Source organism: Mobula hypostoma, chromosome 13 (genome assembly GCF_963921235.1).
Source record: "Mobula hypostoma chromosome 13, sMobHyp1.1, whole genome shotgun sequence".
Lineage (NCBI taxonomy): Eukaryota > Metazoa > Chordata > Chondrichthyes > Myliobatiformes > Myliobatidae > Mobula > Mobula hypostoma.
Window position 1 is genome coordinate 54,799,158 of NC_086109.1, and position 237,899 is coordinate 55,037,056.

General features: G+C 43.2%; 1 protein-coding gene and 1 pseudogene across 1 annotated transcript; both read right to left on the reverse strand.

Annotated features, from left to right (window-relative positions):
• Positions 1-68,290: 68,290 nt before the first annotated feature.
• Positions 68,291-233,763, reverse strand: LOC134355328 (protogenin-like). The gene is made up of 19 exons (XM_063065091.1): positions 233,424-233,763; positions 166,562-166,706; positions 164,304-164,437; positions 154,323-154,460; positions 153,864-154,022; positions 152,271-152,433; positions 150,283-150,530; positions 149,023-149,187; positions 147,711-148,016; positions 139,956-140,144; positions 86,183-86,278; positions 83,402-83,588; positions 81,773-81,900; positions 79,991-80,161; positions 72,808-72,999; positions 71,777-71,900; positions 71,269-71,434; positions 69,510-69,620; positions 68,291-68,879 (listed from the first exon to the last, which is right to left on the reverse strand). Exons 1-19 carry the CDS (start codon positions 233,761-233,763, stop codon positions 68,475-68,477), a joined length of 3,567 nt encoding a protein of 1,188 aa, XP_062921161.1. The 3' UTR covers positions 68,291-68,474.
• LOC134355844 (basic proline-rich protein-like) lies at positions 130,114-132,484 on the reverse strand (annotated as a pseudogene).
• Positions 233,764-237,899: the final 4,136 nt, after the last annotated feature.

Genomic DNA, 237,899 nt, shown 5'->3' on the forward strand with positions numbered 1-237,899 from the left:
TCACAATACTCCAAAGTGAGGCCTCACCGGTGCTTTATAAAGTCTCAACATTACATCCTTGTTTTTATATTCCACTCCTCTTGAAAAGAATGCTAACATTGTATTTGCCTTCCTCACCACAGACTCAACTTCATGACCCCTGACAGGTGGAACTTTCTCCATTCTGCTAGTGTCTTCCACAGTGAAGGCCGATGCAAAGTAGTTATTCAGTTCATCTGCCATGTCCTTGTTCTCCTTTCCTTCCTCTCCAGCAGTGCATTATTCACTCTCGCCTCTCTATACACTTTATGTATCTGAAGAAACATTTGGTATCTTCTTTAATATTATTGGCTAGCTTACTTTTACCTTATTAATTACTTTTTCAGTTGACTTCTGTTGGTATTTAAAAGTCAACCAATTGTCTAACTTCCCACAAATTTTTGCTCTATTTAATGCCCTCTCTCTCTGGCTTTTATTTTGGCTTTGACTTCCCTTGTTAGCCACAGTTGTGTCATCTTGCCTTTAGATTACTTCTTCCTCTTTTGGATGTATACATCGCATGCCTACCGACTTGCTTCCAGAAATTCCAGTGATTGCTGCTTTACCGTCATCCCTGCCAGTGTTCTTTTCCAAACAATTATGCCCAACTCATTTCTCATGACTCTGTAATTCCCTTTTCTCCACCATACTACTGATACAACTGACTTTAGCTTCTCCTTCACAAATTTCAGGGTGAATTCAATCATATTATGATCACTTTACCCCAAGGGTTCTTTTACCTTAATCTCATTAATCAATTCTGGTTAATTGTGCAACACACAATCCTGAACATCTGATCCCCTAGTGGGTTCAACCACGAGTTTCTCTAAAAAGTCATTTTGTAGGCATTCTAGAAATTCCCCTCTTGGAGTTCTGCACCAACCTGATTTTCCAATTTACCTGCATACTGAAGTCACCCATAACATTGCCCTTTTGGCATGTATTTTTTATCTTCCCTTGTCATTTGTAGACGACATCCTTACTACTGTTTGGGGGTCTGTATACATCTCCAACCAGGGCTCTTTTACACTTGCAGGTGACCAAACATTTTGAAAAGCTCAAACAGGACTGATATTGGGGGGACTTCCTGGTCATCAAGGGAATGGCGGCGTAAGGAAAAGGTCTCTCGACAAAAAAGAAGGTAAACTGCCCCAAAATCAAATTTAGACAAATACTTAATATTGCATAACTATATTAATAAAAGGGGCAAGGATGATGTCTAAGAACAAGAATAAAAAGTCCGCTTTGAAGGCTGATAAACATAAAGAGATGCAGCAAGGCGACGGGCCTAGCTCCCCCACGGCAAGCCAGGACGGAGAGAATGAGGGGGAATCGGTGACTCTGTCTTTGATTCTCGGAGAGATTCGCGAGTTCCGACAAGATAACAGCAAACAGCTGGAAGATATTAAAGGAGAAATAGTAAAAACTAACTCGCGGATAGATGAAGCCGAAGCGAGGATTGTTGGAATTGAAGAGAAGCTACAAAACGCCGAGGAAGTGATAGCAGAAATGCTGAAGCTGCAAGACTAGCTCCAGTGGAAACTAATAGATCAAGAAGGCCGCTCAAGAAGGGAAAATGTGAGGATCTACGGAGTTCCCGAAGGAACAGAAGGTAAACCCGGATTGATGATTCCCTTCGTGGAGAAGCTGCTTAGAGAGAACCTTGATATACCGGCCGCAAAAGACCTACAGATAGAAAGGGCTCACCGCGCGTTGGCACCACAGCCCCCGGCAGGCGCCCAGCCCAGATCGATTCTGATCAGATTTCTCAGTTACAGAACGAAGGAAGAGGTGCTTAAAAGAGCATGGCAAAAGAAAGGTTTCATGTGGAACAACTGCAAAATCAGTTTAGACCACGACTACGCACCGGGGATTCTTGCCAGATGGAAGGAATATACGGAAACACGGAGAGTCCTGAAGGAAAACAACATCAGATTCCAGACCCTGTATCCAGCTCGGCTGAGAGTCTTTTACGACAAAGGGACAAAAATTTACGCTACGGTGGAGGAGGCAACGTTGGACCTGGCGGACCAGGGACTACCTATTAAAGTTATCACCCAACCGGAGTCTATTCGGCAGAAGTCGTGGCAGTTAGTGGGGCGAGGACGCTCCACTCGAACCAGAGTGTCAAACTACAAGGAAAAGCTGCAAATATTCAGATGCGAATGTACAGAGAATACAGATTAATTAAGAGAAATGACTGAAAAGAGTAAATCGGACTTAAAAGTAAAATGAAAACTGGTAACTGAAAATAAACTAGGCAGAATAACTTGAATGATAGCAATATGGTCGAGACATAAATAGGAGAAAATTCTCTATGATTATTCAAACTGCTGAGGGCCCTCTAACACAGGGTGAAGATAGAGGTTATCCCTCTGAACTGAGGCGGGTCGGTGCTCAGGCCTCACTGTGGGAAGTCGGGAAAAATTTTCAAATGTTATACGTTCAGAAATGTCTAGGGTGTGGTTATATGTCTTGGTTTACTGTTGAGAAGGGATTGCTTACTGTTTGGTTAGAAAAGGAGAGTGCTTTTTTTCTACTAGAGAAAAATGCAAACTGAATTGGTAAAAATAATTTCCTATAATGTTAATGGGGTTTTGAATCCAATTAAAAGAAATAAGATTATGTCTAAATTGAAAGAAGAGAGGGCACAAATAGCTTTCCTCCAGGAAACACATATGAGCCAATCTGAACATGGAAAATTAAAAAGAATGGGCTTTAAGCATATATTTTATTCATCATATAAATTGAGTCACAAAAGAGGGGTAGCTACTTTAATATCAAGTACTCTTAATTATGAACATATTTCAGAGACTAGAGACAAAGAAGGACGGTTTGTAAAAATCACAGGAAGAATAGAAAGTACAGAAATAACATTGCTGAATGTTTATGCTCCTCCAGGTAGTGAATGGTCATTTTATAGACACATTTTTGACCTAATGGTCAGTTCTCAACGGGTAGTAATTTGTGGAGGGGATTTTAATATTAGATTAAATCCTATATTAGATTCTTCAAGAATAGTTACTCAGAATAAACCTCTGACTCGGAAAGTGAATTCATTGATGGAGGAGTTGGGAATTATAGATGTCTGGAGGGAATTACACCCTACTAGTAAAGATTATACATATTACTCTTTCCCTCATTCAGCCTATTCAAGGATAGACTATTTCTTTATCTTTAATACAGATAGACTCAGGATAAAAAACTGTAATATTGCAACAATTGATCTGTCAGATCATAGCCCAGTCTCTATGTCTCTAATCCTGGAAAGGAAAATGAGGAAAACACTATGGAGGCTAAACTCACATATACTCAATAACCCGAAAGTAATGGAGAGATTAGGGGGAGAAATCAAAGAATATCTAGACCTTAATGACACGGGAGAAACATCACCAGTGATATTATGGGATACATTGAAAGCTGTACTGAGAGGGAAAATTATTTCCATTACTACTCACATGAAAAAAATCAATGCACAAAAATTAGCAGACCTTCAAGGAAAATTAAAACAACTTCAAGTTGTAGATAGCAACAAAAGTAATTCAAATCGAAAACAGGAAATTAGGAAATTGCAAAGTGAAATTGATGATATTTATACGTTGGAAACTCAAAGAAATTTTCTTTACCTGAGACAAAAGAATTATGAAGTAGGAGGTAAATCAGCTGGATTATTAGCATATAAATTACGAAAACAACAAGCAGACAATACAATTCATAAAATAAAGAATCCAAAGACAAAGCTTGTGGAGAGTACAATAGGGAAAATTCAAGAGAGTTTTGAAACATATTATCGAGAGCTGTACTCCCAACCCCGGGCCCCCAATGAGCCCTATATAGACAGTCTATTGAATTTTTTAGATCTACCTAAACTTACAGATTTACAAAATGAAAGTTTATTAGAACCAGTTACTGTCAAAGAACTGAACGTGGCCATCTCTAGGTTAAAGGCTGGAAAGTCCCCGGGTTCTGATGGGTTTACCTCAGAGTGGTACAAGTCCCTGAAGACACAGTTAGCCCCATTACTACTTAACACCTTTAATTGGATCTTGCAGAGAGGAGAAACTCCACCTTCCTGGAGAGAAGCGATTATTTCAGTTATTCCTAAAGAGGGTAAAGATAAACTAGAATGTGGCAATTATCGGCCAATTAGTGTTCTTAATTTAGATTACAAACTATTTACATCTATATTAGCGTGCAGATTGGAAAAGCTTTTACCTGGCCTAATCCATTTAGACCAGACTGGATTTATTCAACAAAGACAAACACAGGACAACATAAGGAGAACTCTGCACATATTAGAACAGGTTAATAAGAACGAGACAGAGACAATGGTAGTAGGATTGGACGCTGAGAAAGCTTTTGATTCGGTTAGTTGGGCATTCCTATACAGAGTGTTAGGAAGATTCAGCTTTCAAGAAAGGTTTATTAAAGTAATTCAGACTCTATATGACAGCCCTACAGCCCGAATTAAGATAAATGGGGACCTCTCTGACTCCTTCATTTTAGAGAGAGGCACTAGACAGGGATGCCCAATTTCTCCTCTCCTTTTTGCGCTATATATTGAACCACTTGCCCAACTAATAAGACACGAAATAATAACTAATAAGAGCGAAATCGTAAAAGGTATCAAGGTGGCAGGATTGAACAGAAAGTGGCGTTATTCGCAGATGATGTTTTGGTCTATCTGAGTGAACCAGAAAAATCATTTATAGGATTGTTTACACTGTTGGATGACTTTGGGAAAATATCAGGTTATAAAATAAATGTAAAGAAAACGCAGGTTATGTCCCTAAATTATACACCATCCAAAAAATTGCAGGATACATACGATCTTAAGTGGGAAGCTAAATCATTAAAATATTTAGGAATAACCCTGCCGAAGGATCTTTCAACACTGTCACAGGTAAATTATGGGCCATTAATCTCAGAGATAAAAGCAGATATGCATAGATGGAATCTTATCCCCTTTTTAAGTTTAAATTCAAGGATAAATACTATAAAAATGAATATTCTTCCTCGGTTATTATATCTTTTCCGTACTTTACCAGTGGAGGTGGATGATAATCAATTCAGGGAATGGGACAAATGGATTTCCCGCTTCATTTGGCAAGGAAGGAAACCTAGAATTCGATATAACACCTTACAGTTAGGGAAGGAAGGAGGAGGTATGGTTCTTCCTTGCCTGAGAAATTATTTTTATGCCTCACAGATAACCCCTCTGTTATATTGGTGTAATAGGGAATATAAGGCTAGATGGAAAGAAATAGAATTTGGATTAGTTGACAGTTTTCCTCTTCAGGTCTCAATAGCTGACAAAGGATTGATGGCCCAGTTGGAAAAATTTAATAATGCTTGGATAAATCTTACATTAAAAGTATGGCAGAAGGTGGTTAATTCATGTGGAATTAATAACATGTTAAAACTCTTTAGATGGTGTGCATATGATACCGAATTCCTTCCCAACAGAGGAGATAAAAGATTTGAGCTATGGATAAAGAAAGGTCTTACAACCTACCTCTCATTTATAGATAAAAGAGTATTACAAAGTTTCCAAATCCTGCAGGACAAACATGGCCTAGAACATAATGACTTTTTTAGGTACCTTCAAATACGAAACTATGTTAACCAGAGTTGTAGATATACAGACCTATCAACAGTAGAATTAGGATTTTTCAAGATTCTGAATTCGGCTTGCAGTTCAATACCTAGTAAATCAGTTTCTCGCCTATATAATGCACTCTCCCATGCTAAAAATGTAAATACACTGTATATTAAAGAGAAGTGGGAGAAAGAAGCGGGGTTGGTACTTTCAGAGGAGGCTTGGGGGAAAATCTGCAGCTTTCAATGGTCCTCGACTAATTCTTTGACTTGGAGAGAACATTGTTGGAAAAACATTATAAGATACTTCAAGACCCCATATCAGGAAAAATATAAAGATACAAATGTGATGTGTTGGAGAAGGTGCGGCTCCAAGGAGGCAAATCATTTTCATATTTTCTGGGATTGCCCTAAATTAAGTCTATTTTGGGAAGGTATTCATAGAACATTAGTTAAGGTACTTAGGTCCCAGATAGCTCTGAACTTTGAGATGCTCTATTTGGAGCATGTATTGTTCCTTGAACAGAAGGAAGATATAAAGTTGCTGCAGGCCCTCTTAGCGGCTAGTAAGAAATCAATCACTAGAAAATGGCTAAATCCAATACCACCTACATTAGAAGATTGGTACGAAATTATCTTGGAAATATTTAAAATGGAAAAGTTGATTTACTCCCTGAGAACTCAAAAAGAAACATTTTATCAAATCTGGAATAAATGGATTGAATATATAACCCCAATGCGAGCAGACTTTAGATGACTCTCTTAATGATTTATATTGCTCTTCTCATCAACACAGTAATATTGCTAACGTAAACACCCCTAGTCTAAATGTTTGGTTTTTTTTGGAAAATAGAGAATTAACACAAGTAAAGGGAAAGATTTGGGAAAGGGATAAAAAAAAAATGAAAAAATTAAGTAAATAAGTACATAGGGATTGGATAATTATGTCTGCGGGCAGGAACAAGCACGAACAAATTGGGATATAAACACCTACAATGGTTGGTATATAGGCTTGTATGCAACATTTTGGACCAGTGGAAATGGTCCAGAAGGGTTGTATGGAAACTATTACTACCATTTTTCTTAACAACTAATTTCATTACTTAGCCTAATAGGTTAGATTTACCACAGTACATAATTATCTATTTAAATGTTTATTTTCCTTTTTATATCATCTCAATGTGTACTTAAGAATGTATAAATAATTGTAGTTTTATACATATAAAAAAATGGAAAAGGTTATATGTGTGAAAAATGTACATGATAATTGTGAATTCCTTATCCAAATAAAAATAAAATTAAAAAAAAGAAAAGCTCAAACAGATAAATAGAGGGATAGCTCAAGCGAAGCGGCCAGAGTGCGAGTGGGCCAGTGAAGGAGTGGAACTTTGAGGCTTTGACTCGAGAGGCTTCGACGAGAAGAGGCGGAGGACAAGCTAGCTCGCAGTTAGTTTTCACAATGTCTCCTGAGATGGTGATGTGCCTCTCATGTGAGATGTGGAAGTCTTGGGGGAACTCCCCTCTCCCGCAGAGTCACATCTGCCAGAAGTGCATACGGCTGGGCGATCTGGAAGACTGTGTAAGGAATCTGTAGCAGCAGCTGGATGACCTTTGACTCATAAGGGAGAATGAGGCAGTCATAGATGAGAGCTACAGGGAGGTCGTCACACCTAGGCTGTCGGAAGCAGGTCGTTGGGTGACAGTCAGAGGGGGGAAAGCGAAGGTGAGCAGACAGGTAGTGCAGAGCACCCCTGTAGCCATTCCCCTGAATAATAAGTTTACCATCCTGGATACTGTTGGCGAGGACGACCGACCAGGTGTGAGCCACGGTAGCAGGGCCTCCGGCACTGAGTCTGATTCTGTGGTGCAGAAGGGTGGGACGGAGAAGAGGAGAGCTGTCGTCATTGGAGACTATAGTCAGGGGAGCAGACAGGAGATTTTGTGGACATGAGAAGGACACCCGCATGGTTTGTTGCCTCCCAGGTGCCAGAGTCCAGGATGTCTCTGACCGGGTGCACGACATCCTGGTACGAGAGGGAAAGCAACCAGAAGTAGTGGTACATGTTGGGACCAACGACATAGGCAGGAAGAGGGATGAGGTCCTGAAGTGTGAGTTTCGGGAATTAGGCAGAAGGCTGAAGAACAGGACCTCAAGGGTGACGTTCGCAGGATTGCTGCCAGTGCTACGTGACAGAGATGGTAAGAATTGGAGGAGATGGCAGTTGAATGCGTGGCTGAGGAGTTGGTGCAGGGAGCAGGGTTTTAGATTTTTAGATCATTGGGATCTCTTCTGGGGAAGGTGGGACCTGTACAGATTGGATGGGTTGCACCTGAACTCGAGGGGGAGCAATATCCTTGCAGGTAGGTTTGCTAGCATGGTTCGGGAGGGTTTAAACTAATTTGCGAGGGGGATGGGACCCAGAGTGATAGAGCAGTGAAAGAAGTGCATGGAGTAAAGCCAGATCTAACATATAGAGAGGCTTTGAGGAAAGAGAAACAGAATAAACGGTGTAAAGACAGTAAGGTAGAAGGGCTGAAATGTGTGTACCACAATGTAAGAAGCATCAGGAACAAAGGTGATGAACTGAGAGCTTGGATACATACATGGAATTATGATGCCGTGGCCATTACAGAGACTTGGCTGGCACCAGGGCAGGAATGGATTCTCAATATTCCTGGATTTCAGTGCTTTAAAAGGGATAGAGAGGGCGGGATAAGGGGAGGAGGGGTGGCATTACTGGTCAGGGATACTATTACAGCCACAGAAAGGGTGGGTAATGTAGCAGGATCCTCTTTTGAGTCAATATGAGGAAGATAAAGAATGGTAGGGTGAAGGAACCATGGGTGACAAGTGAGGTGGAAAATCTAGTCAGGTGGAAGAAGGCAGCATACATGAGGTTTAGGAAGCAAGGATCAGATGGGTCTATTGAGGGATATAGGGAAGCAAGAAAGGAGCTTAAGAAGGGGCTGAAAAGAGCAAGAAGGGAGCATGAGAAGGCCTTAGCGAGTAGGGTAAAGGAAAACCCCAAGGCATTCTTCAATTATATGAAGAACAAAAGGATGACAGGAGTGAAGGTAGGACCGATTAGAGATAAAGGTGGGAAGATGTGCCTGGAGGCTGTGGAAGTGAGCGAGGTCCTCAATGAATACTTCTCTTCGGTATTCACCACTGAGAGGGAACTTGATGATGGTGAGGACAATATGAGTGAGGTTGATGTTCTGGAGCATGTTGATATTAAGGGAGAGGAGGTGTTGGAGTTGTTAAAATACATTAGGACAGATAAGTCCCTGGGGCCTGACGGAATATTTCCCAGGCTGCTCCATGAGGCGAGAGAAGAGATTGCTGAGCCTCTGGCTAGGATCTTTATGTCCTCATTGTCCACGGGAATGGTACCGGAGGATTGGAGGGAGGCGAATGTTGTTCCCTTGTTCAAAAGGTAGTAGGGATAGTCTGGGTAATTATAGACCAGTGAGCCTTACGTCTGTGGTGGGAAAGCTGTTGGAAAAGATTCTTAGAGATAGGATCTATAGGCATTTAGAGAATCATAGTCTGATCAGGGACAGTCAGCATGGCTTTGTGAAGGGCAGATCGTGTCTAACAAGCCTGATAGAGTTCTTTGAGGAGGTGACCAGGCATATAGATGAGGGTAGTGCAGTGGATGTGATCTATATGGATTTTAGTAAGGCATTTAATAAGGTTCCACATGGTAGGCTTATTCAGAAAGTTAGAAGGCATGGGATCCAGGGAAGTTTGGCCAGGTGGATTCTGAATTGGCTTGCCTGCAGAAGGCAGAGGGCGGTGGTGGAGGGAGTACATTCAGATTGGAGGATTGTGACTAGTGGTGTCCCACAAGGATCTGTTCTGGGACCTCTACTTTTCGTGATTTTTATTAACGACCTGGATGTGGGGGTAGAAGGGTGGGTTGGCAAGTTTGCAGACGACACAAAGGTTGGTGGTGTTGTAGATTGTGTAGAGGATTGTCAAAGATTGCAGAGAGACATTGATAGGATGCAGAAGTGGGCTGAGAAGTGGCAGATGGAGTTCAACCCGGAGAAGTGTGAGGTGGTACACTTTGGAAGGACAAACTCCAAGGCAGAGTACAAAGTAAATGGCAGGATACTTGGTAGTGTGGAGGAGCAGAGGGATCTCGGGGTACACGTCCACAGATCCCTGAAAGTTGCCTCACAGGTGGATCGGGTAGTTAAGAAAACTTATGGGGTGTTAGCTTTCATAAGTCGAGGGGTAGAGTTTAAGAGTCGCGATGTAATGATGCAGCTCTATAAAACTCTGGTTAGGCCACACTTGGAGTACTGTGTCCAGTTCTGGTCACCTCACTATAGGAAGGATGTGGACGCATTGGAAAGGGTACAGAGGAGATTTACCAGGATGCTGCCTGGTTTAGAAAGTATGCATTATGATCAGAGATTAAGGGAGCTAGGGCTTTACTGTTTGGAGAGAAGGAGGATGAGAGGAGACATGATAGAGGTGTACAAGATAATAAGAGGAATAGATAGAGTGGATAGCCAGTGCCTCTTCCCCAGGGCACCACTGCTCAATACAAGAGGACATGGCTTTAAGGTAAGGGGTGGTAAGTTCAAGGGGGATATTAGAGGAAGGTTTTTTACTCAGAGAGTGGTTGGTGGGTGGAATGAACTGCCTGAGTCAGTGGTGGAGGCAGATACACCAGTGAAGTTTAAGAGACTACTAGACAGGTATATGGAGGAATCTAAGGTGGGGGCTTATATGGGAGGCAGGGTTTGAGGGTCGGCACAACATTGTGGGCCGAAGGGCCTGTACTGTGCTGTACTATTCTATGTTCTTTGTTCCTTAGCTATCCAGAACTAATCTTTCTAATGATTTAATTTCATTTTTTACCAACAGAGCCCCTCTGCCTTCCTACCTGTCCTCTTGATACAATGTGTATCCTTGGACATTAAGCTCCCAGCTATAATCTTTTTTCAGCCATGATTCAGTGATGCCTACGACATCATACATGCTAATCTGTAACTGTGCTACAAGTTCATCTACCTTATTCCGTACACTGTGCACATTCAAATATACACCTGTCCAGTATTCACCCTTTTTGATTTTGTCCACTTTTTTACATTGCAACTCATCCTGTTGACTGCGATTTTGCCCAGTTATCAGCTGCTCCTTGCTAACAGTCTCACTACATACTGCCTTTGTTTGTAAACCAACTATTTCATCCTCAGCCTTATCACTCCAGTTCCAACCCCTGCCGAATTAGTTTCAACCCACCCAAGCAATTCTAGCCAACCTACCCCGCAGGGATATTACACCCCCCTCAGGTTCAGGTGTAACCCAGCTGTTTTGTACAGGTCATACTTTCTCCAGAAGAGATCCCAATGATCCATAAATATGCACCCCCGCCCCCTGCACTAATTCCTCAGCCATGCATTTACCTGCCAAATCATCCTATTCTTACCCTCACTGGCACATGACACAGATAGCAATCCAGAGATTACTACTCTGAGATCCTGTTTCTTAGCTTTCAACCTAGCTCCTTAATATCTCTCTTCAGGACCTCCTCACCTAATGACATATGTCATTGATGCCAATATGTACCAAGACTTCTGTCTGCTCACCCCCACCCTTGAGAAGGCCAGGGACAAAATCTGACACAACCCTGATCCTGGCACCAAAGAGGCAACATACTATCCGGGTGTCCCTGTTGCACCCTAAGAACCTCACCTCTGTTTCTCTGATGAAGGATCTCCTATCAACATTGCAGTCCTCATCACCTCTCTGCTCTTCTGAGCCACAGCACCAGACTCAATGGCAGAGACCTGGTCACTGTGGATCCCCCTGGTAGCTCATCCCCCTCAATAGTATCTAAAGTTACAGTTGAAGTCAGAAGTTTACATACACCTTAGCCAAATACATCTAAACTCAGTTTTTCACAATTCCTGACATTTAATCCGACAAAACATTCCCTACCTTAGGTCAGTTAGGATCACTACTTTATTTTAAGAATGTGAAATGTCAGAACAATAGTAGAGAGAATGATTTATTTCAGCTTTTATTTCTTTCACCTTCCCAGTGGGTCAGAAGTTTACATACACTTTGTTAGTATTTGGCAGCATTGCCTTTAAATTGTTTAACTTGGCTCAAACGTTTTGGGTAGCCTTCCACAAGCTTCTCACAGTAAGTTGCTGGAATTTCGTTCCATTCCTCCAGACAGAACTGGTGTAACTGAATCAGGTTTGTAGGCTTCCTTGCTCACACACGCTTTTTCGGTTCAAAGTGGATTGGGAAAGTCAGGAAGGTACTAGATCTCAGGAGAGGGAGTTTGTAGAATGCCTACAGGATGGCTTTTTGCAGCAGCTTGTCCAGAAGCCCACCAGGGGATCAGTTGTCTTGGATTGGGTGCTGTGTAATGAACTTGAGGTGGTTAGGGAGCTGGAGGTAATGGAACCCCTTGGAAGTAGTGATCATAATATGATTGAGTTCAGTTTCAAATCTGAAAAGGAGAAGCTGGTATCAGGTGTATCGATATTTCAGTGGAACAAAGGAAATTACAGAGAGGAACTGGCCCAAGTCGATTGGAAAAGTAAGCTAGATGGAGGGAGTGAGTCCTGGCGAAGGGTCTCGGCCTGAAACGTCAACTGTATCTCTTCCTAGAGATGCTGCCTGGCCTGCTGCGTTCACCAGCAACTTTGATGTGTGTTGTTAGATGGAGGGACGGTAGAGCAGAATTGGATGAAATTCCTACAAGAAATAAGGTAAGTGCAGGAAAAATATATTTCAAGAAAAAAGAAAATCATGAATGGACAAATGGCACAATTGTGGCTAACGAGAGAGGTTAAGGCTAAAGTAAAAGCAAAAGAGATGGCGTACAAGGAAGAAAAATTAGTGGGAAAACTGAGGACTGGAAGACTTTTAAAAACTTACAGAAGGAAAGTAAGGAAGTCAGTAGGAAAGAAAAGATGAATTATGAAAGGAAGTTGGCAATTAACATAAAAAAGAATACTAAGAGTTTTTTTTAATATATGAGGAGTAAAAGAGTGACATGGGAAGATATAGGACCCATTGAAAATGATGCTGGATAAATTATAATGGGTAACAAAGAGATGGCAGAGGAACTAAATGAGTATTTTGCATCAGTCTTCACATTAGCAACATACCTGATAGCCAGAGGTCTCAAGGAATAGAATTAGGTACAGTCAAGATTACTAGAGAGAAAGTGCTTGGGAAGCTAAATGGACTAAGAATAGATAAGTCTCCTGGACTGGATGAGGTGCACCCACGGTTCTGAGGGAGGTGGCTTTGGAGATTGTGGAGGCATTGGAAATGATCTTCCAGGAATCAATAGACTCTGGCATGGTTCTGGAGGGCTGGAAGGTCGCAAATGTAGTTCCACTGTTTAAGAAAGCAGGGAGGCAGCAAAATGAAAATTACAGACCTATTAGTCTGACATCGGTAGTTGAAAAGTTATTGGAGTCGATCCTCAAGGATGAGGTTATGAAATACCTTGAGGTGCATGACAAGATAGGCCCAAGCCAGCATGGTTTCATGAAGGGAAGATCCTGCCTTACCAACCTATTGGAATTTTTTGAGGTAATCTCAAATAAGATTGACAAGGGGGAGGCTGTGGATGTTGTGTATTTGGATTTTCAAAAGGCCTTCGATAAGGTGCCACATATGAGGCTGCTTAATAAGATGAGAGCCCATGAAATTACAGGAAAGATATTGAAATGGGTGGAGCATTGGCTGATAGACAGAAAGCAAAGGGTGGGAATAAAGGGATCCTATTCTGATTGGTTGCCGGTTACTAGTGGTGTTCCGCAGTGGTCGGTGTTGGGGCTGCTTCTTTTTACAATGTATATCGATGATTTAGATTATGGATTAAATGGTTTTGTGGCTAAGTTTGCAGATGACACCAAGATAGGTGGAGGAGCAGGAAGTGTTCAAGAAACGGAAAGGTTGCAGAGAGACTTGGTCAGTTTAGGAGAGTGGGCAAAGAAATGGCAGATGAGATACAATGTTGAGAAATGTACGGTTGTACATTTTGGAAGAAGAAATAATTGGGCAGATTATTATTTAGATGGGGAGAAAGTTCAAAAGTCGGATGTGCAAAGGGACTTGGGGGTCCTCGTGCAGGATACCCTAAAGGTTAACCATCAGGTTGGATTGGCAGTAAGGAAAGCAAATGCTATGTTGGCATTCATTTCAAAAGGAATAATGTATAAGAGTAAGGAGGTGTTGATGAGACTCTTTGGGGCACTGGTGAGACCTCATTTGGAATACTGTGTGCAGTTTTGGGCTCCCATCTTAGAAGGGATGTACTGATGTTGGAGAGAGTTCAGAGAAGATTTACGAGGATGATTCCTGGAATGCAGGGCCTAACATATGAGGGGCGTTTATCGGCTCTTGGACTGTATTCATTAGAGTATAGAAGAATGAGAGGGGATCTCATAGAAACATTTCGAATGTTAAAAGGGTTGGACAGAGTAGATGTGGAAAGGTTGTTTCCCTTGGTGGGTGAGTCCAGGACAAGAAACCACAGTCTTAGAATTAGAGGGTACTCATTTAAAACAGAGATGAGGAGAAATTTTTGTAGCCAGAGGGTCCTGGATTTATGGAATTCGTTGCCACATACAGCTGTGGAGGCCCAATCATTGAGGGTGTTTAAGGAGGAGATTGATAGGTATCTAATTAGTTGGGGTATCAAGGGATATGGGGAAAAAGCTGGAAGTTGGAACTAGATGGGAGAATAGTTTAGCTCATGGCGGAGTGGCAGAGCAGACTCAAGGGGGCCGAATGGCCTACTTCTGCTCCTTTGTCTTGTGATCTTGTGATCTCGCCTAAGACTGAGGAGCCAAAGCCACTCTAAACGCTGGCACACTCAAATGAATGGCTGCTCTGCTTGCACCTGCATTATTTGTGTTTCCCCTTTCTAATAAATGGCTCTTACTACCACTACATCGACTCAGGCCTAGGAGGCCGGCGTCGGGCATGATGACGGACTCTCCACTTCTCCCTCTCTCTCTCGGCTGTCTTCTAGGAACGTGTTGACCATAGTCTTGGGAGGGCACCCAGGGTTCATCCTCCCATCTTGAAGGATGATGGCTCGTTGTTGCTCTATAGCTCTGAAAAACTGCCACAAAACTCTATCTTTGAAATCTCGATTGCAGCCTTGATTAAAAAGTAGCTCATTTCACACATCAGCTCCTTCTGAAGAGTTCTTGGTGTCATTAGCTTTCTGTCTGTGCAACAGAGTGGTTCAAATAGCACTTGTTATGGTATCAAAACCTAAAGACTACAACCGTAGAACAACATCTGTTCATATAGTTGGCTTTGGAGGAGACAGATATGCAACATAATAACATTTGTATGCATTAACTATGAGTCCACCTATTTGGGTTTTACAAAAAGATCACAGAGCGTATATGGTATGATGCATGGTTAACAGCCTTTTATAAGGTTACTTACGTATAAATTAACCAATGATAAAGGTAATTTAAATTTCTTAATAGTATGGCTCTGCTCAGTGTCAGACATTTCTCTGTGCCAGCAAATATCTAAGAAGGTTAAGACCGAGACACAAGAGACTTCAGATGCTCTTCTAACCCTATCTTGTACTTGGAGCTTTCAATGTGACCTCCTCTACATCAGCGAGACCAGGCACAGCCAGGCCTTCTGCTTTGCCAAGCATTACACTATCTTGAGTTCCTGGTTGTAACTCCATGCCAACCCGTCTCTCCTCAGCCTCCCCACTGCCAGCATGAGGCCAAACTAGATGAGCAGTTCCTCATATTCTGCCTGGGTAGTCTACAGTTCAGTGGCATGAACACTGAATTCTCCAGGTAGCCCACCCTCCATCTGTTCTCTCTCCTCCTCATCCATCCTGCTCCTCTTGCTTACCAAACCCCCTTCTTGCACACTCATGACGTTCCTTTCATATCACATTCCCTCATCTGCAGCACTCTGTTGTCTCCACTATCAGCTCCCAATCTTGGTCACTAGTTCCCCCACCTCCTCCTCCTGATTCCATCTGTCCATTATCTCGACCTCCCCTGGACCCACCAATCATCTGTCAGCTCCTGTCTCTCCTCCCTTGGACCCACCAAAAGGGCGAAAAAGGGTGAGGTGTCCGAGATTGCTAGAAGATTGGACCTTAAAGGGATTATGAAGGTTACAACAAAACCAGTAATTCAGAGGAAAATAGCTGAACATTATATAAGTTCGGGAAAGTCTGATGATGAGGTGTTAGGGAGATTTCCAATGAGTAAACTGGAAATGCAGTTACATCTTGAACAAATAAAGTTTGAACAATTTAAAGCGGAAATGACTGAAAGAGAGGCAAATAAAATAAGGGAATTTGAAGAAAGAGAGGCAAATAAACAAAGGGAATTTAAAGAAAGAGAAGCTGATAACCAGAGGAAATTTGAGCTAGAGATGGAGAAATTAAGGATGGAAAATCAGTCCTCTGGTTCTAGGAAACAGTTTGTTGCCAGTTGAGAAGTTATTTTGGCTCCTCCATTTAATGAAACAGAAGTGGACAAATATTTCCAACATTTTGAAATTGTTGCTTTGAGTTCAGGGTGGCCAAAAGATAAATGGCCATTGATGTTACAAAATATAATTAGAGGTAAGGCACAACAAGTTTATACAGCTTTAACTGCTGACCAAGCACTTGATTATGATATTGTGAAGCATTATATACTGAAAGCGTATGAACTGGTTCCAGAAGCTTACAGAGAAAGATTCAAAGATTTGAAGAAATCCATGGAAAAAACTTATGTGGAATTTGCCTACGAGAAATCTGTGTATTTTGAGAGATGGGTTTCCTCTAAAAATGTGAATGGGGAGTATAATAAATTAAAAGAGTTGAATTTATTGGAGGAATTTAAAAGGAACATTCCTGTTGAAGTAAGAACATACTTAAATGAGAGGGACACTGCTTCATTGTAGGAGTCTACTAAATTAGCTGATGAATATGCTTTAATTCATAAGAGTAAATTTTCTCCAGGTAGAACTTTTAAAAGGAAAAATAGCACAGAGAGTCAAGGTAAACCAGAAATTAAATCTGAAGTTAGTGAGAAAGGTAAGGATGAAGGGAGACAAGTGAAGGAAAGACATTTTGGTCCTATTTGTAATTATTGTAGGAAACCTGGTCATGTAATAGCTAACTGTTTTTGATTGAAAAAGAAGGAGAAGGAGGCAGTCCCAGATGCTTGTGTGCAACATATTGAAATATCTGTAAATCCACAGAGTTCGATAAATACAAATGAAGCTTTGTCAGAGTCTGATCAAGTTAAGAGGAGATATGATCATTTTATAACCGAGGGATTTGTATCCTTGCAAGAGGGATCCACTCCTGTGCCAATAAAAATACTTAGGGATACTGGGGCTTCTCAATCACTTATATTAGACAGTTTTCTAAAGTTTAGTGATGAGTCTGACATTGATAAGGTAAACTATATACGAGGAGTTGGGAGTGCTCTTATGCCGGTACATTTGCATAAAGTAAATTTAAGGTCAGGGTTAGTTACAGGGCCTGTTAAAGTAGGGCTACAACCCAGTTTACCCATGAATGATGTTTCTCTACTGTTAGGGAATGACTTAGCAGGTGGACAAGTTTTTCCTGAAGTGCATTTGACAATAAAGCCTATTTCTGGGGAACCAAAGATGGATTCTAACATGGATTCTTCCTGTGTTGTAACCCAAGCTATGGCTAAAAAGATTGACGTGCAGGATGGGATTCAAATTTTGAAGAAGTGTCAGAAACTTTCTTACCTCCATTATTTCATCAAGGTTATTATAGTTAGTCTGACCATGAAGATTTGTTTTTATCTCGGAAGAAGATGATGGCAGAGCAGAGCAGAGACCCTGAGATTATCAAATTAAAGGAACAAGCTCTTCCAGATAGTGAATTTGAGAAGGTGCCAGTAGGATATTATTTTGAAAAGGGAGTATTAATGAGGAAGTGGCGATCACCTACAATTCCTGCCAGTGAGGAATGGGAAATTAATCACCAGGTAGTAGTTCCTAAAGTTTATCGAAATGAGATTTTAACTATGGCTCATGGTATGCCTTTGGCTGGCCATCAAGATGTAAAGAAAACTATGAACAATGTTTTTAAACATTTTTACAGGCCTTGTTTAAGAAAAGATGTAGCGACATTTTGCAGGACGTGTCATACTTGTCAGATTGTGGGTAAACCCTATCAAGTTACTCCAGTGGCCCCACTGCAACCTATTCCAGCATTTGGTGAGCCGTTTTCAAAACTTATTATAGATTGTGTAGGCCCATTGTCAAAAACCAAAACTGGACATCAATATTTGCTGAGCATTATGTGCACACCGTCTAGGTTTCCAGAGGCAATACCACTCAGGAATATAACAGTTAAAATTGTAATAAAGGGTCTTATAAAATTCTTTACTTATTTTGGGTTGCGTAAGGAAATACAATCTGATCAAGGTAGTAACTTTGTGTCTGGATTGTTCCAGCAGATGGTTTATAAACTGGGAGCAAAACAGATTACCTCATCTGCATATCATCCAGAAGCGCAAGGAGCCTTGGAGAGTTTCCATTCTACCATCAAAACTATGATTAAGACGTATTGTGTGGAAAATGAAAATGACTGGGATGAGGGCATACATTTACTACTTTTTGCAGTACGGGAGGCAGTGCAGGAATCATTAGGTTTTAGTCCTTTTGAACTTGTGTTTGGGCATAGAGTTCAAAGAGAAGGGTTAGCGTTAGAGTTCTATGCAAGGGGTATAGTCAGGGGGACAGAGGGAGAAAAAGGAGAGAGAGAGAAAGAATGTGTGTATATAAATAAATAACGGATGGGGTACGAGGGGGAGGTGGGGCATTAGCGGAAGTTGGAGAAGTCAATGCTCATGCCATCAGGTTGGAGGCTACCCAAACGGAATATAAAGTGTTGTTCCTCCATTCTGAGTGTGGCTTCATCTTATACACACATACTTTCTCTCTCTCTCTCCTTTTTCTCCCTCTGTCCCCCTTGCCCATCCTCTGGGGTTTCCCCCCCTTCCCCTTTTCCTTCTCCCTGGGCCCCCTGTCCCATGATCCTCTCATATCCCTTTTGCCAATCACCTGTCCAGCTCTTGGCTCCATCCCTCCCCCTCCTGTCCTCTCCTATCATTTTGGATCACCCCCTCCCCCTCCCACTTTCAAATCTCTTACTAGCTCTTCCTTAAGTTAGTCCTGACGAAGGGTTTCGGCCTGAAACGCCGACTGTACCTCTTCCTAGAGATGTTGCCTGGCCTGCTGTGTTCACCAGCAACTTTGATGTGTGTTGCTTGAATTTCCAGCATCTGCAGAATTCCTCGTGTTTACAAGTCTCTGCAGCCTCTTTTGTTCCTGTGCATTGGCTTCAAACCAGATTGTGATGCAACCAGTCAGAATACTTTCCACTCTGCAGCTATGGAAGTTTGTAAGAGTTTTTGGTGGCATTCCAGACCTCCTCAAACTTGTTAGCTTTTGCCCTACCCCTTTATGGGTCAGGCATAGAATGTATGATTTGGAATATTATGCTGCAAGTTTCCAGCAGCCATCTTCTACCTTCACACTCAGCACCTCAAACACAATACTTCTGTTTTCTCTTTTTCCTCTCTCTCTCTGTCTCTGCCTGCCTCCATCTATCTCCCTGTCATTGTCTCCCAACTCTATCCCCACTCCCCTTTCCTCAATGCCATCTCATACCCATCCTCAGTCCACCAAGCACCCTGGAGTAGGTTCTCAGCATTCTTCTCCTCTGTGTTGGTCATCTCATCTCTCTGCTCTCAGCCTCAATGCAGAGTTTCAACCCGAAACATCAACAGTTTCTTTCTTCCCACAGATGCTGCTCGACCCATTGAGATCCCCTGGAACTGGTTAGGCCACAATTGGAATACTATGTGCTGTTCTTGTCTCGACTCTATAGGAAGGATGTGATTGTGCATGAACGTATGCAGAGGAGGTTCACCAGGATGTTGCTTGGATTGAAAGACTTCAGTCACAGGGACAGATTGAATGGTCTAGACTTGTTTTCCTGGAGCAAAGGAATATAGGGGTGACCTGACAGAAGTATATAAAGTTATAAGAGGTATAGGTAAATAGATAGGTAGTCAGAATCTTTTACCCATAGTAGTGATATCAAAAACATAAGACCATAAATTGAACAAAGGAGTTTTAAAGGGGATCTGAGGGGTAAGTATTTTTACACAAAGTAGTTACACAAACTGCCTAGACTAGTTTGCTAACTGTATGCACCAGAGAGCTGGCCAGGGTTACTAGACAACACCTTGAAGCTACACTCAAAAGTGGATACATTGCAATAATCTTTTGATCACTAGTGTAGGGAAGTGCACAGAGACACAGACACAGCTGAGAAGTCAGTCAAACTCTCAGGGAGAGAAAAGAAGACTTTTGTAGTCCAAATAAATTAATTAATAAATAAACAAACAGGAAAATGGAGCAAATACCTTCATCTACTTACCTTATAAAGCACCACCCCCCCCCCACCAAGACATTTGATTTTTCTAAACGAGGGGACTTCGAGAGATTTAGGATTGCAAACAATCAAGCTTCAGAAGAGCATCAAGTAAGCACATTGATATACTACATGAGTGACAAAGCAGATGACATCATGGGTGGATTGGGACTGACAGGTGCTCAGAAAAAGGAGTACAACACAGTGCAGGACAAATTCAAAGAATATTTCACAGGAAAGTGAAATGTGATACATGAGATGGTGAAGTTCAACTTCAGAAAACAGGAGCCCAATGAAAGTGTAAATGACTTCATCAGAACATTGTATGCCCTCTCATACAACTGTGCATATGGAAATCTGAGAGATCAATTCATTAGAGACAGGGTTGTTGTTGGGCTACCAGACACTAAATTGTCTGAGAGAATTCAGTTGCAGGTAAATTTCACACTAGGGGAAGCTACTACTATGGTCAGGCAGTGTCAGTACCTCCAGTTGAACTGTCTTTTTGTGTGTTTTCCCCCTAGCCATCAGTCTGTGGTTTTGTATTGCATGTGCTCTTGTTTGTTTTCATGCCCCATGTGCTCATGTCCCTGCTCCTGCTCTACTCCGGCCCCTGTACTCAATCTGAGCCTCTCACCTGTCCCTCATTATTACCTGAATTGTTGCCACCTGTGTCTCATTGTGCTCCACCTATCATCTGCCTCTCTGTTTATTGCTCAGTGTATTTCAGTCCTGTGTTTTCACCTGTTTGTTGCCAGATTGTATCAGTGAATTTTCCTGAGCCTTTCCAGCATTTGTGTCTGTCTGTTTGTTGATTCTGCCTGTTTCCTGATTCTGGTTTCTGGATTTCTCTGGATGTTTTAATCTCTGCCTGAAATTTGATGCTGACTTTGTATGCACCTTGGGATTTGTTTCTCAATTAATATCACTCTGTGTACAGTACTGGGCCTGCGATTGGATTCCTGCTCCAGCGTCCTGACAGTACAATCTGGCCAGAACGGATCCAGCAGACCCTGGTCGTCTGAGAGCTGCCCTGGAACAAGAAAGAGTGATGCTGGGGAGACACCAGAACCAGCTGGACTCTGTGTTCAGGGCAGTGGAGTCGCTTTCTGCCAAGGTAGCTGATCGAGTGGCCCAGACTCAGTCACTCCATCTGTCCTAGACTGCCCACCAACATCCTGCGACTACATCTTCTGCCCTGCCCTCCGCATCCTTGCATGCTCCTCCCGTCCAAGACCGCGTCTGCCTCCTCCAGAAAAGTACTCGGGTGAGCCCAGTACCTGCCGCTCTTTTCTTTCCCAGTGCACCCTCAGTTTTGAATTACAACCAACAACCTTTCCAACTGATCGAGCCAAGGTAGCCTACGTCATCACCCAACTGTCCGGTCAGGTGAGAGAATGGGGAACAGCTGTCTAGAGGCAGGCTCCCCTTTCTGCATTGGTTTTCAGTTATTTTCTGAGGAGATGAGAGAAGTGTTTGATTGCTCCAAACATGGGAGAGAGGCTGCCTGTTAAATGCTGCACATGCCCCGGGGGTGCCGATCTGTGTCAGATTATGCCATAGAGTTCCGGACCCTAGCCACCTCCAGTGGCTGGAACACGGAGACACAGTACAACACCTTCCTGAATGGCATCTCCAAAGATATCAAAGATGAGCTGGTCACCCAGGATCTTCCTGCCACCTTTGAAGCCCTGGTGCATTTGGCCATCTGTATTGATGTTCGCCTTCAGCAGTGCCGCAGAGGGAGGGGTTCCAGAGGGTCCCTGAGGGCACTGGGTGATTTCCAACCTTCTCGTCATTTGTTGTTTGCCCCCATCTACAATTCCCGTTCCAGAGCCTGAGGCTATGAAGGTTGACCGTACCTGCCTGACACCAACTGAAAGACAAAGGAGAATCAGCACCCGTTCCTGTCTGTACTGTGGCCAACCAGACCACTTCATCTCCACCTGCCCAGTAAAAGCCAGCGTTCACCAGTAGAACAAGGAGTACTGGTGAGCATGACCCCTGTCTGGCCCTCCTTGACGCCAATCACTCTCATACCTGATTCTCTGGAGTGGGGCATCCGACAGCGAGCAGTCTCCATCTTGGGCGATTCTGGTACGGAGGGGAGTTTTATCGATTCCGGCTTGGCTGCCCAGTGGGGATTACCCATGACTGCTCTCCAGTCACCATTAATGGCCAACACATTGAACAGTCAGAGACTGGCTAACATCACCCGTGCCACGGCCCCGGTGAGTCTCAGTTTATCCGGCAACCATCATGAACAGTTAACACTTTATGTTATTGACTCTCCTCAAGCTCCCATTGTCCTGGGCCATCCGTGGTTGACTGGCTCAGTCGCAAGATTGTAGGCTGGAGCCCATTCTGTCACTCCCACTGCCTCCCCTTGCTTAGATCCCCTTGTCTCCAAGCCCAGATTCCCCCAAGGAATTTCCAGACCTTAGTGCCATACCTCCTGAAGCCATGAACCTCAAGGCTGTGTTCAGCAAGTCGCGGGCCACTTCCCTACTGCCTCATCGTCAACGTGATTGCACCATTGACCTCTTGCCTGGCACATCTCCCCAAGGGGCTGCCTGTATTCCCTGTCTGTACCTGAAACAGAAGCCATGAGTAAGTACATTCAAGAGTCTCTGGCTGCAGGCATCATCCAGCTGTCTTCCTCCCCTGCTGGTGCCAGTTTTTTCTTTGTTGAAAAGAAGGATGGCGGGCCGACTGGTGACGCAATGACATTGGCACTGGACCTGGGAGCGGAGGTTCCCAGGTTCGAAACCAGTCGGGTCCGCTCTCAAGTACACTTTCCATCCGTGCCAGGTTGAGTGTCGAGATCGCAACTCGACCTCGTAAAATAAAGGGAAAATACTGTGAAAATGTCTGTGTGAGGAGTGGCTCGTCACACAGTCTCCTCTCTCGCTCCGCGTCTTCTAAAAAAAGCCATGAAAAAGACATCATCATGGACGCACGCAGATGCGCACGCGCAGTCTCGCATGCACACAGGGTCAAAAAAAAGAAAAGAAGGATGGCTCCTTGCGTCCATGCATTGATTACTGGGGACTGAATGAAGTCACTGTTAAGAACAGTTACCCTCTTCCACTCATGACCTCGGCATCTGAACTACTGCAAGGAGCCACCAAGCTTGATCTCGGTAACGCCTACCATCTTGTCCACATCCGCCAAGCGGACGAGTGGAAGACGGCCTCCAACACCACCTCGGGCCATTACGAGTATCTGGTCATGCCATTCGGTCTCACCAATGCCCCTGCTGTCTTCCAAGCCCTGGTAAATAACGTTCTCAGGGACATGCCGAACCATTTTGTTTTTTTTGTATCTCAACGACATTTTGATTTTTTTTTCTAAGTCCCCTGCTGAACACACAGGTCATGTCTGCAGAGTTCTCCAGCCCTTTCTGGAGAACCAGTTCTTTGTCAAGGCTGAGAAATGAGTTTCATCGCATTACAGTCTCCTTCCTGGGGTATCTAATTTCAAGCAGTTCCATTCAGATGGACCAACAGAAGGTCAAGGCCCCAACCCTTGACTTGTCGGGAGTTGCAATGCTCCTTGGGCTTCGCTAACTTCTATCGCTGCTTCATCAGAAATTACAGTACACTGGCTGCACCACTCACTGCTCTTACCTCATCTGCTGTCAGATTCTCCAGGTGCCCCCCTGCTGAAAAAGTATTCTCTAACATGAAGGAACGTTTCACCTCTGCCCCCAACCTGATTCAACCCGACACCGACCGGCAGTTCATTGTGGAGGTGGATGCATCTGACATTGGTGTAGGAGGTGTTCTCTCTCAGCACTCGGCCAAGGATGAGAAGGTATGCCCCTGCACCACCTCCTCTCACCGCCTCACTCCCACAGAGCGGAATTACGATGTTGGAAACCGGGACCTGCAGGCTGTGAAGCTAGCTCTGGAGGAGTGGAGACATTGGCTAGAGGGAGCCAAGGTGCCATTCTTAGTCTGGACTGATCACATGGCCAAGTGGTTAAGCCATTTGTCTAGTGATCTCAAGGTCGCTAGTTCGAGCCTCAGCTGTGGCAGCGTGTTTGTGTCCTTGAGCAAGGCACTTAACCACACATTGCTCTAGTCTGTGCGAGGAGTGGCGCCCCACACAGGCTTCCAATCTGCGCCTTGTAAGGCATGAAAATGCCCGACGCAGGCCTCTCATGGTCTGAGTCAACGTTCCCTCCCTCCCCTTTCCACTTCTGATCACAAGAATCTGGAATATATCTGTACTGCCAAGTGTCTCAACTCCCGTCAAGCTTGTTGGTCCCTGTTTTTCTCAAGATTCAATTTTGCTGTCCTTCCCCCCTGTTTCCAAGAATGATGCCCTTTCACGAAGATTTCCCTCCTCTGAGACTCCTGAGGTCCCCAATGTTATCCTCCCTGCTCACTGTCTCGTGAGTGCAACGCAATGGGACATTGAAGCAATGGTGCAAGCTGCTCAACAGAGCGAGGCAGTCCTAGTCATTGCCCCACTAACCGTGTTTATGTTCCCAGCTCTGTCCGCTCACAGGTATTACAGTGGGGTCATTCTTCCCAATTATCCTGTCACCCTGGAACCAAACGTACTCAGGATTTCATCAGTTGGCAGTTCTGGTGGTCCTCCATGGGAGATGATATCCGCAACTTCGTCTCAGCCTGCTCGGTCTGTGCTCAAGGCAAGAACTCTAACCAGTCACCTGCTGGTCTGTTACAACCCCTGTCTATCCCCAAGGGTCCCTGGTCCCACATTGCCCTGGATTTTGTCACCTTTCTTCCCCCATCGTATGGTAACACCACCATTCTCACAGTAGTTGATCATTTCTCCAAGTCTGTACACTTCATTCCTTTACCTAAACTCCCCTTGGCCAAAGAAACAGCCAAATTACTGGTACTACATGTTTTTATTTAAATGGTTTACCTGTAGATGTTGTCAGACAGGGGCTCTCAATTCACATCCAACTTCTGGAGGGCATTCAGTAATCTTCTGGGTGCCTCCATGAGTCTGTCTTCAGGATTCTACCCACAGACCAATGGCCAGACTGAGCGGGCCAACCAACAGCTCGATACGGTATTGTGGTGTCTGGTCTCCCAGAATCCATCTGCTTGGAGTCAGCAGCTACCCTGGGCCGAGTACGCCATAAACTCTCATCCATCCTCATCCACCAGTCTGTCCCCCTTCGAGTGCTGCCTTGGCTACCAACCTCCACTGCTTGCTGCCCAGGAGGAGGAGGTGGGCATTCCATCTGCCGAGAGATTCATCCGCTGTTGTCAGTGGACATGGAGGTGCACTCGCTCTGCCCTGCTCCATGCCTCTGCTCGGATCAAGCGTCAAGCTGACCGCCATGGCTCCAAGGCCCCACATTACCACCAGGGACAGCATGTGTGGCTTTCAACCTGAGACCTGCCCCTCAAGGTGGATTCCCGTAAGCTCGCCCCTCGCTTCATCAGCCCCTTTCCCATTGTTAAAGTTGTCAGCCCTGCTGCCATCTGTCTCGAGTCCTCCTCCACCCTCCGCCGCATTCATCCCACCTTCCATGTGTCCCGCATCAAGCCTTTCATGAGCCACCCCCTGTGTCCTGTCCCCAAACCGCCCCCTCCTCTCCCATGTCTCATCGATGGGTCAGAAGCCCTCATGGTGCATCAACTACTGGACGTTCGTTGCTGGGGCCGTGGCCTCCAGTACGTTGTGGACTGGGAGGGCTATGGTCCTGAGGAGAGGGGCTGGGTCCCCACCTTTAACATCCTAGACCCCTCTCTCATCAGGGACTTTCATCACCAGCACTCAGCTCTACCTGCCATGACACCAGGAGGAGTCCATAGAAGGAGGGGGGGATGGTACTGTTAGTACCTCCAGTTGAACTCTGTCTTTTTGTGTGTTTTCCCTCTAGCCGTCAGTCTGTGGTTTTGTATTGCCATGTGCTCTTGTTTGCTTTCATGCCCCATGTGCTCATGTCCCTGCTCCTGCTCTACTCCGACCCCTGTACTCAATCTGAGTCTCTCACCTGTCCCTCATTATTACCTGTATTGCTGCAACCTGTGTCTCATTGTGCTCCACCTATCATCTGCCTCTCTGTTTATTGCTCAGTGTATTTCAGTCCTGTGTTTTCACCTGTTTGTTGCCAGATTGTACCAGTGAATTTTCCTGAGCCTTTCCAGCATTTATGTCTGTCTGTTTGTTGACTCTGCCTGTTTCCTGATTCTGGTTTTTGGATTTCTCTGGATGTTTTGATCTCTGCTTGAACTTTGATGCTGACTTTGTTTGCACCTTGAGATTTTTACTCGATTAATATCACTGTGTGTACAGTACTGGGTCTGCGAATGGATCCCTGCTCCAGCGTCCTGACAGGCAGAGAGAGAATGAGCGACAGGCAGAACTCAGGCATCAAAATGTGGTAAAGCTAGAAGCTGCGCAAAAAGAAGTATAAGAACAAGGTGCAGTCAGAAAGACTACATAAAGAGGGGACAGTAGAGCTCAGCTCAAACAAAACAGACAAGCAAAACAAAGAGCAGGTAAAAGGTCCAACTGCAGGAGATGCAGCAAGTCTCCATTCCACATCAAAGAGCTCTGTCTAGCAAAAGAAATGAAATGCCATCAGTACCATAGAGTTGGCCACTATAAAAGCCGGTGTCATTCAAAAACAGATCTTCATGTCAAAGAAGACCATAATTCAGACAAACAGAGATCTCTCTTGGGGCTCTAGATTCAAATAGACAAGGCTGGTGGACTACAGTTCTGTTGCAAAATGAGACAGAGATATTTAAAATGGACACTGGAGTAGATACCACAGCCATCCCCAAGTGTCTGTTCACAAAAATGATGAAGAAAACAGGCATTCGTCAAACCCAACAAAGAAAGTGCTCTTGGGGCCAGGGACACAGAAGCTCAGTGTGAGAGGACTGTTTACTACTTCCATCTGTAAAAATGAGAAACAGTTCCAAGAGGATGTCTCTGTTATTCAGAATCTCTACTGGGATGACATATCATCAAGAAGCGAACTTCATTGTAAGACTGGATTTGCTTCACAAGGTTTAGTGGCAGGAGAAGTACCAGGAGTTGTTCACAGGCCTGGAAGTACTGAAAGAAGAGTACCTTATCCAACTGAGGCCAAGAGTGATGCAGTTCTCTCTGACCACAGCAAAGGATATACCTGTCCCATTGATGAACAAAGTCAAAGCTGAACTTGAGAGAATGGAGGTGCTTGACATCATAACTAGAGTGAATGGACCTACCGACTTGATGCAGGCACTGTTTCTGTTCCCAAGCCAGATGCCATAGATCTGTGCTGATCTAAGAAAACTGAATAATTCAGAGAGGAGGGAGAAGTTTATTTGGGTATGCTAGGTGGAGGAAAGTTCTTCACTAAACTAGATGTAAACTCGGGGCTCTGGCAGATCCGTTGATCTCCTGAGTCACAGAAGCTCACAGAATTTATCACACCATATGAACACTATAACTTCAAGAGTCTCCCTTTTGGCATCTCATCAGGCCCTGAACTGTTTCAAATGAGGATGAACCAAATTTTGGAGGGATTGGAAGGAGTAGTCTATCACATGGATGATATACTCATCTTTGGAGGTTCAAGTGAGGAACATGAAAAAGAGTGGAAGCTGCCTTGGAGAAACTGAAACTGGCTGGAATCACCCTGAACAGAAAGAAATGCAAATTTGCGAAGTTGGAGGTGAAGTTCTTAGGCCACCAGCTGTCCTCAGAGGGATTGCAACCAAATTCAGACAAACTAACAGGAGTTTGGAACATGTAAAAACCTATGAATGCATCAGAGATCCACATTTTCCTTGGCACACTAAACCAGCTGGGAAAGTTCAAGATTTGGCAGAGAGAACAAAGCCTCCATATGACCTCCTCTCTCAGAGAAATGTTTGGACCTGGGATACACCACAGGAGAAGTCATTTTCATCACTTAAAGGAGAGCTTATTTCTCTGCCAACATTGGAGTTCTTTGATCCAAACAAAGCCACCAAGGTCTCAGCTTATGCCTCTTCCTTTGGCCAAGGCGGAATGCTCATGCAGTACTGCAGTGTGTATGAAAACCAGTGGCATTTGCATCAAGAGCACTGACTCCTATTGAACGGCATTATGCTTAATTGAAAAGGAGACTCTAGACACTGTGGGCTTGTGAACATTTCAGCTGCTACCTGATTGGCACTAATTCCTACTTAAAACAGACACAAGCCACTTGTCAGCCTCCTCAGCTCAAAACACTTGGATGACTTACCTCCACGTCTGCAAAGATTCAGAATGAGGCTTGTGTAATTAGTAGGCAGCCATCAAACCCAAAGGATCACGGGTTTGCGCCTGGTGGACTGTGTCCTCTTCAGGGCACAAGCCTGGGAGGGAAGATTTGAAGAACCAGCTGTTGCCCATGCTGTGGGTTCCCCCTCTCAACATCACTGATGTTGTCCAAGGGAAAGGCAAGTACCAATGTGGCTTGGCACCAGTGTCGTCACAGAGGTTGCCAGAATGAAGATGTAAACAAAATCAAACTGCCTTAGGGACCCCAGCTCCAGATTTCTTCCTCGGGGTTTAATCCTGAAGTCTTTCCCATGGGTGGATATAGCTGCAAGGAAACGGAGGTTTAAAATCAGAGTCTTCCTTCTCCTAGGCAGGCTGACGAGCTCCACCTGCCCGAAGCAACTGGTTTTGAGGCGCCAGTGGTTGGCCTTCGCCCCTTCCCTTGTCGATAGAAACAGTTGCGCTGGGCCTACCACAAGTGAAGGCCAAGAGTTGGACTTGTTGTCAGAGGCTGTTCAAGTCGCACGCCATTTGGAGCACTTTATAGGTAGTGGGAGATTATCCCCATTACCAGCCCTGGCTGTGACAACCTCAGGAACTGGCTTGTGCAATACTGTTATGACATTGAACTTGCCTCCACCATTTCCTTCACAACACCAGACACTCTGTCAAGGATGCCATGCAAAAGTGAGAGAACAGAAGCTGCTGACTCCACCCTCGTGGACAATACCAACATCTGCTTAGCTCAGGTATGTGAAAGCTTTCCTGCATCACACCAAACTGGATGGAATTTGCGCTGAGTTGAAAAAGGACCAAATCAAGGTGATGCAATGGATGACTAGCTGTTCCAAAAGGAGCCCACCAACTCAGAGCTCACTGCCTTCAAAGAGATACAGTCACCATTTCTGATGGTTTTCTGCTAAAGGGCTCCAGACTCATCATTCCTGCTTCTATGCATACCAACATCATCAGTAAAATTCTCCCGGGAGGAGGGAGAAGATGGTGGCGCAACGGCAGCGCGCAGCCACTTCGGTGATTATATCTGTTATCTGTCAAGTAGGGAACCGTGCACAATTCTGATTTGATTGAGACAGATGTGAGAGCACGGAGGAACATCTGGAAAACTTCTGAAATGCCCGCTTCGCTGCCGCTGCTACTGTTTGGTAACCAGAATCTCCGGAGCTGAAGGCCCCAAAATCCTCAGCTTCACAGCGATATGACATTGGAAATGGAAGCAATATTTTCAGTGCTTTTGTGGCTATCTCAGGATATTTAGCCTTGACTTTGATCCAGAATGCCAGCAGAGATGTTATGTCAAACATACTTTTCAGCCCGCCGTCATTTGAAAGCTCGAGGAGTTGATCATCTTCCCGCGCTGACATGGATGACACGCAGGTAATGACCTCGTGTGCATTCAAGCTCAACAGCGGGCGTGACAGGGAATGAGGAAAGGTGCAGCTGACTAATATCGCCAAATCATATCGTTTCTTCGCAGCCCGGTAGCAAATGCTTTGCGACCCGGTGGTTGGGGACTGCTGCCTTATAGTAATGGTCACTGCCCATGTGCTTCGACACCTCCAGTAACCTATACCAGATCAGGTCGTGTATCTGTCCCACCACAGAGATATCCTTAGTAGCCTAATAGCTTAGGGCAAAAAACAAAAGAGGTAGAATAATCCTTTCACTTTGCCAAAGTGTTCAGGCCCTAACCTCATTAAATATAGTGCTTTTTTTAAAAAAAGCATTCTAATGTTGGAAACATTTCACAGAATGACACTGGTCTTAGAAAAATAAGGACAAAGCCAACGAGAGAGAGAGCATGAAAAACAAGGAGAAGGACAGTTATAATGTTGGCAGTTCATTTTTATGCTAATGTAAGGAGCGTAAGTTATGTGCTATAGGTAAAGCGAACTGAATTACTCAATTTCAGTGACTGTCATTTCAATGCAGTTCGATAGACAGAAAGTTCTTTGTTTTTCAAAAGGGGGAGATGTAATGATATTCCTCAGCCATTCTGTTAGCCTCTCCCACATGGGAGGAGTTCACATACTGTAAAAGCAGGATTGTCAATAAAGTTGAGTTGAGTATGCTGCATGCTGGTGTCCTGGTGTGCTCTGAACTATCCCTCAATAATGAACAGAACCCAGTCTAACCCATGTATTGTACAATTCCAAAATGATCTTGTTTCAACTCAATATCTTGCCCAATGAAAGCAAACCCACCATTCTTCCTTACATTATCAACCTGAGTGACATACTCAGGGAGGTATGGACATGTACCCCGAGGTCTCTCTGTACATCAACACAGCACATAACAAAAGAACAAATGTCCTCCCAGAATTTGACTTCCAGAAATTCTTTCCCACACTCCTGTCTGGGTAAAATTTCATCTGCCACCACTTTGTCCAACTTTCTCATTGACTTATACCCTGCTTTACTCTCAGACAAACTTCTTCTACCTCTATAACTCCACCAATTTGCGGTCATGTGCAAACTTACTAAACAGACCATCTGCATTCTCATTCAGTTCACTTGTATCACAAACAATGGTCCCAGCACCAATCCTTGTAGCCCACCTGTCGTGTGAAATCCAAAACTGTACACCAGTGGCCTTATCCCCACCTACGTACATGGAGTCGTTCCTGGTAGTGTTATTAACAAATTTAAAAGTGAGGAAAGATCTGCAGATACTGTGGAGGCAGAACTAGTATTAACATTTCAAGTTGATAACCTGATACATTAAATTTGACCTTTCACAAGTGACGAAATGCCATCTTCCTGATGCCTGAACTGTTTCTGCCTCCTCTGATGCTGCCTGACCCAGTATTTCCAGCAGATCCTGTTTTTATTTCAGCTGATAATTTAAACAACTGTGTTTTGCATGTTAGAGTAAAAGAATAAAATGATCAGAGCTGATATATGTACTAAATGGTTGCAATCACCGGAATAATGGGATGGGGAGATGCATGAAGTCACTTCTCAGAACTACAATAGATCAGGTTACTCAGATAAGGTTTCAGTCTTCACAGTTGACAAAAATAGTGTGGCCTGAGGCAAAGGATTAAAAATAAATGTAAGTAATTTGCCAGAGAGATTGGTTCAGCATTTGGGAATGAGTGAGTGTTTAGGCCATAGAAACAGGCACTACAAGAAAGCTTTTTGTGTAGGCGTGATGCTAGGAATTAATGATGGGCATAGATTATTTCTTTACTTTATATTTTCTGCAAAGATCCAGGTTCACAATGAAACAATTGATGCTCCTTTCAAGTACCTGTTCAGATCCCATCACAGACTGAATCATTCAACAAGTACTGTACACAGTTTCATTCATGTGAGTCAAAGAGATATCTAGGACAGGAATTTCCCAGGGACAGAAGCAAACCAGATCTAATAATGACCTGTGACTTTTGTTCATATTAGATTAGATTATGAGGACACTCAGTCCTCGTTTATTGTCATTTAGAAATGCATGCATTAAAAAATGATACAACGTTCCTCCAGAGTGATATCACAAAAAAAAAACAGGACAAACCAAAGACTAACACTGACAAGATCACATAATTATAACATATAGTTACAGCAGTGCAAAGCAATACCATAATTTGATAAAGAGCAGACCATGGGCACGGTAAAAAAAAGTCTCAAAGTTCCGATCGACTCCCGATAGTCCCCAACAGCAGGCGGCAGAAAGGAGAAATTCTCCCTGCCATAAACCTCCAGGCGCCGACAACTGCCGATGCATTGGAAGCACCCGACCACAGCCGACTCTGAGTCTGTCTGGAAACTTTGAGCCTCCGACACCGAGCACCATCTCTGCCGAGCGCTTCGACCCCGCCCTGGCCGCTGAGCAACAAGCAAAGCCGAGGTCTCGGGGCCTTCTCCTCCAGAGATTCTGGACCACACAGTAGCAGCAGCAGCGAAGCAGGCATTTCAGAAGTTTCTCCAGATGTTCCTCTGTACTCTCACGTCTGTCTCCATCAAATCAGGATTGTGCACGGCACCCTACTTGACAGATTACAGATATCATTCACCGGAGTGTCCACGCAAGCTGCGTCGTGCCACCATCTTCTTCTCCTCAGGATCCAATCTGGAGCATCTTCTGAAATGGATTTTGGCCTTTTGCTCTTGGATTATGGGCTGTAGTACTGGAGCATCGATTCAGCGATTTCTTCAGCCACTTCAACTGACAGGTTGAGTGAACGAAAGCTTTTCACTGAGGAGTGAAGGGGGTGGAGAAGTGAGTGGCTGGAGGTGCACAAGATGATAAGAGGCATGGGTAGAGTGGACAGACACATTTTTCCAGGGTGAAAATGACTAATATGAGGAGGCATAATTTTAAGGTGTTTGGAGAAAAGTTTAGGCAGGATTTCACGGTAGGGTTTTTGCACAGACAGTGGTAGGTACAGTACATGCATGTGCTGCCAGTGGTGGTGATAGAGCAACATTTAAGAGACTCTTAAATAGGCTTATGGATGAAAGAAAAATGGAGGCCAATGTAGGAGAGAAGGGTTAGATTGATCTCAGAGTAGGTTAAAGAGTCAGTCAAACATCGCGGTTCTGAAGGGCCGGTATTGTCCTGCCTCACAACATAATGCCCATTCAAAGAGGAGATTCACTTATGTCATCAACTGCAGTGGCGAATCAGAGATCAGAAGCATGAGAAGATGTATCTCACTCAGGTTCGCCAATTCAGTACATAGGTATCGACTCATCGCAGTTCAGTGTCTTTGAGCGGTGGTCAATCAGCGATCGAGACTAATTGGCAAGAAAAATTAAACTAAGGCAGGGGCAGGCAGAGTGGCCATAGTTAAAGTGGGGATTTTAAGGCTTCAGTCACAGAAAGCAAAAAGCTGTAGGTAGATTTTTCTTCCCCACAGTTGATTTATTGTTCTTTATATCTGCTTAGTTAGGACAGTAGAGAGGCCAGGCAGGATAGTGCAATGCTCCTCTTGCGGGATGTGGGAAGGCAGGGAGACCTCCTGTGTCCCTGATGAACACAACTGTGAGAAGTGCATCCAGCCGCAGCTTCTAACAATCCGCATTAAAGAGTTGGAACTAGAACTGGATGAACTCTGGGTCATTCGGGAGACTGAGGGGGTGATAGGTAGGACACATAGAGAGCTAGTTACACCCAAGGTGCAGAACACAGGAGACTGGGTGACAGTCAGGAAAGGGAAATGAGTTAAACAGCCAGCACAGAGTACCCCTGTGGCATCCCTCAACAACAGGTACCCCACTTTGGATACTGTGGTGGGGGGGGACAGGGGATGACCTAGCAGGGGAGAGCCACAGTGGTCGAGCCCCTGGCTCTGAAACTCATAACAGATTGGGGAAGAAGAGGCGAGCTGTGCTGATAGGGGAATCATTAGTTTGGGGAACAGAAAGGAGTTTCTGTGGACAAGAACAAGATTCCTGGATGTTATGTTGCTTCCTGGGTGTCAGGGTTAAAATTCTAAATTAGAGGAAGGTGAATTTTGATGGTATCAGACAGCATCTGGCAAGTGTGCATTGGATCAAGCTGTTTTCTGGATGTGACAGAACAGGTTGGCAATGTTAATTCTCGGCAATGCTAACCTTGCCCCTTTGCCTGGTGAGTCACTCCTCGTTCTCTCCCTGGTCTAGTTCACACCCTTTGCTGTGCCATTCTGCAGTTCTTGGGAGTTCACCGTATACACACTCCAACAGTAACACAATCGCTTCCTTGGTTAATCAAAACAATTCCTTCGGTTAATGGACAAACTGACCATTTCACTTCGTGCCTCATGCTTCAATTACATCATCATCTGGGTATTCCAGGTATCCGCACCACACCCTACCACCCCCAAGCTCACGGCCTTGTTGGAAGCTTTAACCAACCCCTCAAGAACATGCTGAGGGAGTTTGTGTCTGACACGAAAAGAGACTGGGATAAGTGACTGCCTTTCCTCCTTTTTGCATATCAGGAGGCTCACCAGGCATCACCTAGCTTCTCCCCGTTTGAACTTCTGTATGGCAGGATGTCCAGGGACCCCCTCAATTTCCTCTGGCACCAGTGGGAGGACAAGCCCCAAGGCAGCACAGATGAGGGTGTTGTCTCTTATGTCTTACAGATGAGGGATTGTCTGGAGGCCTACGGAGAGGAGGCTCGGGGCAATCTGGAGAGGGCACAGCAGAACCAGAAGAGTTGGTATGACTGTAAGGCATGGCAACATGAATTCACCCCTGGTCAGAAGGTCCTTCTGCAACTTCTCACCTCCACCAACAAATTCTTGGCCAAGTGGCAGCGGCCTTTTGAACTCCTGATGAAGCAAGGCCCAGTCACATATGAAGGGCTCATCTGGGGAAAGGAAAGGCTGCCCAGACATATCATGTCAACTTGCTGAGGGCGAGGAAGGAAAGAGGGCCGAAAGCTTTCTGTGATGGTCCAACGGGTGGAGGAAGTCAGGGGACAGATGACTGAAGGCCTGCAGTCTTGGAGTGCTTCTCAAAGCCCAACCTGGGCCACCTGACCCCCAACAACAGGAGGGAGAGGCTGAACCAGGTCTTCCAGCAGTCCTCCCTCTCTTCCTGTAATGTGTGGATGGCACAGCAATGGCAGCGCACACCGGTTGCTTGAAGACAACACCCCCACCCAGCAACAACCTTCCTGAACCCAGAGAGGTTGGTGGAACGACACAAGGCTGAGATCTGCATCACGTTGGAACTGGGAGTGATTGAGCCCTCTGAGAGTGAGTGGTGCAGACTGATGATCAGTGTGCCCTGATAGTGAGTGTGCTCTGACGGTGAGTGTGCCCTGACAGTGAGTGTGCTCTGACGGTGAGTGTTGCAGCCTGATGGTGAGTTTGCCCCGACAGTGAGTGGTGAAGCCTCACGGTGAGTGTGCCCTGACAGTGAGTGTGCTCTGACGGTGAGTGTGCCCTGACGGTGAGTGTACACTGACGGTGAGTGGTGCAGCCTGACAGTGAGTGTGCCCTGATGGTAAGTGTGCCCTGACTGTGAGTGTACCAAGGCCTGACGGTGAGTGTGCCCTGACAGTGAGTGTGCCCTGATGGTGAGTGTACCCTGACGTTGAGTGTACCATGACGGTGAGTGTGCCCTGACAGTGAGTGTGCCCTGACGGTGAGTGTGCCCTGACAATGAGTGTGCCGAGGCCTGAAGGTGAGTGTGCCCTGATGGTGAATGTACCCTGACGGTGAGTGTGCCCTAATGTTGAGTGTGCCCTGATGGTGAGTATTCCCAAACAGTGAGTGTGCCAAGGCCTGACAGTGAGTGTGCCCTTACGGCGAGTGTGCCGTGATGGTGAGTGTGCCCTGACAGTGAGTGTGTCCTGATGGTGAGTGGTGCAGCCTGACGGTGAGTGTGCCCTGACAGTGAGTGTGCTCTGACGGTGAGTGTTGCAGCCTGATGGTGAGTTTGCCCCGACAGTGAGTGGTGAAGCCTCACGGTGAGTGTGCCCTGACAGTGAGTGTGCTCTGACGGTGAGTGTGCCCTGACAGTGAGTGTACACTGACGGTGAGTGGTGCAGCCTGACAGTGAGTGTGCCCTGATGGTAAGTGTGCCCTGACTGTGAGTGTACCAAGGCCTGACGGTGAGTGTGCCCTGACAGTGAGTGTGCCCTGATGGTGAGTGTACCCTGATGTTGAGTGTACCATGACGGTGAGTGTGCCCTGACAGTGAGTGTGCCCTGACAGTGAGTGTGCCCTGATGGTGAGTGTACCCTGATGTTGAGTGTACCATGACGGTGAGTGTGCCCTGACAGTGAGTGTGCCCTGACGGTGAGTGTGCCCTGACAATGAGTGTGCCGAGGCCTGAAGGTGAGTGTGCCCTGATGGTGAATGTACCTTGACGGTGAGTGTGCCCTAATGTTGAGTGTGCCCTGATGGTGAGTATTCCCAAACAGTGAGTGTGCCAAGGCCTGACAGTGAGTGTGCCCTTACGGCGAGTGTGCCGTGATGGTGAGTGTGCCCTGACAGTGAGTGTGTCCTGATGGTGAGTGGTGCAGCCTGACGGTGAGTGTGCCCTGACAGTGAGTGTGCCCTGACGTTGAGTGTACCATGACGGTGAGTGTGCCCTGACAGTGAGTGTGCCCTGACGGTGAGTGTGCCCTGACAATGAGTGTGCCGAGGCCTGAAGGTGAGTGTGCCCTGATGGTGAATGTACCCTGACGGTGAGTGTGCCCTAATGTTGAGTGTGCCCTGATGGTGAGTATTCCCAAACAGTGAGTGTGCCAAGGCCCGACAGTGAGTGTGCCCTTACGGCGAGTGTGCCGTGATGGTGAGTGTGCCCTGACAGTGAGTGTGTCCTGATGGTGAGTGGTGCAGCCTGACGGTGAGTGTGCCCTGACAGTGAGTGTGCCCTGACGGTGAGATTACCCTGACGGTGAGTGTGCCCTGACAGTGAGTGTGCCCTGACGGTGAGTGTGCCCTGACGGTGAGAGTACCCTGACGGTGAGTGTGCCCTGACAGTGAGTGTGCCCTGACAGTGAGAGTACCCTGACAGTGAGTGTGCCCTGACGGTGAGTGTGCCCTGACAGTGAGTGTACCAAGGCCTGATGGTGAGTGTGCCCTGATGGTGAGTGGTGCAGCCTGACGGTGAGTGTGCCGTAACGGTGAGTGTGCCAAGGCCTGACTGTGAGTGTGCCCTGACGGTGAGTATCCCTGACTTTGAGCGTACCTTGATGGTGAGTGTGCCCTGACTGTGAGTACCCTGATGGTGAGTTTGCCCTGACTGTGAGTGTGACCTGATAGTGTGCCCTGACGGTGAGTGGTGCAGCCTGACAGTGAGTGTGCCCTGACGGTGAGTGTACCCTGATGGTGAGTGTGCCCTGACAGTGAGTGTGCCCTGACGGTGAGTGTGCCCTGACGGTGAGAGTACCCTGACGGTGAGTGTGCCCTGACAGTGAGTGTGCCCTGACAGTGAGAGTACCCTGACAGTGAGTGTGCCCTGACGGTGAGTGTCCGCTGATGGTGAGTGTACCCTAACAGTGAGTGTGCCCTGACACTGAGTGTGCCCTGATGGTGAGTGGTGCAGCCTGACGGTGATTGTGCCCTTACAATGAGTGCACGCTGATGGTGAGTGAGCCAAGGCCTGGCGGTGAGTGTGCCCTGACAGTGAGTGTGCCCTGACGGTGGGTTTGCCCCGACGGGTAGTATACCCTGACTGTGAGTGTGCGCTGACAGTGAGTGTACCTTGATAGTGAGTGTGCCAAGGCCAGACAGTGAGTGTACCCTGACAGTGAGTGTGCCCTAACGGTGATTCGTGCATCCTGACGGTGAGTGTACCCTGATGGTGAGTGTGCCCTGCCAGTGAGTGGTGCAGCCTGACAGTGAGTGTGCCCTGACAGTGAGTGGTGCCCTGAGGGTGAGTGTACCCTGATGGTGAGTGTGCCCTTGACAGTGAGTGTTCCAAGGGCTGACGGTGAGTGTGCCCTGACGGTGAGTGTGCGCTAAAGGTGAGTGTGCCGTGATGGTGAGTGGTGCAGCCTGACGGTGAGTGTGCCCTTACAGTGAGTGTATGCTGACGGTGAGTGAGCCAGGGCCTGACGGTGTGTGTACCCTGATGGTGAGTGTGCCAAGGCCTCACGATGAGTGTGCCCTGACAGTGAGTGGTGCAGCTTGACGGTGACTGTCCCTGATAGTGAGTGTACCCTGACAGTGAGTGTGCCCTTACACTGAGTGTACCCTGACGGTGACTGGTGTAGCCTGACAGTGAGTGTGCCCTGGTGGTGAGTGTGCCCTGACAGTGATTGTGCCAAGGCCTGACGGTGAGTGTGCCCTCACGGTGAGTGGTGCAGCTTGACGGTGAGTGTACCATGGCCTGACGGTGAGTGTGCCCTCATGGTCAGTGTGCTCTCACGGTGAGTGGTGCAGCCTGACGGTGAGTGTACCCTGACGATAAGTGTGCCAAGGCCTGACGGTGAGTGTGCCCTGACAGTGAGTGTGCCCTGACGGTGAGGGTGCCCTGACAGAAAGTGTGCCCTGACGGTGAGTGTGCCTTGATGGTGAGTGTACCCTGACAGTGAGTGTGCCTTGACGGTGAGTGTGCCATAACAATAAGTGTGCCCTGACGGTGAGTGTACCAAGGCCTGACAGTGAGTGTGCCCTGACAGTAATTGTGCCCTGACAGTGAGCGTTCTGACGGTGAGTGTGCCAAGACCTCACGATGAGTGTGCCCTGACAGTGAGTGGTGCAGCCTGACGGTGAGTGTACCAAGGCCTGATGGTGAGTGTGCCCTGACGGTAATTGTGCCCTGACAGTGAGCGTTCTGACGGTGAGTGTACCAAGGCCTGAAAGTGAGTGTGCCCTGACGGTAATTGTGCCCTGACAGTGAGCGTTCTGACAGTGAGTGTGCCAAGGCCTCACGATGAGTGTGCCCTGACAGTGAGTGGTGCAGCTTGACGGTGACTGTCCCTGATAGTGAGTGTACCCTGACAGTGAGTGTGCCCTTACACTGAGTGTACCCTGACGGTGACTGGTGTAGCCTGACAGTGAGTGTGCCCTGGTGGTGAGTGTGCCCTGACAGTGATTGTGCCAAGGCCTGACGGTGAGTGTGCCCTCACGGTGAGTGGTGCAGCTTGACGGTGAGTGTACCATGGCCTGACGGTGAGTGTGCCCTCATGGTCAGTGTGCTCTCACGGTGAGTGGTGCAGCCTGACGGTGAGTGTACCCTGACGATAAGTGTGCCAAGGCCTGACGGTGAGTGTGCCCTGACAGTGAGTGTGCCCTGACGGTGAGGGTGCCCTGACAGAAAGTGTGCCCTGACGGTGAGTGTGCCTTGATGGTGAGTGTACCCTGACAGTGAGTGTGCCTTGACGGTGAGTGTGCCATAACAATAAGTGTGCCCTGACGGTGAGTGTACCAAGGCCTGACAGTGAGTGTGCCCTGACAGTAATTGTGCCCTGACAGTGAGCGTTCTGACGGTGAGTGTGCCAAGACCTCACGATGAGTGTGCCCTGACAGTGAGTGGTGCAGCCTGACGGTGAGTGTACCAAGGCCTGATGGTGAGTGTGCCCTGACGGTAATTGTGCCCTGACAGTGAGCGTGCCCTGACGGTAATTGTGCCCTGACAGTGAGCGTTCTGACGGTGAGTGTACCAAGGCCTGAAAGTGAGTGTGCCCTGACGGTAATTGTGCCCTGACAGTGAGCGTTCTGACAGTGAGTGTGCCAAGGCCTCACGATGAGTGTGCCCTGACAGTGAGTGGTGCAGCCTGACGGTGAGTGTACCAAGGCCTGATGGTGAGTGTTCCTTGACAGTGAGTGTGTCCTCACGGTGAGTGTTGCAGCCTGACGGTGAGTGTACCCTGACGGTGAGTGTGCCAAGGCCTGATGGTGAGTGTTCCTTGACAGTGAGTGTGTCCTCACGGTGAGTGTTGCAGCCTGACGGTGAGTGTACCCTGACGGTGAGTGTGCCAAGGCCTGATGGTGAGTGTGCCCTGACAATGAGTGTACCCTGACGGTGAGTGTGCCCTGACGGAAAGTGTGCCCTGACGGTTAGTATACCAAGGCCTGACGGTGAGTTTGCCAAGGCCTGACGGTGAGTGTGCCCTGACGGTGAGTGTGCCTTGACGGTGAGTGTGCCGTAATGGTAAGTGTGCCCTGACGGTGAGTGTACCAAGGACTGACGGTGAGTGTGCCCTGACAGTGAGTGTGCCAAGGCCTCACGATGAGTGTGCCCTGACCGTGAGTGTGCCCTGTCGGTGAGTGTCCGCTGATGGTGAGTGTGCCCTGATGGTGAGTGTGCCAAGGCCTGACGGTGAGTATACCCTGACAGTGAGTGTGCGCTGACAGTGAGTGTACCCTGATGGAGAGTTGTGCAGCCTGATGGTGAGTGTACCCTGACGGTGAGTGTGCCCTGACAGTGAGTGTGCAAAGGCCTGACGGTGAGTGTGCCAATGCCTGACGGCGAGTGTGCCCTGACGGTGACTGTACCCTGACTGTGAGTGGTCCAGCCTGACAGTGAGTGGTGCTGCCTGAAGGTGTGTGTGCCCTGACCGTGAGTATACCCTGACGGTGAGTGTACCCTGACGTTGAGTGTACCCTGACGTTGAGTGTGCCCTGACAGTGGGTGGTGCAGGTTGAAGGTGAGTGTGCCCTGACGGTGAGTGTGCCCTGACAGTGAGTGGTGTACCCTGACGGTGAGTGTGTCATGGCCTGACGCTGAGTGTGCCCTGGCGGTGAGTGTGCCAATGCCTGACGGTGTGTGTGCACTGACGGTGAGTGTGCCAAGGCCTGACGGTGAGTGTGTCCTGACGGTGACTGTACACTGACAGTGAGTGGTCCAGCCTGACAGTGAGTGGTGCTGCCTGAAGGTGAGTGTGCCCTGACAGTGAGTGTGCCCTGACGGTGAGTGTGCCCTGACGGTGAGTGTACCCTGACGTTGAGTGTGCCCTGACAGTGGGTGGTGCAGGTTGAAGGTGAATGTGCCCTGACGGTGAGTGTGCCCTGACGGTGAGTATATCCTGACAGTGAGTGTGCCCTGACAGTGGGTGGTGCAGCCTGAAGGTGAGTGTGCCCTGACGGTGAGTGTGCCTGACGGTGGGTGGTGCAGCCTGAAGGTGAGTGTGCCCTGACGGTGAGTGTGCCAAGCCCTGATGGTGAGTGTGCCCTGACGTTGAGTGTGCCAAGGACTGATGGTGAGTGTGTCCTTATGGTGTGTGCGCCCTGATGATGAGTGTGCCAAGGCCTGACGGTGAGTGTACCCTGACAGTGAGTGGTGTACTCTGACGGTGAGTGTTCCCTGATGGTGAGTCTACCCTGATGGTGAGTGTGCCAAAACCTGACGGTGAGTGTGCCAAGGCCTGTCGGTGAGTGTGCCCTGACAGTGAGTCTACCCTGATGGTGAGTGTGCCAAGGCCTGACGGTGAGTGTACCCTGAAGATGTGTGTGCACTGACAGTGAGTGTGCAAAGGCCTGACGGTGAGTGTGCCAATGCCTGACGGCGAGTGTGCCCTGACGGTGACTGTACCCTGACTGTGAGTGGTCCAGCCTGACAGTCAGTGGTGCTGCCTGAAGGTGTGTGTGCCCTGACCGTGAGTATACCCTGACGGTGAGTGTGCCCTGACCGTGAGTATACCCTGACGGTGAGTGTACCCTGACGTTGAGTGTACCCTGACGTTGAGTGTGCCCTGACAGTGGGTGGTGCAGGTTGAAGGTGAGTGTGCCCTGACGGTGAGTGTGCCCTGACAGTGAGTGGTGTACCCTGACGGTGAGTGTGTCATGGCCTGACGCTGAGTGTGCCCTGGCGGTGAGTGTGCCAATGCCTGACAGTGTGTGTGCACTGACGGTGAGTGTGCCAAGGCCTGACGGTGAGTGTGTCCTGACGGTGACTGTACACTGACAGTGAGTGGTCCAGCCTGACAGTGAGTGGTGCTGCCTGAAGGTGAGTGTGCCCTGACAGTGAGTGTGCCCTGACGGTGAGTGTGCCCTGACGGTGAGTGTACCCTGATGTTGAGTGTGCCCTGACAGTGGGTGGTGCAGGTTGAAGGTGAATGTGCCCTGACGGTGAGTGTGCCCTGACGGTGAGTATATCCTGACAGTGAGTGTGCCCTGACAGTGGGTGGTGCAGCCTGAAGGTGAGTGTGCCCTGACGGTGAGTGTGCCCTGACGGTGGGTGGTGCAGCCTGAAGGTGAGTGTGCCCTGACGGTGAGTGTGCCAAGCCCTGATGGTGAGTGTGCCCTGACGTTGAGTGTGCCAAGGACTGATGGTGAGTGTGTCCTTATGGTGTGTGCGCCCTGATGATGAGTGTGCCAAGGCCTGACGGTGAGTGTACCCTGACAGTGAGTGGTGTACTCTGACGGTGAGTGTTCCCTGATGGTGAGTCTACCCTGATGGTGAGTGTGCCAAAACCTGACGGTGAGGGTGCCAAGGCCTGTTGGTGAGTGTGCCCTGACAGTGAGTCTACCCTGATGGTGAGTGTGCCAAGGCCTGACGGTGAGTGTACCCTGAAGATGTGTGTGCACTGACAGTGAGTGTGCAAAGCCCTGACGGTGAGTGTGCCCTGACAGTGAGTGGTGTACCCTGACGGTGAGTGTGTCATGGCCTGACGCTGAGTGTGCCCTGGCGGTGAGTGTGCCAATGCCTGACGGTGTGTGTGCACTGACGGTGAGTGTGCCAAGGCCTGACGGTGAGTGTGTCCTGACGGTGACTGTACACTGACAGTGAGTGGTCCAGCCTGACAGTGAGTGGTGCTGCCTGAAGGTGAGTGTGCCCTGACAGTGAGTGTGCCCTGACGGTGAGTGTGCCCTGACGGTGAGTGTACCCTGACGTTGAGTGTGCCCTGACAGTGGGTGGTGCAGGTTGAAGGTGAATGTGCCCTGACGGTGAGTGTGCCCTGACGGTGAGTATATCCTGACAGTGAGTGTGCCCTGACAGTGGGTGGTGCAGCCTGAAGGTGAGTGTGCCCTGACGGTGAGTGTGCCTGACGGTGGGTGGTGCAGCCTGAAGGTGAGTGTGCCCTGACGGTGAGTGTGCCAAGCCCTGATGGTGAGTGTGCCCTGACGTTGAGTGTGCCAAGGACTGATGGTGAGTGTGTCCTTATGGTGTGTGCGCCCTGATGATGAGTGTGCCAAGGCCTGACGGTGAGTGTACCCTGACAGTGAGTGGTGTACTCTGACGGTGAGTGTTCCCTGATGGTGAGTCTACCCTGATGGTGAGTGTGCCAAAACCTGACGGTGAGTGTGCCAAGGCCTGTCGGTGAGTGTGCCCTGACAGTGAGTCTACCCTGATGGTGAGTGTGCCAAGGCCTGACGGTGAGTGTACCCTGAAGATGTGTGTGCACTGACAGTGAGTGTGCAAAGGCCTGACGTTGAGTGTACCCTGACGGTGAGTGTACCCTGACGTTGAGTGTGCCCTGATAGTGAGTGTGCCAAGGCCTGACGGTAGGTGTGCACTGACGGTGAGTGTGCCCTGACGGTGAGTGTACCCTGACAGTGAGTGTGCCCTGACGGTGAGTGTACCCTGACGTTGTGTGCCCTGATGGTGGGTGGTGCAGCCTGAAGGTGAGTGTGCCCTGATGGTGAGTGTGCCAAGGTCTGATGGTTAGTGTGCCCTGATGGTGTGTGTGCCCTGATGGTGAATGTGCCAAGGCCTGATGGTGAGTGTGCCAAGGCCTGTCAGTGAGTGTGCCCTGACGGTGACTGTACCCTGACGGTGAGTGTGCCCTGACGGTGAGTGTACCCTGACAGTGAGTGTGCCCTGACGGTGAGTGTACACTGACGGTGAGTGTGCCCTGATAGTAAGTGTGCCAAGGCCTGAGGGTGAGTGTACCCTGATGGTGAGTCTACCCTGACGGTGAGTGTGCCAAGGCCTGACGGTGCGTGTTCCCTGACGGTGATTTACCCTGACTGTGAGTGTGCCCTGACGGTGAGTGTGCCCTGACAGTGAGTGGTGCGGCCTGACGGTTAGTGTTCGCTGATGGTGGGTGTGCCCTGACAGTGAGTGTGCCAAGACGGTGAGTGTGCCCTAATGATGAGTGTACCCTGATGGTGTGTGTGCACTGACTGTGAGTGTGCAAAGGCCTGACGTTGAGTGTGCCCTGACAGTGAGTGTGCCCTGACAGTGAGTGTACCAAGGCCTGATGGTGAGTGTGCCCTGATGGTGAGTGGTGCAGCCTGACGGTGAGTGTGCCGTAACGGTGAGTGTGCCAAGGCCTGACGGTGAGTGTGCCCTGACGGTGAGTGTTGCAGCCTGACTGTGAGTGTGCCCTGACGGTGAGTATCCCTGACTTTGAGCGTACCTTGATGGTGAGTGTGCCCTGACTGTGAGTACCCTGATGGTGAGTTTGCCCTGACTGTGAGTGTGACCTGGCAGTGTGCCCTGACGGTGAGTGGTGCAGCCTGACAGTGAGTGTGCCCTGACGGTGAGTGTACCCTGACAGTGAGTGTGCCCTGACAGTGAGTGGTGCAGCCTGACGGTGAGTGTGCCCTGATGGTGAGTGTGCCCTGACGGTGACTGTGCCCTGACACTGAGTGTGCCCTGACAGTCAGTGTACCCTGGCGGTGTGTGTGCACTGACAGTGAGTGTGCAAAGGCCTGATGGTGAGTGTGCCCTGACGGTGAGTGTACACTGTCATTGAGTGTGCCCTAATGGTAGGTGGTGCAGCCTGACGGTGAGTGGTGCAGCCTGACGGTGACTGTACCCTGACTGTGAGTGTGCCCTGACAGTGAGTGTACCCTGACGGTGAGTGTACCCTGACGTTGAGTGTGCCCTGACAGTGGGTGGTGCAGGTTGAAGGTGAGTGTGCCCTGATAGTGAGTGTACCCTGACAGTGAGTGTACCCTGACGTTGAGTGTGCCCTGACAGTGGGTGGTGCAGGTTGAAGGTGAGTGTGCCCTGACGGTGAGTGTACCCTGACAGTGAGTGTGCCCTGACGGTGAGTGTATGCTGACGGTGAGTGTGCCCTGATAGTAAGTGTGCCAAGGCCTGAGGGTGAGTGTACCCTGATGGTGAGTCTACCCTGATGGTGAGTGTGCCAAGGCCTGACGGTGCGTGTTCCCTGACGGTGATTGTACCCTGACTGTGAGTGTGCCCTGACGGTGAGTGTGCCCTGACAGTGAGTGGTGCGGCCTGACGGTTAGTGTTCGCTGATGGTGAGTGTGCCCTGACAGTGAGTGTGCCCTAATGGTGAGTGTACCCTGATGGTGTGTGTGCACTGACTGTGAGTGTGCAAAGGCCTGACGTTGAGTGTGCCCTGACGGTGAGTGTGCCCTAACGGAGGGTGGTGCAGCCTGACGGTGAGTGTGCCCTGACAGTGAGTATCCCTGATGGTGAGTGTGTCCTGACTGTGAGTGTGACCTGGCAGTTAGGGTACACTGACGGTGAGTTGTGCAGCCTGACAGTGAGTGTACCCTGATGGTGAGTGTCCCTGATGGTGAGTGTGCGTTGACTGTGAGTGGTGCAGCCTGACAGTGAGTGTGCCCTGACGGTGAGTGTACCCTGACGGTGAGTGTTCCCTGATGGTGAGTGTACCCTGACGGTGAGTGTGCCCTGGCAGTCAGTGTGACCTGACAGTGGGTGTTCCCTGATGGTGAGTGTGCCCTGATGGTGAGTGTGACCTGACAGTGAGTGTTCCCTGACAGTGAGTGTGCCCTGACAGTGAGTGTGCCAAGATGGTGAGTGTGCCCTAATAGTGAGTGTACCCTGATGGTGTGTGTGCACTGACTGTGAGTGTGCAAAGGCCTGACGTTGAGTGTGCCCTGACGGTGAGTGTGCCTTAACGGAGGGTGGTGCAGCCTGACGGTGAGTGTGCCCTGACAGTTAGTATCCCTGATGGTGAGTGTGCCATGACTGTGAGTGTGACCTAGCAGTTAGGGTACACTGACGGTGAGTTGTGCAGCCTGACAGTGAGTGTGCCCTGATGGTGAGTGTTGTCTGACAGTGAGTGTCCCTGATGGTGAGTGTGCGTTGACTGTGAGTGGTGCAGCCTGACAGTGAGTGTGCCCTGACGGTGAGTGTACCCTGACGGTGAGTGTGCCAAGGCTTGATGGTGAGTGTGCCCTGACGGTGACTGTACCCTGGCGGTGAATGTGCCCTGATGGTGAGTGTACCCTGACGGTGAGTGTTCCCTGGTGGTGAGTGTACCCTGACGGTGAGTGTGCCCTGGCAGTCAGTGTGACCTGACAGTGGGTGTTCCCTGATGGTGAGTGGCCCTGATGGTGAGTGTGACCTGACAGTGAGTGTTCCCTGATGGTGAGTGTACCCTGACGGTGAGTGTGCCCTGACCGTGTGTGTGCCAAGGCATGATGGTGAGTGTGCCCTGACGGTAAGTGTGCCCTGACGGTGAGTGTACCCTGACGTTGAATGTGCCCTGACGGTGGGTGGTGCAGCCTGGAGGTGAGTGTGCCCTGATTGTGAGTGTACCCTGACGGTGAGTGTGCCCTGATGGTGTGTGTGCCCTGACAGTGAGTGTGCCATGGCCTGACGGTGAGTGTGCCAAGGCCTGTCGGTGTGGTGCAGCCTGACGGTGAGAGTACCCTGACAGTGAGTGTACCAAGGCCTGATGGTGAGTGTGCCAAGGCCTGACGGTGAGTCTACCCTGACTGTGAGTGTGCCCTGACGGTGAGTGTGTTCTGGCAGTGAATGTGCCAAGGCCTGACGGTGAGTGTACCCTGACAGTGAGTGTGCCAAGGCCTGACAGTGAGTGTACCTTGACGGTGAGTGTGCCCTGATGGTGAGTGTGCCCTGACAGTGAGCGTGCCAAGGCCTGACGGTGAGTGTGCCCTGATGGTGAGTGTGCCCTGACAGTGAGCGTGCCAAGGCCTGACGGTGAGTGTGCCCTAATAGTGAGTGTACCCTGATGGTGTGTGTGCACTGACTGTGAGTGTGCAAAGGCCTGATGTTGAGTGTGCCCTGACGGTGAGTGTGCCCTAACGGAGGGTGGTGCAGCCTGACGGTGAGTGTGCCCTGACAGTTAGTATCCCTGATGGTGAGTGTGTCCTGACTGTGAGTGTGACCTAGCAGTTAGGGTACACTGACGGTGACTTGTGCAGCCTGACAGTGAGTGTGCCCTGATGGTGAGTGTTGTCTGACGGTGAGTGTCCCTGATGGTGAGTGTGCGTTGACTGTGAGTGGTGCAGCCTGACAGTGAGTGTGCCCTGACGGTGAGTGTACCCTGACGGTGAGTGTGCCAAGGCTTGATGGTGAGTGTGCCCTGACGGTGACTGTACCCTGGCGGTGAATGTGCCCTGACGGTGAGTGTACCCTGACGGTGAGTGTTCCCTGGTGGTGAGTGTACCCTGACGGTGAGTGTGCCCTGGCAGTCAGTGTGACCTGACAGTGGGTGTTCCCTGATGGTGAGTGGCCCTGATGGTGAGTGTGACCTGACAGTGAGTGTTCCCTGATGGTGAGTGTACCCTGACGGTGAGTGTGCCCTGACCGTGTGTGTGCCAAGGCATGATGGTGAGTGTGCCCTGACGGTAAGTGTGCCCTGACGGTGAGTGTACCCTGACGTTGAGTGTGCCCTGACGGTGGGTGGTGCAGCCTGGAGGTGAGTGTGCCCTGATTGTGAGTGTACCCTGACGGTGAGGGTGCCCTGATGGTGTGTGTGCCCTGACAGTGAGTGTGCCATGGCCTGACGGTGAGTGTGCCAAGGCCTGTCGGTGTGGTGCAGCCTGACGGTGAGAGTACCCTGACAGTGAGTGTACCAAGGCCTGATGGTGAGTGTGCCAAGGCCTGACGGTGAGTCTACCCTGACTGTGAGTGTGCCCTGACTGTGAGTGTGACCTGGCAGTGTACCCTGACAGTGAGTTGTGCAGCCTGACAGTGAGTGTGCCCTGATGGTGAGTGTTGTCTGACAGTGAGTGTCCCTGATGGTGAGTGTGCCCTGACGGTGAGTGGTGCAGCCTGACAGTGAGTGTGCCCTGACAGTGAGTGTACCCTGGTGGTGTGTGTGCACTGACAGTGAGTGTGCAAAGGCCTGATGGTGAGTGTGCCCAGACGGTGAGTGTGCCAAGGCCTGACGGTGAGTGTGCCCTGACAGCGAGTGTACCCTGATGGTGAGTGTGCCCTGACGGTGAGTGTACCCTGACTGTGAGTGGTGCTGCCTGAAGGTGAGTGTGCCCTGACAGTGAGTGTGCCCTGTCAGTGAGTGTGCCAAGGCATGATGGTGAGTGTGCCAAGGCATGACAGTGAGTGTGCCCTGATGATGAGTGTGCCCTGACGATGAGTGTGACCTGACGGTGAGTGTGACCTGACAGTGAGTGTTCCCTGACGGTGAGTGTGCCCTGACGGTGACTGTGACCTGACAGTGAGTGTACCAAGGCCTGACGGTGAGTGTACCCTGACGATGAGTATCCCTGACTTTGAGTGTACCCTGATGGTGAGTGTGCCCTGACTGTGAGTGTGACCTGGCAGTGTACCCTGATGGTGAGTTGTGCAGCCTGACAGTGAGTGTGCCCTGATGGTGAGTGTTGTCTGACGGTGAGTGTCCCTGATGGTGAGTGTGCCCTGACGGTGAGTGTACCCTGGTGGTGTGTGTGCACTGACAGTGAGTGTGCAAAGGCCTGATGGTGAGTGTGCCCTGATGGTGAGTGTACACTGTCGTTGAGTGTGCCCTGATGGTAGGTGGTGCAGCCTGACGGTGAGTTAGCCCTGATGGTGAGTGTACCCAGACGGTGAGTGTGCCAAGGCCTTGACGGTGAGTGTGCCCTGACAACGAGTGTACCCTGATGGTGAGTGTGCCCTGATGGCGAGTGTGCCCTGACGGTGAGTGTACCCTGACTGTGAGTGGTGCTGCCTGAAGGTGAGTGTGCCCTGACAGTGAGTGTGCCAAGCCCTGATGGTGAGTGTGCCCTGACAGTGAGTGTTCCCTGATGGTTAGTGTGCACTGACGGTGAGTGTCCCTGATGGTGAGTGTACCCTGGCGGTGAGTGTGCCCTGACAGTGAGTGTACCCTGACAGTGAGTATATCCTGATGGTGAGTGTGCCCTGACAGTGAGTGTTCCCTGATGGTTAGTGTGCACTGACGGTGAGTGTCCCTGACGGTGAGTGTACCCTGGCGGTGAGTGTGCCCTGACGGTGAGTGTGCCCTGACGGTGAGTGTGCCCTGACAGTGAGTGTAGCCTGATGTTGTGTGTGCACTGACAGTGAGTGTGCAGAGGCCTGACGGTGCGTGTGCCCTGACAGTGGGTGGTGCAGCCTGATGGTGAGTGTGCCCTGATGGGAGTGTGCCCTGACGGTGAGTGTGCCAAGGCCTGACAGTGAGTGTGCCCTGATGGTGAGTGGTGCAGCCTGACGGTGAGTGTGCCCTGATTGTGAGTGTACCCTGACGGTGAGTGTGCCAAGGACTGATGGTGAGTGTGCCCTAATGGTGTGTGTGCCCTGATGGTGAATGTACCCTGATGGTGACTGTACCCTGACGGTGAGTGTACCCTGATGTGAGTGTACCCTGACGGTGAGTGTGCCCTGACAGTGAGTTTACCCTGACAGTGAGTATATCCTGATGGTGAGTGTGCCCTGACAGTGACTGGTGCAGCCTGACAGTGAGTGTTCCCTGACAGTAAGTGTGCCAAGGCCTGACGGTGAGTGTACCCTGACGGTGAGTGTGCCCTGACTGTGAGTGTGCCCTGATGGTGAGTGTGCCCTGACAGTGAGTGTAGCCTGACGTTGTGTGTGCACTGACAGTGAGTGTGCAGAGGCCTGACGGTGCGTGTGCCCTGACGGTGAGTGTAACCTGTTGTTGAGTGTGCCCTGACAGTGGGTGGTGCAGCCTGACGGTGAGTGTGCCCTGATGGGAGTGTGCCCTGACGGTGAGTGTGCCAAGGCCTGACGGTGAGTGTGCCCTAATGGTGAGTGGTGCAGCCTGATGGTGAGTGTGCCCTGATTGTGAGTGTACCCTGACGGTGAGTGTGCCAAGGACTGATGGTGAGTGTGCCCTAATGGTGTGTGTGCCCTGATGGTGAATGTACCCTGATGGTGACTGTACCCTGACGGTGAGTGTACCCTGATGTGAGTGTACCCTGACGGTGAGTGTGCCCTGACAGTGAGTTTACCCTGACAGTGAGTATATCCTGATGGTGAGTGTGCCCTGACAGTGACTGTTGCAGCCTGACAGTGAGTGTTCCCTGACAGTAAGTGTGCCAAGGCCTGACGGTGAGTGTACCCTGACGGTGAGTGTGCCCCGACAGTGAGTGTGCCCTGACGGTGAGTGTGCCCTGACAGTGAGTGTACCCTGACAGTGAGTGTGCCCCGACAGTGAGTGTGCCAAGGCCTGACGGTGAGTGTACCCTGATGGTGAGTGTGCCCTGACTGTGAGTGTGCCCTGATGGTGAGTGTGCCCTGACAGTGAGTGTAGCCTGACGTTGTGTGTGCACTGACAGTGAGTGTGCAGAGGCCTGACGGTGCGTGTGCCCTGACGGTGAGTGTAACCTGTTGTTGAGTGTGCCCTGACAGTGGGTGGTGCAGCCTGACGGTGAGTGTGCCCTGATGGGAGTGTGCCCTGACGGTGAGTGTGCCAAGGCCTGACGGTGAGTGTGCCCTAATGGTGAGTGGTGCAGCCTGACGGTGAGTGTGCCCTGATTGTGAGTGTACCCTGACGGTGAGTGTGCCAAGGACTGATGGTGAGTGTGCCCTAATGGTGTGTGTGCCCTGATGGTGAATGTACCCTGATGGTGACTGTACCCTGACGGTGAGTGTACCCTGATGTGAGTGTACCCTGACGGTGAGTGTGCCCTGACAGTGAGTTTACCCTGACAGTGAGTATATCCTGATGGTGAGTGTGCCCTGACAGTGACTGGTGCAGCCTGACAGTGAGTGTTCCCTGACAGTAAGTGTGCCAAGGCCTGACGGTGAGTGTACCCTGACGGTGAGTGTGCCCTGACTGTGAGTGTGCCCTGATGGTGAGTGTGCCCTGACAGTGAGTGTAGCCTGACGTTGTGTGTGCACTGACAGTGAGTGTGCAGAGGCCTGACGGTGCGTGTGCCCTGACGGTGAGTGTAACCTGTTGTTGAGTGTGCCCTGACAGTGGGTGGTGCAGCCTGACGGTGAGTGTGCCCTGATGGGAGTGTGCCCTGACGGTGAGTGTGCCAAGGCATGACGGTGAGTGTGCCCTGATGGTGACTGTATCCTGACAGTGAGTGGTGTACCCTGACGGTGAGTGTGCGCTGACGGTGATTGGACCCTGACGGTGAGTGTGCGCTGACGGTGATTGGACCCTGACGGTGAGTGTGCCCTGACGGTGAGTGTGCCCTGACAGTGAGTGTGCCAAGCCCTGATGGTGAGTGTGCGCTGACGGTGAGTGTGCCCTGACGGTGAGTGTGCCCTGACAGTGAGTGTGCCAAGCCCTGATGGTGAGTGTGCGCTGACGGTGAGTGTGCCCTGACGGTGAGTGTGCCAAGGCTTGATGGGTCCCTGACGGTTTGCATGGACTTTTGAAAAATCAACATCGTCTCCAAGCTGCTGAGAAGGTTGGGCTATGCCAAGTTTATAATAACCCTTGGCCTCTGCAAGGGTTCTTGGCAGATCCCACTGGCAAAGGACTCTCATGAGTACACCGTGTTCAGCACTCCCCTGGGTTTCTTTCATCTCACAGTCATGCCATTTGGGCTTCATGGAGCCCCAGGGACCTTCCAACGGCTGACTGGCCATGTGCTGAGGGGATGCGGGAAGAATTGTGCAGCCTACCTGGATGATGTGGTCATCTTCAGCACCAGCCGGGAGGACCACCTCAAGCACCTTGAGGATGTCCTGAAAAAAACTGCAGCTGCTGCCTTGACACTGAAATCCAGAAGTTTGAGTGGATCTGCACTGAGACACTGTACCTGGGCTACCTGCTAGGGTGAGGACTAGTTCAGCCACTGGCCAATAAGGTCAAGGCCATCAAAAATCATCTTTGGGGTGCACAAAGAAACAGGTCTGGTCCTTCCTTGGACTAATCGGGTGGTGTCGCCATTTTATCCTTCAGTTTGCCACCTTGACAGTCCCACTGAGGGAACTGATGCTGAAGTCTGCAACGAATCTGGTCTGGTGAACTAAGGAATGTGAAGAAGCCTTTGTGACTCTGAAGGAGGCTTTGTGCTCCTGGCCAGTCCTCATTTCACCAAACCATTCACCATCCAAGGCAATAGCTCAGCAATGGGGATTGGAACAGTCCTGGCCCGGGGAAAGAGGGAGAGCAGCAGCCGGTATTGTACCCCATTCGGAAGCTGCTACCACGGGAGAAGAATGGAAAACCATGGAAAAGAGGGAGAAGAACAACCGGTATTGTACCCAGTCGGAAGCTGCTACCACCGGAAACAAGGTATTCCACTGTTGAGGAGGAAGCTCTTGGCATAAAATGGCCCTTGGAGAGCCTCCGGTATTATCTGCTAGGCATTAGTTCTGGAGACCGACCACAAAGCACTCACTTGGCCCCGCTCCTTGAAAGACCACAATGCATGCATCATGAGATGGTACCTTGCTCTTCAACTGTTCCATCTCAACATCCATCTCAAGGCAGGATAGAACAAAGTCATGGCAAACTGTCTCTCCGAATTGCCCACCTTGTGCAATCCAGAGGAGGTGGGGGTGATGTGACAGAACAGGTTGGCAATACTAATTCTCCTGCTAACATAGAAATCTGCAGCACATTACAGGCCCTTTGGCCCACAACGTTGTGCTGGCCATGTAACCTACTCTAGAAACTGCCTAGAATTTCCCTAGTGCATAGCCCTCTATATTTCTAATCTCTATGTACCAATCTAAGACACTCTTAAAAGACCCTATTGTATCTGCCTTCACCACCGTCACTGGTGGCATTCCACGCACCCACCACTCTGTGTGTGAAAAACTTACCCTTGACATCTCCTCGGTACCTACTTCCAAGCATCTTAAAACTATGCCCCCTCATGTTAGCCATCTCAGCCCCCAGGGAAAAAGACTTTGGTGATCAACGCCTCTCATCGTCTTACACACCTCTATCAGGTCACCTCTCATCCTTCGTCGCTCCAAGGAGAAAAGGCCAAGTTCACTCCACCTATTCTCATAAGGCATGCCCTCCAATCCAAGCAACATCTTTGTCCCTTTGCCCGATTAGTCACTCTTCCTCATTCTGTACCTAGTCTCGTTCCCCAGTAGTTCACACACTTTGCCCTCCCATTTTACAGTTCTTGGGAGTTCACTATTTCCATGCCCCAACAGTAAAACAATCGCTAGCTGGGCTAAACTCTCCATTCAGCTAACGTGCTACACTAGTTTACAACTCATCAAAATGAGGATTATAGACACAGCCATTCCAAGCAGTTTCATTTATTTTCACTCACACTGTCACATCGGTTTGTAGACTGCAGAATGGCCCCAAAAGACTTGAGGGACAGTTTGAGGTGTCCTAAAATAATGCCTGAGTTAGTGGGAACAGGCGCATTACACCCTACGCAGGCAACCCCACAGGTGGGGAGGCATTATTCTTTTATATTCATTTGAGCATGTGGACACTGATCTATGGGTTTAACGAAGGCTTTTTTTGTGGAATAAAACTGTAGGAATTTAGAATCCCTGTTTAAAATGTTCCATTTCTGCATCTGAAATAATTACTATGCCCTGGTCCTGTGATAACCCCCCACCCTCCCAGACCAGCTCTACATTTTCTCCCCCAGTGCTTAATGTCAGTGTGCAGTACAAATACAGCAGTTGTGGAAAGTAATCTTAGCATTTCATGGATTGAGATTACAAATCAAAATCTTCAATAATCCATCTGGACCTTCTGCTTTAAATTGGAAAATAATTAAGGCAACTTCAGCTTAAAGGTGTTGTGCGTGGCCCCATTTTAGAATCTCACCTGCCCATGTAAACAGATAATTTAGTATTCCTGCTTTCCTCTGATCAGACCAGCTCTACCAGCAGAGGTAGATTGAAATCCTCAGTCTGGCTTTGCTAGAGGTGTGGAGGTTTGATTTGACATCGGTGAGTAGTTATATTGGAAAGTTAAAGACAAAGTGTGTTGTGGAAAAAGCCTGTGTATATTTGTAAATTTTTGTACATACACATTTATTTTCATGTGTCTATTTGTAAATACTTTTTTCTTCACAACTTTTGGGCAGCTTCTGCTCTTTTTTCACTTAGCACTAAATGCACTAAGGTGCTATTGTGGCTTTGTAGTGTTCAATCAGGTTTGTGGACAGGCAAGTGATAAAGAAAGCACTCTCTACAAATAGGTATATTAATTATTCATTTACAAACAGTAAAAATTTGGCCAAACATTCATCTTCCCCAAGTCACATTAACCACAAAGCTGAATATTCAACAAAGATACTTAGTAAAAAGAGTGCGTAGAGTATACCTTCCCAATGGTCATGTCCTAAACAAAGAAGAGAAGTACAGCTTGGGCTTTGTGCTTTGTGTTTTGTGTTTAATCTCTTACTCTGTTTCTTGTTTTTGTTCAATCAGTTACTTTATTTCTTGTTCTCTAAATCTGTTTTGTGTTTATTATGTCTTCATATGTTACATTGTTACTCGTTTCCCCAGGGTTTTGTAATTGGTTTTAGGGATGACTCATTTTTCATAGTCGCCATATGAAATTGGAGTTGATATTTGGTAGAAATTTGGGCAATTTTATTCTGGATATCAGATGCCCACATTTCAGAGGGAATTGGGGAGCAATTCTGGTAGTTCTGTTGCTTTTGAGTTTTCTAAATACCTAGTGACTAAGCAGAAGCCAGTGCATTTGTATCTCCCTGCATTACAGAATGGAAAAGTGATAGATGCCAACTTGTGGTGGGAGATCCTGTGATATATTCCTGGGAATGGCATTTGAATTTGCACTGTGGACCAACGGCTCAGATTGCTGAAATTGTATGAAGACTCTTCACAGCATCGCAGAAGGGATGTCACTGATACTGATCCCTTTGACGAGGAAAAGGCTGTGGGGTGGGTGGGGGGAGGGAGCTAACTGACTTCTCGAGTTTTGGTATTCTGTTTTAGTGGAGCTGGAAGGGAGTAGTCTTCCAGCCAAACCCTGGCATGAGTATGGTAACAGCCTTAAGAGATGTGGGCCTCAATAGCCCTGGTGGAGTGAGTGCTTTAAGGGCGGGTATTTCCCTACGTACCAAATTAGGGTGGATACGGCCTGACAAGATGCTCCCTCAGACCGCATGGGAGGCAAGTGCAGAAATTGCCATGGCCCTAGCGTAGATATTTAAATCATCCTTAGCAACAGGGTGAGGTGCCAGAGGATTGGAATACAGCCAGTGTTGTTCCACTGTTTAAGAAAGGCTGTAAGAATAAACCAGAAAATTATAGGCCAGCAAGCCTGCTATCAGTAGTGGGAAAGTTATTAGAAATTATTCGAAAAGTCTGAATAAATGAGCATTTGGGTAGACATGGACTGATTAAGGATAGCCAGCATGATTTCATATGCGTTAAGTCCATAAGACATAGGAGCAGAATTAGGCCATTTGGCCCATCAAGTCTGCTCCACCATACAATCAAGGCTGGTCCTTTTTTTAAAATCTCCTCCTCAACCCCAGTTCCCGGCCTTCTCCCCGTAACCTTTGATGCCATGTCCAATCAAGAACCTATCAATCTCTGCCTTAAATACACCCAATGACCTGACCTCCACAGCTGCATGTGGCAACAAATTCACTGACCTTTGGCTAAAGAAATTTCTCCACATCTGTTTTAAATAGACGCCCCTCTATCCTGAGGCTGTGCCCTCTTGTCCTAGACTCTCCCACCATGGGAAACATCCTTTCCACATCTACTCTGTCTAGGCCTTTCAACATTTGAAAGGTTTCAATGAGATTTCCCCCCCTCATCCTTCTGAATTCCAGCGAGTACAGACCCAGAGCCATCAAACATTCCTCGTATGATAACCCTTTCATTCCTGAAATCATCCTTGTGAACCTCCTCTGGACCCTCTCTAACGCCAGCACATCTTTTATAAGATGAGAGGCCCAAAACTGTTCACATTACTCAAGGTGAGGCCTCACCAGTGCCTTATAAAGCCTCAGCATCACATCCCTGCTCTTGTATTCTAGACCTCTTGAAATGAATGCTAACATAGCATTTGCCTTCCTCACCACTGACTCAACCTGCAAATTAACCCTTCAGGGTGTTCTGCACAAGGACTCCTGAATCCCTTTGCATCTCCGATTCCTGGATTTTCTCCCTGTTTAGAAAATAGCCCACACACTTATTTCTACTGTGCATGATCATGGATTTTCCAACATTGTATTTCATTTACCACTTTCATGCCCATTCTTCTAATCTGTCTAAGACCTTCTGTATCCTACCTGTTTCCTCAACACTACCTGCCCCTCCACCAATCTTCGTATCATCTGCAAAATTGGCAACAAAGCCATCTATTCCATCATCTAAATCATTTATATACTGTATAAAAAGAAGAGGTCCCAACATCAACCCCTGTGGAACACCACTAATCACTGGCAGCCAACCAGAAAAGGATCCTTTTATTCCCACTCGCTGCCTCCTACCAATCAGCCAATGCTCTAACCATGTTAGTAACTTTCCCTTAATACTACGGGCTCTCAAATTGGTAAGCAGCCTCATGTGTGGCACCTTGTCAAAGGCCTTCTGAAAGTCCAAATACACAACATCCACTACATCCCCTTTACCTATCCTACTTGTAATCTCCTCAAAGAATTCAAACAGGTTCATCAGGCAGGATTTTCCCTGAAGGAAACCATGCTCTCTTTGTACTATCTTGTCCTGTATTACGAAGTACTCCATCACCTCATCCTTAACAAGTGACCCTAACATTTCCCAACCACTGAGGTCAGGCTAACTGGTCTATAATTTCCTTTTGGCTGCCTTCCTCCTTTCTTAAAGTGTGGAGTAACATTTGCAATTTTCCAGTCCTCTGGCAACATGACAGAGTCCAATAATTTTTAACCATAGAAACCACAGAAAAACTACAGCACGGAAACAGGCCTTTTGGCCCTTCTTGGCTGTGCCGAACCATTTTCTGCCTAGTCCCACTGACCTGCACATGGACCATATCCCTCCATACACCTCCCATCCATGTATCTGTCCAATTTATTCTTAAATGTTAAAAAAGGACCCACATTTACCACCTCGTCTGACAGCTCATTCTATACTCCCACCACTCTCTGTGTGAAGAAGCCCCCCCCCCCAATGTTCCCTTTAAACTTTTCCCCCCTCACCCTTATCCCATGTCCTCTGGTTTTTTTCTCCCCTTGCCTCAGTGGAAAAAGCCTGCTTGCATTCACTCTATCTATACCCATCATAATTTTATATACCTCTATCAAATCTCCCTTCATTCTTCTACACTCCAGGGAATAAAGTCCTAACCTATTCAACCTTTCTCTGTAACTCAGTTTCTCAAGTCCTGGCAACATCCTTGTAAACCTTCTCTGCACTCTTTCAACCTTATTTATATCCTTCCTGTAATTTGGTGACCAAAACTGAACATGATACTCCAGATTCGGCCTCACCAATGCCTTATACAACCTCACCATAACATTCCAGCTCTTATACTCAATACTTTGATTAATAAAGGCCAATGTACCAAAAGCTCCCTTTACGACCCTATCCAATTGTGACGCCACTTTTAGGGAATTATGTATCTGTATTCCCAGATCCCTCTGTTCTACTGCACTCCTCCAGTGCCTTACCATTAACCCTGTATGTTCTACTTTGGGTTGTCCTTCCAACGTGCAATACCTCACACTTGTCTGTATTAAACTCCATCTGCCATTTTTCAGCCCATTTTTCCAGCTGGTCCAAGTCCCTCTGCAGGCTTTGAAAACCTTTCTCACTGTCTACTTCAATCTTTGTATCATCAGCAAATTTGCTGATCCAATTTACCACATTATCATCCAGATCATTGATATAGATGACAAATAACAATGGACCCAGCACTGATCCTTGTGGCACACCACTAGTCACAGGCCTCCACTCGGAGAAGCAATTCTCTACTACCACTCTTTGGCTTCTTCCATTGAGCCAATGTCTAATCCAATTTACCACCTCTCCATGTATACCTAGCGACTGAATTTTCCTAACTAACCTCCCATGCGGGACCTTGTCAAAGGCCTTACTGAAGTCCATGTAGACAATATCCACTGCCTTCCCTTCATCCACTTTCCTGGTAACCTCTTCGAAAAACTCCAATAAATTGGTCAAACATGACCTACCACGCACAAAGCCATGTTGACTCTCCCTAATAAGTCCCTGTCTATCCAAATGCTTGTAGATTCTGTCTCTTAGTACTCCCTCCAATAACTTACCCACTACCGACGTTAAACTTACTGGCCTATAATTTCCCGGATTACTTTTTGATCCTTTTTTAAACAATGGAACAACATGAGCCACTCTCCAATCCTCCGGCACCTCACCTGTAGACAGCAACATTTTAAATATTTCTGCCAGGGCCCCTGCAATTTCAACACTAGTCTCCTTCAAGGTCCGAGGGAACACCCTGTCAGGTCCCGGGGATTTCTCCACTTTAATTTTCCTCAAGACAGCAAGCACCTCCTCCTTTTCGATCTGTACAGTTTCCATGATCTCACTACTCAATTCCCTTAATTCCAGACTTCATGCCAGTTTCCTTAGTAAATATAGACGCAAAAAACCTATTTAAGATCTCCCCCATTTCCTTTGGTTCCGCACAATTATCTTTCATCTTTTGAAAGATAATTTCTAATGCTACCTCTTTCAGAACCTGAGGGTACAGTTCCTCTGGTCTGGGTGACTTATGTAATTTTACGTCTTTCAGCTTTTTGAGCACCTTCTCGGTTGTAACAGTAACTGCACCCACTTCTCTTCCTTCACACACAACAACATCAGGCATACTACTAGCGTCTTCCACGGTGAAGACTAATGTAAAATACTCAGTTCATCAGCCATCTCTTGTCCCCCGCTATTATTTCTCCTGCCTCATTTTCTAGTGGTCATATGTCCACCCTCATTTCTCTTTTATTTTCAACATACTTCAAAAAACTTTTACTATTCACTTTGATATTATTTACTAGCTTGCTTTCATATTACATCTTTTCACTTCTAATGATTATTTTTAGTTGCTCTCTGTAGGTTTTTAAAAACTTCCCAATCCTTCCCACTAATTTTTACTTTGTTGTATGCCCTTTCTTTTGCTTTTACAGTAGCTTTGACCTCCCTTGTCAGCCACTGTTGTACTATTTTACCATTTGAGTATTTCTTCATTTTTTGAATACACATATCCTGCACCTTCCTCATTTTTCCCAGTAACACGCCATTGCTGCTCTGCTGACATCCCTGCCAGCAGCTCCTTACAATTTACTTTCGCCAACTCCTCTCTCACACCACTGTAATTTCCCTTACTCCACTGAAATGGATGTGGAAGCATTGGAAAGGGTACAGAGGAGATTTACCAGGATGCTGCCTGGTTTAGAGAGTATGCATTATGATCAGAGATTAAGGGAGCTAGGGCTTTACTCTTTGGAGAGGAGGAGGATGAGAGGAGACGTGATAGAGGTGTACAAAATAATAAGAGGAATAGATAGAGTGGATAGCCAGCGCCTCTTCACCAGGGAACCACTGCTCTATACAAGAGGACATGGCTTTAAGGTAAGGGGTGGGAAGTTCAAGGGGGATATTAGAGGAAGATTTTTCACTCAGAGAGTGGTTGGTGCGTGGAATGCACTGCCTGAGTCAGTGGTGGAGGCAGATACACTCGTGAAGTTTAAGAGACTACTAGACAGGTATATGGAGGAATTTAAGGTGGGGGGTTATATGGGAGGCAGGGTTTGAGGGTTGGCACAACATTGTGGGCCAAAGGGCCTGTAATGTGCTGTACTATTCTATGTTCTATGAAATACTCACCTTTATTTCCTGCAGAGCATCAAGAAAGGTCACCTCTGTCCCAGGATACTGGCGGATTTTTACCGCTGTACCATTGACAGCATACTCACCAACTGCATCTCAGTGTGGTATGGCAATTGTCCCGTATCGGACTGCAAAGCACTCCAGCATGTGGTGAAAACTGCCCTGCGGATTACTGGCACCCAATTGCCCACTATAGAGAACTTCTACCATAAACGCTGCCTGGGCAGGGCGAAAAGCATTATCAAGGATGCATCTCACCCTAACCATGGACTTTTTACTCTCCTCCCATCTGGTAGGCGCTACAGGAGCCTCCGCTCCCACACCAGCAGGCACAGGAAGAGCTTCTTCCCTGAGGCTGTGACCCTGCTGAACCTCACATCACAGCGCTAAGCAGTATTGCACCCATATTGTACTGTCTCAGTACTTTTATACTGTATTTGTGTGCTGTAGCACTTACTTTTTATTCGCAGTTATTTTGTAAATAACATTATTCTTTGCATTTCTGGTCAGATGCTAACTGCATTTCATTGGCTTTGTATCTGTACTCGGCACAATGACAATAAAGCTGAATCTAATCTAATCTTACTTTCTCCCTATCAAATTTCAAGTTGAACAGTCATATTGTGATCACTGGTTCCAAAGGGTTCTTTTACCTTAAGCTCCCTAGTCACCTCTGGTTCATTAAATAACACCCAATCCAGTACAGCTGATCCCCTAGCAGGCTCAATGGCAAACTGCTCTAAAAAACTATCTCTTACACATTCAACAAACTCACTCTCTTGAGATCCATTACCAACCCGATTTTCCCAATCGACCTGCATGACTACCATAACTACAATAACATTGCCCTTTTGACATGCCATTTCTATTTCCTGTTGTAAACTGTGTTCCACCTCCCAGCCATTGTTGGGAGGCCTGTATAAAACTGCTATCAACGTCCTTTTACCCTTGTACTTTCTTAACTCAACCCACAAGGATTCAACATCTTCTGATCCTATGTCACATCTTTCTACTGATTTGATGCCATTCTTTACCAGTAGAGCTGTATCACCCCCCTCTGCCTACTTTCCTATCCCTCCAATATAACGTGTAACCTTGGACATACCATTTTTGAGGCAAGTAAGTTACCAGGAAGATAGATGAAGGCAAGGCAGTGGATGTTGTCTACATGGACTTAGCCAGGTATTTGACAAGGTCCTGTATGGGAGGTTAGTCAAGAAGGTTCAGTCGCTCAGCATTCAAGATATGGTAGTAAATTGAAATAGACATTGGCTTTCTGGAAGAAGCCAAAGAGTGGTAGTAGATGATTGTTTCTCTGATTGAAGGCCTGCAACTAGTAGAGTGCCACAGAGATCAGTGCCAGATCCATTGTTGTTTGTCATCTAAATCAACAATCTGGATGATAATGTGGTTAACTGGATGAACAAATTTGCAGATGACACCAAGACTGGGGAGTAGTAGACAGCAAGGAAAACCATCATGGCTTGTAGCAGGATCTGGACCAGCTGGCAAAATGGGCTGAAAACTGGCAGATGGAATTTAATGCAGACAAATGCGAGCTGTTGCACCTTGAGAGGACCAACCTCAATAAGTCTTACACAGTGAATGGTAGATAGGGTCATAAAGAAAGCTTTTGGCACATTGGCCTTCATAAGTCAAAATATTGAGTACAGGAGGTTGGGATGATATATTGAAGTTGTACAAGACATTGATGAAGTCCAATTTGGAGCATTGTGTGCAGTTTTGGTTACCTACCTACAGTTAAGATGTAAATAGGGTTGAAAGGGTACAGAGAAAATTTGCAAGGATGTTACTGGGTCTGTTGGACGCAAGTTCTCTGGAAAGGCTGAATAGGTTAGGACTTGGAATATAGAAGATTGAGAGGAGATTTGACAGAGGTATACAAAGATATGAAGAGTATAGATAGGGTAAATGCAAGCAAGCATTTTCCACTGAAGTTGGGTGAGACAAGTAGAGTTCATGGGTTAAGGGTGAAAGGTGAAAAGTTTAAAGGAAAATGAGAGGAAACTTATCCAGAGAATTATGAGAGTGTGGAACAAGCTGCCAACACAAGTGGTGCATGTGAGCTCGATTTCAATGTTTAATTGCAGCTTGGATAGGTACATGGATGGTAGGAGTATGGAGGACTATGGTCCAGGTGCAAGTCAATGGAAGTAGGCAGTTTAAATGGCTCAGCACTGACTAGATGGGCCAAAGGGTGTTTCTGTGCTGTACTTTTCTGTGACTCTGACTGCAAGGCTGAGCTTCCTGTTGTCTGTCAGTCTGATTCACCATCCCACCCTCATTTAGATTTGTCAGAAAGCATAGTTTAAAAAAAGATAAATGAGTAATTGTGTTGTGAACAGAGACTACTTATTTTCTGTGGTTTGTGATAATTGTTGAGGATTTTTAGTTTGTTAATTATACTGAGACAACATCCAAGTATCTTTGTTAAAGTGGCCTCTCACTGCAATAACCATTCATACAACCAAATCAGTTGTCGATATTATTTAGAAAATCAAAACTGCAATTGTTCACAAGAGGTCTGCATGAAGAAAGAAACGTGAGTGTAGCTTAACCGGAGAGAAAGCGTTCAACCCTTACCCACATCTCTCCCATTTCACGCACATCAGCCCTCATCCCATCCTCCCGCCACCTTGTCCTCAGCTACCACCCCTCTACAGCACATAATTTTCCAACTTCCGCCATCTCCAAAGGAATCCCACGACCAAGCACATCTTTCCTTTCCCCCCACTTTCTGCAAGGATCGCTCCCTGCACCCTTATCCATTTGTCCCTCCCCACTCATTTCCCTCCTGGCATTTATCCTTACAAGCTGAACAAGTACACACTGCCCCTACACCTCCTCCCTCACTACCATTCAGGGCCCCAGGTGAGGGGACACTTCACCTGCAAATCCATGGGGTCATTTACTGTATCTGATACTTCCAGTGTGGGCTCCTGTATATTGGTGAGACCTAATGTCGACTGGGAGACCGCTTCATCAAGTACCTTCACTTGGTCCGCCAGAAAAATTGAGATCTCCTGGTGGCCACCCATTTCAATTCTACTTCCTATTCCGACATGTCAGTCCTCGGCCTCCTCTACTGCCACAAGGCCACACTTGGGTTGAAAGAGCAACATCTGAGTAATCTCCAATTTGATGGCATGAACATTGATTTCTCAAACTCCACCCCCCCCCCCATTCACCATTTCCCATTCCTGTTTCCCCTCTTTCACCATATCTTCTTAGCAGCCCATCACATCCCTTTGGTGCTCATCCCTCTTCCTTTTCTTCCATGGTCTTCTGTCCTGTCCCATCAGATTCCCCCTGTTCCCACCCTTTATCTTTCATCAATCAACTTCCCAGCTCTTTACTTCACCCCTCACCCTCTTCAGGTTTCACCTCTCACTTTCTACTTCTTCCTCCCCTCCCCTCCTCTTTCCAGTCCTGCTGAAGGGTCTTGCCCAAAACGGCAACTGTTCACTCTTTCCCATAGATGCTGCCTGGCCTGCTGAGTTCCTCCAGCATTTTGTGGGTGTTTCTCGGATTTCCTGCATCTGTAGATTTTCTCATGTTAATGAAATAAATCAAATATCTTTGAAATATTATGAATTCTCCACACCCATTAAATGTGTGACAATAATGTAATTTTATGGAAAACTTTATTTAAACTGTGCAATCATTCAAAATGCAGACTATTTTACAACAGTTTTAAAACATTTTGGCTTTTAGACTAGTTATATTTTTTGGCATGAGTTAGCAAAATTACAGATCAGGCACCTGAATTCTAGGCAGCACTCACTGTAACGCTAGTATAAAATAGCAACACACAGTTTCTCAGTAAAAGTAGTTAAAGACATAAATGAGGTACATTCAGAAATCAAGGCAAGCGTTTACTCTCCTGTAGCACTGGATATCAAGTGAAGCTGATCCCCTGAGACATAAGATTTGATATAATGCAGGTTCACCCTCCAGAACCAGGATCACAAACACTGCCTTTACAAGATAATTGGCAATTGAAGACAGAAGGTTCAGAACACCTGAGGTATAATCAGACTGCACCCTCCACTTCGTCCCTTTAGTTCACATCTTAACAATATGCTCTAAAATAAAAAAAACTAACACATTACTTGTTCTCATCACAAAGGAGTAAAACACACTAATCAAAAAAGCAGTAACAATTACTTTTCTCCCACCTTTCCCAACTGTTGTAACAAGTGGTCACATGACATACACCAGCACCCCCACAGGTATGTGTAGTGAATGTCACACAAGTACCCATTACATCAGCCGCATAAGTTTAGTACATAATCAAAACAAAAATACAATTTCAGACAGTTTAACACACAATTCCAGATTAATGTGCATCAACAAATACTTAACTTAAAAAAGGAGGCAGTAGTTTCCAAGTATATTTCAATTAACATCTCCAATCTTACAAAAATCCAGCAAAATCTCATCAGCTAACCAGCATATTTTCCAGACTCTGCTTTTACTTTCTGAAAAGGCAGAGTGCGTCCTAAAACTGTGCTTACATCTCCAACTGCAATGATGTTATCAGGTCCCCCTAATACATTTAAAAGGCAGTTGCTTCAATTAATGCATTTACTAAAACTTGATATGTCAGAGATCAATGACAAGTTTCCCCAGCAACCACAAGTGAGAACCTTCATTGATAATAAATATTGTACCATTAATAAGGTTATGTAACACCAGCAATCAGCCTGCATTACATCTGAAGTAGGTTTGAAGAGTTTGAAAAAAATGCTGGTGGTTCATAACAGCAGCTCTCATTGAAATACTGTACATAAGATGTCAGAATGCATTTTCTAAGACATTGTTCCACTGTTTCCCGATCCAGGGTCCTAGGAAATGACAATGATATCAAATATACTTTCTATTGTTCAGCTTATCCTGTCTGAGGACTGACAACTAGTGCACAAAGCTGGACAGTGAAGAGAGGATGAGTTGGTCTCCAGGACCTTAGGTTTGCAATTGTCAGGAAATTTTAAATAATTAATTAATGATGGACCCACATCATAAGGTAGGACAAATGGGCAGAACTTCTTAAAAATTGATCCCATGAACAACATACATTTTCAAACTGTTCAACAGCTCAAACTGAACACCAGACAATTCAGACAAGAAAAATGCACAGCCAAGGTGAGTAATAGTTACTCAAGTGTTATTACAGTTGTACTGTAACAACTTGTACCTGAATTCTGTGGGAATGACGATGCAGGATCATAAACAGCATTCTAAACAAATATCATACAATGTCTACAATAATTATTCTACGGTGGGTAATCATTTTTGTGTACAGTATTTCAAAATGGCTGCTGTATATAATGAAAAGATGCCAATTTTGATTTGGAATGTTAGTCATGAACATTTGTTGCTGCATCAAAATAAAAAAAGCAAGCAATCAAACATTACTTTAAAGACAACTCAGGAATGAAGAACTAATCTACTTTTGATACACAAAGGTGAACAAAAAATAAATCTTTGGTTTTCACGGACGGCTGATCTAGCTGTATTTGAAATCAAAAAATTAATACTGAATTTATTGTCTTTTTTAAAATATCTTTTTCTGCTCTCTGCTCCCTTAAATTTGTCAAAGCAAGAGGTAGTACATTTATTGCTCAACATTGATTACACTATTTAAAGCTATTACAATTGCCTTTTCTTTTGCAGTCTTTTATTGTTAAGTAGGTAATGCAAACTGTATGACTGAGACACAAAAATTCGCAGTTATCTTTAGTGAAAGGCTCAGCCAATCACATGATAGCAAGTCAAGTGAATTCTAGAAGGGAATATTGGAATATTTTACTTTGTGTAGAAAAATGGAATATTTCAAAACATTAGAATTCAGGTCAGGTTCACCACGCCTCTAAAAATGGCAAATAATGAGTAATGACTTCAGTGTTCACTGAAGTTCTACAGCTGAGGAATCCTCTCGTAATAAATGATATTAAACAATTATTGCCATTGGAGATAAATGTACATTTATAAAATTATATCTTATACAAGAGAACTCTCTTCATTTCATTCATAACTCGACTGCAGCTTTAATGAAAAGTGACACAGTTCTTACGTCTGGAATTCAGATACTGCATAGACACAGTGTCCTATCAACATCAAATCTTTGGATAGAGTTTACCTTTGTATACCGTCTTTACCATCAATACAATGGATGACACTAATCTGAAAGACAAGTGCTAAACTGGCTATAAATCTGATCTACACTATAAAGAGCAGAGTGCAGCTAACCAGAAGTCGTACTCAGTAGTTAGTACTAAGGATCTTTCATTGAGCCGATATTAGAACATTATTCAAACATTAAAGTCTTATGCCTTTGTACAGGACAAAAAATTAGCTTTTAAGTAATTTTAGACAATAAATCATTGGATATCTATTTATTATAATTTGATTTGTTTCCAATAAGGGATGGGATTTAATAGCATTTGGGCATTGTCACATCAATATTACTCATCCCCTAAATTAGGTTTCCAATTATTCTAGTGTAATAATGTATAAGAAAATCAATTTCAATTCAAAACACATACAAATCTTATAAATGATTAGAAACTAGCATAAAATTAAAAGATTCAATAGTTAAATGGCCCAAAAAATCCTAGAAAAAAAGTTTATGTACATTTTCTTTGGTAAGCTTATTTTAAAGTAGTTTTGCTATATCGGCATCACATTGGCATGAACATTTACTGGCACACAATTCTAGTGATCTGTTCTAACTCTTAAAAGCTACACAGTAACGATTTTAAAAGCAATAATTCAAACAAGATACCCTGTCAGTACACCACACACACACATATGTGTGGCAGTTCAAATGTAACAAATACTTGATCCCTGAGGTTAGATAAGGAATAACACTAAAATAGGTTTTTAAAAAGAGGTAGTATCAAACAGGAGATGCAAGGCTACAGGCACATGAGAGTAGCAGCTTCTAAACATTTTTGGTATCGTAAAGCTCTGTTTAATACAAGCAATTCCAAAAACAAATACACACGAGGCACTGAATGGTGTTCTTTGGATTGTAACTCTTAACGAGCATCATGATTCAATACCAATAAACTGAAGTTGCCAGAAGAAAGATCACTTGTAGAATCTATGGTAGAAATGCAGTTATTGAATAGCTATGCACAAATTCTTTTATTTTATAAGTAGCTTGGTATCCTTTTCAACTTGGTATTTAGAATACCAATTATTTAGAATATGAATTCCTATTATTTAGAACATGAATTCCTTCAATAATTTAATCAAATATTTTAGAACTCTTCTCTACTCTTATATTCTAGGACTCACAAATTAATTAGATCAATTCATTCCAACAATAATATTGCTATACTTTTTCATTTGGCAGTTTGTTAAATGGAGTGAATGCATTTGTCAGGAGAATCAGAAGGTTAAAAGGAATTTGATGAGTTCTGAGGGGGAATAGATAGGCTTTGTCTTCAAGTTTAAAAGAGTATTGCTAATTAATTGAAAAGACAACAATGGAGAACTTATTAGAGAGGAACTCTTGTACTTAATGTATTTAATCTACTATGATAGCTGAACATTTCTGGTTGAGATTTTCTGTTAGACGTTTGGCAGTACTGGCTTGGGAACAAAGCTGCAAAACATATTGGACTAGGAGTCCACATACTCATTGAAACAGATCACTAAAGTGTCAGTAGAAATTCCCTTGGAATACTTAGATAGCATTTTACTTGAGTTTCTAGATATCACACTTAAAATTAACAAAACTTACTAATACATGCTACAAAATTCCCCTTCAAAAACACGAAAGTTAGTATTAATATGGAGTGCAGAAGCATCATCCCACTGGATGTAATACTTAGGCTGAGAAGGACCAGACAGCTTCAGAAGCATCTGTTAGAATGCATGAAATCAGAACTCAACCAGGACAGCACAGGGCTGCTGTGATAGGGGTCAGTGCATGAGGCATGTTTTCCCTAAAGTCTGCATCTGCATTGTATTTTCCAGTTTCTAGAACAGGAAGCATCTAGGTAATCATTTCAGTTAACCCTGGCCTGCTTCAATTAGTCTGCGGTGCCTCCCAACAGATATTCCACTAAGTAGATGTACTCAGAGCAGTTCAGGTTCAAATTCACTGGGAATACGTTGACACTGCTAGTAGTGCACAGTTTGGATATGTTTCTAGGCGAGAACAATGAAGTACTAAACTTCTACAGAATCCAAAGTATTCCTGATTTCCTCTGATCAGACCAGCTCTATATTTTGTCCCCCAGTGCTTAATGTCAGTGTGCAGTACAAATACAGCAGTTGTGGAAAGTAATCTTAACATTTCATAGATTGAGATTACAAATCAAAATCTTCAATAATCTGTCTGGACCTTCTGCTTTAAATCGGAAAATAATTAAGGCAACTTCAGCTTAAAGGTGTTGTGCATGGCCCCATTTTAGAATCTCACCTGCCCATGTAAACAGATCTTTAGTCAAACACTCTCATGGCAAAGCCCTCACAACTCCTACATCACAGCAGAACAACACCAACAAACATTTCTTTTATCAAAACAACACATTTGTGTAAGGAAATATCAACTATTAGGCAATGGAGTCAAATATCTGTTAAATACTGGGAGTTCATTATTAGGTAAGATTGAGGTAGATTTTCAGCAGAAAGCCTGAAATATTATTTCTGCTCCATGATATACCTTTCAAAATAAAATCAAAAGAAATGGTAATGGTCCTTTTCACATTTTTTGACATACAGACATTCATGGTGGGTAAAATAAAAAAAACAAATGGAACATTCATAAAGCAAAGTTGTGTAAGAACCTGGAGTGACTAAAAAATGACCCAGACTTTCTCCCCAAAGTGTTCTTTGGCTTCCTGCACATTTGTCCATCGTACAGATAAATTATGGCGAAACTGGATCAGGTTACTTAGATTGGAAATTGGTTGTTGGTGTTTTCACTGGTTGGCCTTGACGGCATTTGGCTTGGTCGAGGCAGTGCCAGCAGGTCATTGGTAGTGGAATGAGAAACAACCAACAGGGATTGGTCATCCTCTGAGGTAGACAAGGCAGGAATGCTGGCAGTTTCTGCCTGGACAGATGATCCCAGGAAGACAGGTGTAGAAGAAAGGTGCGACATTTCCATCTCCTCTCTGGAATCATGGGAATATCTGCCCGAATCTCCAGTTTCATGGCTTCCATCACTATTGTGTGAATATTCTGTATCTCCCATGGCAGTAAACACAGATGGCAAGGTTGTGGGGGGAACCAGCACTGGGCCACTCAATTCTTCACAGGTCAGCCCAGTCACACCAAACCCATTTCTTCTGACTGGCTGCAAGCAAAAGAATGGTAGTTTAATAAAGGCACACAGGTCTAGACAATTGCTCTGGTCTGAGTGAACACTGTATGAATCTACTCCACCACAAGCCAAAAGAATTCCGTTGGAAATCCAGGACCATATTGTTGGACTTTATCCAAAATCATTTAAAGAGGGCAATAGGAGACAGTGAGTAAACTTTGGTAACTGTGCTTCCAATAAAAAAAAATACAAGTGGTTGCTGATGGGGAATAGTTAAATCAGTTAGTGCCATCATTCGATGAGGGCCTGTGACCAACTGTTTAAAACTACAAGTGCATGATTTATTAACATGTTGAGTTAATCAGGTCAAGCAGATGGCCCTCACTAAAGGTTACTGAATATAAAACTGATTCTAATTGATTAGTAAACCCAAGCCCAACAAATTCCAATCCAACTTCTGGCAGCAATAGCTCTAATTATAGAAACTCTACCGAACATTAGCCGATGAGAAGTTGTCACAGTTTATATCACACGGACATGCCAGCTCAACCAGTGGAGTTGGTGTTTAATCCTACTCCTATCTGACCTAATCTCACCCCATCAGCAAATCTACAGTCCCTTCAATGGCCATAACCACTTTAACATTCAAGTTCCAAATCATACCTGATTCTCCTTGGACGTGCTTGTTGATCTCTTTTTTGTTCCAAAAAATAAGCACTTTTTGGTCTTTTCTTTTCTGTGACCAGAGCTGCTAATAATCAAATCAGATCCACCCTGTTGGATACAAGAGCATTGGAATCATAAGGGTTACTCTCTGCTCAGAACTGCTGTGCAGAAGCTGTTCCAGTTGCACTTTTCATTGCTGGTTTCAATTTTAACTCCTTTCAGCTCGCTCAAGCCAAAGGACTTCTAGATTTTCACTAGTAGAGCTCTGCAATCTGTATTAACAGTGTTCCCCTATCAAGATTAAAGCATTCTTTACATTACTTCTCCCCTTCTTAAATATAACTCATTTAATAAAAGTACTCCCAGATCACCTGACTCCAATTGGTGACTCCATAGTTGCTGTCTGTCCTAGGGAGTTCCTCCGCCATTTTGTGTGTTGCCCCAGATTGTCTTTGTGTTTTCTTCAACTCAAGAAATTTATAGCTTAAGATTTCAGATTGCTTTTCAAAATTCTTTTTCCTGCTCTCCATTTCTAATGGGTTTTATTCTTTCCCTTTAGATGCTCAGTGCATCTCCAAGTCATTGGTGTGTTCCAGGGTAGCTGCTCTCTTCAGAGAACGTTACAAGCAGGAAAGTCCCTGGTTAGCATAGGCTGAAGCAACAGATAGTGGAGTGGAGAATTAGAGTTAGCTAATACACTACATGGTTGAAAACCCTTTTGGATGTCCTCAGAATGTGCAGACAATATTAAAACGTTCACAGTGTGAGGTGATGCATTTGGGGATGGGGTAGGACGTTTACAATGAATGGTACGGCCCTAGAAAATGTTGTACACCTTGTGTATAAGGGCAAGGATCCCCAAGGCATCTGCACAGGTAGACAGGAGTGGTGAAAAACTCAGATGGGATTCTTGCCTACATTAGCCAGAGCACAGAATACAAGTGCAGGGAGGTCCTAGCCAGGCCACAGCTGAAACACTGTGTGCATTTCTTCTCACCACACAACATTAAGGACATGGATTGCACTGGAGAGGGTGTAAAGATTTGCTAGGACAGGGGTTCCCAACCATTTTTATGCCATGGGCCAATACCATTAAGCGTGGGATCCATGGACCGCAGGTTGGGAACCCTGCTCCAGGATGTTGCCTGTCTGGAATGTTTCAGTTATGAGGAGAGACTGGACGGACTGGGTTGTCTTCCTTGGAGCAGAGAAAACTGAGGGGTACACAATACCGTGAAAGGCAAAGACAAGGAAAGCAGTAAATTTTACACCTTGGCAGAGGTTTATGGTGAGGGTCCTGAGGAAGAACTTTTCCACCCAGAGGTTATGGCAAATTGGATCAGAGTGCCAGAGAAGCTGGGGGAGGCAGGTAGTCTCTCAATTCTTGAGCAGCAACTGATGAGCACTTCAATCGCCCAAAATGTAGAAGGCTGTGGACCAAGTGCTGCTGAACGGGGACGGTATAGAGAGGCACTTGATGGTCAGCATAGATACAGTGGGCTCGAATCTGAATCAGAATCAGGTTTATTATCACCAGCATGTGATGTGGAATTTGTTAACTTAGCAGCAGCAATTCCATGCAATACCTCCTGCCTGACAGTAGCAGTGAGAAAAGGGCATGCCCTGGGTGCTGAAGGCACTGTTACTGTGCTAAGATAGTAAATAACTTCACTGTTACCAGGCATAAGCCTTTTTTAAGAAAATGAAAGCAGGTAAAATATTAATAAGGTAATAATTACAACAAAAACAAAGTTACCTTGGTATCCAAGTAGACATTCTCAGCCATCATTGGCATCAAGGTTTCCATGTTTTCCCACTGTTCATCCTTGCTCTTGGCCAGATGGTTCCCACTGACAAGTGGCCTCGTCACATGTGCCAACTGAACACTTCCTGGTTGATCAGCCTTGACTCCATTGGATTTCCTGGATAAACAAAAGTTCACCATTTAAAGGAAACCTCGGCAACAATACTGGTAGTGCTGGTGCTGTAAAACCCCACTGTTAATTCATTGATGCCACTGCAAATTAGGCAATTTTAGTAAATGTTGTGTTTCACAAAATATGACATTTCAGTAAGAACTGTTCTCAGAAGCAATAATCTGGTTGTGGGCTGGGCTGGGGTGCGGGTGAAGATTTGCAGCACATTCAATACTTTGGTTAGTAGAATTTCTCGCACTGCCAACGATTAGATTCAAAATATTTAGAGCAGGTTTTAATATAAACCTTTGCCTATCATTAATGCTCTGTATTCTGTCCACATAATACCTTGCTTTGCTTCTATAAAGGAGGATAAGGATGCAGATGATAATACAAGTCAGGGCAATGCAGACTCCAACGATGATCCCAGTCATTGACTTTTGGTCCAGGTGGTAAAACACATCTGAGTTAGCTATGGTATAAAGGAAGTGATATTAGAAGACAACAAAAGCATTAAAATCACTTCAGCTTTTGCTGTCACCTTATTAAAAGTTTCCATAATTACCTTATTAAAAGTTTCTACAATAGAACTTATTGCAGTGTGGTACATTTCTTATGTTCCTAATTCATCACGCCACATTACAGACACAGACAATAGCATCAAAATAGATCAAATACTATTTTCATATACAAAATGCTGAATCTTTGAATGAATGCTATTCAAATAATAATATTATTTTTCACAAAGGCTTTTGTGCTGCCAGCCACAGTAATCTACTTTGTATATGTGAACAGGCAGTTTGTTTTGAGTGAAAGTGAATACATGATAGGCTAATGACACTGAGATAAAGTAGAAAATGCTGGGAACACTCATCGTTTATGTTTCAGATCATAGACTCTTCATCAAAAGTGGCAGTCTGCAACCCTCTTTTCACAGATGCTGACTGACCTGAGTGTTTCTAGCATTTTCTGGTTATATTTCAGATTTCCAGCATAGTCCATCTACTGATTTTTGAATGATCAATATTTCTCTGGGTTTTCTCTCGTTTTCCTCCCAGACTGTCCCTGTCAGTTTCCATTTAGACAATTCCGGTATGTTCACCATCTCCATTCTTCAGAGTTAGATGGCCTGTATTATGTGGAACTCCGAAAGCAATAGCTGAAACTATTGCACAGTGACATAATATTAGGCATAACTGTCCATTTGAAGTGGAATATTATTAAAGTAATTTTAGCCATGGTTTAATTTGCCTACTTTACCTTTTGTTGTAGCTCTCATTATCAGCATTTCACTGACAACTATGTCCAGTTAATTTATCTGTAACAGATCTGGTAGGAAAGGTTTAGCGTACACTTTAATTTTACACTCAGGACCGTACCTTTGCCATCTGCACCATTGACAGAATCAGACCACTTTGCCCCTTGACTAAAATATACTGTCTCTGTAGCAGGGACCACCAGTTCTACAACATTTGAAAATGGCCCCTCTCCTACTTCATTTGATGCAGATATTTGAATGAGGTAGACACTTCCAGGAACAAGGTTCTCCAGCAAAGCCATAGTAATCGTTCCTAAAAAGAACCATAATAACAGTGAATCAAAGGCTAAAGATCTCTAAAAGCACAATGACTCTTTAGATCATAGGAATGAATATATATAGCAGATCAACATGCACCTGGTACAGTGTTAGCACTCTGTGTAAAGAAATGGAGTGTGTGTGTGTGTGTGTGTGTGTGTGTGTGTGTGTGTGTGTGTGTGTGTGTGTGTGTGTGTGTGTGTGTGTGTGTGTATACACATATACACACATTATAAACACTGAGGAACAGTCCAGGGTAATGATTGGTGATTGGTCAACCAGGCCTGGCCCAGATGGTTCCATACATTTTGTGCCTACAAGTAGCAAAACCCAGACAAGCAATATTCACACAAGGCAACAAACACCTTCAACAAGAGAGATCCTTCACTTCCCCATGATACTCAACAACGTGGCTGCCATTAACTTGACCACTCACCAGAAAATCTAATTGGACCAGAAGCATTCCATCCCAAAACCATTCTCATAATCTACAAAGAAGCCAGAAATGTTTAAGACCAATAGACCACAAGATCAAAAACAAGAATTAGGCCATTCGGCCCATCAAGTAAGCTCCACTATTTATTATGGCGATTTAATTTCCTTCTCAACCCATTCCCCTGCCTTCTCTCCATAACCTTTGGCACCCTAACTATACAGAGGTTTGTCCAGTAGTTGCACCTCCTTTATTCCATAAAGGTTTACAGTGAGAAGGGCAAACCATCTCAAACCAGTCTCCTAACCAGTGAAAGGAAAATGCTAGAATTGATTAGGAAGTGGCAACAGGACACTTAAAAGTTATGGAAAAGATCGAGGAGAGGGAACATGACAGATTTGAGAGTTTCCGTTCAGATTGCAGGAAAGATTAGAGTATTCTTCACTCATTTGTGAAGCAGAAGCACGCCATTCAACCTCTGTCATTCGATAAAATACAGCTAAACTCTTACCTCAACAACACCCTCAGCATTCACCCCATAGCCCTCGATTCCCTTTATATCAGAAAGAAAAGAAATCTCACTTGAAGATTCACTAACCTCTTAGGCAGAGAATTCCAAAGTTCACTGTCCTCTAGCTGAAGACAGTTTTATCATCTTTATTCATAGAACATAGAATAGTACAGCACAGTACAGGCTTTTTCAGCCCACAATGTTGTGCCAAACCCTCAAACCCTGCCTCCCATATAAGCCCCCACCTTAAATTTCTCCATATACCTGTCTAGTAGTTCTCTTAAACTTCACTAGTGTATCTGCCTCCACCACTGACTCAGGCAGTGCATTCCACGCACCAACCACTCTCTGAGTAAAAACCCTTCCTCTAATATCCCCCCTTCAACTTCCCACCCCTTACCTTAAAGCCATGTCCTCTTGTATTGAGCAGTGGTGCCCTGGGGAAGAAGCGCTGGCTATCCACTCTATCTACTCCTCTTATTATCTTGTAGACCTCTATCATGTCTCCTCTCATCCTCCTTCCCTCCAAACAGTAAAGCCCTAGCTCCCTTAATCTCTGATCATAATGCATACTTTCTAAACCAGGCAGCATCCTGGTAAATCTCCTCTGTACCCTTTCCGGTGCTTCCACATCCTTCCTATAGTGAGGTGACCAGAACTGGACACAGTACACCAAGTGTGGCCTAACCAGAGTTTTATAGAGCTGCATCATTACATCGCGACTCTTAAACTCTATCCCTCGACTTATGAAAGCTAACACCCTATAAGCTTTCTTAACTACCCTATCCACCTGTGAGGCAACTTTCAGGAATCTGTGGACATGTACCCCGAGATCCCTCTGCTCCTCCACACTACCAAGTATCCTGCCATTTACTTTGTACTCTGCCTTGGAGTTTGTCCTTCCAAAGTGTAGCATCTCACACTTCTCCGGGTTGAACTCCATCTGCCACTTCTCAGCCCACTTCTGCATCCTATCAATGTCTCTCTGCAATCTTTGACAATCCTCTACACTATCTACACCACCACCAACCTTTGTGTCGTCTGCAAACTTGCCAACCCACCCTTCTACCCCCACATCCAGGTCGTTAATAAAAATCACGAAAAGTAGAGGTCCCAGAACAGATCCTTGTGGGACACCACTAGTCACAATCCTCCAATCTGAATGTACTCCCTCCACCCTCTGCCTTCTGCAGGCAAGTCAATTCTGAATCCACCCGGCCAAACTTCCCTGGAACCCATGCCTTCCAACTTTCTGAATAAGCCTACCGTGTGGAACCTTGTCAAATGCCTTACTAAAATCCATATAGATCACATCCACTGCACTACCCTCATCTATATGCCTGGTCACCTCCTCAAAGAACTCTATCAGGCTTGTTAGACATGATCTGCCCTTCACAAAGCCATGCTGACTGTCCCTGATCAGACCATGATTCTCTAAACGCCTATAGATCCTATCTCTAAGAATCTTTTCCAACAGCTTTCCCACCACAGACGCAAGGCTCACTGGTCTATAATTACCCAGACTATCCCTACTACCTTTTTTGAACAAGGGAACAACATTCGCCTCCCTCCGATCCTCCGGTACCATTCCCGTGGACAACGAGGCATAAGGATCCTAGCCAGAGGCTCAGCAATCTCTTCTCTCGCCTCGTGGAGCAGCCTGGGGAATATACCGTCAGGCCCCGGGGACTTATCTGTCCTAATGTATTTTAACAACTCCAACACCTCCCCTCCCTTAATATCAACATGCTCCAGAACATCAACCTCACTCATATTGTCCTCACCATCATCAAGATCCCTCTCATTGGTGAATACCGAAGAGAAGTATTCATTGAGGACCTCGCTCACTTCCACAGCCTCCAGGCACATCTTCCCACCTTTAACTCTAATCAGTCCTACCTTCACTCCTGTCATCCTTTTTTTCTTCACATAATTGAAGAATGCCTTAGGGTTTTCCTTTACCCTACTCGCCAATGTCTTCTCATGCCCCCTTCTTGCTCTTCTCAGCCCCTTCTTAAGCTCCTTTTTCGCTTCCCTATATTCCTCAATAGACCCTTCTGATCCTTGCTTCCTAAACCTCATGTATGCTGCCTTCTTCCACCTGACTAGATTTTCCACCTCACTTGTCACCCATGGTTCCTTCACCCTACCATTCTTTATCTTCCTCACCGGGACAAATTTATCCCTTACATCCTGCAACAGATCTCTAAACATCGACCACATGTCCATAGAACATTTCCCTGCAAAAACATCATCCCAATTCACACCTGCAAGTTCTAGCCTTATAGCCTCATAATTTGCCTTTCCCCAATTAAAAATTTTCCTGTCCTCTTTGATTCTATCCTTTTCCATGATAATTATAAAGGCCAGGGAGCGGTGGTCACTGTCCCCCAGATGCTCACCCACTGAGAGATCTGTGACCTGACCCAGTTCATTACCTAGTACTAGATCTAGTATGGCATTCCCCCTGGTCGGCCTGTCCACATACTGTGACAGGAATCCATCCTGGACACACTTATCAAATTCTGCCCCATCTAAACCAGGGGTCCCCAACCTTTTTTGCGCTGCGGACCGGTTTAATATTGACAATATTCTTGCGGACCGGCCGACCCGGGGGGGGGGGGGAGAGTGGGGGTAGGGTTGCCAACGGACAAGAGTAGCAGTCAAAGTAAGACTACAATGACCATGAAGCCTTGCGCGGGCACCAGTGCGCATGCGTGACCTGTCCATGCGTGTACCTGCCGATATTATTCTCTACAAAGCGTTTTTGGCGATTCTGTTCGGGGCGGGGGTGTTCATCACGACCGAAATATTGGTAATATGGGGCTAATACACTCAATTTCGTTTCTAAAAGGGTTTATCTAATGAATTTAATATTAAACACACAGCGCATATTTTCCTCGCAAGAATATAGCGATAAGTCAATTATCAGGGGAGGACAGGGGAGCTTGAAGTATGTGTTGAAAGAACTTCCAGTAGAAGTGGTAGAGGCAGGTTCGATATTATCACTTAAAGAAAAATTGGATAGGTATATGGACAGGAAAGGAATGGAGGGTTATGGGCTGAGTGCAGGTCGGTGGGACTAGGTGAGAGTAGCTTTCGGCACGGACTAGAAGGGCCGAGATCGTCTATTTCCGTGCTGTAATTGTTATATGGTTATATAAGTCACTTATAATAGCATCATAACATTTTAAGTAACGTTTGGATATTAAACACACAGCGAATATTTTCCCCGTATGAACATATAAAATCATTGCAACAGACCAATATCCCTGAATCAGTGGGAGCCCTGGGCTTGTTTCCCTGCAGCAAGATGGTCCTATCGAGGGGTGATGGGAGACAGCGATACTTGAAGGAGGTTCCTTATGTCCAGTCTATTTAGTTTTTGTCGCATTCATTGCAGAGATATGTTGGAAATGGAAGCAACATTTTCAGTTCTTTCGTGGCTATCTCAGGATATTTATCCTTGACTTTGATCCAGAATGCCGGCAGAGATGTTATGTCAAACATACTTTTCAGCCCGCCGTCATTTGCAAGCTTGAGGAGTTGATCTTCTTCCCGCGCTGACATGGATGACGCGCAGGTAATGACCTCGCGTGCGTTCAAGCTCAACAGCGGGCGTGACAGGGAATGAGGAAAGGTGCAGCTGACTCATATCGCCAAATCATATCGTTTCCTCGCGGCCCGGTAGCAAATGCTCTGCGGCCCAGTACCGGTCCGCGGCCCAGCGGTTGGGCCAGCTGATCTAAACCCTTGGAACTAATCAGGTGCCAATCAATATTAGGGAAGTTAAAGTCACCCATGATAACAACCCTGTTATTTTTGCACCTTTCCAAAATCTGCCTCCCAATCTGCTCCTCTGTATCTCTGCTGCTACCAGGGGGCCTATAGAATACCCTCAGTAGAGTAACTGCTCCCTTCCTGTTCCTGATTTCCACCCATATTGACTCAAAAGAGGATCCTGCTACATTACCCAAAAGGCTACAAAAGGGTTGACCTCTAATTTTGAGACAATGGACCTAAATCTAGAGACTCTGGGCAACCCAGCCAAGGGAAACATCAAACCCTGTAAGACCTTTGTGTACATCTGTGAGATGATGATATATGATGATCATCATTCTAAACTGAATTGAAAACAGGTCTTGACCTCTCCTCACATGACGAAGCCTTCCATGTTAAGGGAGCCAATGTTTCACCCCTATCCCCATGTAAACATTTCCTCCAACACTAGAACAGTACAATTACAATACTTACCATCTACAATCTGCAGCACAGCCATTTGCTAGATCTTCTTTAATAGTACCTCCTAATTTCACAATCTCTGCCAGCAAAGGTCAACAGTTGCATGGGAGTATTCCTGAGTCACAGCACCCCAATTTGGAAATTTGCCATCATTCCTTCAACATCAATTGTCCAGTCCTGGCTCTCAGCCCAGCTGCTCAGTGAATGTATTGTCATCAATTTGCAATCTGTGTCCCCTACCATGGGCCAGCTGGTGGTGCAGTGGCATCAACACTGGACTTCAAGGCAGACGGTCCCAAGTTCAAAGCCAGCTGGGTCCCAATCTGAGCAGCAGCAGTATCTGCATGGAAGGCAGGCCTGCAAATCTACTTCCGCATCTTGCCACGAAAACGCCATGGAGCCTATGGTCGATGAGGTCACCAAGAGTCGGACTCGAATTAACAACTGAACAACAAATCCCTACCACCATCTCATAAGCAACAATTGTAGAAACAGTGTCAGCATGTGCCAAGATTATTAAAATATATATGACAGTCAAGGTCTACCTATTAGATACATTTGACACATCCACACAGTTCTGATAACAATATAGATCTATTTTTCCGATCTATTAAATGCAACAACATTGACAACAAAAATAAATATTTCTAGTTTCAATTACAGGCCAGATGGGACTAAGTAAGCTGAATACAACTCTCAACACCCGAATAAGACACAAAGTCAGGGTATATTACCAAACAAGTAAAGCCAGCATTCAAATAACTGTTTCATCTAGTTACCTTTGGTTTACTGCTTGAGGTGCAATAAAACCAGGCTTGTGACCTTTTCAAATCGGGCATTTCATCCACACTACACATTGTAAATATCAATTAAATTGTATTATGATAAACACAACTTCAATTATAAGGCTTGTCAAATGAAGAGTGTTTGATGGCCGGGGCCTGCATTCACTGGAATTTAGAAGAATGAGGGGTGACCTCATTGAAACCTATCGAATGGTGAAAGCCCTTTATAGGGTGGATGTGGAGAGAATATTTCCTACGGTGGGAGTGTCTAAGACCAGAGGACAGAACCTCAGAATAGAGGGACGTTCTTTTAGAATGGAGATGAGGAGGAATTTCTTTAGGCAGAGAGTGGTGAGTCTGTGGAGGCCAAGTCTTTATGTATATTTAAGGCAGAGGTTAACACCTCGATTAGACAGGGCATGAAGGGATATGGGGGTAAGGCAGGAGATTGAGGCAGAGGAAAAATGGATCAGCCATGATGAAATGGTGGAGCAGACTCGATGGGCCAAATAACCTGATTCTGCTAGTAAGAGATTACTAGCTCTTCTTTCAGTTAGTCCTGATGAAGGATCTCGGCCCGAAACGTCAACTGTACCTCTTCCTATAGATGCTGCCTGGCCTGCTGCGTTAACCAGCAACTTTTATGTGTGTTGCTTGAAATTCCAGCATCTGTAGATTTCCTGGTGTTTGTGTCATTCATAATCATCACGAGTTCAATGCATAAGTGAATCTAATTCATTCATGATCATCAGTTTAATGTCTGAGTGAACCTAGTTCATCTATACTCATCAGGCCACCAGTGTAATCATTCAGTGTTCGCATGGATATTACTTCACAAAATATTGTAGGAAGCAAGATTCATGAAGGTCTTCTGTCCTGAATCCATTTTAGCTGTTATTTTTACGGAATTTTCAACTTCACCATTTTTCTGGATATTATAGTCAAGGAGGGTTGCAACTTCCAGATTTAAACCTGAAAAGATATACAGACATCATGCATGCTGAGCAAAGCTCACCTTCCCTGTGGAGCACTTGCCAGTCGCCTGCGATCCAGTCTTTCCTGGAAGCATACAGGATGGTGTAACGAGTGACAGCCATTTGCGTGTCTTCTGGGGGCTTCCAAGAAACCAGAGCAGTTCCTTCTTCTATCAAAGTGGCTTTGACTCCTGACGGTGGCTTGGTTGGAGCTGCAAAAGAAATTAATACAAGTTACAAGCAACAGATACAGAGACTGGCCAACAATTCTAGGGAGAAATTAACACTTCTGAGACAGGAAAGACCGCAGATGTTGGAATCTAGAGCAACGCATAATCTTCTGGAGGAACTCAGTGGATCGAGCAGCATGATGTCTCCACAGAGTCCTTCATGATGTTATCACAAGAGTGGTTAGGCCTGCACAAGATTTAGCACTTTTGAAGAGTTTTAACATTTCATGCTCACCTGGTTTCCAAAAAAAAAATCCACCCATTTTTGTTTTGAATGCAAACAATGACAACCTCCAGAGCCCTCTAGGATGGAGAATTTCAATGATTTTCTGGGTGAGCATTTCTCAATGCAGACCATGATTTTTGAGACTCTATCCCCCAATTCTGAACAGTGACCAGCAGAAACTTCTTCCTCTCATCTACTCTGCTGAGTCCTTTAACTATTTTCTATGCCTCAGTGAGATCACCTCTTCATTCTTCTAAACTAGAGAACAGAGGCCTAGCTAGCTCAATATATCTTCACATATTCCATGAAAGAGTCTGATGAGTCTTCACAGCATTCCCTCTACAAAATAACTTCTTTTTTTAGGTTAGGGTTAGTGTTACAGTAGCATTACAAATGCACAGATATAAATATTAGAAGAGCAGTAGAAAGAATAACAAAAATCTTACCACAGTCTAACAGGAGGGATTATCACTTCCCCAGCTATAGGCTGACTCATTATAAAGCCTAATGGCCGAGGGTAAGAATGACCTCATATAGCGCTCTTTGGAGCAGCGCAGTTGTCTTAGTCTATTACTAAAAGTGCTCTGTTCAGCTGAGGGAGCATGCAGAGGGTGAGAAACATTGTCCAAAAATATCAGGATTTTCCGTAGGTCCTTTCTTTGACCACAGCCTCCAGTGTGTCCAGTTTGACTCCTATAACAGAACCAGCCTTTCTATTCAGTTTATTGAGCCTGTTGGCATCACTTGTACTGATGTCATTGTCCCAAAACACCACCGCACAGAAGATTGTACAGTTGACACCAGACTGGTGGAACATGCGAAGGGCTGGCCTGCATGCTCCAAAGGACCTCAGTCTCCTCAGGAAGTAGAAATGTCTCTGGCCCTTCTTGTACACAGCCTCTGTGTTGGTGCTCCATTCAAGTCTGTCATCCCGGTGCTCCCCCAGGTACTCGTAGGTCCTCACCACAACCACATCCTCACCATCAATAGTAACAGGGAGCAATGTAGGCTTAGTCTTCCAAAAGCCCATCACCATCCCCCGCTTTGTCTTATCAAGCTTTACTGTCCAATCTAGTTTAATGCAATATATTTCTATCCCAGTTTACCCTACAATTAACCATGTCCTTCAGATAGAACTCAACTCCCTTAGGAATGACCCATTGTTAACAAAATACTTCAAATGTGAACAAAATAAAACACTACTATAAAACCATACTACTTCATGGAGTCTCTTCAGTCATGGATTATGCCAAAAACAAGAAACAAAAGGCTTAAATTCAGGTAAATATTTATTTCTTATATAAGTGCCAGTTGTTTTTTTTAAAGAAACAGGCTCTGGGATGTGAATAGTCTGACATAGACCTTACCTTCAGGCAATGTCAACTGATAAACCACTGGGCTCCAGGGGCTGGACAGCTGGTCAGCATGAAGACGTACTGCAAACTCATACTTGGTGAAGGGCTGTAGACCACTCACGAGCATGTGTGTTTCAGACCTGTAAAATAACAGGAATTATTAGAAGCAAAATCTACTGAGGACTGATTTCATAGCTGAGCAATGTGCACTGCATATTTGTAACAGCATCAACTAAAATGTATTAGCTTGTTCCTTTCTAGTTGTATGTTAGGTAAATATTAAATAATTTGGTCCAGTGTAGTCTGGGTCTGTTCTTGGACCAGGGAGCCATCCAACTACTTTGCCCAAGTAAAAACAAAAGCACCAATCTGATAATTACAGATTATGATAACTGATGACAAAATTTTGTATTCAGCTCTGGAAGAAATTTTCTCAAAAGTGATACCCCTGGAAAAAGCAAAAATAATCCAATCATGACTGCATTGAAACCATTAGCTCCTGATATAAACTTTTAACATTTTCAAAATGTTTGCTGGTTAAGTTTATTTTCAAGCATCCTGCAGTATGTTCCTAGTTACACTGACGATGATCAATGCAGGTTGAAATTTACTCTGGCCTACGGTAACTACCCTGTGTTTTACACAAAGTGCCAGGGACGCGCTGCCAACAGAAGTGATGGGAACAGATATATTAGCAACATTTAAGAGGCACCTAGGAAGGCACATGAACTGGCAGCAAACAGTGGGATATGGACCACGTGCAGACAAATAGGACGAGTTTGAATTGGCAACATGTCATCACAGACATTGCAGGTCGATGGGCCTGTTCTTCTGCCATACTGTTCTATGTTCTATAAACAAATGGAGATAACATTCAATCCAGATCAATATCTAAATACTTTGGGCAACAATCAGCTCTACCACAGGTTTACCAATATGATATGATGCTGACCCAAGCCACTTCAGTCGGATAGTACAAGGGTGAGGGAAAAGGAGACCAAGTTGCAATACAGCAGAATAGTTTGGAATTGTTAAACAAAACATGGTTTAGTGCCACATATCATGAAAATCTTATGTACAGGTTTATAGTGCTGCTCTGTTAAACCTGTTTAGTTAAAAGCTCCAGCCTGGCTGCAGCTCCCACTGCCTAAATTTCAAAGTGTAAACGAGTATCTGATCACAGCTCTTTTGAATGAGAAATTTGTTTCATGTTGCCAGACAACAGCAGATACCAGGAAGAAAGATACCAGGATTTTTGCTATCTGACATCCTTATTTACCTTGAGATTAACTTAGAAAGACTCACGACGATGTATTGGTCTGACCACGGCAGACGTAAATACTCACAAGGTGTAACAAGTGGACATATTAGCAAAGATCAGAGTCAACTGGAAAGAAATCCAAGCTGCGCTGCACTTTGATTTGCCAATGTAAATATTAAGTGGTTCTGTGAAAAGGTTTCACTTCAAGTACAGAGATACAGTTTAATTCTGAAGGTCACTGATAACTGCAAGAATTATGATGCAAAAAGTGCATATTTTCCACCATACAAAAGAACTGACAAACAAAAGAAGCAATCTTGCAACTGCTAACAAAGTCCTACAAATTAATAAATACTTTAGAGAGAGAGAAGTCAACTTACGTTTGAAGATACATGACAAGAGATGCATTCTGCAGCCCCACAGGGTTACAGCGGACAGTATAGTTGATCACTGGTGCTGCAGTAAAGGCTGGCTTCCCCCATCGTAATGAGATAGAAGATGAACTGTTGGCTTTTGCATACAAGTGGTGAGGAGGGGGTGGAGGAGGCACCATGCGATCCCGAACAGCTGGTCAACAAGAACGCACATTATTCATTGTTATTAAGTTTTAAAGAGCAACAAGGTTGTGAAATAAAAAATCATGTTTGAATTTTATTTGAAGGCAGATATCACAAAGATATGTATTGCCTAGGTTTTTAATCACAATGGTAAAAGGAAGGATTTAGGATGGTTACCAGCTGCATGCAAATTCAGTAGTTAGGGAGAAGACACTTTAAAAAGTGTGCAAAACCACCAAAATAACCTGAACAAAACTGATCTTCAAAGCTTCTGAAGATGAATCATGTACATTTTTGTCAGCATGTTGATTATTCCCTTTACAGGCTTGTTGAACTCCAAGGATATATACCCAAGGTCTGCAGTAGAAGCAACTTATTTAGATACCGTGTTGGGGAATTGAAAAAGACAGGAACAATTTGAGACAATTCTAATATTTTATCAGCTAACTGACCGCAGTTCGATCCAATTTACCGAATGACCCAATGTACAGACTGAGCATTCTATACAAATCCAACTCTCAGCTCTTTGGCCCATCATGCCTGTACCAACTACGGTACCAGCTTAAACTGAACCCACATACCTACGCAAGATACATCTACCTGCTCATGTCTGTCATAATGCCCCAAACATTTCCATCACATCTGCTTCCACCACCCCACAGCAGCATATTCCACACATAAGACCATAAGACAAAGGAGCAGAAGTCAGCCATTCGGCCCATCGAGTCTGCTCCACCATTTTATCATGAGCTGATCCATTCTCCCATTTAGTCCCACTTCCCTGCCTTCTCACCATAACCTTCGATGCCCTGGCTACTCGGATACCTATATCACATCTATCACTGTCTTGTAAATCTACCTTAAACTTTCCTTCTCTCACTTAAATCTATGTCCTATAGTAATTGACACTCCCATTCTGGGGGGGAGACCATCTACTTTACCTATGCCTCCCATGACCTTACATATGTTCTTCCTGATCTTCCCAAAGCCTCTTACAGAGAGAATAATCTAGTGTGCCTGAACTGTTGTTATACCTATTGCTCTCTCATCCATCCTGGTGAATCTCTTATCACTCTTTCAGTGTGCAACACACTGAACACACAACAACACACTGTTGTTTCAGAACAACACACTTTACTGCAAATGTGGCCTAAATGAAGTTTTATACAACTGCAGCATGACTTTCCAACTCTTAGACTCAATGCCCAAACTGCAAAATAAAGGCAAGTACACCATACACCACCTTTACCAGCCCAGCTACTCGTCTTCCCACCTTAATGGCACTCAGATTCCTCTCTACATTGATACATTTCGCAGCCCTGCTACAGGTCAACCTTCACTAATCTGACTACCTGTAATCCGGTTCTTTCGATAATCCGGCACTGATTATGCTTAATGTGATCCTTCTGTAATTCAGCATTTTCACTAATCCGGCACTCCTCAGGTCCCAATGGTGCCGGATTAGTGAAGGTTGACCTGTATTTATTGTACATTTCATCTGAATATTTGTCCCCAAAGTACAACACCTCACAATTCTCTGGATTAAATTCCATCCGCCATTTCTCTGCCCAAGCTTCCAACTGGTCAATGTTCTGCTGTAATTTTTTAGAATCTTCTCAAATACCCACAACTCCAGCAATTTTTGTGTTGTCTGCAAACTTACTAATTAATCAGCCTACTTACACTTTCACCCAAACCACTGTTCACGAACAGAGTTCCCGGCATAGGCCCCTGGGGAACACCACAGGTCACAGACCTCCAATTAGAAATAAAACCACTCTATGGCCAAGCCCATTTGGAATCAAGTCTCCATGGATTCCACGTCTTAATCTTCCAAATGCACCCATAAATTGAGTACTTCACTAAAGTGCATTCCTTAACATCCACAGCATTCATTTGGAATTTTGCGATAAGCTTCACTTCTTGGAAGATAACTGTTCCTAATTTTCCTTATCATGTAAACTACGTTAATAAAATTCCAATAATCTAAACTTCTAGGAACTTTGATGTTAGACTAGTAATTCTCTGGACCAATGCATGTTACTCCTATTAAACATAAAACCACCTTTTCTACCTCATTTTTTCTACAAGCAATTTTACACAGTAACACAATACATTCTCCTGTGAACTCTAGGTGCAAACCTACCTCTGCTCCTGACCTCAACTCCAGCAGATCCAGATCCCTCTCCTCACCACCCTCTGGAATCACACCTCTAATGGGTGAGACAGGTGCTAAACAATCAGATACCAGATTATCGGCCTTTTACAGTACTTGTTTGCCTTTATCTGCTGTGCACAATCTTGACAGTGAGAAAATCATTTATAAGACCTGTAAGAAACTATGATCTCAATCCCAGTCAACCTCTAATGATTTATGGGAACCCATGACTGTGAAATTTCTGATGCTGCAGTTGATTCTGACAGGATGCCTTAGTTTTTAAAAATAGCCACATCATCTATTACTATTTATTGTTTGTTATATTGGCTAAAGATTTAGGAGTGGAGGTAGTATTCTAGGAAGATTTACTTAAATTATAAAGTCTCAGATGGAGAAGCTGATTTTCTCCAGTTAGCAGTAAGAACTGAACATTATCAGTCACTTACACACACATCCAGGGGTGCTCACAGTCTGATCTGCCTGGTAACCTTCACCCATGTAATTGTATGCCAGTAAGCGCATGTGGTACTTCCTTCGAGGGTCTAAATTGAGGGAAATAATAACATAAAACACTGAATATCCAAATAGCAATGACATTTGTGATACTGAAACTGTTTCCACACTTTCACAGATGAAAAATGGTCTACCATTTAAATTGCAAACTGTTTTACTCAAATATATACTAAATCAAGGCAAATGTGAAGTATTTACTAACAAATGTCTTCTTTGAAAAATAAGATGGAATTTGGAATAATTTGAACAAATCTCCCTGCACACAGGGGGACCCTGAACACAAGCAAGGTTGCAAATAAAATCCCAAATTCAATAACATTCAGTAATGTCCTCCAAACATCTGCAGCCAGTCACTTTCCCCTTTGTCTGAGACTTTATCGCAAACCTAATTGGTTGTGATTCTGCTACCGAATCGTAATTCAGTATGCAATTTTCCTAATCAAGTCAGCTTTAGGAGCTGTGTACTAATTTTGTTATAGTTACAGTGGACACTTTCCAATCAACTTTTGCCTTTCCCAACATTTTCCAATAGCAGAATGGATCTAATTCACAGTCAGCAAGAGTACCACAATTCCTGAAATATTTTAAGCTGACACAAAAAAATCCCAAGAAAAGTACAATTTATCAAGCAACACACATAAAAGTTGCTGGTGAACGCAGCAGGCCAGGCAGCATCTCTAGGAAGAGGTACAGTCAACGTTTCGGGCCGAGACCCTTCCTCAGGACTAACTGAAAGACGAGCTAGTAAGAGATTTGAAAGTGGGAGGGGGAGGAGGAGATCTGAAATGATAGGAGAAAACAGGAGGGAGAGGGATGGAGCCAAGAGCTGGACAGTTGATTGGCAAAAGGGATATGAGAGGATCATGGGACAGAAGGCCTAGAGAGAAAGAAAATGGGGAGGGGGGAAAAACCCACAGGATGGGCAAGGGGTATAGTGAGGGGGACAGAGGGAGAAAAAGGAGAGAGAGAAAAAGAATGTGTGTATATAAATAAATAACAGATGGGGTACGAGGGGGAGGTGGGGCGTTAGCAGAAGTTTGAGAAGTCAATGTTCATGCCATCAGGTTGGAGGCTACCCAGACGGAATATAAGGTGTTGTTCCTCCAACCTGAGTGTGACTTCATTTTTACAGTAGAGGAGGCTGTGGATAAACGTATCAGAATGGGAATGGGACACGGAATTAAAATGTGTGGCCACTGGGAGATCCTGCTTTCTCTGGCGGACAGAGCATAGGTGTTCAGCGAAACGATCTCCCAGTCTGCGTCGGGTCCTGCCAATATATAGAAGGCCACATCGGGAGCACCAGACGCAGTACATCACCCCAGCCGACTCACAGGTGAAGTGTCACCTCATCTGGAAGGACTGTCTGGGGCCCAATTTATCAAGAACAATTTTAAAACCAATGCCTGCTAATCTTTCTAAAAGAAAGCACCAATTATTAACACTTGGTTAAATATGTAACCAAAAAACCCCTCCCCATAAACACCAGGTGAAATCACAGGTCACTTCTTTCAAAGGAGCTCGCACTGTCCGAGGGCTTCTAGCACCTCACTGTTGAGGGAGCTGGTGCATCAGATGCAGCTTTACTTTTCAAATAAACCTTCTATTTAAACTTGCTCAATACTATCAAGCCTTGTACTTCTTGGCATCATCCCAAGGAATCAGACATCCCAAGTTAGAACTAACTGCCATTGAAAAGTTCAATCAGACCCAATGTTAACCCAGCCCCGATCTGTATTTTCCAACACACCGACCATGTGGAACCTTCTACATATTCATCTTCCTTTGCAACCCAAAGTAAAACTTGTGATCTAGTCAACTATATGTAGTGTCACCTCAATGTTATATGGCCAACCAAATTTCAGTTATTTTTTGGCCTTTTCTTCATGAATTTTAGTACAATATATGGAATTCTGTTCTATAATGATGGGCCAGCTCTTTATACAAGATTATAAAAATCCACCTAGCTGGTTAGCTCTCTTAACATCTTGTTTGCTTTCTCGATGTTTACTAGTTAGATTTAGTCATCTAACTGCAAGAACAACTGATTCTGCATCATTATGATTAATTCCATTCCGATCATCCCAACACTGAACGTGTTTTTTTTGCATTAATGTAGTTCAACTTGCCAATTTCAGATAAAAACTGGAAACTGAGGGCTTTGTTACTATATGGATACTACATTGTTACCATATAGGCTTTGTTACCACCAGCTAAGGTTGTGCGGCCTTTCCAGGTGCGAGATGGTTCCCAAGTTAGAGAAGTATTGCCTCTGTGCACACTGCACAAGAAATGACTGGATGATGGTATGGACATTGTGCAAATCATGCCACAACATAGTTGCACAAGACCCTGAAATATACTGTTGCAGTTTAAACCTGAAGACTAAGGCCTCCTTCAGTACCAATCAAAGGACCCAGCCCTATCCGGGCCTTTGCGGGCACTCTATGTCCGTTCCCCTCCAGATCGGGCTTTCAACTAGGAACATCCCTAACCACAACCACACAGTCCACTCCTCACAACTTCACTGTCAACATCCTCACCAATCCCACCATTATTTGCATGACCTCCTCAAAACAAAGCCTGCTATCTTCCCTCCCTCCCATACGAGTGGCAAGCTCTCTATACATCCAATCTGTGCTCCCAGTCGAATTATTCAACCTTGTTTTTAAAAAGAAAATGTGGACACAGAGGGTCTCGGCCTGAAACGTTGACTGTACCTCTTCTTAGAGATGTTGACTGGCCTGCTGCGTTCACCAGCAACTTTGATGTGTGTTGACAGAATTGGATACTGCATTTGGAATGCACAAAGTCTATCTATAAATCACCAGCCACACTGAAGCCTGCCTGTTCAACATGACATGTCCACTTCAGCACCGTGTCCATTATAATTTGCTGATATGACACAGGCTATTTATTGTAGCAAGCAGAGGCAGTATTTTTGGGGTTGGTGGAATCCGTTTGCCTCTAGACGTATTTGGTCAGATGCTTCTGCAAGTAATCCTTCTCTGAGCTTTATACACTTTTGAGAGATTCTTGGATTCTGAAGAAAGTCAGCCTTCTGTTTTCAGATAACAAAGCCAAATGCTATTCACAGTAACCAACATCAAATTAACAAACTGTGCTTAGCCTCTACATACTCGTCTATAACTTAGAGTACCATGCTTCCAGAAAAAAAAGTACAAAATAAACCAGAGTAAAAGACTGCAGTGACCGGTTTAACAAAACAACTTATTTACATGGGACCCCTACTGACCCGCTGAATACCAGAGGATGACCACACTAACCATTTATCATACTGTCAAAGAGTTTAAAATGTCTGCTGGCCTGCTGAGTGGTTACCCTGAATCGGTCATCATTCCATTAAATGGAGACAAGTGAAGGTCTAATGTCAACATAGAATTGCCCTTCCTCAGTGAGATATTGCTTAAAGCAATAGTTTACACAATACAATTTAACACAGGAGGTCTCTTTGTAAGTGCAAATAATTCACTCGATAGCATTATAAAGTTTAGGATTTTCTTATCCAAAACTGAAAAGCAACATTATTTGGATTTTAAGTGCCTTCACACTCCACATGAATGAAATCTGTATGAACTTAAGCCAATACAATATCCGTTTTAAAAAACTCAAAATGGAGAGACCACAAAAAAGTCAATCTCATTTACCAAACATGATTGGTAAAAGCCACTTTGACAATCCTGCACGTCAGAAGAGAATGGGATAAATTTATGCTTTGGTTGGAGGAGGTGGTGGTGAAGAGAGGATTATTTGTATTATTTGTGTAACTGATTTATAATTCGTTACAGGCTTAAACTTTTTGTTTACATTACAGTTGGCAAATATTGTTTACAGGTTATTAATGGCCATTATTATATATCTGGATATATATGAATAATAAAAAAGATTAAACCAGTAATGGATTATAACAAGAGAATAAACAAAGGGAACTTTTTCCATGGGAATACCCATGCATGAACATTTTCCAGCAGAGGTCACTAGCGAGTAACCAGGAGCACAATTCTTGAATGTTTCTGCTCCCTAGCCACAGGCACTGAGGATAATTGTAGTCAGGCAACCATCCCACCCCCCACCCCCCCATACGACCACTCCATTCTCGTTCAAGATAAGCCAATAGTAGTACAGTCTGTTTGGCTCAGCCCATCCCACTGCAGAAACTTTAGTTTGAATTCTATCACACACTTACCAGTAATCGAATAAAGAACTTGTGGTTATCAGAATGAAAAGCAGGATTAACTTGTAATCAATTATAAACTAATTTCTGAAGCTATCTGACCTTATAACTTGCCCACCCCATGAAGGATTTCAGCTACAATTTTTACAAGTGAACAAGGTGTGAATTATCAATAAACATTTCCACTGTGCAAGGAGAGAAAAGCCAGTGAGCTGCTAACTGTTTCAGTAGGACAAAACTCTTACTTTACACATAGGCTCAAAATGTCTTAAAGAGGGCAAATGTTAGTAAAATCTTAAAAGTTCGTGCCTCCAGACTCCCTTTAGTGAAAAGATTAAATAATTATACTGACAAATTGTAGATTCTTTAATGCAAAGTACTTGTACTTAGCTTTAAGGTAAATAAAAGGGTTAATGGTTTGTGAAGTGATTGGTAGTGCACCATTGAAGAAAGCAACAGAACATTCAATTTACTGAGATTAAAAAAATTCCAACATTAAGCAATTTTCATTCTACACTTCAACAACAGTACCAGATTTCTTACTTTAACATCTCCCAGATACAGTAACAAAAGAATGTAAAATTGAAAAGAAATTAAAAAATAAAATCAAAATCAGATAAAGCAAGTGATTTCCGCCCAGGGTGCTGGAGCTCCTATTTCACAGCACTTTTCTGCTGCTGCTGCTAATGGATCATCTAAAACAAAAGCACATCTTCTACAGTTTTAATGGTTTTTTGGTAACCAGATAACTTGCAGGAGGCTTAGTTGCAGAACACTTGTAATGCGTTTAAATAATCCCCATAAAAGTCGAGAGCTACCACTTATCAGGAGATCCACTGCAGATCATTATTTATTGTGTACCATTTAAAAGTGGGGAAAAAATCTGCATATTAAAATAAGAACCTTGACTGGAGAACTACAGAATTAAACATTGCCCCATTAGTGTCTCCACCATCACTGAACTGACCATTGTTATCTCTTTCTTGCTGGAGGTGATTTGACCTTTTGTTTTATTTAAACGCTCAATGGAATGAACATTACTTGACACGATCTCAACTGCTCCAATAGCTTTTTTTAAAAAAAATAAGCACCAAGTAACCAGTGGAATATGTATAGTGTTTCAGCACGAAAGGCAGCTTAGAAAAGCTCTAAATGAAGGAGAAAAATATGCAGTTTGACATTTACTTTTCATGTCACAGATCATCTTTAATGATGAACAGTTTCACTCTTTCAGTTTGAGGACAGACTTTGAAATGAAATAAATTTGAGAGGTGATAACAGTCTTATTGGAATTTATACTCCGGGATACTTTTTGCCTGAATCTTTGAAGCATGAACACAGAGGGATTCAAATAGCAATTATTAGAACAAAGTTGGTTCAGATACAAATGCCACATGCTAACAAAGAAGAGTGCAGCCAAAATAAGACAGAGGCTCAAAGTTACGAGGGAGTCGCTTCAAGCAGCAGGAATAACAAACAATGGACAAATGTGGATGGGTTAGTGCACTAGTTGGACTTTGTCACAATACTTGTTCCCTATAGAAAATATTCTGCAGAAAAACATCTTTAACCATATTCACTTGGCTGTAAATACAAGACAACTAGGTCTCTCAAGCCTGTTCCAGCATTTAATGTTATGGTAACTGATCTTTACTGGCATCAGCCCTTCCCCTGTGCCAGTTCCTCACATTCCTACATTCCTCCCTCTATCACATACTTAATCGCCCCCACTTTAAATACTTCCAATGATCCAGCTTTCACCACCTGCCAGGGCAGAGAGTTCCAGAGATTCACCTACCTCTGAGAAGAAATTTCTACATTCCTCAGAATTAAATGACCAACCCTTATCCAGTAAACACAAAATACTCTGCAGATGCTGGGGTCAAAGCAACACTCACAACACGCTGGAGGAACTCAGCAGGTCGGGCAGCATCCGTGGAAACGATCAGTCAACGTTTTGGGCCAGAACCCTTCATCAGGACTGAAGAGGGAAGGGACAGAGGCCCTATCCAGTATTGTTCGAGACTGTCCTACTGATGAAGTCATCTCACCATCTACTCTGTCAAACTCCTTTAGGAAGTTATATGTTTGAATAAGGCCAGCTGTCATTCTTTTGAACTCCCTGAATGCAAACCCGAACTATTTACTCTCGTAGAGAAAGAATCCTCTGAACCCAGCAATTCCCCTGGTGCATCTCCTTTATAGTGCCTTTAATGTTACTATATCCATTTAGGAAAGGGGACCAAAACCACGTGTAATATTCCAGGTGGGGCCTCACCAACACCCTGTACAATTGCAACCCCTTTGCAACCAAGGCCAAAATGCAGTTTTTTTTCTCCCCCTTGGACCTGCTTGCAAAACTTGTGCTTCATTCATGGTCAGCACAAAATGTCCTTTGGGTCTTGTGGTAAGATAGATCTTGTGGGATGGGTTTCTCACCATTTGGCAGACGAGGCCTCCCCATAAGCACCAGAACCTTGTCTGGCTGGCAGTGCGAGGGGTTCTCTCCATCAGATCCTTCCAACGGAGAGTCTCATTCCTTGCCCTCAGGATGGCTGAAACAAGACAACCATCCACCTCTTTGTTGAACTGTATATTTACGAAGTGGTCTAGGAAAGAATGCAAGTGCCCTTGCCTATTCCAAGCAGCTGTGTTATAGGCCACTCTGGTCTGTGGGCTGTTCCCCAGGGACACATACCAAGACCGAGACCAAATGCTGATGGAAGATCATTAGCTGGGAAAGAACTACAAGCTAAGGTCTTGCCTCAGCTCTACTGAGGGGCTGTGCCCTGTGTAACAACCTTCAGATATCTGAAGGGTGTTTTGTTCAGAGGCCCCGAGCAGCATTAGTGCTTTGTACGTAGAATTTATGAACGGGCCAACACTTCGAATCTACAAACATGTAAAGAAAGCTTTACACTGTTTTCTATTTCCTTAGTATAATTTTTATGAATAATATATTTTTAAATAAAAGTGCAGTGGTTTATTACTGGAGTGAGCCCACTGCACAACTCAGAAAACTTACAATTTTGTTGAAGTATTCATAAAAATTTTTGGACCTAAAACATTAATTCTTTCTCTCTCCACAAATGCTGCCCAGCCTGCTGAGCATTTCCGACATTTTCAGTTTTATACTCAAATTATAGTTTGTCCTTACCCCTCAATTCCTGAGGGACAACTATACCAAAGACACAGTTATGGATTGGCCATCAATCTGACTCTTCACCCAAGCAATAAATATTCCCCCACTAACAGGCAGAATACCAAGTGAACATTGCTGGTAGTGTGCCAGCACTGGCAATTGCTTGGAGCTCTGGAGCTATTAATTTTCTCCTCAGTTTTGCCCCGAGGTACAAAGGGTGATTGAATTGGAGCCAACTCTCTCAGGATAGAGTGGCAGCAAACTGCACCTCATCACAATTTATGTTCCTAACTAGACATCCAAAAAGCCATTGGAAAAATACATCTACACTCCAAAAAGTTGGCAATGCCATTTTAAAAAAGGAGGGAGTAAATGCCATAAACAAATTACCATTAGTTAACATGAATGAGCTATAGTTGCTTAAAAGTTATTTTTTGGGGGGGCACAAGTTACAAAGATTGAACAACTGCCTTTGTTATGTTAGTAAAAACATTATCTATTTTAAGACGTTAATCAATAATAAGGCAGTTGGCCTGTCAGATCAAACCTCTGCAAGATCCAGCATCTGGTTAACAACATAATAAACCCCAACAGAACTTTGCCACTGTTAGTGCGAACACTACAATTCCTTACTCAGAGCAAGACAATCACCAGCATATCTACATGCTCAGTCTGTACAGCGAAAGCATGTGCAATAGATATGCCAATTAGGTGTGTAATGAAAGCACCATTTAATCAAATCACCATCTGAGGGTTTTTGCCCATTATTTCTACCTACTGAATCACAAATTGTTAATTATGTAATATTTCTTTTAACTTGGCCAAATGGACAAACCATTTGAGGAAAAATACTTTGTTTTCTTTCTTTAAAATAAAGAACTTGTTAATGTGGATTCTTAGAGACAATACCAGACTGTGCAGGGTGATCTTGTACTGAAATAGAAGGTTCTAGAAATGCAGAACAGATATGCTTGCCTCTTCACTCCTGAGACATTGTTGGACAAGCTGAATCTCTCAAACTAATGAGACAATGTCTCAAAGGATTTTTGAAGAGTCTTTAATATTTTAATGCATGTCACCATTCGTAAGGCACAATCTTACACATGAAACAAATCACCCAGATACAATCTAAAACATCAGTGTAGCAAGGCAAAATTTAATTGATGGTACATTTTGTAAGAGAAGCCTTGGGGATTACTAACATTTAAAAACAACTTGAATAAATTCAGACAAGACAATGGATCATAGTAACAAACACACTATTCCCAAAACTCTAAAACCCAAATTAATGTAAATTAGAGTAGAAATATTAATAGATTAGAAATATAATATGTGGAATAGTTTTGACCCAGTGGCCTGCCAACTCCAGAATTACCACAATTTTCTGTGCACTTGTGACTACCACCTTCAATTCACCCAGCCCCTGCTCAAACATGGAAATCTTTCAATAGCCATGTGGTATTGCATTCAAACATTTTACCAAATCTTTCTATCAATATTTTTAGATTTATGAATTCAATATCAGTCTTAAATTTATACCTCTTATTAGAAGAAATAATTTTTCGCTAATTTCCTTTTCAAACATTTCCAAACTGCATCATTCCCATGGCACCAATCATCCTTCTCATATTGAGATACCGAACTCAATTCAAATAATATTCTTTATTTATCTTTCCTTTCCATTCTATTTAAATTCAAACCCAAAAAAAATCCCATCTTTTCTACATCTATTTGCAATCCAACTTGATTCAAAGAGGATAATTTATCCTGGCATCTCCAAATTCTATAAAAATCATTTTTATATTCTGATCTACCAAGTTTCATCAGCCCCTGTAGTCATCTATCCATTCCCAAATGATGGGTCTTTCAAAAGTTTTGTATTTCTTTCAAAATGGTACAATTTCATCCTGAATAAACGGTTGAAACAAATACACCATTATGTAAAGAACACCCAGACAGGAAGGATTATCAAGATTATAGCAGGACATTGTTGAACAGAGGAAAGAAACATGCAGCTGGATCCTGGACTTCCTATCAGATCGCCGATGGGTGATAAGGATGGGCTCCCGCACCTCAGCCCCTCAACACAGGTGCCCCCCAGGGTTGTGTCCCAAATCCCCTTCACTACTCCCTTTACACCCATGATTGTGCTGCCACACCACAGCTCCAATCTGCTGATCAAATTCACAGATGATACAACTTTGATCAGCCTTTATTTCCAGTGGTAATGAGACAGCCCACTGAGGAGAGGTTGACACCCTGACACAGAGGTGCCAGGATAACAACCTCTCCCTCAATGTCAAAAAAAAACAAAAGAGAGGAACATGGATTACAGGAGGAATGGAGACAGGCTGAGTAGTTTCAAGTTCCGTGTTATACACATCACCGATGATCTCCCCTGGACTGTACACACCGGCTGTGTGGCAAAAAAAAAGCACAACAGCATCTCTTCCACCTCCTCAAGACCTCCTACAGGAGCACCATTGAGAGCATACTGACGGGCTGTGTCACCGCCTGGTACGGGAACTGCATCAACCTTGATCGCTGGGCACTGCAGAGTGTGGTACGGACAGCCCAGCGCATCTGCAATTGTGAATTTCCCCTCCATTGAGGATATTTACAGCACCAGGTGCAGAAAGAAGGCCTGGAAGATCATCGGGGACACCAGTCACCCCAAACATAAACTGTTTCAGCAGCTTCAGTCTGGCAAACGGTACCACAGCACAAAAGCCAGGAATAACAGGCTATTGGACAGCTCATCTCTACAAGCCATTAGACTTTTCCCATGTCTGTACATTGCAACTGAGACATAATGCAAAGCTTTTTACTCCCTCACGTTGTAGGACAGATGCAAGATTTAAATAAATTCAAATTCAATGAAGGGATAGTGTGTGAATCTAGGCAGTGGGAAAATCAGATTTGTATCTCTAAACCAATGTATCAACCCTGTTTTAGCAACCCTGAACATTGCAAATTTACTCCTTAAGGCGATAACAATCAATGGAAAAAAAAATCATCAAATTGGAAACTAAAATGACAGATTCTCAAATACGAAACAGAAACAGAACTGCTAGAAGAATTTCAGGACAGATGGAGGTACGCTACGACAGACCAGCTGACAAGTAGCAGGAGCACTGACTGACGGTTATGGAGGCACTTTATAGAAAGGACAAGACAGGGAAACAACGAAGGGGCATTTTACAGGAAAAGTGGAAAATTTGGTGCTCATTCCAGAAGGCTGCAACATGCTCAGGTAGATGTTGCTTTAGTTTACTTCTCGCTGCAGGACTGCTGAATGGTGTGTGTTGCAAGGAAAGATCTCCACTGGCTACAACAGAATCTCATCATCAGATTCCCTCCCCACACTCCACCTTTACCTTCTAGAGGATCCACTCTCTCTGTGACTGCCGGATCTGCGTCTCTCTTCCCACTCCTCTGTGCAATCACTGAAGGTACAAAATCTCTTCCTACACCTCTCCCCTCACCAACTTTCGGAGACCAAAACGTCCCTTCCAGATGAGTCAAGAGGTTCACATGCAACCCCTCCAGCCCATTCTACTGCTTCCACTGCTCCCAGTGTGGAACTACAATAGTGAGAGCAAGAGCCACCCTGAGCATGCAGTTACATGCCATTCCAGTCACTTCCCATTTCCACACCAACTTATCCATCCTCTGCTTTCTCCAATGCCATAGTGAGGCCAGATGTAGAGCAGAAGAACAACTTATTCCACTCAGGTAGCTAAAAACCCAATGGTGGGAACATCAAGTTTTCCAATGTCAGGTAATCCATACCCCATGTTCCATCCGCTTTGTTCACCTTTATCATTCGTCTCCCCTCCCTCAATCCCTAACTGGTAGGTGGGGGAAGAGGCCTGGTAAAAGGTGAACAATATCCAGACTATTTATCCTTCCTCATCTAGTACTGTCTGTCAATCATTATTCTCCTACTTGGTTCCACCTATCACCTCCCCCCCAACCCCACCCCAGGTCCATCTGCCACCAATATTTTGCTCACTGTTTCCAGTTAATGTGTCTCAAAACTCCCCTCTTCCATCTGCCCATAATCCCTCCCCCCCCCAATATAGCTCATCAGCCATTGGCTCCTGCTTCAGCATTCCCCTCTCCTCTACCTTCCATCTATATTCAACAGATAAACCACCCCTCTTCTACCAAATATGTTGCCCGACTTCAGAGTCCTGACAGCAGCATGTTGTTTGGTGATGGGGACACAGTGGAGCTGGTGGAAATGATAAGACATTGACTTGAGAAGGCTGATGGGTTGAAGGTGAGGACCAGGGGAATACAATCTATTCCGACCAGTGGACAAGAGCAGGAAGTATAGAAAATGCAGTTGAGAGCTTCACCATGAAGATGAAAGTTCAGCCCACTATGAGGGATGGGAAGAAACAATTTGGGAAGGAGGACTTTTCAGAGGGACAAGGGTGGCAGGCCTCATTGGAACAAATATGATCAAAGAAGAAACCAAGAAGAAATGAATCTTAGGATTTGCTTTTAGTTTAAAAAGTCCTTAGCATATAGATTTTAAGAAGTCTTATTCAATAAGACACATTTCATTATTGGCCTTTAATTAACTTAACAGTGTCCCATGGTAACACACACTGAACTATATTATCAAATTTATTGTCATGTGCAGAAGTACATGTACACGCAGGTGCAATGAAAAACTTACATCAGATATACTGCATTCACAAAAGCAGACTAAATACACAGTAAATCATACATGAATGAACACAATTAGACCAAAAAAGCCAGTCCAAGCAGTCCATTTTAGTGATCAAAGAGGTCATGGTATTACTAGGGCAGATTGCAAGTGCGAAGACTTGTTTGGAAGAAATCCATCTTACCCATTGTGTAAAATATACCAGTCACAGCTATCCCTGGCAATATAGACTAAGGAGCTCAGAGGTGCACTGTGCATGACATTTTCTCCATTACAACCACAGTCACACATTCCAGCAGCTGTGAGGGGTCCTGAAAGGAATGGAAAAAGGACTGCATAAATGCATCCCTTTAACTTATAAAGTTCCTGATGTGAGTCAGAGCAGAGGTTTGCATAATTTCAGAATTCAAAGCACATCTTGGTCTGGATAAGGGGAGCTTTTTTTGGATTGGGTGAGGGAATACATTGGGAGTAGAGGGAAATCGGGAACATACTGGTCACAGTTTCCTTTACTGATAATCACTCCTTGACTTGTTTGATTCTTCAGATATTTTAATGCTGGACAGAGAACAGATCTGACCTGTGTGACCTCACACATCTCTATCCTCTATCTAAAAAATAAAGAAGGGTTAATTTGGCAGGGGACTGGGGAATGACTGGCACCTACTGAAGTCAGCAAGACCCACGGGACTTGGGGAGGTGAAACACATCAAAGTGAATCACTGCAGCAGTGTTGAATGTGAGTGTGCAATTGTGTTTTCACAACTAATGGTCCTCGTGTGTTTACTCTAATATTGTGTTTGTACCTAAACCACCGACTCTGATTTCTTCCTACTCAGAAACTCAGCAGTTCCCACCTTATTGACCAGCCAGTAACTCATCAAACACAGCATATGTAAATACCGAATATTGATAATCACTCCGACTTCTGTTTGATAGTTCGGATATTTTAATGCTGGACAGAGAACAGGTTGACTCTGTGACCTCACACTTCTTTACCCTCTATCTGCCAAATGTGGCAAGGGACTGGAGAATGGCTGGTATTTCCATCCTAGTAATGAAACTAAAATACCCACACAGAATTCTGACCTCTCTTGTTCCTAGCCCAGAGACACCGAAGCCAAATAACCACAGGATATCAGAATCTAATACCATGAGCACAATCTCATTTGTATTCCCTAACCGGAAACCTTGGATGAATTATGAGGTCAAGTCCCTTTTAAAGTCTAGAGCTGCGGCTTTTAGGTCCGGGGATACCAGTCACTACACAGAATCCAGGCGTGAACTCCGGAAAGCCATTAAGGGCACCAAGAAGCAATATTGAGCCAAGTTGGAAGCCCAGGCTAACCAAAGGGATGCCAATAGACTATGGCAGGGTCTAAGTGAGATCACTGGGCGCAAAGAAAAGGCTGGGAATATCAATAACTGTGGCACTTCTCTTCCTGACGAACTTAACATATTCTATGCAAGATTTGAACAGAAGAGGAGCATCCCGCTCCCTCCAGATGAACCCAAACTGGTGGCATCGAGATTCATCGTCACCAAGGAGGACGTTAGAAGGGCCTTCCTGAAGATAAATCCAAGGAAGGTGATGGGCCCAGATGGTGTCCCGGGACAGGTTCTCCGGGCCTGTGAAAGCGAGCTAGCTGGAGTGTTTGCTGACATCTTCAACTGCTCCTTGCTTCAGTCTAAGATCCCCTCGTGTTTTAAGAAGGCAACGATAATCCCAGTGCCGAAGAAGAGCAAGGTGGCATGCCTGAATGACTATCGACCTGTGGCTCTGACATCAATTGCTATGAAGTGCTTCGGGAGATTGGTTATGGCACACATCACCCACAGCCTACCGGTCAACTCGACGCTTTGCAATTCGCCTACCAGAGCAACAGGTCGACAGCAGATGCCATCTCTCTGGCCCTACATTCCTCCTAAGAACACCTGGAGAATAAAGGTGCATACGTAAGGCTCCTTTTCATTGACTACAGCTCTGCCTTTAATACCATCATTCCAAATAAACTGATTCCTAAGCTCCAGAACCTGGGCCTTAGCATTCAGATCCGCAGGTGGATCTTCAACTTCCTCACAGTCAAGACCCAGGCTGTAAAAATGGGGGACAAGCTCTCCTCTACAATCACTCTGAGCACCGGTGCCCCACAAGGCTGTGTACTCAGTCCCCTGCTGTACTCAGTGTACACCCATGATTGTATAGCCCAGTTTCCATCAAAGTTTGCTGATGACACAACAATTGTAGGCCGTATCTCGGGTAATGATGAGTTTGAGTACAGAGAGGAAATTAAGAACCTGGTGGCATGGTGCGAAGACAATAACCTATCCCTCAATGTCAGCAAGACGAAGGAATTGGTTGTTGACTTCAGAAGGAGTAGCAGACCGCACAACCTAATTTACACCGGTGGTGCGCAAGTGGAACAGGTCAAAAGCTTTAAGTTCCTCAGGGTCAATATCACAAATGACCTCACTTGGTCCAACCAAGCAGAGTTCACTGCCAAGAAGGCCCACCAGCGCCTTTACTTTCTGAGAAAACTAAAGAAATTTGGCCTGTCCCCTAAAACCCTCACTAATTTTTATAGATGCACCGCAGAAAGCATTCTTCAAGGGCGCATCACAACCTGGTATGGAAGTTGTCCTGTCCAAGACCGAAAGAAGCTGCAGAAGATCATGAACACGGCGCAGCACATCACACAAATCAATCTTCCGTCCATGGACTCACTTTACACCGCACGCTGTCGAAGCAGTGCTGCCAGGATAATCAAGGACACAACCCACCTAGCCAACACACTTTTCGTCCCTCTTCCCTCCGGGAAAAGGCTCAGGAGCTTGAAGACTCGTACAGCCAGATTTGGGAACAGCTTCTTTCCAACTGTGATAAGACTGCTGAACAGATCCTCACCCGGATCTGGGCCGTACCCTCCAAATATCCGGACCTGCCTCTCGGTTTTTTTTTTGCACTACCTTACTTCCCATTTTTCTATTTTCTATTTATGATTTATAATTTAAATTCTTAATATTTAGTAATTTTGACTATTTTTAGTATTTAATATTTGTAATCCAGGGAGCCAGAAGCGCAGAATCAAATATTGCTGTGATGATTGTACGTTCTAGTATCAATTGTTTGGCGACAATAAAGTATAAGTATAAAGATTATTCTTTTTAGTTAGCAAACCTTCCACCTTAACACTCCAATCATTCACAAACTGTAGTGGTGTGAATGGGAGTTCCAAGTGGTGATATAAATGCCAGTATAGTCAACATTTCACTTTGGACATTGCCCAGGAACATCCAGGGGACAACTAAGAACAATTCATCATTTAAAAGTTGCACCAATATGTCAGTAAAGCTGGCTACTTGCCAAATGCATTATTCCCGGCAATGTTTGCTAACCATTTATTTTCATTGACAAGCTGTAAATAGCTTTGCTTCAAAAGGAAGGCGAATCCCTCTTCTGTTAAAAATATTTGCAAATCTCAGAAGTTCTTCAAAAGAACTGAGCTGGCAGGTCATTGGTGAGGGCAGGAGGAGGGGAGGGGGGATGAATCCGGGGTCAAAACCATGGAGAAAATGTTTTTTTTCCTGAAGGGTCATTCCATTTGTCCTAACCTTCATTTAGTGGTGATAAAGACAAAGGCAAACTTTCTGAAAAACCAGACCTCTCAATTCTAAAAAGGTCCCCTCTGGGACCAAGCAACAGATAAGGGCTGGCTAGACAAGACAAAAACAGTGTCTACACAGAAAATTTACTGCCACTGTCTTTAGGTTTGAGTACTTAATACAAGATGGGGTTTATCCTAGTTAGGTATGCAAAATTAAAGTCCGTAATCCAGGATAAAGTTTTGATTGAAAGCAAAAAGTTAATGCCTTCTATGTGGTGCCATTTCAAGTGAGCGCACCATGTATTATCCAGCAGCAGTAGTGGCTAGCCTGTTGGAGTAAGTGCCCCAAGCTCATTCTCAGAATACAATAAAGCTGCAGCAATTATGCAGGAAAGAATCCAACCATGCTAGATAGTGACATCTGGGCCATGCCCTTTGACACACTTAGAATCTGCCTTGACTAAAGCCTGCTTTTGCAGCAATTGGGAGACTGAGGTCTGGGGGACTGTAAAGGGAGTGGTGACACAAAGTCAAAAGCAGGCAGTATGATGTTACAGAAACCTTCCAAAAGGTTAGTTTTCCTACTCATTAACAACCAGATTACTGATATTGTTGCGTTTGAGAAACCATTTAGGAGCTGACCACCACTACACAAGCAAAGCAAATCCTTACATCACTCATTTGAAAGAAGCAAACACTTTCCGCATCATAGAGCAGTGTTATATTGCAAGGGTGCCTAAAACTTGAAACTCATAGCTGCAAACATGAGGGAACACTCATAGCTGGTTACATTTTAAACTCACATTCAGTCCACATTAACTACTGCCTACACTCAATATGTAATGATCGCTGTGACACAAACGGTATTTGCAGTTAAGATAAAAGAAACAGATGTGCAAACTCCTTAATGGTGCAAGTCTCAGGTCTGCAGCTTCACAACTGCAAACCAAACTCCTGGCTACATCATTTATCCTGGATCAACAAACTGATATTTGCCATCATAGTGTAAACCTTAATTGAAGCTTCTATCGTAAATCCTTTTACTTCTTCATGGTAACCTGATGTTTATGATTTATTTGTGTAATCCTGACTATCTCAAGCCTTTGTTCTGCCCTTTAGAAGGCCTTCAGGTCAAACACTGCCCCAGCCCCACCCCCACCCCCATCTCCCAAAAGAAATGGTTCCCTGTCTACTGAGTAGGGTTCTTTACTGGAGAGAAAAGATAATCAAGACTGTAACACTAAAAATCATTAAGGGTGGTCGAGGAATGACGTAATAATTTGCAAGGAAACAAGTAATGTTACCTAATGTATGGAAAGGGTTGATCAGCTTCAGAACGCAACATAAAACATTCTAACTGAAAGTGCTTTATGTAGAACATGCCATCAGGCCTCAAAATACACATTCTTCTAGAATATACATGGTCTATTAGTTTTTCATGGGTTAACTATCATTGTGACCTTGTAATAGAATGAAAAGTTACATTCCTAAATTAAGACAACAACTTTGATCTGATACAAAGAACACGACTATTGGACAAGTATTCAGACTCAATAATACAACTTCATTAATTGTAAAAGCTCTCCTGATGGTACTGTTCCTTCTGTGTAACCGAGACTCAATAATTCCGTAATAATGATTTCACAGTTAGAATTTTTATTTCTGATTTTCAGAATCTGTCAAGCATGCTTCATTTTTTTTCAGCGTGTGCATCCGTGATGGTGTCTTTTTCATGGCTTTTACAAGATGCAGAGCGAGAGAGAGAGACTGTGTGACGGGCCACTCCTCACACAGACATTTTGGCAGTATTTTTCCCTTTATTTTCACGAGGGCGAGTTGCAATCTCGACACTCAACCCGGCACGGATGGAAAGCGTACTCGGGAGCGGACCCGCCTGGATTCGAACCCAGGAACCTCCGCTCCCAGGTCCAGCGCCAATGTCATTGCGCCACCAGCCGGCCCTGTCAAGCATGTTTCTACCATCAACTTCTCATTATGTGTTCTGCTTACCAAAAAGTGACCTTTGAAGTGGTACAAGTGGACAGACTTCAAACACACTGTACATTCTTACAAACGTTTGCTTCTGCAATATTGCCTTTAAATGACGTGATTCAATAAAGATATCAGCTCTCACCGTGGTATTCGGTTAACTACAACGTGAGAAAAATTGTCTTGTAAGTCACAAACAAGACAAAATCTGCAGATGCTGGAAATCCAAGCAATACACACAAAATGCTGGAGGAACTCAGCAGGCCAGGCAGCATCTATGGAAAAAAGTACAGTCGATGTTTCAGACCGAAACCCTTCAATAGGATTGAAGAAAAAAGGCTGCAGAGTAGATTTAAAAGGTGAGGGGAGGGAAGAGAGAACTACCAGGTGATAGGTGAAACCTGGAGGGGGAGGGATGAAGTAAAGAGATGGGAAGTTGATTGGTGAGAGAGGGAAAGTGGGGGGGGGGGTGGCATTACCAGAAGTTTGAGAAATGGATGTTCATGCCATCAGGTTGGAGGTTACCCAAACGGAATACAAGGTGTCCAGCACATAATTTTCCGAAACTTCTGCCACCCCCAAATGGGATTCCACCATAAAGCACATCTTTCCCTCCTCACTTTCGGCTTTCCGCAGGGATCACTCCCTACACTACTCTTGTCCATTCGTCCCTCCCCACTGATCTCCCTCCTGGCACTTATCCTTGCAAGCTGAACAAGTGCTACATGTGCTCCTACACCTCCTCCCTCACCACCATCCACGGCTCCAAACAGTTCTTCCAGGTGAGGTGACACTTCACCTGTGAGTTCGTTAGGTAATTTACTGTGCTTTGCGCTCCCAGTGTGGCCTCCTGTATAATCGGTGAGACCTGACGTAAATTGGGAGACTGCTTCGCCAAGCATCTATGCTCCATCCACCAGAACAAGCGGGATCTCCCAGTGGCCACCCATTTTAGTTCCTATTCCAGTGTGCCCATTCACTGTCGTGAGGACGCTGCACTTCGGGTGGAGGAACAACACCTTATATTCTGTCTGGGTAGGCTCCAACCTGATGGCATGAACATCGATTTCTCAAACTTCTGGTAATGCCCCCCCCCCGCTTCCCTCTCCATTTCCCATCTCCTTTCCAACTTCTCAGCTCTTTACTTCATTCCTCCCCCTCCAGGTTTCAACTGTCACCTTGTGTTTCTCTCTCCTGTCTCTGCAGTGGTGGCTGGGTGGTGACATTCTCCAATTGTTTCAGCAACCCAAGTGTGGTTCATATTTCCAAGGCCTTCAAGGTCCATTGCCCATCATTCATTGAGATTCAGCTCTACAAGAACATGGATTTAAGGGAGTAGTTTGGCAGAGCACTGGGGTGGGAAGTACCTTTCATTCATTTTTACATATTCTTTAACAGCACAGGTACAGATCCCTCAGCATACATTGATGGCAATTTGAATTAATCTCATTTGCTTCACACAGTCTCTGCCCAATGCCTCTTAAACATGGTTAGTGCATTTGCTTCACCTATCTTCTTCTAGCAAAACAGTCTGGGTACTCACCGCTTTGTGTAAAATTAAAACTTGAAAATAGCTTTAAAACTTCCTCCAACCTACCTTACAGCTATACCCTCTACTATATGACATTTTCCATTTCATTTGTACATTAGTACAGATCTTGATGGAAGAGAGGAAACATGGACTGATTACTGGGCTGTAGCTCAAACATTCCTTATAATAAAAACAAAGTGATGGGGGATCTGCCCGTTATTTCATCCTCCGTCGGATCCATGTTTGCAATTGCCATTTCTTTGACTTTGTCATGTTAGGCAAGGATCACAAGATCTTCCATCTGCAGACCCCAGAGCCTGCTGGCTCTGACGCTAGCAGACATAAACTTCGGATTGTGGCGCCCACCATCGATCTCAGCAGCTCCACCAACCCAGGGCATATTCAAAAGCCGGACTCCAGTACCATCAACGCGGGCTCCAACGACCATGGACACCTTCAAAGCGACTGCACAACCACCAACTGCAACTCCAGCCTTGAACTCCAGGCCGGGTCTTCACGTGCTGCTATTGTGACTCCCGTCTCCCCTTCCCCCACCACCACTCTGCAACCCCATCTCCCTCAGATCCCACCGTCAGCTCCTGGGACCTTAGAGGCTCCATCTTCCTCTCACTCCAACCCTCGCCTCTCCACTGACACTACCACCCACCCTCCCTCCCTCTGATCCCAGCTCTCATCCGCACCTGGTCTTTACCATCCCCTCTGACCTTCAACTCTGAGGCAGAGCGCTCTGTCCACAGTAAGAGCCTTACCTTTGTCCCCCTTCGCCCACACCTCAGCGAATTCTGCGTGTGCCATGACGCTGAACTCTTCTTCCACTGGCTCCGTCTTCGAGCCTATTTCTTTGGCAAGGACTCTCCCACTCCCACCGATGGACTCCTTTTCCTGTCTTCAACCCTCCTCCTCTTCATGGATACCCCGCTCTGGTCTTCTGCCTGCTCTGGATCTCTTTATTGCTAACTGCCGACAGGACATCAACCGTCTCGACTTCACTGCACCTAGTTCCCATTCCAACCTCACTCCTTTTGAACGGTCTGCTCTCCATTCCCTCTGCACTAATCCTAACCTTACTATAAAACCCACCAATAAGGGGGGTGCTGTTGTAGTCTGGCGTACTGACCTCTACCTTGCCGAGGCACAGCGACAACTCGCGGATACCTCCTATTTACCCCTCGATCGTGACCCCACTAAGGAGCGCCAGGCCATTGTCTCCCACACCATCACCGACTTTATCCGGTCAGGGGATCTCCCATCCACTGCCACCAACCTTACAGTTCCCACACTTCCCATTTCTACCTCCTACCCAAGATCCACAAACCTGCCTGTCCAGGTAGACCCATTGTCTCAGCTTGCTCCTGCCCCACCGAATGCCTGTCTGCATACCCCGACACTGTTTTATCCCCCCTTGTTCAATCCCTTCCCACCTATGTTCGTGACACTTGTCACGCACTGAATTTTTTCAATGATTTTAAGCTCCCTGGCCCCACTGCCTTATTTTCACCATGGATGTCCAGTCCCTATATACCTCTATACCCCACCAGGAAGGTCTCAAAGCTCTCCACTTCTTTTTGGATTCCAGACCTAACCAGTTCCCCTCTACCACCACTCTGCTCCGTCTAGCGGAATTAGTCCTTACTCTTAATAATTTCTCCTTTGGCTCCTCCCACTTCCTCCAAACTGAAGGTGTAGCTATGGGCACCTGCATGGGTCCTAGCTATGCCTGCCTTTTTGTTGGCTTTGTGGAATAATCCATGTTCCAAACCTATTCTGGTATCTGTCCCCCACTTTTCCTTCGCTACTTCGACGACTGCATTGGCGCTGCTTCCTGCACGCATGCTGAACTCGTTGACTTCATTAACTTTGCCTCCAACTTTCACCCTGCCTTCAAATTTACCTGGTCCATTTCCGACACCTCCTTCCCCTTTCTTGATCTTTCTGTCTCTATCTCTGGAGACAGCTTATCTACTGATGTCTACTATAAGCCTACGGACTCTCACAGCTACCTGGACTATTCCTCTTCCCACCCTGTCTCTTGCAAAAATGCCATTCCCTTCTCGCAATTCCTCCATCTCCGCCGCATCTGCTCTCAGGATGAGGATTTTCATTCCAGGACAAAGGAGATGTCCTCCTCTTTTAAAGAAAGGGGCTTCCCTTCATCCACCATCAACCCTGCTCTCACACGCATCTCCCCCATTTCATGCACATTTGCTTTCACTCCATCCTCCCGCCACCCCACCAGGAATAGGGTCTCCTTGTCCTCACCTACCACCCCACCAGCCTCTGGGTCCAACATATAATTCTCCGTAACTTCCGCCACCTCCAACGGGATCCCACCACCAAGCACATCTTTCTCTCCCCCCCCTTTCTATTTTCCGCAGGGATCGCTCCTTACGTGACTCCCTTGTCTCCACCCCCCCCCAAATCCCTTCCCACCGATCTCCCTCCCAGCACTTATCCTTGTAAGCGGAACAAGTGCTACACATGCCCTTACACTTCCTCCCTTACCACCATTCAGGGCCCCAGACAGTCCTTCCAGGTGAGGCGACACATCACCTGTGAGTTGGCTGGGGTGATATACTGTGTCCGGTGCTCCCCATATGGCCTTCTATATATTGGTGAGATCCGACACAGACTGGGAGACCGTTTTGCTGAACACCTACGTTCTGTCCGCCAGAGAAAGCAGGATCTCCCAGTGGCCACACATTTTAATTCCACGTCCCATTCCCATTCTGATATGTCTATCCACGGCCTCCTCTACTGTAAAGTTGAAGCCACACTCAGGTTGGAGGAACCACACCTTATATTCCGTCTGGGTAGCCTCCAACCTGATGGCATGAATATTGATTTCGCTAACTTCCGTTAATGCCCCTCCTACCCTTCTTACCCCATCCCTTATTTAGTTTCTTAATTTTTTTCCTCCTTTTTTTTCTCCCTCTGTCCCTCTCACTATACCTTCCTCTGATGGTCCCCTCCCCTTTCTTTCTCCCTAGGCCTCCCGTCCCATGATCCTCTCCCTTCTCCAGCCTCGTATCCCTTTTGCCTATCACCTGTCCAGCTCTTGGCTCCATCCCTCCCCCTCCTGTCTTCTCCTATCATTTCGGATCTCCCCCTCCCCCTTTCAAATCTCTTACTATCTCTTCTTTCAGTTAGTCCTGACGAAGGGTCTCGGCCTGAAACGTCGACTGTACCTCTTCCTAAAGATGCTGCCTGGCCTGCTGCGTCCCACCAGCATTTTGTGTGCGTTGATGGGGGACAAATTACTCTGAAAGAACAATTAACAGTTCTCTACAATACGTTCTACAAAATTAATCAAGTTGCTGTATTAAACTTTTAAATAAAACCCAAAAGATTTGCATTCTGAATTTCAGTTGATCGACCAATGTCAAGCACCTTCCGCACAGCCAGCGTCCATCCATTTCAATTTCACTTCCCACACCTATACTGACACACCAGTCTAAGGCCTCCTCTACTGCCACAATAAGGCCACACTCAAGTTGGAGGAACATCTCCTCATATTCAGTTTGGGTACCTTCAACCTGATGGCATGAACACCAATTTCTCCAGCTTTCAGTAATCACTTTCTTCTCTTTATCCCCATCCTCTTCTCTCTTTTTCCACCCCATTCTAGATATCCTTTCACACCAGCCACATGACCTCCACATCACCTCCCTCTGGTTCTCCTCCTCCTTCCCTTTGTTCCATGGTCCACTGTCCTCGCCTTTTATATTCCTTCTCCAGCTCTTTACCTCTTCCACCTATCACTTCCTAGCTTCTTACATCATCTACCCTCCCCCACACATGGTCTCACCCATCACCTGTGAGCTTGCTCGCACTCATTACTGACCCCCTCCACCCCACTTTCTTATTCTGATGTCAGCCCCCTTCCTTTCTAGCCTGGATGAAGGGTCCTGGCCCAGAACATGGCCTGTTTATTTCCCTCCACAGATGCTGCCTGATCTGCTGAAATCATTTCGTGTATGTTGCTCATGATTTCTAGCACCAGCAGAATAGCCAACCGATACAGCAAATTATAATCATAAACAACAGGAGGCTACCAACTCCCTACCTCTCACTGTAAAGCAATCCTGTCAGATCCATTGTCTTGCTCTATCCCTATCCCTGGACGTTTATTATTTCAGAAGTGTTTACCAATTTTGATTTCAAATTATTAAACTATCTCCATTTTCACCACCCCAATTGGTAGCATGTTCTAGGGCATTATCACTCATTACATAAAAACTTCCTTCCCCACATTTCCATTCTACCTCATGTACATATTTTTTTGCCTTAAACCTGTGTCCACAGAAGTAATAGTCAGTAATACAGCACAGAATCAGGCACCTCTTTATGAGAAAAACTTTCCTCTGTTGACCTTATCTAAACCTGTCCGAATTTTGCTTACCCCTTTTAAATCTCTTTATCATAACTGCTCCTAGACAAACAAGCTAATCACATTTACAATGCTTCATCACCAAAAAAAAAATTTTCTAGTAAATGTCCTATAGACTATTTTAAGGACTTCCATTTCCTTCTTAAAATGAGGCGACCAGCATTGGATACAACATTCCAGTTTTTCCTGGCACCACCAAAGCTTTAAAAAATTAGAGAAACACACATCAAAGTTGCTGGTGAATGCAGCAGGCCAGGCAGCATCTCTAGGAAGAGGTGCAGTCGACGTTTCAGGCTGAGACCCTTCGTCAGGACTAACTGAAGGAAGAGCTAGTAAGAGATTTGAAAGTGGGGGGGGGGAGGAGAGGAGATCCAAAATGATAGGAGAAGACAGGAGGGGGAGGAATGGAGCCAAGACCTGGACAGGTGATTGGCAAAAGGGATATGAGAGGATCGTGGGAAAAATTAGAGAATTTTTTTTTCTGCTTTTGTACTCCAAACATCTACTTCTCATGCTCTCTCAAGCTCTCATGAATTTTGAAAACACCTAAATACTTTTCCACCTTGAAAGACTCACTCCAAATCTCCAGGCTCTATGGTCATGTATACTTCAACAACATATTAAAATCCCTGCCCATAGCTCTCTCCCAAAATGCATCACCTCACACCTCTCTACATCTGCCACTGATTGCTCATTCAGACCAACTTTAATTGATTCACACTATTCATTGCTTACCACTCCTCCAAGTCTGGAATCATTAGCAAATTTTATGATTTTACTCTGTAATCCAGTATTCAAGACAATTATATATGTATCAAAACTTCATTTTGTTTCAGAAAATTAAGATCGATAAAGAAACAGGTCATGCTTTCAAATTTGACTGCATGGATTAAATTATTCCCTTTAGTTCTAATTGGGGTGGACACATTTACCTCATATTTACAATTTTAAAAGAAATCCTAGAGAAATAAATGGAAGATCTAATGACAACTTCATCTCAAATTTTTGAACTTGGGTAATGGTCAAGATTTTGGTGGGAAACACTAATCATGATATAGTGTGAAGACTTAAAACTGCAAACAAGAAATTTCCTCACAAAAAATAAAGGAAATCCAAAAAGTATCATTATTGGTAGCACAGTCCCAAACAAGAAGATGAGAATAGTTAAGAGAAGCTCATTTTGGGCATCTGTGTCAACAACCCAAAGTTTAAAATACAGTTAATTTAAGTAGATATTGAAATGTTACATTCATGTCCAGATTTTATGGCTACATGCTGTGGTTCAAAAAGTTATTAATTACACACAAGAGGAAAAGAAATCTTTAGTGCCTTTAACATTCACTGGAAGGCATTTCACATAAAATAGAATTCTCCTTTAAGTGTGGCCACTAGAGTTATCGGAGCAGCTACTGAGGCTACTTTGTGACTTTCCAAGTCTACCAATTAAGTAAGTTGTTGTTTCCTTTAAAAAGCTAAAACACTGACCAGGATGCTGGCCATTAAATAGTTCTGAAGGGCAAAATATGAACCATGGAGAGGTGGGGGAGAGCACGTTGTTTTTCTCAGAACTGTAGAAGGTAAATTGAACTTGGCAATGGGTATGAAGATGGTTCAGGATGTGATGTGCTTTTTATTAATACTGATATGTTGGAGTCCTCAAGATTTAAGAATGTTTATTGTCACTCTTCAGTATGCTATTTGCGTACAGAGAAAGAAATGGTTGTTACTCTGGATCCGATGCAGCATAAATTTACTTTGAGTTTCAAACTTTTTATTATCCAAGTACATATATGTCACCATAGACAACCCTGAGAGTCATCTTCTGGCACGTACACTAAATAAATCCATAGAATAATAGGTGTGACCTTGAAGCTGGGACTAAAAGAGAAATTAAACCTATTAAGAAAGTTTTATTGAGTAGAATGGAAACCTCTCAAAAGGAATACAAGAACATTGTGAGCAAGATTAAAGGTATAATATCATCAATTAGCAGTCTTATGCAAGAAAATGAAAATCCTACAAGTGCAATTTTAAAGGCTGGAATAGCCTCCATGAAGCTGTTGCTAAGCAATATAACATGTTTTTGACTTTAATTCCTATCTTAGATCAAGATAGACAGATTGAAGGCTTTGCAAATATTGAGATTCTAATACAGTCACACCAAAGGCTGAACAATGGCTGGAAAAAAATGTGATGATGAAGGTCATGTTGCCAAAACAAGTGAAAATGTTTCTCGAAGTCCAGGGCATGCTTTGACTATGTATAAAGCTGAGGATTTACAGGATGATAGTGCATCAAATGTGTTCGGTGCAAGCTCTATTGCTAGCAGAGGGTCCCGTGCATCTGATACCTCCTCAGCACACATTTGAACAGAGGCTGAGGGTTCTCTGGTGGCCTGATGATGACCTCAGCCAAGATATGGCGGACTTTAGAATAGGGCAACTTCATCACCAAGCTGCGCCGATTTCGCTCTTAGGAAATGCTCAAAAGCCAATGAAGAGCAGTTCAGCCACAAGGCGGTGGATAAGATTTTGAATTGCTTTTATGTTGAAGACCCAGCTGGTGGCGTAGTGGCATCAGTGCCTGACTTCGGGATGAAAGGGCCCGAGTTTGAATCCAGCCAGCTCCCCTGCATGCTTTCCATCCGTGCTGGGTTACGTGCTGGTGATCTCTTTGGAAACTCACCCGGCAGAAGACAATGGCAAACCACTGCTGTAACTTGCCTCGTACACGGTTCCCCACTATGTCAGAGAGGCGTGGAGGGAAATCGCCCGCTAACCGGAGAAACCGGATGCAACGTACCTTTCCTTTTCTATGTTGAAGACTGCCTTGTGGCAGTGTCCTCTCTATCATGAAGAACTGTGTCTCTCTCTATCATGACCTTGTACCCATTTCTGCTGAAGGCAGCTTTCGACTCTCAAAGTGGATAAGCAACAGACATCAGGTGTGTAATACCTGAAGAGAAAAGAGCAAAAGACATGAAGGATTTGGATTACCATATACCTTCAGTGGAGACAGTACTGTGTGTGTAGTGGTGAATTCAGTCCGATACTTTCAAGTTTAAGATCACAATCCAAGACAGATCACTCACCAGAAGGGGGTTCCTCTCCATTTAGTTCCATCTATGCTCCCTTAGAAATTTGAGTGTGGTGGTACTATCGACTAAGAAAATCCTACAAGATATGTGTAAGAAAGGGATGAGGCTATACCAACAGCAGTTGCTCATGAATGGACAAGGTGGTTGGAAGAACTGCCAGTTAGAAGATGTCATGGTTTTTAGATGTTTGAAACCACCGGAGAAAAACTGCTGCACAGTTACACCACTTTACAGAAGCAGAGATAGCTATGGAGCAGTGACCTGCCTGTTGTTGCGCAATGTGTGTTCTCAGATGCACAGTGCTTTTATAATGGGAAAATCTGAGGTAGCTCCGTTAAAGTCGGTTTCCATCCCTCGCTGCTATGATGGCAATCTGTATGGACACGTTGTGGAGGAAAGAGTGGCGTTTGCAGCTTCAGGACTCAGAATTTTGCACTGATAGCACTTCTGCGCTGAAGTACATCAAGAATGAAACTTCAAGGTTCCGAACCTTCTTAAGATCTCACAGGCATATCAATGGAAGTATGTAGTAAATACATCAACCAACCCAGCAGATATGGCCTCTAGAGTGTTAAAGTGAAAGCTTTTCTGAAGAAAAGGACTTGGGTGTCAGGACCTCAGTATCTTCTTCAGCCTGAAAGTAAAAGTCTGTGAAACGCGATTGTTCTGGAGAACTTCTGCTTGATGATCCAGAAGTTAAGGGGTGTGTTACAATGAGTGTCATGCTGATTGCCAAGGTGGATGTGGTAATGTGTATAGGCCATCACTTCTCCTCTTCGACCTATTTCAGGAAGACAGTGGCCTGGATTCTTAGATTTAATATGTAGCCCCCCTGGCCACCCTCAGGGTCACTCGGCTCACTGTCGTCTAGGGAAACAGCCTCAGCCCCGCTAAACTGGGTAATTAGTTTGTGTGGCTGCTGTGTGATGTACCCCACCCCACCCAAATAACAGACAATACACCAGATACGATTAAATGATTTACAGTTTATAGATATTACTGGAACTATATAATTAAGAAAGAATAAAATATAAAAGGAAAATAAAAGGCGCCACACTTATCAAAGTTCAATCTCTCGTGCACAAAACAGTTGGAACTCAGGAACCTTCTTCTTCACCCTGCGACCCCTCGGACCACCTCGACCGGCTGCCTGGGACCAACAACGGTGGTCAACCAGACGCTCCACACGAGTCCGTCTCCTCACCGAACGCCCTCCTCGGGGTCCCACCTCGTTAGCAGACATCACAGCACCTGGTCCATCCTCTGTCTCTTTCTCCTGCCTTCTGCCTCAAAACCCCGCGCATACAAATCTCCCAGATACACCAAAATCATAACAACTATCCCAATTGGTTAATAGCACACTGCTGTCTGTACTAACCCAAGCAAATGTCTAGCTAGAGACTTTCTCAGCATTTAACATAACAAAGAAGCATTCCCGATTATAACATAACAAAGAAACCATTTTAATTAGCCTACACAGTAACATAAGAGATGAAACCCCCTTACAAAGAATCTGCTCTTATTTCTTATTCTGAAGAGGAAGCAGTTGAATATTGTTTACTCTCAAGTCTGACTTGGATGAAGAACAAGGGTATCTTTGGGGAGAGAGATGGAGAAGGCCAAAGATCAGATTGGCCAAGATTGTCTCTCAGTGGAGGAGGTCAGAAAGGTTGAATTAGAGATAGTTGGTTTTTGTCAAAGTAAAAGATTTCCAGATGAATTCTCAAGTTTGCAAAAGGGGGAAGTGTGAAAAGGAACAGTCATATTTTCAAGCTCAATCCAGTATTTGAAGAGGTGTCCCAAGAGCTTGTCGATGACTTAGTAGGGCGGCCATGTCTGAAGAGTCTAAGCATCCTGTTATACTGGCAAACAATCTTCATATCTCAAACCTCATTCGGAGCCACGTACAGTATATCAAGTAGTGGGACATGGTGGCCATAACCACGTTATTTAGGTTGTGTCAAAAATACTGCTTTCTCGGTGCTAGTATAGCTACAATAATCCTATCCAAGTGTGTTGTTTGTCGACGGATGCACATAGCTCCAGGATGCCAGTACATGGCAGATCTACCTCTGGACAGTGTCTCTCCAGATGAACATTATGTAGGAGTGGACTACTTTGGACCTTTTGAGGTGAAGAGCAGAGGCGTACAGTGAAGACATTTGGGGTTATATTTACTTGTCTCGGTATGAGCTGTTCACATTAAAGTAGCATCTTCTTTAGACACAGATTCCTTTGTTAATGCACTTTAACGCTTTATAGTAATACGAGGACAGGTTCAGGAACCGCGCTCTGATAATGCAACAAACTTTGTGGAAGCTGAGTGCGAGTTGAGAGAAGCCACTGAGAAGAGGAATCATCTACAGATCAAAGACGTTTTTCAGAAAAACATTAAGTGTATTTTTAACCGCCCCTCGCTGGCTTACATCGTGGAGGAACATAGGAGAGATTGAGCAAGTCAGCAAGGAAGATTCTCAATTCTACCTCTGGCCTAGATGACTGCTAGATGACTTGTCTGGAAGAAGAAAGAGGACACTTGTATGAACGTTATGATTTCAGGAGTCCCGTTTTCTTGTTCAAATGCAGTTGTAATTCTTATAGTTTAATAATTAAGGGGCTGGGACGTGTATCTCTTGTCTGTTTGCATTGTACACTGTGTTGCCGTTTATTATGGTAGTTGGTCATGTAGGTAAGGGTATGGTAAAAGCTGAGTTTAATTAAGTATTCATGCTTTTGTCTTTGATGTTCAGTTAGACCTAGGACATGAGCCAGGGTGACATCTTTTTTGTTGACCTCTTTAATTACATTTAAAATCACTTAACACACTTAAATCAGCTTAATTATGTTGAAGAAAGCTCAAGCATGTTTAATGTGCTAATACTGTTTATTTTGTTATATCCCTAGTTTCAGTTTCTTTTGTTTTTAAATTACTTCAAGATTGTTTGTTTTCCTAGTTTGTTAATAAAGGATCGATTGCATTCTTTTGACTATGGAGACTTGTCACTGGAATGGAAAGCATGTCATACAGGATCAATTCCCGACCCATGCTTAGTCTCTAAGCGGTATTTGAGTAGTCGCTACAATATGGATATAGCAAATTTCATTCAAGCAAGAACCAATCTTCAGTTCTTATTGTAAATTGCAGTTTAAAGCACAGGCTGGCCCACAGACTGAGATGTGTTTTGTAAAATGGTGAAAAGATGTTTGCATGTGCATCAGCCAAACGTTAAGACAATGGGGTTGTGTTAATTGGCCTGCCTCAATTCAGGCAACTCTAGGTTTAAGTTATTTGCACCATTGTGACTTGCTTTAGGACCAGACTGATATTACATCAGCAAAATTGTCCCAGCAAAGCTATTTGAACGTTAAGAGGTGTCTCCCACTAAAGATATGCAATTCAATGGAAGCATTGTCAACCCAAAGCACTGAAGTAAACAATGTCATTGTAACTATTGAAATTGCACTGAATCACCTATTTATCTTAAGGGTATCAAAATGATGTACTTTTAACACACATCAAAGTTGCTGGTGAACACAGCAGACCAGGCAGCATCTCTAGGAAGAGGTACAGTCCACGTTTCGAGCCGAGACCCTTTGTCAGGACTAACTGAAGGAAGAGTTAGTAAGAGATTTGAAAGTGGGAGGGGGAGGGGGAGATCCAAAATGATAGGAGAAGACAGGAGGGGGAGGGATGGAGCCAAGAGCTGGACAGTTGGTTGGCGAAAGGGATATGAGAGGATCATGGGACAGGAGGCCCAGGGAGAAAGGGGGAGGGCCCTGTCCAGCTCTTGGCTCCATCCCTCCCCCTCCTGTTTTCTCCTATCATTTCGGATCTCCCCCCTTCCCCTCTCAAATCTCTTACTAGCTCTTCTTTCAGTTAGTCCTGACGAAGGGTCTCGGCCCGAAACGTGGACTGTACCTCTTCCTAGAGATGCTGTCTGGCCTGCTGCGTTCACCAGCAACTTTGATGTGTGTTGCTTGAATTTCCAGCATCCGCAGAATTCCTCGTGTTTGCGTGATGTACCTTTAAGTTTGTGGGACTCTACCTGGAGGATCTTCAGAAGAACCCCTGCTTGTATCGATGAATAATGCTTTTACATCACCAGCTTCAGTGTCTCTCTGGTGACATTGATTGCAGTCACAACAGAGCACCCACTTTCAATAGGAGAGGGAGCAGGATGGCTGTTTAAATATTTTGCAAACGGCAAGGACAAAAATCTCCCATTGGTGCCAATTAAGATTTTCATCTTTAGAAAGACATGCTCGATTTAACGATGATTGCCATTAAATGTTGTTATGTTCTGACATCCCACAGGTTGTTTGAGTGTATTAAAGTCATGCTACAATCAGTCTCTACTTACTAAATTTCTCTGGCAGCAATATTGATGACATTTTAAGGGGGATAAAAATACATAATTTCAAATTATTACTAAATTTATAAGAATAAAGTTGCTTTAATATCCCTTTTAGTTATCTTCTATAAATGCATCTAAATTAAGAGGAAGGATGTGATAATTCAGGGAAGTGTGCAGAAAAGATGTGCTGCGATATTGCCTGGATTGCCAACTGGTTATATTCAGACATGGGAAAGATGTCTGTTTACCCTGGAGCAGGGAAGGTTGAGCGGAGACTTGATAAAATGGCATACAAAATAATGAGGCAGATTGCCATGGGTAGATGGTAAAAAAACACCCTCCACCCAAGAGAGGGCAAATTTAAGGGTCCCTGAAGAGGGATATTTTCAGATAGAGGGTGTATGGAGTCTGGGTTGTGCTACCTGAAGAGGCAGTAGAGAGTGATACTCTCACACTCGATCAGCTCTTCAGTCACTAACATATAGAAGCCTACATCTGTAGAATGGGTAAATGGGATTTGTGTTGATCAATACAACAGGTAGCATGAACATAGTGGGCCGTTTCTCTGCTATACAACTCCATACATTTGAAACAAAAACTCGTATGGCTTTTCAGCTTTGACTTAGTTGCGCCCTAAAAGGACCTTCTGAAGCTGAGGAAGTCCTTCTCTTCTGAAAATAATCAACAAAAATATGCATCCACCTTTGCAATTTGATTCCATGAAGATAAAATCAGTTCAAGATTCATATTTACATGACCTTTCATTATGTGCAATGGTTGAAATAATTCTATTTAAATTTCATTCTCAATGCTCCTGATGAGTTCTATACAATTAATTTGAGAAGCTCAACAATAGCTAGCCCTGTGCGCTGAGTGCACATATTTACAGGTTCCAGATAAAGGAACAACGAAACTTTCTGAAATTCCAATCAAACGGAGAATCATGCTCCTTACACGATGCTAAAGGCACAGCAGCTGCAAGCTGCACTTTGTTTCTGAAATTTGGATCCAAATGAAAATAATTTGGGGAAGGCAAACTCAAAGAGCAGCTGCAACTATATCACGCATTCAGCATCAATAACAGAGGGTGAAATTCTACCCAAAACATCCAAAGCAACAGTGCTTTCTTCTTCCGGTGTTTTGTCTTCATAAAGCAAGACAAGAACAGAGCAGAGAAGATGAATCTCCAAAATGATGATTTCCATTTTCATTATCTGACTCTGTCTTGGAAACTATTTATTTCTTCTGATTACCCAGCACTGATAGATTATAAACAGCACTCACTAAAATCTTAAAGGGATTTGCATAGCTGTGCCTTAAAGCTACAAAAAGCTTAGCCAAAACTATGATGCAATTTTCTGATAATGTCGACATTTCTACACTGAGGTTAACTATTCACTTTCATTCATAAAGTAATATGCAAAACATGCAGGCAGTTACTGAAGGTTTAGAATAACATGAGCACTTGAAGGGCACTAACATACATTAGCCAATTGGCATTTAAACCACTCCAAAGAAAAGTGCAGTGAACTAATGATTTACAAAAGATAAATATGGCAAGCTATTAACCATGTTTACAAAGCCATTCTAATATTTACTTATCTCATTACTTGCTCATCTGCAGGTCTTATCTTTCATTTATTCAAACAGAATTGAACATTTTACTGATAATTAATCAGATAAAATTTGCCCTTTTTTGATCCCGCTCCACTATGATAAAGCCTTGAATTGAAGAGCATTCATTTATAGATTTTCCTTCTTTAACTAACTCTTTGGACTTTTGAAGAAAAGAGTTTTGCTACTGCACTTTTTTGCATCTGCAAATGATAATGATTACAGGTCCTGCAGTATTTTTTTTAAAAGTGTGGTTGCTACATTTTGCCACACAAACTCTGTTGATGGCAATCAAAACTTGGGGTTCTCCAAAATTACCTTACACCCTACGAGGTAGAACTTTTGTAGCATTACTCATTTTGTAATTTACAGTTAATTTGTTCACAACAGAATTCCACAAACAAAAATAATGAGTTATTTCCCAACCCCACCCCCCACCAAAAAAAAAGGGAGAAATAAACTGATGCTGGAAATCCAAAACAAGACAAAATGCTGGAGGAACTTGGCAGGCCAGGTAGCACCTATGGAAAAGAGTACAGTCGACCTATCGGGCCATCAGGATTCATGTGTCATGATGAACGGTCTCGGCCCGAAACGTTAAAGGAGAAATAAATTATTGATTTGGACAATAGGGAAAATTCCTCTTCTCTATGTAACCTCTATGCCTCATGGGTCTACATCCAACATCGACATCCACAGACACCACACACAGCATTGCAATGGCAACCTAGACTATGAACTCAAGTTTCAGGACTGGGAATTGGACAAATGGACACACAATCTATTGATGGAAAGTGCTTTCTCTCTGCTAAGACTGACACTTTGGCAGTCTCGACTCTGCTAAGACTGCCACTTGGAGGATGAATGGTAAATCAAAGGATATCACTAACAGAACAATAATCTATATACCTAATAATTTTAAATATAACATTGCTGATAAAGCTTTCTTTAAATCAGGTTGCTATTTGTAAACAAATAATAATTTCATTAAAAATATTCCCAGGGTTAAGTCAGATATTTTAAATTTAACTTCAATATCTATATACAGAGTTTACATTTTATTTAACTCTTTAGATAGTGGTACATGCAAGATATATAATTTGTACAGAAAAAAGGAATACAAAATAATTTTAATATTGTATTTTATGGGCTTTAAGATCAATAACATTTAAAAATGGCAAAGTGACTTAAATTCTCTGTGACAATGGAAGCATTCTGATTTAATAATGCTTTTTGAAAACTTTTAAGAAGAGCTTATTCCCATTTTGTGAAGCCATTCCCTACCTTTCTGGCACATTCTAGCTGAAAAGAACCTAGCAACAAGCCCAATGCAACGATAATGTGCCTTAGTGAATCTCAACAAAATTGCTACTTATTCATACTTTACTCCATAACCAATTGCACTATAAAATTAAAATTTTCAATTTTGAATAAGATAAAACTGTAATAAATCAATTGAGGCTGCTATTGGTAGTAGTTAAAAATAAGAGGTGAATTACACTGAACATAGAGCATCACAAACATTCCAATGCTGAGCTCTCTAGGCTTAGTGCAACAAATACATCATGTTTACCATTATTTGTTCCTCTTTAGCCTTAACCTTTTAGCTCATGGTCCTATGATAACAGATTGTATTTAAGAGTTGTCATTCCATGAAAATTTAGTGCTCCCTTAAGATTCTCTAATGGCTTTCTCTTTAACTCTAACATAGCAAGCACTCTGTCTATAAAAAGAATGCTATATGCCTTTTCAGCAATTAAAGAAAAATTGAGGTTCCTTATACAGTAAACAAGGCAATGTGAACTTGGACATCTATTGTTCAATTAATCCCATAAACAAGTTTCCTACTGCTACTGCAAAAACAGTTAAACATGATCAGAATCAGGTTTAATATCACTGTCATATGTCATTAAATTTGTTAACTTTGCAGCAACAGTACAATGCAATACATGATAAAAATAGAAAAATGAATTACAGTAAATATACACACATACACATATCAAATAGTTACGTTAAAATAAATAATACAAAAAACAGAAATTTTTTAAAAAGTGAGGTAGTGTTCATGGGTTCAATGCCCATTTAGAAATTGGATGGCAGAGGGGAAGAAGCTGTTCCTGAGCGTACACGCCTTCAGACTTCTGTACCTCCCTCCTGATGGAGGCATGACTTGGGAGGTGGGGGTCCTTAATGATGGACGCTGCCTTTCTGAGGTACCACTCTTTGAAGATGTACTGGATACTACAGAGGCTAGTGCCCATGATGGAGCTGACTGATTTTACAACTTTCTGCACTTTACTTTGATCCTGCACAGTTGCCCTCACTCCCATATACCAGACAGTGAGGCAGCTAGCCACGGTAGGTACATCTGCAGAAATTTGAGTGTTTTAGATGCTGGAGCTGACTGAGTTTACAACTCTATGTACTTCACTTTAATCAGTTATTCATGTTTATTTCCCCTGCCCCCTCCCTCCAAGAGGTTACATTTCTGTGCATCAATTCTTCCTTTGAAAGAGTAGAGAATTTTGATCCAAGTCATTCTACACTTAAGGCAGTTCTTTCTCTCTCCACCCGGCCCCCCACACCCAAAAGCAGGGAAGATCTTGTTTGATGCTACCCTCACCCACATCTCCACCATCTCCCAGACATCTGCATCACCTTATCTTCCTGCCAGATTAACAGAGATAGAGCTCCTCTTGTCCTCACCTACCACCCACGAGCCTCCACATCCAACACATCATTCTCCACAACTTCCACCATTTTCAATGAGATCTATCAAACATCTTTACCACCCCCACCCCCGACTCTCTGCTTTCTGCAGGAATCTCTTGTTCCACAATGCTCTTGCTCGTTCATCCCTCCTCACCGATCTCCCTCCCGGCATATATCCCTGCAAACAGCCAAAGTGCTACACCTGCCCATTCACCTCCTCCCTCACCTCCATTCAGGGCCCTAAACAGTCCTTCCAGGTGAGGCAACACTTCACCTGCGAATCTGTTGGAGTCCTCCCAGATTGGCCTCCTCTACACTGGTAAATTGGGGGATCGCTTTGTTGAGCGCCTCTGCTCCATATGCCAAAAGTGGATTTTCTAACTGGTCAACCATTTTAATTCTGAATCCCTTTCCCCTTCTGTCATGTTAGTTCATGGCCTCCTCTTCTGCCATAATGAGGCCACTCCCCAGGTGGAGGAGCAATGCCTTACATTCTGTCTGGGTGGAATAAACCTAATGGCATGAACATAAATCTCCCCTTCCGGTAATTTCCCCCTCCCCCTTCTCTTTTATTCCCCACTCTGGTCTCTTACCTCCTCTCCTCACCTGCCTATCACCATCGCCCATTTCCCCTCCTCCTCTCCTTTCTCCTATAATCTGCTCTCCTCTCCTATCAGATTCCTTCTTCTAATGCTCTTTAGTATTTCAACACACCTGGCTTCACCTATCACATTCTAGCGAGCATCCTTCCCCTCCACCACCTCGTTAATCCCCTTCCAGTCCTGAAGAAGGGCATCGACCCGAAACACCAACTGTTTATTCGTTTCCATAGACGCTGCCTGACCTGCAGAGTTCCTCCAGCATTTTGTGTACGTTGCTCTAAATTTCCAGCATCTGCATCATCCTGTGTTTAAAATTTTGTTTGAGAAGTGCAGGAACTCAATATTATTTTTTATCGAAAACACAAACAGTTACATCTCTTAGAACCACTTCTTAACAGCTCCAGTGACTTGGCTTCAATGACTCTGCTGCTACTGTGTGACGGCATGGGCTTTGCCCTGATCCTCTAACTTTCTGCCAAACTCTAACCACATGCAGGTTGGGAAGTTAAGTGACTGCTGTAATTGTCCCTGGTGTGAAGTGAATGGCAGAATCTGAGAAAATCTGATGAGAATATGTGAAGAATAGGTAAAAGGGAAAATCTGCGGGAGAATAAGATTGCTCCAGAGAGCACAGAAAGCAGCCATGACTTTCCATCAAGTCTGTTTCACAAAGAAATGTGAGAACGATGACTAAACACACACTCATTGTTGATTAAGCATTGTGCCTAGTTTGTGTATATTAAAATATTATCTAATTTATAGAGCACCTTTCATACAAACAATCTAGTTCAAAGTGCTTTACAACAGGATAAAGTTCAAATATGAAAATAATAGAAAATCTCAGTTAAAAGCAAATAATTAGGTCTTAAGCTGACATTTAAATGTGTCAACTGGGTCTGCATCCCCTAATAGTTATAGGTATTGAATTCCACTGTTTAGGAGTGTAGGTCAAAAAAGCTGATTTAGGAGTGTAGTTCAAAAATGCTAATTATCTTTTGAGGGAAATTGTTTAAATTTCAGACACTAGCAGAAAAGGACCCGAGAGCTCAAGCAGGTTTATAAAGCAAATTTGATTCTGTGATCTACTCCAGTCCCAGATCATTGAGAGCTTTAAAACCAAGAGAATATTAAAAAGAATTCTAAAAAACTAGAAGCCAATACAGAGTAGCTAGGATGGGAGTGATATGCTCCCTCATCCTGATTTTAGTTTAAATTCTTGCAGCTGCGTTCTGAACAAGTTTGAAGTTTGTCAATGGATTGCTTTGGAAGGCTAGGGAAAAGAGCATTACAGTAATCTAGTCTATTCAATATGAATTAATTTTTCAGTGTTGTTACGTGACAGAAATGGATATACCTTTGCAATATTTCTTAAGTGTAGAAATTCTGCTCTGGTCACTTTCTTTATGTGGGGTTTAAAATTCAAGTATGCAGCAAGGATAACACCCAGGCTTATTACTTCTGATTTTACAAGGGGAGCCAAGTTCGCTAATACATCAAGTAGTTTACCTCTTTTGGCTTTGGGACCAACCAACAGCATTTCAGTTTTATCTTTATTTAGATTTAGGAACTGATTACTCCTTCTCTGGTTTACTTCAATATCCAGATGAAATATGTAAGATATCTGTGCAACGCATACTCTTTCACAGAGAATTAGTATGTTAGCAATAACCTAAATACTTTTACAGATAGAATAAACATGGTATTAATGAAAAATGCTGAAGCAATGAATTATTTCAGTTCAAGATTAATATTTAAAATCATGATTAATTAGTTCAGTTACTTCAATAGTGCAACCATTTCTTTAACTACCCAAAAGAACACAAACGCTAACCAGCAGCTTTTTGTTCAATTAATTTAAAAATGCGGAACACATTGTGCAGCTCACACTCTAATAAATATCCACAACACACTATGGAACCCACATACTCCTCAATATATCTTTCAAACTTAGCTTTTCAAAACCTACCAGAGTGCTTGTGTCTCATTGTAGGATGGCACACTTCTGTACAGGTGTTTTTAAATTTATTTATGCTTTCACACCTTGTTAACACACAGCAACTATTTAAACACAAACAGCTAGTAAAACTCTCCATTTCCTACTAATCTGCATCACCTTTTCATAGTACTTAGTCCAATTTGTGTTGTCTTTCAGGCCCACTTTGGCCTGTATAATTTTATGGCACCCTGGGAGACCATCGTTAAAACAGCCTTTCATTGCATAGGCAGAAGATACTAAAAAAAAATTAGCTTTACCCCAACTCATACTCAGCTCCTGTTTCATCCCACTGAAAACAAGAGCACAAACTAACTCTACACCAGCTAACTAAATATGAACCAAAATTTAGTGTCTTGAACTGTTAACTGTTAAAGCATAGTTCTCAGTGCTGTTTTCTGCCTTGTCCGTATTGTCCACATTGGTAATAGCTCACATTTGGACAGTTAGAACTGTTTCAATGTTAAGTGATGTTATTCATTAGAGTACGTAAACACGAGGAATTCTGCAGATGTTAGAAATTCAAGCAACACACATCAAAGTTGCTGGTGAAGGCAGCAGGCCAGGCAGCATCTCTAGGAAGAGGTACAGTTGACGTTTCGGGCCGAGACACTTTGAGACGAAGGGTCTCGGCCCGAAATGTCGACTGTACCTCTTCCTAGAGATGCTGCCTGGCCTGCTGCGTTCACCAGCAACTTTGATGTGTGTTGCTTGTTATTCATTTGAGTATTGTTTTCCTATTCAATCCGGGGGCTTGAGAGCTGACAACAAATTCTTCCAGCAGAGGTCACTACACAGCAAACCAAGTAACAGATTTCAGTGTATCAAAATCGGGATTATTATCACCAACATGTCATGAAATTTGTTAATTTAGCAGCAGCAATTCAATGCAATATATAATATAGAAGAAAAATTAATAGATCAATTACAGTATACGTATATTGAATAGATTAAAAATTGTGCAAAAAACAAAATTAATATATATCAAAAAAGTGAGGTAGTGTTCAAGGGTTCAATGTTCATTTAGTAATCGGATGGCGGAGGGCAAGAAGTTGTTCCTGAATCGCTGAGTGTGTGCCTTCAGGCTTCTGTATCTCCTAACTGATGGTAACAGTGAGAAAAGGGCACCCCCTGGTGCTGGAGGTTCTTAATAATGGACGCTGCCTTTCTGAGACACTGCTCCCTAAAGATGTCCTGGGTACTTTGTAGGTTAGTACCCAGGATGGAGCTGACTAGACTTACAACCCTCTGCAGCTTCTTCCAGTCCTGTGCAGTAGCTCCTCCATACCAGACAGTGATGCAGCCTGTCAGAATGCTCTGCACAGTACAACTACAGAAGTTTTTGAGTGCATTTGTTGACATACCAAATCTCTTCAAACTCCTAATGAAGTATAGTCACTGCCCTGCCTTCTTTATAACTGCATCGATATGTTGGAACCAGGTAAGACCCTCAGAGATCTTGACACGCAGAACCTGAAACTGCTCACTCTCTCCACTTCTGATCCCTCTAAGAGGATTGGTGTGTGTTCCTTCGTCTTACCCTTCCTGAAGTCCACAACCAGCTCTTTCGTTCTTACTGACGTTGAGTGCCAGGTTGTTGCAGCAACACCACTCCACTAGTTAAAGACGGAGCTCTTACAACCCGATTTAGGCGGCGCATAAAATATTCCCGCTCCTGTCTGCAGAGTTTGTATGTTCTCCTCCTGACTGCAAGAATTTGCTCATGTCACTCTAGATTCCCCTCACATTTTAAAGATGTACAGGTCAGGATTAATAAATCGTGGGCATGATGTACAGGTCAGGGTTACAAAGATGGACAGGTAAGTGTTAGTAAATCGTGGGCATGATGTACAGGTCAGGGTTACAAAGATGGACAGGTCAGGGTTAGTAAATCGTGGGCATGATGTACAGGTCAGGGTTACAAAGATGGACAGGTCAGGGTTAGTAAATCGTGGGCATGATGTACAGGTCAGGGTTAGTAAATCGTGGGCATGATGTACAGGTCAGGGTTACAAAGATGGACAGGTCAGGGTTAGTAAATCGTGGGCATGATGTACAGGTCAGGGTTAGTAAATCGTGGGCATGATAGAAACATAGAAACATAGAAAATAGGTGCAGGAGTAGGCCATTCGGCCCTTTGAGCCTGCACCGCCATTTATTATGATCATGGCTGATCATCCAACTCAGAACCCAGCCTTCCCTCCATACCCCCTGACCCCTGTAGCCACAAGGGCCATATCTAACTTCCTTTTAAACATAGCTAATGAACTGGCCTCAACAGTTTGCTGTGGCAGAGAATTCCACAGATTCACCACTCTCTGTGTGAAGAAGTTTTTCCTAACCTCGGTCCTAAAAGGCTTCCCCTCTATCCTCAAACTGTGACCCCTCGTTCTAGACCTCCCCAACATCGGGAACAATCTTCCCGCATCTAGCCTGTCCAATCCCTTTAGGATCTTATACGTTTCAATCAGATCCCCCCTCAATCTTCTAAATTCCAACGAGTACAAGCCCAGTTCATCCAGTCTTTCTTCATATGAAAGACCTGCCATCCCAGGAATCAATCTGGTGAACCTTCTTTGTACTCCCTCTATGGCAAAGATGTCTTTCCTCAGATTAGGGGACCAAAACTGCACACAATACTCCAGGTGTGGTCTCACCAAGGCCTTGTACAACTGCAGTAGTACCTCCCTGCTCCTGTACTCGAATCCTCTCGCTATAAATGCCAGCATACCGTTCGCCTTTTTCACCGCCTGCTGTACCTGCATGCCCACTTTCAATGACTGGTGTATAATGACACCCAGGTCTCGTTGCACCTCCCCTTTTCCTAATCGGCCACCATTCAGATAATAATCTGTTTTCCTATTTTTGCCACCAAATTGGATAACTTCACATTTATCCACATTAAATTGCATCTGCCATGAGTTTGCCCACTCACCCAACCTATCCAAGTCACCCTGCATCCTCTTAGCATCCTCCTCACTGCTAACACTGCCACCCAGCTTCGTGTCATCCGCAAACTTGGAGATGCTGCATTTAATTCCCTCATCCAAGTCATTAATATATATTGTAAACAACTGGGGTCCCAGCACTGAGCCTTGCGGTACCCCACTAGTCACCGCCTGCCATTCTGAAAAGGTCCCGTTTATTCCCACTCTTTGCTTCCTGTCTGCTAACCAATTCTCCACCCACACCAATACCTTACCCCCAATACCGTGTGCTTTAAGTTTGCACACTAATCTCCTGTGTGGGACCTTGTCAAAAGCCTTTTGAAAATCCAAATATACCACATCCACTGGTTCTCCCCTATCCACTCTACTAGTTACATCCTCAAAAAATTCTATGAGATTCGTCAGACATGATTTTCCTTTCACAAATCCATGCTGACTTTGTCCGATCATTTCACCGCTTTCCAAATGTGCTGTTATCAGATCCTTGATAACTGACTCCAGCAGTTTCCCCACCACCGACGTTAGGCTAACCGGCCTATAATTCCCCGGTTTCTCTCTCCCTCCTTTTTTAAAAAGTGGGGTTACATTAGCCACCCTCCAATCCTCAGGAACTAGTCCAGAATCTAACGAGTTTTGAAAAATTATCACTAATGCATCCACTATTTCTTGGGCCACTTCCTTAAGCACTCTGGGATGCAGACCATCTGGCCCTGGGGATTTATCTGCCTTCAATCCCTTCAATTTACCCAACACCACTTCCCTACTAACATGTATTTCGCTCAGTTCCTCCATCTCACTGGACCCTCTGTCCCTTACTATTTCTGGAAGATTATTTATGTCCTCCTTAGTGAAGACAGAACCAAAGTAATTATTCAATTGGTCTGCCATGTCCTTGCTCCCCATAATCAATTCACCTGTTTCTGTTTGCAGGGGACCTACATTTGTCTTTATCAGTCTTTTCCTTTTTACATATCTATAATGATGTACAGGTCAGGGTTACAAAGATGGACAGGTCAGGGTTAGTAAATCGTGGGCATGCTCAGTTGGTGACACCTGCAGGATGCCCTCAGCACATCCTCAAATGGTGTTGGTCGTTGATGCAAATGACGCATTTCACCCCATGCTTCATTGTTTTGATGTACGTGTGACAAGTATAGGAGTTCAGTCATGGGTCACCTTCACTCTCAATGACCAAATGCACACGCGTGTGGTCAGTACCCAGTGTCATAGACCCAGAAACGTAAATCCTGTTTGAATTCAGTACAAAAGTGATAAAGTCTTTGAGTATTACTTTGCAGATCTTCCTTTATTAACCACTGCACCCTTGGATTTATAAGCTGTAGCTTCCTTTTCAAAGAAAGGAGCTTTGATTCTACAAACCCCCACAATCCGCAGTGATACCTGCCCTCGCGTCAGGTTTCTCCAAGTACAGCTTGACCACACAATGTTTGGGGTAATGGCAGCTTTCATGACTTCAGTATATTTTGAAAGTGCCTTACACCGTCATTGAAATAGAACTTTGAAGCATAACCTCTGTTGTAATTTATGAACTCTGACTGTTAATTTGTACAGAAGGAATCATAAAGAGTAGTGGAATAATGACTTTTTCAAAAAAAAACTTTATATTTTACTTGCTTGTTTAACAACGAACAATACACTTCAAGGAGGTTCAACTACCATCCAAATGATGGGTACTTTAACTCTAAAACTGAATTCTGCTAGTTTAACGAAACAATCTGCATCCACCCATCAACCAGTCCAACCTGGGCCCAGTATACTTATCCATACAGGCAACACCAACAAAAGATTAGTTTCCTGGAAGCAAAATACAGGAGATGTTAACATATCCGAAACAAAAACAGAAAATACCAGTAATGCTCTGCTGTTCAGGTAGCTTCTTTGGTGAGAGAAAACCAGAATGCTTCAGGTATCGAAAAGTCATGAACCTGAAAAGCTGCTTGTGTTTCTCTCCAAAGATGGGGTCTGATTTACTGAAACATTCTCCGCTTTCAGTAAACCGGTCATTTCTGCAAATTACAAATTGGATTTTGATATTTGTGGGCCAGGTTTCCACTTTGATAATATAAAACTTGGCAGTAAAGTAGCAGCATATTAATGTTTTTAGTTAGCATGGTTTTCATCATCTAACATCTTTGCTCTTCAGTAAATGTCACCAGGTGAAGTGTGTTGAAACAAGACCATCGAAAACCACTTCTTAATAATATAACTAATTTCTCAAAGGTGCAAATCTTGCCCCCAAAAAACTTTGATTTTATTTTCCTTATGTAGCCCCCGGTAAGCCTCAGGCTCACTCAACTTGCCTTTGTCTAGGGGGAGCAGCCTTCGGCCCCCCCAAACTGGGTAATAGTTTGTGTGGATGCTGTGTGATGTACCCCACCCCGCCAAATAACAGACAATACACCATATCCGATTAAATGATTACACTTTATAGATCCCTCTGGAACTATGTAATTAATAGAGATAAAATATAAAAGGAAAATAAAAGGCGCCAAACTTATCAAATTCAACCACTTTGTGCACAACAGTTGGAGCTCAATTAATGGAGTCTTCTTTCCACCATTCGATCCCCTCCGACCCACCACCTGGGACCAACTACAGTGGTCGACCAGACGCTCCACACGAGTTTGTCTTCGTCTCCTCTCCTTGCCGAAGACCCTGGGCCTCGGACTCCCGTTTGGGGTCCGTCCCGCCACCCAGCTCACAGCGTCGCGTCTCCTCACTCTGTCCCCATCCGCCTTCTGCCCCAAAACCCCGTGAAACAATAGCTCATGGACACACAAGAAAGAATAACATCTATCCCAATTGGTTCGTTCGCTCTCTTATCAATAATATAACCCAACCAGGGGAGGAGAGGGGGGGGGGGGGGGGGGGAGGGGGGGGGGGGGGGGGAGGGGGGGGGAGAGGGGGGGGAGAGAGGGGGGGAGAGAGAGGGGGGAGAGAGAGGGGGAGAGGGGGGGGAGAGAGAGGGGGGGAGAGGGGGGGAGAGGGGGGGAGAGGGGGGGAGGGGGGGAGAGGGGGGGAGAGAGGGGGGAGGGGGGGAGAGGGGGGGAGAGAGGGGGAGAGAGGGGGGGGAGAGAGGGGGGAGAGGGGGGGGGGGGAGGGGGGGAGAGGGGGGGAGAGGGGGGAGGGGGAGAGAGGGGGGGAGAGGGGGGGAGAGGGGGGGAGAGGGGGGAGAGGGGGGGAGAGGGGGGGGGGGAGAGGGGGAGAGAGGGAGGGGGGAGAGGGGAGGGGGGGAGGGGGGGGAGGGGGGGGGAGGAGAGGGGGGGGGGGGGGGAGGGAGGGGGGAGGAGAGGGGGAGGAGAGGGGGAGGAGAGGGGGAGGAGAGGGGGAGGAGAGGGGGAGGAGGGGGGGGGAGGAGAGGGGGAGGAGAGGGGGGAGGAGAGGGGGAGGAGGAGGGGGGAGGAGAGGGGGGGAGGAGAGGGGGAGGAGAGGGGGAGGAGGGGGGAGGAGAGGGGGGAGGAGAGGGGGGGGGGAGGAGGGGGGAGGAGAGGGGGGAGGAGGGGGGAGGAGAGGGGGGAGGAGAGGGGGAGGAGAGGGGGAGGAGAGGGGGGAGGAGAGGGGGGAGGAGAGGGGGGAGGAGAGGGGGGAGGAGAGGGGGGAGGAGAGGGGGGAGGAGAGGGGGAGGAGAGGGGGGAGGAGAGGGGGAGGAGAGGGGGGGAGGAGAGGGGGGAGGAGAGGGGGGAGGAGAGGGGGGGAGGAGGGGGGAGGAGAGGGGGAGGAGAGGGGGAGGAGGGGGGGAGGAGGGGGGGGGAGGGGGAGGAGGGGGGGAGAGGGGGGGGGAGGGGGGGGGAGAGGGGGAGGAGGGGGGAGGGGGGGGAGGGGGGAGGAGGGGGAGGGAGGGGGGGGGAGGAGAGGGGGGGGAGGGGGGGGAGGGGGGGGGGAGAGGGGGAGGAGAGGGGGGAGGAGAGGGGGGAGGAGAGGGGGAGGAGAGGGGGGAGGAGGAGGGGAGGAGGAGGGGGGAGGAGAGGGGGGAGGAGAGGGGGGGGAGGAGGGGGGGAGAGAGGGGGGAGGAGGGGGGGAGGAGAGGGGGGAGGAGAGGGGGGAGGAGAGGGGGGGAGGAGGGGGGAGGAGAGGGGGAGGAGAGGGGGAGGAGAGGGGGAGGAGAGGGGGAGGAGAGGGGGGAGGAGAGGGGGGAGGAGAGGGGGGGAGGAGAGGGGGGGGAGGAGAGGGGGGAGGAGAGGGGGGAGGAGAGGGGGGGAGGAGAGGGGGGGAGGAGAGGGGGGGAGGAGACGGGGGGAGGAGACGGGGGGAGGAGACGGGGAACTCCTTACATCACAGTTATTATTACAGAAAAGCCATTTTAATTATAACATAACAGAGAAGCCATTTTGTTAGCCTTCGCAGTAACATAAAAGAAGAAACCCCTTACACTGTCCACCCACCAAATGACTTCTAAATAACTCGCCAACCATTCCCGCAGACACAAAAACACAATCCAGGTACAAACAGTCACATTGCTCCCCAAACAGTAGACCTTACGCCCTGTTCCACTGGCGCTACATAGACCAACCTATCTGGGAGTTTCCTAATCTTCCGAGACCTCCGTAGCCCCTCACCTAAACCCTTAAGGCTCGGACACTACTGGGGATACCTCGGGTCTGCTTGCCAACTCCTTCTCAATCTCTCACTCATGCCCCCAATGCAACTTGGAGCCCCTTGTCCCGTATCCGGGGCCCCACTTCTTTTCCTTCAGGGTCCTGCTGTAACCCAGGCTGCCCACAGCTAGCTCTCCCCACTACACCTGACTCAGTGGGAGAAGGGTCAAAAGTCTCTTCCTCAATCAAGGGGAAGTTAGTGAAAGGCAGCACGTACCACACATCCAGCACATCATCCTTCGAAGCCATATTCTTCCTCACTCCCTCGATCGGTAGCTGCTGTTTGATTTTCCCCAAACTGAAGCACTTAGCCTGGGCTGCCTCTGCAGCCTCTTCAGCCTCCTGCAGTCGAGACGTCAACTTCTTCTCTGACTCCTCCAACTCTCACCCTAGTCTCAGCAGTTCCGACTCACGCTTCATGTCCATCTCCATCTGGGACGCAATTACACCACTAGCTTCTTCCAATCTGTTCTGGATCGATGTCTTGAGTTTCTGCTGATCCTTTCGAAGGTTGGTCATTGCTTCGTCTCTCTGGATTAATTCATCCGTAAATGACCACAGTTTCAGATCGGAATTCCGTTTCCCCATCTCCACTTTGACGAGCGTGAACTCCAATTCTACAATGGTTGTCTGGGGCTCTGGCACTCGCCTCACATCATCATCCCCCAAGGCGAATCCAAACTCTAGGCGATCATCCACATACACCAAAACTCCAAACACCTTCACATCCCCCACGGTCTTCCTCATGCCCCGCTGGAAGGTTGTAGGGGCTCCGGATATGCCCTGTGGCATCTTTTCGGATCGGAAGAATCCTAGGGAACCTATAACGGCCATCTTCTCCTTGTCGGTCTCACTCATCGGGATTTGGCAACATCCACTCCTCAGATCCAGCACATTAAACCACGTCGTGCCATATAAACAGACCATAGCATCTTTGGCCCTCAGGGCCATATTCTGGTCAATGACAGTGCACCTATTCAGAGTCCTATAACCCACACACACGCTGCCTACATCTTCCACAGCTACAGGGTCCAGTCGCTGCGACCTCTCTCTCACCAAGGTGACTTCAGCGGTCAACTCCCCTCCCTCGTGGTATTTCGGAGCCTCCACTAAGAGGGTTTCACCCTCAGATACTTCCTCCAGGCCGTACCACAATCGGCTCTCGTTTAAATTCGGTACCGGCCCAAGGCTGCTACACATGTCCTCACAAACAGCTCGAAACACTGGGTGCACAGACAATGCTCCCATGAACTCCAGTGTCACTGACCAATAATTGTCTTCTGGATAATCACTGGCACTGGTATCCCAAAATGGATAGCTTCCATCTATCCGTTCTACCTTCGGGAATAGGGTCTTTTCCTTTCGGAAGTTCCTTGGTACATTGCTGGGAATGTAACTCCCCCAGAGACCCTAAGCCGTTCCCCCACTGGGCCTCCACTAAGTTTCCCGACACCTCTCTGATCAGCTGAACAACTGAGGGAGGGGCTGATCCCCTTAAATGATCCCCCTGGAACTGCAAGCAATTTAGCTGCCCTCCTAGCCAGAGAAGATACACTGAAAGCTTTTCCCCAATCTCCTGACACAGGTATGGAAAGCCCCCCAGGCGTTGCATTTTACTTCCAGTCGAACCAGACGCATTTTCCCCCACTTTCAGATAACTGGTAGATGTCACTACGGGGTAATTGAACCTGACAGCTCTAACACCGTCACCAGCCGCCTACTCAAACCTTCAACCAATCCCCGTCGCACTCCCTCAACCGAGCACTGCCACTCATCTAACAACTGAGAGATCCGCTCCGCCCACGACTCGTACACCTCCGCCCCTTTAGGGATGGACACTATCCCAAAAGCCAGGTGGATTCTGCCATAGCTGGAACATTTATTCGCAGACATTACCTCCGAATCAGACCACTCTTTCCTCTCTCTCCTAACAGTATGGACAGCCCATGGTCCCGCCTCATTCAAAATGTATGCAGTAATAACCAGCAATCCCACAGAGACACAGATCACTAACTGCAGTCCCAGAGACACAGCAGCACTGATTTAAACAGGGCAAGTACACCACTGAATCAAATCTCGGATGAAGCCACCAAATGTAGCCCCCTGGTCAGCCTCAGGCTCGCTCAGCTCGCTTTCGTCTAGGGGGAGCAGCCTTCGGCCCCGCCAAACTGGGTAATCGAGTTTGTGTGGATGCTGTGTGATGTACCCCACCCCGCCAAATAACAGACAATACACCATATGCCATTAAATGATTACACTTTATAGATCTTACTGGAACTATGTAATTAATAGATAAAATATAAAAGAAAAATAAAAGGTGCCAAACTTATCAAGGTTCAACCACTTTGTGCACAACAGTTGGAGCTCAAGTGACAGAGTCTTCGTTCCACCACTCAATCTCCTCCGACCCCCTCGACGCTCCGCCTGGGACCAACCAGGGTGGTCAACCAGACGCTCCACACGAGTCTGTCTTCATCTCCTCTCCTCACTAAAGACCCTGAGCCTCGGACTCCATCCCACCGCCCAGTTTACAGCATCACGTCTCCTCATTCTGTCCCCATCCGCCTTCTGCCCCCAAACCCCGTGAAACAACAGCCTACAGGCACACAAGAAAGAATAACATCTATCCCAATTGGTTAATTCCCTCTCTTATCAATAATATAACCCAGAGGGGGGGAGAGGGGGGGAGAGGGGGGAGAGGGGACTCCTTACATCACAGTTATTATTACAGAAAAGCCATTTTAATTATAACATAACAAAGAAGCCATTTTGTTAGCCTTCGCAGTAACATAAAAGAAGAAACCCCCTACACTTGTATCAATTTTCAATACAATTCTACAGCAGTTACTATTTCCACATTTTTGTAAGTTCCATTGAATACAAACACAACCTCACATCCAAATCTGGCTGTAGTCCACTCTGTTGGACATCGAGTCTATAGCACATCTGTGACGGACCCTTTTTGCTAAGGGGCTGCAATTATACTTGCTACAATGAACGCTATTATTGTAAATGCCCTGACTGATTAAAAATTATACATTAAATAGGTCAGAGCTGAAAATGGCTCAATTTATAAATGGGCATAGTCTGTCAGAAGAGAGAGAACTTATCACCATCCACCAGGAAGAGATAAAATCCTGGGGTTCAGGAGGTCAAAAGGCTGTAACTAGAGCAAGTGCCTTAAGCAAACTGTTCCCATTTAAGCCAAATTGCAATTTTGTGAAAAGACCGAGACAACAAACTAGCTTATATTTTTCCCCACACTGAATAAATACTGGTTCTCAATAAAACGTTCAACATAATTTATAAAAGTAAACTTCACAATCTAAGTAACAATGATAAGAATAAGGTGTCCAAATAAATTCAAAAGACAATTTAACCAGTTAACTAAAAATGTACTGATGCACCAAGTTCCAGTGACCAGTCTGAGTAACAAAAGCAGAATCCAAATGAACATCAACTTTGACCCGTGGTTATGAGAGAAGGAGGCAAGGAAGTAAAAAGAAATCTATTATTATACTCCTGCAAACAACAGGAATTCTGCAGATGCTGGAAATTCAAGCAACACACATCAAAGTTGCTGGTGAACGCAGCAGGCCAAGCAGCATCTATAGGAAGAGGCGCAGTCGACGTTTCAGGCCGAGACCCTTCGTCAGGACTAACTGAAGGAAGAGTGAGTAAGGGATTTGAAAGCTGGAGGGGGAGGGGGAGATGCAAAATGATAGGAGAAGACAGGAGGGGGAGGGATAGAGCCGAGAGCTGGACAGGTGATAGGCAAAAGGGGATACGAGAGGATCGTGGGACAGGAGGTCCGGGAAGAAAGACGGGGGGGGGGTGACCTCCTACCTCCTACCCAAGATCCACAAACCTGCTTGTCCTGGCCGACCTATTGTCTCAGCTTGCTCCTGCCCCACCGAACTCGTTTCTGCATACCTCGACACTGTTTTATCACCCCTTGTTCAATCCCTTCCGACCTATGTTCGTGACACTTCTCACGCTCTTAAACTTTTTGATGATTTTAAGTTCCCTGGCCCCCACCGCTTTATTTTCACCATGGATGTCCAGTCCTTATATACTTCCATCCCCCATGAGGAAGGTCTCAAAGCTCTATGCTTCTTTTTGGTTTCCAGACCTAATCAGTTCCCCTCTACCACCACTCTGCTCCGTCTAGCGGAATTAGTCCTTACTCTTAATAATTTCTCCTTTTGCTCCTCCCATTTCCTCCAAACTAAAGGTGTAGCTATGGGCACCCGTATGGGTCCTAGCTATGCCTGCCTTTTTGTTGGGTTTGTGGAACAATCTATGTTCCGTGCCTATTCTGGTATCTGTCCCCCACTTTTCCTTCGCTACATCGATGACTGCATTGGCGCTGCTTCCTGCACGCATGCAGAACTCGTTGACTTTATTAACTTTGCCTCCAACTTTCACCCTGCCCTCAAGTTTACCTGGTCCATTTCCGACACCTCCCTCCCCTTTCTAGATCTTTCTGTCTCTGTCTCTGGAGACAGCTTATCCACTGATGTCTACTATAAGCCTACTGACTCTCACAGCTATCTGGACTATTCCTCTTCTCACCCTGTCTCTTGCAAAAACGCCATCCCCTTCTCGCAATTCCTCCGTCTCCGCCGCATCTGCTCTCAGGATGAGGCTTTTCATTCTAGGACGAGGGAGATGTCTTCATTTTTTAAAGAAAGGGGCTTCCCTTCCTCCACTATCAACTCTGCTCTTAAACGCATCTCCCCCATTTCACGTACATCTGCTCTCACTCCATCCTCCCACCACCCCACTAGGAATAGGGTTCCCCTGGTCCTCACCTACCACCCCACCAGCCTCCGGGTCCAACATATTATTCTCCGTAACTTCCGCCACCTCCAACGGGATCCCACCACTAAGCACATCTTTCCCTCCCCCCCTCTCTCTGCATTCCGCAGGGATCGCTCCCTACACAACTCCCTTGTCCATTCGTCCCCCCCATCCCTCCCCACTGATCTCCCTTCTGGCACTTATCCGTGTAAGCGGAACAAGTGCTACACATGCCCTTACACTTCCTCCCTTACCACCATTCAGGGCCCCAAACAGTCCTTCCAGGTGAGGCATCACTTCACCTGTGAGTCGACTGGGGTGATATACTGCGTCCGGTGCTCCCGATGTGGCCTTTTATATATTGGTGAGACCCGACGCAGACTGGGAGACCGCTTTGCTGAACATCTACGCTCTGTCCGCCAGAGAAAGCAGGATCTCCCAGTGGCCACACATTTTAATTCCACATCCCATTCCCATTCTGACATGTCTATCCACGGCCTCCTCTACTGTAAAGATGAAGCCACACTCAGGTTGGAGGAACAACACCTTATATTCCGTCTGGGTAGCCTCCAACCTGATGGCATGAACATTGACTTCTCTAACTTCCGCTAAGGCCCCACCTCCCCCTCGTACCCCATCTGTTACTCATTTTTGTGCACACATTCTTTCTCTCACTCTCCTTTTCCTCCCTCTGTCCCTCTGAATATACCTCTTGCCCATCCTCTGGGTCACCCCCCCCCGTCTTTCTTCCCGGACCTCCTGTCCCATGATCCTCTCGTATCCCCTTTTGCCTATCACCTGTCCAGCTCTCGGCTCTATCCCTCCCCCTCCTGTCTTCTCCTATCATTTTGCATCTCCCCCTCCCCCTCCAGCTTTCAAATCCCTTACTCACTCTTCCTTCAGTTAGTCCTGACGAAGGGTCTCGGCCTGAAACGTCGACTGCGCCTCTTCCTATTATACTCCTGCACTGCTTTTACATTCTTATCTGATTTTTGTTTTCATAATTATGCTTTAGCGTAATAACATATACAAGAGCACCAGCATGGGGCCAGTCCACTTCGATTACAAAGCCTTTATCTTCCATATTTTGAAATTTGACAAATTCCAAAGTTAACACACAAAGGGATACAGTTTGAATTTAGCAGTCATTTTTTGACAAGTTTTTTGCTTTAATTAATTTTGATTTGAAACAATGTGATCATTAACCATGAATGAGGTGAAAGTGGGACACGTGAAATAAGGTCTACATTTATTACAGCCTGTAATGTGAAATGAAACATGTAGCTGTTTTGCTCTCGTTACAAAACCAACATCAACAGGGAAAAAATAACAAAGGATGCTTGAATAGAAACAGAAGCCAATCAATAGGTAGGTTTCGTCCTACACTCTCCTTTCATTACCCTGGACAGTATTTTGCCTGGTTAAATGGTCAGCTGCCAGCCACCTGCTCTGGCTGGAATGGCCACAGATGGTCAGTTGTCCAGTTAGTAGTTAAGAATGTGCTGTTGTTCTCACATCACATAGAGATTGGGGCCATTGACGGGGATACGTGATACGTGAATCTGAGCTCATCACCAGGCAACCGTCAGGGACCACAGCCAAACAGTGACCAAGGTCAGTCTTAGTAATTCTGCAACGACTTACACCAAGGCTTTCCAATATAGTAACATCTGGGCATTGTCTTTTTTGCTAAAGGAAAACATTTACAAGGCCTAACTACGTAGGATAAAAAGTCATAATAAAAGCAGCTCTAACAATATTCAACATAGATTGAAACGCACTGAAAAAAAATCAGATGTTCATCACTGAAACAAGAGTTTCTGAAGTTATCAAATTGCAAAAGCTTCTGAACCTAGTTAATCCTAGCTTCCATTACCAAGCAAATTGTGAGTAAAAGCAGTTGAGCAGATCTACCTGATACACCAAATATTAAGTCCTAATTTTTTTTTTTGCATAGTTTCCATTTCCAAATCCTTGAACATTCTTTTGGAAATGGTATAATTTACAAGGATACGAAGTATTGGTTAGTACACTCCAATTGGTGCTGCCCTGCTTGTGCAGAACCACATTTTAGTTGCACAGTTGACAGAAGGCTGGGAGTTACAGGGACCTGCATAAAGCAGATTTCAGATAACTTCATGTAGTCTGGAAGCAAAAATGTACAACTACTGGTTAAGGGATTGCATTGACAGAACAAGTTGCGTCAGTAATTCACAACGGAAAGAAAAATCTTTTCAAAAGGACTAACATAAGAATAGTACAACGATCCCGGCATCCTCTGTAAGGAGTTCCTATGTCCACCACATGGAATGCATGGGTTTTCTCCGACTGATCCGGTTTCCTCCCACAGTCTGAAGATGCACAGGTTAATAGGTTAATTGGTCATTGTAAATTGTCCCATGATTAGGCAAGGGTAAATTTGGGGCTCGCTGGGCGATGCAGCTCAAAAATACTCTCTCTCTAAATAAATAAATATAGGAGTCTCTTTTATAAGCTATATTTTTGAGGTGCTAAATTCAAAGAGGAAGTGATTTACTTCCCATTGCAATTTCAATATTTAAAAAGGTGAAAGAAAGGCACAGAAGAAAGTAGAAATTCCCAACAGTGGTATTTTTTATTAAATACAACTCTATGCCTGTTACTGTGGTGGCAAATACTTGTACCGCATAAAAGAATGGACACAATGTCCCAACTCAAATCCTGTTGCTATTAATTGATCCAAAGGAAAGGAATTAGAAGTTCCAGGCAAATTCAAAACTACTTATTTGGAAAAGTATGCAAAAATTGAAACTTTTAGCTTTTATAATTGTACACCAGCCGTACAATATTATGCAAGTGAATTATTCAGAGTATGTTTGTACTTTCAGAATATAAACAAGATATTTACATTCAGTTCCACTCACTTGCAGGAAGCTAGGCATTTCAATAAAGATTTTTTTACTTCTTCGACTAACTTAAAAAATTAAATTTTCCTTCTATAAACATTGGATATGTTTCCCAGAATAAAAATACCAAGATTTTTTTTTCCTCTCAGACCTTTCGAGTACTGTGTCGGGCAACTTGTTTGGTGTTAATAAACTTCACTGTGCAGCTGATCCATGGGGAAAATTAAATTTCACCCTTCCCCACCCTTGGGGATTTCCCGCACAAGTGAAGCCTAGTACAAGTATACAATGAAGGAAAAGATACTATAAACAGAGTAACAGGCTGTAGAGATGAAGAAAAGCATTGAGAACCTGTAGTGTGTATAAAGCAAAACCTAAAACACTGATTCCTTGAAAAAGTCAGGTTTAATCTTTTCCTTTCTTTTAACAGCAAAAAGGGAAAACTTGGAATCAAAAGCACCAACGTAAAACTTTTACACAGAGACTCCACAAATTACCGAGCCCAAGTGAAGTGTTTGAACATTACATACCTAGCCCGCTGATGGTATACTGGGTATCCCGCATGCCGAGTTCGAATGGCCCAGTTTCCTGCTGGCTCTCCTCCCTGTAGAAGAGTCTGTATCCCTGGATTTGCACATCATTTTCCTCTGCTTGTTTCCATCTTACCACAATCGTTGTGCAATTCAATGGCTCCAAACGCAGCTCTGGAGCCAAGGGGACTGCAGAAATGGGAAATTATAAACAGTTAAGTTTTTATGGATCCCTTTATCCTCCATGCATTAAGTGGTACTTAGTACCAATACCCTCCTCTTCTGCCCCCTCTCCTTCTCAACAACCCATGTGATACAGACAAAACTACATGACAAATTTGTTCATTTAAACAAAATTTCAATAATTCAAGTTTCATGATGCATCGCGATTTCCTTTTGTTTTAGAATGCTACAGATAAACCCGAGCATCATTATTTTGGCAAGAAAGGTTTACTGACAGGGATTAAAATAAGTTTAACTGGGTTTAGTGCACACTTTTCACAGGATTCAATAATAAAGGAAATCTGATATCGATTTTTTGTTTTCTTCACTGATATTAAAATTTTAGTTGCAGTAAAAATTGGATTTTAAAATGAAGTTATTTCTTCAATTAACTTAAAATGGTACATTATAAAGAGCCAAGCTTGTTCTCCAAATCTGAAGCTTCAGGAAATTTTTTAATTGTCTACTTCCATTATAATATGTATTTATTTTTAAATCATTGATTTCTGCTTCGGTTTCTGGACACGTTGTGGTTTCTGCGCTGAGAAGAAGCTCAAAAAGGAGATGAAAGAGTGATAATGTAAAGGCCAGGATTGACAGACAAGAGGCTATACAAAGGCAAGACAAAAAACACAAGTGTAAGCAAAACTCAGGATGTACTTTTCCCAAGTCACGCTTTTCTTCTTTTAAGGGAAGGAATGCTATCCACCCTGCTGCTGACTCCCCTAATCTGATGAAAACAACAGGGCTGGAGCCCCACAGGGACATGTCCTGCTCCTTGCCTGACAACCCCAAGATTGATGGGTTCAGATAGCAGGCACTGGAGTGAAATACTGGTGCTTTGACTGTTTATTTGGCTGCATCAGCAAACATAAACACACCACCTCTTTGTTTGAGGCCAAACTGAATTATCCTAGGATGGATACGATTTACCAAAATCAAAAGTAAACAGCAAGATATTCTCTCTCCCGTCATCACACTTCCCATTAAACACAAGCTCATCTTTATAATGAGGGATAGCAGGCTACTGCAAACCCTGATGATCCATTGATTTGGGGGCAATCCTAAAGTTACTGGCATAAGGACAAAGGTCACTAGGGTAACAGAAGCAACATCTTAACAAGATTATTCTGACAATCTCTTATGAACAACAGGCAGATCACCAGATGCGTTGCCTTGGATTGGAGATTCTACATTTTCCACCACAAAATCATAACACAGCAACATTTGCCATCTTGGTTACAAACAGGCACTGCGCTAAAATAACTCCGCTTAGCAGCCCTCATACTAGCAACAAATCAAGTTACTTCCTTCCTCATGCACTTCATAACCAACTGCAAACATGTTCTGCACTGAAATGCTGAGTCCTACAGCTGCATTATTTGTACCATTTTAAAATGAGTGTTGTCGAGTTATGACCACTCATACAGTGCAGTCACTGACAGGTCTTTTCTACCACATTCCCCTGAAGTACTCTGCACAATCATTCTCAAATGCTTTACAGTAAGAATTTAATATTTAGGGCTCACCTTTCCAATTAAAAAGGCACTCATAATTCCTAATCTAAGTTGCTTACAGGGAAATAAATTTGAAGCGCTAACAACTATCCATGTTGTCAGTTATGTACCAACAATTTCAATGCTCCAAGGTTGGACACACTTTGAGTGTGAACCCCTGATCATTTTAACTGAAAATGACCTACTGACTTAGGTCTAAAGGAAAGGAGAAATGTGCACCAGATGTCCTTTTAGGACCAATTCCTCTTTAAACATATTCAACACGATGGAAGTACTTCTGGATGCATCTGCATACAAGTATTTATTTTACATTTCATCAAAAATTAAAAGTCATTAAAAAATCAAAAATAAACTAGGTTCTGAGTCAGAGCCAAAACCACCTGCAACCCCCTTCTTCTCCCTGCCCCCAGACTGAAGGGCCCTGCACACATTGAATCTGTTTCATGTATGTAGTTCAAAGTGCTCTTATTTCTCAGTAAGTCCTAGCAGGATTTCTTCACAATTCCCCAGGACACATTTGCATAGAGATAAGTTAAGTCAACAGAACTGTGCAGTGCAGTGATCACAAAATGGCATTGATGGATTGTGGTGAGAATTATGATCCTAGCATGGTCCTCAGTGTGCTGTGGGGGATGCAATGAGTGGTGATGAATGAAGCACAATATCAGAATTTACTACAAAATAATGATTAGGAGATAACTTCTTAATTTAACAAAGAAAAAATAAGTATCTTGTACTTTGAGGGGAAGGAAAAGAGTTTTGGTTTGGAACTCAAGATTTTTCCTTCACTAGTATGCATCTTCCAAAGACATCAAATTAGTTAAGAATTGGATTAATTGAATTGAATTTACACTGAGGAAAAGAAAATAGATGGAAAGCACCACGATTATTCTGTAATAATTTAGTGTACCACCAGAAACAACCATGCATTTACAATCAAATTAAATGGAGTGGCTTTTGGGCTCCTTCAGAGGACATTCATCCCAGAGCATGGTGTTCCAACAGGTTCTTACAGAAGGCAAAACACCATCCCTCAGGAGGAACCCAAACTCCACATTTGGTAATAAGAATCTAATTTTGGTTTCTACTCTTCTCTTCCCAAAGACAAAGATCAGATGAGGAAGCAAAGGAGGGTGAACTGGGGAGTCACTGGGTACATAAGAGACTACAAATGCTAAAATCTGGAATAATAAACAAAGATGCCACACATCAGGCAGCATCTGTGGAGGGAGCATTTTGGGTTGAGACCCTTTATCTGAACTGTAGTGAATAGTCACTGTCCAGCTGAGATGGTAACCACTTCTAAAGTACTGAGGGTGCTCAGCCAAGGTCAAAATAGTTTGCTCAATGTATGCAATGCATATGCATCAAATCCATTAACCAGAATTGGGGAAATCTGACCTTACTTTTCCCTTCTAGCCCAGAAGGCGCACAAATGCCAATAGAACCTGCAATTTTCTGATGAGTACCCCCCAAAAATCATGTTGCCAGCAGTGGCTCAGCCATTAGAGGATGTCTTCATGCACTAGTAGGATTCTGGAGTATGGCAGGTTATGAAGCTTTCCACAAAGCTGATCAAGAAGATTCAAGATTTATCCTACAAATTGATTATATGTAGAATTAAAACTGGAATTTTACAAATGGGATTGGAAAACAGATGAGTAAACCCAGACAACAGACTGCAATGGAGATGAGACTAAAATTGCATTTCCATTTGGGAAACAGATTCACCAGTTAGCCATGGGTTTATTACTCACTCCCTTCGGTAGGTATCAAGCTCTCCATGGGGCCAATATTAGAAGACAGGCTGCTGGAGTTGTCAAGTGGGGATAAAAACTCTGACTTTACCTACTTTCTGGATTAAGGTCAAACACAGTTCCAGAACCCAGTGAATCCATACCTTTATGGTTTTTTCTATAAATGGCATACTTTACGGAAGTGAGTGTGAAATAATGTATTCTCCCTTAACCCTACCAATAAAATAGAACAGTACAGGACAGGAGCAGACTCTTCAGCCCATGATCTCTGCACCAAACATGTCAAATTAATTTAATTAACTTAATCCTCTTTCTGCACGAGCTACATTCACGTGTCATCTAACGTATCACTATTGCATGTCTCCACCTCCATCCCGACAGACACTTGTTACTGAAAAGAACAGCTTGCCCTGTACATCTCCTTTAAACTTTCTGCTCTGACCATAAGTGGGTATCCTTTACTCCTTGACATACCTTTCCTGGGAAAATGATTCTGACCACCCAACTGCCCCAGTAGGCTCATTGTTTCTGCTTCTGGAGATGGAGCGGAGTAACAATGGTGCTAAACGGCGATTCCTTTGCTTGCACCTTTGGAAACAGCTCTATTTCCATCTTTAATATCTGTATTTTTCCCTTTCAAGGTCCTTTTGAAGACCCTGGCCTGGAGTTACACGCTGACTTTGGTTCTTTGTGGGAATGGGACCCACTCTCGGGGTTTTACAACTGGCTGTTGTTTGGCACGCCAAGGGCTCAGCTTAAGAGTCCAGCTCGGATTTGCAAGCCTAGGATCTCAGGGCTCTGGAGTCGGGCGGATCAAGGGTCGGTGTCAGAGTAGGAGACCTGTGTGTCATCGAGGAAGTCGGAATATCTGCAGTTGTGTGCCCAGTTTTTTGGGGTACAGAGCTCAAAAAAAGTGATGTAATGGACTCTTAACATCGTGAACCAGCGAGTTGTTTGTTATGCCTCCCTGCTCGCTGGGAAAACAGAGACACCTCTTCCTCCCTTATTGGTGGGGGGGGGGGAGAGACAGAGACAGAGAGAGGGAGCGCGCATGCCTGTGGTATGTTGCATACCGGGTGAAACGCTAAGTCTTTGGGGTAACTGCAAGTCTGTTGCTTTGCTGTATGTTTGAGTGCTTGGTGGCGGGTGCCAATGCTTTTTTTTTGCCGGTGGGGGGAAGGGGATTGTTGCTTGTTGCTGCTTACGCACTGGAGGGGAGCTGGGGGGGGGGGTACTTTGGTGTTCTAACATTTAACTGTCATTCATTCTTAGGGGCACTCCTGTTTTCATGGATGGTTGCAACGAAAAAGTATTTCAGGGTGTATATCGTATACATTACTCTGACATTAAATTGGATCTTTGACCTTTGAACCCTTGCTCCTGACCCACTGAATTCGCATATTCTTCTCAACTCCTTAAGATTCTCCAGCTCTTTCTTGGCAACAGACCTAACAAGTTCCCCTTTAGCACCTTCTCTGTCTAGCAAAACTTGTTTTCACTCTTAACCAGTTCTCTTTTGGCTCCTCTCACTTTCTACAAACCGAAGGTTATTGCCATCAGTTCCAGCTTGGCCTGCCTTTTAACGGGCTATGTGGAACAGTCCAAGCTTACACTGGTTACACTCTCTAACTCCTTCTCCACTACATTGATGCCGTTTCCTGCACCATGCTGAGCTCGTCAATTTTATCAACCTTGCCATCAACTTTCATCCTCCTAGAAAACTTACTTGTTCCATTGCTGATACCTCTCCCTCCTTTCTTGATTTGTCTCCATATCCAGAGACAGATTATCAAACACCCACCAACTCTCACAATTACCTCTCTTCTCACCCTGTCACTATCTTCTCTTCTCTATCAATCATTTCCTTCTGGTTCCCCACTACCTTCTCTCAGTCCATGGCTTACTATCCTCTCCTTCTTCAGCCCCTTGCCTCTTCCACCTATCACCTCCTAGCTACTTACCTCATTCCCTTTCACACCCTCATGTAGGCTCACCCATTTCCTACCAGCTTGTGCTCCATCCCTACTTTTTTATTCTGGCTTCTGCGCTCTTCCTTTCCAGTCCTGATGAAGGGTCTTGGCCCAAGGTTGACTGTTCATTTACCTCCACTGACGCTGCCTGACCTGCTGAGTTACTCCAACATCTTGGGTATTAGCTTCTGACCATCTATTATATCTATGCCTCTGAATCTTATAATAAGGATTACAAATACCTGGGGATACAAATTGACAATAAACTGGACCGGTCAAAGAACACTGAGACTGTCTACAAGAAAGGTCAGAGCCGTCTCTACTTCCTGAGGAGACTGAGGTCCTTTAACATCTGCCGGACGATGCTGAGGATGTTCTACGAGTCTGTGGTGGCCAGTGCAATCATGTTTGCTGTTGTGTGCTGGGGCAGCAGGCTGAGGGTAGCAGACACCAACAGAATCAACAAACTCATTCGTAAGGCTGGTGGTGTTGTGGGGATGGAACTGGACTCTCTCACGGTGGTGTCTGAAAAGAGGATGCTGTCCAAGTTGCATGCCATCTTGGACAATGTCTCCCATCCACTACATACTGTACTGATTGGGCACAGGAGTAGATTCAGCCAGAGACTCATTCCACCAAGATGCAACACAGAGCGTCACAGGAAGTCATTCCTGCCTGTGGCCATCAAACTTTACAACTCCTCCCTTGGAATTTCAGACACCCTGAGTCAAAGGCTGGTCCTGGACTTATTTCCTGGCATAATTTACATATTACTATTTAATTATTTATGGTTTTATTATTATTATTTTTGGTGCAATTGTAACAAAAACCAATTTCCCCCAGGATCAATAAAGTATGACTATGACTATTTGTATCAGGTTACCTGTTAACCTCTGAAACTCCAGAAAAACCCAACTTTGTCCAACCTCTCCTTGCAGCTCATACTTTCAGGTAGCTCCCCATTAACCCTCTTCTAGACCCTTTCCAAAGCTTCCACATCGTTCCTGTAATGGGACAGCCCAAACAACACACAATAGTCCAAGTGCAGCCTAACCAAAGCTTTATGTAGCTGCAATACTATTTGTTAATTATGTGCTCTGGCCAATGAAGGCAAGCATGCCATATACCTTCTCTGGCAACTTTTATCTACTTGTGTGGCCAATTTCACTGAGCAATGGACTTGGACCCCAAGATCCCTCTGTATATCAATAATGTTAAGGATCCTGCCATGTAGGGTTAAGGATCCAGTATACATTCTCTCCCCGCCCCCCCGCCCCGCCTTACACTAGTGCTCCCAAAACATAGCACTTCACACTTGTCAGAATTAACTCCATCTGCCATTTCTCCATCCACATTCTTATCTAAATACTGTGATAGACTTTGACAGCTTCTACACTGTCCACAAATCCACCAATTATGGTGTCAGCTGCAAACTTACTAACTCACCAATCTATAATTTTCACTCAGGCCATATAATGACATCACGGAGGCCCTAATATGGATCTCTGCAGATGACTGGTCATGGAACTTCAGCCAGAATGATTAACATCATTCCCCCACTGCTCTCTGTCTCAACAGACAAGCCAGTTCTGAATGCAGTTTGCTGTGGAGCTCATGCATCTTAATTTCTGGATCAGCCCCTGCCCTGAGGGATGGCATTTAGAATTTAAAAGAAATGATTGTGTTCAATCCATGGCAAATGTTTTTTCTAAATTGTTCAGCTTCAACAATAGCAAACTATTATCTCAGCTGAAGAGACAGAGTTTCATATTATTCAATTTAATTTACTGAAAGTCAACACACTAGGGTTTAAGATGGCCATCATGCAAAAATCTCACCGAAAAAGATATCAAAGTAGCTGGGACTTGAAGTCACATTCATAATGAAGACAATTAATGTGTATGAGAATCAAAAAGTTTGAGAATTAGATAATGTTTTTCCATTGCTGAGCAATTGCATTTGTTGTACACAAACCTATTGGTGCAATGGTCCACACCTGATTTGTACCAAATTTGAAGTTCTAGTTCAAATATCTTTTTCACAATCAGATCTGAACAGGAAAGACCATTCTAAATTTGGACAGCTGTCAAACATCCAATTGGTACACAGGATCACAGATTCCTGCAGTGTGTAATCCTCATACACCTGAATGTTATAATTCTAGTTTCATCTGATCACCATCCATTCCTCTGGATTACAAAGATTATGACGTGTTTGCTAATAAGATGTTAATAAGATCAGCTAGGATGTTTGACATTTCACTTCACTTTCTCCAAGATAATGGATTACCTTTGACACTGGTAGCTTTTGGGGTTCTGTGGGATGTCCAGACTGAAGATTCTCCCCACCCCACTCTGGTCGCCGCAGAGATCCGAACAAGGTAACTGCTGTCAGATTCTACATCTTCTAGCAGGTGTTCCAATTTGGTTCCTGGAAGCTCCACCAAGTGGACAGCACGCTCTGTGCTTTTTCGATAGTAAATGCGATACGCAATGATACGACCTCTCCTGAATTTTGCTGGAATAGGGAGCCATGAGATCAGGATGTTGGTTGGGCTAAGGCTGGTCAAACTGATTTCTGGCACTCTCAGGGGGACTGAATAAAGAAGAATTGAGAAAGTAAATTATATTTTAAACAGGTGATCACATTTTTCAGTAATTGAAGTAGCAAGAGAAAGCAATTACTTCAATTACAATCACCGATTGACACATCTCAGATAATCGGTAACTATGAACTCCAGTAGCAGAGACATACTATAATTCATTTTCACATAGTACTGGAACTGAACTTTAGATGCAGAATGAAACAGTTATACTTTATTATTCTGCATGTATAACACGCAGCAGAATTTATCTTTTAGTTTATCTCTCAACATTTATTGCTTATTTATTTAATATCATTTTGTTTTACTTTTTGTATTTGCAGTTGGTTGTCTTTTGCACATTGTTTGCCTGTCCATTTTTTCATTGATTCTATTGTGCTTCTTTTCAATTACTCTTGAATGTCCACAAAAAAAATCCGCAGGGTAGTATATTTACTTTGAACTTTGTTTTCATATTGTACACAGAAGTCACTCAGATATCATGTTGGATACAACTGATGAGATAATTTTTTTAAAAAGCCAGCGAGAGTAACAGAAGGAACAAGTTGCGATTCAGAATAATGTTATTCACTCATTATGTAACGACTAGACAACTGATGCATGCCATAGCTGCTGATCTCAGATATACTATTTTAATTATCCCTGGCGAAAGTGTGATTTGAAGAGGGAACATACATGCATTTAACAGTGAATTACTGTAAAATAGTATCTACACAATTCTGTTATCTCAGATATGAATGGATAAATGAAATTGCAATTATAATAAAAGTATGAATTAGTTAAAAACAATTCTTTACTTGAGTCATCCACATTTCAAGAATGGATGACTCTGGAATGTGTGTTAAATATACTATGCCTCAAAAGCAGAATAAACCAGGGGTACAATTCAAACAGATATCAAATCACCAAGTTTTTCTGGGGGATTAAAAAAAAGACAAGATTTCAGTTTGGCACAGAAGCCAACATCTAACAGCAGGATCTTGGAATAACTTTATATACCATCTTCCAAAGTGTGCTGGGTCACGTGCTCCGACATTCGACTGGCTCCCATAGGCATGTATGCAACAATATAAAATGTGTAGTTGCTGGCTGGTTCTAAATCATCAATAATATAACGAGTTGTATCATTCCCAATAACCACTTGATATTCCTCATTATTTAAACCTGGAGAAAGAACAAAAAAACCCTGTCAATTTGAGAGCCAGGAATAATTAATCTTGGCAACCTATTGTGCCATAATTTCTTCGGTGGGATGCACAAGAATGAAAAGTAATATGCAGATCTGCCTAAATAATCTGAAAATTAGTTAGATTTTTCAGTCTTTGATCTAATTTTGCTGCAAATAACACTTTTCCCCCGTTGCCACAATGATAATGCAATGTTTATTGTTTATTACAGGCTGATCTTCCCACAATCAACTTCATCATTACTTTGCTCTAAAAAGCAAGGCAGTGCATTTTAATACAGCCAAAAGCAAAATTATTCCCAATTACATTTTCCCACATTCATGAATAAGCTTGAAAGCCACTTAATTTGTGAAACCCAGGAGCCCTATACACAAGTAGTAATTACTGGCTAATAATGAATTTGAAAAGTCCTGATTTCTGACCTAGAGAACAAAATCCGTGATGGAAAATTAAAGAGTCTTGTTACCCCGCTGAATGCTCCAACAGAACTCATGCTGGGGCTTAACGAAATAACTATAATGGAACACAAAGCAACCATTCGACTGCAAGCTTCCCTCTGTAGCCCACACTCTAATGCCTTCAGAAGACTGATAGTGCTGCCTGTACACACTTCACCATACACTTTAATTATACCTTCTGCATTTCTATACTCTGTTCTATGAACTCATAATAAACACCTTTCCCTTGAGAAGGTAAACCTTCCACCCGATTTTAATCATCTCAACAGACCACATTGTTTGTGCAGAGAAGACTGCTATTCTCTTTTTGTGACCTTTGCCCAGCAACAGAATATTAACAACAGATGGTCATCTTCTCACATTCCAATTAGACATCAGAAACAGGGAATGTCCAACCACAAACAACCCAAAAACATTGATGACTGTGGATTAACTTTAAAACACACTACTTAAAGATATGTACAAACAAATGCTTCCTCTTAAATTCTAGTTAGGGTGCACCTTGTCAGTTTGCAGCATTAAATTTTAACAAGTGGCATTTTATAGTTATTTAAAAATGTTATACTCTACTGGTTAAAGGAGGAAAACAAGTCAGCTTCAAATTAAAGTCTCACCTTCAGCTTTCATGTAATGAACAGAATATGCAATTACTTTATCAGAATTATACATGGGCCTTTGCCAAGACAAAAGAATCCCTGAGCTTGACACAGTTTCAGCCTGGATATTTCGAGGTGCACTCGGTCTGTCTTCAGACATTACAACAATCAATCGGGCCACTGAAAGAACAGATCCTTGTTCGTTTTCAGCCACACACTGGTAAATGGCATCATCTTCAGGAATGATCTGGTTTATCACCAATTTGCTTAAAAATAAAAATAAGTTGTCTTATTAATAAAGTTAACATGATAAGAAAGCTGGTGCATAATCTATACAAGGTCTGTCTCTAACAATTTATTTTTGTGAACCTTGGATATTAATACTTATAAAATGTGTACAAGTGATAAGAATGTGTTTGATTTACTATTCCAAAAAAAAGGTTTCTAACCACGAGAACTTCATTCATTCACAAACAATTTCACTGCTAATCTGATTGAATTCAGTTCACACAACAGCTGTAAATCAAGGCCTTTCAAACTTTTGTCTTTTAGTGCAGGAATTCACCAAGTCAACTGCAATGCCTCACAGTGCGACAGCTTTCCTGCCCAGGACGATAATACTGTACTTGTGAGTTTGTGACAATGATCTACAGGTTACAAAATGTGTTAGATCAGGTTACTGAATGGTTTATCTGTAAAATGCAGATAAGTGGCTCCATCTGAAGTTCTTCAGACTGTTGTTGATTATGTGCTTTGTACCAGAGTCAGGCTTGCATCAGCATGCCTGGCTAACAAAGCCATAAAATAGCTCTTTAATGTGGCAGTTTGATACCATAATTAGGACTAAAAACTCAAGACCCAGGAAGATTTCTTTGTTGGTTATTACTCTGAGATTTGCTACCTTTCTGCAGAACTTCTAAAATCCACACTTGGGAAGTTCTCAAAATCTTGGTTATGATTTGTCAGTGCCACAAGAATCTGTCAATATGAGCTGAACCAGAGCGCCGTCCAGGCAGTGCAAACTCTTTTTTTCCAGAATTAAAATCTTTTAAAAAGAGAACTTCACATTTCAATCAACTTTCATTTTCTAAACTGAAATAAAGGTTCAAGTCAGGGACTGGTACGCAAAGCTCATACCCCCCAGTCCTACAATGATGCTAGTCAGGTTTTGAAGCTTTCACCATTAAACATCATCACACTTTCAAAACACAAAAGAAGGAAGTGCAGACAACCCTTTCATTCTACCTCAAAAGGTATGGCCAACTACACCTCATCAGCAGACATTGAGTGTTTGTACCTAGATCCCTCTGATGGCTGTAGCTCTCCACAAAATAACATCCAGCATGTTTACCAAGTAAAATATTCATGACTTGCTGAAATTCCAGACCGTGAGCACAACTATATTTAGTTTTCTTCGCAGTTTTCAGAAAGCTAAAGATGAAGTTTTGAATTATTCATTTGTGGATCTATTGAAAAAAAATTGCACTGTACAGGTGGAATATGATTACTGCAAACCAAGCTGAAAAATTCCAGCTGAAGATAACAACATGGCATTGTGTTTTTTTTTAAAAAAGTATCAACATCACTACCAAGCAGAGTCCATGCGGGTCCATCTATGTGTATCAGGTTTAATTGGTGTCTCTTTCAATTAAACATTTGTGCTCGGGCTGGATGGAACAACCTCATAGGAGGTTGTTGTAGACATCTGAAGAACATGGCTCAGACAGTTATATTTATCGTGGTGGTCATACTGGGTCTGGCAAATATTACCACCACTCAGGTTTGAGTCAGGGGTTTTAATTTTACATCCCAGGAGTGTCCTAATAGGCAAAGTTGACTGACTGGTTGAACTGGTGCTCACCACGTAGTTTAAACAACTGTTGCCAAAGCAGCCACACCATGGGCAAATATCAGAATTAAAGTGCATTTAACAATAATTTCTCTCTTAATTTCACCAACAGACAGGAATCAAGGTTTTCAAAGTAAAACTAAAAAGTCAACATTACCTACTATACTGGACTTTGATACGTCCATTGGAGTGAATCCTTTGTCCATTCTTCAGCCAACTAATTTTCGGTGTAGGAATACCTTCTGCCTGACACATGAACCTGGCTGTACCAGCTCGAGGACGGGTGAGACTCTCAGGCCACTCAACAAAGGACGGTGGTGCTGAAAGCAACATGGAAAATATCTCTAGCACCAGATTTTTATTCTGTTCTGAACGAGTGCCACATATCTAACTCAATAGATCAACGCTACACAATGGGGGTGTGGGGGGAAATCAATGTGGAATAAATCTCTCAAGTATAAAAAATTCAGTAATGGACTGACATGTGAAAATACCAATGCAAGGAAGTAAATTTCTTAAATGGGACAGGACTTCTGAATAGCAAGAAATGCCCATGTGGACAAAGATACTGTCACCTGGTCATTACTGTTCACACAGTATGCTAAACAACACCGGAATGTTAATGCCATCATCTTGTGCCCAAAATAGAGAAGTGTTTCATCTTTCAGTATCAGCAGTCATTTTGCTTCTATTTAACCAAAGAATACGATCAATACAAGTTTAAAATGTCTTAATCACTCCCATTTTACACCCAAACAAAACATAAATGGATCAAAAACAAAATGGAACCTGCGAGCAGCTAAAAATTCAACAAAGTACAATGCAAATACACAGGATAGAGCTTTTTTAAATGCGGGTTTAGTCTCCTTTCTCTCTCCCCCCCTTATCCACTGAAGCTTTTCACTAAAACCAAAAGTAATTCAGTAGCTTGATAAGTTATCATCCCACTGTTCACCAGTCACTTAGACAATGCCTACTGTGTTCATCTACATTCTTTCAAGGATTGCAGTTCTATTTCATTACCTTTTAAAAGCTTTGCCCTTTTTGTAAATAACAGTAAAGAAAATACCATCCCTGTCATCTTAGCTTAGTTGGTTGTACCCTCCTTTCTGAATCTGAGCACATAATCTAGGCCAAAGCATTAATGAATCACACAAGAAGCACATGTAAGCCCATAACACTATCCGAAATGAACAGGAAAGCTCTGCCAGGCCAATATTTCTCCCTCAACCAATCATCCCAACAGAAGATAAATTTGTCATCCTTAATGAAGTTCTGAGTTATTTTAGTGCATTTATCCATAAGATGGTGACTGCATGACAAACTAATTCATTATGAGTAAACAGACATTTCTGAGAGAGGACCAAGTGCTAAGCTTTTTATTTACTTTAATACATTGGGCGCAACAGTAACGTAGCAGTTAGCATGCTGTTACTGCAGCTCGGGGCGTTCAGAGTTCAATTCCAGCGCTGTTCCCCAAGGATGTGCTCACCGTGGATTGTGTGGGTTTTCCCCGGGTGCTCTAGCTTACTGCCACAGTCCAAAGATGTACTAGGTGGATTGATGCATCATTGCAAATTTGTCCCATTTTTAAGTTAGGGTTAATCAGAGTTGTGGGGTGGCTGAGGTGGGCCCACTCCACACACTATCGTAAAATAATGAGCCTACCAGCAATGTCAGAGGACACTATAAATACCCTCAAAATGTACCAACTTGTGTCAATCTTAGCTTAATATATTTGTTATCTTACCCAACACTGTAAGCATAGCCGTTGCAACAGTGTAATTGCGCGTGCCTGGTGTGGTGGCCCGACACACGTATATTCCAGCATGTTGAACCTTCACATCAGATATCATCAGATTCCCATTCCCCAGAACACGTGTATTGAAAACATCAATAGATCTGTGATCTGTGTGGGAAGAGAAGTTTATAAACCATCAAAATTAGAACTTTTATAAGGAGAAGCAAACTCCAGTAACAGTTATGCAGTAATTAATAACTACATTTATGTTTATCAGTATTAAAAAAGCAGGAAATATAATACATCTCTAATAGAAGTACTTTGCTGAGCGTTTAATATCACTGCGTTCTACATATTGGTTTGCGGTTACATGGTTTTTCCTCGAAAGTCACAATATTTTAAACTAGTTTAACCATTGCTGTGTAATTTCTAAATACCGATAGAGGGAGAGAGGAAATGGGAACTCACCTAAACGACTCCAGGAAACAAGAGGTTTAGGGGAACCAATGGCAACACACTCCAGCATAGCAGTCTGATGCACAGGCACGGTGATATTTTGGGGGCCTGCGATTATCACTGGCTTTTGCAATGTCTTTGGTTCCCATGCTGTCAATAACAAATCATTTAAAAATCATTAATAAATAGCAATGACTTCCATTAAGGAATCCTTTAATAAAGTAAAGAACCAGGAAAATCAAAAGAGCATAATAAATTGGTGTAAGTTTTCCAGTTAGAGAAAAATAGGAACTTTACATGAAAGTTGGTAAATTCCATGAAGATCCCCAGCAAAAAAGTGAAAAAACATTATATCGAAATGAAGCTAATGTTATGACAACCTAAGAAACCCCATATGTTCAAAAAAAAGTATCTATGTGCAGCTAGCAACAGGTAACATCATCATACTTTTTTTTTCTTTTTTTTAATTTTATTTTTATTTGGATAAGGAATTCACAATTATCATGTAATTTTTTCACACATATAACCTTTTCCATTTTTTTATATGTATAAAACTACAATTATTTATACATTCTTAAGTACACATTGTGATGATATAAAAGGAAAATAAACATTTAAACAGATAATTATGTACTGTGGTAAATCTAACCTATTAGGCTAAGTAATGAAATTAGTTGTTAAGAAAAATGGTAATAATAGTTTCCATACAACCCTTCTGGACCATTTCCACTGGTCCAAAATGTTGCATACAAGCCTATATACCAACCATCGTAGGTGTTTATATCCCAATTTGTTCGTGCTTGTTCCTGCCCGCAGACATAATTATCCAATCCCTATGTACTTATTTACTTAATTTTTTCTTTTTTTTTATCCCTTTCCCAAATCTTTCCCTTTACTTGTGTTAATTCTCTATTTTCCAAAAAAAAACAAACATTTAGACTAGGGGTGTTTACGTTAGCAATATTACTGTGTTGATGAGAAGAGCAATATAAATCATTAGGAGAGTCATCTAAAGTCTGCTCGCATTGGGGTTATATATTCAATCCATTTATTCCAGATTTGATCAAATGTTTCTTTTTGAGTTCTCAGGGAGTAAGTCAACTTTTCCATTTTAAATATTTCCAAGATAATTTCGTACCAATCTTCTAATGTAGGTGGTATTGGATTTAGCCATTTTCTAGTGATTGATTTCTTACTTGCCGCTAAGAGGGCCTGCAGCAACTTTATATCTTCCTTCTGTTCAAGGAACAATACATGCTCCAAATAGAGCGTCTCAAAGTTCAGAGGTATCTGGGACCCAAGTACCTTAACTAATGTTCTATGAATACCTTCCCAAAATAGACTTAATTTAGGGCAATCCCAGAAAATATGAAAATGATTCGCCTCCTTGGAGCCACACCTTCTCCAACACGTCACATTTGTATCTTTATATTTTTCCTGATATGGGGTCTTGAAGTATCTTATAATGTTTTTCCAACAATGTTCTCTCCAAGTCAAAGAATTAGTCGAGGACCATTGAAAGCTGCAGATTTTCCCCCAAGCCTCCTCTGAAAGTACCAACCCCGCTTCTTTCTCCCACTTCTCTTTAATATACAGTGTATTTACATTTTTAGCATGGGAGAGTGCATTATATAGGCGAGAAACTGATTTACTAGGTATTGAACTGCAAGCCGAATTCAGAATCTTGAAAAATTCTAATTCTACTTTTGATAGGTCTGTACATCCACAACTCTGGTTAACATAGTTTCGTATTTGAAGGTACCTAAAAAAGTCATTATGTTCTAGGCCATGTTTGTCCTGCAGGATTTGGAAACTTTGTAATACTCTTTTATCTATAAATGAGAGGTAGGTTGTAAGACCTTTCTTTATCCATAGCTCAAATCTTTTATCTCCTCTGTCGGGAAGGAATTCGGTATCATATGCACACCATCTAAAGAGTTTTAACATGTTATTAATTCCACATGAATTAACCACCTTCTGCCATACTTTTAATGTAAGATTTATCCAAGCATTATTAAATTTTTCCAACTGGGCCATCAATCCTTTGTCAGCTATGGAGGCCTGAAGAGGAAAACTGTCAACTAATCCAAATTCTATTTCCTTCCATCTAGCCTTATATTCCCTATTACACCAATATAACAGAGGGGTTATCTGTGAGGCATAAAAATAATTTCTCAGGCAAGGAAGAACCATACCTCCTCCTTCCTTCCCTAACTGTAAGGTGTTATATCGAATTCTAGGTTTCCTTCCTCGCCAAATGAAGCGGGAAATCCATTTGTCCCATTCCCTGAATTGATTATCATCCACCTCCACCGGTAAAGTATGGAAAAGATACAATAACCGAGGAAGAATATTCATTTTTATAGTATTTATCCTTGAATTTAAACTTAAAAAGGGGATAAGATTCCATCTATGCATATCTGCTTTTATCTCTGAGATTAATGGCCCATAATTTACCTGTGACAGTGTTGAAAGATCCTTCGGCAGGGTTATTCCTAAATATTTTAATGATTTAGCTTCCCACTTAAGATCGTATGTATCCTGCAATTTTTTGGATGGTGTATAATTTAGGGACATAACCTGCGTTTTCTTTACATTTATTTTATAACCTGATATTTTCCCAAAGTCATCCAACAGTGTAAACAATCCTATAAATGATTTTTCTGGTTCACTCAGATAGACCAAAACATCATCTGAGAATAACGCCACTTTCTGTTCAATCCCTGCCACCTTGATACCTTTTACGATTTCGCTCTGTCTTATTAGTTGGGCAAGTGGTTCAATATATAGCGCAAAAACGAGAGGAGAAATTGGGCATCCCTGTCTAGTGCCTCTCTCTAAAATGAAGGAGTCAGAGAGGTCCCCATTTATCTTAATTCGGGCTGTAGGGCTGTCATATAGAGTCTGAATTACTTTAATAAACCTTTCTTGAAAGCCGAATCTTCCTAACACTCTGTATAGGAATGCCCAACTAACCGAATCAAAAGCTTTCTCAGCGTCCAATCCTACTACCATTGTCTCTGTCTCGTTCTTATTAACCTGTTCTAATATGTGCAGAGTTCTCCTTATATTGTCCTGTGTTTGTCTTTGTTGAATAAATCCAGTCTGGTCTAAATGGATTAGGCCAGGTAAAAGCTTTTCCAATCTGCGCGCTAATATAGATGTAAATAGTTTGTAATCTAAATTAAGAACACTAATTGGCCGATAATTGCCACATTCTAGTTTATCTTTACCCTCTTTAGGAATAACTGAAATAATCGCTTCTCTCCAGGAAGGTGGAGTTTCTCCTCTCTGCAAGATCCAATTAAAGGTGTTAAGTAGTAATGGGGCTAACTGTGTCTTCAGGGACTTGTACCACTCTGAGGTAAACCCATCAGAACCCGGGGACTTTCCAGCCTTTAACCTAGAGATGGCCACGTTCAGTTCTTTGACAGTTACTGGTTCTAATAAACTTTCATTTTGTAAATCTGTAAGTTTAGGTAGATCTAAAAAATTCAATACACTGTCTATATAGGGCTCATTGGGGGCCCGGGGTTGGGAGTACAGCTCTCGATAATATGTTTCAAAACTCTCTTGAATTTTCCCTATTGTACTCTCCACAAGCTTTGTCTTTGGATTCTTTATTTTATGAATTGTATTGTCTGCTTGTTGTTTTCGTAATTTATATGCTAATAATCTAGCTGATTTACCTCCTACTTCATAATTCTTTTGTCTCAGGTAAAGAAAATTTCTTTGAGTTTCCAACGTATAAATATCATCAATTTCACTTTGCAATTTCCTAATTTTCTGTTTTCGATTTGAATTACTTTTGTTGCTATCTACAACTTGAAGTTGTTTTAATTTTCCTTGAAGGTCTGCTAATTTTTGTGCATTGATTTTTTTCATGTGAGTAGTAATGGAAATAATTTTCCCTCTCAGTACAGCTTTCAATATATCCCATAATATCACTGGTGATGTTTCTCCCGTGTCATTAAGGTCTAGATATTCTTTGATTTCTCCCCTTAATCTCTCCATTACTTTCGGGTTATTGAGTATATGTGAGTTTAGCCTCCATAGTGTTTTCCTCATTTTCCTTTCCAGGATTAGAGACATAGAGACTGGGCTATGATCCGACAGATCAATTGTTGCAATATTACAGTTTTTTATCCTGAGTCTATCTGTATTAAAGATAAAGAAATAGTCTATCCTTGAATAGGCTGAATGAGGGAAAGAGTAATATGTATAATCTTTACTCGTAGGGTGTAATTCCCTCCAGACATCTATAGTTCCCAACTCCTCCATCAATGAATTCACTTTCCGAGTCAGAGGTTTATTCTGAGTAACTATTCTTGAAGAATCTAATATAGGATTTAATCTAATATTAAAATCCCCTCCACAAATTACTACCCCTTGAGAACTGACCATTAGGTCAAAAATGTGTCTATAAAATGACCATTCACTACCTGGAGGAGCATAAACATTCAGCAATGTTATTTCTGTACCTTCTATTCTTCCTGTGATTTTTACAAACCGTCCTTCTTTGTCTCTAGTCTCTGAAATATGTTCATAATTAAGAGTACTTCAAATTAAAGTAGCTACCCCTCTTTTGTGACTCAATTTATATGATGAATAAAATATATGCTTAAAGCCCATACTTTTTAATTTTCCATGTTCAGATTGGCTCATATGTGTTTCCTGGAGGAAAGCTATTTGTACCCTCTCTTTTTTCAATTTAGACATAATCTTATTTCTTTTAATTGGATTCAAAACCCCATTAACATTATCGGAAATTATTTTTACCAATTCAGTTTGCATTTTTCTCTAGTAGAAAAAAAGCACTCTCCTTTTCTAACCAAACAGTAAGCAATCCCTTCTCAACAGTAAACCAAGACATATAACCACACCCTAGACATTTCTGAACGTATAACATTTGAAAATTTTTCCGACTTCCCACAGTGAGGCCTGAGCACCGACCCGCCTCAGTTCAGAGGGATAACCTCTATCTTCACCCTGTGTTAGAGGGCCCTCGGCAGTTTGAATAATCATAGAGAATTTTCTCCTATTTATGTCTCGACCATATTGCTATCATTCAAGTTATTCCGCCTAGTTTATTTTCAGTTACCAGTTTTCATTTTACTTTTAAGTCCGATTTACTCTTTTCAGTCATTTCTCTTAATTAATCTGTATTCTCTGTACATTCGCGTCTGAATATTTGCAGCTTTTCCTTGTAGTTTGACACTCTGGTTCGAGTGGAGCGTCCTCGCCCCACTAACTAACATCATCATATTTCAAATACTGACTGCACTCTGTTGCCAAACAGATTATAGCTATGAAAAACCTACGACTTCTGTAGTGTAAGGAACACCCCTGCAAAGAATCTCTGTTATTCTCTTGCAAACCAAAGGGGGCCAACTCCATCCTAATCATTAAATACCACAATAGTTCAAAGTAACTTTATTTTCAAAGTACATATAATGTCACCATATACACCCTTGAGATTCATTTTCATGCAAACATTCACAGTAAATACAATAAACACAATAGAATCAATAAAGACTGCACCCAACAGGATGGACAAACAACAGTCTGAAAATAACAACAAACTATGCAAGATGAAATGAAAAAAGATTTAATAAGTAAGTAGGCAATAAATATTGAGAACATGAGATGAAGAGTCCTTAAAGGGAGTCCATGGGCTGTGGGAACAGTTCAGTGTTCGGGTGAATGAAGTTATCCCCTCTGGTTGAGCAGCCATAACTGTTCCTGAATCTGGTGGCTCCTGTATCTCTTCTTTCTGATTGCAGCAGCAAGAGACCATGGCCCAGATGGTAGGGGTCCTTGATGATGAATGCTGTTTTCCTTCGACAGCTCTCCATGTAGGTGTGTCCAATGGTGTGGAGGACTATACCCATGATGGACTTGGCTGTATCCACTACTTTTTGTAGGCATTTCGGTTCTAGGGCGTTGGTGTTTCCATACAAGGCTGTGATGCAACCAGTCAATATACTCTCCACCACATATTTATAGAAATCTGACAAAGTTTTAGATGTCATGCCAAGCAAATATCTAAGAAGGTAGAAGCATTGCCATGCTTTCTTTGCAATGGCACTTAAGTGGTGGACCCAAGACAGGTCCTCCGAAATAATAACGTGAGATATTTAAAGTTGCTGACCCTTCCACCTCTGATGAGGAGGACTGGCTCAGACCTCCAGTTTCCTCCTCCTGAAGTCAATACTCAGCTCCTTAGTCTTCCTGACATTGTGCGAGGTTATTGTTGTGACACTGTTCAGCCAGATTTTCAATCTTCCTCCTATATGCTGATTTTTCACCACCTTTGATTCAGCCGATGGCAGCTGCGTCATCACTGAAGCTATGTTTAGCCTCACAGTTTAAGTATGAAGTGAGTAGACATTAAATGTGCCAGGGGCTAAGTACATAGCTTTGTGGTGCACTTGAGCGATCCTCCAAGAGGACCATAACCTTGTCGTGTGCCTCAATGACCCAGACAGCTACGTTGACTGGAGTAACAGCTTTATGCTCTGGCTCTTGGTAAGGTCACCCATGCTACACAGGTCAAAGGGTGGAGGCCAAAATGAGAGTGGTCCACCGATCCTGCAGGTTTGGGGGTTCAGCTCAGGGCTAACTGATTTGTAAGACAAAATAGTTATGGAAATAACAATGAAGAATCCTTCTATATCTAAGTGCAACACCATTCCTGAGTCTCCACCCGGGACTTGCATGACTGATTGTAGTGAAAACCAGGAGGAAGCCAGTGACCTGATGAAGGAAGCTCTGAACAGAGATGGAGGGCCTTCATTACTGCCCTAAATGCTAATGGTAGTAAGCATCTGAGCTGATGGAGATTGTGGAGATGATGTTGCCAATCCAAACTGACTGGAATCTGCAAGAGGAAATAGAGGATCCAGTTGCACAAGGAGGTATTGGGGACAAGAACTTGAAGCTTATTGATTACTTGTGAGGGTATGATAGTATGGACTGCTGAGCTGTAATCAATGAAGAGCATTCTGATGTATGCATCTTTACAGTCCAGATGCTCCAGGGTTGAGTGAAGAGCCAATGAAAACGGCATCTGCTGTGGACCTGTTGTGATGGTAGGCAAATTGGAGCAGATCCGAGTTGCTTCTCAGACAGAAGTTGACAATGCTTCAGCGTCAACCTGCCAAAACACTTCATCACAGTGGATGCAAATGCGAATGGACGATAGTCATCGAGGCAGGATACTACTGGTATAATTGAAGTGAACTTGAAGCAGGTGGGTATCCCAGACTGCAGAAGCGAGAGGTTAAAGAGATCAGTGAACACTCTAGCCAGTCGATCAGCACAGATCTTTAGTGCTCAGCCAGGTCTACCTCACCTGGGCTGGATGTTTTCCTTGAGTTCACCCTCCTGAAGGATGCCCCCACATCAGCCTGAAATCACAAGGTCACTGGGGAGTTCACGAAAGTACCTCCAGTCAAAGCCAGCATAAAAGACATTGAGCTCGCCTGGAGCAAAGCCTTGTTGTCACCCACTTTGTTTAGTTTCACTTCATAGGAAGTGGTGGCACTCAAGCCCTGCCACAGCTGTTGAACAACCTTCAGTGATTCTTTATACTTCATACTTTATTGTCGCTAAACAATTGATACTAGAACGTACAAACATCACAGCGATATCTGATTCTGCGCTTCCCGCTCCCTGGATTACAAATATTAAATATTAAAAATATTAAAATAGTAAAAATTAGTAAATATAAAAAATTAAATATAGACCATGAATAGAAAATAGAAAAATGGAAAGTAAGGCAGTGCAAAAAAACTAAGAGGCAGGTCCAGATATACAGCCCAGATCCGGGTCAGGATCCAAGTCTGGTCCAGAATTATCACCTCGCATGAGAACTGAATGCCACTACTCTAGTTATCGGCCAGTTGTGGATCTCATGGCTTATCCAGGACTCTGGTTAAAGGCGGCTTTGAATGAGTTTGTGGGGACACGCTCATCTATGAGTGTTTTTATAAAGTACATGACACCAGTACTTTAGGTCACTGGCATCTTCCTGCCCAAAGATCATCCAACACACAATTACACCAATGTAACCCATTAACCGGTACTTCTTTGGAATGTGGGAGGAAACAGGGGCACCCAGAGGATACCCACACAGTCATGGGGAGAACATACAAACCTTTTACAGCCAGCAGTTGAAGTCAAACCCAGGCCCCAGTCGCCAGCAGAGTAACAGCATCCCGGACCCCAGGTGCCAGCGCAGTAACAGCGTTGCGCTAACCATAATGCTACCATGCTGCCCTAATCAAAACAACTTAAATTTCTTTTGCTCCAGGAAGTTAAAGAAATGCTGATAAGCCCAACTACCTCACATGCACACTTTCATAGCTAAACTAGTGGTTGGCACATTTTTGGTGCCAGTGTAAGCACATAGTTCCCGAGGAGACACTGGTTTAGGGAGAGGGAGACAGACAGATTTAAAGTGAGCCGGGGTAGTTGGCATATTCTGCACACCACAGTTCCTGAGGGGACATTGGATTGTGCATAACCAGGCACTTAACAAGGTCGAACAAAAAGTAGTTAGGTTGAACCGGAGTGGCCATTGTGTGAGTGGACCAGCGTTAGAATAAGAAGTGGAGGCTTTGGCTGATTGAGGCTTTAGCAAGGAGAGGTGCAGGCAGATTTTTTCCCCCCCCATTATATATTATTTATTTCTTTTTTTTTGCACATTTAGAGCAGTGGGGATGCCAGGCAGAAAAGTGGAATGCTCCTCTTATGGGATATGGGAAGGCAGGAAGATGACTACACCTGCAAGAAGTGCATCCAGCTGCAGCTTCTAACAATCCATGTTGAGTTGCAGCTGGAAATGGATGAACTCTGGACTATTCTGGGCTGAGAGGTTGATAGAGGGAGATAGTTATACCCAAAGTACAGGACACAGGCAACTGGATTACCATCACAAGGGGGAAGCACGATAGGCAGCCAGTGCAGAGTACCCCGATAGCCATTCCCTCTCAACAATGGGTAGACTGCTTTGGATGCTATTTGGGAAGGAATGATCTAGCAGTGGAAAGCCACAGTGGACAGGAGTCTGGGTCCATGGCTCAGTAGCAAAGTGGGGGAAGGGGGGGGGAGAGAGAGAAGAGGCACGCTGTGGTGATTGGGGATTCATTGCTTAAGGGAACGTAAAGGAGGTTCTGTGGGCAAGAACAAGATTCTGGATAGTATGTTATCTCCCAGGTGTAAAGATAGGATCATTAAGAAAACTTTTGGGACACTGGCCTTCAAAAAACAAAGTATTGAGGACAGGAGTTGGGATGTTATGTTGAAATTGTATAAGACATTGGTGAAGCAGTTTTGGTCACCTATCTACAAGAAAGATGCAAATAAGATTGAAGAAGTGCAGAGAAAATTTACAAGGATGTTGCCAGGACTTGAGGACATGAGTTATATGGAAAGGTTGAATAGGTTCGGACTGTATTCCCTAGAACATAGCAGATGAGAGGAGATTTGGTAAATGTATACAAAATAATGAGGGATAGAGATAGGGTAAATGCAAGCGGGCTTTTCCCACTGTGGTTGGGTGGGACTACAGCATGGGTTAAGGGCGAAAGATGAAATGTTAAAAGGGACAGGAGGGGAACTTCTTTACTTAGAAGTGGTGAGTGTGTGGAATGAGCTGCCGGCACAAATGGTAGATACAGGTTTGATATCAACAGTTAAGAGAAATTTGGATTGGTACATGAAGGGGAGGGGTACGGAGGGCTTTGGTCCAGGTGCAGGCCGATAGGGCAAGGCAGATTCATAGCTTGACATGAACTCAATGGTCTGAAGGGCCCGTTTCTCTGCTGTAGTGTTCCATAACTTTGGACCTATCTATTGAATCAATTCCAGGCAGAGAATGCACGGGCAGACTTTCAGATTGGATGCATCTTCAGCTCTAAAGTTTAATGGGAGCCTAACTGAACCAATCACTGGAAATTGTCCAGGAAGACAGACACCCCAATTGCTTACCTGTAACAACAGTTAAACTGGCTTCTGCACTCCTGCGCCTGTTTGCAATGTTGGTGGCAACACAACGATACAGTCCAGCATGTTGTCTCTCAACACCATAGATCTGAAGGATTCCTGTCGGTAGAGCAGTTATCCTGAGGAGGAAAAGAATTTTGTCTTCTAATAAAAACCAGCTGAATTTGCAGACTTACACAACATCGTGATACATTGCAACCTTCAGAGCATCACAACAAATTCAAAAAAAAATCAATGAATAAAAACGTTGGAGCATTAATACAAGTAACCACGAGGAATTCTGCAGATGCTGGAAATTCAAGCAACACACATCAAAGTTGCTGGTGAACGCAGCAGGCCAGGCAGCATCTCTAGGAAGAGGTACAGTTGACGTTTCGGGCCGAGACCCTTCGTCAGGACTAAATGAAGGAAGAGCTAGTAAGAGATTTGAAAGTGGGAGGGGGAGATCCAAAATGATAGGAGAAGACAGGAGGGGGAGGGATGGAGCCAGGAGCTGGACAGGTGATTGGCAAAAGGGATATGAGAGGATCATGGGACAGGAGACCCAGGGAGAAGGAAAAGGGGGAGGTGGGGGGGAAACCCAGAGGATGGGCAAGGGGTATAGTCAGAGGGAAAAAGGGGGGGAGAGGGAGAGGGGAGAGGGGAGAGGGGAGAGGGGAGAGGGGAGAGGGGAGAGGGGAGAGGGGAGAGGGGAGAGGGGAGAGGGAGAGGGGAGAGGGGAGAGGGGAGAGGGGAGAGGGGAGAGGGGAGAGGGGAGAGGGGAGAGGGGAGAGGGGAGAGGGGAGAGGGGAGAGGGGAGAGGGGAGAGGGGAGAGGGGAGAGGGGAGAGGGGAGAGGGGAGAGGGGAGAGGGGAGAGGGGAGAGGGGAGAGGGGAGAGGGGGAGGGGAGAGGGGAGAGGGGAGAGGGGAGAGGGGAGAGGGGAGAGGGGAGAGGGGAGAGGGGAGAGGGGAGAGGGGAGAGGGGAGAGGGGAGAGGGGAGAGGGGGGAGGGGAGAGGGGAGAGGGGAGAGGGGAGAGGGGAGAGGGGAGAGGGGAGAGGGGAGAGGGGAGAGGGGAGAGGGGAGAGGGGAGAGGGGAGAGGGGAGAGGGGGAAAAAAGAAGTTAGAGAGGTCAATGTTCATGCCATCCGGTTGGAGGCTACCCAGACGGAATATAAGGTTTTGTTCCTCCAACCTGAGTGTGGCGTCATCTTTACAGTAGAGGAGGCCGTGGATAGACATGTCAGAATGGGAATGGGATGTGGAATTAAAATGTGTGGCCACTGGGAGATCCTGCTTTCTCTGGTGGACAGAGCATAGGTGTTCAGCAAAACGATCTCCCAGTCTGCGTCGGGTAGCAAAACCATCTCCCAGTCTGCGTCGGGTAGCAAAACGATTTGGCCTTCTATATATTGGCTGATATACTGTGTCTGGTGCTCCCGAAGTGGCCTCCTATATATTGGCGAGTCCCGACGCAGACTGGGAGATAGTTTCACTGAACATCTACGCTCTGTCCACCAGAGAAAGCAGGATCTCCCAGTGGCCACACATTTTAATTCCACATCCCATTCCAATATGTCTATCCACAGTCTCCTCTACTGTAAAGATGAAGCCACACTCAGGTTGGAGAAACAACACCTTATATTCCGTCTGGGTAGCCTCCAACCTGATGGCATGAACATTGACTTCTCTAACTTCTGCTAATGCCCCACCTCCCCCTTGTACCCCATCCGTTATTTATTTTTATACACACACACACACACACACACACATATTCTTTCTCTCTCTCTCCTTTTTTTCCCTCTGTCCCTCTGACTATACCCCTTGCCCATCCTCTGGGTGTCCCCCCCTCTCCCTTTTCCTTCTCCCTGGGCCTCCTGTCCCATGATCCTCTCATATCCCTTTTGCCAATCACCTGTCCAGCTCTTGGCTCCATCCCTCCCCTCCTGTCTTCTCCTATCATTTTGGATCTCCCCCCTCCCCCTCCCACTTTCAAATCTCTTACTAGCTCTTCCTTCAGTTAGTCCTGACGAAGGGTCTCGGCCCGAAACGTCAACCGTACTTCTTCCTAGAGCTGCTGCCTGGCCTGCTGCGTTCACCAGCAACTTTGATGTGTGTTGCTTAATACAAGTAACATTCAATAGTCCAGAAAATTAGTTAGCCCAACATCATAAGGTAATGAGATTACTGAAGTTTTATAGAATAAAACAGCATTCTAACTAGGCAGAGTTTTGTTTTTACAAGTGTCCCTCTTGTATATAATACCTGTCAGTAGCTAGGGGCAGTGCTGTCCGGTTGAATTCCCAGGTGATGATTGGTGGAGGATTTGCATGTATCTTGCAGATAAATCGTGCTACTTCCCCTTCCCTTACCACTGTGTGAACTGGCTGGACCTCAAATGGAGACATACCTGAAGTGAAAGGAACAAAATTAGATTTAGAAATTTAGAAACAAGAGAATATCTGCAGATGCTGGAAATCTGAGCAACACACACAAAATGCTGGAGGGACTCAGCAGGCCAGGCAGCACCTATGGAAAAAGGTACAGTCAACGCTTTGGGCCGAAACCCTTTGGCAGGATTGGAGAAAAAGGGCTGAGGAGTAGATTTTGCTCAGCACTTTGTGTGTGTTGTTTAGAAATTTTGCTTAGTTATTAGGACACAACTAGAAATAACCCTTGGGTGAAAAATGTCTCCAAATATTGAATGAGAAGCTACTGACATGCTTTCTACAAATGATTAAGGCTAACACTCTGCTAAAACAGATCAAATTACATTGCAAACCAAAAGTTGAATTTGAGACGTTTCAGTTGTATTCCAACAGCACAGACACAGGCTCTCTAGCCCAACTGGTCCATGCTGACCAAGACACCCATAAAGATAGCCCTACTTGCCTGTGTTTGGCCCATCTCCCCAAACCTTTCTTATCTGTAACCTTACATGTTTTTTTTAAATTGTAGCTGTATTAAATACTTCCTCTGGCAGCTACATACTCTTCTGTAAAGAAAAAGTTGCCCCTCAAGTTCCTATTTAATCTTTCCCCTCTTGTCCTTGATTCCCCCACCCTGGGAAAGAGACTGAGTGTGTTCATCTTATCTACAGCCTTCATGATTTCATACACTTTGATACAACCACCTCTCAGTCTCCAACACTCCAATTCTAGCCTGTACAACCTCTCCCTAGAAACTCAGCTCCTTGAGTCTAGCCAACATCCACGTAAATTTTTTTGCACTCCTTTTTAAGTAAAACAATCTTGTCCCCTCCCTTCAACTCTGAAACTAGGTTTACAGCTGGTTACAAGATTAAGCTAATCAAAGCAAGTGTTTAAGGTGAATTATTCTTTTAAAATAAAGGGGGAACTGGGAAGCGCTTCCAAAAACAGTTAAAAGACCAAGAGGATTCCTTTCCGAAATGCTGTGATACCCAAGGATTTGTTTTAAACAAATGACTTGCTCAAAAATTCCTGCAGAGAGACAGGCCTCCCATTGGTTGAGACTACCATGGATGTTGCGTCCCAATTGTCTATGTATTCCTGAGGAACACTATATGAATTAAGTTAATTATTCTATTAAATTTAAATTTCAAGCTTAAACACCAAATTATGCATTAATACACAACTGCTCTATGAAAGGCACCCATGCCACTCCCCTCCACCCCCACTCCAAGTCAGAATAAATTCCCAATCTGTGAACTTTCATCAATAACACCACTCTGAAGCCAGGACATGTAACATTTGTCCACCACTCTAATTATAGATGTTTTGTAGAACAACAAACAATAGTGCTGTAACATGATCCACCACTATAACCAAATGGATGTAAAGTATGTTTCTCTGAATGACTTAAGGATGCTGGACAGCTGTGGTGGGGCTTGAATGCCATCATCTCTTACAAAGAGAAACCAGGTGACACAGATGCCAACAAGGCTCTGCTCCCAGATGAGCTCAATGCATTCAATGCTCACTGTGACCGTCACAGCATGGAGGAAACTTCATGAACTCCCACAGAGCTCGATAACCCTGAGACTTCAATCTCTGAGGCCAACATGAAAGTATCCTTCAAAATGGTGAAGCCCGTAAAGCATCTGGCCCAGATGGGGTACGTGGCAGAGTACCAAAGACTTGTGCTGATTGGCTGGCTGGTGTGTTCACCAATATCTTTAACCACTCACTTTGGTAGTCTGAGGTACCCACTTGTTTCAAGCAGGATTCAATTATACCAGTGCCCAAGAATGTGGTAACTTTCCTCAATGACCATCACCCAGTAACACTGTGATGAAGTGCTTTGAGAGATTGGTGATCAACTCCTAGTCATAGCCATACTTTACTGATGCTGGGGGAAACTGGTTTTCGTTACAGTTGCACATAAATAATAGTAATAAAACCATAAATAATTAAATAGTACTATGTAAATTATGCCAGGAAATAAGTCCAGGACCAGCCTATTGGCTCAGTGTCTGACCCTCCAAGGGAGGAGTTGTAAGTTTGATGGCCACAGGCAGGAATGACCTCCTATGACACTCTGTGCTGCATCTCAGTGGCATGAGTCTCTGGCTGAATGTACTCCTGTGCCCACCCAGTACATTATATAGCAGATGGGAGACATTGTCCAAGATGGCATGCAACTTGGACAGCGTCCTCTTTTCAGACACCACCGTCAGAGAGTCCAGTTCCATCCCCACAACATCACTGGCCTTACGAATGAGTTTGTTGATTCTGTCTGCTACCCTCAGCCTGCTGCCCCAGCACACAACAGCAAACATGATTGCACTGGCCACCACAGACTCGTAGAACATCCTCAGCATCATCCAACAGATGTTAAAGGACCTCAGTCTCCTCAGGAAATAGAGACAGCTCTGACCCTTCTTGTAGACAGCCTCAGCGTTCTTGGACCAGTCCAGTTTATTGTCAATTCATATCCCCAGGTATTTGTAATCCTCCACCATGTCCACACTGACCCCCTGGATGGAAACAGGGGTCATCGGTGCCTTAGCTCTCCTCAGGTCTACCACCAGCTCCTTAGTCTTTTTCACACTAAGCTGCAGATAATTCTGCTCACACCATGAGCTAACTCCTGCCAGAAAAGCCACTTAGATGAAAGCCAATTAGATCCCCTCCAATTTGCCTACCATCACAACAGGTCCAGAGCAGATGCCATTTCTTTGGGTCTTCACCCTAGCCTGCAATATCTAGGCAGCGAAGATGCATACATCAGTATTCTCTTCATTGACTGCAGCTCAGCATTCAATACAATCATCTCCTCCAAACTAATCAACAAGCTTCCAGACCTTGGCCTCAATACCTCCTTATGCAATTGGATCCTCAATTTCCTCATTTGAAGAGCCTAGTCAGTTTGGATCGGCAACAACATCTCCACAATTTCCATCAACCCAGGTGTACCACAAGGCTGTGTGCTTAGCCCCCTGCTCTACTTGCTTTACACCTATGACCATGAGGCTAAGCACAGCTCCAATACCATATTTCAGTTTGCTGACAACAGCACTATCATAGGCCAAATCAAAGGCAGTGACGAATCAGCATATAGGAGGGAAATTGAAAATCTGCCTGAGTGGTACAACAACAGCAAGCTCCTACTCAACGTCAGCAAGACCAAGGAGATGGTTGTTGACTTCAGGAGGAGGAAACTGGAGGTCCATGAGCCAGTCCACCAACAGGGTTATTAGCTTAAATTCCTCAGTGTTATCATTTCGGTGGATCTGACCTGAGCCCAGCACACAAGTGACATTATGAAGAAAACATGGCAGTGCCTCTACTTCCTTAGAGGTTTGTGAAGATTTGGCATAACACTGAAAACTGACAAACTTCTATGGATGAGTGGTGGAGAGTATATTGACTGGTTACATCACAGCCTGGTATGGGAACACCAATGTCCTTGAACAGGAAGTCCTACAAAAGGTAGTGGATACAGTCTATCACGGGTAAAGCCCTCCCCATCACTGAGCACATCTACATGGAGCACTGTCGCAGGAAAGCAGCATCCATCACCCATGTCAGGCTCTCTTCTTGCTGCTGCCATCAGGAATGTGGTACTGGAACCTCAGGACTCACACCACCAGGTTCAGGAACAGTCATTATCCTTCAACCATCAGGCTCTTGAATCAGTGGGGATAACTTCCCTCACCCCATCACTGAACTGTTCCCACAACCTATGGACCTGTCATCTCATGTTCTCGATATTTATTGCTTATTTATTTTTCTTTGTTTTTTGCACAGTTTGCTGTGTTTTGTACAGTGGATGCTCGTCTGCCCTGTTGAGTGCAATCTTGATCCTATTGTGTTTCTTGGATCTACAGTGTACACCCGCAAGAAAACAAATTTCAGAATTGTATAAGGTGACACATATGTACTTTGATAATAAGTTTACTTTGAACTTTGAGATAAGCTTGCTGTGAAATGTAAATAAATCCTGCAGTAGGTTACTAGTTTGGTTGACATGATGGACTGCACTCATGTGAAACTGGCTTTTCCAATACAAGCAGTTACCATCTGACAGATGTTTTCGCCAGCAGCAATTGAAAGGATCCCGGTGAGGAGAGTCATTTCTCACACTCCAAGACCTGAAAGGAACTCCAGACTCTTTCAGGATTGCAGAGTTACAAATGACAAAACTTCCCCCAGGATAAATGATCACTGGACTTTACTATGCAGCCAATACAAGCTTTGCTAACAATGAGAACATTAGGGCTCATAAAAATTTCACACCTCTGGAAAATTTGTAACTCATCAATAAATACAGAGGAATTAATTTTAAGGTCCAGTATAAAGAAGAAAGGCACGTTTATAAAATAATACAAACTTCTAAGGATTAAAGAAAACCAAAATCTAATCAATGGGTAAAAAATGCAGATTGTGACCAGTTAATAATCAACCAGCCCGTAGGGGGTGCAATAAATGTCAGAGATCAATCATCGGTCTGGGTGAAAAGGTGCACACAATTTACCAGAGAAAGAAAATACCAATCCCTCCTCAATCAGCACTCCAAAAAATTCACAATTTTAACAGAAATACAGTTAGAGCAGCTTGCGTATGGCACTTTTCTCAATGGCACAAGAGAGTTCACCCTGCAAGGACCCACACCAATAAAAACTCAAAGGTCCTCAGTACATGGTAAATTTGAGGGGGGCAGTAATTAGCGAATATAATTAAACTCAATACTTCTGTGTTAAAACAGAAAGAAGTTAGGCCAGGATTCATATTCACAGTTTCCATGCAGTGATCCTCCTGGATCCATATCGACAGAATAAATGCTGATGCAGAAGTATCCATAATGCCTCAAATGCTAAAGAGTTTACTGACATTCACTGTAAAAACACACATGAACAGTGGCCTCTTTGGTTGAGGTACAGGAGGGTGAACACCTTTTGAAAAACTTTTATGCCAAATATAGAATACTGGTTATTGATAAACAGATGAAGCAGCACTGACCAAAACATCATTCCCAAATCTACTAAATAATCCCAAGAACCACTTTGTGTTTATTGAATTCAACAAGACCAGTGCAAAATAACTGTATCAGGAACATACTAACTATTCAAAGGAAACTTGCCAGAACCAAAGTTGAAAACTAAGGCTCAATTTTTTAAAATATATATTTTAACAGATAATTTATGTTGGAAACTTAATGGGTTTTCACAATTTTAGGGTTGCTAATGCACCCGATTTTACTGTGAAAGTAAAATACAATCTGCTTTTGTCTTAGCACAATGCCATTGAAGCACTATTGCTTAAACAACAAGTCTCTTGTCAGATTCCCTTATATAGCACAATTAGCTTCCTGTGAGATAAAAGCCAAGAACTAGCCAATACTAATCAGATTTACAATCAGTTAACGTTGTCCATATGTAGCAGCACTGTGAAAGGTCCGTGCTTAGATAGTTCTATCCATTACAGGGTTTACGCACATGCTCCAGAACAGATGTACAGCGCAGAAATCAATACAAGGATTTCAGTGAGGAATGGAGTACTTCTTTTCACTTTCACAACAAACATCCCAAATTAGGACATTAATATATGGCAATAATAGTAATAGTCATTATTGCAGTAGGTAATTTGAGCAGCTCTAGCTGTAATTATTTTGCATTTAGGAAAGAGAATGCTTCAATTTTGCCAGGGTGCTGTGTATCAGGCACAAGGCATTCGTAATATGCATACAAATTATATGATACAGTTCTTTGTCCTCAATTTAGCAATAATCTATTAAGTGGGCCAAATGCAAAAAAGAAATTTTCCTGCAGTCTGACAGAAAAATTTATCAAGCGCTTATCAGAAACAAATGTAAAGAAATTTTAGTAAATCAGGAAAACTTAGAAAAGAAAATTGTAAAATATATTTTGTTGTAATGTTTTGACAGTGACTGGTGTTTAGGCTGAGACCCCAAGTAGGACTTCAGTAAAGAATGCCATCATAGAGGTATAATTGTCTATGAGCTGGCATTTCAAAAGGTCGTAGATAGATTATGACTCTGTTCATAAGCAAAAGGAGACACTGCAATAACAGAAAATAATGTTAAGAAGAAAATAATCTGAAAGAAAATCATGTAAACTAAAACCATCCTGCACCATAATATTTTTGAAAATTAAACTGCTTGGTTAAACGATCACCACTAAAACATTTTCTGCATGCCTGAAGGTTCCAATTTCAGGCTGGGACGGTAACAAATTTCAAAATCTACGTATGAGGAATTTATCTGTAGAAGAGTAGTCTACAGCCATCAGAAACTACACAAAGCTACACAAGGTGAATAGAACAGGCAGTGGAACTAGTAAGACAGGGCCAGCTCCCATTCAACAAGCTATGAATAATTTGGCAATACCAGCTCAAACTGTGCAGAATGGAAGGTTCCCATCTATATTTAGGAAAGGAAGACTTTGCCAAAAAGAATGCATCTTGCTGTAAAAGATAAATCTGAAAGTAGATGTTACGTTGTTACCAAAGTTAGACAGGCTACCTTATCCTTCATTCCCCCTGCCTAAGCCCTCCCTCCCATATTTTTTTCTTGGTTTCTCCAAATGATTTCCTCATTCAGAAGGAGAAACACACTAGAATTTGGCAGGAGGCAGTTTGTGTGACAGCTAACGTGACCCAGCCAGTTACCATTTAAACTAGAACACCACAGTGCAAGAAACAGAACTCAACCATGAATGTATAAATTGGTTGGCGCATATTAATTTTGTAAAATGGATGCAAACTATAACAGGGCAGGTGAAGATTTACCTGAATTGTTAGGTTCAGCATAGGCCAGTGTACATCCTAACATCTGGAAAAACTCACCATACATCCGATGGAGATTAGATAAGAGTGATACACACTCATCAATTGCAATTCAATTGCAGTGGATCAAGAGACAGTACTAGGTATCAGCAAGTTGACGGTGCCTGGAGGTTTATGGCAGGGAGTTTCTCCCTTTTACCGCCTGCTATCGGGGACTCGGGAGTCGATCGACTCGGGACTTTGAGACTTTTTTTTACTGTGCCTAGGGTCTGTTCTTCATCAAATTATGGTATTGTTTTGCACTGCTGAAATATTTATGTTATAATTATGTGGCTCTGTCAGTGTTAGTCTTTGGTCTGTCCTGTTTTCTGTGATATCACTCCAGAGAAACATTATATCATTTCTTAATGCATGTATGCATTTCTAAATGACAATAAAAGAGGACTGAGTGTTCTCATAATCTAAACACCTCTCATAAACACAAAGTTTTTTTTTGCTCTGGAAGTTCCCTTTTAGATACAACTGAGAAAAATTGAGCTTTAAAAATCTTCAAGGCAGCAAGTTTCAATACAATGATACAATGTTTAAACTCAAGCTAATTTAATGTATCACTAAATTAGCTTCTATAGTCTTCACTGTGGTGATGAAATTGAATAGTCTATTAAACAAGGCAACAAAAGACAGCACAGCAAAGTGTAGAACTGACAACTCAATACAAGGACTCTTACTTCCGGATGTACTGAGTCAATTTTCAACTGAATGAGAATAAAGCTAAAGAAAACACTAAAATCTCAAGGAAAACACCTGAAACCTATCAGTTATCTTTCTGCAATAGAGCAATTTTTAAAGAAGTCCTATGCATGATTTTAAAAAAACACAAAGCAAACAGTGAGTGATTTGGATCATATCTCTTGGCTTTGTCGATAATCAGATCCCTTTGTGAAATGTACACAGTGCTCCGAAACAGATGGGGATGGTGCAGCAATGATTGGGTGACTACCAGCTTTTTGGTGGAAAGGTTACATCACGGGGGGGGGGGGGTGGAGAGTATGACATGGTAATGTGCATGCAGTAAAGTCCAATCTCGTTGATTTCAACGGAAGCAAAGTTCTGAACTAGACTGAGGCTGTGCATTAACTACATTATTTAACACTTCCATCTGAGGAATTCTTTCTACCACACAGTAAGATCATCAAAACATGGCTTTAAAATGCTATTTAGTACAAATAATTTACATCTAATTTATGGGAACCAGACACACTCCTATGGAGATCAGAGTGACAAACAAAGCCATGTGTCTGGCCACTGGCAATACACCGCCCAATCACATCACCCTCACTCCCAGCCCTCCTCATTCTCCCCCCTCAGCTAAAAGTTTTGAATGTAATCATTCAATTTGCTTCTACTATCCAATCAGGTGACGCAGAACGTTCAAGATTTTAAACAGAGAACACATGCTTTTATTCCTCGTGGTTTTAGCAGTTATCTTAAATCTTTCCCCTCAGTTATCATTCCTTAGATGCAATGAAAGCAGACAAAAATTCTTAGCGACAAGATAAAATCAATTTTCTATTGAACTCCATCATGAATGCATGGCTGATGTTACCCACCATTGATATTGCTTAAGAGCATTTAAAACTGGTAATAAAATTTAGAATATTCACATTAAATTCATAGTTAAAGCATGCAGCACAGTCCAGCACAGGTGAAGCCCTCCCCAACAGTATTTTCATAGAGCAATGACACAAGAAAGCAGGATCAAAAACACCTACCATCCAGGCCATGCCCTCTTGTCACCATTACCATTGGGAGGAGATACTGAAGCCTTGAGGCCACACACCAATAGGTTCAGGAACAGTTATTACCCTAAAACCATCAAGCTCATTAGAAAAACTTCAATCACTACTTTGAACTGATTCTACAACCTACAGTTCTCTACAACTCAAGTTCTCAGTATTATTTTATTTGCAGTTTGTTCTCTTTTGCACACTGGTTATTTGTCAGTCTTTAGTTATGTAGATTTCATAAATTGTATTAACTTTTATTTTAGAGATACAACATGGCAACAGGCACCCATGTGACCGTTCAACCTACTACTGTATCCCGCATGTCTTTGGAATGTGAAAGGAAGCCTGAGCACCTGGAGAAAATCCACGCGGTCATGGAGAAAATGTACCAAACTCACGACAGACAGCAGTGGGATTTGAACTAGGGCTGATGGCATTGTAATAATGTTATGGTAACCACTACATTATCACGCTGCCCATCAATTTGTATTATACTTCTTTTTACTGTAAATGCCTGCAAGAAAATGAATCTCAAGGTAGTATATAGTGACATACATACATCGATAATAAATTTACTTCATTGACTTCAGTTCTAATGTCAAACGCCTTAACCCAGATCAGGTTGTCACATTCCTATAACCAGTTTAAAAACTGACTTGTGGAGCCATTTCATTCTAAAACCAACTTGTCAAAATGCTTTAACTTTACCACACTAAATAGTTGCCTAACAAATACCTCAAAGGTTTAGAATGGGAAATCAGGATGATGCTTACAAATTAACTTTTTTTTTAACAAGAGGTGATTGATAAGTTCGTGGCCTGGGGTGGAAGGAGATGAGTTATACGGCTCTCGTTACATGCACATGCAGATCAACTCTTTGAGTGATTATACAAAAAGTTGGAAGTTAATAGTCATAGTCATACTTTATTGATCCTGGGGGAAAGTGGTTTTTGTTACAGTTGCACCACAAATAATAAATAGTAATAGAACCATAAATAGGTAGGCCATGAACTTCTCAATCAACCCTGCTGTGGGCACTTTCTGGAGGTTCAAGATCCGTATGCTCCACGACCGCTGAACTAAGTGTGTAAATGTAGAAAAATATGTTGAAAAATAAATGCGCTAGGTTTTCTAAAATTGACTCCTTCTACCTTAGGCCATGAACTTATCAATCAGCCCTCGTAAACTGCCATGAATCATATATATTTGCACCTACACTTCTGATTTAAACAAAGTCCACAAAATATGCAGTAAAGCAGATGGAGTGGCTTGCTAAGAATTAAAAAAATGCACTATTCGCCTGGAGAAACTTTGTCAAAGGAAAAAAGGGGCAGGTTTCTGACAATAGATCATTCATTCATGTAATCCTGTTGTACAGAAAATTCATGAGGTTTCATCAAATTATAGCACGGGGTGGAAGGATGAGGATGGGATTGATTGGGCAGTGTTTTCCCAATAAACAACACTATTACAGGAATGGTGGTAACTGGAGATTTTGAGCAAAATCAAATTGATTCTCTTGTATTTTTGTGCATTTGAGAGTTTAGCACTGATAATTCTTCCAGTGGATGAGAACTTGCTGTACTAAATGCACACTGAACTAATCTCCCTGTGGCACCACCACATGCTGGAGAGCTCCAAGTATTAAAGCTCCATAAATTTAGCTAGTCCATAGGGATGTAGACCATAAGACATAGAAACAAGAATTAGACTATTCAGTCAATCGAGTCTGCTCCACCATTCGGTCATGGTTGATACGTTTTCCCTCTTGAACACATTCTCCTGTCTTCTTCCCATAACTTTAGATGCCCTGACTAATCAAGAACCTACCAGCCTCTGCTTTATATACACCCAATGACTTGGCCTCCACGGCTGTCTGTGGCGATGAGTTCCAGATCCACCACCCTGTGGTACTTTCACAGACTATCCCTAATACCTCCTTAGCCCTCTAAAGGTGGCAACTAAAAGTGAAAACAAAACTCCAATGTTTTATAAAGGTTCTACCATGCCACTTTCAACAATTTGTGCAACTATTCTTCAGGTACCAAGAAAGATAGAAACATAGAAATCCTACAGCACAATACAGGCACTTCGGCTCTCAAAGCTGTGCTGAACATGTCCCTACCTTAGAAGTTACTAGGGTTACCCATAGCCCTCTATTTTTCTGAGCTCCTTGTACCCGTCCAGGAGTCTCTTAAAAGACCCTATCGTATCCACCTCCACCACCATCGCCAGCAGCCCATTCCACACACTCAGCACTCTCTGCGTAAAATACTTACGCCTGACATCTCCTCTGTATCTACTTCCAAGCACCTTAAAACTGTGCCCTCTCGTGCTAGCCATTTCAGCCCTGGGAAAAAGCCTCTGACTATCCACACAATCAATGCCTCTCATCATCTTATACACCTCTATCAGGTCACCTCTCATCCTCTGTCACTCCAAGGAGAAAAGGTTGGGTTCACTCAACCTGTTTTCATAAGGCATGCTCCCCAATCCAGGCAACATTCCTTGTAAATCTCCTCTGCAGCTTTTCTATGGCTTCCACACCCTTCCTGTAGTGAGGCAACCAGAAATGAGCACAGTACTCCAAGTGGGGTCTGACCAGGGTCCTATATAGCTGCAATATCACCTCTCGGCTCCTAAATTCAATTCCATTATTAATGAAGGCCAATACACTGTATGCCTTCTTAACCACAGAGGCAACCTGCACAGCTGCTTTGAGTGTCCTATGGACTTGGACCCCAAGATCCCTCTGATCCTCCACACTGCCAAGAGTCTTACCATTAATACTACATTCTGCCATCATATTTGACCTACCAAAATGTACTACTTCACACTATCTGGATTGAACTCCATCTGCCACTTCTCAGTCCAGTTTTGCATCCTATCAATGTCCCACTGTAACCTCTGACAACCCTCCACACTATCCACAACACCTCCAACCTTTGTGTCATCAGCAAACTTACTAACCCATCCCTCCAATTCCTCATCCAGGTCATTTATAAAAATCACAAAGAATAAGGGTCCTGGAACAATCCCCGAGGCACACCACTGGTCACTGACCTCCATGCAGAATATGACCCGTCTACAACCACTCTTTGCCTTCTGTGGGCAAGCCAGTTCTGGATCCACAAAACAATGTCCTCTTGGATCCCATGCCTCCTTACTTTCTTAATAAGCCTTCATGGGGTACCTTACCAAATGCCTTGCTGAAACCCATATACACTGCATCTACTGCTCTACCATCAATGTGTTTAGTCACATCCTCAAAAAATTTAGTCAGGCTCGTAAGGCACGACCTGCCCTTGACAAAGCCATGCTGACTATTCCTAATCATATTATGCCTCTCCAAATGTTCATAAATCCTGCCTCTCAGGATCTTTTCCATCAACTTACCAACCACCGAAGTAAGACTCACTGGTCTATAATTTCCTGGGCTATCTCTACTCTCTTTCTTGAATAAAGGAACAACATCTGCAACCCTCCAATCCTCCGGAACCTTTCCCATCCCCATTGATGATTCAAAGATCATTGCCAGAGGCTCAGCAATCTCCTCCCTCGCTTCTCACAGTAGCCTGGGGTACATTCCTTCCAGTCCCAGCGACTTATCCAACTTGATGTTTTCCAAATTTCCAGCACATCCTCTTTCTTAACATCTACATGCTCAAGCTTTTCAGTCTGCTGTAAGTCTGCACTACAATCACCAACATCCTTTTCCGTAGTGAATACTGAAGTAAAGTATTCATTAAGTACCTCTGCTATTTCCTCCAGTTCCATACACACTTTCTCACTGTCACACTTGATAGGTCCTATTCTTTCACGTCTTATCCTCTTGCTCTTCACATACTTGTAGAATGCCTTGGGGTTTTCCTTAATCCTGCCTGCCAAGGCCTTCTCATGGCCCCTTCTGGCTCTCTTTAATTTCCTTTTTAAGTTCCTTCCTGTTAGCCCTATAATTTTCTAGATCTCTGACATTACCTAGCTCTCTGAACCTTTTGTAAGCTTTTCTTTTCTTCGTGACTTGATTTATTACAGCTTTTGTACACCACGATTCCTGTACCCTACCATAATGTCCCTGTCTCATTGGAACATACCTATGCAGAACTCCACACAAATATCCCCTGAACATTTGCCACATTTCTTCTGTACTTTTCCCTGAGAACACCTGTTCCCAATTTAAGCTTCCAATTTCCTGCCTGATAGCCTCATAATTCCCCTTACTCCAATTAAACACTTTTCTAACTTGTCTGTTCCTATCTCTCTCCAATGCTATTGTAAAGGAGATAGAATTATGATCACTATCGCCAAAATGCTCTCCCACTGAGAGATCTGACACCTGACCAGGTTCATTTCCCAATACCAAATCAAGTATAGTCTCTCCTCTTGTGGGCTTATCTACATATTGTGTCAAGAAATATGCTCTGCTCTTGCACCTTGTTAAGAAGCTTCATTTCTTCTTTATTGTCTCTCCTCATTCTTAATGACAATATCTGGTATGTTACATTTCTTTATATTAAATTTCATCAGCCTGGCCTGTATTTTGCTGTAATCTATCAGCATTCTCTTCACAGTTTACAACACTGACAGGATTTAAGTCGGGTGCAAATTTAGAACATCCAGTTCATTAATAGAGATTCAAATTGTGATGGATATTCGCTTCCTGCACTCATCTTTGCTAAACTCGCTTTTAAAAGCACAGCAGCTGCAAACTTCCAACTAACATACTTTGTATAGTTTCTGGTTGTAAATGCAAGTTAATATTTAGTTAAAAAAATGAGAATGGAAAGCAGTAATCAGCTTGAAGTTAAAACAAACTCTGCCTATTATAGCAGCTTTGTAAACAAGTTCTGTATATACAGATGCTGTATCTGTGGGAAGTAGAATGCACCTCACAATACCCGTTTTACTATTCCTCAAGAGTATAGTACAAGATAATGGGTTATTTAATCTGGCTTGTTTCAAAAGAGAAACTGATTAAATTACTTAGTTCAAGGAAGTTTGCAAACCAGATATGTTAATGATCTGGATGTAGAATTCACGCCTTTGTGGCCAAGTTTGCAGATAATACAAAGATACACAAAGGGGCAGGTAGTGTTGACGAAGCAGGGAGTCTGCAAAAGGGCTTGAACAGATTAGGAGAATGGGCAAAGAAGTGGCAGATGGAATGGTGTGGGCAAGTGCATGGTCACGCACTTTGGTGAAAGGAATAAATGAGTAAACATGAAGCAACTTCAGAATTCAGAGATGCAAAGGGATTTGGGAGGCCGAGTGCAGGATTCCCTAAAGGTTAACTTGCAGGTTGAGTCAGTAGTAAGGAAATGCAACGTTAGCACTTATTTTGAGAGGACTAGATTATAAACGCAAAGCTGTAATGCTGAGGTTTTAAGCTGTTGGTCAGATCACACCTACATTATTATGAGCAGTTCTGGGCACCATATTCAAGGAAGGATGTGCTGGGGAGAGGGCCCAGAGGAGGATCAAGAGATTGACCCTGGGGATGAAAAGGTTAATGTATGAGCATTTGATGGCTATGGCCCATCAAACTGGAGTTTAGAAGAATGGGGGGGTGGGGTGGTGGTATATCATTGAATCCTGCGGAATATGAAATGTCTGGATAGAGTGCACATAGAGAGGAAGTTTCCATAGTGGGAAAGTCAAACAACCAGAGGGCACAATCTCAATAGAAGGACATCTCTTTAGGAGAGATACAAGGAGGAATTTCTTTAGCCAGGGTGTGGTGAATCTTTGAGATTCCTTGCCACATATGGATGAGGAGGCCATGTCATTGGGTATATCTAAAGCAGAGGTTGACAGGCTCTTGATTAGTAAATAAACTTATTGTCAAAATACATACATGTCACTATATGCAACCCTGAGATTAATTTTCTTGCAGGCATTCACAGTAAATACAAGAAACAAAATAGAATTAATGAAAGACTATCCCAACAAGACGAACAGTGTGCAAAAGACAACAAACTGTGCAAATACAAAATAAAATAAGAATAATAAACATCGAGAACATGAGATGAAGAGTCCTTGAAAGCAAGTCCATAGGTTGTGTGAACATTTCAATGATGGGGAAAGTGAAGTTGAGTGAAGTTATCCCCTCTGGTTCAAGAGCCTAATAGTTGAGGGGTAATAACTGTTCCTGAATCTGGTGGTGTGAATCTTGAAGCTCTTGTACCTTCCTCCTGATGGCAACAGCAAGAGGAGAACATGTCCTGGGTGGTGATGGATCCCAGATGATATATGCTGCTTTCCTGGGACAACGCTGCATGCAGATATGCTCAATGGTGCGGAAGGCTTTACCCTTGATAGACTGGACTGTATCCACTACTTTTTGTAGGATATTCCATTCGAGGGATTTGATATTTCCATATCAGGCCATGATGCAAACAGTCAATATAGTCTCCAACATAGATCTGTAGATGTTTGTCAAAGTTTTAGATGACATACTGAATTTAAACAAACTTCTCAGTAGAGGCATTAAAGGTTAGGGTCAGAAGGCAGTTGAATGGGGTCAAAAAGGAAAATAAATCAGCCAAGATAGAACGGCAGAGAAGACTCAATGGACTGAATGGCCTAATTATGTTCCTAAGTCATATGGTCTAATTCAAGGCATCCCTTGCTGTGTGAAGGCTTCAAATTCCACAAATTCGACTTATCCCTAAAGCTAAAAATATGCGAAGCAAGGTTATTGATCCAATACACTGGCTGTTATTTCTTCTCTCCACAGATGATCATCTCCAGTATTTTTTTCCTTTTATTTTAGACATTAATTTCACAAGATACAGTAATTAGACAGCACAGGGAAACATTCTTGCTCTGATAGGAATATACATGAAAGAAACGTACCTCATAAATCTAACAGAGTAACATTATGAATGCTGCAAGTTGCAAATTGCTCCTCAAGTTACTGATTGTGGACCTGAGAATTAGCTTAATGTAAGACTAATCCTCAGGTCGACAATCAGTTAAGAATAAAAGAGGAAGAACTGAAACCAATACAATAAAGCTTTATAATGGGAGAGTAAAATAGAATGACTATTGAATTATTTCTGAAAAGCACTGCTAGTGGCAAAGTAGATTACTGTGTGATTACCATCACAATATACAGAGGAAATCATAAACCAGAATTTGATTTCTGATACCTTACATCTGCTCCCCTATCCTGAACAACACACGCTACCATTGTTCATTAATTACAACCTGAAAACCTTGCCAATTCATAGGAGAGCCTAGTTCTCCAAGGTATGGGTATTCAATACAAGAAACATTTTTAACCATGATTGATACAAAGCAACTTACACTACACATCATCAACTGGGGAGAAGGCTTTTTTCCATGTTCTCTCCACTGATATGCAAGATACATTTGGAGAGAAAACAAAACACGCAACTCAGGTTCTTAAATAAAGATGCCATCAAGCACTCTTCAGTAGGCTCTACAGTCAAAGCTTATTCAACTTTTTAACCTTTTTGAGTTTGACCTTTTTATTTGATGTTATAAATAGGTGCAACAAACTCAATAAGAAGCCCTTCACACTGAATCCGTTCCTCTTCTGTAGTCAAGCACATGCTCACGCACATCCACACAAGAACTCATTAAAACTTTGTACAAAAAGATAAGCCCACTCTAGTGACAATCAAGGTCCTAGAGAAGGACCTTACTTTAAAAAGATGCTCTCACAAAAGATTACATGAATTCTTCTGTTACTCCAAAACAGGTGTAATTACATTTACAATTACATTTTCAGAAACTTACTAATGCACTTTAAGGAAATTACATCAGATACCAATTATTGTAAAGCAGAAACACAAGGTTCTTGCTATTGGTAAATACAGGGTGCGCAAGGAACAGATCTACCACAAGGTTCCCCGTTTCAGCAAATCAAATGCAGATAGTGCTTCTCTCTTGTTCACTCACATTACTTCTCTGGAATACAAGCAAAAACATGCAAAAGGCAACAGAATGATCAACATTAAAAAAACTCTCCAGTAGTCCAAAAAAGAATAACTTAACAATGCACAATTTTATATATATAGGAGTGATTTTATTTTCCCCCAATCATGATGTGTTCTAAACAATGGGAAGCAAAATCTTGTGAAAGCAAGAAAATAAAGTTTTTTTTTAGAAATTGAGTCCGAGCTATTTTTCCTTTCATTTTGATATTACAATACAAGAGAATAAACAGCTATTAAAGGTAACAGATGGTATAAGTAAATGAAATCACACTGAATTTCAAGGTAATCTAGATGCTTAAGGTAGTAAGGACTACATTTTTAAATTACACACAATCTGAAGCATCTTTTAATCGCATGTCGCATTGAGACTAAACTTGATGGAATTATGAATTCAGTGCCCCACTTGGCATATTACAAAGGGAGAAGCTTGTTCCCTGCTGTCCCACACAAGTGTTTCCCTTGTCCTTGGAAGGTTCCATCACAATAGCTTTAACAAGTAAATGGAGTGACACAAGTGACTAGGATGTGCTGAAGATGGACAGAATGTATAATTATGGGATGCTGGACAGAACACCAAGCAATCAGACTACACTGATCAGGGTGGGTCTTCGTCTCCTTCACATTATTGAAGGTGTTTCACCAGGCAAGTGGTGAGAATTCCAGCATTCTCTGGACTTGTGCCTTGTAGATGAAGGAAAGCCAGGAAGCAAGTCATCTGCTACAGATAGTCAATCCCCGACTTTCTGTCATGGTCACACTACTATTGTGACTAATCCAGTTGAGTTTCGGGTCAATAGTGCTACTGGAAATGTTAATAGCAAGGGACCCAGCACTGGTACTGATAATGCCAGTGAAGGCCAAAGTTAAGTGGTGAACTCCTGTTGGATTGTCTTTCCTTAGCACATTTGGCATTCATGCTATCTATCACTTACCAGTTCACGCCTGGACATTGAGTCGAGTCTTGATGCGTGAAGCCTTGGACTGCTTCGTTTTCAGAGGAATTTCCAAACAGAATGTGCAATCATCAGCAAATGTTCCTCTACTGATGCTATGTTGGAAGATTGTCAAAGTAGCTAAAGTAATTTTGGTTTAGGATGGTTCATTGAGGATCTCCTGAAGTGATGCAAAGGAGTAGCAAATAAGCTCCAACAGTTTTAACACTGCAGAAAGGAAAATGTTTATCATTCCAGTTATTGTACGGCTTCCCTCTTGATGCCCATCAGGTTTCTGGATGTGACTCACACTTCATCCTATAGAATTCAACCCTTCCGCTCACTTCCGGATCTCAACTACAATGAAGTCTTTCATCAAGTGGCTGTGACAGAACCGAGATTGAATGAAGTTGGGCACAGTATTGGTGAATAGTTGTTGCTTGATAGCAGTATCAATAAACAATTTCCATTAACAGTAGACCTATTTGGTGGTAATGAATGTGATTGGATTTGTTCTTTACAAAAATGAGTGGGTTTTACTACATTGGAAAAAATTGGCTAGTGGTATGGGGCAGCTCTGAAGTGTAGATCTTAATTCCTATAGCAATGATGTTGGTCCCAAAGCTCGTGTTGTATCTAATGCTCTGCAACTGCTTCTTCAGCCACATGGTCTAAAATTAACTGAACATAGTGATTCTTGAGATGCAAAGATGAGGTAGAGGATCTGTAACTGAGGTTCTTGGAGCTTCCTTCTCCTACCCTCAGTCTTTTCTTGTCCATCACCATCCACTATTAGATGTGGCAGGAAAGCAGAATTTTGATCTGGTCCATTGCTTCTGCAATTCCTTTGATCTGCATACTAATTTTGCTATTTATAGAGCTATGCTGCAGGTGTGCAGGAAGTACTCTACACATTGCGGGTTTTGATGCTTGATGCCCCTCTGAGAACATCCTGCTGTACTCGCCACGAAGCAGGTGCAGCTTGTTGGGAATGTGGGATGTGATGGGCCACAAAGTCACTAACTTCAGTACTAGACAGTTGGGCTGCTGGTCCATTTGGATTTCCAGTGGTTGTATAGAGCACAGGTTCCCAATGCGAGGGACCACGGACCCTTTGGTTAATGGTAACACTCCATGGCATGAGAAAGGTTGGGAACCCCTGGTATAAATGATGTCTTAGTACAGTTCTATTTCTCTGTTCTACCCTCAAGAAAATGTAGCTTTCACCACCGAGCTCGATGTTCATTACAAAAGCAAAGAAAACTTTCAATCCGTTAAAGTACAGACAAACAAAATAGCAGACTTCAAAAGTTACAGTGTTCATACTGTATTGTTGTATCTATTTACCACTAGTGCACACGGTTTGATGGATGCTAAATGCTTACGAAGCTAAGTAGTTGGAAGCAGGATGTCGATAAGAATAAGTGTCTCCAAAGCTATCCAAGCAAGACAAACACTACAAACTTAAATATAGGTTACATGACTTACGGAACACTTTTGGGCTCTTGTTTGTTAAAAAGGCAAAAAAAAAACCCCTTGAAAGTACTTCTCTGTTGGCCTGCATAAGCTGAACTTTAAAACCATCCAAAGAAAGTTCTGCATTACCCCTTTTCACTGCTGACTGAAATGCTTGCCAAGTGCGGTTCTCTTGGGTTAGAAGAGGAAATGGAACAGAAAATGAAAGAATAAATATTGTGCTACATGATTAGTAGACTCATTAAGATTTTATAGGAGTAACGTATGGAAAAAAAGTTGGTGCAGATTATTTCTAGTTCACAGAAATATGTTTTCTTGCTTAATAGTACATCCTTCCTTACAAATGCACTTTGCTATAATAAAACCTTTCTGCTGACTGACAAATTCCAGTTCCTATTTCCACATCAAAATATAATCCTTTCTGTGGAATGTTTTACATCACCAGTCAGCTGATTATTTTAAAGTCAAACAGAGATAGAAGCTTCTGGTATACACCTCTCCCCCCTTGTACCCACCAAACATCATGTGCTAACCTTCAGAAAGCAAGTTTGTAATACAAACGTTTGTATTTACTAGACAACAGGGTGACCGTTGGGGCATCCTTTAAGAGAAGGGTAGTGCAGTCTAATGTGACCAGAACGAACATTAAATTTTCCTGAAAGCTATTGGTATCACTTTGCTTTGGAAACTGAAGTGGAAAACCTCAGTTTATTAAAGAAACACGACGCATAGCAAAGCAAATATAGCTACTCCTCGTTAAACAAAGGACACTTTTGATGGCATCATTTCTGGTTTATCCGCCACCCTTGTGCCTCTCGTTGTCATTCTGGAGATATGCAGTCCTTTCATCCCCCGTCTCTTTATGTGTTCAGCTGTTTGTTGTTTGTCTCTGATCCTGGAGACGTGCAAGCCTCTCCTCCTCTGTCTCTTCTTCTCTCATTTTTTTTTGTCCTGACTCTTTGATCCTGGAGTCTTGCGGCCCTAGCCTCATCCAATTCTGTTCTCTCCCTCTCCTTGCCGCTTCCCGACAACGTTTGGCGTCATCTCTTGCCCATAATGTCCCCCTTTCCTTTCCACGCTGCATAATTAGGCCAACCATTTTTTTTACCCTAATGCTGGATAGAAGATACGAAATAGTAACACTAAAGGATGCTGATTATTCTTGATGATGTGGTTGGTGCTCTCCTAAATGGACGTGATATAGTCACTGCTGTCCTTTGACTGCAGCAAAGGGTTTCATCGGTGTCTCGAAGTATGTCATTATAATAAGATTTAATTATCTCTTATTGATGGGTGGCAGTTAGGTCTGTCCCAATCCTGTACATGCTGATGGTGATCAGCAGAATGTGACCCCTTGAAATAGAGCTGCCCTGCCCTCTTGCTCCGGTAGGCGTCGCTGCTGAGGCTGCCCGTGCGCAGGCGTCGGGCTGTCGCGTCCCGATTTCCATGATGGCTGATCAGCTCTCGGGTGAAAGCCAGCCTGTTAATTTTTGATGAATGAGCAATTTTATACGAATATATAATCCTGAACTTTGCCTGCATTCTGTAGGTTAGCGCATTTTAATTCGACTTAGCCAAAAAAAGTGCCGCTGTAATGTGCCGTTTGCTCTAATTGGAGTCACAAACAGACAGACAGAGCTTGAAAGTTTTAGTAGTATATAGATTGTAGACACATGAGATTGCAGATGCTGGAATCTGGATTAACAGCCAAAGCAATGAGGGAACTTAACAGGTCAGGTAGGACCAATGGAGGGAAATGGACAGCCAGCATCTCAGGTCGAGAACCTTCATTCAGGCCCAGATCCAGTCTTAAAAAGTTTCACCAAATCATTCAGGCCCACCCACTCCAGATGTGTTGCTGCATGCATACACTAAGCTATAATTAGACACTCAGCGTCAACAGGTTCCACCCATCAACAATGTGCAGGTTCGTGCATTTTTTTCCCTTGAAAACATCAAATTTGAGTTGTTGATTGCAAGGACACTCCCCTACGCAGGCAGTCTCTTAAAAATGAGACAAACTAACTGAGTTTTAACCATTCGGGGCCCCAAATAGTCCTTCCAGGTGAAGCGACACTTCAGCTGCAAGTCTGTTGGAGTTATATAGTGCTCCCGGTGTGGCTTCCTGTATATAGAAACATAGAAAATAGGTGCAGGAGTAGGCCATTCCGCCCTTCGAACCTGCACCGCCATTCAGTATGATCATGGCTGATCATCCAACTCAGAACCCAGTACCTGCCGTCTCTCCATACCCCCTGATCCCTTTAGCCACAAAGGCAATATCTAACTCCCTCTTAAATATAGCCAATGAACTGGCCTCAACTGTATATCGGCAAGACCCAATGGAGATTGGGAAACCGCTTCACCAAACACTTACCGTCTGCCAGAAAAAGCAGGATCTCCCAGTGACCACCCATTTTAATTCCACTTCCCATTCCCATGTCTGTCCATGGCCTCCTCCACTGTCGTAATGCAGCCACACTTGGGTTGGAGGAACAACACCTTGTATTCCGTCTGGGTAGCCTCCAACCTGATGGCATGAACATCGATTTCTCGAACTTACAGTAACATCCCCTCCTTCACCATTCCCCATCCTCTTTACCCCCTCTTACCTTATCTCCTTGCCCATCCATTCCCCCTTTTCTTTCTTCCATGGCCTTCTCTCCTCTTCTATCGGTCTCCCCCTTCTCCAGTCCTGTATCTCCTTCACTAATCAACTTCCCAGCTCTTTACTTCATCCCTTCCCCTTAAGGTTTCACCTATCAACTTGTTTCTCTCTGCCCACCCCCATCCTTAAAATCTACTCCTCAGCTTTTTTTCTGCAGTCCTGCCAGAGGGTTTTGGCCCGAAACATCGACTATGCTCTTTTCCATAGATGCTGCCTGCCCTGCTGAGTTTCTCCAACATTTTGTGTATGTTGAGTGAGAAAAACTTTATTTTAAAGGTTGCAAGTATTTGATTGATTTATTTTAAAACTATAACTTGATAGGGAGAAGTCTGGTGTCAATGAGGAGGATGTAACAGGTAATCAGGAAAATATTAACCTGTTGCTAATTGTCACATTGGCTAGAATTGATGAACTTCTGAACTTCATTTACAAATTCTTCTTAATTAACCAAACTGGAGGGACAGAAACGTGTTCCCAATCATGAGGCTGAAAGGCATCTTTTGCAGGTGAGTGATTCTCAGATGCTTTTTCAGTTCAAACATAATTGAGACAAGTACCATTACGACGAGACAAGAGTGAAAAAGAAACATCTTCCACCAAAGGAAATACTTTGTTGAAGAATCCGATAAGCTATTTGTATTTACATCACAATTGGACCAATTTTGAAGTGGAATGTTTATTTATAAATTAATGTGATTCATTATCACCATTCATAAAACTAACGTATTTTTGGAATGTTGGACAAGGATCGTTGGCCAATGAGAATCTTTCTGAACTCCAAGGATAGATAGATAGATAGACTTTATTGATCCTGAGGGAAATTGGGTTTTATTACAGCCGCACCAACCAAGGATAGAGCATAAATATAGCAATACAAAAACCATAAACAATCAAACAACAAAATGCAAACTATGCCAGATGGAAAATAAGTCCAGGACCAGTCTATTGGCTCAGGGTGTCTGACCCTCCACGGGAGGAGCTGCAAGTTCGATGGCCACTGTCAGGAACCACCTCCCATGCTGCCCAGTGTTGTATCTCGGTGGAATATGGCCAGAGTCCAACAGCAAAAAGTTCAATATCCGGTCTGCAAACACGTTCCTCGATCGGACTGGTAGTTAATTAGCCACTAGTGAGTAGAAAGCAGCAGAATCAAGGGGAATTGACAGGAGTACTGGGGAGAATAACCAATGGGATTGATGTAGAATTTGTGTAAATGGATGGTTCAGTTACCACCAGAAACAGGCAAATCAAGGCAAGTTTAATATTATGCAACAAGTGACTATCTGACACCACTGAATGAAAAGGGAAGCTCATATTTCCTTGTGACATAGGGAAAAGCCATTTTGGACCATCACCTTTCAGAGCAATCCTTATCGATCCCATACTCCATGTTTCCCTGCAACATATTCTCACATTATTAAAGACACCTTTTGATTTCTCTTGCTATACTACCTCAAAATTTTCCATACCTTACACACTATAGTACCTTACAGAATAAAAATTATACACACGACACAGTGGATTTTTAAGACAAATCTATATGCCTGGATAACACTTGAACTTACAGCACTAAGCAAAAGTCTTAGGGACACACACATATAGAGCCCATACAAAGTTTTTGGATGGAAATTTTCATGTTTTATTGTTTTTACAACTTTGAATCTCAGTGGATTTAATTTGGCTTTTTTGACACTGATCAACAGAAACAGACTCTTTCGTGTCAAAGTGAGAACAGATCTCTACAAAGTGATCTAAACTGATTACAAATATAAAACACAAAATAACTGATTGAATAGGTTTTCACCCCCTTCAAGTCAGTATTTAGCAGATGCACCTTTGGCAGCAATTACAGCCTCGAGCCTGTGTGGATAGGGTCTCTATCAGCTTTGTACATCTGGACACTGCAATTTTCTCCTATTCTTCTTTACAAAATTGCTCAAACTTAGTTAGATTGCATGGGGATAGAGTGAACAGCCTTTTTCATGTCCAGCCACAAACTGTCAATTGGATTGTGGTCTGGAATCTGAATTAACCACTCCAGGAACTTAACTTTGTTGTTTTTAAGTCATTTTGGATTTGGCTTTATGCTTAGGGTCATTGATTTGCTGGAAAGCAAATCTTCTCCCAGACTGCAATTCCTTGCTGACTGCATCAGGTTTTCCTCCAGAATTTCCCTGTATTTTGCTGCATTCATTTTACCCTCTACCTTCACAAGCCTTCCAGGGCCTGCTGCAGTGAAGCATCCCCACAGTATGATGGGGGCACTACCATGCTTCACGGTAAGGACGATGTGTTTTTGATGGTGTGGTGTGCAGTGCTTGTCTTACACCAAACATACTGTTTAGTCCGATGGCCAAAAAGCTCAATTTTGCTTTCATTAGACCATAGAACGTTCTTCCAGCTGACTTCAGAGTCTCCCACAGGCCTTCTGGCAAACTCTAACCAAGATTTCATGAGAGTTTTTTTCCCAACTGTGGCTCTCTCTTTACAACTCCCCTAAAGCTGCAACTGGTGAAGCACCCAGGTGACAGTTCTGTGCACAGTCTCTCCCATCTCAGCCACTGAAGCTTGTAACTCCTCCAGAGTTGTCATAGGTCTCTTGGTGGCCTCCCTCACTAATCACCTTCTTGCACGGTCACTCAATTTTTGAGGACGGCCTGCTCTAGGCAGATTTACAGCTGTGCCATATTCTTTCCAGCTTTTGATGATTGACTTATCTGTACTCCAAGGGATATTCAAGTGACTTGGAAATGTTCTTGTACCCAACTCCTGCTTGTGCTTTCAATAGCCTTTTCATGGAGTTGCTTGAAGTGTTCTTTCTAAAGGCGTGAACATGCGAGTGATGATAAACCCGATTCTGATTTGGGTCTCTATTGTGGACTGGAAGTGGAAAGGGGACAAGGAGAGGGGAATCATGGTTGAGAAAAGGTGAAGAGAGGGGGGAGGAAGTGGAAAGCACCAGAGAGACATTCTATAATGACCAATAAACTAATTGTTTGGATTCAAATGACCTGGCTTGGTGTCTCAGGGCTGGGTGCGTCTGTACCCACGCCACTCTCTGCCCCTGGCACACCTTCTCTGCCACCTGTCTCACATCCCTCCCATGGTGCTCCACCCTTGCCATTCCCAACATCCTTTGCTCCCGCCAGATTTACAAACTCACTCTCTGGTCCACATTGACAAATACAGTACTGTGCATGTTCACCAACTCTATTAGGCAGGGACCTTAGACAAGGCAAATACCATAACATACTCAAGTTGATTGATTAAGCATTCTACTGCAATCGTGGCAATTATACAATTGATTACCACCACTAATTCCTGAAGTATTTCTTGCCACAGTTACGCACTGTCCTGACTCCAGCTAATTCAGGGTCCATAGTAGAACATTATTTAAATAACCAGTAGCTGGAAAACCAAAGCTGAACACATTGGCAAAACCACAATCATTCAACTGACAGCTTGGAATGGTGCCAAAAATTTCACTGACCCAAACCTCTGGTTAAACCTCTATAATGGATTTCATTTCCAAGACATAACCCTTCAATCAACAAAGTAATCCACTTTGTGGTTTACAAATCAAAACAGTTAAAACACATTCGTTACTTCCTACAGCTGTCAAAATCTATTACTGTGCTAGTTAGTTCTTTCAGGATTCTCTGTCCTACACAGAAGAGGGGACAAAATTACAGCTATAGAGGGGGATTCAATTTCACTTTTACTTTTACAAATATTGACATAAATTTCCAGAAAACCATTCACAAAAGGAAGTGAAACTCAAAAGGTGTAGTAATATAGTTGCTTTTGATATGTGTATAATTGAAGCTGACGATTTCTTAAATGAAACCCTCCTGCTCTCAGAAGCAGCAACAGGAATTATAAAAGGCTGATTTGAAAAAATGCATTTCAATTTAAAACTTGATAAAGCAAACTTGTTCTCTTGATTTCTTCAACAAATGCATTTCCCCTAAAATGCTTACACTTCTGCAAGCAAATATTTCTATCTAGTTTTAAATTTCTCATGATAGCTGGAAAACCTACTTTGCAAAGCAATATATCCTGTGCATTTAGCGTTATCATGTTTTGTATTTCTAACACTAACACTATTTACTTCTCCAAACTAGATTCTCTTTGAATAGGAAACACCGAATGTTTCAAAACAAAAATGCTGGAATGTAAAAGGACACTTTGCTTTGTTCTCAAGGGAAGGGAGCAATAGTGTTAAGCCAGTTCAAATTCAAAGCAAAATTGCTACTAACTTCTTGCGTTTTTTCCTTAACTTCCTTAAATTGCATAATTTGTGTTCTAAGTGAGCAAGCCTAACGTCTGATATTTAACTGTAACTCCCTCTGACTTGTACCAGACACTGCTGTAGTTCACTCAAGACTCAATCCATGTAGAATTTTCCTTAACATTACATATACAGCTCCAATCTTTCTTCTACTGAAATCATAATAGCTGCCCACACAAAAGTTGCTGGTGAACGCAGCAGGCCAGGCAGCATCTCTAGGAACAGGTGCAGTCGACGTTTCAGGCCGAGACCTTTCATCAGGACGAACGGTCTCGGCCTGAAACGTCGACTGCACTTCTTCCAGAGATGCTGCTTGGCCTGCTGCGTTCACCAGCAACTTTTGTGTGTGTTGCTTGAATTTCCAGCATCTGCAGAATTCCTGTTGTTTGCGTTCATAATAGCTGCCTACTACTTTTCTATCCACAATACCCCATTTTGAATATGCATTTATTAGAGTTGGATATTTTCCACAACCTACTTTTTATTCCCATATGATGATCACGAAGGTATAAACAGAATAATTAAACTCAATAGTTTTACCGTGGCATGCCACTTCCACAACGATTATCTTGATAGATAACAAAAAAAGTCTTGGCAGGAAGTTGTCAACAGCTTAGCATCAAATTGGTTGGATACAAGAAAGGGAGGATCATTTAGTATTACATCACAGAGTTTACATAGAGGGCAGAGGGTAGCCTGCATCTGTTCAAATGCAACAAGCAGATTCTCTCTCAAATGACTGCATATACAGGCTTGTTGCTACAGGCAGTCTAACGCTCTTGGAAAACAAGATGGCAGATTAATGGCTTTTACCATGGATATTAGCAAGTAAATGTATACCCTTCATCACGAGAGGCAACAACACAAAGAGCTACCCACGGATTGGTGACTCTTTCATTGTTCATCAGATCAGCCCATCTTTAGGAGCTTTATCTTTTATCCTCAAACAGGACCAATATCTTTGAAATTTTCTACTGTGGTTTCCTGCTATCCAGTGGCACCAGTCGGATTAGCAAGCAGTCGGCTCAGAAGCATTAAAAAAACAATTGAAAAAGCCCAAGACAAAGTCTGGAGAAACTATCTGCTCAATTGATCAGAAATATTCTCTATTCTATGCTCAGTTGAGACATATGGAATCTGTGCTAAAAATGTAAAACATTCAATGGTGTGTGCATTTTGCAGCCATGCAAAGGTAACTGTTCATCACATGTGAAATAGAAGGAAGCAAATGGAAAAAAATAAGCCAGACAAGGAGAGGATTAAAGAGCTCCTGAGTTTCACATGCATGAAAAGGTAAGCTAATTTTGTCTTATCTGGTCTGATTGTTCAGCTGTGGCAGCTCAATTAAAAGAAAAGCCTTCTGCATCTGAGAACACTTTGTAACTGTCCTGACCAACCAGCACTTAGGAATTGGGAATGCAGGAACTTCCTGCCACAGGACAGTTACACAAGGATCCTAAAACTGAAGGAAGCAGGAATAGCAAAAGCCTTCACATTACACATACCTTACATGAATCTGAAACCTTTACAGAAATCCATCAACAAACTCAGTTTTGATAGATCTATTTTTGAATGTTTACTTTGATTTAAAATGCCATTTTGAAAAAAATCTTTATTTCCTTTCTGCTTTTTCTTCCATTTAATATTTTTATAAATTTCCTTTCCACTTCCCAATTTCCTATTTCATTTTTGTTTATTGAAATCTCTAATTCACATTTGTACTGAATATATAGCTTGGTTCCAGAAGAGGGATTGAAAGATTTACTGCATCTTTAAATGACTAAATAATTTCATGCTATCTACAATTTTTAGATTTTGGTCCCTTCTCTATACTTAGTCTAAGAAAAGAAATACAATGAAATTGGTTGATGTCAACACCACAAAACAGTCTTAATACCAGACCTGTTGCATGCTTGACTTTAGGAGTTGTGTCAATCTTCCAACATACTCTGGTCAGTTATCAGTTTCATTCCTGTAAGGTGTGTCTGACCACATCTTATTTTCCTGCATCTCACCCTTCCCACAATTTCATAGAAACATAGAAAACCTACAGCAGAATACAGGCCCTTCAGCCCACAATGCTGTGCTGAACACATACTTACTTTAGAAATTACCCATAGCCCTCTATTTTTCTGAGTTCCATGTACCTGTCCAGGAGTCTTTTAAAAGACCCTATCGTATCTGCCTCCACAACTGTCGCCGACAGACCATTCCACACACTCACCAATCTCTGTGTAAAAAACTTGCCCCGACATCTCCTCTGTACCTACTCCCCAGCACCTTAAAAAACACAGGCCAGACTTGGTAAATGTCAGCAGCACTGCTACCAAAAGTAAACCTAAGCAGCAAAAATGCCCGTTTCACATCAGAGGCTGAAAGTACATACTGATTAAGTCACAGGACTAAAATATAGATTATGTAATATCTTACAGCAGAGTCCTGCAAATATTTAATCTAGTCAATTGCTGCTCCTATTGAAGCCCGAGTTAAACCATTCACTTACAAAATCATTCCTGTAGGTATAGTCCTCCACCAGACTAGGACGTTTGTCCAGCCAACTCCTTTAATCTCATGAATAGCAGTGAGAAGGTTTGAGGCAGAACATTTATCAACCCTAATGTACACATCTGGTAAAACAGTACTGTGCAAAAGTCTTAGGCACCCTAGGTATACATATATGAGCTGCTTGACAGAGGCAGGTACAACATTTGAAAGGCCTCTGAACAGGAATAGAGGGATATAGGACAGTCATGGGCAAATGAGACTACCTTAGATGGGTGTCTTGTTTAGCAATGACCTGTTTCCATGATTTTTTATTCTACTGCACAAGTTCCCCATTTAAATGCACACATGTACGCCAATGTTATGGTATAATAGTGGCAAGTACTGACAAGTACACCATCCTTACAAGTGAAGCTGAAACGATTCTGCACAGAACTTTTCAGAGCAAGACTAATCACTAATCTCACCAAACCAAACAATTCACCACTGTGCAGCATCCTTTCAAACCTGGGAGGCAGGCCAGTAACTGTTTTCCCTCTTCCCTTGCTTAATGATGGTACACAGATGTGATGTGACCCAACAGGTGAACAGCGCCAGTCCAGGTTACTAACACTAACACTCTTCCAGCTTTCTCACCATCATAGAGCCATTACGCTCTATAATGAGTCAACCTGTAGCTGGGGAAGTGATGATCCCCTGCTATTAAACTGCCTGTGCCAACTTTTTTTATTCTTTCTACTTCTCTTCTAATATTTAAATCTGTGCACTTGTAATGCAACTGTGACACTGTAATTTCCTCTGGGATCAATGAAGTATCTATCTGTCTATACCTCACAACCAACAAAGCTCACACTGGAATGGAACCACTTTACAAGAACTAATGGGGAAATGTTCAGCTCGCAATTGCCCTACTCCACAGCCAAGGTCAGGCCATTCTCAGCTGCAGCTTGTAGGTGTTTTTGTGTGCATGCATTCTGTGGTTAAACTCTCAGACTTAATCAACTCACTTACTTAAGCCCAGGAGAGGACAGTCCTTACACTCAACATCCATTCAATATTGGTCTCTATAGAAATCACAAACCACATCCCATATCTCAGAAGCTACTTCCCAGCAAGCAGATGAAATTCTCCAGGGCCTTCAATGTGCCATTATCCAAGGAAAAATGTGGTTAAAGATCTAGACCTCAAAGCCAGCTGAAATTTATGGCCTACAGAGAAACAATGATCCTCATTCTTCTGAACTCTCCCGAAACTTGGACGACTTACAACAGGCACCTCAAAGAGCTTGATAGATTCCACCAACAGTGTCCCTGCAAAGTACTCAAAATCCACTGCCAGAATAAGTAGATGCTTATCTGAGATGCAAAGGGACTTGGGAGTCTTTGTGCGGAACAACCCAAAGGTTAACTTGCAGGTCAAGTCAGTGGTGAGGAAGGCAAATGCAATGTTAGCATTCATTTCAAGAGGTCTAGAATATAAGAGCAGGAATGTGATGCTGAGGCTTTATAGACACAGGTGAGGACTTACCTTGAGTATTGTGTACAGTTTTGGGCTCCTTATCTAAAAGATATGCTGGCATTGGAGAAGGTTCAGAGGAGGTTCATGAGGATGATTCCAGGAGGGAAAGGATTATCATACAAGGAATGTTTGATAGCTCTGGTCTGCACTCGCTGGAATTTAGAAGGATGAAGGAGGATCTCATTGAAACATTTTGAATATTGAAAAGCCTAGACAGAGCCGATGTGGAAAGGATATTTCCCATGGTGAAGGAGTCTAGGACAAGAGCGCACAGCCTCAGGATAGAGGCGTGTCCACTTAAAACATATGCGGAGAAATTTCTTCAGCCAGAGGGTGGTGAAGTTGTGGAATATATTACCACAGGCAGCTGTGGAGGCCAGGTCATTGGGTGTATTTAAGGTCCAATGATTGGACACAGTATCAAAGGTTACTGGGAGAAGGCCAGGGAGTATACACACACACACACACACACACACACCAACGCAATTGCATCGCATGGTGAAGGCGGCCCAGCCAATTGTCAGGGTGGAGCTCCCAGGACTGGACACCATCTATTCCAGCAGACTCAGGAGGAAAGCAATCAGCATAACCAGAGACACCACACACCCCGGCCACTCCCTGTTTGACCCGCTGCCGTCCAGCGAAAGGTTCAGGACACTAAAAGCCAGAACAAATAGACTGAGGAACAGCTTCTATCCCAGAGCTGTGGCCTCCATCTCACCACTCCCACAGAACAATGACTGAAACTGTGAGCACACACATGCATACACAAGAACTCAAGTACTTCCACTAACAGCACTTTGTGCATTACTGTGATATTCTGGTGCTGCTACAACTTATTTTCTGCTACTTATCTATTTAATACTGTTTTTCTGTTACTGTCCTGTTTTTATCTACCACTTTATTTAATTGCCTGAGAGGAAGCCAAACAGAGTTTCATTGCACCCATGTATAATGACAATAAAGAACATTCAATTCAATTTCGTCTACCCACATTAGCTCCATACCCCTATGCAAATCATGCATTTGTTCAGATGCCTGTTAAATCCTGTTATTGTTCCTGCTTCCACCACCAGTTTTGGTAGCTCATTCTTGATATCATCTACTCTGAAGAATTTACTCACAAATGTTCTTTAACCTTCTTCCCTCTCACCTTAAACCTATGCTTTGTAGCTTCAGGTATTTCTACCACAGGGAAAACTATCTACTCCTGTCATATCAAAGTTGCTGGTGAATGCAGCAGGCCAGGCAGCATCTCTAGGAAGAGGTACAGTCGACGTTTCAGGCCGAGACCCTTCGTCAGGACTAACTGAAGGAAGAGCTAGTAAGAGATTATCATGGTATCTAGAACTGTCCACAATGGTACAGCTTAATCACAGCCTGCCTATAGTGTGGTGTCTAGAACTGCCCTCGGTAGCACGAGTGCCATCTATTCAACGTCTTGTACAACTGTACACAACATCTCAATTCAAACGCAATGCCTTAGCTGATGAAGGAAAACATACCGAATGTCTTTCTCACTGCCTTGTCTCATTTTCAAGGAGCTACTTTCTTGTATGCAAGGCCTCTCTATAGAGCAACACCCACCAGGACCCTGGCCAGGTTCAACTTTCCAAACTACATAATTTCACATTTCTCTGAGTTAAATTCCATCAGCTGTTCTCTTGCCCACTTGGTGTAATCTCCACTGTTCACCAATTTTGTAGCTACCTACATTCTCATCCAAATCACTACTACAAATGACAAATAGGGGACCCAGCACCATTCCCTGCTACACAGCTCTGGCCACAGGCCTCCAATCAGGAAAAACCCTTCACAACCACTGAACCAATTCTGCATCCAGTCCGGACGGGCTCATGGACCTCTGGCTTCCTTCTCCTCAAGACAATAATCACCTCTTTGGTGTTGCTGACATTGAATAAGAGGTTGGTTTTATGGCACCACTTCAATCTCCCTCCTATATGCTGACTCATCACCACCTATGATTCGGCCTATAACAGTGGTGTTGTCAGCAAATTTTAATATGGGACTGGAGCTGTGCTTAGTCACACAGTCATAAGTGTAAAGCCAGTAAAGCAGGGTCTATGCACACAGCTTTGTGGTACACCTGTGCTGATGGGGATCATGGTGGAGATGTTGCCAATCTGAACTGACTCAGGTCTGCAAGTGAGGAAATCGAGAATCCAACTGCACAAGGATGTATTGAAGCCAAAGTCGAGGAACTTTTTGATTAGCTTCGAGGAGATTCTCAAATAAAGGTGCTCTTTGTTCAGGGTCTATCTTGGCTAAATAAGTACAATCAGAGCATATGGAGCATCAAAATCCAGTTTTAAAAGGAGAGAAACCAGCATCTTTCTCCTGGTCATGATCCAGAAAGTTGTGATAATAAGAATTGTTTTGTAGATCAATACAGGTCAGTCACATTCCATTATCAAGGAAAGGCACATCCATGAAATATTTAGGAGTTTTTTTTTAAGCAGCTGATCCGCTTTACAAAAAGGATGGCGGCTCCTCTTTCTTTGAAGTTTGCAAGGATTTTGCATGTCATAATAAAGTTCTATAGATGCACGGTGGAGAGCATACTGACTGGTTGCATCTCGGCCTGGTACGGAAACACCAATGCCCTTGAATGGAAAATGTCTAGATAAAGTAGTCAGTGCAGCCCAGTTCATCACGGGTAAAGCCCACCCCACCACTGAGCACATCTGCATGGAGATCTGTTGCAGGAAAGCTGCATCCATCATCAAGGAACCCCACCATCCAGGCCATGCACTCTTCTCTTGCTGCTGCCATCAGGAAGGTGGTACAGGAGCCTCAGGACCCACACCACCAGGTTCAGGAACAGTTATTACCTCTTAACCATCAGGCTCCTGAACCAGAAGAGAGAGCCCCTACACTCCCTATGTTCCCACAACCTATAGACTCACTTTCAAGGACTCTTCATTCATGTTCTCAATATTTATTGCTTATTTATTATTTTATTTCTTTTCGTGTTTACAGTCTTTTGCACATTTGCTGCTTATCCATCTTGTGTGCAGTTTTCCATTATTTTATTGCGTGTCTTTGCATATACTGTGAATGTCCACAGAAAATGAAATCGCAGGGTGGTGTACAGTGCCATATATTTACTTTGAACTTTTGTGCTAAAGGTCCTGCTGTTTAATGTACTACGGGTGATGCTGGTACATCAAATCAAATTCCATTCAGCTAGAAAAAAATGGGTGGTATGTGGAATAATCAGCTGAGTTAATAATCTTCCCACATGGGTTTAAATAATTCTAATGTTTTCAACAGTCTTTCATCATTTTTCAGAGAGACCAATCAAAAGGTGAATGATGAGACTAAGCAGGACATGCTCTTTATACATAAATCTGTAGGCTATCAAATAGCAAACAACTGATGCTGATCAGACTCGGCTCAAAACATCAACTATTTACACTTTTCCATAGATGTTGCCTGGCCTGCTGAGTTCCTCCAGCATTTGGGTGTGTGTGTTAACTGATTGTTCCTACCTGCTAAACAAAATTATAACCTCTAATATAAATCAGCACTTTTTTCTCCCAAGAGAATATGGTTTTGTCTCTTAATAGCTGATGTTAATCTGAAATTCAATTAAAAATCTGTCACAATGGAAACTATACACAAAGTATAGGCATATGCTGCAAGCACTTTTCTTCAGTATTTCAAGGTTGCAAGTACATTGTAATTCCAGAGCAGATATGAGAATCAATGAAGAAACATTTGACTCTGTGGTATCAAGGAGCCTTGGTGTTACTGAAATCAAGAAGCAAATGAGCTGGGTGAGTAAATTTTTTTAAATCTCAGCTGGCTTGTTATACATTGCACAACGAAACATGTCAATCATCTTGCCCCTACCCATCAATGCAGAGTTCCTAAACAAAATGTTCCAGGGCCAACCATCCTCAGCAATTTTATCAATAACTGTTTCCTCCATCAGATCAGAGGTGAGATAATTGCACCATATTCTGTTCTACTCTGCAGATAATTACATACTCCACGGCTACATACAATAAGACAACATTCAGACATGGAGTGGAAAGTGGAAAATAACATTTACTGCAAAGAAGATTTTGACATTCTCCAAAACTAGGAAGTCTTAACGTATCTGCTTGATTTTTCATGATAATACCATTGTGAAGTCACCCACTAACAAAATGCTACGGCAACTAGACTAAATGGACCAGTCCATTAATAGTCCCAGCAGTATAACAGGTTAGGGACTGGGATATTCTTCTTACTCTCCAAATCCTTTCCATCACTAAAGTTGACAGAATATGAAACAAATTAAATGAAAGAGAGGGGCTCAAAGAATTCTGAACCTCAAAAACATTGAGAATGAAGTCACACAACAGATTGGCACCTGTCCCACCATTAGTATGTATAGGTGGCTGTGCATGAAATAAAGGACAGTACGGGACCTTTGGCCATGAGGTTACACTCTACAACCCTTCTAACACCCCTCACACCCCGAGGAGGGCGGGGCAAAGTCAAGATGGCACTTAACGTCGACTCCTTTCCTTCTTCTTTGGAAACAGCTTTATTTCTGTCTTTGATATCCCTTTTATTCCTTTTCAAGGCTCTTTTGAAGACCCTGACCTGGAGTTACACTCTAACTTTGGTTCTTTGCGAGAATGGGACCTGCTCTCAGGGCCTCACGACCAGATATCTCAATGACGCGGCCTGGGAGACTAGCACACCTTAGAGTGCCAGATTTTCCTGGCTCTGAAAGCAGGCTGATTGAAGGCCAGTGCCCCTGACAGAGGCACCGTGGGAGAACACAATGCACTGGGAGCAGCTGGTTAGCTGCCAGCTGAGTATCCAGAGGCATGAGCTTTGGGGCCGATTCACTGAGTGCAAAGCTCGGAATAAGTGACACCACAGACTTTAAACACCATAAAATCAGCGAGTTGTTTTTGTTATGTCTCCTCTCTCACTGTGAAATGGGGACACCTCTTTTTTGCTTATTAGGGAGAGAGTGCGCCTTTAGGATGTCGAATTACTGGATGAACGAGTAGTCTTTGGGGTACTGCAAGTCTGTGTCTTTATTGATGCTTTGCTGCACGCTTGAGTGTTCCAGTGTTTTTCTTTTAACTGGGGGGGGGGGTCGCTGTTTTGCTGCTGCTTATGCATGGGGGAGGGCTTTCCGGTTCTAATGTTTAACTGTCATTCATCCTTTGGGGCACTCCTCTGTTTTCGTGGATGTTTGCAAAGAAAAAGAATTTCAGAATGTATATTGTATACATTTCTCTGACATTAAATGAACCCATTGAATGGATCTGCCTCCATCACCATCTTTAGCAGCGCGCTCCAAGCACACACAACTCTATGTAAAAAAAAATTACCTCTGACATCTGCTCTCTACTATCTTTCAATCGTCAACCTAAAATTATCCCCTCTCATATTAGCCTTTTCTAGCCTGGGAAAAGGGAGCTAGTTCTACCACCATCTCTAGCTGGGCTTTTCAAGCACTCACCAGCTTCTGTGTACAACGCATTCCTCTGATATTCCCCCTGTATTTACCACCAATCAGCTTAAAATTATACCCCCTCATATTAACCATTTTTCTCCTGGGAAAATGTCTCTAGCTGTCCAATCAAGCTATGCCTCTTATCATCTTGACTGATGAGCGAGGGCCTCCGGCAGAGGTAACCATGGATAGTGTGTCCTAACTGTCTAGATATGCAAGCCTGGGCAGTACAAGAGGGAGAGCAAGCTGTTGCACACATGGCAAGCTCCCCCTCTACATGCATCTAATGAACCCAAAGGAACAGCAGAGACCGATACAGTTTGGTACCAGCAGCGTCACAGGAGTTGCCAGTCAGCATTGAACTCAATGTAGGACTTCCTTAGGGACTCTTATCATCTTATACACCTGTTACATCACCTCCCATCTTCCTTCACTCTAAAGAGAAAAGCCTCAGCTCAGTCAACCTTTTCTCATAAGACATGCCCTCTAATCCTAGCAGCAGATTGGCAAATCTCCTCTGCACCCTCTCTGAAGCTTGGTGACCAGAACTGAACACAATACTCCAGAGTTTTATGGAGCTGCAACACCACTCTTGACTCAACTCCCCACTAACTACAACTTCTTGAACACCCTATCAACTTGTAGGGCAACTTTGTGGGATCCATGGGAATGAAAAAAAAATACAGCACAGCAGTTCACCCAGGTTTCACTGGCATCTAACCTTACCACCTGGAAAATCAAGGGCAGTACTGTCATCGTCTTGATTCAGAAACTATCACAATTCCTTTAGTTTCACTGAATTGGAATTCTGAACAGTCCTGTCCCACTATGTTTAGGAGCATCTTCACTCGGGAATGCAATGGTTTAACAGCAAGGCATCACATTCTCCAGTGTGATAAAGGACTGACAGTAAGCACGACTCTCAGCAGCAATGCCAACCCTGAACAAGTCTTTGTCTCGATACAAGTTTGAGCCCCGAATGGAGATGCAAGGTGTATTTAAACCATAATTGCAACACTGATGATTAAAAACTCACCAGCTCTACAGTTTAAAGTACGTGTAAGATAATCTCTTTTACAAACTGTCAGAACAAAACCCTCCACACTATGTAACATTCCTCACACTTGAACCAATATCTACTGAAGTACGGAGACTTCAGATCAATGCTACTGCAAACTAGGAGGATCCCTAGTCACTTTTGTTCCTTCCCATGCTGTATTATGCAAAGCTTTGCTGGAGTTTGGGAGGTCCAATGACATGATTAAAGCACATATTTGTGTTTACTATATCATTACTTAAACAAAAGCCAAAAAGAAATGCTACTTCTATTGCAAGATAAACATAAAGATATGACTTTGTGGTGAAAGCTCTGGTTCCAGTTCACGGATGCTCTCTAATTGGACTGGCACTGTATCTGCCGTATTGATGACATATGGCCTGTTCTCTGCCAGTCAAGCATTAAGTCACTTTTCTGCCATTTTGGATTTTCTGAATGTCATCCGTCATCTAATTGTCAGTGATCTTTGAAGCCCTACATTTCTCTCAGCACCCTGAAATTGTAACTGTGGAGAGTATATACAGAAGACTATCCACCCCCCCCCCCCACCCCAGTCCATCCCTCTGTGTAAAGCACCGGGTAGAGACCCTTAATCAACTTCAAAGAAAATTCCTTGCTACTGCACAACTACAGATTCTCACGAGGCAGGTATCAAATCAGCACAGACCCTGAGGGTAACAGAAGGATGTTATTACAGAACAACTTCACAGATACAAGACAGGATGAAGATTCACACTAATGAAAGATAGCAGCCTAAACAACCACAATCAGAGCAAGAGCTAGATATGTTTGTGTGCTGTATTATCAAACAATCTGAAATCTAATTAAAGTCCTGAGATGTATCTTTGAAAAATAAATGTTTTCTCTCTATGGCTAACCACTAACTCAGCTGTTTGCGTATTCTATTTTCTTCAAAATCTTCCAGCAACTAGTATTTTCCACCAGATAAAGGGGTGGCTGAGGGGTGGAAAACTCTCCAAGATGAGGTTTATTTCAAATAATAAAATTTAAAATATCTACTTGGTGGGTAATGACACGTTTTGCATTTTGTTTAATTTCAAAGCTATTAGAAGGTCAAAGTGAGCATGGTTTTGAGAAATATTTTACAGAACCCTTTCAGAGGTAATCATTTAGCAAATTCCATCTGCAATGAAAGAGGGTTTAACCATCTGCCCCTTCCGCTGCTCCTGCCCTATCACCTCTGCCCTCTACAAATCCTAGCCAAAGCGATGCTTAGTAAACCACAGGCAGAGTTGTTTTGCAGGCCTTATTACAGCAGGCTTCCTTGCTTCCAAATACCTGCCAATCAGTCACAAGCAGGGCCCCAGCTCCACTGGGATTCTTAAGCACACTGTCCATATCACAAGTTTCCCTTCCTTTTCTCCACAGAAAAGCATCATCAAAAGTTGTCTTGCCAAGCTATCCAAATTGGTTACATTCAGCTGAACATAATTTTTTGATTAGTTGCATGCTTTGAAAATGGCAAGAGGCAGGTTTTAAGACTTTCACACAGAAAACAGTTATTTTTCCACCATTGAAACTCTACTGCTAATTTGCTGAATTGTTCTGTAACCGGAGAAGCTGTAATACTAAGCAAAGCAACAGAGTAAACAAGAGGTCAGTTACCAGGTCAGCACGTAACAAAGGTTTCCTCAGATATGTCACATGCAATCTCATTATTCTTCTTTCAATGGTTGGCCATCGTGCCTATTTCTTGAAAGTTCTTGCTTCAGTAGCTCTCAAAAGGTATTGCCTGAAGAAAAATACTCAGTACTGAACCCAAAAAGGACAAGTAGCACACAACCACAAGGAACACTTCTCATCCTTGCTGGTTAATCATAAAAGAACTAAACTTTTCCCTACATTTTTCTCCTACATTAAAGAAAATTTAGATATGGCCATCAATATCAAGCTGATTACACTGTTGCTGTACAAGGAAAAGAGGTTTACAAATGCCAAAGGAAGTTTTACATATAATATTCCCACACATAGCAAGAAACAAATCTTTCTACAGTTTGATACAAATGACAACCATAAAAGTTTAGATACCTGATCTGACTGTTTTCCTTCACTACTGTCCATCAAATAAACATTCATATCTTGGCACTTAGGATGCCAATAAAACTAACACACTAATCAAGAATTCCTTTGGCTCTTTCCTTCCCTGTGAAAGCAGGAAGTAGCCAGGGTGGCACCCAATAAGCCACATTAAGCTGCATCAAAGCAGTTCTACTTGTGTGGCTGCTGCTCACTCATTCAAGAAAAAGCACATGCTTTTATTCAGTCTGGTCTATTTAGCAGGGCCTTTAAGTTATTGCTGGAGCTGCTCATGTGACAAGGGTTTGTAACGATAATTCAATGTTAATAATGGTTTCATCAGAATCTCCACAATACTACAATGAAGCCAAATCCATTGAGCAATTTGTTTTCACTTAGCTATGACTCTAACATGCTTAATCATTTGATGGCCAACATACAGATTTCAAAATGGATAATTAAGACTTTCGATATTTTTATAAGTATAAGAATATGCTTAACAATCAACACATTTTTGTTGTCCAAGAATATCGTCACAATGCAGAATGCACAACTGGCGAGATTCTCGGCATATTGAGGATTAGAAAGATCTCTCATCCCAATGTTAAACATGAAGTTTGTTCCAGTAATTAATTTTGTATGGTACAACTTTTTTGGGGAGGCTACACACAATTTTAAAAACATTTTAAATCAGATTGGGCTTACTTACTATGTAATTCTACAAATGTAAAAATTACATTTTTGGGTATTTCCTGTGCATGGAATCACCCGGAGATTCAAAAGCCGTTTAACACAACAATGGTGTTGCCTACATAAAATTCTCTTGCATCATTTGCAAACTGCACAAGAATAACATCTGCAGGCAGCTCTTCAAAATGTAAAACACAAAAGTCGCTTATCTAATCCATTAACAATGAACTGAACAGCCAGATCCTCTTCCAGGAGTGCCCTCCTCAAGACATAGGGAAAGATCTCCCCAGCAGATTTTAATATTATGACTCCTTTTGATAGGCCCATCTACACCAGGAGCATGACCAGTGGGCGAGGGTGATTTCCAGTAGACCGTCTCAGTGTGAGATCCACTGCAAAGCAATTGGAGCTTGGAGTGCATTGCTTAGACATCAGTTCCAGACTTTCCTGCATGCTATGGTCAGGCACTGGGAGGTGTACATGCCCTCACTGGGCTCTGGATACATGATAGTGCAAGGGAAGGGAAGGGAGGCAGGACCTCTCCCAGTCTCTCCATGTGCTTCATCCATTCACCTCAGTGCCCATCAGCTTAGCAAAGACCCTATTCCCTACTCCTTTGTCTGCAACCCATCTCGCAAATTAACCGGGCTCTCCACCTCCATTCTTCTTCATTGGCAACCAGTCTCAGATTGTCCTGACTCCCCCCAGCAAATACAATTCCCCTTGGCCCCCATGCCACAGTTCACCCCAATCCCATTTGAACATCTTCAAAAGCATGTCAAGAAAAGTGCATAAAGTGAGTCAATTCTATTCAGGGAAAATTGAGGTGGGGGATACCTCCACATATAAACCACACTCTGCAGTCCTGCATAGGTGCAGTAAACATCACATACACATCCCTTATCCTCAGGCTTAAAATTTAATATGCAAAGGTTTTACTAAGTATTTCTCTTGGAGTCTACAGATGCTAGAACCTGAAACAAAACAGGACACTCAAAGAACTCAGCAGGTCAAGCAGCGTCTGTGGAGGCAAAAGGTGCGAGTCAGTCCTCCAGGAGGAGACCCAGCATCAGGACCAAGGGGAAGCTGGAAGTATACAGTGGGCAGACCCAGTTGTGAGAAGGACCAAATGTGGAGAGGAAATGGGAAAGGTCAACAGACAGGGAGAAAACTACATGGACAGATGTGTATGTATGAGAGAACACTGGGGGTTGGGTTACCTGAAATTGGAAAATTTACATATTCTATTCCTGATTCTGAATTTTTAAAAAATGTATTAAGGAAAACATGAAAAAAATCATCACTTAACAATCTTTGCAACACACATCAAAGTTGCTGGTGAACGCAGCAGGCCAGGCAGCATCTGTAGGAAGAGGTGTGGTCGACGTTTCAGGCCGAGACCCTTCGTCAGGACTTAACAATCTTTAGTGGAATGTAATGGAATATGGGGAAGGCCTTCTGCTTGATCAAACAGACAGCAAGACCAACTGCCTACCTATCTCCCAATTTCAGGGAGTCTGTTTAATGAGTCTGACAAAGAGGTAGAAAGGTAGACAAGAGTGGTAACCAGTAAATTCCCTGCTCCTGGCCACTAACCAGTGACATCTGCTGGTAAAGAAATCAGTTGCAATACTTCCACAGTTGAGTCACTGTATTGAGTGTCTCTGCTCACACGGTGGTCAGGTGGGTCAGCTAATGGAGAACTACACTACTTGAGCAATTGCATGAAAACACGCCATTGTTAATAAATAATACGAGAGAAGGAAACATTTTATGGAGAATCTCATCCATATTTAAAATTATATTTCCTTACCAGGTCTCTTTTATAATAGACCATCAATTTTTCCAACCCTAGATGCTGCAGAAACAGGGTACACCCAACAATAACACTACAACCATCCTCACTTCATAAAAGCGGCAAATCTATTAAAATCCTTAAGTTCACGGATGACACAACTGCAGCTGGTCTCATCTCTAATAATGACGTGACCCGCTGCTAAAGAGGGGTAGACTGTCTTGGTGTGCTCATAGCAACTTGGAGCTTAATGCTATCAAGGTAGTGGAAATGAGGATTAACGTGCTGATAGCCTCCTACCCACACCCCGCTTGGAAATTAATGGTTAGGCTGTGTCTGTGATCGAATCATTCAAGTTCCCAGCGACTATTATTACCAATACATTGAAGCGGGACAAGCACTTTACGCTCATCACTAAAAAAGCCCAGCAGAAATTGTTCTTTCTACGCCAGTTTAGGAAACAGCATCTCAGGGTCAATCCTGGTGAATCTTTACTCAGCCAACATGAAGACCACCTTCTCCCATTCGAAGTCCAGGTTGCAGTGAGTGGTCCACTCAGGGGAGAGGGCCACTGGCTGTCAGCTACCAACATTAGAAAACCCGTTCATCACCGGAGCAAAGAGGAGCTGAAAAAATTACTGCTGACTCCACCCCACGTTAGCAGGACCTATTCACCAAATAGCCATCAGGGAGACACTGCAAGTCCATCAGCACCTGGACTACACATCATCTCTGAAGCTCCTCCCTGTAGCTATCCAGCTTCTGAACAAAACTCACTCAGGTGTACTACTATAACTATGCCTGCACGGCATCCATTGAATAGTCCTTCCTGCTCTCCTTGTTCTGTTGATAATTATTGAGTCTGTTCATATGTTCACATTTAAGTTTGATTATTGACATTTCTGCATGTGACTGTTCTCATTGTTGATTGCTCACAGCGGTTTGCACTTCTCTTGTAAACTGTTGGTTGCTACTATGTTGTTTGTTATGGTATTTGTCCTGTGTTTTATGCTTGGTACTGAACCACAATCAATTCTGGTAAGTTTCACATACTGGCAATAAAGTGATTCTGATTCTGCTTTTAGTGCTTGGAATTGGCAACTCAAACTTCCTTTGTTGTCCAGCAAACCTCATCAGAAAAGCATGGGCACTGAGCAAGACAACATCTGCCTGAGTCATTACATCGGCTGAATTCAAACAGCCCGTTGACACTGGCCAGAGAGTGTATTTGGCACCCATGAAATTGCACATCAGCATGGAGATGGAGCCTTCAGAAACAAGAGTAAGGGAAAAGCACTTTATATTTGCAATTAATGCTTTGTGTTATATTTCTGAATAGGAGAGGATGGATTATAGAAAAAAAATGAACAAAAATAGTTCGTTCATTCTTGTATAAAAAGCATCCCTTAAATCAGAAACCAAAAAAAACAACTTTACATTACATAGAACTGGAACTCCCAATTCCTTCTGTATCACTGAATTCTACAATGATATAACGCACAAGGCATCATTTCAAGGAGTTACCCAATTATTTCTACTTCCCCAGCCCTTCAAATTCACTCCTTCAGGTGATTAAGGTACTAAGAATTCAAAGTTATTTGGAGATCCTTACAAAATTCAGATTAATAAATAGCAAGGCAAGTGATTTCTAGTGTTTCAAATCCAAACAATTGTAAACTGGTTTGTAAATAATGCTGGTTATGTTCCACTGGGAACATTTGCCTACCTGTATCAGAAGGCTTTGGGGTCAAAGTCCACAAAAATGTAGATTGAACTTCAGTATGGTATGAATGCAGCAGAGTAAAAAATCTAATAATCCATCACCCTTATGTTTCGGCACAGGGCTCACAACTGTTGTTTGCCATACTCCCTTTTTACTCACTCAAACCCCAGCTCCTGTGTTCTCTTTAATCTTACACAACACACTAGAAAACCCAACATAAAAGTGTGTAGTGTCTAAAGGTGATGGGGTACATCCGATAGCTTGGAAAATGTGCCAATCCAGACCAAGCATGCCAGATTAACCGACTTTTACTGTACTGCAATGTTAGGAATGCTGCCTTTCAGAGGTCGTCTTATACTGAAGTTGGAACAGATCCTGTGCTATTACTTTGAAGAAGGGGAATTATTCCCTAGTGTTTCTCAATCAACATCACAAAGACAGCAAAGCTGGTAATTACTGCACAGCTTTTTTCCTGGGAGCTTGCTGAGTGAAACTGGCTGATGTGTTTTCTACAATATGACAGTGATTATAGTTTAAAGGAACTTCATTGGCTGTTAAGTGTTTAATATATCCTGAAAGGACACAAAACGGGATTAACCAAAAGGAAAATCTCTTTACAGCATCCAAAAGCATAACAACTTGGTCTTCAAGGTGAACATTATGATTAATAAAATACTTGGCACTCAGAGATGGCACCTGGACAACTATGTCCTCTTTCCTGTACAGCTCTTCTCTACCCCTCCCCAACACTGCAACATAAAATTTGCCTGTTCTCTCACTTTTCCAGTTCTGATGGAAGTTATATGTTTTTACTCTCAGAAGATGCTGCGTGACATGCTGAACAATTCCATAATTTGGCCAGCTATCTGCTTTTTAAACTGAGCTTTTTAAAACTTCTTTCCTCTCTCATTTCTGACTCAATAGTATAGAATTTTTATTTGAGATTCAACTTGTTCAAACAGACCAAGTTGATTCTCATAATCACAATGGATGAAAATAACTTAGTGCAACAACTCTTGAATTAAGGTACTAAGATACACTGTGCTAATAAATGGCAGAATGCTTTAATCAATGAACTGGAGGTTTGCACCATCTATATACTACTAAAACTCTCATGCTCTGTGTCTGTCTGTGACCTCCAATTAGCGCAAACGGTGCATTACAGCAGCACATTTTTTTGGCTAAATCGAATTAAAAAGCGCTAACTTACAGAATGTAGGCAAAGTTCAGGGTTATATATTCGTATAAAATTGCTCATTCACCCAAAACCCTCAGGATAATCAAGAACACGACCCACCCAGCCAACACACTTTTCGTCCCTCTTCCCTCCAGGAGAAGGCTGAGGAGCTTGAAGACTCGTATGGCCAGATTTGGGAACAGCTTCTTTCCAACTGTGATAAGTCTGCTGAACGGATCCTGACCCGGATCTGGGCCGTACCCTCCAAATATCCAGACCTGCCTCTCGATTTTTTTGCACTACCTTACTTTCCATTTTTTTCTACTTTCTATTTATGATTTATAATTTAAATTTTTAATAGTTACTAATTTTTACTACTTTTAATATTTAATATTTGTAATCCAGGGAGTGGGAAGCACAGAATCAAATATCGCTGTGATGATTGTACGTTCTAGTATCAATTGTTTGGCGACAATAAAGTATAAATATAAATCAACAGGCTGCCTTTCACCCGAGACCCGATCGGCCATCATGGAAATCAGGACGCCACAGCCCGACGCATGCACACAGCCAGCCTCAGCAGCTTGGAGGCTTTGGTGTTACTGCTTCCTATCTTCTATGAAGCATTAGGCTAAAAATATATGGATAGCCTAATTATGCCACGTGGAAAGAAAAGAGGGACGTTATGGTCAAGAGATGACGCCAAACGTCGTCGGGAAGCGGCAAGGAGAGGGAGAGAACAACAATCGGATGAAGCCAGGGCCGTACAACTCCAGGATCAAAGAGTCAGGACAAAAAAGGTGAGAGAAGACGAGACAGAGGAGGACAGGCATGCACGTCTCCAAAATGACAACAACAGGCACAGACGGAGGAGAGAACAAGAATCCGATCAGGCCAGGGCCGCACGATCAGAGAGAAAGAACAAATGGTAGAAGAGATGAACAGACAAAGGATGAAAGGGCTGCGAATCTCCAGAATGACAAAAACAGGCAGAGGAGGAGAGCGGAAGAGACAGAGGAGAAAAGGAAAGATCAACTTGAGAGTATGCGGCACAGAGTAATTATTGCGAGAGTTGCTGAAGACGACAAAGGCCGCTTTTGACGACAATATCTCGACAGAGAAAGAGCAAGGGAAAATGCATGACTCGCATGCAGTCACATTTCTGCTGATGTTGGTTCGATGACCAGAGTATGCCCTCACTGTCGTGCCTTCCTATTCACCGGAGAAATCACACATTTCTGCTGTATGAAGGGAAAGGTCAGGATAGGCAATTTGCAGCCTCTACCTAATGATCTCCTCAATTTGTACAGCAATGATGAACCTATTGCAAATGAGTTCAGGAAGAACATCAGACAATATAATTGCCTCTTCCAAATGACATCCTTTGGTGCCAAAGAAGTCATTCCAACTAGGAATCGATGGAATCCTTCTGTGATTATTCAAGACCAAATCCATCATTACATTTAATTCCAGACCCGACCCAGCAAGCCCGATTCCTTCAAATTTACTTCATAGATATTTAATGTTCATTCTGGTCACATATTTGTCTTGCTATGCGTCTTTCTTCTTTAATAAGCTGAGTTTTTTTTCCTTTAATTTCCAAATCAAAGAGATAGCAATAGCATTCAGGAAAATTTAATGTTCATTCTGGTCACATCAGACTGCACTACCCTTCTCTCAAAGGGTGCTCCAATGGGTCACCCCGTTGTCTAGTTCATATACAAAATGCAACATTCACTCAATCCTCCATCAAAAAGCAATGACATTTGGAAACATGCTACAATTAGCAGAAGGTTTGAAAATGTGTTGGAATTTCATTTGTAACTGAAAAACTGCATGCAACCAATTTTTAAAAATCAACTCCCAGTGCTAGCTGACATTAAAACATATTTAGCCTTCAGTTCTTCCTCCCCCTCACTTTCACTAGCCATAGTTACTCATCAACCAACTAACTGCAAAGTAAATTTAAGAGAAATTAACACCTAATTTCCTGCTCGTGCTATTACCTAATATAACAGCCGAGTAAGGATTCTGGAGATGGAAAGAAGAGCCTGTATTTATTCCAGCCCAATATTATGCAATATCTGCCATGGTAATTGGAACTACACACACAGCGGTGAAGTTTTGGCCGTATGTCCCAGGGCCAATAAAGAACCACACCCCAGGAAAATGAGGAAGTAAACTTGGGTCCCACTGTAGTGTAGCAGTTAGCATAATACTCTTCCAGCTCAAGACGTTCCAGAATTCTGAGTTCAATTCCAGCACCATTCTGTAAGGAAGGAGACTGTGTACATGCTCCCCATGGAATATCTCCACCCCCCCCCCACGAGTCCTCCAGTTTCTTCCCACAGTCCAAAGAACCGAGTAGGTTAATTGGTCAATACAAATTGTCCTGAGATTAGGTTGGGGGGTAATCAGGGTTGTGGGTCACTGGCTTGGCATGGCTCAAAGGCCTACTCTGCACTATATTGCTATATTTTGCTTTGCCAGACAATTCTATCAAACTTAAACCAAAAGATATCCTAATATCCTCCCCTCAACAGCTGCCCCATAACAAGACTCTTGAATGTTTTAAGCACTTTTGTTAATCAGCTGCAGCAATTATTGATGAACACTTTAAAGTGAGCCAAATGGGAACCAGTGTCAGTACAACTGGTGGAGAGATCGTGGAGGCAGATTTTGGCAAGACCCCAGACAAAGTTAGGAATCAAAAGGTTGAGCATGGTGTGACATGTCCTGAGCTGCCATATTTCAATGCAAGAAAAATCATAGGAAAGGTGGATAACAGTGCTGAAGATGAGGTAGCTGGTTTACAAACAGAGGCTATGTGTAGTGACGAGAGGCTGATGATAGGGCAAAATTGCAGACAACAGGATGAGTTGCAACATAAATCGAAAAGGGAGACAAAAATCGAAAAGGGAGACAAAAATCGAACAGGGAGACAAATATCGAACAGGGAGACAAATATCGAACAGGGAGACAAATATCGAACAGGGAGACAAATATTGAAAAGGGAGACAAATATCGAACAGGGAGACAAATATCGAACAGGGAGACAAATATCGAACAGGGAGACAAATATCGAAAAGGGTGAATACAGGACTGAAGGTGTTATATTTGAATGTGTGCAGTATATAGAATAAGGTAGACAAATTCGCAGCACAGTTGCAGATTAGCAGGTATGATGTTGTAGGCATCACTGAATCATGGCTGAAATAAAATTAATGGGAGCTTAATGTACAAGGATACGTATTGTACTGAAAGGACAGGCAGAAGGGGTGGCATTGCTCTGTTAGAAAAAAATCAGATCATTAGAAAGAGATGACATAGAGTTGGAAGGTGTTGAATTGTTGTGGATAGAGCTAAGGAACTGCAAGGGCAGACCCCCAAATAGTAGTAAAGATGTAGTCTACAAAATACAACGGGAGATAGAAAATGCATGCCAAAAGGCAGTGTTACAATAGTCACGGGGGATTTCAATATGCAGGTATTTTTGGAAAATCAGGTTGGTGCAGGATATCATGAGGGGGATTTTCTAGAATGCCCTCGAGATGGCTTTTTAGAGCAGCTTGTGCTTGAGCCCCCAAGAGATCAGCTGTTCTGGATTGGGTATTGTTCAATGAACCAGAATTGATTAGAATGCTTAAGGTAAAAGAACCTTTTGGAGAAAGTGATAAATTGATCAAATTCACCCTGAAATTTGAGAAGGAGAAGCTAAAGTCTAATGTATTACAGGTCCACAATCCCTTATCCGAAATCCTTGGGGCCAGTTGCATTTCGGAATTCAGAACTTTTCGGATTTCAGACTAACCCCCCCCCCACCCCCATACCAAAAAAACACATATGCTCAAGTCCCTTATTTAACCTGGCTCAGTGCTGTGGACTTTAGGAACCAGCAGCGCACCAAACCTACGCACATCCTCCCATATACTTTAAATCATCTCTAGATTACTTATAATAGCTAATACAATGTAAATGCTATGTAAATAGTTGTTATACTGTATTGTTTAGGGAATAATGACAAGAAGAATTTTTTATTTCCAACAAAAACATTCAATAAAACATAAAAATATACAGCTTCAAACGAACCGAATCAACCACATGGTAAATGACTTATTGGAACAAATGTAGAACGTCACTGTCACTATAAAACTTCAGTAACTTGTCTTTCTGTTTATTTAAATCATATACAGTGGTAGGTCCAACACTATTTTCTTTAGTAAGACGCTGTAGACACACCATGATCAAACTTCTGCAATAACTCCACTTTCTGCGTTATTGATAATGATAGATGCTTCCTTCTCTTTTTCTCATTGTTACAAATAGGGGTATCTGCAGCTCTTTTTGACACTTTCACGGTGAAATTAAACACAAAGTCAACAGTGAACACAAAATATCAGCGAACAGCAAATGCACGTGTAACCAGTACGAGCACTGAACCACAACTGACGTCTGGCAGCCTCTGCTAGTGCTGCCACGTCACACCTGAGTGATGTCAGCTGTTGGCGGAAAAAACTTCGGTTATCGGAGCTTTTCGGATTTCAGAATTTCAGATAAAGGAATGTCCACCTGTAGTATTACAGTGGAGTAAAGGGATTTACAGAGACAGAGAGGAGCTGGCCAGAAATGATTGGAAAAGAATGATGGCAGGGATGATGGCAGAGCAGCAATGGCTGGAATTTCTGAAAGCAATTCAGAAGGCACAGGATATATACACATCCCAAAGAGGAAGTAGTATTCTAAAGAAAAGATGACACAACCGTGGCTAATAAGAGAAGTCAAAACCAAAGAGAGGATGTATAATAGGGGAAAAACTAATGGGAAGTTGGAGGATTAGGAAGCTTTTTAAAAAATATCAACAGATGGCAACTACAAAAGTCATTAAGAAGGTAAAAGTGGAATACGAATGCAAGCCAGCCAATAATATTAAAAGAGAATACCAAAAGTTTCTTCAGATACATAAAATGTAAAAGAGAGACGAGAGTCGATATCAGACCACTGGAAAACTATGCTGGAGAGTTAGCCATGGGGTGGGGGCGCAAGGAAATGGTGGACGATCTGAATAAGTATTTTGCATCAATCTCCACTGTGGAAGACACTAGCAGTATGGTGGAAGTTCCAGGTGTCAGGGATAATGAAGTGTGTGAAGTTAACATTACTAGAGAGAAGGTTCTTGGGAAGCCGAAGGGTAGGCAAGTCATCTGGGCCTGATGGTGTACACTCCAGAGTTCTGAAAGAGGTAGCTGAAGAGCTCGTGGAGGCATTAGTAATGATCTTTCAAGAATCACTAGATTCTGGAATAGCTCCAGAAGACTGGAAAATTGCAAATGTCACTCCAAGAAGGGAGAGGGGCAGAAGAAAGGAAACTATAGGCCAGTTAGTCCGACCTCAGTGGTTGGGAAAATGTTGGAGTCGATTATTAAGGATGAGGTGTCAGGGAACTTGGAGGCACACAATAAAATAGGCCATAGTCAGCATAGTTTCCTCGAGGAAAAATCTTGCCTGACAAATCTGTTGGAATTCTTTGAAGAAACAACAAGCAGGATGGATAAAGGAGAATCACCTGATGTTGTGTACTTGGATTTTCAGAAGGCCTTTGACAAGGTGCCACCCATGAGGCTGCTTAACAAGCTATGAGCCCATGGTATTACAAGACAGATTCTAGCATGGATAAAGCAGTGGGTGATTGGCAGGAGGCAAAGAGTGGGAATAAAGGGAGCCTTTTCTGGTTGGCTGCTGGTGACTAGTGGTGTTCCACAGCAGTCTGTGGTGGGATTAATATTTTTTATGTTTTATGTCAATGATTTTGATGATGGAATTGATGGCTTTGTTGCAAACTTTGCACACAATATGAAGACATATGAGGGGCAGGTAGTTTTGAGGAAGTAGAGAGGCTACAAAATCACTTTGATTAGGAGAATGGGCAAAGAATTGGCCAGTGGAATACAGTGTCAGGAAGTGTATGGTCATGCACCTTGTTAGAAGGAATAAAAGTGGAGACTATTTTCCAAATGTAGAGAAAATACAAAAAACTGAGAAACTGCAAACTGACTCAGGATTCCGTGCACAGGATTCCCTAAAGGTTATTTTGCAGGTTGGACCTGTGATGAGGAAGGCAAATGCAATGTTTGCATTCATTTCAAGAGGACTAGAATATAAAAGCAAGGATGTAATGTTGAAACTTTATGAAGCACTGGTGAGGCCTCACTTGGAGTATTGTGAGCAGGTTTGGGCCCCTTATCTTAGAAAAGGAGGTTCACAAAAATGATTCAAGGATTGAATGATCTGTCATATGAAGAGATTTGATGGCTTTGGGCCTGTACCTGCTGGGGCTGAGAAGAATTGAGGAGTGACTTCATTGAAACCTATCGAATGGTGAAAGGCCTTGATAGAGTGGATGTGGAGAGGATGTTTCCTATAGTGGGAGAGTCTAAGACCAGAGGGCACAGCCTCAGAATAGAGGGGTGCCCTTTTGGAATAGTGAGGAGGAGGAATTGCTTTAGGCAGGCAGTGGTGAATCTGTGGAATTCTCTCCCACAGGCAGCTGTGGAGGAAAAGTCTTTGTGCACATTTAGGCAGAGGCTGATATATATTCTTGATTGGTCAGGACGAGAAGGGATATGGGGGGTGGGGCAGGAGATTGGGGCAAGAGCAAAACTGGATCAACCATAATGAAATGGCGAAGCAGACCCGATTGGCCAAAAGGCCCAATTCTGCTCCTATATCTTATGGTCTTAAATAAAGTAATTGCTTATATGAAGTTGGAGCAAAAGAACATCTCATAGATCACAATTCATCCAGAGTTGCCTGTCATGTTCACTCAATGAAATGCAGGAGGTTAACTGGTTAGATCTGCCTTTTAATGCTCATTAAGTCCACTAGATGGAAAACCCAGCTTCTCTTTCTTCAGCAGCTCATAAGTTTTGCTTGAGTGAAACCTACATCAGAGAGAAAGAAACTATCTGCTGCCACAGCACTTCATAGCTGACAAATGACACTGCTGATGGATTGTTCCTTAAATCCAAAACCAGTGCTCTCAGCAGTGATATGTCAGGCCCCCTGGAAAATGGAAAACAATTGGACAAGCAAGTGGCAGGAAATGGGATCCTCAAAATAAGCAATTTACCCTGACAGTGAATACTTAGATTTTCAAAAGTCTTATAAATTGCACATACTCAAAAGCACTCCATTGAAAAATACCTAGCAAGTGTTATTCGATTTTAAAAGTTTCTCTTTAGATTAAAAAGCACTTAAATGAGAAATTAATCATTGACAACTGTCCATTTCTAACCAGTGAATAAGTAGCATAGTGCCATTGGCGTTTATTCAGGCTTAACAAAAGGGGGGGTGGGGGGAAGCGAGTTGCTTATCTGCCATCTGTGAAAATCAATACACATCACCATTAGATTGGGCACCAAGCAAAACATCAGCTTTCTCAGTGCGATACAAAACCACATTTCTGATCATTCAACACAGGTTTCTGAGGAAAAACTGAAATGAAAATTAAATGGTTTATCTACAGCCCACATCTATCTACATGAAAGAACAACATAATTTGGCTTTAACCACAGATCATTTTGGTTCCAAAGAAAGTGTTACCTACAGCATTTCCTAACAAGCTTTACTCAATCTAAGTTAATTAAATTATAAATTTTTACCCAATTGGATTATATTGAGTTAGCTTTTTTTAAAAAAATTAATTGAGAGATTTTTATTTATTCTGTGACCATGTACATCATAATTAAGGACATCAAACTTAATGGCTATTTTTATGACTATTTCATTGATTGTATTCTTTTATTTATTTATTGAGACACAATGCAGAGTGGGCCCTTCCACTGGTACTGTAAAGTGCTTTGTTAACCACTAAGCTACCTATGATTCTGCTTATATGGAAACACAGGCATTGGTCAAGATATTTCTTCACCACTAAAAGTGGCAAATCAAGCTAGCTATGGTGTTTTATGCAGAGGTAGCCCTCCAGTGATTTGCCAATGTAGCCATTTCTTCTCTTACAAAGTGAGTATCTGTGAGCAACTTTGTGATGAAAGCCACTGCATTCCAGCCTCAATTCACAAAATAAAAGGCATAAATGTGTAGTAGTCAGCTTCCAAAAATTCATTCCACTTAAGTTAATGGAACTGCATTTCAGAAGCAGATTTCAACAAACACACCCTTCTACATTGAGTGTTCAACACACATTGCCAGGGATGAACACTGGTTTCTACCAATTGTTTTTGTGTGTTTTTTATGACTACAGATCACTAAATAGGAACAGAACATGTAGGAGTTGCTGCCTGAGGCTCTGACATCCAGACAACTGGGAAGATTGAGGCCATTTGTAACGTCTTAGGGTTCCTCAGCTGAGATCAACAAAGCAAGCAAAAACCAAGGGTTTCATCTTGAGCCACTTGGTACCACCCTGAAGTAAACCAAAACACTTGATAATAATGCTATTGAAGGGTTTTTAAAGATCACAAATAAACATTTCTGCAAAATGCAAGGAGTATCTTCTCCATACAAGAATTTACATTTATGTATGGCACCCTTACTGAATAAAAGCACTGCAAAATTCAATGAAAACTTGATTGCAAGCCTCAAGACGCAATGACATACTTTAAGGGGTTTTTCCTCTTAATAAAGGCCAGGTAAAAGGGGACGTGGTTAAGGGAAGGAACTCCAGTGCTTAGAGTTCAGGCAGCTGATGGCACAGCCACCAGCAGCAGCACATTCAAAACTGCGGTGCTTGCCTGCAGAAGCACAGATCTTACTGGAGATACTTCAGCTGATTTTCTGCCAAGAGCAGACAGGGAAGAACAAATGAAAATCAGAAAAGGTGCGAACGCTGGAAATCTGAACTTTAAAAAATTAAAACCAGAAAATGCTCTCAGACAGTGTCTTTGTAAAGAGAAACTGACATTAGTTTGTGTCCTTTCCTCACTGTCTGACGAAGGGCATTGACCCATTAACTCTTTTCCACAGAAGCTGCCTGACTTGCTGAATACTTCCAGCATCTTGGTTTGTGTTTTATGTTGGAGAGGAATGAGGGGTCAGGGTTACAGAAAGGAAGCAGATCCTTCCACCACCTAGTTGTGTATTAATCCATATTTTTATCCTCATTAACTCCCCAGATTCTTCATGCACTGAAGAGATTAAAATCGAAATGATAATTTAGAACTTAAATGCTGCTCAACCAGGAGCCAATATGATGGCAAGAAGAGATGTTGGGTGAGAAGATTTAGTGTGAGACAGGTAATGTTTTGGATGACCTTTCATTTTCTAGAATTACAATTTAGTAATCAAAGTAAGAACAATGATGATCCAATTTTAAACAAATTCAGTGTTAAATCCACACAAAGAAAGCAATAGCTTTCAAATGTTATTTATCAATTTTAATTATAATGCCAATGTTAGGCTTTTTCAAAGTTAAAATATTCAGAAAAACTTACTTTTCTTTGCAAATGATCCCCTAATCATCCCTAAACATTTTTATTCTATTCACCCAAATCAACAAAATAGTTTTCCACAGGAGCAGTCCAGTAGTCCGGTACTTTGGTTCACACTTTTGAATGGCTCTGATCAAATTCCAGAGTGGACAAAGACCAGAATGCTGACTCTTGGCACCCTGCTTCCTTTATGAACACCACAATCTAAAGTTCAGCACGAGCTCTGCAAAAGCTAAGGCTACTGCCTTTTTCCGACTCCACCGGAGTTCATTTTGCAGTGGAATGCTGCCTGCTCCTCCACAAATCAGAGCAGATTCAAAAGGATCATTTTATCACTTCATATGCAAATTGCCATAAACCTACGACATGCTGTGATCAAGGGAAATAGAGAGTGCCAAGCAGACAGAGAACACATACTACATGACAAGCAGGCAGGATGTCTTTTGGCTGGTTAGTGACTTGGTAAATTCCATCTAACCTTAACCGTCAATACAACGACAATCGTTCTGAGCAAACACAAACTACCCCAAGGAAAGACTTTTTGCCCCTTTAACGATAGGTCTTTCTGATTAGCAAAGAATTAATAACAGTTTAAAATTTCAGCACCTAGGAAAAGAAATCATTTAATCAAACTATTTTTATTCAACATGGATGTTTCTCAAAAACAGATCCCATATAAAGTGCTCGAATTCATGACTGTGCTAATAGAATAAACTAATTTAATCAAAGAAAGATGCAGCTGATCATTTGTTGCTAAGGTGGCCAGCAAAAGCCTGCTAGAGTTCACTGACCACTGCCAAAAGATAACAAAGCCAATTCTCCAATGAATAGCCTGGCCCCAGAATCTAGGGTCACTGGGGTAGCCCCACAAAGGCTTTGTGGCAGCTTCTAAATTTTCAAGTTATTGTGTTGACCATCCTATCATTTTAAAATGTCAATGCTCTGCCACAGAGACAAGGCACTGACTTTCCCTCAGCTCTTTTGTTCAGAAGAAAAGGTTTCCAGAACTTGGTAGAAATCACATCAGGGACACACATTTTATCAAAAGGATGCTAAAATTAACTAATCATTAATTTAACACTGAGCAATGCATATTTTCCCACTTTTAGTGTCCTACAACTTATCACCTCATTGATATCAAATTGTAGAAGTAATTGGCTATGAAGAATAATTATTACATTATTTAATTTCATCTCTGTAAAGTTGTGATAAAATCTTAGGCCACAGTCAGCTTTAACAGCCTCCAGAAAAACATTTTAACAAAACAAAACTCTCTTCTCCCAGCTGTCAGACACATTTAACCCAAAATATTCTCAGGATAATTTACCATCATATAACCAGTATCTTCAACTATTTCTGCTACATACAAAACAGATCTCCACAGCAAAACCAAACAAGACTGCAGAGGCTGGAAATCTGAAACTAAAACACAAAACAACACACGCAAAATGCTGGAGGAACTCAACAGACCAGGCAGCATCTATGGAAAAAAGTACAGGCGACGTTTCGGGCCGAGTCATTCAGTCCTGCCGAAATGTCGACTGCTTCCCCCCCACCCCGCCCCCCATAGATGCTGCCTGGCCTTCTGAGTTCCTCCAGCATCTACAGATTTTCTCTTGTTTGTGACAAAAAACAAGAAATGCTGGTCAGACAGTACCCGTGGAAGAAAAAAAACTTTTCTGACAAAGAGCCTGAGTTCTGAAATTGGTATTTCTCCTTCCACAAATTCTCTAAACCATCCCATCTAGAATTAGTGAACGCAGCAGGCCAGGCAGCATCTCTAGGAAGAGGTACAGTTGACGTTTCAGGCCGAGACCCTTCGTCAGTCAGGCATCTGCAGAATTCCTGTTGTTTGCCATCTAGCATTAGTGCATTTTAAAAATGATTCTTTGTTATACAAAATCATAGAGATGAAATACAGCATATGCAACAGAACCCTCTAGAACTCTGCTCTGTATACCAGAGAATCACACTGTCTCCATGTGTCTGTTCATTGATTGTATTCAAGTCAAGGTAGATACAAAGTTGACTGCTGTACAGGGACAAAGGTATGCTTTGGTATAAAGTCCTGGGGATCTGGACATGTCACAGCTACCGAGCCTAGAAATGTATTCAAAAGGGCAATCCACTAATGTACCCATTGAAGTACAGTGCCCGTGGGTCTGTCCTCAGCAGTGACAAGGAAGGTAATAGAGACATACTTAACTTTCTGGAGTCAAGTATCTGTTCAAAATATTCACACCATGCGATGCCTATTTCTGCCTAATTGACATTAATTGTTATTAATGTAACAATAATGTAGATTTTGCACAAAGACTGCACTAGCTATAGACAACACATCAGGAACAATATTACTTTAAGTAATGGGTTGAGATTGGACTCCAGCACAAAGCAGAAAGGGAGCTATATAACATTCATTAATGCTGTACCATCTTTGTTCACATCAGACCAGCTTTTGCCTTTAAATGAGGTTTCATTTCCATAGTTTGCATGTTTACACTGAATGACAGAATTACAGCTTAATGTTTTTTCATTGAATTCATTTGTATCCAGATTTCAAAAATGCAGGGAGAATATTACCACAGCGTAGTTTGATGGTCTGATGAATGATTTAACAAAGCTTGACGGTTCCAGTTTTTGCCCATGGCTGAATGACATACATAAGCTTTATACATAAATTGATGAATGCTTGTCATTGTGTGGATAAACTCAATGACTGCTATAGAGGCGAAACAGCGATAACACAAGTTTTAGCCTACAGGCTATGTTACACTTATTAAGCCAACAAAGATGAGAGAGTTTTCAAAGGAAAAAAACAATTTAAAAATGAGTACAGTAACTCAAATTATGTGTGTTAAGTCAATGTTATGCAGCTCAAGAATGATAGTGATGCTAGCACAAAAGCTAGTTAGGAAATATACCACTGCTGCCATGCTTTCCTTTTTACACCCAACTTCAACTTCAAATGTCTCATACTTTTGCAAAAGTGTCAGCATTCTAAACGGAAGCCATTTTTCCTGGGGAGGGCAAAAGGTTACACTGATTAAGTGTCAATGACCCTATGAGTGCTCAAAATTCAAAGTAACCTGATAGCCCAAGGCTATGAAAAATTCAAGCTAGGTATCCTGTCATCTAACTGTTTTAGTCTTATGAAGATCGGTACAGGAAACAGTTCACCAAATGACTAAAGCTAAAATGTTATAGATTTTGTAACTAACTTAACAAAACCAACTAAAGGTGAAAAATCTGATTCACTTATCCGCATAATTCACTAAATGGCTTCAAGCTCTTTGGCGAGCAGATAAACTAAGTAAGAGATAATTACCCAGCTGGAAATAAATGAAAAAAATCTCCCCCTCCCCCCCACAAACAGACATGACATTGCCAGTAGAACTTAGCTAGAATCTATGCACTGAATGAAAACAGGAGAATTGACGAGTTATCACTATCATGATTTTTGTTTTTGCTGTCAAAAACTTACAAGATTGATAGTATACTCACTGGTCCAAAACCAATTAAACTCTCAATGAATTTTGTCACGACTGGTGATAATGATATCTTTTTCAACCTTTCTGAAAGCAAGCTGATTACCTACAGTAATAACACTCTCACGTCAGGTAAAATAATCTAACTAGACATATTTACCAAATCAGTTTAAAATTTCCATTTCCTACTCTATTCACCTAGGCCTCAATCATAAACCTGCAGCCACACTCACACCGAAATTGGACAGTTACACTCAAAGATGCACCAGAGTACATGGGTTCTGTGCTGAGATTCAGCTCACTGACCATTTTTAGCCACCACAGTCAGGAAACTTTCATTATCTTAGTCTTGGAAACGCCACTGTGCCGGGTTCTAACTGTACCCAGAGTTGCAAAGGATGGGTCTAGCCCTGTTGCTACACAACATTCCAGTTGGCTGGATGTTACCACACCACCTATCCTTCGTGGAGAAGTTCTTCTGGACAAATACACAAGTCCATCAGGAAGTGGTCAGCACAGAACATCATGCAGAAAGTGCAGAAGGACTCGATGGACACAGTGGGGTGGTTCCCTGAGCAGACTATCAGGCAGAGTGCCTCTTTGCCAGACATCACCAACAAGCACCTAGACCTTGACTGGCAGCCAGTGAGAGGGACCCACCCAGTCAAACTTTCCTGCATACCCGAAGCATCACTCTAACCAGGTGCTGACTGTAGCTGGGAGACAAGCACTCCCAGACTCTGCAGATTATGCTTGCAAAGAAGGTGTGGAGAAAAATGCAAGGACTTGGTTCACAGTTCATCCCAAGCAGCTGCAAACCAGTGGACTCTCTGATCTATGGGCTGTTCCCAGGGTCAGACACACACACACACACACACACACACACACACACAGACAGACAAACATCAAGTGCTGATGGAAGATCATCAGCTCAGTGAAAGATGCCTTTTGGCTGAATATTGTTGGTCTGCCAGCATATCGAGATGACTGCGGAGGAATGCTGCCTACCAGCACTTTTCAGGCTGCAGGACTACACGCTGTGGGACACACAGAAGCTTGGTGCAGCCACAAGGGTTTACTGAGGAAGGACTGCAGTATAAGGTTCTTCCACTACTGGACAGGGTGACAAAGCCTCTCAATTATTATAGTAGTGTACAAACCCAAGGGGCCATTTTAAGAAATTTAATTGAATGCTATTTAATGCATTGTCTATGATGTAAAAATGAAAAGGCATTGTATAGATTATAATTGTAAATAATTTTTACAAATAAAATTTTGATAAATAAAATAAATACATAAACATAAATGAGGTTTTTTCCCCATATGTTGTTTCCCTGTTTTTTTTAAGAAGCTGGATTTCAAAGTAAAACCAACTCTTCGAACAAGTTTCCAACATTCTGTGCTGCTGAACTGAGCTGGGACAGGCTGAAGTACCTTTCACAAACCGCTCTCCTTCAGGTAAGGCGTATAAAGTAATAGCTTTGATCCATACCTACACAGCCAAAGAGCCACTTTCTATTCTGCGTGCCTCTATGATTCATAATGCTCACCCAAAATTTCAATGGGGGAAGAAAGGTATGGGAGATACTAACTTCTCTTGTTCCTGTTCTAAGTTATTGAGCGCAGTTGACAGTATTTTAAGAAGGATCAGCTTTTATATAGAAGAATTCTAATTCAAATCAACAGTTCATTTTCCAAAACAGTGGAGTAAACGGGGACAGGATTCATCAATTCATGGAAGGGTTTCAAACAGAATGAGACTTTTGGTATCATTCCACAGCTCTGGCAATACTCCCCTCCATTCCTTTAACTGATGCAGCATTATACTGTTATATCTAATACAATTAAACCAGAATAAGCCATCATTCAAGAACATTACACATCACTTTGGCCAGTCTTTGAACACTGTCTCACTAAAAGGATTAAAACCATCCATAATTATTTAGCTAAAATGAGCTTCCAAGAGTGGATACCTCTGACAGTCCAGCTCTTAAAATATCTTGCAAATTAACAAAAAGCCATTTGTAAATGAAAACGTGTTGAATAATTAACAGGAAACCCCCTTCATGTGTTTTCCTCAATTGTAAAAATATTTCTGTATCCTACCAAAAAAAGTAGCCAAAATTAACACAAAAGGTCACAAGTAGACTTTGCTTTCATCCCAAGCAAGTGCAGATTTAAAAAAAGCATTAATTGTATTTATAATAGCACACAAATGATTATAAAAACCTAAGGCATTGCAAAGTTATGGAAGAGGGGGCCAGGTGAATGAATGGGGAATCTCACATTTAGCAGAGTTAACGTCAATGTAGTTTATTATCCATCTGAAACACTCACTGCTTTTTATCTTTCTCTGGCCACTAATCCAGAAACAGAGCCATGTTCTCCAAGAAACATTTTATTTCGGATCCATAGCAGATGGTGGCTGAACAAACTCATTTATCTACATTTGACGACTGGAGCAGGGGTAGAGGTATGATTGTACTGCAGATATTCACTTGGTTTTTATCTCTTGGGTTTAAACTGAGTTCAATGAAGGTCTCCACTATCAGGTGGTTCCAGAGTTTAAAATGAAGTGATCGCAACCCTGGATTAGAGCTGCTCAAAAGGAAGCCAGCTGCCCATGCTGGGAATCTAGCTTCCGAACAGAAAGAGCTACATCAGTAAAGAGGAAAATTTCAGGTGAGTAACTTTTCATTAGAAAGGTAATACATGATCATTGAACGTACTGAGTATATCTAGCATTCCAACCCAATCCCTAGCTGACGTAGAAAATTGTAAAACTGCCGAGGTTATGCTGATGAGGATAGAAAAAGGTTCGAATGCAGAATGTACACTGGTTCAGCTGATAGGCATATCTTTGCTGTGTATTTAATGTAAAGGCTATTCTTTGAAAACCGTGCTGAAATTAGGTTCTGTACTCATTGCCCGGCTGTCCAGGGCAGCATGGCACCATAGCAGTTAGTGCAATCTCTTCACAGGGCCAGTGACCACGATCTGAGGTTCAATTCCTGCCACTGTCTGTAAGCAGTCTGCGTGTTTTCTCCACGGAAGTGTGTGATTTTTCCCTCCGGATGCTACAGTTTCCTCTCGCATTCCGAAGCCATACGACTGGAATAATGAACCGTGGGTACGCTATGTTGGCTCCAGAAGCACAGTAACACTTGCAGGCTGTCCGCATCTGATCTGATTTGAAACAAACAACGCGTTTCACTGCAATGCACATGTGACAAATAAAACTAATCTTCATCTTTTTTAAAAAATGAAAATCAAGAAGGGAAATGTGGTTGGTAATCATGCTTTGCTGTGAATCACCACAAAAGAGGCAAAAGTTTTAAATCCCAACAGGCACCATACCATCCAAGAGGAAATTAGATTTGTTATTACAACAAGCAAGTGCTTCAGACTCATCTTCACATTTAATCTAATAACTCAATCTAGACAGCAGCTACTAATTCAGTTTGCAGTACAAGATTACAGCTCTTTTAAATTAAAATGCACTGCATAAGCAGCAACAATGGTTACCCCACTGTAAATAGATCAGTCCAAAAAGAAAATCAATCAGCATCTTATGCTTCTAGTTTCAAACCAATGCAAGATAAAAGAAAATACTCAGCAATTCAAAATCAGTGTCACTTTGCTGTCCTATTTCACAGCACAGCACCTTCATTAGGATCAAATGGAAGACAGCATTAACTATAGCAAAATAAACAATAAAATTCAACTCCAATTGCTCCCTGCAGTTTACAAGTACAACTTCTTTAATAAGTCAAATTGCAAAACAATGAGAAAAGACAAATCAAAGGACACTGGAGCAACTCAAGGTTCACTGATGTCCAGATGAAGAGTCTCAACCTGAAATACTACCTATCTATTTCCCTCCGAAGATGCTGCCTGCCTCACCAACTTCCTCCAGTGCCTTCCTTTGTGTTGCTCCAGATATCAACAACTACAGTCTCATCTCTATCAGAAAATGCAACCTCTATTCAGTAATTTCTTCCAACCAATTCTCATTTGTCAGATTTTCTTGCTATCTCAACAGCCCTTCAGTAACTCTGTCGATTGACTTCAACAGTGGATACCCTTCACAATCTCCAAATACCAATCCTTTACTGGAACATTAAAAATTGACCTTTAATATGCAGTCAGAAATATAATCCTGTTTTATTTTGTAAATGAGGTGTCCATTAAGGTAAGTAACCTCAGTAGGGAGTGGTCTATTTAACTGACTAGATGTCACGTACTGGTTACTTTGGCCTCTATACTTGAAACTGCATCACATTTTTCAATTTCCTCTATCCATAAAACTCCCCATGAATAAGAACGCCAATGTTACTGTATGGATTTACCATAACTGGAACAATTTTGAGCTTTGCATCCATTTCCAAATGACTAAGTTCCAATTGCAGAAGTGCATTTCACAGACAACCCTTGATACACAATAGAGTGTAAACAGACCTAGTGTGTGTTGTGTTATATTTCAAACCTAACAAATTGGATTTCATTTCACATAATTCTCCTACAGCTCTTGCCACTTTAATAGCAGGAGACCTTAAAGATCAAACCCATTGCCAAACTGGATTGTTTCCAAACTCTTCAAATGAGTGAACACTGCTTTTGAATGAAACACACGAAGATCTGTACCCCAAACACTAGCACACACCAAGCAGCAAGTATACCAGTAACAATGAGGGTAGAACCCCTTGTTGGAATCTACCTTATATACTAGACACCAGGCATCCATATTCCCTCATTACATAATTAAGAGATTGAGCCCAAATTCGTGCCAAAAAAACCTACATGTGCATAACTTTACATTTCACATTGAGTTTATTCCAATCTGATTTTCTTCTAACTTCGCATTTCCTAAATAATTAAAATCATTTTATCTCAATTCTTCCCATAAAATTTCCAAGTATCTCTTTAAAATCAATAGATCAAGTTGTTAAATTATCAAGTTCTTAGAACCCCTGCGCAAACACAACCAAAAGTCAAACTATTGCTTTTATTTAGTATTATCAGAGAGACAAAGGGGCCAGAACAAATTCTTTTCTCTAGACTGCTGGAGTATTAGAGTGCAAAACAATTGCAGCAGCACAACCACGGCAGTCTTCAGTAAGCTGCCACACAATAAAGAAGGGCAATTTAGACACTTAGTCACACACCGACTTTTGGCAGGACAGCGAGCCACATGTAACAGTGGTAATATAGCTGGAAGATACACACATTAGACATTCTGCCCCCTCCGCATTTCTCAAGTACTTGTAAATTTCAATGGTTTTAGACAGAAGAAGCAAAGATGCCTGTAACACCGTTAGGTTGAACATTAAGCATTTCCCAAACCAAACACTACCAATAATATATAGAAGTACATGCTGAAGAATACAGTGACGAATACATTGCAGTGAATAGCAACTACAATGCCTTAGAAAAGCATTCAGCCCCCACAACTATTTTCATATTTACTGTTGCATTTTCTAAAATTAAAACATACTGAAGTAGGATATTTGAGCTACTCTACAAAACATTGTTCATGTCAAATCAAAATAAAAATTCTGAAAATTACTAAAAATTGAAAACCAAAATTGAGAAACTGGAAAAGAATTCATCCCCTTTGCTAACTTTCCTCAGGTGCAATACTGAATATTACCTTACCAACTCACCGAATTTGTTGATGAAGAAAATTGAAGGATCACCTGTTTTCAATGAATCTGTAAGAATAAATACCTCCTCTTTCAAAGATCCACCACTATGGTAGATTTTCAACAGATCAAACCAAAATGAAGGCAAAAGCATTCAAGACTTAACGAAACAATAATAGTGAAGCACAAATCTGGGGAAGGGTACAAGAACATATCAAAGGCACTGAACATACCTCAGAGCTCAGGTGAAAAAGTGGTAAAAATATGACAGCACAGCCACACTGCCTACGTTAGGTTGCCCCTCTAAACTTAGTTGCTCCTCTAAACTTAGTTGCTAGAGAAGAATGGCACTTGTGAGAGAGGCTACAGTGACACCAACAGTTACTCTTGAGTGAGTGGTGGAAGTCAGTGGCTGCAACCGAAGATGCATCTTAGGGCTCCACAATCTAAGGCCTTGCACAAAAATGGTATTTATGAAAGAGTGGCAAGGAAGAAGCCCTGGCTAAAAAAAGCATATCCCTGTCTGTAAAGTCTTTACAAAGTGTCACTTTGAAGATATTGTAAAGATGTGGAAGAAGGTCTTGTGGTTGGATGAGACTAATGCGGAGCTTTTTGGCCTCAACACCAAGTGGTACATGTGGTATAAATCTAATGCTACACATCAGCCAGGTAACACCAGCCCTACCATAAAGTAGGTGGAGGTAGCTTCGTGCTATGGGGATGCTTTTCAGCAGCAGGGACTGAAACACTGGTCAGGATTGATGGGAAGGTGAATACTGCTAAATAGAGAGATCTTGGATAAAAACCTGTTAAGTCTCTGCCAGAAAGCTGAAACTGGGGAGGAAGTTCACCTTTCAACGGGACAACCCAAAGCACACTGCCAGAACAACCGTGGAGTGGCTTCAGATGAAGAAAGTTGACGTCCTTCAGTGGCCCCAAGTCTTGCCCTTAACCCAATCTCTGGCAAGATTGCTCTCCCCCATGTTCTCCAACTAACCCAGCAGAGCTTGAGCAATTCTGCAAGGAGAAATGGGCAAATCTTACTCCATCATGTTGTGCAAAGCTAACAGAGACTTATCCAAAAAGATTACTGGCTGTAATAGCTGTGAGAGGTAGTTCAGCTAAGCACTGAGCAAAGGAGGATCAATACTTTTGAACTGCTGATATTTGCTTTTGAATTTTTAGTTTTTCATACTTCACAAATTTCTCTTTTTTTGGGGGGGGGGGGACTCCATGAGAAAAAGGAGCATGCAATTCACGAATAAAAATTCTCCGTTAATTTGAAAATAATCACTGGTTGTAACCCTCATTTATTTGAACAAAGCACTGGGGGCTGAATACTTCTCAAGGCACGATAAGCGCTATAATTCGACTCTAACATGAGCCAGTTCAACATTCACGGGTAATGGAAAGAAAATTTTGCATGTGCACTCTCATGTAGAGTTAGGAGTATGAATGTGTCAATTCTGAAATACATGTCAATACCCAGTCTACAAAAATGCTTATGCAACATAACAGACAAAATGTTTTCATTACCAGTGAAAAGCAAAACTAGAGTGTACAAAGCTGCAACAGTAAACTAATGAACCTGACACCATCAACTTTGGTTAATGAAAAAAAAGATACTCTCTGTAGAAGTCAATTTAAACATACTTAAATTTAATTGTTTTCAAAAATAATTGTACTTTAATCAAATCTTCATAATATTCCTTTCCAAAACTTGCAGTGTTAAGGGAACAACAATAAACTCCTTCAGCAAAAGAACAAGGTGGCATTTATGATTTGCACTGCAAGTTTGGAACTGGCTATTTTAATTTTCTGTCATTTAGAAAAAAATCATAATATTCTCCAAAATCACAGCAAGAATTATTTACAATAAAATGAAACTCTCCTTCCCTGCAAACATATTCCTTATCAATAGCAAAGGACTGTTCACTTGTAATCTTATTCAGACCTGAAGCAAGCCATTTGGGAACTCGATTGTTCAGTTGACATTTTCCCCAGCTGGGTGCCTCACCAAGAACAGAACAGCAGTGAAAAATAACTTTCTTTTGTCTCCTAGCTACAAGAAGAAAATCTATTAAGTAAACAATTGTCTCTTTATATCTCTTATAGTTTCCTAAATACTGTACTCAAAATTCCTTCAAGGGAAATCTAGAAAGCAAAAATTAGTTAAATTCTTCTACGCATGGGTGAACAACAGAAAGCAGAGCCTTAAGGGCTTTGGAGCTAGAAACTGTCCCTAAAGACCTGCTGTGATGTCCTTATATGATAAGACTCCACAGTAACACTAAAGGCAAGCCATACGATTCGCTGCATTCCTTAAGAACAATTCCTGGCAATCACAAACTTTGTGGAGGAACAACATGAAAGCTACAGACAATGAATAAGGGTCATCTGCTCTTTATCACAGGGCTAAACCTCATCCTGCATAGCCTATAACCTTTTAACCCAAAGAATTCTTAATTTGCACATGAATAATCAATTTCTCAACCATGGTGCAAATAACAGCTTCAAACTTTGGAATAAGTGACACCTTCCTGTGTGTTCAGGTCTAACACTTCTTGGGTGAACTAATTAAAAGTTTTAAATGCTTTACCAGACATTATACATCTGTGATAAAGGATAACCTTTTCTGCAACGCTTTAAGAAGCTATTCATATACCTCACTGCCAACTTTAGCTTGGAATGCACTTTTTCCCTCCCAGATTAAAAACTTGCAATTTCACAGTTTGCCATAAGTGCTTTCTGCATGACTGCAATCTCAATTTAATAATTAAGGTCATATCCTTGTCACAGGAGGCTGGAAATACAGATTTAAGTACTATATGTGTACCTTAGTGCTCACCTTACTGAATTTTTACCCTGTTAACTGAAAGCAAAGTACAATAGGATAGGAACTGTTTTAAACAGATTATTTTTTCAATCTGAGTCTGAATAACAAGAGTTACCACAGCAATATCATATAAAAAACACAGCAGCCAAACTTGGCCCTCAATACTTGGTAAAGTTGATGCTGTGTTAAGAGTTTTACAGGTGTAAATAACTCTACAGCTGACAATCTTCATGTAAAAGCTGAACAAAACTAGGATATTGAACTCATTCAAACCATCCCAATTTTACCCCCTCACTAGAATTTCTAAATACCTTAACCTACCTGAGATAAATTCAGTGAGAACAATCAAATCCAGAACTTTCCTGCTCTATGACATCCTTGATCATTTAAATTGAAGAGACTTCTTAGACTTTAGTGGACAATTATAAAAATACTTTAAAAAACCTATGATAGCTTTAAAATCATGTGACATGGTTGTCACTGCCAACTAAATTAATGTTATTCGTATCAACTAGAAAATACTCAACAGGGTTACCAGAGATGAATTCTACTTGTTCAAACATTTTAAAATCTTCATCTTATCTCATTCTATTAAATGTGTTCCAGAATAAAGTTCAAAATGACTATGACATTAAACTTTAGAAATCTGCATGGCCACGTTCCCATTTCCCCTCTCGTATTTAAGCAATTACTGCCTTTGCACATTGAATTTGCCCAGATATACCACACTCTGAATATTAATACTAGTAACACTACCATGACTGGAAACATAAATGTAATCTGTTTATAGCACATCCAAGTATCTTATCACTGTCTTACAAAATTCTGTTTTAGATCTATTTTCTATAATTAAACATACATCTTATAGATTAAAACAAGACTATTTGAGTGTCATACAAAAGGCTCCAAACTTTGAGAAATGAGAGGCAGACTTTAACACCACCCTCATTAAAAGATGCTATTTTTTAAAAAAAAACAGGACTTAAGATGTAACATGCTTTACTCTGTTAGTTGGGTAAAACAAACAAACAAAAAAAAATCACTTCACCAATTCCAAATATGTTTGCACATCTTATAAACCAGTGCTAACCGGAGGAAAACACCTACACTTCTTCAATGTGAAAGCAAATAAATCACAATCCCCTTATATTTCAAAGGTTAAACAATTTCCATTCAATTCAAGTAGAATGACATGTTTGACAAGTGACATTATCTTTATAATCCATGTTCAATTGAAGATGTAATTCCAGTAACCATCTGATATACCAGCCTCAACTCTATTCTATTCAGTTTTATTGTTCATAAATGTGCCTATGTGAGAGACAAATGTATACAATAACTCAGTTAGGATGTTTTTAATTAGCAGAATCCAAGGAAAGTACTTACTGGCCACGGAGAGGTGGGATTTCTGACTCAGAATGGCTCCATATTTATTTTGGGCTAAACATTCATAGTAGCCTTCATCTGATCGTTCTCCTCTACGATGTTCAACCTCAGTGATGTAAAGTGATCCATTTGATAAAACGTACGTCCGCTCACTATCCACCAACCTCTGCCCATTTTTTAGCCACACGATAGTAATTGGAAACTCTCCATGAGCTTGGCAATCAAGAACCACAGGGTCTTTCCGCAAAGCAATAACATCATGTGGTTCCCTCATGAAAAAAAGCTCAGTGAAGCACCAAATACCTGGGGAGAAATAACACACAAAAATAAAACCTTTCATAGATTAATAAAACAAAGTATTAATATTTATTGTGTTTGGCAAGAGAAAAAACTTCCCTACAGCAACACATTGATCACGCGCACTAATGAAAAATGGAACATGGCAAAAATGTTTGACAGTGTTTTGATAAATTCTGTATTTTTCTCCTGTTTCGTGGATGTCTATGAAGAGTAAGAATTTCAGGTTGTATACTGTATACATTCTCTGATATTAAATGAAGCCATTGTTGCTAAATATTGGGAATTTCACCTTAACCGGATACTCTGAAGAATCTGGAATCCAAGTGTCACCTTAAATCCAATATTTGCCCCATTTCTCCTCATCCTAGATCCTCCAGTTTGGAAACTTTGTCCTAGTTAAATAGATTAAAATCTATCACCTCATAGTTCCTAATTAGCTCCAGTATCTTGCTTTTATCTCAATTACATCTCCATCAGAATAATGAAATCCCATGTCTGTTCATCTCTTGCTGAATAATGCTACTGACCACAAATTTACTTATTGAGATGTAGTGGGGAACAGGCCTTTTTAGCCAGGCCACCTAGCAATCCCCCGATTTAATCCAAGCCTAATCACAGGACAACTTTCAATCTACCAACCAGTACGTTTTTGGACTGTGGGAGGAAGCTGGAGCACCCAGGAGAACGTTCAAATTCCTTACAAGTAGCGGCAGGAACTGAACCCAGGTCGCAAACACGAGGAAATCTGCAGACCCAGGTCGCTGGGGTCGTGAAGTGTTGTGCTAACACGTGCTATGCTACCATGTCGCCCCATCTGGTATGGGGCAATCTGGTGATTATGTCATAATTCACTAACCCCAAATCTGCCTATTTTACAATTACTAAACAAGTGATACATACTTCGAGTTTTTATTCTTCTCTTCCCTTACACCTTCCCACTACAATGAGCTGTAAAATTCTGTTGCTGCGATTAATTTAATAGACCAAATAATGAATTTGTTTAATTTTGTTATATTAACGGAGACACAAAGTCTCCATGCGTTGTACGGAGTTAAACACTTAATATCTGAGCTATCCCCTCCCCCACGCTCCCAGCAACTTGACGAACTTCTCTCTCCTTCCCAGTACTGGGGAAGGCTCTTTGAACTGAAACTTTAGCTGTTTCTCCTCCCATAGATACAGCCCAACTTGCCCAGTATTTCCAGCGTTTTCAGTTATTTTGGTGTCACAGCACACACAGGTACGAACCAAACAAAGCCTCAATTCCTCCAAGATTCAGGATCACTCATTTAAAACTTTAATTTTAAAACAAATCTTCAAATATGGGTGATGGGGAAATCAGTATCGCAAGCAACCATGAGCGCTGAAGGTACCAAGCGCCGAATCCCTACAACCACAACTTCCACAGGCGACAAAAGGGCAATGCAAAGTACAAACAAAATCACACAGCCACAGCACCGGAGAACCGATATAAAGTCACTGCAGGGGCGCACTACAATGGCGGTAACCTTTTATTGAGCTTTTATAGGCGGGCAGAAAACTCAATTAAAATCAGAAATTAAAAGGACAACACTTGTAAAAATCGTGTTATTATTTTGATTCTAAACACCACGTCCGTGGAAGAGACTTGGTCCAATCTGAAGTCGCCACCGGTTGCCATACAGGCAGGACTTCGCACAAGATGTTGGCTAATTTTACAAGCTTGTCAAAAAGGAGTTTGAACAGGCGAAGTCGTAAAAGTCTGATTTTACGAGAAATCATTAGCAACGGGCTGCCCGTGTGTATCAATAAGCTCTCGTCGCCTGTTTTTTTTTAAGTTTCCCACTCTTTCTAAGCTCATCTCAACTAACCACGTGTAAAGAACTGAGTACCTCTACTTTGGACACAACTCTTCAAGCACAAACATCCAAGGACAGTCATCTCTACATAAGCGCCACTTCGGCCTGACGATGCAACTTGAAAGGTTTTCAAACAGTTCTTAAAACCGACCATCAACTCAAGGGTGCTGACTGACTGTGTTATGTGCATGCGATCAAGCCCTGCCATTTATTTTCATTAAACATGCTCAGACTGCCCGCTCCTCCAAAGAGTTCAGTACTGCGATTTTTAAAAATTTCTGTTGTTTGTTGTTTATTTTAACAACGCAGTTTTGCAAATCTAGCCGTTATGCTGCAGTCAGCCTAATTTCGCAGAGATCAAAGTACACGTCTGGGGGGGGGGGTGTAGTGACCTCAGGAGGGGTAAAAACGTTTTGAGATATAACGTATTTTTAATTTGTCGTGTATTTGTCAGCATCAAGGTGACAGCAGTTGGAAATCGGTTACAGGTCTCGAGTGGATTTGAACATACGTGATCGAGAAGAGCTCATATCAACTGATCAATTCTCTCCAATATTCCCTCCCCGACTTGAATTAATCAGTTCAGGTTCTGGGATGCAAATGAATCCTTCCGTTAACGCGACAGAAGATCACACAGCGCAGTTGAAAAGGGAAAAAACACCTCGCTTCTTTCACCAGGACAATTTCTCGCGTCTTCAAAAGAAAGTTTGCCAAGAACCTCAAACATTTTTGAAACTAAAAAGATAACTTTTCGCTTTGGAATAAATTTATCTCATTAACGTTTGGCTTGTATTTAAAGCGACCCTCAACAATGTTTACTAATACCGAGCGTGTGCGCCACATCAATAAGACACCTCATTAACTCCTGCAGTTGGGATCAATTCACCATATAATTTCAGGGGAGCAAATATCCAAAACAAGATGCTGAATCACTCCATGGTGGGAAAAAGGAATCAACTTAATAAAAAGGAGTCGGCGTGGCCAGAGACCCCACGCTGTGTCGGAGGGGGTGGGGAGGGGCATTCGCTCTTATCTCACTAAGTGAATGGGAGAAGGAAAAGCGAAATAAATAAATACACGTGGGTCAGACGCGGCACCAATGCGTTTGTAACAAACGTTGTAGCGAGCAACTCAACTCAACTTTTGCAACAATGTAACTGAAGGTGTGCATGAATGCGGCGGACGACACAAAAGCTCGTCTGTGCGGACACTGCCGGCCATTAAGTGTCTGCAGAGATGAGTAACCCCCCCCCCTTCTCTGAGTACACCGCCAACACATTTTTGCACCGACAAGCAACCCCCCCCACCCTACCGGGTATCGACCCCACGATCTACATCTGGAGTTTTCCATGGAGTAGTTGAGCCCGGCCACAATGGCTGGAAAGGTTAGGGCCAGGTAGGACACTGCAGTGGTCACTCAAACACAGCGCGGACATCAAAGCTCTTTATCCAACACTTATTTTTCGTTAGCCACAAAAAAGAGAAAATACCCACTCACCTGAAAAATGGAGCAGTAAAACTATCAGCACTGTCCCAGCACAAGTCCTCCGTTTAAAAATCGCCATTTAATCCTCTTTCTTCACTCATACTAGTCTCCCCCACCCACCCCTACACAAACTCTCGGCTCTGATCTGCGGCGGCTCCAGATGCCTCTGCCTTCACTCAGCGCGGACTCTTTCCTGGCGGTGCACGCACATGCGCGGCAGTGCTCCGGCCAACCGAAGCACAGGACTCCGCTGCAGCGGCGCGCGCTCTGCTTTTCGCTAGAGAGTTGAGCGGGAGCTCCAGGTGAGCGAGTCCTTACTGATGGGATGAGCCCTGGGGACGAGGAGCCGGAGTCGGCCTCGGCCTGGGCCTGGGCCTGTGAGGGACCCACCAAACGAGCTGACTGGAGAAAAGCAGGAAAACTTTCGGGCCTCAGCTAAACTGGTTCACCGGCAGTGAAAAACTTGCCTTGCCTTCCATCCATACAGATCATTTCATTACAACAGTGCATTGAGATAATGTGGTGAAACAGTATCAGGGCATTATAAAATCTGATAATTGCAGAAAAACTGCAGTGCAGGTAGACCATAAGGTTGGAGGCCATAGCAAAATAGAAGGTGAAGTCAAGGGTCCATCATGTGCTACAGGATGGTTCAATAGTCATATTGGGTGGAAGATGTCCTTGAACCTGGTGGTAGGTTCTTTCAGCTGTTTGCAGCTTCTGCCCCATGGGAGAGGAGAGAATGTTCCTGGTAGGTGGGGTCTTTGACTATACTGGCTGCTTTACCAAGGCAGTGAGAAGAGTAGAAACCATGGAAGGCAGGCAAGGTCCTGTGATGTGCTGAGTTGTGTC

Bases quoted from the DNA above. Each gene is read 5' to 3' on its own strand.
- LOC134355328 (XM_063065091.1), bottom strand. From the start codon at position 233,763: ATGAAAGGTTTTATTTTTGTGTGTTATTTCTCCCCAGGTATTTGGTGC. The intron at 154,461-164,303 runs GTAAGCAATTGG...TGTTATTGACAG, and splicing joins CAGTTTAACTGTTGTTACAG to CATGGGAACCAAAGACATTG. The intron at 68,880-69,509 runs GTATGATTTGGA...TTTTGCTTGCAG, and splicing joins GCACGTCCAAGGAGAATCAG to CCAGTCAGAAGAAATGGGTT.